This window comes from Cervus elaphus, chromosome 20 (genome assembly GCF_910594005.1).
Source record: "Cervus elaphus chromosome 20, mCerEla1.1, whole genome shotgun sequence".
Classification (NCBI taxonomy): Eukaryota; Metazoa; Chordata; class Mammalia; order Artiodactyla; family Cervidae; genus Cervus; species Cervus elaphus.
The window spans coordinates 74220034-74447065 of NC_057834.1; the positions used below are offsets into that span (position 1 = coordinate 74220034).

A 227032-nucleotide genomic window follows, 5' to 3' on the forward strand; every position below is an offset into this window, starting at 1 on the left:
TTGCTTCCAAGATCTTGGCTATTTCAGACAAACTTTAAAGTTAGTGTCTCTTCTCCTCTCTTTCCTGGGTGAAAGGAATTGATTTTTATATGGTGGTGGAGGGTAATATTTCTCAACAAACTTTATCTTTTGAAACTTTTAAATAATTGAGCTTTAAAAAAAAAAAGAATTGAGCTTTAAGAATATGACTCTTGCTTTGAGTGGATGGGGCTCTATTTTCACCTGTAGCAGCATAAAGTGGAGGTTCAGAGCACACTCTGGGTCAATCAGCCAAGTTACACTTGCTGGTTGTGTGACTTTGTGCAAGTTTCTTCACTCTCTGCATCATTTTCTAATCTGTAATGAGGATGACAGAGTGTTATAAGGATTGAATGAGCTATGATTCGTAAAGTGCAAAGCATATGCTAAATACTAAAGGAGGACTTAGAAAAGAAAAACAACCAAATGATTTTCTAATGATACAGTCTTTTAGCATTTCGAGTTGTTGACTTCTGCAAGGAACACAAGCAGGTTATTTTGAATTTGTTCAGTTGTCTGCTAAACAACAGAATCTGGGGACATGCCACTGTTGTAAAGAAGTGGGTCCACATCTACAGGAAGGGTGGTTCCTTGCAAGAAACACAGTCTCAGTAAATTTCGACGCTCTGCTGTCAAACCTTTTTTCTTTGCAAGTAAGATAGAGTGCACCTCTTTATCTCACCCCTCTGCTTGAAATTCTTTTTGAAAAAATTTGGAACAAATGACTAAGACACCACCTTGAAACAAAGGAAGTTTGTATTTTATGGGAATAAATCCTGTAACTTGAACAAAGTCCTAATTTGTAAGAGACCAATCAAAAGGAGAGGATTTATTCCCTCTAGAAATCAGTGAATATTGTATTATTAAAATGTAAGGGAACTCCTTTTCTGGAGAACCCCTTGGCTGGGGAACCAGAATTTTGCTTAAAACCTTTGCTCTATGCTTCAGGTGTCTGTATTTCTGCAAATAATATCAAATTATTAGCATAAAGATTGAGAGAAAACACCTATGTAGACATTGTTAGTTTTGCAAATACTGACATAATTTCTTGGATTTTTCCATATCAGCTAGAGAAACTAATTAAATAGCCTTAAATTTTAAAGATGTTTTGAGGAAAAAAAAAATCCCAATGGAATAAACTCCTCAAACCTTTCTTTATTTTGCCAATAATGTAAAGCTTCTGATGACAGGTAGTACATCCAAGGAGATCAAACCGGTCAATCCTGAAGGATATCCAACCTGAATATTCATTGGAAGGGCTGATGCTGAAGTTCCAACCCTTTGGTTACTTGATGCAAAGAACTGACTCATTGGAAAAGATCCTGAGGCTGGGAAAGATTGAAGGCAAAAGGAGAAGAGGGGACAGAGGATGAGATCTTTAGATAGCATCACTGGACATGAATCTGAGCAAACTCCGAGAGAGTGAAGGACAGGTAAGCCTGGCGTACTGCAGCCCACGGGGTCATAAATAGCTGGACACGACTTAGTGACTGAAGTGCAACAACAACAACAATGTCCTGGTGGTTGAGGACTTGGGCTCTGAGCTAGATGGATGTGGATTTGAATTCTGACTCTCTCATTTAATATATGTACTGTCTTAGCAAATTCTAAGGCCTTAAGGTAGGTTTGCACATAGGCCTCAGTTTGTATACAGCTTAATAGGGCTTGAGAAGTAAATGTGTTTAGGTACATAGAATGTTTAGAACTCTGCCTGGCACAGAATAATTGTCCAGTATTGAGTTACACATAATTGGTTACACTATTGAGAATCTGATTATTGTGAACAGTTACTTCATCACTCTCTGAAGACAAGACTGTTATCTAGGACTTGGTTTTTCTCTCTCTACTTCTATGTCATTTTATTTAGAAATTAAAAAGCTTTAACATGATGGATATGTTTAAAGGTAGGATTAAATATTCAAACCCAGTTTAAGTGTTCATGTCTGCTCTGGAAGCTAAAACTTGACAGTTTGAGGCACAAATACTGTGCAATTTGAGTCTATGAGAAGTCTAAGTCCTTGAATCTAGAGAGACTCTATCACAGCTGAGATAACTCTACCTAGACTGTTGGCTCCAACAAGGCATTAGCCCTATATATTTCTCCAAGACTTCACTCAAGCCTCTCAAACAATAAGTGTTCAATAAATATTGGTAAGGAATGAATTGTTCATTTTAGAGATTTTTGCAGTAATCCAGGTGATTCAATAATGATTTGGCTCTTGTGGAAATATCTCCAATTGAGTGAGTTCTCTATGTATAGGTACAAGAGAAAAAAGAGGAGAAACACTTCCTCTTCTCTCAAAGCAGGAAAACCCAGTAACTTTCCAAATAATAATATTGCAGAAGTAATAATATAAGAAACTTTCCCATTCTAGTCTCTAGCGATTAAAAGCCTAGGACCATAACCTTTTAGGACCTGAAGAAGTCTCCTAGGCCAAGCTCCTCATTTAACAGAGGAGAAAACAGACGTGGAGAGTTTAAGCCGATAGTCCAAGGTTCCACATCTAGTCACAGGGCAGAATCAAGACAGGACATCTGGTCTCTGAAACCTGTCAGCCTAGAGTTACTTTACCAGCCTCTTGGTAAAACAGTGTCCTTTGGTTTAAGAAATCTTTTAACAGAAAAACCAGGTGTAAAAATGGAGTATCAAAGTGGTGTTCTGATGACAGCGTTCATCAACCCCTGCAGCAGTCAGTCCACCCGGACTTGAACGCAGGAAGCAGCGTCAACACCTTCACTTACATCGCGCCCATCTAGAGATAATGCCAGTAATGCTGACCGAGCTCCTTCATTTGTATTATCTAGTGAGCAGGGGGTAATGGCTGGGTTATGCACTCTCAGCTGTTAGGAGCAGGCAAGACCCACCATCAGAACGCATCTTGATATACAGCAAGCAGGACTGCAGGTGGGAAAAACAAGCAGGGACAGAATGAATGTGCGCGTGGGGGCCTTTGCTAGGGTGTAGGCAAGAGGGTGTGATCAGATTACCCGAGGTTTTAGAAATTTTATATCAAGACGGAGGGAACCAAATAACCCAACTCTTCCAGAGAGCTCTGAAAAGTTGGAAACACCTAGTTGGAGGATGGGAATCCCTGCCGCTCGCGTCCACGTTCCACCCCTGCCCCCTGTTCCCTGCCCCAATGTGGCTCTTCTCCGAGGACCCCCTCCCCCACGGCCGACCGTCCCAATCTGGGCGCGCAGCACCCCAGACGTTCCCAGTACTCCTTTCCTCTCCCTCCCTCCTCGGTCCGAAGGGAAACGCAGGCTCCGGCCGCGCTCGGGGTTCATCCATCAGCCCGAGAGGAAAAGGGGGAGGAGAGCGGGGAGGCGGGCGGCGGGAGGAGGAGTTTCTCGGCGGCCCGGAGCTCCGGTGGGGACCGCGGAGGAGGAGCGCCCTTCCCCCCGCGCGCTGATTGCTGTGGCGTCCTGCCCATCCCCGCCCGCGTGTGTGAGGGGGAGCGAGTGCGCTGGGTCGGCCCGATGGGGGTAATCGAGGGTTTCGGGGACGCCGAGTGGCGCTTTCCTCTTCCTAGTGAGTGAGGGAGGGAAGTCGGCGGCTCTCGCGCTCGGCCACTTTCCCTGCGCGATTCCCCGAGCTCCCTGCAGGAGGAGAAAGTCCCCGGCGGGTCGGGATGGCGTAGTTGCGCCGCGGCGAAGCAGCTGCCGGAGCTCGCGGCCGCCGGGCGCTGGGCGGGGAAACTTTGCTCTGCTTTCCTGCAACTTGTGGCGGGTGGATCTCCGTTTGACACACCGCCTCCGAGGTACGTGCGGGCTCAGCCTAGCGGCGCTGCAGCCCGCGCCGGGACGCCCTTGGCCGCCAGGCTAGCCCAGCACCCGTGCCGGCCGAGGGCTCTCCAGGCTGCGCGGTGGCTGTTGGCGTTGCGCTGGGTTCCGCGCCTGTTTCCCGGCCGGGATCGCTCCGGCCGCCCGGACCCCTGGGCTTCTTGGGGGCGGCGTTGGTCGGTTGGGGTTTACGCTGTGAGGTGCACAGGGGAGCGGCCGTCCCGGGTGGGCAGCGCTCTGGGCGATGCGGTGTGCTGGGGAGGACATCTGCTCCGCGCCTGCCCTCACTCTTCCTTTCCGCGGTTTCTTCTGACCTCCGCGGGGCGCGCTGGCCACCTCCCACTGGGCGCGTGACAGCGTCGGTGGGAAAGACTTGTTGTGGGTTTATACTCAGTTGCCATTGCAGAGGCTGCGGCCCCGGTACCCGCGCACCAACAGGAGCTTCACTCCCCGCGGGCCGCGCCCTCAGGGTGCACTGCGGGTGGCGCCGAGCGCTGCAGCCCACAGCCCCGCAGAGAATCCTCCCTCCCGCTTTAACTTATAGCCACCTTTCCCGGTTTATTTTGAAGGATTCCCTTAGCATGTTCATTTGGTTAGAATAATCTGGAAACTCTTGGACTGTTGCTAGGAGAATCTTCTTGCAGTCTTGTTCTTATTAGGGCATTTGCTTCACTTTCCAGAATCATTTGGTGTAGGGAACCAGCTTGTCAAACTTGAATTACCTTGACAGTGTGTGTGTGTTAGATGCTCATTCATGACCGACTCTGCGACCCCATGGACTGTAATGGACTGTGGCTAGCTCCCCAGGCTCCTCTGTCCATGGAATTCTCCAGGCAAGAATACTGGAGTGGGTTGCCATTCCCTTCTCCAGGGGATCTTCCCGATCCAGGGATGGAACCTGGATTTCCTGCTTGGCAGGCAGTTTCTTTACCATCTGAGCCACCAATACTGGCTCCCACCTTGACCGAGTAGAACTTAAAGGATTTAGTGTCTACAAAAAAGAGCTGAGAGAAGAAAATCACTCCATTTCCTTAGCTGTGAAATGGGAGTGATAATAGTATTGGCCTCAATGTTACTGTGAGGATTGAATGATTTAAAATATGTAAAGTACTAGAGCAGTGTCTGTGCCCCGCTGTTAGCTGTGGTTGTCCTGAGCCTCGTGGAGACTGGAGAGGAGCGTGGAGGGTAAGGATGGTAGGCATGACAGACTGAGATGCGGAACCAGACTTTTTCTGAACTCTGCATCCCTTCCAAGAGAAATAAGCGATCGGTTTGGGAGGAGATAAGTCTCCCACAAGTAGCAAAGCACATGTCAAGACCTTTTAATTTTCCTGGAATAGTACTTCAGGTTGCAAACAGGTACTTCAGTGTGAAATTAGCTACTTTCTTTCCGGAAATAATGAAAGTTAACGTTTATTGGGCCCAAACTCTGTGCCAGACACTCTCCTAAATGCCTTATGGACACTTAATCGTTACACCAACCCTCTGGAAAAAACACCATTAATAGCCCTAATTTGCAGATAAGACACTAGAGGTTAGTTACTTGCCCAGGCTATTACACAACTGTTAGTTCTGTCTGAGTCCAGAGCTAGCTTAGCCACTCAGCAGAGAGCAGCAAGTGCAGTCAGATTTGAGTGCGCTGAGTCCGGGCAGCTTTTCCCATCCTTCAACTTCCCGCTGAGTTGAACACACATCTCTTGAAACACAAATCAGGTATCCGTGATTAATTTAGGTGATCTACCCGTGGGGGTGCCAAATTTCAGCTTCTCTGAAACTGGCTCCAAATAATTATAAATAGAACTCTGATTTATATTAATTAATTCAGATCTTTAAACTTCATTTCTCATATTAATTCTCCAGACATTGTTGGTCAGTGTTAACTTGGCTTCCTTAGGAAACAGCTTGGGGTTGGCACAGGAGGCAGGGAAATAATTCTTACCCCCTTAAGGGCTATTAAAATGAAATGGATTTCATGCCATTGTGTCAGTTAGAGGATGTTGCTCTGTTTCTTGATGTTCTCGGCTTTTGGCTTCAATTCTGCATTGTTTAGTGTTTCAAGGCTTCAGCATGTTTTCAGCCCTTCGGTTTGTCTTTGTCATTTGTCAACTTTAATTTTTCCTGTTTTGATGGAATCTGACCATTACATGGCACCTTTGCTTAACAACTGCTGACCCACCTCTTGTTTTTTAAACATAAAAATCACCAACTTACTTTTGAACCCCAGAACTTCAAAGGCACCCCCTGGGGAATTCATTGTTATTTTGAATATTAGCCAATAGGGGGAGCATAGCACACTGTGTATTGATGTCTGTTAGGCACCTAAACCAGTTTTTTTAGAGTATTCATACATTTCAGGAATGGAAAATGTTGTGGCTTTATCTAGCAAAATAACCAAGTTGCTTTCTGACTTGACTATGGAGAACTGGGTTTAATTTCAACTGATGAGTGTAACAATAACTTTGAGGACAGGGCCTATATATTGGATATATGTCTAGAACTCTGTGGTGTGTGGACAGATATTAAATACACACACAGTTTATTTCCATTTGTTTTCGTTAAGAGGCACATGTAAAATAATTTTGTGTAATAATATTTCAAACTATCTAGGAGAACTGGGAGTCCAGAGAGATGCATTGTGAATTCTTTTGTAATGAAGCTCATTTGTCTTTTGTAGAAGAGTGGATATAGTGAATTTGTTTTCAGGAAGGCTGGTGTTCTCACAATCCTGTCATTATCATTTTTCATTAACATCTGAGTGCCAGACAATAAGGAATTGTTATGTTGAATAGCAGCATTTCTATTCCAGTGCATTCTTCAGAGGCTTATATTTTAGTATGATAATAGTCCAGAAATAACATGTTTGTTTAGTATAGATGCAATGTGTCTATAGATAAATATATAAGCAATATTTAGGAATTAACATGCTTGGAAAAGCAGTTAAACTAAGTTTTTAAGAAAGTTTTTCATCTCTGCAATTTTGTAGGTCAGTTTCCTTTCTTGCTTCTTGAGTATCAGGTACTTTATTTCATTTACCAAGTTAGGGTCAAGTGGATTTTATTTTAAAGTAACTTTCAAACTTAGTCCTTTCTTTCTAAATCTCAGTACTACAGTTACACTTCAGAGTAGCATTTTATTTAGTTTAATTTAGTTTTCCATGGTCTTTTAGTTTACTTATTTAGCAAACATGTAGCAACCCCCAGCTCCCTAATAGGCTTAAGGTTCCTGGTGTTGGAGTTAGCCATCTTTCAGTCCTCTGATAGCAGGATGCCTTAAGGCTTCCTAGGGTTTAGGAAAGCCTTTTTTTTTTTTAAACCACCATTATTGACAAAATTGGTTTGCTTAAAGAGAAGTATTGTCCCATTCTTTTGAGGCCTCAAAGGAATTAATCTTTCTTTTTGCATGCAAACTTGATTGTATCTTGTAAAAGTCAAGTGATTCTTGCTTTTCTGAGGGCCTGCTCTGGGCCTAAGCACAGGGAGAACTCAGATGTCCTTTGAGTACTGAGAAGATGGTCTCTGCAGACTCTTCAATATCTAACTGTTGACCAAATTCCCAGGATCATAAATTTGTGGAAATTTCTGACTTTACATTTTAAGCTTAACAGGCAGAACCGTTAACATTTAGAAGATCACTGGTAAATATCAACATTGCTGTAATATTTTTCCTGGATGAATTTGATCTGTGGTCATTTTAAATTATCCCTGTTCTTGATAATCCATTTTGAAAATGTATTTTTTTCTTCCCTCATTGCTGTTGGACAAAAACTAATTATAATTGTCAGGTTCATTAGTTAATGAGGACACTCTGGCTTTTCTTCTTCTTTTTCTTTTAATTCAACAGTTATTTTATAATTGATTTTATCTCTGTTTCAGTCTCTCCACTGGAGCGTTTTGCTTATATTTTTAAACTTCTTTTGAAATTTTGAAACTTAAAATGTTAACTACTTTTTGAACTTTGCATGATTCAAGTTAGATAGTGAATTGGGGGTCTTTAACTTAGGAGCAATCTTGTATTGCCTTTAGGAACATGGATAGTTTGGAATATAAAAGAGTGAATCTAGGGCATTTGAGGCTTCCTCATCTTCAGAGTAACACTTGGAATGATAGCATTGTCTTTTTGTAGCATTTCGTAAAACACAAGCTATTGCTGATTTGTTCGGTTTCTAGTCAAGCTGAAATAAATCACAACTTGGAAGTGCCTTACAAAAAAGGATTTGGGTCCATTTCCTGGGCTCTGTCCATTTCTAGATTTCTTGTTTTATTTCTTTTGAAATAGCACATTTGTTTGTTAACGGACATTGAGATTTATTTTCTCTGTTTGCAAAGTTTTAAGATTTAGCACAGATTTCCGAGCCTCTTGCCTCTTTTAGGAGGAAATTGTTTTTATTTCTCCACCAAGGCATGCAGTATTTAATGTCTGAAGCAACATTCTTAAATTTTCTGCATGGGCCCCCTCTCATTTGGACCTTCTTCTGCATGTTTTACTCTTCAGTTTTCTGGGTCAAACAAAAAGACTTAGTAGGCTGACAACTAGAGGTATAAGGGATGGAGACCATATTTAAAATTGAGATTATCCCCCAAGGTCTGAAACATGGTCTCCAGTAGCACACCCTTAGGTTACCTTGATAGTTCCTGCTTAAGATAATTATAGGAGAAAAAAGGTTAAGTCTGTTGCTAGTGCTGGTGATTCCTTTAGCCTGACAAAGTTCATTTTTAGGGTTTAATTTTAAATTGTTGCCACAGTAATAATTTAGAATCTAATCTGAAGTGTCAGTCCTGTCTTCACTTTAAGAAAAAGGATGGTGATCCGGAGGCATATACTTTCCCTTATTTCTTGGACACCAGGCTCTGGGAGAAAGGGGACTTCAGGGTTGGGTACTTTTTGCAGAAGAAGGAAGAAGCACCTGCTTGTTTGTGCTTCCAAGCTCATATTCATTTTCCTGGTACAGGCTGAAGGTCAGCTTTTTGTTTGAATTTGCCGATGGACCATTTGTACAAACACATTTAAGTTGATTAGTCCCTGAAAAAAAATGATCTTTAGAAAACAGTCTTTACAGATACTGGTCCTTGAGCTCTCCTGTGATCAGATTGCCTGGGGAAAAGGTCTGGGGTTTACAGGTGTGATGACTAAGCACCAGTGATGGGTAAGAACACCAAGTGGACCAGGTGGAGGGCCCAGCAGAACTTAGGGTTTCTTTTTTTAAATTCTGATTATCCTATTTGATTAATGGAAACTTGATGAACACTTAATTCCATTTGGTGTGTGAAAAGATTCCCTTTTGGGAGTATAATTCTGTTAGCATTTTTAGTGATTTATGTGTTTTGACATATGAAATTGTTCATTGGATGCAAAAATACACTGGTGGCTATTTGCAAATTTCATTTTATAATTAACTGCATGATGATTGCTGGGATAGAATGTTGCTTTTTTTTTTTTTTAATACTTGGAAGGTTATTTGAGGTGAAATATTTAGATTCCAATCTCAAAACCTTGTGTTCATGTGGTACCCTAAATATTTTTGAGTGATACTCCCCTATGTTGTTTTGAGTTATCTCTTTTCTGGTATTTTTCTTTAAAACAAAACATACTCAAACACAAAACTCTCCTTCTGAGTGTCCATAAAGAATAAATATCTCATTTTATTATATGACACTTTGTGCAATTGACTGGCAAATGAAATTCAACTTTGAGGGAAAGCACCATTGACTCATTACATACATTTTGCATCACTGCATGTAAGGTCTTCCCTATATGTGTGGGAGAAGTTTCTGATCTTCCAAATGGGTATGTTTACTATTGTTGGTCTCTATTTGTCAAAGCCTTTCTGAGCAGACATTCCTCTTAGTTTCTTATTTTTGTGTCTTTATAGAGATAGTTAGGGCTTCCTGGGTGGCTCAGTGGTAAAGAATCTGTCTGCCAGTGCAGGAGACGTCGGTTTGATCCCTGGGTCGGAGAGATCCCCTGGAGAAGGAAATGGCAACCCACTCCAGTATTCTTGCCTAGTGAACCCCACAGACAGAGGAGCCTGGCGAACTACAGTCCATGGCGTCACAAAAAGAGTCAGAAATGACTTAACGACTAAACAACAACACAGCTATTTGCCGTGTATTTATAATGTGCCCTCTGAATCATGAAAAAATACATAGCAGCTGCTTTTTTTGTTTTGAATCCATCATACTCATCCATTACAAAGCTTTGCAGCCATTGGATGCATCATGTTTTTGACACGGGGGAACGATGACCTGCTTGATACATTTCATATTTTTTGGGGGTACATTTGCTTTTTTCAGTTTGTGGCCTCTTTATATTTCATTTCTAGAATGGCTGCTAAGATATTGAAGGTTTTAATTTTATTCAGTGTGTGGGCAAACAGGGAGATTTCCCGTAGAAGCAGTTCTACCAAATTAAAAAAAAAATGCTTCCAGAAAGTATCCTATATAGATACCTTGTTAGATAAGGCTTTGATGATGTTCAGATGGGAGATAACTGAACACAAAGCAGGATTCCACTTAGCTTCATTGAGTAGGGAGGCTAGGAGAGAGGGGGCAGTGTCTAATTTGTCAGGAGAAAATTCACTTTTGCATAATATAAGGCATTTAAATTTAACTTTTTGGGGGGGAATTAATATATATTTCTAATAGTTACATAGGTAATAGGTTTGCAAAAGAAATTTTGCTAAGGTTGAGATTCTGTAGTTGGCAACTCTTATAACCCTGAAGATCCTGTTCCCTGAAGCCAGGAAAAAGCAGTCTGTTTCCAATTATAAATCACAAAAATAGGGAAATTAGGCCAAGAAAAATGATCATTTTGGGGGTTGGGTTGATTTTTTTCAGAGGGTAAAGGAGAAAGGACCATAGGCACACAGTAAAAAAAAAAAAAAAAAGAAAATCTGCTAGTTATTCTGTTGGCTTTCAATTTTTTTTTCAAGCATTCTGTATTGGAAATTAAGAATAATTTTAGGTTTAAAGACACTTCCTCCTTCAGCTCCTTTTTGTTTCTCAGAGTGTAAATAGAGGAGCAGTTAGGCGGCTTCTGCTGACACTGAGGGGCTTGGTCCCAGTGTTTTGGGACCCAGCTGGTATTACTGGTAAAGCCTTTTCCTGTCTGAATGGTGCCAGATTATGGCTTTCCAGCATCATCCCAGCTAGTTGGGGCTATGGTTTATTTATTACACTTTATACTATGCTTTGTGGGCTTCCCTCCTGTCTCAAACCGTAAAGAATCTGCCTGCAATGGAGGAGATCCAAGTTCGACCCCTGGATGAGGAAGATCCCCTGGAGGAGGGAATGGCAACCCACTCCGGTATTCTTGCCTGGAGTATCCCTGGACAGAGAAGCCTGGCCGGCTACAGTGCAAGGGGTCGCAAAGAGTTTAACAGGACTGAGCCACTAACACTTTCACTTCTTTCTTTTCCCCATGCTATGCTTTGAATGAAGATGTAGTCCCTGTGGATTAGTATAAAGCTGCTCTGGGAGAAAGACTAGGTTTGCTAGTGTGAGAACAATCGGAGGTGAGAAGCCTAGCTGGGAGTTGGGTGACGTGTGAGTGAATCTATTGTCCTCAGCACTTGTCAGAAGCAACTAGCCTTTCTTAAATAAAGCCTGCTGCTAGTTTCAGGATTAGTGGTCCCATGAGACCCAGGTGTTAACTAAGAAATCTCCTTTCTACCGCCAGAAGATCACCACCAACAGATCTTAGTTCCTGTTTCTCACACCTTAAGCCTCCAGAGTGTTGAATAAAACTTTCCTGATGGTACAGAATCTTTCATAACAACGTCGTCCTTCGGGGCTAGTGGTGTTCAGCGATCGGCCCCTTTCTCCTCACCTCTGGCAAACTCCTCGGCCTTCAGCGGGCGGGCTCCCACGCCCACTGCACCGCCACCCAAGATGGGCGGGTGCCAGAGAAGGTGCGAGGTGCAAAATTCCCAGCCTGTTTTCAGTCAGCACCTGAAGTGTCCTCTCTCTGGTGCCTTACTGTCTCCCACGTTTTGTTACCTTGCTTTCCTGGAACTACGTTGCCCTGGTTTCCCCCACTCCCTGCCCCATCTCTTCAGGTTTCCTTCTCAGTGCTTGTTCTGTGTAGGTCGTTTTCCAACTTCCATCTGCCCATTTCCCTCCACTCCTCGGCCGTTCAATGACTCATATTTCTATGTCTCAGTGGTCACCTAACTCCCGGTTTCATGCATCTGTCTCCTTATTTCCAGCAACTACCTGGCTATTCTGTCGATTTTTCTGTTAAAGCTAAGATCCATGGCGGTCCAGTGGTTGAGACTTCCTGCTTCCGTTGCAGAGGGTGTGGGTTCCATCCCTGTTTGGGGAACTAAGATGCCAGACGCCCCTGGTTATGTGCGAAGTTGCTCAGTCGGGTCCGACCCTTTGCAGCTCCATGGGACTGTAGCCCGCCAGGCTCTTCTGTCCATGGAATTTCCCAGGCAAGAATACTGGAGTGGGTTGCCATTTCCTACTTCAGGGCATCTTCCCAACCCAGGGACTGAGCCTGTGTCTCTTTGCATTTCCTGTTTTGGCAGGCAGATTATTTACCACTGTGCCATCTGGGAAGACGCTACATGCCCCTGGAGCGGGCTGAAAAACCAAACAACAACAGTAAAACCAAAAAACGAAGTCCCAGTCCCAGTATACGATTTCTCTGTGGTCTCCAGCCCCCAACTCCTGTATTTCCCCTGTCAGTAAGTGGCACCAGTGCCAAGCTAGGATCCTCAGGCATACTCAATTTCCTTTTGTTTACCTCCTCCAGCCGACTCACACCAATCTCATGGTGTCTTACTTTTAGCAGATCTCAGTTGGTGTTTTCTTTATTTTCCCTGAGTTCCAGGAAACTTTATTTATGGACACAGAAATTGGAATTTCATATAATTTCCAATGTATCATGATGTTTTATCAGTCCTTTAACTTTTCTCCATCATTTTAACATGTAAACGCCAATCTTAGCTCTACAAGAGAGATTGGCTAACTAGGTCTATAGGTCAAGCCCTGAAATTGGCATGTTCTTCTCTATTTCCAAATCATCACCTCACCTGGACTATTGCGGATGTATTCCAGCTGGTTTTCCTGGTTTCAGTATCTCTCTCTCAAATTGTTCATCCATTATGCGTGGTACCTTCTAAAATACAGATCTGTGTTTTCCTTTCTTTTATTTAAAATGTCTGCTGTTCCATTATCCTTGGCGTGGGATGTCTGGTCACTCACAATGTGGCTCAGCCTACTCTTTAGCTGTTTTCCTTCACTTCTCCCATGAACCTGACTGTGCTTCTACAAGACTCCTTCTGTTTCCGGAGCACACCCTGAGCTCTCATGCCCTGCTCCTTTAGGATTGGGCTTTTCTCTAGCATCCCCTCCTTTTCCTTCTTTCTGGTGGCCCCCCGTTTAGCTCCATCATCACCTTCTCTACTGAAGTTTCACGTGGCTCTTCCTGGCAGGCGGTTGATTGCTTCCTCCCTTTGTTTCTCTTTGAGTCTTTCTCCTGCTGCCTCCTGAGAATTTACTTTCTTCCTCCCCAGACTTCCCTAGAGCAGGATTGAGTCTTACCATCTTTGTAACCTGGGTGTGTGGCATGGGCATGGCCATATATGTTGTCAAGTGGAATTCTTCAACTTGGTTCCACTTTTCCACTTCTGTTAAAGCTTGAGGGAAAGATCAAGTTTGCAGTTGATATGAATTGTAGCTGTAGAGAAAACAAAGGAAATCAACTCAGAATCATATAGTTTAGGATTAGATTGGGGCTTAGAAATAATCCTTTCCAAGCCCCTCTAAAGATGAGGACAGCCAGGTACAGAGAGCTTGGATGGTTGCCCCAGATTTCAGGGCGAGGAGCGGAGCTTCAAGATTGCAGGGTGGGGAGCAGTTCTTCCCTCTGCCCCTCTCCAGTAGTCTCCCCCCAGTAGCCAGAATGGCCCTGATAAAACCTAAGTCAGATGCTGTCATTTCTCTAATTAAAACACTCTTCTTGTTCCTGTCTTTCTCAGAGTAAAAACCCAAATCCTCATAATGATCCATAAAGCCTTAACCAGCCCATGACTCCCTTGCCTGTTACCTCTTTGACTTCACCCTCCGTTTTCTGGCTTGCTTACTCTACTCTAGCTACTTGACCTGCTTTCCCTTTCCCATACCAGACACACTCTGTCTCAGGGCCTTTGCATGTGCTGTTTTCTTTGCTTGTAATGTTTTCCTCCCAGGTATCTACACTGTTCACTTCTTAGGGTTAGGGTTAGGGTTAGGTCCTTACTAGAAACAAACAAACATGCACACAAACAAACCTTCCTGCCTTGCTTCTCTGTTTTATTAATTTTCTCAGCATTTACCTCTGTCTCATGTATAATTATATACCTTGTTTACAGTTTTGGTCTCCCCCGACTAGAATGTAAGCTGCATAAGGTGAGGGATTTTTGTATGGTTTATTCCCTTTTGAATCTCCACACAGACCTGGCACTGACTGAGCAGACAAATAGATAAATATTTGTTGGATGAATATATAAATGAGAGGAAGCAAGATTTGTGGTTTCTTGTAGATCCAGTTAAATGTACACTTATGGCATTGAAAAGGGAACACTATCAGGTATGTCTGGAGGGAGAATCTGATTTTTTAAAAATCCCCATTCATGACCTGTCAGACTAGAACATTGACCTCTTTAATTGTCTGACTTTAAGCAGTGATAGTGGCTTCTGCTCAGCCTTAAAATGGTTTGGGAAGACTCCCATTTTACCTCTGACAGGCTAGGGCTTGCTGTGGTTTCTCTCTGCCTCTGGTTTGCCCTTTAACCCATGGGACTACGAAGATGAAAAGTAAACACGGCATTAAACAGAAGAGCTGGGGGAGACGGTATGGGGCAGAGGAGCAGAATTTCCTTGTGGCCCTGACATCTTCCCTTGGCTCTGGGCCCATGCACAGGGCCGCTCACTGAACCTTCTGGGGTTGCTTCGGGGCTATGCCCTAAGGAATGGTCTTGAGACTGCCAGGCCAAACTCCTGAGTTTTGCTTTGATGTTCTAATTTCTTTGAAAAGAATTCTTTAGTTTAGACAAAAAGGACATTGGAGTATGGATTTTTTAAAAATTAAATTACTGTCTTAATTTTGAAGAGAGGTTTTAACCCTTTGCAAGACAGCAGTTGAAATTACCATTTGCACACTTCCCTAGAGGTCCAGTGGTTAAGACTGCGCTTCTACTGTAGAGGGCACCAGTTCGATCCCTCATTAGGGAAGTTCTGCATGCTGTGCAGTGTGGCCAAAAAGAAAAAAACGAAAAAGAAATTACTACTTGCTTTTGTCAGTAGTGCTGGTGGGGGTATGGTCCTTTGAAACTAATGACTTAAACCCAAGAGGTAGTAAATTATACTTCTGAAGAAGCATTCAATTCTTGTGGTAGGGGGTTGGGTTGAGTATAGAGCTAATTTATATTAGTGTAACAGTCCTTTTAGAGTTACTTACCTCTCTCTCTTTTTGTGATAACATCAGCATGGTTTCTACAGAGCCCGCCTCATCAGGACAGGAAGCTCAGCCAAGGAAGTCAAAGGCTTAGGAGGATGTTATTGGCCCTATACAAAGCTGTAGCATTATTTAACCCTGGGATTCAAAACCATCAAATTGAAAGTAAATTGTCTTGAATGGAGCTGTTGTCAGTGACCTAGTTAAAAATCAAAGCTACCGTTTCCTGAACACTAAAAATGTATGAGCTTTCTGAACAGTGCCTAGTACATGGTGGCTGTTTAGTTGCTAAGGCGCATCCAACTCTTTGCGACCCATGGACTGTAGCCCGCCAGGCTTGTCTGTCCATGGGATTTCCCAGGCAAAAATACTGGAGTGGGTTGCCATTTCTTTCTCCAGGGGGTCTTTCCAACCCAGGGATTGAACTTGCGTCTCCTGTGTCTCCTGCATTGGCAGGTGAATTCTTTACCGCTGAGCCACCAGGGAAACTCTCTGGTACATGGTGCTCCTGCTAAGTTGCCTCAGTCGTGTCCGTCTCTGTGCGACCCCATGGACTGTAGCCCACCAGGCTCCTCTGTCCATGGGATTCTCCTGGCAAGAATACTGGGATAGGTTGCCGTGCCCTCCTCCAGTGGATCTTCCCAATCCAAGGATTGAACCCGCATCTCTTAGGTCTCCTAAGAGACCTAAGATGTAAGACCATTGGTAGGTGGGTTCTTTACCACTAGCGCCATCTGGTACTTGGTAGGTGGTAATAAATAATGAGTGAATGAAATAAAATAAAACTGCTGTGATTGAGCCTCGCCTCCATGGTTACAAAACAAAGTAACTTCTCCCTATGTCAGATCTAATCAGGCTGCCACTATCAGAAAGTGACTGTGTGGGGCTTGGTTGGTGTCCACAGTAGACAAGTTCCTGTTTGTAGTAGTTAAGATCATAGACTGTGGAATCAGACAGACCTGGGCTCAAATCCTGGTGCTAGGATATACTAGCTTGGGGGTGGTTTAGCATCTTAAGCCTCACTTTTCTCACTATAAAATGAAGTTAAAGAAATCTGTCTCCTTGGGTTTTTGAGAGGTTGAAATGAGAAATTGTGAAAAACAGAGATGGTGCTCCAGAGATGGTAACTGAGACATTTTGTGGGGTCCAAAGAAGGTGGCAGGGTGTTAGCCTCTAAAAGGAAGGCGAATGTTGTAGAAACACATGAACGGCCCCAGAATAATTACAAAGCAGCCTGTGGACAAGTCTTGGCTGTGCTACTGACTAGCTGTGTATCAGTGGACCAGTCATTGAGCCTTTTTAATTCTTGGTTTGCTAATCTGCAAAATTAAAGGGTTGGAGTAAATGTTATCTATTTCTAACATTCTGAGTTGTCTCTAAGTAGAGGATAACATGGAACAAATTATACACAAAATGTTAAGGAAACAGTGTTTACAGAGGAATGGGAGTAATCAGAAGTGACTTTTGAAATGAGGTGAGGAGAACAAGTAGAATTCATGGAGTTTGAGGAGTAAAATAAAAATGGCAATTTTGATGAAATAGGCAGATCTGACAAAATTCAGGTTTTGTGATTTCTTTTCTTGCTTATAAGATAATTTGTTTAAATATTTTTTGTTTATATAAGTTGTATGTTAAAAAATGTAGTATTAATACTTTATTTACACTTACATTGTCAAGTTGAATGTTTTTCTAGGATAATACTTCGCAGTTTTGTTGTCATTCCTGCTAGCTACTCCATGATCATGTGTTTCACATTTCCACAAGTGTATCTGAAGTCTCATTTTATAGGAGAGATTCAGGATTAGTTTTTAGCTCTTATAATGACAATTATAAGTAAGGTAGAGAATAAAAGATTTTCTTGTTTAATCTCTTCATATTAGAGATGAAAAAATTAAAGCTCAGAATGAAGTGACTTGTCTGAACTTGTGAAATGTGTTGATACCCAAATTCTTGCCTCTGCTGTTTCTTTGAGGCTGCCTGAGGTATAGGGTCTTTCTTAAATACAATTCTTAATTGTTGGAAAGTGAAAGAAAGTGTGAAAGTGTTAGTTGCTCACTCATGTCCTACTCTTTGCGACCCCCTGGACTGTAGCCCACTAGACTCCTCTGTCCATGTAATACTCCAGGCAAGAATACTGGATGCAAAGCCATTCCCTTCTCCAGGGGATCTTCCCAACCCAGGGATCGAACTCAGGGCTCCTGCACTGTAGACAGATTCTTTACCGTCTGAGCCACCAGGGAAACCATTCATTTATTATTGAGAGATGTTCTGATAACTCACCGTCTTTTCATACTACTTTTAATGTAATGTACAAGATAGTATTTTATACTTGAGATCCATATGATACCTTCACTGGTTGCCTTCTATATGCTGAGTGAGCCAGGGCAACTGTCATCTCTCTTTCTGAAATGGACAGATGAGTAGGAAAGCCACACCTGGAAGGAAGTAATTGCATGGAGATTTACTTTGGGGGTGGACTGCACCATATTCTAGGTGTCCAAGTTTAATTTCAAGAGACTCAGAGGAGGCTTCCTTAAAGAAGTAATGCTTATACAGAGACCTGAAGCCTTGAAGATGTTAGAAATTGGCTATGTTAGGGGAACCATGGCGGGTCATTGAATTCCAACACAGTGAAGGTCACTTCTGGAAGCAAGGACTTGACCCTTTTGTAGAACTGAATTAAGGCGAGCATGGATGGAGCATGCAGAGGATGAGGTGAGACTAAGTTGGCAACATCCAGCAACCACGCAAAATGCTTTGGTCTTTATCCTGACAGCAGTGGGCAACCATCAAAGGGTTTTAATTCTGAATGTTTCACAAGCCTGGGTGGCTGAACCCTTTCTTTACCAAATAATATCTGTTAAGTGATCAAAATGTATCTGTTGAGCGATTATCCCCACCCAAGAGAAAGAATTTTATCTTGGAAGTCAGTGAGAGGAATAAAAAAACGTGCTTAATTGTGATTAGCAAAATAGTCTTATTGCTGGAGTGTTTATCCTGAATTCATATATTTGCAGAATCCCTGCATATAAAGATGTGAATCAAATGTTTTGGTAAATTAGTATATGTTGTACAAAATAGTCTGTTGGAGGTCTAGGAGATGTAGCACTTTTTATTTATTTTTTGGCCATGCCACACAGCATGTGAAATGTTAGTTCCCTGACTAGGGATCAAACCCATCCCCCCTGCAGTGGAAGTGTAGAGTCTTAGCCCTTCAACTGCCAGAGAAGTCCCACCCCAAAGCTTTTTTAAATGACTTGGTGCAAGCTAGGACCTGAGAATATTCGGCTGTGCTGCTTTGGCTGGAATGATTGCTGCTTTGTGATTTAATAAAGCCTTTTGATGATAGCTGATTCTTCCCTCTAGGCATCTGGGTTAGTTTGGTGCCAGGCTGAGCTCCGAAGCCCCCTGGCTAAACCCCTGAGGCTAATTGAGAAGGGCCATGCAGCCAGATCTTTGTAACTTATACAAGAGCTGTTGAGGCAGTAGCTTTACTGCCTTTTTGGAACAGCATTGCAATATTATAACTGTCTTTAGGACTTTTGTATTAGGTTTGGAATCGTTACTTTTTGGTGATAGAGGGAATTTCTGAAATTCTAGGTGACAAAGTTTAATCCCAAAATTAATATAAACTTTGATGTAAACTGCTGTTTATCTTATACTGTGACTGGTAGTTTGCCTTTTTTTTTTTTTTAAAGACTATATATTTTAACCATAGAAACTTCGATGACTTATTTTTTTAAAACGTACTGGATGGAAAAAAAAATGTACTATGTGGGCCAGGTATTGTTTTAGGTATCATGCCCATATTCTGTCTCATATATTACAATCAAAATATCATTACTATTTTGCAGAGGAGGGGTTGATGGAGGCTAAATGACTGGTCCAATGTAAGACATCTGGGTAAGCCAGATTTGGAACCCCCAAGAATAGTTCTCTGTGAATTCTAGCTTAAAATTAAAAAGCAACTGAAATCTTTAGATAAAGAAATATTAAATGTGAAAGGTGGTTCTTGGAATACTGCAAGGGTGAGTTAAAAATATCAGTCCTAGTTTGTTTGAACTTGAACAAAACCTGGTCTTTTGCAACCTTGTGAGATGTATCCAGGCCCACCCTCCTCTTTATGCTGTATTTTGCTTGGGCAGTGAGATCTCTTGTGCTTGGGATAGACAGAGGGCTCTTAAGGACTGACTGAAGGTCAGCCCCTAGGAAATTAAGGTTGCTGGGGCCAGAGGTGTGTTGGTTACACTCTTAACCAAGAGTGAGGGTGGACCAGGCCCTGGAGGGGTATAGGAGAACAGAGCCCAGCTTCTCTGTACTTCTTGTGCCCTCTCTGCATCCTGCCTTCTTTTACTGGGTCTTCATGTAGAATTCCTACCTACAAGTATAGGTAGCTCAAGAGTGAAGTGAAAAGTAAAAGTGTTAGTTGCTCAGTTGTGTCCAACTCTTTAGGACCCCATGGACTGTAGCCCACCAGGCTCCTCTGTCCATGGAATTCTCCAGGCAAGAATACTTGATTGGGTAGCCATTCCTTGTCCAGGGGATCTTCCTGACCCAGGGGTCGAACCTGCATCTCCTGCAATTGGCAGGCAGGTTCTATACTGTCTGAGCCATCAGGGAAGCCCAGGTAGCTCAAGAGTGGTCTTCCTTTTTTCCTTTCCACTGGCAGGCACAGAATATTGAAACTTTACTTAATCTTAGGCTTCAGGATAATAATTCCCTTTGATAGAGACAGGCTGCTAATGATAAGTAATACAGCTTTTGTGCTATTACATGTACAATTTCATTTGATTCCTTGTTACCACACTGTGATGTAGGTAAGGTTAGTTTCAGTTCAGTTCAGTCGCTCAGTCATAGCCGACTCTTTGTGACCCCATGGACTGCAGCATGCCAGGCTTCCCTGTCTATCACCAACTCCTGGAACTTGCTCAAACTCATGTCCTTTGAGTCAGTGATGCCATCCAACCATCTCATCCTCTGTCATCCTCTTCTCTTCCTGCCTTCAATCTTTCGCAGCATCAGGGTCTTTTCCAATGAGTCAGTTCTTTGCATCAAGTGGCCGAAGTATTAAAGTTTCAGCTTCAGCATCAGTCCTTCCAGTGAATATTCAGGACTGATTTCCTTTAGGATTGATTGGTTTGATCTCCTTGCATTCCAAGGGACTCTTAAGAGTCTTTTCCAACACCACAGTTCAAAAGTGTCATTTCTTCAGCGCTCAGCTTTCTTTAGTTTATTTTCTTACACATGAAGAAACTGAGGTTCCATTCTAATCTAAACCACCTTTCTTGTCTGACTGCTGTCAGAGTTTTAACTGATCATCTTAGCACTCTGGGCTCCCTTGGTGTGTTCCCCACATGGTACCCAGAGAAGTCTTTATTTATTTTTAATTAATTTTTTTCAGTTTTATTGAGATTTAATTCACACGTAACATTGCATAAAATACAGCATAATGATTTGTATATTGCAAAATGATTACCACAGTAAGTTAACATCCATTACCTCATATAGTTAACAGCTTTTTTATAACTTGTGTTAACTTTTAAGATTGATTCTTACCGACTTTCAAATGTACAATACAGTATTGTTAACCATAGTCATCATGTTGTACATGCCATCCCCAGAAATTATTTAGATAACTGGAAGTTTGTACCTTTGGTCTCCATTCACCCATTTCCTCTACCGTTCACTCCCACTTCTGGCAATACCAATCTGGTCTCTGTTCCTGAGTTCAGTTTTTTAGATTTCACAGATAAGTGAGCTCATATAGTATTTGTCTTTCTCTGACTTACTTCATTTAGCATATTGACTATGAGATCTGTCAGTTTTGTTGCAAATGGCAGGATTTCCTTCTTTTTTTGGCTGAGTAATATTCCTTTATAAACACACCACATTTTCTTTATCCAGTCATCCATCAGTGGCCCTGTAGTTTGTTTCCATGTCTTGGCTACTGTAAATAATGCTGCAGTGAACATGGGGTTGCAAATATCTCTTTTGCAGTGATTTAACTTCCTTTAGATATATAGCCAGAAGTGGAATTGCTGGATCATATGGTAGTTCTATTTTTAGTTTTTTGAGAAACCTCCAGCTGTTTTCCACATGGGCTTCCCTGGTGGCTCAGTGGTAAAGAATCTACTAGCAATGTGGGAGGTGTAGGAGACCACCTGCAATGCAGGAGATGCAGGTTCAATCCCTGGGTCAGGAAGATCCCCTGGAGAAGGAAATGGCAACCCATTCCAGTATTCTTGCTGGGAAAATCCCATGGCCAGAGGAGCCTGGCAGACTAGAGTCTGTGGGGTCACAAAGAGTTGGATACAACTGAGTAACTAAACCACCCCCATACTGTTTTCCTCATTGCCCGTACCAGGGACACTTTAAAAACCTACTGGGCTCGTGCCACTTTCCTGCTTAAACTCCTTCTTGACCCTGTTCCTTTCTCTTCCTGTTGACTCTGCAGCCAACCCTTCAGCATCAGTGACTTGTAATGGTTCCTGTATCTGTAATGTTATCCTTCACCAGAGCTTTTAAATCTTTACTTATCCTTCAAGTGGTGATACTTTTTTAAAGAGCTCTTAAAAAAAAAAAAAAGAGAGTTCTTATCAGAGCCTATAATTACATTTTTTGGTGATTTTTTGCTGGTTATCCCACCACACTTTAAGTCTACAAGGGCAAAAGAATATGTCTCTTTTTGTGGCCATTATATTTCTATTGCCTGGCATGGAATAAGCAATAAAGATTTACTGAAGGGAGAAATGAGGCTCAGGAAATTAAATTCTTGCTTAATGTAGTAGATGGTGTTACTTTTACTAGAATATAAGCACCATGAAGGCAGGATTTTTGGCTCCTTTTTCCCCTGCTATATCTTTGATATCTTTAACAGTGCCTGGCTCCTCATAGTAAATATTTATCAAATATTGATTATACTTGGATGCAATTCCAAAGATTTCTTATCCACATCCAGGACTTTTCCCCTCTTTGTGCCAAGTCTGTCTGAAAACGGGGATTTGGGATTAGCCAGTTTCTCTGTGTTGTAGAGAAATGGGAGAATTGCTGTTGTGACTCAGTAAGGTGATTTTGCTGTCTCTGTGTACAGATCTCAAAGGGTATCCAAATGTCATCAAACAATAGTATCTGTTCTGTATCCTGTACACACCTTTTTTCAGGCTGCCAAGCTATATATTGATGTCATCCATCCTGCCTTTTTTCTAAATCCCCTGAATAACATGTTTAATATCCATCAGAGCAATTCTTCTACCAGCTTTTATTTAACCATTTGCAGACTTAACAGTATACCTTTCTCCAAAAAAATCACTTAAGTGGCAGACTAGAAACATTTTAATGATCTGCTAGAAAACCTTTTAATGTTGAAGGACCAGAAAATCAGGTGTTCTTACCTATTTGGGTTTAGGGAACGGCTCATTTTTTATTCCACTCAATATACACATCTTTAAGATCTTCACATTTGTTGAATATTTTCCATATTGGGGGCTGAACAGTCATAGTGTTAAGATACGACGATGCAAAGATTTGTGCTTTATCTTCAAAGAACTTAGTCATACAGCATCACCAAGGATTGTTTATTTATCATGACTACCACCCGCAGTCCGGAAGTCAAGTCTTAGTTTGTGATCAGTAATGATTTGTGCAAAGTGCACAAGTCAACATGGAAGTACCGATGTCTGATGGCAGCTATGGCAGGCTTCCCTCTCTCTTGGAGAAAACATTCTGTTTCTAGAGGTTGAGCACTGAGGGAGAGAAAACGGTTCCTAGTTTGTGGCAACGGACCTCGAACTGCAAGGTGGAGTGCTGTCATGGGAAGACCCGGTTTCTAGTCTTGACTCTGCCTTATTGTTAATATTTTGGGCAAGGGCTGGTCTTGGAGATTGGGCTCCTCTTCACCTATGAATTCTGTTGAGCTCGTCTAAGTTTAAAAGCTGTTCATGTTATCTTTAGCAGGCTAATTCTTTTAATTGAGAAATTGATTGGGTGGAAGCTAATTGTAGGTTCTGATTTTGAATAATCTCATGTTCATAGCCACTGTGTTAGCTATCTAAGGGGAAGTTACTAATTTTTTTTGCTGGCTGTAAGCTTATTGCCAGGCGTTGTTTCACCACGTTTTCCCTCTAAGATAGAGCAAGGTTTGCTCTTAAAAAAATCCTGATCAACCCAGGAAATACCAATTGTTCCCAACCAATTCCTTTTGGATATTAGTTCAAAAAACCATGATGTATTTCAGGACTCATTTGGGTAGGGGTTTTCAGCTTATCCTGGTCTTTCCCTGTGAACTCCTTGTATCACTAGAGAATGTGGGGCAATGCACTAAGTTTAATGACCTTAGAAATAGACTCAGGGGAAATTAGAAGAATTAGTATCACATTCATTTTTTAAAAACTCCATTAAGGTCTCACTCAGAATTATTTTTTGTTCATTTGTGGATACTGTAAGTTTTGGTACCCTTTGAATGGAATACATTACTTTGAAATATGGGCAAAATGACTGTTTCACAGTATCTTTCAAATTGTTCTTTTAAGATTTCGAGCACCCTATTTATATTTCTAAAGAAAGCTATTTGTTCTTAAAGTCCAAAGAGATACAGAGAGGTCAGAAAACCAGGGTTGAGTCCCTGGTCTGTGCAGATTGAGTGTGATATAACCTCAGAGAAGGAAAAGAATTGGTATTTCCCTAGTTTTGTTCCAGATCTGTGACTTTTTCGAAGCTTTTGACCATCCTGTGTTCTAGTTAGGGAACTGATCCCCAGGTTGTGTGTTCAGCTGCTGATATGTGTAAGTCTTGGCCAAAACTGGAGTTCCAGTGAATGGAACGACACACTTCCCTTTTTATTCTCCTCTGCCTTAGGATCCTGTCACCACATTGGGAAGATTAGACAAAAACTCTCTGCAGTTTATTTTCTCTTTTGAACAAGTTACATTGTGGAGGGACTTTTAAGTTAAAAGAAGAAAAGCTCCTTCTTTGTTCCAAGCAGCAGTGTGTAAGTTTCAACTTGTCTTGGACTTCCTCGGAGATGTTTTAAGATCCGGTGTAAACTTGCTGTGGTTTGCCTTTGGGCATCAAACTGTTTAGCTTGGCTCTATTATATCTGTAATTGCTGCATTTTAATAATTACCCAATATTCTTGTCAGCAATTTGCAGTCTATATTTTTAATAGAACCGTTTGCCTTTCTTGTCCAGGTTCATTCAGACTTGGTTTAAGCCCTGGATTAAGGTGCACAGCCCCATAGACCCTCTGCAGCTGCGGGCAGGGGGTGACACAAGTTCATTAAATATCCCTACAAGCCTCGTGCTGGTTATGTGGTTTGTGTGCACCATAAAAGTCCTCTGGGAAGTCATCTTCTGAGGTCTCCTTATAGGGTTTTGCTTTATAAAAGTTGCCCTTTTAGTATTTATTGAAATGGTATGTTCTTCTAGAGTTTTCCTTATCCATCCATTCAGGAAATCTAATTTTTTGAAGGGAAAAAAATAGGGACAGATTCCCTTTGCTGGCATTGATTTTTTTTTTTTTTTTTTGGTCATTGATTTTTCAGATAACCAAGGAGACTTCCATTACATCTGAGGTGATGTGGAATTATGGTGGCAATCACTTTAAGCAGTGACTGGAAACAATTTTATGGTGTCCAGAGTTATGTCAGTTTTGGAGATAAGACCATTGTGCCACCAATGAACTGTGCCTCAATTTTGTCTATAACTTTGTTTTCTTAGTGATCTGCTCTTTAGCTTATCTCCTTTTGGTGTCCATTGTAATGTTTATTTTGTAGTATTTTTCAGTAGCTAAAAATTATGTAAATAGCTATACCCTAATTTTTCTGCTTTCTTGGTGTAAATATACCTCAAAGGGAATGGACCAGTAATGATAATAATAGCTAACATTTATTCATTGCTTATTATGAGCTAGGCACTGTTCTATTTTTTTTTTTTTTGGCTAGGCACTGTTCTAAACAATGTATCTATGTTAACTCATTTAATCCTCACAGTAGTTTGTAGGATAGTCTCATCCATGCAGAATGTCCAGTCAACAGCACCCATTTGGGAGGTGGCAGAGTGGATTCACACCTGTGCAGACCTTTTACTGCCACTCTCATCTGTATTTTACTCATACTAGGCTTTTATTTATTTATTTATTTTTTCATACTAGGCTTTTAAAACCATTTTCCTACCAAGACTGGACCACAGTGCCTCCTGCATATGTAATAGTTTAGTTTTAAAGCATATATAAAAATTATCTTTGAAATTCGAACTTTATTGTTATTATTGCTGGGTAGGTAATACTTGTAAAACCCAAATGGGAGTTCACTGAAAAGGTTCCCTCCCTCTCCTACCTCTGTACCCCAATCACCCTATTGTTTTTCCTTCTCCAAGGCCATTAGTATTACTACTACAGAGATGCATTTTAAATATCTTTCTCTTCACACTTGATGCAGTGAACTAAAACCATTTAATTCGAACTCGTTTTGCCATTGTTTTTATATATTTGTACTGTGTCTGCAAGTGCCCGAACTAGGTTTGTGTCTGAAGGTAGCATGCCGTTTCTGGGGATGCATTTATCTGACTCTGGGTAACAGGGCTGCAGTCTCTAGCTGTTTGAGGTGGATCCTAGAAACGCGCGATCCTGCCTTGCCTGAAGCTTAGATCAGGCAGGGTCTTCATACTTTTATCCGATTGTCAGATAATTTTTATTCCTGACACCAGGAATCATGTCCTAATGCAACACCTGGAACACAGTAGGTGGTCAATAAATGTTTGTTGAATTGCAGCTTCTGTGGGTTGTGCCAGACTCAGGGAGATAAGGTAGGAAAATTTATCAATACGTTGCAGTGTCTAAATGAGGTAATTTTTAGGGTCATCGGAGAATATTCCAGTTAATCCCACCTTCACAAAACTTGTCATTTCAAGGCTCTAGATAGGAAAAGTTTTAAAAAAGCCTCTTGGATCCTCTAGTCAAGTAACCAGATAGTCTCAGATGGAGTTGAGAGACAAGTTTTCACATGTTAAAATGTTGGCAAACAGTTGAAATAAGAATTTTGCTTTTTAATAGTGCCTTATGTTTTCAGATTGATTCTAAATTGATATTTTAATTTGATCCTTGTGCTAGGTCTGTCACTATAACATTGGATTGAGTTCTTTTTAAAAAATTTTACTGAACTATAATTGATTTACAATTTTATGTTAAATTCTGCTGTATAGCAAAGTGATTTGGTTATACACATATATATTCTTTTTTACATTATTTACTGTTATGCTTTATCATAGGATATTGATAAAAAAATAAAATAAAAAATTAAAAAATTTATAAAATAAAAATATAAAAAATATTTTTATATATGGTTTATCATAGGATGTTGTTGTTTATCTATGCTGTATATAATAGTTTGCATCTTAGATTGAGTTCTAATCAGAGTTGGTTTTTTTTTTTTCTGAAGTTCATTTATTAAGTGTCATTGCTTAGTGTTCCAACATAACTGATGATGTTATGTTTAGGTGTACCTTGAGTTTATTCTATACTCTTGAAACTTTAATATAAAACCAAAGATTTAAAACATCAAAGCAAACATGTATTTGCAAAAGTATTTGCTGTAAAAATCTTTATTTGGTAATTACTGCCCCCCCCCCCGCCCCCCCAGTTTGCTTGAGTGCTGTCTAGGCATCTTTTAAGGTAAATTTCTTATACTTTTTAGGAATTCTTCATTTCACTTTAATATGTACTTATGAACAGAAATTCATGCATTAAGTTTTCTTCTTAAAATGTGTATTTTTACAGGCAATTTGAAAATTGGAAAGAAGGATTTTAAAGCCACTTTTGACTTGCAAAGATTGTCTATAACCTGAAGAACTACAGGCTGAGGTGACTGAACAGGACACACTTTTGGAGAAATAAAGATGACTTCTCACTGTGTGATTGTCTTGTTTGCCTTAATGAGTTCCTGCTTAGCAACTGCAGGTAAGTTGCATAATACAAATTGCATGTTCATTGTGTTCTTTGGATATATTTTTCTTCATTCTAGAAAAATTTAGAACATGTGATGTTTATGCAGAGCTTGAATATTTACATTCTTCAAGGAATAAAATACTTGACTCCTCTACAGATACATAATATGTTTGCCTATATTATATCTTACTGCACTAGTGCTAGATATTCGAATGTTGGCGACGCAGATACTTCAGTGTGGAGGTGGCTAGAGAACAAATATGCTGTTTAAACCCACTTAAGTTTGTTACATGCAGAGATTACATTTACTTTCTTGTCCTAAATAAGAATTTCAAGAAAGCCCTTTGGTTCTTTATTGTAAAATAAATAGATCTTTTGTATAGAGGTGACACTGCTAGCATAGGCTACTTAGGAGATATTTAATTTTGCCTATTTCAGGTATTTTAGGATGTGATTTTTAAAAAACTACAGAGGGGATTCCCTAGCAGTCCAGTGGTTAGGACTCTATAATTTCATTGCCAAGGGCCTGGGTTGGGGAGCTGAGATCCCACAAGTTACATGGTGTGGTGAGAAACAGAACAAAACAAAATATAAAAATTAAAAAATACGGAAATATGCTGTGCTTCCTAGAGGCCATCAGAATGTGAGATTGTAGATGAGCAGAAGCAAATGGTTTGGTTGGAACACTGTTCCTTAAATAAGAGTATCGGATCCCTCACATCAACATCTTAGTGTAGGCAGTCAGGGTTACTTAACAAGTTTAGAAACTTAATTTGCTCTATTTTGTTATAATTTGCTTTGTGTCTCTTTTGTAATGAGCTATATTAGAGCTAATTTGTTGGGCCAGTTTTGAAAACTGGCTGGCCTTACGAAGACACACATTGACTTAAAAAATGATTAGCTTCTTGGTTTTGACTGTTGAAGTGCACATACAGGTGACATGAGAGTGATAATAATAAGCATGCATTGAGTGTGCAATACAGCCAAGTACTGTGACAAACAATTATAGATTAACAATGAATATTGTTAGAAGGGTATTCTTAGTTTATGAGCTCACTGAGTCACAACTCTGCTATTCACCTCTGTGGTATACTGAAGAGGCCGGGCCACCATTAAGGCTTCAGTTGACTCAGACCAGGAGTCATAGGTAGGCAGAATAAGTGGAAGTCACTTTGCAGAACTTGGTTTATGAGATTGGAAAGCAGAAAGAATGACACTCTTGTTGCAAATATCTTGAGGGAAAGTTTTTTTTGAATGCTGGTGTGTGAATTTGAACTGCCCATTCTCTCTACCAGCAGTTTCACTTTCTCTCATGATTGCAAAGTTATTTTCCTTTTAGCTGGTACGTTAAAAGTGATCTTAATTAAAATCTCATTGAAAAGTAGTAGGAAAACAAAAGAGAGAAATATCTTCTGCTTCTGTTAGGTCCATACCATTTCTATTCTTTATTGTGCCCATGTTTGCATGAAATGTTCCCTTGATATCTCTCATTTTCTTAAAGAGATCTCTAGTCTTTCCCGTTCTATTGTTTTCCTCTATTTCTTTGCACTGATCACTGAGGAAGGCTTTCTTATCTCTCTTGCTATTCCTTGGAACTCTGCATTCAGATGGGTATATCTTTCCTTTTCTCCTTTGCCTTTGGTGTCTCTTCTTTTCACAGTTATTTGTACGGCCTCCTCAGACAACCATTTTGCCTTTTTGCATTTGTTTTTCTTGGCAATGGTCTTGATCACTTCCTCCTGCACAGTGTCATGAACCTCCATCCATAGTTCTTAAGGCACTCTGTCTATCAGATCTAATCCTTTGAATCTGTTTGTCACTTCCACTGCATAATCATAAAGGATTTGATTTAGGTCATACCTGAATGGTTTAGTGGTTTTCCCTACTTTCTTCAATTTAAGCCTGAATTTGGCAATAAGGAGTTCATGATCTGAGCCACAGTCAGCTCCCTGTCTTGTTTTTGCTGACTGTGTAGAGCTTCTCCATCTTTGACTGCAAAGAATATAATCACTCTGATTTTGGTATTGACCATCTGGTGATGTCCATCTGTAGCGTCTTCTCTTGTGTTATTGGAAGAGGGTGTTTACTATGACCAGTGTGTTCTTTTGGAAAAACTCTTATTAGCCTTTGCCCTGCTTCATTCTGTACTCCAAGGCCAAATTTGCCTGTTACTCCAGGTATTTCTTGACTTCCTACTTTTGCATTCCAGTCCCCTATAATGAAAAGGATATCTTTTTTGGGTGTTAGTTCTGGAAGGTCTTGTAGGTCTTCATAGAACTGTTCAGCTTCTTCAGCATTACTAGTCGGGGCATAGACTTGGGTTTCTGTGATATTGAATGGTTTGCAGAGACAGAGCACTTAGGGATATACAAAGAGATATAAGATTCATCATTTTGAGTTGCTTGTACTTTAGTTAGGCATATAGAATATAATCATGTAACAAAATAATCAATGCATGGTGAATAAAAGCCAAATGACCCTGGTTAGAGCAGCTTGGGAAGGCTCTGTAGAAGTCTATGTCTTGAGCTATGTTTTGAAGACCAGGATGACTTAAGAAAGGGGAAGGCATTGAGGGTGAGCAGAAGGCAGAACAGTGGCACTTAGGTGTCTGATGTTGTTTTTTTCTGTTTGTCTGTTTTTGCCTTTTTTGACTGTTCGATGCAGCATATGGGATCTTAGTTCTCTGATTAGGGATCAAACCTACTCCCTTTGCAATAAAAGTGTGGAGTCTTAACCATTAGACTGCCAGGAAGGCTCTTGATGTTGTTTTAAGAAACAGATGCCCCAGACAGCTGCTTGGGGATGTAGAGGATGTCTGGGGGTGTCTGAGGATGTCTTGGGGATGTTAGAGGGAAGGATGGGGGTGCATTATAGAGGACCTTAAATGTCAGAACAAAGCTGTGGATTTCATTCTAAGGTTTGGATTCTCTCTCTTTCCAGCCCCCCTGTAGTCAAAAGCATGCATTGTTAAATCTTAGAATTCAAACTGCAGCCTCAGAAAGTAAGGCTAAGAATGTGGCCTCCTTGGCCACAAAGGCCACAGTGCCTGGCACGTAGGCTGACATTTAGCTCAGGCTTGCCCTCTGCCAGCTAATTTTGTCTTTATAAAAGAACACTGTGAGGTGGTATTAGTATTATTATCGTCATCTGCATTTTTCCTCACAAGAAAACGGAGACTCAATAACTAATAAGTGTCAGAGTGAGGACTTGAACCCAGGCAGTTTGGCTTAGAATCCAGCCCATCCAGCAGTCCACTAGAGCCTCTATGTAGGAGGCCCTCCGTGTGGAATGAATGAACCTCTTCACTTGACTGATTCAACACCAGATGAGTAGCCACCAATGAGGCATCCGGGAACCAGTTAAACCCCTTTGTTCTTAGGGGAGACGTATGTAAGTCATCAGAGTGAAAGGACCCTCAAGTAACGAGCCTTCTTTGTTTGTATTCTTATTCCACGGACACGGCTGTGAAGCTCTATTATAGAGTTCTTGCCAGCAGAAGTGGTGAAGGCTTCCTTCAGATATGTAGCCAGGGAGGAGACGAGCCCAGCACAGCACATAAAATGAGCCTGAGATGGAATAGTAGACGCCTGCGTGTGGGCCTTCATTGAAAGCCTTCCTTCTCTGCTTGTGGCTGAGGGTGAAGGAAGCAAGCCACATCCCGGCGTTAGTGGTTGCTTTGACAGAACTTGCACTTTTCCTTCCCTCCCTTGTTCCTTGGTTATTTTACACCATTGTGTGGAGGGAGGGCCATGGACTTGAACAAGAGCTGTGTAGGGACCCTAATGCCTCCTGAGTATAAATTACCTTAGGCTTTTATCATGAATTTTATCTTCTCTTCAATCCTAGAATGTATCTGAAGAAAATGGGAAGTTAAAAAAAGTAAATGCTTGCTCCTGAGGGCTTAAGCTTCACTAAGTTTTCACTTGAAAAACTGTTCCACTACACATCTTTAAAAATTATTAACTGCTGCCTCCGTGGCTGGCCAGCGTTAAGTAGGGCTGTGTTCCCAGGAGCCTCGGTAACGAGAAAAAGAGGCATGCAGGGAGAACTCAGGGAAATCAGTTTGGGAGAAAGAGATGGACTTGTCTGTGTTTTACTGGTCCCTTGTGTCAGGACAAAGGGGTGCTGTTGAGGGGAGCTCTGCGGAGACGCTGCTGGCCTCTGTGCCAGCGGAGTGTGGTGGGGTTGGCTATCTTCCTCATTCCGCAGTTGCCATTTGGTGCCTAGATGTATCCTTTTGGAGGCTTGCCTGTGACCCAAACACATATTTCTACTGAGCAAACACATTTCTTTTCATCTTTATTGGATGTACCTGGAATTCCAGGTATAGTCCACAGGAGAATAGAGATGTTTTTAGTTGGAGCTATTTTCCTGCTAAGAAAGCTTTGAACTCTTTGGGTTCATAGGACAGCAAGCAGAGGTTTTAATACTAGCTGGTTAATACTTGGTTTGGAATGGACAGGCAGACAGCCTTGGGTGGAGGCTAAACATAATAATACCACTTTATTTTTATTGTTTTCAAATGCCTTCATGCCTGGTGTTTCATTTGATTCTCATAGCAGTCCCTGGATGGGCAGGGTTGTTTTTTCATTTATGGAATGAGAGTAAGGGGCTTGAGAGCAAGTAATTAGTTTAGAAAGCTGGTCTGCCTCTTGACTGAACCTGAACCCAGCACACTTCTGCAGACAGACTGCACCGATGAGTCAGGGTGATTTTCCTGCAGCACGCCCCTCAGCACCTCTTGAAACCATGCTGCCAGGCGCTCTGCTGGGTACTCTGCACCAGTCAGTTCATTTAATCTTCACAGAGACCCAGTGAAGTAGGTGTTCGTTGTTATCACTGTTTTTATAATTATTACTACTGCCACCACCCCTACCACTATTATTGTAATACTAATTTTACAGATGATGCAACTGAGGCTTAAGGAAGAAAAATGTCATATGTAATGAGAGTTAATTTTTAAAAGGTTGAAATGGTCCTTTGTGTAATAATAGTCATATGACAATTAAGTGCGGCAGCATGGCAGCAGACCCAGAGTTCATGTTCTTTCCGTTGTGCTGCCCAACGGGAACTGGCACTCTTTCTCTTGGGCTTGAGATCAATGGCCTGAGGACCGCAGAGGTTGTTCTGCCACAGGTTTCCCTTCTCTGCCAACTAAGGGCTCAGCGGCTGTAACTCATAATGGCAGGAGGGTAGGGAGGGTGCCAGTGGGGGCTGCCACCAGGGAAAGTAAACGTAGGAGGAATAGACTTCAAGGTTCAAAACAAATACCAAAAAGATCTCTTGCTAACCCCTAAGTCTTTGGACACAGCTAGTTGATTTGGCTGGTGATTATTATAGTTTTCAGGTGGTTATTATAACCACCTTTGTGTTTAATTCTCCTTGTGGATACATGGGGAAAAGATACTGTCAGTTGTGATGCCAGCTATCACCAGGGTGCCAGTTTTCTATTTACTTTAAGGAGCAAAGAACTATTATTAAAAGACCCAGAGTGAAGACAATGGCCTTCATTTTAGGTAGTGATCCCTCTGGAGAGACCATGCACACCCAAGTGTAATGAGGTCCGTGTTTCCCTTTCTTTAGGTTTTTGCACAGAAACAACACACACACACACACACACACACACACACACACACACACACACACAGAGTTGGGGCAGTTAGCTAGTCAAGAAAGATGAGTTCATTTCTCAAAGATTACCTTGCCTTGCATAATCTACCAGTAGTGGTGGGATATGATATGATATCAAATAAAAGGCCTTTTTCTTTTTTATGTGCAAGGAGAATAGATAGTTGGGTAACCAGATGTGCATACAGATTAAGAAAGAACTTACCAAGAGGGTGCTACCTGCAGTGTAGGAGACCTGGGTTTGATTCTTGGTTCGGGAAGATCCCCTGGAGAGGGAAATGGCTACCCAATCCAATATTCTTGCTGGAAGAATCCCATGGACAGAGGAGCCTGGTGGGATATAGTCCATGGGGTTGCAAAGAGTTGGACATGACTGAGTGACTAACATTTTCACTTTGATGTCACAAGTTCACGGAACCCAGATTTCTCTCCTTTGCCTCCTTATCTTAGACTGTATAATTGCCACCCCGTTTTCTGGATTCTTGATCTGGGTTATTTTAGGATACCAGTCACGGTGCATTTTTGTAAATGCTGATCCACTTTCCCATCAGGACAGAGCTATCTGTGTGTGAACACGTAGCAGTTTAATTACACAAGGCTTATATTCTCACACACTGTGGATATGGGAAATTAGGCATTCTCAGCTTATTTGCTTTGATAGCTAAATCCTCCTGTTCTGGGGCCACCTTGAATCATTGCTAGAGCTCCAAGTGCTGGTTTTGGAAGTGTTTTAGAACACGGAGTATTCTGGGCAGTGTCACTGTGAGGCCTTCCCTTAGGACCAGCTCTGCATGTGGGGGCATCAGGGCGCGGAGGTGCTTGCCTGCCTCAGGAGCTTGGCCCACCTTACACTGCATTCACATGAACTGCTGACTTTCGTTTTCTTTGAAACGTTCTCTGCCAGAGCGACTTAAAAAAGATTTACCCTGAAGTCTAATGTGGTCTTATTTTTGTTCTCTGAGAGGACACTGTAAATCAGGTGGCATTCTAGAGAGCTTACCAATGTGCTTGCCCTCAGAACATTCCTTCCAAAGACCAGGCAGCAGGTGCTCTGGGGACAGAGGCCTAGCTCTTCTGCCCTGTCCTGCCAACTCTTAGAAATCTTAGGGAAAAAAAAGAAACCAAACTAGTTTAAACTAGAATAGAATGTGGAAAGGCTTACTGCCTTTAAAGGAAAATGTTGATTAAAAAAAAAAAGATATTCTCCGTTGGCAGTGAAAGGAATCCTATAGTTATAAGTGGTGTGGTTATGGCAGAAGGAAAAGGTTCCATTAAGACTGCCCTGAGTTCTTTGTGTTGCTTCTTCCCTCTGTCCTTGCATGCCTGAATAACTTCATTCTGGTCTAGACGATAGACTAGCCACCAGGAGTAACACCTCCCGTCCTCCTGCCCTCTGGCCCCATCCACAAGGATGCTCAGATAGCAAAGTCCTCAGGAGAGAGCAGAGCCCCCGCTTCTGGAGTCAGTTCCTTCTCTGTTGTTTTCATCAAGGGTGCCGCTGAGCTGCTGCGCACTTTCCTGCAACGAGCGTTTCCAGCAGGACACATCTGTGCGGCCCTCTTTGGCATTGTGTTGTTGCATGGTGAAGCAAAATGCCGCAGTGCTCCCACTTGCCCCTTTATCCCATTTATCATTTCACCGTTTCTTTCAGTGTTTAAATCCTGCTGTGGTTAGATGGGCGCTTGTAGTCTGGTGAATTAGTTTTGAGTGTATACTAGGGCTCAGGTACTTTGCTAGCTTCTGTGGCACAGAAAGGGGAGACTTTGTAGTGTGAACAATGAGTTTTTGCCACGTTCTTACATGGTTAAGTTTCCTAAAACGTTGATTGATTTATTCAGCAAGCATCTCCTGAGCATTCTAGACACCATTCCAGCTGTTGCAGATATAGCAGTGAGTAAAACAGTCAAAAATCCTTGTGCACCTGAAGTTTACATTTTAGTGAAGAGAGACAGAAACCAGAAACAAACGAAAACTATGAGCATTTTAGCAGGGTTAGTGGAGAAAAGGCAACAGGGCTAGGGATTATTAGTGGGGAAGTACAGTTTAAAGTAAGGTGATCCAGGAAGGACTTCACTGGGAAGATGAATTTTGAGCAAAGATTGGAAGGAGGTGAGCTAAGTGGATATCTGGGGAAATGAGCATTCCAGGCAGGAGGAAGAGCATGTGCAAAGGTCCCGAGGTGGGAGCTTGTCTGAAGTATTTGAGCCTTAGTAAACAGGCCAGGCGGCTGCTGGAGTGGAAAGTCAGAGAGTTCCTTGGGGACAGATGTAGGGCTGCATATAACCTTGTAGACCACTGCAGAGTTTCTACTCTAGTGAGAAAGAGCCATTAAGCAGCAGAATGATGTGATCTGAAGGATATTTTAGCAAGATCATCCTGGCTGCAGTGTTGAGAACAGACTGTTGGGTAAGGGTGAATTTGGGGATACTGGTTGGTGGCCATCGTAATAATTGAGGCAAGAGATGATGGTAGTCAGGATCAGATTGTAGAAGGAAAGAACCTTGGAAGTGAAATGCTTGTGAAATTAAGAATGACTTTGTGGTTTGCTTTCAATTTGTTCCCTTTGAGGGGGAAAAGGATAAAGACTGATATCTCATATCATATCTCATATCAGTGGAATACTAGGCCATAACCTAATAGTAAAGATAGTTACTTTTCTGTAACAGTGAAAACTGAATATTAAAAAACAGAATAACCTTCCAAACTGTCTAAAGAAAATTCCTTTGCACTGTGAATGACTTTCCTTGAAAAATCACTGTCTAAAAAGCCTTGACCTTCCCTTCCCAATTTATTTACTGTCCTGATTTCTAAATCTCATCCTTTTCATTCCCCATGTGGTCTGTTTTTCAGGAATATGAATTTTTGAGGGTCTTACCACGTTTTGCAAAGTTGCCTCTCATAGCAAAACTACTGTTTCAGAGAAATAGAATTGAATCCAGTTTTACATAGTAAATAAGTGCATAAATTCATTTTAATACATTTTATAAATTTAAGTTACGTGCTAGATGTCAGCAAGGAGCTGGATAATTATAGCATACTTTCTTTTGTTCTAGTTTTTAGCTCTGGCTTCCTCACTGATTCCTATTTTATTCCTGTAATCAGATTCCAGGCTAGAACTTTTAAAAAATTAACATTTTTTAGAAGGGAAAAAAAAAATTCCCCAAAGTTGTTGTTGATATTTATTAAGTACCCAACATCATATTTATTAAAAATTGAGATAAGACACTGAGAAGGTTTAACCTCTGTGCTTGAAAAGTTGTCTTTTAGAATAATTTCTATTTATTTATTTTACCACTGAGTAGTTTATGAGGTTTTCTGATTTGCTTTCTCAGATCTCATCACTGTCATTGGGGGGTGGGGGGCGGGCATTGGGCAGCTTGAATCCGGCCCTGTGCTCACCAAGCCCCAGGTGGTTGTCTTTCTGTTTTTGAAACTAGAACAGGAAAGTCCAGAGGAATGCAACTACAGTTTTACTTCTTGCCTCCTGCAGGGTTTTTTCTAGGCCTCCCCAAAGTGTGTTTATCTTGCTGACCATGCATGTAGAGCAGCCTGGAATTCTGTGGGGCATTAGTGAAAAAAATAGAAAGATTTCCCACATGGCTGAGGTTATGGGAGTGGGAAATCTTGGATTATGCAGGACTCTTTGATTGAAAGAAGATCATTTGGGGGTGAAATTTATTTTAATGTATACGTTTAAAAACTATTATTCATCCCTCTCTTTTAAAAAATGAAAACCCATATTTTTGGGGGTAGAGGTATGGTCTTCCCTGGCGGCTCAGTCAGTAAAGGATCTGCCCAAGATGTGGGAGACCCAGGCTTGATCCCTGGGTTGGAAAGATCCCCTGGAGAAGGAAACGGCGACCCACTCCAGTATACTTGCCTGGAAAATTCCATGGACAGAGGAACCTGGCGGGCTACAGTCCATAGGGTCACAAAGAGTCAGACACAACTGAGCAACTAACAGAAGTGTGGAGGTATAGACTAGAAGCAATAAAAACCTTCTAAGTATCAAATTAAGAATTTCCAGTCATTAGAAGGAAAAAATATCTTTAGGGTGGAAAAATAATTTGAACTTTAAGAACCTGATAATGATATAATTTGAGGGCAGGGTCTGACATATTGTGAGGACCCTGAGGGCTTGACTCCAACAGCCCCCCACTTTGTCACTGCAGGATCGTTTTGCATGGGTGGCCTCACTGCCACCAGCCAGGTCTTTGCCTGGCTCTCTCCAGTGTTTGGGGAGTCTGTCCTCTGGTTTGTCACAGTTAATTAGCTCTGGAAATATGTTATCAAAGGCTGTCTGGCAGTGTTTCATTGATGGTACAGGGTGAATTCGAAAGCATAATTAATTGTTTTAGATTATTTGCAAAGTCCATGCTGAAAAACCTAATGACTGTAGGAGAAAGTTGGCAGAGAGGCTGTTTAGAGATTAGCCTGGACCTTACCCAGCTCAATTGCCTTTTGGAGTTGGGCCAAGAGAGGAGTTGTTTTTCTTTTTGGAGAAGTGTTTGTGGCCACATTGTTCCCTAAATTCCTAGTTTACTGCTCCAGGCTCGTGGCTGATGGAGATCATATGGACCTTGCAGAGCTAGGGAGCTCAAAGAGCATCTCCTAAAAGTTTTTGTTTGTTTTTTGTCTTGTGAGAAAAACACAATTACTTAACTCTCATTAACTAAATAAATACTTCACAAGGGCCTCTTCTTGGAGGGAGGAAAGGGAGCTCTAGTTTGTTATGAAACAATTCAGGTTCTGAGTGTTAAATGTTCAAAGGCACCAGGATCAGGCCTTAAGTAGTTTTTTTTTCTTCCTTTTAAAATAAAACAAATCAGATTCCTCATTTCCTCCATTGGGCTGGCTCAGAGTAGCAAATAGCCACTGCGTTTGGAAAATAGTGTTCAAAAATCTCAATTTGAAATCAAAATCAAGTGCACACAGTATAATTTCAGAGTATACTGTATGTATGAAGGGGGAAAATAGACTTGCATTATTTTGTTAATTTGACATATGTTATAGAATAAGAATACCTAGAATTAGCTCAGCCTGATGAATTATAGAAAAATAATGGAGAGAAATAATGGAAGTCGCTGCCCTTTAAAGATGAGAGAGATTTGAGGCTTACCGAGTCAAGTGCCGGTTCTGACTCTGAGAACAGTGTAGGCAGTTGAAGATGAAAGCAGAGAAGAGTGTTTCAGTCTTATCTCAGAGCCAGTCAAATATAAAGGAGCACTTTTCTAAGCAATATATAGCTTCGTTGGAAAACATCTATCTAGAAACCTTGCGATTCCTGGGCCTGGGTCTGGCCCTGCCTCTTACTCATAGGCTTTAGCGTCTTTTCCTATCCTTCTGGGCTTGAACTGCTTGTGAGTAAGTAGTTACGCGTGAATCTGAGGCCAAATTGTACTTTATTAACATGATTCAGGAGAAAAGAATTCTAATGAAAAATTTCAGAGAACTGTGCTGAGCTATTTCATGATATTGTCAGATCTTCCTGAATTCAAGGAGGGCCCAAGAAAATGTATTATGCCTGTTTATTACTCAACTTGGAATCTATTGGAAAAAACTTACATGAAAACCTCAGGAGAGTATGTGCTGGTTGAGGAATTTATTACTGAGTGCACAGCGGCCTGTGTTTACTCTGTGTGAGGCTGGCTGTCCTGAGGTTCTGGGCAACCTGCCTCCTCCTCAGCCAGCAAGCCTGAAGTAGCTACTTTGACTTTTAACACTTTCTACAGATGGTCCCCAGGCAACTTGATGGAGTTGATAAGAATTCTGGTCTCAGAACTGTGAGGAGTCATGAAAGATATTTTAAAAAGTTGAGAATAAAGACTTTAAACCAATAAATGATTGATTTTTCTTTGCTGCTCTGTTTTTCTCAATCTCATTACATTTTTATTTTAGAAAGTAATGTCATACTACAGTGTCAAGACTTACTGTATATCCCATTTAAGTTGTAAGAGATCATGAATAATGTTACAACTAAGAGTTAAATTGATGACTTTAAAGGGTGATTTTACTTTATAAAGACAAAATTCATGTTTACCCTAACCATGGTTATTTGCATTTAAATATATTTGAGTGTGAGAGGGGTTAGGATTGCCATTGATAGAATGAAAAGAACACATAATCTGTAGCATGTCATATCTGTTTTGCCATCCATGAACATGGTATGCCCCTCAGTTTGTTTAATTTCTTTCAGTACTCCTTTAGAGTTTTCAGGAATTTATTTTGAAGACTGTGTAGTGTATTCAAATGTGAACAGTGTTCATTAAGCGTGTCTGTTTCATTAGGATTAAGTTTGAGAACCTCTGTTTTAGAGAGATAATTCTGTCTTCTTTAAGCTACTCTTGATGAACAGTGATAAGAACTAGTACTCCTGGCCATCTGGAGAGTGAACTCAGTCCCCAAAGCTAAGGCCAGCTGATAAAGAATTATTGGCTTGCTAGCTTTGCTCTTTGTTGTAGGAATTCAGAGCTCAGTGCATCCTATAAGAACTATGTTCTTTAGCGGAGACTCAGACTGGTGTTGCTGAGCAGAGGAAAAGCCACTGCATCTCTTCACTATGGTAAAGCGAGCATACTTGTTCCTTTGGACAGTCTCAGGACCCAAAGATTTAAAGTTGTGCCCTTTCTCCAAGCCCTTGGGCTTTCCAGCAGATTTTTTGCTGTGGCATAGTCACCAATGAGGGCTTCTGTGGTGGCTCAGATGGTAAAGAATCCAATTACAGTGGAGGAGACCCAGGTTCAGTCCGTGGGTAGGGAGGATCCTCTGGAGAAGGGAATGCTACTCACGCCAGTATTCTAGCCATGGAGAATCCCATGGACAGAGGAGCCTGGCATTAAGTCCATGGGGTTGCAAAGAGTCAGACACAACTGAGGGACGGAGCACAGTCACCAGTGAAGCTTTACTTTAAGTAAAGGGTTTTTTAGAAGTGAAAGTGAAAGTCACTCAGTCACATCTGACTCTTTGTGACCCCATAGATTATACAGTCCATGTAATTCTCTAGGCCAGAATACTGGAGTGGGTAACCTTTCCCTTTTCCAGGGGATCTTCCCAACCCAGGGATCGAACCCAGGTCTTCCACATTGCAGGCGGATTCTTTACTAGCTGAGCCACTAGGGACACCCAAGAATACTGGAGTGGGTAGCCTATCCCTTCTCCAGGGGATCTTCCCAACCCAGGAATTGAACCCAGGCCTCCCACATTGCAGGCAGATGCTTTTACCGACTGAGCGGTATAAAAGCAATATTGGATAAAACTGCTGGCGCCTCATCAGGAATTGAGGCAGTGCTTCAGTACCACACGCCTGCTTTACTTAAGGATATTCTTGATGAAGCAGTAAACCCTTCAAATACCTTTTTCATATTCTGTATGATGAAATGGGAAGTAAGTAGGTAGCGCTCCAACACTCCGAAGTGTGGTGGTTGTCCTGAGGAGAAGCAGTTGTGCATTGCTTTAGTTGTGAGCTGAACTAGTCTGTTTTTCATCAGATACCATTTTGCTTGAAAGAACAAGTGACAGACAAATGGTGGTTATCTAACCATAGGTATTTGGCAGACATTATTCAAAAATAAACAGAGGGAGCGTATTGTTTCAAGGAGAACAACTGACAATATTTGTTACCAATGATACAATTTTATTTTTCAAGCAAAAACTAAAATTTTGGTAATTTGCATCTATCACTGTGACCATGGCAGTTTCTCAATAGTTAAATGCTTTTCTTATGAGGTCGATGGAGAAATTAACAAATGTGATATTTCGATATCATATAAGACATACCTCCACATTTGGCATTTTTGCATAACTCAGTGAACCATTATTTTCCAAATGACCAATACAAGATGTTATAAAATCATGTGTGAGTAAAGGATCCCACATTTTGATAGTATAAGATAGAGCAATTGATTTTTTAAAAAAACTTTATATCTTGAGATAATTTTAAACTTACAGAAAAGTTGTGTATATACTGCTGAGAGTTCCCATAGCCCTTCACCCACCTTCATCTTAAAGCATCTTCTGTACCCATGGAGCAATTATCAAAACTAAGAAGTTAATCTTGATATCGTATTGTTAACTGAAGTATAGAATTTATTTGAGTTTCACCAGTTTTCCCACTGATGTACTTTTTATGTTTCAGGACCCAAGTCAAAATCTCACATTTCATTTAATTGTCATGTCTCCTTAGTCTCCTCCAATCTATGATGGTTCTCTGTCTTTCAAGTGACCTTGACAGTTTTGCAAAAGTACTGGTCAGTTTTGGACAATGTCCCCTGATTTGGGTTAATATGATTATGATTGCACTGAGGTTGTGTGCTCTTGGGAAGTTTGCAACAGAGGTAAAGGTCCCCTCTCAAGGCCTCAAGTCAGTGTTACATTATGTTGGTGTGTCTTATTACTGGTGATGTTAGTCTTGATCACTTGACTAAAGTGGTGTCTACTAGAATTCTCTGCTGTAAAGTTATTATTTTTCCCTTTATAATTACTCAGTATTTTGGGGAACAACATGGATTTTATTGTAACAAGGTATGAGAAGTCCATTTTATGATTCAGATTACACTTTGAAATTAATCTCTAAGAAATGACTGTTTATGTGTTGCATTTAGGTATAAAGTAAAAGAAGAGGTAGCCACAAGTATGTGAAGAGACTAATAAGATTTGCTTCTCCTTTCCAGCTACATATCAGTGTGAGGCCAGATTTCTTCATCTCCTTCAACCAGAGCAATGTATCACAATAAATTGAATGCAAAAGTAGATCTGAAAACCCAGCTGTCTTCATTAAGCCAGACATTAAAGAGATTTGCAAAAATGTAAAACAATGCCACTATTCTCACTAAATTATGTTTTATTATGGAAAATAGTTATTTTTCATAAATGATACCACTTATGTTCACATGCAGTGGGTTTATTATTATTGGTTTTAAATGAATTAATAGATATTAAAAAATTTTTCTTTTTTAAAAAATTTATTTATTTTAATTGGAGGCTAATTACAATATTGTAGTGGCTTTTGTCACGCATTGACATGAATCAGCCATGGGTGTACATGTGTTCCCCATCCTGAACCCCCCACCCACTTCCCTCCCCACTTCTGTTGTGGTCACTGTTGATAGGTAGAATTCATATCAGCAAAATCTCTTTGGAGCCCTCAGTAATTGTAAAGCATAAATAAATCCTATGACCAAAAAATTTCAGAATTGCTGTTGACTGAATACTAAAGAGGTGCTCTGTTGGGGTTAGGGTGGGTAGTGCCTGGCAGATCATATCTTCTGGCCCAGATGAATATTCATAGGAGACCTAAGGGAAGTCACTTAGCTAGTATCTGTGTAACCAATTTCCTCACCTGTCAGATGAGGGAGATTGACTTGAGGATCTCCAGGTTTCTTTCAGCTCCCAAACTATGATTCTAAATCACTGTCGCTGTTAAGGAAGCCGTGCTGGCAGCATGAGCATTATGGAGCAACACAGGTAATTTTTAAATATTCACAGAGCTAAAGATAAAGATCTCATTTGCAGGATGTGATCTAGATTTCTGAGGACCTTGTTCTGACTTTTTTGGCCCATCAAATTCTTTCATCGTCCCCTGCAAAAAGTTTTAGTTGTAATTATTACTGACTTTTCCTAGAATGAGTGAAGGAGAGATTTAAGTTATTGCTGAATATTTTTGTCAGTTTATGTATATCACCAATTAAGAAGTGCATGATATTCTAGAATTTTTCTGCTATAATGTTCTTTCTCTCTCTGTATATGTGTAACTTATTTTGTGTAAATATTTATCAGTATGCATGAATCATTTTTATTTGTTTTGGGTTCTTGATGTACCACTGGTATCTATATTGAAGCAGGCTGAAGTTGTATATCCATGATATACTTACTGATAGTCTTCATGAAGTTGGTTACTTTAATACTTTGGTTTTTAAAAATATGATTATTCAGACTCTTTAGACATCATGATATTTATAAATACAGACTTAGAAAAATGCCAAGTGGAATATACTAAGAATCCCAAACTTTGGAACTAACACTTTCCTTTTTTAGTTTAAATGGAAGGAGACTTGATGGCTTAGTTTTTCAAGATGAGGAAACAAAAGGGAAGGAGAAACCAATAGTAAATTGTCATATTAAGAATCAGTGTAAGTCAGTTTTTAAACAGGATCCTGCATTCCTGTGAAGTGGATTTTGTAATGGAAACTGTCACATTTGAGGGCCAGCTCTGTCATAATCACCAATTTGGGCATCTCTGATGTTTAGCAGAAATATAAATATCTAATCCAGTGTGTGTTTGTTACACAGTCATAGGAAAACTTTGTGACTGATTTTGAGCCAGAATCTTCTCGTGTTTAAGTTACTACTTGGAAATAAGATATGGAAGCTGAGCTAACTTTCTGAGCACTTTTACAAGTTAGTAAATCATAGTAAGGTGAATTTCGTATGTATTATATATGGAACAGAAATTTATGATTATCTTATATCAGAAAAGTTTCATTCACCAAATTTCAAAGATTCCTTTAAGTAATTAACTATTTTAGAATATTCATGTCTCTCTGTCTAAGAAGAAAATGCTCCCCAGCTCCCAACAAGACAGTGTAGGAGAGTACAGTGCTTCACATCACAGACTTGAGAGCCAGCTGCCTGGGTACAAATCTCAGGTCTGCCGTTAAGTAGCTGTGTAGGCTTGTTTGCTTCAATGTTCACCTGTAAAATGGAGCTAATAATAGTATCCATCTCAATGGGTTGTTTTGAATATTTAATGAGATAATATGCTTCAAGTGCTCAAAACACTGCCTCGCATTTACTAAGCGCCAATAAGAAGGCTGAAGCTATTAGTCTTTGTCTGCTTTTGAAATTATTGCTTAGTTAATACATGGTATATTTTTAGTTACTTATTTCTTCATGACATCTGAATTTTTATTTCATTAGTGACATTATCCTCAAGAAATGTTTTAGGATAAGTTACACCTGGAAAGGTTTTACGTTTATAAGGCACACCAGAGTTCTAGATTTGTGGTATGTTGCTGGTATTTTAAGGATCCTTGGGGAATACCTGGTCTAACTCAGCTTGATGTATAAATCACCTTTCTAATATCCTGTTGACTGAGCCCCCAGCCTTTGCTTGAATTTAAAATATCTCTGATTCTTAGGAAATTCTTCCTTGTGTTATGCAGTCCACCTGGCTATAACCTCCACTTTCAGCCCAAGTTCTGCACAGTAGAGCTGCATAGAATTTAGCTAACAAATAACCCACCCAAATAGTGACTGTGAAACAAATGGGTTCTATATGATTCAGGGTTGTCTAGAAGTGACAAGATAGTGTAATTCAAAGTTGAGGGGGCTCAATGGATTTATTTGTAGGTGGAGTTGCCCTGAGTTAGTTGGGAACATATTTGGTGTAGAAGTTTGTCCCATTGATCCTGTGGTGGGCTCTGAACCAGAGAGGAAAGCAGTGCCAGGGTCTCTGGCCCCCGCTGGTACAAAATACTCCCATGAATTGTTGTACATGACCTTTCCTGGAGGTGGAACTTCTTTGTGTTTTAAAACCCTGATCTTCCATATTTAAAAACTTATGTCTGTTCCTCCTCTAATGTAGAATGGAAGCACCATGAAAGCAGAAGAGAAACTGCTTACTTTGTTCACTGCTCTATCTCTAGCAGTTCCAAGAACTGGGAATATAGTGGGTGTTCAATATTCAGATGATGGAAGCAAAGATTGAACACACAAATGTGAATTTATTTTCAATTTAGCACAGTTAACTAAATGTCATATTCTCTTTACTGTCATGGGCCATTCTTTGGGCCTGAGCTGAAGGAGAAACTGTTAGAGGATAGGATTGAGATCTCATGAGGGGAAGATAAGATATCTGTTATTATTATTTGCAACTTTCAAATTGCAAATTTCAAATTGCAACTTTCAAAAAGTATCTTTTATGTTTTGATATGTGAGGATTTTCTAGAAACAAAATAGAGGTTTCTAATGTTATCAAAGCCAGAGGTATACCACGCCATGAGAATTGGGTTTTTAAATCAGCCCAGCTGGATAGCAACTTCATAGTATAGCCTGGGCAATGTTATATGAACTTAGCTCTACTCTGAGTGCTAATGAAACAAGTTTGCCAGACACATGAATTGTAAAAAGCCATCAAAACATTACAATGTAGAAGAAAAATGTAGTGAAAATTCCAACATATAATATTTAAGTAGTTCCTTTTTCTGAAGGCTTTTAAGTTTTTTCTTAGGTAATTTGCAAAGCCTATCTGAAGTTGTAGAAAATATATGTAAAATTAAAATAATATTAGTTGAAAACTTTGAGCAGATAATTTAAGGAAATCTGAGTGTCCTCCTTGCATTTTGGGTATAATGGTGGCTCAGAGGGTAAAGCATCTGCCTGCAATGCAGGAGACCTGGGTTCGATCCTTGGGTTGGGAAGATACCCCTCAAGAAAGAAATGGCAACCCCCTCCGGTACTCTTGCCTGGAAAATCCCATGGATGGAGAGGCCTGGTAGGGTACAGTCCATGCATTTGCGAAGAGTTGGACACAACTGAGTGACTTTCACTTCACTCCACATTAAAGAGAAGTGAAAGTGAAGTCACTCAGTCGTGTCTGACTCTTTGTGACCCCATGGACTACACAGTCCATGGAATTCTCCAGGCCAGAATACTGGAGTGGGTAGCCTTTCCCTTTTCCAGGAGATTTTCCCAACCGAGGGATCAAACCCAGGTCTCCCTCATTTACCAGCTGAGCCACTAGGGAAGCCCAAGAATATTGGAGTGGGAAGCCTATCCCTTCTCCAGGGGATCTTCCGGGCCCAGGAATCAAACTGGGGTCTCCTGCATTGCAGGCGCATTCTTTACCAGCTGAACCACCAGGGAGCAGCTGGATTCTCTATAGTTTGAGGATACATATTTAGGTCAAAACTCATTGGCATGTTCCTTGGTGTATCTTGAGTTTGCATCCTCTCTGGGAAGAAACACTCTTTGATTTTGGATCCAGAAGGCTACTTCGTGCGTTCTAATCCAGGTTCCCTGCCCTCATGCTGGTCTTGGTTTACTTATTTGACTAAGTCTGTAACTTATGAAGTCAATAACTTTGTGACATTGAGTGAGTTACTTAACATGATTCTACCTCAAATTTTTCATCTGTAAAATGGAGGTAATACTACTACGTCTCAAGGTTGTTGTAAGGAATAAATACATAAACACATGTAAAGTGTTTAGAAGAGAGAGTGGGATATTGTAATGTAATATCATTGTTGTCTAGTGTGGATATTTTGAAGGTAATACAGTGGAAAATAGATAAAAGAGCTTTGGAAATTTAAAATATCTATACAGATAGAAAGGAGTATTGATTAGTATTCACAAAGTTATTTCACACTTAGGGCCACTCACTGTGGTTCCATTCACATGTCTCTCTTCAGGGTGTGGAATTAATTCCTAGGGTGCTTCCTTAGGAACAAGGAGTGCTCTGAGGAAAAGAAGTTTAAGTACTGACTAGTTAGAAAATGAAGGGACTGAATTTTCTAAGCTATATCTTTACTTGGAATTTTAACTTTGTGAATTTCTAAGTAAGGGGATAAAAAAGACTATTAGAATCACAGTGTTCATAGCCAAAATGGAAAAAAAATAGACAACTCAAGGAGAAATTTTTATTTGGCCGTGCCACACGGCTTCTGGGATCTTAGTTCAGTGCCCAGGGCTTGAACCCAGACTCTCGGCAATGAAAGCGTGGAGTTCCTAACAACTGGGCCACCAGGGAAGTCCCAAAGGACAAAAGTTATGAAGGAAAAAGTTTAAAAAATAATTGTCTATGTTAATCAAATTCCATGCATTTTGAATCTTAATTATCACTTTGTCTATGCAGAGAATCGAGCAAATTTTGAACATGCCTTTTTTTTCCCCTTAAAATATATCAGCATTATGTTTAACAGGATTTATGTATTTTTTAAAAATAGAGGTAATTAATTGTGAAATATTTTGATGTTCAGCAGGCAAAGGAAACACATTACTTTGTGTAAACAGAGGTTAATATGGAGTCTTTGAAGTCTAAATTATTGAACTATTTGCCTAAGGACAAGCTTCTTAACTGTTTAGGTTTCCTCTGGCCTGTAATAAACTATAGGGGTGGGAATACACAAAAACATTCTATGTGTAAAACATTTGGGTTCTGTTTGCAAAGCATGTTTGATCCAAATTTTCAGGTTTCTCTTTGAGTTATGCTGATGAATTAGGGAACTTTCATCCCATTTCCCTCTCCTTGTACCAGTCAATTGGCTCCTGGTTGATAAAGATAGAATCATGTGTTTCTGGGAAAGGTAAGCTGTCATTTGTTTAAGTTTTAAATGATCACTTGCCTCTGGAACTGGCACAGGGACCAAAGAATGTTTATTACTTTCATGTTGTTAACATGGGAGTGGATCTGAAAGATGTTAAGTGAGGTTTATGTCCAATTCTATTCTATAGCTTCCTTGGGCCCTGGCCAAGGTGACTTGTATTTGTATGGGCCAAGGAGGCTGTGCTTCAAGAGAAGACTCTTCTTCTATAGCTGTTTTTAATCTGAAAATATCTACCTTGAAGACAGAGCTCTACTTTGGAGAGTAAAAAATAGCTGTCACTGATCTTAGCCAATGGACAGCCTCCAGGGAGGTGGGCAGGAACACACGTGTTTCTGGACACAGGTTGTGCCTCACTCTTGCTCTGCTTATGTTACTGGTCAAGCAGATCTTGTGGCCTTTGGACAGGGTTGCCTTGGGAAGGTGGAAACACAGCAGTATTGGTTTCTAAATTAGACCTCTGGGACTCCAGTCTAGAAGTTCTTTGATCTGTGTGTGCCAGGTGGGAAGTAGGATGTGTGTCCTGCTGTGGGGGTGGGGGGAACGGTGTCCCACCCTCATCGGGAAGGGTGAAAGCTCTGATTGGCACGTGTGATTCAGAAGCCTCACTTCTCAAGTCCGCATGTACTTTTCCAAGATCCTTCCCTTTACCCTGAGCTCTGGCCCTGCCTCCTTTCTTGGCTCTGGGGACCGTGGGAGCTGCCGGGAGGAAGTCACCATTCTTGATTTTCTTTATTCTTTTTGTGCCCCCCAGGCTGACATCTGTCAGGACCCCACCCCAAATCACATTTGTATTTTGCAGCCTGCTTGGCAGTTTGCTCCCAGGACCTGGACTCCTGTCTGAAATCCTGGCTGGCGTGACTGCAGCTCCTGTTGACCCTCTGTTCACAGAGCCCTAGGAGCTGATAGCCCCAGACTGGAGAACCCAAAGAAAGCTCTGGGTGACCTCTGCTATTTAGCAGCTGCTCCTAGCACCAGTCACTGTGGCAACTGGGCTCTGTTTATGAAAATGAATGAAGGCCTCAAGCCTGGGGCATCCACACCATGGACAGAGCTCCCCCTGGAAATACATCGCCTGCCAGATTGCCAGGGCTAAACCAAAACAAAGATAAACCAAACAAAAGTAGCCAGGGAAGTGTTCTGCCCTCGGGGGACATACTCCATGTCTTGATTGCCTAATTATCCTCCCTTACCAAGCAGAACCAGCCAGAGTGAGCTTATCTTGGTTATGCTAGAGGAAGACTAAGGCTAAGACCCTGGAACTGGTCTGGGCAGTTTTCTGAACTTATCCTTGCATTGCACTGGCCTGGCCTCTAGCTGTGGATTTAGAAGGAATCAGTGTTTAGAACTAAGGATCTGACTTTTCGAAAAACTTATTTTAGGTCCTGCCTTTATGTAAACTGTAAAGCTATTTTTGGGGTCTGCACCTTTGGAATGGACCTTTATCTGGAACAACTGAGGTTGAAGTCTGTTCTCTTTGAGTCCTTGCTTTCACAGAGTCCAAAGCACCCTTTGTAGTTATAACTCTCCATGGGAAATGGAGAGTTCACCGTGGACGTCTTTGAGAACATTTTGAAACTGGAGCTTCCTTTGAGGGGACTGTTATGTTCTGCCTGGTGCTAGCATTCTTAGATTTTATGATTCCATGGCTGGACCCGTCCAGCATATGTGTCCTTTGGCCTCACTTAGATGCTCACTGGGGTACTTCACTGAAGCATAGATATGGAGCTGGGAGGACCTGTAGAAATCGTCAAACCACACTCCCTTATTTTAAAGGTATTAAACCAAGGTTATAGTTCACGTGGTTAGTTAGGCAGATCCAGAGCCAGTGCGTGGGTCTTCTGATGCTGTTCCAAAGCCCCCTCCCCTATACTGGACTTTGTCATGGTGAGGATGTGCATGGGCTGTAGCTGAGGTGTCCTAGTGGAGGAAAAAGAGTGGGGAAGTTTGAGAGGGCTGGCATCGATGGTTCTCCAACAGAGCAGAGATGCTTAGAAACATGGTCAGAGAAACAGGGACTCCTCCACATCCATGTAAGTCAGCTTTAGCTCTAAATTTTGAAACACCCATTTGCTGCATCGAGGAGGCCTTGAGATCCCCACCTGCTCTTCTTGATGACAAAGAGTTGGGGATAAAGAGGGAGAGGGATCTGGGAGGGGGTGCTACAGATTTTGATGGCAGTGAGAAGAACATGGACTTGAACCAGAGCTCCATCCTAGAATTCAGGTCTGCCTCTGCCCCAGAAGCCCTTTACCCCTAACTTCAGCTGCATGTCATGGGGTTTGAACAGTTCTGTCCCTGGTGAAGATGACCCATCCAGAGAGACCCTTGCCTCCTGGGAAGGGAGTGAAGTCCTTGAGTTCTCAGGCCTGTGCAGTTACTGGGAGGCTGCTGCTGTTTGCCAAAGATAATCCCTCGTGAACTCTGCTGTTGATAAACCAAACCAAATCAGTGGTCGTTTTCCTTTAACTGAGTATTTAAGTTAACGTATAACTACAAGTATCCAGTTGGTTTTCATTCATGTCAGCACTGAACATTTGTCCACTGAGCTGTGGATTTGATGTTTCTGAGCTGTCTTGGCTGAGATACATATGTGAATTGTGAGTTTGCAGTTGGCAAACTCTTTTCTCCTCTGGCTGGTCAATGAAGCTAAAATAGGTTGATTGGTTATGTTTGAGAGATCATCACAGTCATGAAGACTGGTACAGGTGAATCCTGTGTTTCATTCTGAGTAATTGTAATCAGGGGAAGAAGGAAACTTTTCTAGGTTTGTTCTGTAATTATCATGACATTCAGGTTCCTTGAGGAAAGGATAACAAAGGGGATTGTTAGAGGCTGTCCTGCACATGTGCTGTCAGCACCAGCAGACCTCAGGCTGAGCTGAAAAGCCAGCACCCTGGACCAGACGAAGTCATCATTAACCAAAATGATGTTCTGGACAGTCTGAAGTTGAACAGGTTTCTCCACTGTCTATTCACAGTTAACCAGTGAGGTTAATAGCAAGGTAGCTGGGAGTCAATGCCTGCACTGGTCATAGCCCACTTGTATTCTGGGTGGGGGTCAGAGAAAGTGAATAGATGTATTCATTCAGCAAGCAGTGAGTAACAGCAGCCTTAGCTACAGAACCAGCTCTTTTCAGCTTCTTGATGACATGTACTATTATTGTTGTTAACAGGTTGGCTAAAAAAGTGAACCTGGAAGAGTCAAAGCTTTGTTTCTTTCTGTCCCACACTCAGATGTTTTCTCCTGGTATCCTGCAGTTATTCAGTAAACATTTACCAAGTACCTACTGTGTGCCAGGGGCTGTGTTATCACAACCAGTAACTTGTTCTTAGTTAATGAATGACCTCATGCAGCAAGCAAACAAAGAAGCCTTAAGGAGAGGAGGATAATTGGGATCTTGTGTGTCTCTTCCTGCCGTCCTTTGGTGCCTTCCCACCAGGGAGAGGAAGCGGAAGTCAATGTAAATTAGTTTACTTTGGTCATGACAGTTTTAGAAGAGTTTGGAGAAGGAGATTGAAACTATTGAGACATAGGAGGTTTGGGGATTACTGCTGGAGTTTTCTTTCTTATTCCTTCTAGCCCGGGAACTCTGTCCCAGTTACCACTGATAATGGACGTTTTTTATGTTTAACCATCTTGTCAGTAAGTCAGTAACACATGCTGAGAATAGAAACTAGTGCTGTTCCATGTTGTAATCGCCAGTCCATACGTGCCCCACGGGTTCTGTTGTTGTGATTGTTGCTATGATGCTTCACATCAAATGCCAGCCATTAGTCCGCCACTTTATAGCACATCTACAGGGTCCCTATTCCAAGCAGCTTACCTCCTCCAGAAGCCCAAGACTTTCCCACATTGACACACAGGAGGTGGTCGAGGGGACGGGACAGGAACCTTCCCTTTGTGAAATGTGGTCCTTGCTTGAATCAATAAAGGGAATTGTGTTCATCTATTTTAATAGGGAAGGCTTTTATTTAGGTTAAATTTTTTTGTATTAAATTCTGCCTTTTAAAATGTCTAGGGTTGAGTGTAACAAGAACAGAATAACAATTCTGTTCATCGTTTCTGTTCTCTCAGAAGATGTGACTTGCAGTGTTTGACTACATGCTAGATTCTGCAGGAGGAAATGAAACAAGAGATGTCACCTCTAGTCTCTGCTCTGTAGGTGCTTCCTGACCAGTAAGGGAAGAAAAAGCATCAGGTCGTGTTTTCAGGAGCATCTTAAAGTGGACAGGAGAAAATGGAAACTTGACTAATTTCATTGTTTTGTCTCCATTATCCTGGCCAAAGGGTTATTGTAACTCAAGATGGATCTGCTGGTGGTTGTAGGGATCGCTGGCAGCAGGTATTTAGGGCTGTGGGCTTGTTTATAGTTCAAGGAAGAGTGATGCTGCCTTCAGCTTTCTTAATAATGTGAGAGCCTTTTCCCCTAAACTCCCAGCGTGCCTCTTTTTGCATTCTGTGGCTGAATTGACTTAGCTCCACCCGTCTGTGAACCAGTCACTGGCAAAGAGTCATGGAGTTGCTGTGATTGGCTTAGACCGATAAACTGGAGAGTCAGTCACACTGCTGGCCACAGTGGCCTCCTATCAAAATAAATATGGTGGTACCTTGCAATAGAGGAAATGTGAATTCAGTAGGACCCTGACAGAGAAATAAGAGGTCAAGGACAAAGTAATGGAGAGAAGATCCTGGCCCTAATCTGTGTTCCCTCAGTTCCCTAGACATGCTTCTATGGGGCCCTCTAATGTGGTGCTATAATGTGGACCTGCCTATCTTCCCTCTCTTAGAGTATAGCTTCTTAAGACTAAATCCATCTTAATAATTGTGGTCACCATACCTGGCACATTGCAGGGACTTAGTGCAGGGTTTGAACATCCTGAATGAAAAGGGATGCTTCAGATTCCTTTGTATTTGTTGTCATTCAGTTGCTAAGTCTCTGCGACCCCATGGACTCCATCACGCCATGCTTCTTTGTCCTTCCCTGTCTCCCAGAATTTGCTCAAATTCATGTCCATTGAGTTGGTGATACTAACTAACCATCTCATCCTCTGCTGCTCCCTTCTCCTTTTGCTCAATCTTTCCCAGCATCAGGGGCTTTTCCAGTGAGTTGTCTCTTCACATCAGATGGCCAAAGTATTGAAGCTTCAGCATGTTTGTCCAATGAATATTGTATTTAACTTTTATTAAACCTTCCTTGAGATAAGTGGTCCACTGACATCTTACTGTTCTTTATTTTATAACAGCTTTATTAAGATGTAATTCACATACCATACAATTCACTTGTTTAAAGTGTATAATTCAATGGTTTTTAGTATATTCACAGAATTGTCCAACCACCAGCACAATCAATTTTAAAACATTTTCATTACCCCCAGAAGTAACTCTATACTCATTAACTATCACTCCCTACTCTCACCTTCTCCCAGACCTGGCAACCACTAATCTGCCTTCTGTTTCTATTTTGGACGTCCCACATAAGTGGAACTAAGCAGTATGTAACTTCTTGTGTTGGGCTTCTTTTATTTAGCATGTTTTCAAGATTTATCATGTATCAGTATTTCATCCCTTTTTTATGGCCAAATCGTATTCTGTTATATGTATATACAACATTTCATTAATCCATCATCAAATGATGAACATTTGTGTTGTGTCTAGTTTCTGGCTATTATGAATAATGCTGCTGTGCACATTTGTGTACAAGTTTTTGTGTGAACATATTTTTATTTCCCTTGGGTATGTATATACTTAGGAATAGCTGAATCATATGGTAACTCGATGTTGAACCTTTTGAGGAACTGCCAAACTGTTTTCCAAAATGTGCTATTTTTCATTCCTCACAGCAATATTTGAGGGTTCCAGTTTCTCCACATCCTGGCCAACCCTTGCTATTATTTGGTTTTTCATTATAACCATCCAAGTGGATGTCAAGTGGTATCTCAGTATTTGGTCATCAATTGAAAAAAAATAAACAATTTGCATTTTCAGAAACTCTCTATTAGGTAAGAAGACTGAGTAACCTTTGGCCCTGTTCCACCTCCTTTCTGGTCTCATCTCTTTCATGTATTTTTCTCTTAATTCATATTCCAAAGACATTAAATTGTTTTACAGTCTCCACACTATTGCACTGTTTCTTACCTGTAGGTGTTTTTTGGTGCTCTTCCTTGTGCCTGGAATGGGGATGCTAATGCTAATGCTAATAGGGCCTGCCCGGTGGCTCAGATGGTAAAGAATCTGCCTGCAGTGCAGGAGACCCAGGTTCAATCCCTGGGTTGGAAAGATCCCCTGGCGAGGGGAATGACTACCCACTCGAGTATTCTTGCCTGGAGAATCCCAAGGACAGAGGAGCCTGGAGGGCTATAGTCCATGGAGTCGCAAAGAGACACAACTGAGCAACTAACACTTTCAAATAATGCTAATACTAATAACGATACTGCACGGTTCTTACACAGCCAGTAAGTCATAGAGCTAGCAGTCTGGCTCCAAATCTGTGTTCTTTTTAATTAAATTAATTAATTAAAAATATTATGTATTTATTTATTTGGCTGTGCCAGGTCTTAGTTGAGGTGTGCGGGATGTTCGATCTTCGTTGTGGCATGCAGGATCTTTAGTTGTGCATGTGGAATTTCGTTCCCTGACCAGGAATGGAACCCGGGCTTCACAGAGTATTAGCTGCTGGACCTCCAGGGAAATCTCTAGGGAGTTAATAAATTTTCTCATTCTTTACATTTTTTTTTTCAGTTTTTATAGAAATTTCACAATGTGATATTAAGATATTTTATCAGTACTAATAGACTATTTTAACTGCAGCATATGTATTTCTTGGTACAGATGTACCCTCATGAATGTTTACATTATTTCTAGTATGTCTCTGGTGTATTTACAATTATACCAAATGCCTTTACAGGGATGTTGGGCACTTCAGTTGCTCCACAGTCCTATCTGAGAAGGTTGTAACAAGCTCAAAATGTTCCTATTGGCCTTTTTGAAATTGAATGATCAACTCTTTGAAAGTATTAATTGAGCATTATCATCATTTTATAGGCAAAATTTAGTAAACTTTTTAACAAGTGCTTGCTGCTGTAAGTCACTTCAGTCGTGTCCGACTCTGTGCAACCCCATAGACGGCAGCCCTGCAGGCTCCTCCGTCCCTGGGATTCTCCAGGCAAGAACACTGGAGTGGGTTGCCATTTCCTTCTCCACAGTGCTTGGTACGTTCTTATGTATTATCTCACTAAAATCTTTTATTAATCCCTTGAAAAATGTGCTACTATTTACTATTTTCCGAAACTAAAACTTGGAAAGATTGTGACTTGCAAAAAAGTGACATGGCTTTAAGAAACCAGTTCAAATTTGCACCCTCATCTTCTGATTACCAATTCAGTGTCTGTTTCCCAATTGTTCTGAAGCTGGTCTATTACCTCCTAAGAGACTTAAAGGAGAAAAATTACAGAAGGTAAAATGTCTCTGAAATAATGTATTATAGCATGAAGAGAGCAAGGAAGAGCAAACATCTCTAGATTAAGGGTTGGAGTTGGTGGGGAAACCTCTGCCCCTGTCATCAGGCTTGGAAGTGAGATTCATGACTTCAGGGAGGACTCCTAAGAGGCCTTGGTGCTCTGACAGCAATGTCCTGCTATTGTGAACTGTGGATTTACTATCATGCTGAGAAAAATCAATCACCACCAGGAAAGGCTGTGTGCTTAGATGCAGCCGACTCCTGGAGGCCCTCTCCCAACTGGAGAACGGCCCTCAGTGGATGAATTGTCTCAACTTCCTTTGAGTTTTAATTTCTATATAGATCAAAGGGTTTGCCTGTGGGATGGCCTGGCTCTTTGAAAGTGGCCCCTTTTATAGGGACTAGAGTGAGGTGATGGTCAGTGTTGAAGGGTTGTTTCAAGCTCTTCCTAGACCCTGCGTTTGCAGGTCCCCTGAAGTACAGACGTAGAATTTGAGCAGTTTGGGTTAGGGGAATCAGTTCTGTTCTCTGGCAAAGTGACTTATGTCCATCAAGCCTATTGGCAATGAAAAAAAATCGAAAATAAATCCTCAAAGTTATTTGAGGAAGAAAGCTTAGAAGTCTGAAAACGAAGCACAGTATAACAGAACACAAACCCATAATAGAGTAAATGACATTCTTAGAATGAATGTGTCAGCACATTTAACAGACACATAGTCAAGTAGGTGGTGATGCAGTATGTGTATAAAAGTCAAAAGCACAAATGTAGTCAGTGTTTACATTCAGCCTCCCACCTCCAAAACACAGCCACGAGAGGTCTCCGCTAGTGGATGTGGAATTACATCTCTGAATAATCCCTTGGTCCACTTTCCCCCCTCCTTTCCTCAAACACATATTTTGGTTTACTTCCCTAAAGATACATGATATATATGAGGAAACATAGTCTCACACCTCTCTGAGTAGTGTGAAAATATAATGTTTTGAAATACCAGGGACTCAGGTCCACCAGGAATCCGAAACACTGGTTTCCAGCCACAACTGTGCTGGAATGAAAATAGAAAACAATGAAGCATGTGCAGAGTCAGCTTTACTTTCTGTCTCAGCTCAGCAGTTTTCCCGCTGTCCTAAACTTTCCTTAAAAAAAGGGGGAAAAAGAGGAAATGATCTGGCTTAAAAATAATCTTAATTGTGAAAAGTGAAAATATCAGATAGCAGCTCAGACTGTGAGGACATTTATTTTAAAAAAAAATCAAAACTGAATCAATGGTGAAAAATCTCACTGTTCTTTGCTGGGTTGCACGACATGGTACACACCTCACCACACATGTAAATACAAACGCAGTCATGGATTTTCATGGCCGGGTGGTACAAGCTGTATTTGGTCATCATGAAGCACTAGTTTTATTTTTGCTTCTCTGCCCACTTGCTGTGGAATCTTGGAAATGTCACTTTTATTCATTAATCAAGTAGTTCCACTTAACAAGTATTTCTTGTATGCTGATTATATTTGAGGCTGTGACTATGTGCTGTGAGGATTAGATCAGTTAGATCAATTTTCTGACTTTAATATACTTAGATGCTCGGGCAATCATGAAGAAATGCTTAGTGTTGCAGCTTGCTGCGATGGTGTGTGTCCATCTGGGAAGAAGCAGCTTGCTGTAGGAATCCAGAGGAAATGTCTAGTGAAAGAGGCTTCTTAGAGGCTGTGAAAGCCACTGAGGTGGTCTTGAAAGGCCAGATGGCTTCTAGACAGTGGGGAGTAAAGATTAGGTGCCAGAGCTGGGGAAGCACTTGGCCTTTTGGATGACCAGAACCTAGGAGAATGTGGGGCTCTGTTTTGATAGAAGCTGACTGCCAAGTGAAACTGTCTTTTAATTTCTCTGGGTCTCAGTTTCCTCCTCTGAAAGAAAAGACAGTTGAAAAAAAAATTTTTTTAAAGAAGGATTTATTTATTTATTTTCTTTTCTGGCTGTGGTGGGTCTTTGTTGTTGCACACAGGCTTTGTCTAGTTGCAGTGAGTGATGGGTACTCTTTCTTGCAATACACAGGCTTCTCATTGTGGTGGCTGCTCTTGTTGTGGAGCATGGGCTCTAGGCACCTGGGCTTCAGTAGCTGTAGCTCATGGGCTCAGTAGTTGCAGCGCGTGGACTCTAGAGCACTGGCTCAATGGCTGTCGCGCACAGGCTGGGTTACTATGAGGCATGTGGGATCTTCCCAGACCAGGAATTGATCCAGTGTCCCCTGCACTGCAACAGGGAGTCTTAGCCACTGGACCACCAGGGAAGCCCCTGAAATTTCTTTCTGTTTCAGTGTGCCAAAGAAAGATGGGATTAAAAAGAAAAAAAAAGAAAGAAAGATAGGATTATGTTTGTGGCCAGGTATGCCAATTGCCACTGGTCTTAGGCAGTTAGTGCTTGAAAACAAATAGGATTTGTCCTTTATAAAAAGTAGACATCAAAAGGCTTTCTCCTCCCCACCCCGTTCTTATTTTTTCATTTGAGCACTTTTATCACTCTTTACTGTAGGATGGACTTGTAGAAACTTACTTGGTAAATAGGGGAAAAAGCCTAAGTGATGTTTCAAGTCTTTTTCATGAATGGTACAGATATCCAAATTTATTAATAGTTTAATGATAGTAATTTAAGTTGAAAGATTTGTTAGTAAAGTATTATTTCGAACATTCATATATGCATCTGTAAAAGGATAGAAGCTGGGGTAGAGGAAGATGTAAACATCAAGTACATTCAGATTTTTTTCCCTGTTATCAGTAGCATCCTTCAGAAAATACTGATTAAAACTGAAGGCTGTTTCCAGCTCTTGGTTTACTTGCCTCATAGCACACCAAGTCAAGGCTGAGCTGGTGCTTCCAGAAAGCACAGACTTCCTTTCTGGTTGGACATAATCCCATATTTTGTTTGACCTTCAGAATACTCATAGCCTTGATGGAATATATGGGCCAGCATTTGTCCTGGCAAGGCCAGGGCAGTGTAAGTTTGGTGTCCTCAGGGATTGCTTTATAGGTTGTTAAAAGCAATGGGAGGAAGGTGACTATAGTAACTCAGACATTTGTGTCCTTTCCGGCTTAAAAATCAAGGGGGTGATTTAAAACAGGTGGTATTTGAAAACAAACAAGCAAAAAACTTCTTGCAGTTCCTATTTGTCTAAACCTCTGAGAACTCTGCCAAGGTCCGACTGTTCTTTTGCGAATGACCTTGTCATGAAGAGGGGATTGCATCTCATTTATTACACTGTGTTAAAATCTGCAATCCTCTTCTGACTGTCAAATACAGACCTTGGAAAGAGCACAAGTTCCATGCTTTTTGTACAATATGTTCTTTATGATGCTTTGTGTGTAAAAATATTGTCAGAGGGTTAGGACTTGTGTTAGCATACTAATATTAGCTGGGGTTAGGCCTCATGGTACCTTTTTTTGATTAGGCCAGAGTCCAAAATATAAGACAGAGTTAAAAATTATTGTTCTTTTTATTTTTTCACTTTAATAGATGGCACTTTTTTTTCCTCTTCCAGTTTTATTGAGATATAAGTTGACATACAATGCTGTGTGTGTTTAAGGTGAACGGCATAATGATTTGACTTAAATATATTAGGAAGCGATTACCACAATGTTAGTGAACATCCATCATTTTATAAAGATACAAAATAAAAGAAAAAGAAAAAAAATTTTTTGTGATGAAATTTACTCTCAACTTTCACATATACAACAGTGTAAACTATATTAATCATATTATAGATGACATCCTAGTTCTTATTTATCTTGTAACTAGAAGTTTGTACCTTTTGTCTTCATCCAATTTCCTCTCCTACCGCCCCTCTTATTATTCTCACAGAAAATACATAACTAGAGTTATTTCATATACTGGGTTTTTGAGTACTTAGTGAGGTCAGTGATTCTCACTATTTAGGGCCAATTTGATTTTGTCAGATGTGTAATTGCAAAGACATAAATGATAAGATAATCAGGGATTAGATGGCTTCGTATGTGGGAACACGAAGATATTTTCTTTAATAGGAATACCCATTATATGGGTGTAATTACTGGTGCTTGGTGGTAGAGAATCCGCCTGCAATGCAGGAGACCTGGGTTCGATCCCTGGGTCGGGAAGATCCTCCGGAGGAGAAAATGACAACCCACTCCAGTATTCTTGCCTGGGAAATCCCATGGACAAAGGAGCCTGGTGGGTTACAGTCCATGGCGTCGTAGAAGAATTGGACATGACTTAGCAACTAAACAATGATTGAAAATAATCATATCCTAATCTAGTTGAAATCCTGTATTAATTTAGGGGAAAAAAGTAAAATAAGTGCTTTTTATTCTGCTTATTTAAAGAGATAGGAAAGAATGTATGTAACTAAGTTTCTTAACGCTTCAGTTTGCTTTTGATGTGCGCATGCTAGGTAAAGTTATACTTGAATGTTAACGCTTATAGCTTGAGTCTAAAGTTCAGTTGTGGCCCATAGATGGGAACCATCTCTAGTGGTTTCCAAAATACAATCCCCTAAAGATGAAGAGACCCCACAACTGAAATAGGTGGTGTGTTCAATTTAAGTAAACATTTGGGAGTTCAGAAAGTATCCAGCATTATCTCATCACTGTCAGAAGTAATTGCAACATCACTGCTGTGCACCAGCCCATGTTGTTGACCGTATGGATGTTTGCTGTTCACTCAATGACATAAGCAAAATATTTTTTTAAAAGATATAAAAGAATATGTTAGACACAGTCTATAAGTTCAAATAATATCTATTTGCTTTTTGCAGTTGAGAAAGCAGGAGTGGTAAGTGAAGCTCAAAGGGTTAAGTATGAAAAATAAATGAGAAAAATGAGAAGAAAAATTGATCTTTTGATAATCTTTGTCAAATGTGTTCTCGAAGACCAGCCTCGGATTTAAATTATTATATGCCTGGAGGCTTTAGCTTCCTGTAGTTCTTCATTAGGAATTCAGCCTTGAGTCGAACTTTGAGATAGGTTTTTTTTTTTCTTTTCAATTACCAAGAGACCAATCTGTTGTAGTTTGTTGATCTATTTTCTCCTCTTACTGTCTTTCTGTTGCTTTCTGCATGAGCTGCTGTTTATTCTGAAACACTGGGCATCCACATGTAGAATTAGGGTTTGCCTGCTTCTGTCTTAACTAAGAATGGAGACAATCTGACCTGATATCTCAGTTTGCAAGTTTAAGTGGACTCGGAGGGGTTCAAAGCCAGTTCTTTGCTCTAAGTTCCAATTTCTAAAGCCCTCGTTTCTTTCTTCTTTCTTTTTTTAATATTTGTTTGTTTGGCTCTGTCAGGTGTTAGTTATGGCACGCAGGATCTTTTAGTTGTGGCAATTGAACTCTTAGTTGCAGCATGTGGGATCTAGTTTCCCTGACCAGGGATCGAACCTGGGCCCCCTGCATTGGTAGCACAGAGTCTTAGCCACTGGACCACCAGGAAAGGTCCCCGCCCCACCATTTCTTGATGTAATAAATACACGAGTTTCCACTGTGAAGGCTTCTGCACTCGTCTGTCTTTGCTTAGCCTTCTGGCGTCAGCTGTTTCGAAGTCTGATCACAGTCAGCTTTTTTGCTTGTGAGTTGGTTTTATAACAGAGCTATTAAAGTCCAAACTCTTTGTTAGGCAAATCTAAGTCATTATTTTTTATATAGATATCTCATTTTATAGAATTCTTAAGGAATTATAAGCTTATGGAATTCTTTGCTAACCATTATGTTTGTTCATTTTGGCAAGATAGGCAGTATTAGCCCCAGTTTACAAGGAAGGAAACTGAGTAAGATGGCCCAGGTCAAGGAGCTTGTTAGTCACAGATCTTAGAGTAGAACCCAAGTCCTCTAAATCCAAGTCCAGTCTTCTGTTTTCTATGTTTCTACGTCCATATTGTACGTTGTGAGCTTCTTTTTTGAAAGGAAAAGATAAGATGGTAAGGAGAAAGGAGATTCAATTCTATTGATTTTTCTTGCATTTGTTAGTCATCTCTTTGTTTTTGTATAGAGCTTCCTGATTTAGTTAGGAAAAAAAGCACCCTTTCATTTGTTTTGCTAACAGTTCTGGAGATTAGCTAGGACAATATTATCCTTACTTTAAAGCTGAGAACACCTGAAGCTCAAGGAAGTGATAGGTTATTAACTGACTTAGAGCCATAGACCAGAGAGGGTTGGACTAAGACTAAAGTGAAGGAGAATTAAATGTGAGCCTTTTCTTTCTGTAACATACATGGAGCCTCTATTATGTGTCAGTTGCCATGTTAGATGTCATGGATTCAAAAATACCTGTTTTTAGGAGTTTGAGAGTAACAATGTACATACGACTGTATATTAAATACATAAACAACAAGGACCTATTGTATAGCACAGGGAACTAAACTCAGTATTTTGTAATAACCTATATATGAAAAGAATCTGAAAAAGAGTGAATATTTATATAACTGAATCACTTTGTCGTACACCTGAAACTAACACAACACTAACTCAAGTATACTTCAATTTTAAAAAGACTGAAAAAAAAGAAAAAATACCTGTTTTTAAAAATTGTCTCAGTATGTCAGAGATTTTTAGAGTTTGTGGGGTGGTGCCGGGAGTTAATTTTGGTTAAGCAAATCATTTCTCTAGTATGGAGGAGGGTGTAAATTTGGAAGATGTTATGTTATAGAACTGCAGCCAGATATAGATTTACTTTTGTGTTTGTTTTATTTGCTGGTTTATTCATTCCTATGCATTAGGATAGAAAAATAAATATAGTTCTGGTTTGGCTCCCTGAAATAGTTTTTATATTTTCTGGAATTTCCTCACTTATTGTCTTTAATATTCCAAAGTTTTATTATGACTCATTTTGGCCACCCAATAATAGAAGAAGTTGGTGTCGGCCTGTTTGAAGAGGCTCATTAAGTAATTTGGGGGAAATATGTTTTTGAAGTCTATAAATACTAATTTTGGTGTTGAGATTGGTGTCATGGGTGTCAGTTTTGTATGTTTGTGTATGTTTTGGATGGGAGAGGATAAAATGTTATGCTAAAAGAGCTTAGTTTAATTTTTCACTTTGGCTCAAATATGTGGTTTTACCATAAACTACTAAAAGTTTCCTGTTCTTATTTGATGAAAAGGTCACTTCCATTCATTGTTTCCACGGAACTTCCTATACTTTTTACAGTAAAAAAGGTTGAAATTGAGGATAAATTATGAGTTATCTCTAGGAGCAAAGAAACTCTATTTCATTTCAGAAAAAGCTTTAAAAAGTGAGCCTCCCTGAGTCTGAAACTGTAGTAGCCCTCAGTATATGCCTTTCCTTATGTAAGCATGTCTTGAAAGGAATTCAGCCTGACCTGTAACTCAAACTAACATGGGAAGGTAGGGAAGAGTCATGTCATGACTTGATTTGAGAAAGCTGCAGGATGATACCGTGTACTGTAGAGAGGCTATTGGAGTGGCTTTGTTGTGTGTTTTCTTTGTGAAATGGCACTGTCCAGCACATAGCCTCCCCTGCACTGTATTTATACCGTGGATCATTTGTACTGGCTGGGAATAGGGATCGCTGGTAGGAGTGTCTGATCTCCCTAATGGTGCCTGAAGGAATGGTGATGCCCTGTCCCATTGAGGAATGAGTGACATATGTGCAAATGATGCTAAAATTGTGATTAATTGGGGACATGTAGGTTTTATATCCTCATCGTGAAAACTGAACAGAAGAGGAGCTATCCTGAGACCTTTATGTAAGACACATGAGATCTCACCATATATTTGCTTTCTTCTCTTCTTGAATATAAAATTCTTCTTGAAGATAAAATTTGAATCCCTGGAGCAATGGGAGAGTAGGGCTTTTAGCACAGTTTTTGTGAGAGCTAAATTCCCAATGATTCACCCTTAGTGCATAAGCTTCATTTTTTATGAAGCTTGCCATTCAAATTAGATCTGTGTGGTCACTGTCTATAATATTGTTAATATTGTTATACATTCATATTATTATACAATGTCAGTTTTACAGCAGGCGTGTGTCTCTGGAGCACATGAAGAAAGCCAGTATGTTTCGTGAGTTATCAGGAAAATAGCTGTCAAAAGTCATGGAAGGTACTCTGGAAGTGGGATGGCCTTCATCCAGAGCTTGCTGACTTAGAATCGAGTGTAAAAGATGGTAGTCATGGGCTTGAGGCAAAGACACAAGCTTTCAGCTAGAGCTGGGAGAAACAGAAGTGTAAAAAGTGTAAGCAGAATTATAAAACAGAGAAATATGGGACCATTTGGTGTAGAGATAAAAACTAAAACACCATACCAAGTTTAATAAATTGTCATTAGTATTTGTACTGATGACCCTGTGTCCTCAAGAAATAAAAAAAGAATTAGTGATATTTAGGATGTATAAGATGGCCAGGAAATAATTATGTATGCAGTATGTTTTAGGTAGATTTATCTTAGAAATGACTAAAGTTACTTTCTTTCTTGAAAGGAGTGAAGCCTAGTTATTTGGAAGATTTGCTTATGTGGGCTATCTCATTGCTAGTCAGTGCTGAATAAATGAGGCATTGATGGTGTGGTGGTGCGGTCCTTCTTTGGGCCAGATGCAATAGGTGGGAAGAAGGGAGGGGGAATGATATAAAATACTGAGAGAAGGAATTAATTACTACTGTAAACAATGGATTAGTGTAGTTTTGGTACACTTTTCTGTGCAGATTTTGAAACAAAGCTATTTTTGTCTTAGGAATTGGCATGCAAAGGATTTTATTTTTAGATTGACCATTTGAAAGTATTAGAACTTGTCTCCACGTGAGAAAAGGTGAATTCCTTCTGGTAGAGTAGTTTCCTTAGGTTCACTTGAGAGGAAGAGGGGAGCAAGTTGATCCAGAGTGGAAAAACACCGAAGAAAAGTTTTCCCCGAAATAACACACAGATTTCAGGAAAACAAAAATTGCTTTGATTGAATGTGACAAACTAAAAAAAAAAAAAAAAAAGCTGAGCTTTGAAACATCATCTGACACGTCTGTTTTGAAAGGTTGCTTTGTCAGATACAGCTGTGTGTTTCACAGTACTTTGCTGTGTGTGAAGTTTTGTCATGAGCATGCTCAGTAGATGTTTTTCTGAACAGGTATCTCATTTATCCTAGTTTTAAAATTGGGGGAGGGTGTGGAGAGTTTATTAAACAACAGAACATTATTTTATACCTATCTTTAGGTTAAATGCACTATGGTTGAATCAAGTCCCTCTCTTTTAGTCTTTTATTAAATTGATACCCCTGTTTAGATTTTATCTTTATAGAAGTTGCTTATCCCAGGGAAACCCAAAACTTCTGATTTATTGCATGGCATGGTAGGGGCTTCCCTGGTGGGTCAGACGGTAAAGAATCTGCCCTCCAATGTGGGAGATCTGGGTTTGATCCCTGGGTCAGGAAGATCCCCTGGAGAAGGAAATGGAAACCCACTCCAGTATTCTTGCCTGGAGTATCCCATAGACAGAGGAGGGCTTCAGTCCATGGGGTTGCAAAGAGTTGAACATGACTGAACAACTAATGCAGAAACACATGGTCTTAAAAATTGAGATCACAAAATTCCCTGAATACCTTTAGCAAACCAATGTCACTTGTTTTTGCCTTCATACCTACATTAATGTGAATTATTATTGATTTAAAAGTAAAAGAACCAAGCGAATTCCCAATTCCAGAAAAGGAGTTTTTGTGTGTGCTAAGAATTCCCAGATCCCTGAATGAAATTCACTATAGAGTGTATTTCCTCTATTTATAATGAAGCTATATAAGAAAGGGTTTCTTTTGTGGCTCAGCTGGTAAAGAATCCGCCTACAATGTGGGAGACCTGGTTCGATCCCTGGGTTGGGAAGATCCCCTGTGGAGAAGGGAAAAGCTACCCCCTCCAGTATTCTGGCCTGGAGAATTCTATGGACTGTATAGTCCAGGGGGTTGCAAAGAGTCGGACATGACTGAGTGACTTTCACTACTTTCTATGTAAGAAAAATTATGTGCCTATGCTGTTTGTGAAGTAACTCTTGCAATCACTGATCTTTGCTTTATAAGCCTCTTAAATTCAGACTTAGGAAGAATATTTTCTTATCCAAAGAACTGATTTGTTTCCTTTTTTGAGATCTTGTAAACATCACATTTTCTTTTTTTTAACCTTGACTGGTAGCTCAGAATTAGGTTTGGTGTGCAAATAAAGTTGTTTCCGAAGTTCTTCAATAAAGTTTTTTTCTTTTTTTTTTTAAATAGCCATTTTAAATTGATTGCCAGTTTAAGTTTTCTGGGCCTGTTTTTTTGGTATGTTTCCATTTTTTTTAAATTACAAGCCCCTCAGTTTCCTTTCTAGAAGTGGTTGAGTATATGAATAATAAAGGACTATTTTGCATGGCATTTTGGTTGGATCAGGTATTTTCTAGGAATGGAACTTATTAAAACTGGGGGATTCTGTGTCAGACCTATCTTGGTACCTTAATTTTGCATAATTTGGGACCAGAAGCTTGGAAAAACTTGTCTGAAATTCAGGAAGAAGAGGCGAAGGTCTTTTTACCAACCACTGTGGGTGATAGTGAGGTGATTGAACTACATAGCCCCACAGTTCCTTTAGCTCTGTGATTCCTAATGCGAAAGGAGGTTGAGACAGGTTAAATAGTACCTTTTTAGGACATATTCTATAGTTGGAGAGTTGGTAATAATAATTATAGTTAAATGATAATAAAAATGAGTGAATCCTAAGAACTGGTTGTTTGACTGAAGAATTCATTACCCAAAAAGTGTTTGTGAACACCTGCCTCATGCTAAGCGCTGTGCCAAGCACTTGGGTAGATAGAAGATACGCAAAAGAAGCATGGTCCCTGCCTTCATGGTGTTTCCAGCTAAGTAGAAGACACCCAGACACAAGGTAGGATAAATGAAACAATAGGTTCATAACTAAAAGCTGTTACTAGCCATAAGGAAAAAAAATGTAATAAGAGGCTTATGGAGTCTCCGAATTTAATAAGATATGAAAATGTGGTTCCAGTCCAGGGCTGCTTAGCACAAATATTCATCTGTCTTTCGAAGGTCTGTTGTCCCTCCATCTACACTGAGAAGTCCTGTCAATGGCTTTGTTTGACTGAACCCTGGAAATTCCAGCTCCATCTATACTCCTGAGCCTTTTAGCTTCACTGTGAAAGGAGAAAGAGCACATTATTTTTTATAGATTTCTTTGCAAACTATCAGCTGTTTCTTAACAGAAGCACCTGAGCAGCAGCGAGCTACCTTGTTTGAAGAGGAAGAACTATGATTTAGTATTATAATTGGATTTGATATATCATTGATGCAGCATTTCCTGCATTCCTTCAACTACCAATTGTTGAATGCCCTGTCTATATATAAAATCCTTAAAGTTAAATGTATTTTAGTTCATGGCCCAGTTTGTACACGTGGCTGTAATTAGTAATATTTTTCATGGCCAAGCCAATAGTTGGTAGATTTTCCTTTTTTAGTCTCTTGCCTTCTATTTATAATCAGGACCAGCGGTTATAGCCTGTGATTCACCTCCCCAGCAGTTGTGGTTTCCCCCTTCCGTCCTTTCTACCATCCCCCCACTTACAGCTTCTTGTCTTGCCACTAACCCAGACCCTGCACCCCAGCCCTAACGGAGGGCTCAGCCGTCCCTGAGAAGCATGTTATAATTCTGTTGCAGCAGGTTATAATTCTGTGTTCGTGTGCATGTCTTTACTTGTATTTCTCCCATTTTTTCCTTTCTCATCAGACACCAATTTGCTAGAGATTAAAAAAAGAAATTAGTTTAGTGATTATCTTAAGTGGAAGTCGAAATCTGAGAGACAAATTTGGTGATGTTATCCCTCAGGGTTAATGAGGAGTGGCTTTCCAGCCCTGCAAATTTCACTTTACTGTAAAATATTGCCTTAGTAGGAATTAAATTATAATTTTTATTGGTTGCATGCCTAAATTGAATTTAATATTTTGATTCCAGATCAATTATTTTCCTTTTAATAAGGAAGTATACTTAAAAAATTATTTTGTGTATCTCAAAAACACAGTGGGAGGAGACAGATTCCATTTTCTTCCATCCTCCAAATCTTCCAATTTGTTCTTGGTCCCTGTGCTGAATCATTTAGGCAATAACATTCCATAAATTCTAATCTCCTCATAAATGAATTCTGTAGCCAATGTTCCCTTCATTCCCATGTTCCTTTAGATCTTGTCAGAAAAACAGGAACAAGTGTACCATCTTATCGATGGAAAGTAAACAGTAAGAAAGTTGGCCAAGATGGTGCCTGATTATTCTCTTTCTGGATTGTGGGAATCCCTGGAGGCAGAAACATGACCTGTTCTCACCTTTGGGAGTTGTACTTCCAGATTGTGCTCAGAGAACTGGAATTTTTACTCTAATTCTGAATATAGTTTTATTTTAAATCTTCTGAGTGCAGTTCTTAGAAATAATTTTTGGGGAGTAATGGCTAGGGAATAGTATAAGAACATCTTATCTTGGATATTTTATTAATATCATTCTAAAAGTTCATAAAGAAAACATTTTTTTTTTCAGTTGGAGAAAATGTTTTCATTCATTTATTTCTCCTCTCCCTAGAGGACTTTATGTTTCTAACAGTAATTGAAATTTGTAAAGTATCTGCATGTATAGGGTCTCATTTGATCTATGAATTGAGCCTGTCATAATGTAAAAGAAAGGGAGATTGTGGGAAACTTAAAGACAAGGCCAAACAATATAAGTGGCAGACCTGGACTTAGAATGCAGCTCTCGGAGCTCCCGGTCTAGTGCTTCTCCTGTACCACTAGGTCTCTAATGCAAGGCTCTTTGCAGTGGCCAGGGGTGACTTCTGGGACATGCTTCTTCTGCTACCTTTTCTCTTCAGGTTATTAAAAAAAAACCAAAACACAAAATGAAACAACCCCCCAGAGCTGGGTAAATCCCCTGATACTTCTAGGTTGTATAGTGGTGTTTTGCTTAGATGGAAGAGTAGGTGGCTTGGCACTTGCCAACACTTTGAGAATTTAGATTCTTAAAGAAGCTCTGCCCATTGTTTCCTTTTGAACATTTAAAAACACAGCTTGAACACAGGAAATTCTTCAACATGGATGCACCATGATTTCAACACAACAGTGTGCAACTAACTATGCACTGGCTTTTGGCCCAAGAAGTTGGCGGGTTGACTTCTTGGAAGAGTGTTGGTTTGTCAAGAGAAAGGTTTGGATTTAGATATTCACTTGGAGAATGAATGAAACTATGATAAGATATGCCTGAGGAGTTGTTCTCTTAAAAAAAAAAAACCCAAAAAACTGGCTGTTTTTTCCTGAGAAATCCATAGTACAGGATTTAGAAAATTATATGCTCTTCTGCCTATCTTTTTCCTATCAAGGATAAGCTTCAGCTGTAAGCCAAGTTTTACTGTTGAAAAAACCCAGGTGGGGGCTGTGGTAGAAAGGTCCCTCTTTGAATTTTAATGGTGGTGCATTCCACAGCTCCATCCCCAAGGGGCTGTAGCTCCAAAGAGTTGTAATTTGAGAAGGTATAAACACGAACATATGTTGTGTACACTGGAGCTTGGAGCCTTCCAGGTGTTTTTTCTTGGAACTTTGTTTTTGCATCATATCCTGATGCTTGTCACGTACCCTCTCATAAAGTTCCATTCTAGCCAGGCTGTGCCTTTGACTGAAATCACCTTGGGTGCCCTTTCTTACAGATTCTTGCATCCTGTGGGGGTAGAAGGGATTTTTAGCTCAGGGGCAGAATAGATCCTGCAGTGCCCAGTCCCACAATCTGTGGGAGTTTGTCCCTCTTCGCAGCTGACGGCATTGCGGAATTCCCTGTGGGACCATAACAGAAACCTTTATTAGCCAATGGTGTTGTTGGAATAAAATCTCTCCACTGCAGTGTCTTGGTCCCAGGCTATAATGTTACCCGCTGATTCCCTCTGCGTCTTTACCACTTTTATTATAGCTGAACACACGCTCCTCATTAGTACTCTGGGTGATATGGGGAATCAGTGTGTTGGAAATTATGTGGAATAGGTACCAGATGTTTGTGTCAACTTGGTATGTATTGGTATTTAGAGTGCTTAAGGATCACATTTATTAAATGTGAAAATTACTTACTGTCCCTTCCCCCAAACAATCACTATCCCCCTCCCCAACCCCCAATATTGTACTCTGTGTTGCATGAGGTGTGATATTAATTTCTTTGGGGACAGATTAAATTTAAAGTGTGTGCAGCAAATGGGTCTGTTCCCAAATGCTTTGTCTGCGTTTTGTCAAATCTGAGGGCTGGCCTGCAGCCAGTGGGGATGTGGGGGGTTCTGTAACTGAGATTGGAATGCTGTGTTGTAGCTAAGGATATAATGAAAGGGTGAGTCCGTTTGCATTTTTTTCTTTAAGTGGAACTGGGAATTTAGACATTCATGTTATAGCCAGACCTAGGAACATTTCCCATGTGTGCAGATAAGCAGGCATTAGTGAGAAAGAGGAAGACGTTTGGTAAAATGAGAAATGAGCTTATGCTTTCTCATTAAATATATGGCCTTTTAAGTCAACCGAAAGGTTGCAAGTGTGATCCAAGCAATTCTTTTATTGTATTTTATTTTATCAGACATGAGTTATGTTTATGTTTGGCCATGGCGTTGGCCTGTTCATCACGTCCAGAGGTGAAGGACTGGAGGATGCAGGCAGTGGCTTGTCATGGGAAGAACTTGGATCTGGAGTCTGAGAGTACTGGGTTTGAATCCTACCCTACTGCTTACTGGTGGTGTGTGACCTTTGGCAAGTCGCTTAACCTCTCTGAGTTCCAGTTTCCACCACCCTGAAGTGGGGGTTTTAGCAGAATCTTTGCAGTTGTGCTATGAGGATTAGAAACTATATGTATGTAGCATGCAGCTCAGAGAAGGTGCATAATAACTCTACACATGAAGAATTAAACCCTGGCTTATCGCAGGAGCTGGAGGCAGAGGGGTCTCACCATATGCTTCACAGCACTGCTCCAGGTGGCCCAGCTGCCGCAGAGAGGGCCCCGCCTGCTGAAGGAGGCCACTTGGTCCGGGCCACCTGGGGAGTTTCTTACCACAGGGTTTACATGAATCTGTGTTGCCTTCGGGTCGGTAAATGTTTTTACTCAGTACAAGTAGCATTTTGTGGGTGAATAGGGGCTGTGTGTCTGTCCTGGTTGCCCAGGAGGGTGTACTGAGCAGGAAAAACAGAGTCTGGCTTAATTAGATTCTTTTGGGAATTATCCCCAAAGACTTCTGGACGGGCTATGCACTAGATGTCCGGAAGAAACAGAAATACCCAGATTGGGAGGCAACAGGCAGAAGCATCTCTGGGGGTGTGTTACTGTCAGGAAGCAGTTCACTGAAATCTGCACCCAGTGCTGTGGCTTATAGCAGTATACTTACAGTGGGAATGATATCTGTTCTACCCACTTTATAGAATTTCCATAAAATGCCTTTTAACTATTAAAGTACAGTGCACGGTTAACAGGATTGTTGTTTATGAACAGCATTTCTTTCCGCTGGGATCTGGGCCCTGCTGGATCTCACTGCAGTAAGGTAGCTTTTGGTGAGCCGCTCAGCGGCACCGCTAGGGCATGTGCTCACTTGCTCACTTGGGCTTTGGGGAAGAGATGGCGCAGGGAGGGAAGGGCTGTGGGTTTCCAGCAGTGGCCGCAAGAGAAACTGGCAGGCCTCTGAGGCGGTCCCTGAGAGCCGACAGTAGCAGAGCTCACGGGTCACCACAAAAGTGAGCCTGTGAGTCAGACAGGGTTTCAGAGCATGTTTTCCTGGTGTCCGAGCTTTTGTGACTGTGAGGTGCTTGGGCCCCATGGTGGTCATGTGAGAATCATGGCCACCTTCCTACTCCAGGCTCCTGTGGTAGAGTCTGGGGAGGGGATTAGCGGTTCCCAGGTGGAAACTCTTCTAACTGGAGATGAGCCTGGCATCATGTGGGCAGCCTGGTGGGGAAGGATGGAAAGCCAGTTGTTGGAGGCAGGCTGTGGCTGCAGGAGAGGGGCAGGAGAGGCTGACGCAGGAGGTGGCAGGATGAGGCTGGGGGTGTGCCTTACTGATGGGAAGGGGGGATTGTTATGCCTCCTCGGAGAGAAGGGTCTTGCCAGAGCATGTTGGGGAAGAGAGGACAAAAACAGGTTTGCATTTCCTGCCTCTGTGACATTTGAGGGTGGGGAAGCCCTGATGGGGACTTGATTCTTCGCAACCAAAAATGTCCTGCTCCATTTTTTTTCCCCTTTAGCATAAGATTGAAGCTTTGTGGGGGAAGGGATGATTAGAGGGTTTGGGATGGACATGTCCATCCGCACTGCTGTATTTAAAATGGATAACCAACAAGGACCTCCTTGCAGCACGTGGAACTCTGCTCAATGTTATATGGCAGCCTGGATGGGAGGGGAGTTGGGGAAGAATGGATACATGTATATGTGTGGCTGAGTCCCTTCACTGTTTACCTGAAACTATCACAACATTGTTAATCAGCTATACCCCAATACAAAACAAAAATTAAAAAAAAAGACTGAAGCTGTGGCTACTGGGTAAAGAGTCAAAGAAAGACTCTAAGATAGAGTCTCCTATTTGATATGATCCTTTGTGCATTGATCACCTCATTGTTCCTTCCCTTTTCCACTCCTACCCCCTTCCTCATTAATATTTGAATGCATACCATGTGATGGACATTATGCTGGTATAAGGGATACAGCAGAAACGGAATGATTGGATTCCACATTTTAGTGGTATTTGTAGTCCTAGAATGTATGCAGATGTTGAACAGATAATTGCACAAAAAAAATGTTGCTTGCTTCTTGGAAGAAAAGCTATGACTAACCTAGACAGCATATTAAGAAGCAGAGACATTACTTTGCTGACAAAGGTTCATCTAGTCAAAGCTTTGGTTTTTTCAGTAGTCATGTATGGATGTGAGAGTTGGACTATAAAGAAAGTTGAGCACCGAAGAATTGATGCCTTTGAACTGTGGTGTTGGAAGAGACTCTTGAGAGTCCTTTGGACTGCAAGGAGATCCAACCAGTCCATCCTAAAGGAAATCTGTCCTGAATATTCATTGGAAGGACTGATGCTGAAGCTGAAACTCCAATACTTTGGCCACCTGATGCAAAGGACTGACTCATTTTGAAAGATCCTGATGCTGGGAAAGATTGAAGGCGGGAGGAGAAGGGCATGACAGAGGATGAGATGGTCAGATGGTATCACTGACTCGATGGACATGAGTTTGAGCAAGCTCTGGGATTTGGTGATGGAGAGGGAAGCCTGGTGTGCTGCAGGTCGCAAAGAGTTGGACATGACTGAGTGACTGAACTGAACTGAACTGAACCACATGAAATGCAGTGAAGAGAAATAGTACCATGAGAGTACCCAAAAAGGTATATCTAATGTAAAAGAGCTAAGAGAAGATTCCTTGAGAGATCTGAAGAATGAGTAGGGGTTCATCACACCAAGGCAGGGGTAAGTGATAGGAATGGTGGGAAAGTGTTGCTGAAAGAAACCTTGTACATGCAGGCTCTGGTGGGAAGAAGGTTGGTATTTTTGATGAAGTAAAATAAAGCCAGTATATTAATTAAGGTAGGTTGAGCTATAAATGGCAGAAAACTCAAAATAATATTGGTTTGAAATAGAAAAAAGCTACATGTATTTCATATAAAAAAAAAAGCAGTCCAGAGCTGAAGCAACAGCACCATGTTCATCAGTGACCCAGGCAACATCTGTCTTAATGCTTTGTTAGACTCATCATGTTGCTACCATCTTATGGGCCAAGATGAATGTTTTAGCTCTGTCCATCACCGTCTGTATTCCAGCTAGCAGGAAGGAGGAGAGGGCAGAAAAACACAACTCCTTCCTTTCTTAAGAAACTTCTGAGAAATTGTATATATCACCTCAGGCTGTATCTAGCCAGAATTTCATCACATGACGATACATTAGCATTAGCTAGCACTTCCAGTATAATGTTGAAAACAAGTGGTGAGAGGGGATGTTCTTGTCTTGTTGATCTTAGTGAGAAAGCTTTTGGTTCCCACCATTAAGTACAGTATTAACTATGAGATCTTTTGATATAGGTTCTTTATCCAGTTAAGGAAGTTCCCATCTATTCCTACTTTGCTGAGAGTCCTAATCATGAGTGACTGTTAGATTTTGTAAAATGCTTTTTCTGCCTTTATTGATATGTCATTTTTCTCCTCATTTTTCTTTTTTCGTTAGTTGGTGAGATGGATATAGTAATTGATTTTCAAATGTTGCATACTTGGGATAAATGCCACTTGATTATGGTGTGTAATCCCTTGTATCCATTGCTGGATTTGACTTGCCAGTATTTTGTTGAGAATTTTTGCATCTGTGTTCAGGAGAGATACAGGTCTGTAGTTTTCTTGCAAGGTCTTTGTCTGGCTTTGGTATTAGGGTAATGAGTTAGAAAGTATTCCCTCTGCTGCTGTCTTCTAAAACAGATTGTAGAGAATTGGTGTAATTTCTTAAATGTTTGGTAGAATTCACCAATGAGCCCATGTGAGCCCAATGTGTTTTAATGAAAACTTTCACTTTACAGAGATAGTAACTTGGGAGGCAGGTGTGAATTTGAGGCCTTGAGTGACTAGGGCAGGCTTAGAAGAGTTACTTAAGTTCATTGAATTTACATTCCTGTTCTTTAAAATGGTGATAATACCACTTGCTTATGGTGGTATTGGAGTGATATACAGCACCTAGCACTGTCCAGCCTATAGTGAGCAATTACTGGGAGCTACTTATTTATTTACTTATTACTTACTTACTAACTAGACCAGACTGACATTGTGTGTTGAACTGTTGAAGATACCATTTCTTACATACCCTTGGAGGATGGGATAGATAGTTTCTGATTTTTCTTTTCTTTTATCTCTCTCTTTCACAATCTCTGTCTCCCTCCATCCCTCACTTCCTTCCTTAAGGAAGGAAGGATTAATATATCCATATTTTGGATTAATATAGCCACATATATGGATTAATGCTGCTGCTGCTGCTAAGTCACTTCAGTCGTGTCTGACTCTGTGCGACCCCATAGACGGCAGCCCACCAGGCTCCGCCGTCCCTGGGATTCTCCAGGCAAGAACACTGGAGTGGGTTGCCATTTCCTTCTCCAATGCATGAAAGTGAAAAGTGAAAGTGAAGTGGCTCAGTCGTGTCCGACTCTTCGCGACCCCATGGACTGCAGCCTGCCAGGCTCCTCCGTCCATGGGATTTTCCAGGCAAGAGTACTGGAGTGGGTAGCTATTCCCTTCTCCAGGGGATCTTCCCAACCCAGGGTTCAAATCTGGGTCTCCCCCATTTCAGGCAGATTCTTTACCATTTGAGCCACCGGGGAAGCCTGGAGCTGGGGGCATTCCTCTTCTGATTCCCTTCCTCTCTGGGCAAGGCCTTATCCTTTCATATGTTGCCAGTGAGTTTTTTGTGGAGATGAGCAGTGTGGTGACTGAAGGAAGATCTTAATGGGTGATGGTGGTGTGTAAGGAGGAGGGTGGTAAGGAGAAGGGCGAATCAAGCAGACTGCAAGCCTTTTGCGATTGTGTTCTGGGTGGAATTGCAGCTCAGTCAGAGCTTTATACATACATACAAAAATGGAACCGAGAAGTATTTTCATTTGTACTTCATTTGTGATAACGGGACATTCATGGTAGGAGGCCGTGAAATCAATTCAGAAGGGTAGTAGGTATGGGTAGCAATAGCGGCTGCGAGTCCTCAGGGTTAAGTGGGAGTAGGAGACTTTCTGGAGCTCTGGGGTGTGAAAGGCACTTGATAATCCCATTGTGGCTGGTAAGGGCTGGAGGAGGGGTGGGGGCACCCGCTCACACCCTTTGCCTTGCTCAGGGACTTCAGGGACTCGCACGTCCAATACCTCCTGACTTTGCTGCTATGACGTCTTCCTTCACCACCTCTCTTTCTCAGAAAACGGCTGGGCTCAGGAGAGCAATACAGACGGTGGCAGTGATTATTTGAGAAGGTACATACTTCACTTCAGACCAGATAACCGTTATCCACCTAGATAACTTCTGTGAGTTCTGAAATAGACTTGGCATAGCAGGCAGGGTGTCTGCTTATAGCATAGCAGGAGGGATGAAGGATTGCCTGGTTTTGCATTTTAGCCGGGGGCTGTAATCCTGGAGAGTATTTTTATTGTATGGAAGTCGGGAAGAACTCATGAAGTGCATGCAGGTCTTTTATCTGGTTCCATTTGGAAGGTGGTGATTTAGAATGCTCTGTGTTCAAGTCCCAGTCTCCTCAGCTCATTGAGGACAACACCAACCTTACCGAGATATGTGAGGTTTAAGTATCGCTGACTCCTTATTTCTGGATGTCCCTCCCTATCGATTCAGTTAATGCATGTCCCATCAGTGTAGCAGTCTTTTTCCCATGTTAGCTCCATACAGAAAGGTGCCCTAATCACTGATCAGGGAGGGGACAGTTTTTTTTTCCTTTAAGCTTAATGATTCATCTAAGAAATATTTTTTTGCATCTTATACATGTGAGGCACTGTGATGGGTGCTGAGGATGCAAGGTTGATAATCCACAGCTGTCAGGGAGGTCCCTCTGGACTGGCAAAGACAGACTTATACACTGGTGGTTACAGCATAGAAAAGAAACAGCAGAAATGGGCAGAAAATTTATGAGAGGAAAGAGGAAGTGTCTGAGGATCTTCCTCAGTTTGGGGTGTTTCTTATAGGGATGGAGATAGCATGGAAGAGGAATTTGGGAAAAGGAAACAAGCTTGAATGAAGACTTGAGAAGCTGAGAAACATTCTGTTTGGAGAAACATTCTGTTTGGAGACCTTTAAGCCATTTGGGGTTCTTGGATGGGGGAGGGGTAAGGCTGGAGAAATAGGAAGGGGCTAGATCCAGAAAGGCCTTGCATGCCAGTTTAAGGAACACAGGCTTTATTCATAGGCCAGCAGTTCTCTAAGGGATGGGACATGCCTACAGGGATGAGAGGGGCAGGTCTTTGCATTTGGAATGACCATTTGGTTGAGGACTGCCTGCCAATGCAGGAGACATAAGAGATGCAAGTTCAGTCACTGGGTCAGGAAGATCCCCTGGAGAAGGAAATGGCAACCCATTCTAGTATTCTTGCCTGGAAAATTCCATGGACAGAGGAGCCTGGTGGGCTACAGTCCGTGTGGTTGCAGAGTTGAACACAATTGACTGCACACACAGTGCAATGCAATGAGGACCACGCTGGGTTAGGTGAACCATGCTTGTGTGGAAGGCAGCTTGGAGAGCTGGAGACCAGAGGCTCCTTCTAGGAATATCCACAATTGTCTAGGGACAGAGACAGTGAAGGCTACAGGAAGTAGAGGTAGGAAGGAATGGATGGATTTCAGATTTAAGTTCTGATTGATTAGAGGAAGGGAGAATGAGGAAGCAGGAGCCACGTATGACCAGGCCTTTACTTTTTCTTTCAGAGGCTCTGCTCGTATCCCACTTCTCATGGGAGGGTCTTTCTGACCTCTCCCAAACTTTGCTGTATAATAACTCTGGCCTCAACTGTCTCTGCTTGTTCCTTCTTGGTTTTGTATGTTCTTAAGTTTGTTTTGCTTTCTCTAAGAAGAGGAAGCACTTAAATGGTAGAATCTGCCTTTTATACTTTTTTGGGTGCAATTTTAGGTGTTTAATACTTATTAAACACCTATTAAATATTGGACTTTACATAATTCATTTATCTGTGGTTTTCTTCTAAGAGGGGAAGGAAGAATTGAACACAGATGTCAGATGGGAGGTTTCCTGCATCCAGAAGAAAACATTTGTGACTTGTGTGTCTAAAAGGGAATTTAATCAAATACATGTCAAAATCATCCAAAAGGAGTTTAAGATTGGGGTTTTATAAGAGTAGACTAGCTTTTTTTGCCATTTAGTTCTAGAAACAACTTGGGCTTCCCTGGTGACTCAGATGGTAAAGAATCTGCGTACAATGCAGGAGACCCAGGTTCTATCCCAGGTTCTATCAGGAAGACCCCCCTGGAGAAGGAAATGGCAACCCACTCCAGTATTCTTGTCTGGAGATCCCATGGACAGAGGAGCCTGGAGGGCTACAGTTCATGGTGTCGTAAAAGAGTTGGACACGACTAGCGACTAACAGTTTCACTTTTCACTTCTAGAAACAACTTACCTGGAAAGGCACCTCTGGTGGGCTGGCCATGGCTCATACATCCAGAACAATTCATTTAGTCGTACCACAGTTAACTGCTGTCTCTGAAGGGTCTGTGTTTGTGATTCCCTGTGCAGGTCCAGAGCCCGGTGCCCAGTGTGAGCTGTCGCCCGTCAACGCCTCCCATCCGGTCCAGGCCCTGATGGAGAGCTTCACCGCCTTGTCGGGGTGTGCCAGTAGGGGCACGGTGGGGCTGCCCCAGGAGGTGCATGTCCTGAACCTCCGTGCCGCCGACCAGGGGCCCGGCCAGCCGCAGAGAGAGGTAGGTGCGGTGCCCGCTTGCCGCCCACTGCCCCTTGGAATCTGTCTTTACACTTCTCTGGATGTGGCGTCCTCTTCTTCCATTCTGGATTTAATGAGGATGCTTGTGTATGAACATAAGTGGGGAGGAGGACACAGGTACATGAGAGAGAGAGAAGGATTTCAATTAATTCAGAAGGATTGCTCTCTGAATTGGGCAACTCTAGGACTTCTCTCTAGAGAGCTTTCTCGGCTTTTCACTTTTCCTGTCCACCCCCCGCCCCCATATTGGAAAGAATGTTTTTGAGAATTTTACTTTTAAAACATGGTTGTGAAAAAATAATGTTGCCCTTTTTCTGTTATTGTAGAATGTCTTTCTCATCTTTCTGTGCTTTCTTCTTTCTTTGCTTTGTCTTTTGTGGGCCTACTGCTCCTGCGGGATGTGTCAGGGGAAATGGAAACTCTCTGGGATGAGGATGGCAGTACCTTGTATTAATATTCACATGAAAGCCCTGGAGTGGGTAGCTCCTTATGTTATCCCGGCAGCTTCTCGAAGATGAAGATGGTCTTGGTGGTGGTGGTGATGACCCAAGCTCATAGTGACTCAGTATTTCCTCTGTCCTCAGCACTATTTAAACCACTCACACACTTCTTCCAAGAAGTCCTATTACTGCCCTCAATTTATAGGTTATAGACAGGTGCAATGATAACTCACTTGCCCAAGGTCATTATCGTAAGAGTGAAATCGCCTCCTCTGTCTTGTGGCTCTGAAATGACCCGCCTTGAGGATAATGGTCCTGCTGCTTCTTTGAGGATAACATGCAGCTGTCATTGTTTCTGTTTTTAAGCTTCTGTGTCAGAAATGTTATCACTAGGGTATTATTTCTCTGGGAAGAGAGAAACCACAATAAACCCCAATCCCAGTGAAATGTAGAAAAACTCCTGCAGAGCAGAATTTATCTTTGAGCTTGTTTCTGATCAAGAAAGTTAATTTCCAGAACCATTTGTTTATGTGCCTCAACCACTCTTCATTCTGGGGGGGCGGGGGAGTAGGAATAGGGGAGGTGAGGTGTCCAGAAGGGAAAGCAAACTGATTTTAATCTTGTGAAAGTGTGTGGAGTTGGCTCATTTCAAAGACAAATCATCTAGCCTTCCCAGCTACATTGGAAATTATTGTTAATACTCTTGGTTGCTTGCCATTGTTGCTGCAGCACATATTTCAGGTCAGATTTCTTTATCCCAGTAATGCGTCTTTAATTTTTAACTTATGGGGGAGAATTTGTGGTGGGAGGGGAAGAAGGGGAGGAGGAAGTGCAGCTCATATGAGGTACTGCTGACTCCAGCAGTTCTTTAGCAGCAATAATTACTCATGTTATATATGCTGTCTCAGAAGAACCAAGAAAGAAAAAACAAGTCCGAGCTATTACAAAAGCAGCAACAGCAGAAATTCTGCATGTTAAATTGTGCGGTACTATTGTTGATTCTGAAAATAGATTCACATAAGACTATTGAAGCAAAAGAAAAATACCTCAAGGAATGACGGCAGAGCTCTCCCACACTTGTATTTACTGTGTTAGATAAAAATAGACATGGTTGTCCTGAAGATACGTAAAATGAGCTGGCATCAAGGGACATCATATGCTCAGTGAGGAAGTAAAGAAAGAGGGCCTGTGGGGATAGTCTCTAAAACTTGGTTAAAAAATGTTTACTGTATGTATGATTTAAGATTAGTGATTTGAAGATATTACTGAGATAGGCAGCTGAGGGAAATTGCATTCTTCCCTTCTTTGGGGGACTTTAAGGAATTAGATGGTTGTGTTCTATCTTGTTAGAAGACAAAATGTTGGGACATGTGATCTTTGGAAATTCTCTCTGGCTCTGAACTGCTCTCATAGGGTAGACCTGGAGTATTTTATGTCTACAGAGTGAGTGTCAAGGTTAATCCAGAGCAGTAAGGCCCTGACAAAGAGGCAATGAAGGAGAGTTTGTTTATGGATGGTAAGATGGAGGAGGAAAAATAAGTATCTCTTACCTTCTCCATGTGTGACTCTGGAAATTCATTACTGCAGCCATGCCAATAGCTTTTAAAGATCATTTAGACCCAGCAATTCCATTCCTAAGTGTATATACTAGAGAAAAGAAAACATACGTCCATGTGAAAACTTGTCCATGAATGTTCATAGCAATATTATTCATAATAGCCAAAAAATGGGAACAATCTGCATGCCTGAATGCCCGTCAAAAGTGTTAACAACCTGAATGTCTGTCAATGGATGAATGGATAAATGAAATGTGATATGTATATATCCATATGATGGAATGTTATTCAGCAATAAAAATGAATGAAATACTGATACATGCCACAACGTGGATGAACCTTAAAAACATTATGCTAAGTGAAAGACACAAAAGACATATACTGTCTGATTCCATACATATGAAATGTCCATGGTAGACAAATTTATAGAGATAGAAAATAAATTGGTGGTTGTTTAGGGCTGAAGGGCAAAAGAGAGAAATCGGGTACTGACTGAGTATGAGTACAGAGTTTCTTTGAGGGGGAGACAATGTTCCGAAATTGAATTGTAGTGATGGCTCCACAATTGTATATGAATATTACTAAACACCAATGATAAATGTGAACATAATAAAAGCCATGGAGTTGTACTTTAAATGGGTGAATTTTATGGCATGTGGATTTTATTTCAGTAAAGCTGTTAAAAAAATAATAATTTAGCCTGTCAGTATTCTAATTGCCTTAAATAAAAGTTACCTTAAACGTATCTATTTTTTTTAACACCAAGATTGCTTCCTCCTCCAACCTAAGCCCTTCCAACTCTTTCTGATGTTTTTAAAGATAACTTGATTTTTATACATATGCTATTTTATATAGTCTGTCCTAAAAATAACAGCCAGTTGATTCTGATGGTAATAATGGGAAGGAGGATCAGAGACAGCCTTTGTGCATGTTTCTACCAAATATTAAGGGCAAATATTTTTCAAGATGAAATGATAAATGTTGTTGCTTGTAAATTAGAAAAGAATGCCCTACTGGCTCCAAGCCATCATTACTTTGACTCCTATGACCGAGGTAGTTGTTTTTCATGCTGTCCTCCTTAAATGCAAGGGAATTACTAAATCAACCCCATCCCACCCGCCTCCTCCTGGCTTGTTATTGGTGCAGGATAAGCATTAAGATCTAGTATAAATCATCCGTTCTCTAACATTTTACTAAATTCCTATCTCCCAGGCACCTTAAGTTTCCTCAACTGAGGAGAGCCTTCTGCTTTCCCTCTGTGGAGGATAAAACAGCCTACACCTGAAAGTAATAACTGCAGCAGGTTGACAAGATTTGGGGAAACAGCTATACTTAAGTTAGATAAACAGTTTTATAGGCCAGCAGAGAATTTGTATCAGAAGCATGCTTGCTACAGTGATTAATACAAAGTTGTCTGTGGTGAAGCATGGTTTTGCTATTGACTTCCCTGCTGGATTCTCATCAGGACAACACAGACCTGTAGTTGTATTTTTTATCTGAGACCACACCTCTCATTTGTAACCATCGACTTTGGAAATAGCAGTCCTGGAAGTGAACAGGAAATTGGGAAAAGACTCTTTGGTGACAGAGGTGGGCAGAAGAAGGTAAACAGTTCTGAGAGATCAGTTTGTCTTTTAGAATAAGTGGAATATATCATAGGTTTTGGGCTTCCCTGGTGTCTCAGTGGTGAAGAATCTGCCTGCCAGTGCAGGAGATGTGGGTTGGATCCCTGGGTCAGGAAGATTTGCTGGAGGAGGAGATGGCAACCCCCTCCAGTATTCTTGCCTGGGAAATCCTGTGGACAGAGGAGCGTGGTAGGCTGCTGTCCATGGGGTTGCAAAAGAGTTGGACATGACTTAGCAACTAAACAACAACAAATCGTAGGTTTCATTCTCCTGTGCCCTTTAACCTCAAAGTAAAATCTGCCCCCTGCACGCCTCCCTCCCCCCCCAACTCTTTCCCAATGACCCCATTCACCTGCCCCTGAGTTTGGTCCCTCTGGGTGTTTCCTGATTCCCAAGAAGGGTTGTAGCACTACTAAGAGGCTGCTTGTTGACAGTGATATACTTTCATTAGTTGCTGGAATGGCAACAATTTGCTCCCTATCATCTGATTTTTATTGTGACCTGCTTTTTTTGTGGCAGTGCTTCTTTTCTATTTCCCATTTGTCTAACTGCTTGCTTATTATGAAAAGCCGTTAGTTAGCAGTATGTATGTGTATAACAGATTCTGGGGGCAATTATGGGTGTTTAAATTTATGTATGTGTTTTGACATTAAAGAAGCAACTGCTAATGGGCATGCCATGCGAGTGGGATGGCTGTAGGATGGAGTGAGGATCTGGGAGGATCCATTGTCGTGGGAAAGGGGCCAAGTTTAATAAATTTATCCTCATCCATCCCTGTTGGTTCAGACAGTAAAGAATCCACCTGCAATGCAGTAGACTGGGTTTGATCCTTGGGTTAGGAAGTTCCCCTGGAGGAGGGCATGGCAACCCACTCCACTATTCTTGCCTGAAGAATCCCATGGACAGAGGAGCCTGGCAGCCTACAGTCCATGGGGTTGCAAAGAGTCAGACACGACTGAGCGACTAAGCCCACACACCTGTCAGAAAGCTCAGAACCCTCCATTCTTTTATGTATTATTCTCTGTTTCATTCCAAAAGGGATTTGAGATGGGCTTACAACAGACATACCAACAGTGTAAGCAGAAATGCAAAATGAGGACAAAGAAGTGTAATTTGTTAGAAAGATATAGTTTGATAGCCATGAGGGTTAATGTGATTGGCATGATTGAGTTTGAAATTTGGCTCCAGGCTTCTAGGCAGGCAGGGCCAAATGGGATGTGTGGTTAATCACACATGTGGCTCCAAGTCACTTTTATTTTTGACCTTCTCTGAGGACTGTGGCATAAAGTTGTTCCTTTCCTGTTTTTTTTTGAGGGCAGGAAAAGACCATAGTTGAGAGAAAGAGAAGGAAGTGAACCTGTCTAAAATTCCAACTGTTCTGCTTGCCTCTTAATAGCTCCCTTCTGTGTGTCTATGCTTAGTCACATTTGATTCTTTGTGACCCTGTGGACTATAGCCCGCCAGGCTCCTCTGTTCGTGGCATTTTCCAGGCAAGAATACTGGAGTGGGTTGCCATTTCTTTCTCTGGGGGGATTCTTCCCGACCCAGGGATTGAACCTGAGTCTCTTGCATCTCCTGCATTGGCAGGTGATTTCTTTACCACTGTGCCACCTGGGAAGCCCTTCTAATTCATTACCCTTAGCTCCCTAAGGCCCCAGATAAGAGTAAAAGTGATGATCGTGGTGATGGTGAAGTGCCTGCTGTGGGCCAGCCACCTGCCCGGCAGCTGTGTTGTCTCTGTCCGTTCTCACTGTCAGCCCAAAGGGAGGTTACACAGCAGACCCTGGATATGCAGCCTCGCTCTGTTGGAGTCTACAGTCCAGGCTTTCCCCACAGTCCACTTTCCTTTCACATTTAGCTCTGACCTAGCTCTGGCTATGAAACCGGCCATCCCGTCGCACTTACACCTGTTCCATGAGCCAGCAGATCTCCCACGGAAAGTTTGCGTTTCCTGCATAGGCTTCTGATAGCTCTTTCCAATGCTCAGAGCTGCTTTTCTTCCCCTTCCTTGTGTCTTTGGGGGCAGTTCTGAGGGTGGTTTTGTGTGTAGCATTGTCTCCCTTTTCCTTTCTGGCTTAAAAGATTATCATGTCAAGTGTCAGTAATTAGAAAATGCGGGACTGGGCTTAGGAGCCCTTGCACTCTATGTGGCTGTTAATCCTGCACTACATGCCAACCTCCCATCTGTTTTTCACAGTTGATCATTTTCCTCCCCCCAGATAAAGCTTTTAACTGCCTCCACAACAGTAACTCACCTGTCTTCTGCTAGTAATCCATGACTTGTAACCAAACTTGCTTGAATTGTGTGGGGAGAAAACAAAACATTCAGGCACCCTTCCTGCTCTGAGTGAAGTACAGGAGCTTCAGTCTGTGGACTTTGCCATCTGATTTGACATCTTTTTCCTTTGAGGAATCTGGCAGTTTAGCAATTAAATTGGACATCCCTGCAGCAACCTACTTACCCATCTGTCTGTCTGTCATCTTTCCCCTGTTTCTGCAATATTAGGTGGACAACTTCTTTCTTTTTGGCCCCCACCTCCAGTTATTAAAATATGAACAGAACAGTGCAGGGGTTGGGGGAGCGGTTGGGTTTCTTACCTTCACCTATCACCACTGAAAGAACTGATAGAAAATTTCAAGACTGTTTTTTGGAGAGTACACATGTCGGAGCAGAAATTTCAGATGAACACTAGCAAGCACATTAGGTATATTCCTACTCTTGTGAGGGGCATTTTTCCCTCTGCTGTTATTTGTGAATGACTTCCCAGTGCTACTCCTGTTTATATGCTGGGGGGAAAACCTCAAACAAACTCAAGGCTATTTATGTTTCAGAGATCTTATATGTAGCATGTGCTAAAATAAGCAGGCATCAAAGTAAACCCCTCACACACAGACACTGTATATTGGTGAAATTCAGTTACTAAACAAACACTTTCCATGTGTAAGCACTGCCTGGTGTTTGTTTAAATGGAAGTTGTTTTGGAAGCCACCCCAGCCTAACAGGTAGAGTCATCTCTGAACTGGCCATTTCGTCACAGACCGACAGCAGATCTGTCAGAGAGTTACCCTGGCCACAGTGGTCACGTGTCTCAAAAGACATTCCTTTTCCTCTTTCTTTTTTTTTTTTTTTAAATCTCTTTCCCTCTCCCTTTCTTCTCTCCTCTGTCCCTTCTTCTTTCCCTCTTTTCCCTCCTCCTTTCTTCCCCCATTCATTTGAGCGTTGCTGTGAAAATTATTTCATTAAGTTGAAAGACAACCGAACCTGGCTTTCACATAGAATTGGAGGCCCTAAATGAATAGGACAGCCACATTATTTAAAATGAGTTGCCCCTTCCCTTGAAGATACTCAGTGCCGGTTACATGATGACACCCTGCTGGGCAGTATGAAGGTGCCAGGCCAGGACTGGACAGAGGAGCAGGGGTGGGGCCAGCCAGGCAGCCAGACACCCGGCTGCTATTTCAACAGAAGACAATGCAGGCCAGGTAGACCTGGCCTCGCTAGTCAACGACGGTTTCTAACACATTGCGGCAAGATGTTCAGTCTCAAGCTACAGCTAACTCTCAAATGAGAACTCTCCAGAAACCCAATCTTGGAATTTTAGAAAAAGGGAAAGCAGATTCAGAGTGATAATAGTGTTAATAAATATCAGGATTTAGCAAACCAATTAGGACACAAGAAGTGAAGAAGTTATAAGACACACTGGCTAGCCGCATGGCTTAAACCCCGCCGTTAACCACAGTGATGTCCAGATGCAGTAACATAGCCCTCAGAAGGCACGCTCCCTGCCCCACAGAGGGACTGAGCCTGGTTGGATGCTGCCATTTTAGCATGAGGTAATGCCGGTTGTGTTTTTTTGCTGGCTGGGAGCTGACAGATTGAAAAATCCTCTCTTGTTATTGCCTCTTCCCCAGTCTGGAGGAGAGGCTGCCTTGACTCCTGAAATTTGTCCAGCAGCAGCATTTTCCAACTGGTGCAGTCTTGGTCTTTATGGAGGTTAGGGTTATGACCTCAACCCATACCCTTGTTGCCATGGTGACTGCTCTTGACTTTTAAAAAATTGTGTAATTTCCCCAAAATATTGTTAGGAAATGTTTCTAACGTTTTCTGGGAGTACCCTCCACATTTGAAAATGTGACTTTTTGCTTTTAGAACTCTTTGGGGAGTATTTTAAAAAAGCAATAGACCAAAGTAAAGAGCAGGTTTGCAAATCTGAGACCCAGATGTGCCGGTTGGGCAAATGCCCAGTTTGTGTGTGTTGACGAGTGTCCAGATATCCAACTTGTATTTTTTTCTTTCCATTGCTGATTTGCTCTCTTGACATTTTGTTTGAAAATGTCAATTTACTGGCTAATACCTCTGACTGAAATACCCCAATTCTGCAGAAGTGTTCGTTACTTTCAAGAGTCCCACTCTCCACTGTGTTTTTTTAAATATCTCTGTGAAAATGAGACACGTGTTTAATTACTCCTTTCCTTTCTCTCTCGGTGAAGAGGCTGTGTATGAACCTGGCCCTGCTGATTGCCTCTCTGCACCATCTTGTTTCTTTTCCTTGTATATCCCACACTTTGAATGAGTGAGTTGGTGTTTCCTGCCTTCCCCTTCTTTCCTCTCTGTAGCCTGACTTCTGCTCTCCTGAATTTGTCTCTGGTGATTCCCTTTTGACCAACTCATGGGATGCTAGGCCTGGAGAGATGCCCTCAAGACAGCCTAGTTTTAACCACCTTCCAGGGCCAGGGAGTGAAGCCATGGCTTATTCACTGTCAAACAAGAATTTGGTGTCAGGGCTGGACTGGACCCCAGGGACCCCAACTCCTGTTGCAGACTTCTTTCTACCACCTCCCCTTTCCACACTCTTTACCCCACCTCAGCTCCTTTTTCTTTGCCCCTTCTTCTAGCATCTCTCTTTGGGTTTCAGGATATTACCTTAGCTTGGTTCTCCTTCTACCTTTTCATCTGTTTTTCTGTTTCTTTCCCAGCTTCTCGTTCTTTTTTCTCGGTGGTTTTGACTGAACTGTAGTCCTTGGCCCTGGTTTTCCCCTGTCTACTCTCCCTGAGGTGGCTTGTCTGTTCTCAGGATTTGGATTGTCACCTCCATGCCAACGACTCCCCAGCCTCATGGCTTCTCAGGTGGAGCTCCAGTCTGCTCTCCAAAGCACTGTAGCTCTCACGTCTCACCTCAGACTCTCAGGTGCCTGAGGTGAGCTGTGGAGCAGTGGCTATCACTGTGATTCTACCTGGTGTCAGACAGAGGGCTGACCTCAGCTCTGTCACTCTCCAAGCATGTGACTCTGGGTGAGTCACTTAATTCTCTGAGCCCCAGTTTCCTCTTCGGTAAAATAGAGATGATAGTGGCAATTCTTTAGAAGATTCACTGAGGATGGAGAGATGTCTCTGTGGCCCCCTTAGGGCTGGCATGTATGCTTAGCACACAAGAAACAATCAAATGCTAGCTATTTATCTTTAAAATTGACTGTAAGTACCTTCCAAAGCTGGTCTTCTTCTTATCCCCATGCTGGTTTATCAGTCTAACTTCCTTGTCCCGTCAACGGTACCACTACCATCTTGTCTTGGGACACTTTTTTCCACCTTTTTTTTTTTGTTTTAAATCACCCGTGTGTGTTTTCAGTGCATTTTTGTTTCGTTTTGTTTTTTTTCCCTTGGCCACTCTGCACAGCATGTGGGATCTTAGTTCCCCAAACAGGGATTGAACCCAGGACCCCTGCAATGGATGCATGGAGTCTTAATCACTGGACCACGAGGGAAATCCTATGTCTTGGGACTTTTGAACTGTCTTGGACTTACCTATTCACTGAAACCCTATATTTGTTCATTCACGAAGTTTTATTGATTTTCCTCTGAAATTTCCCGAGTTTCTATGCTCCTCTCCACTGCCTTGCAGCTCCTTAACCAGTGTGCTGGGACTGGCCTAATCAGCTTTCAGTTCAGTTCAGTTTAGTTCAGTTCAGTTGCTCAGTCATGTCCGACTCTTTGCTTTAGGCCCTGATTATTTCAGTCCAGCTTGTGGGCCTCTTCATTAAAAGGATTTTTCTCTAAATAATGTTCTTATAATTGATTCATTTGTTCATTCATTTATAGACTTATTCAATGAGTTATTCACTGAGAACCTACTGTGTACTAGATAGACTCTCTGCTGAATTCCTCCTCATCGTTATGTCTTGAGCATTGGTTCGGGTTGAGGGAAAATCAGCATAATACTGTGTGACAAATAATATGACCATTATTTGTCCCCAGTAGCAGGAGTGGTAATTCTATATGCAGGAGAGGGAGGGATTCTCAGAAGAGAGCATTTGATGAAAGACTTCAAAGTCAAGTAGAAGTTACTGGGCTGAGGGGAAGAAAGGCTTCAACATGTGCAGAAGGAAGAGCAAAACCACGTGTGGAGGAAATTTCTTCCCTGTGCATGGTGTGGCTGATGTACATACAGATCAGGCAGTGGCAAGCTATGGGCTTTGGGCCCAATCCTTACTGTTGCCTATTTTTGTATGTATGTAATTTACACACTGTAAAATTCACCTGTTTAAAGCATGCAAGTCAATGACTTTTAGTATATTTATATATTTATAGTGCAACTATCATGACAACTGAAGTTTAAAACATTTTTAGTACCCCCGAAAGGAAATTTGGTGCCCATTAGCAATCATTCCTCATTCCCCATGCTCCCACCCACTAATCTACTTTCTTTATAGATTTGAAATTCTGGGCATTTTTCAAATAAATAGAATCACATAATATGGGTGACATTTATGACTCTTACTTAATGTAATGCACTTGAGGTTCATCCATGCTGTGCATGTATTGGTTATTTCATTCCTTTTTATTTATGAACAGCATTCTGTTATATGGCTATACCACACCTTACTTATCTATTCATCAATCTGAAGCCTATTTTTGTAAGTAAAGTTTTTTTGGGGGGGAATAAATAAAGTTTTATTGGCACATGTGAAGTGAAGTCGCTCAGTCGTGTCCGACTCTGCGACCCCATGGACTGTAGCCTACCAGGCTCCTCCGTCCATGGGATTCTCCAGGCAAGAATACTGGAGTGGGTTACCATTTCCTTCTCCAGGGGATCTTCCCAACCCAGGGATCGAACCCAGGTCTCCCACATTAGAGGCAGATGCTTTAACCTCTGAGCCACCATGCCCATTTGTTTACTTGTTGTCTGTGGCCTCTTCCTCGCCACAGTGGAAGACTTGAGTTAGGGTAACAAGAATAACAAAGCCCCAGATGTCTACAGTCTGGTCATTTTCAGATAAAGCTTGCCAACCCCTGGAACAGAGGATGCGGCATTGATGGGGCAGCGGTGGGGGTGGGCTGGGTCCTGGAAGTGGAAGATGAGACTGGAAAAGCCGCACAAGTAAGGATTTGGACTTAATCCTATGGATCAGTGTATATGGTATGCAGAGCCCCTGTATCTGAATCCCTTGGAAATACTTAAGTGCATGTTCCTGAGCCTCACCCCTGACCTTTCCGCTGAATCCATTGCCTTACAGCTTTTTCTTAATTCCACCTGAGCTGCTTTCTTAACTCCTCAAACATAACATGGGTCATGTTTGAAGCCCATGTGCTACGTCTTAACTCATCAGCAAGTCTTTTCCTGGTTCCTTTATCCTCCTCCAACTCCTTCTTTACTAAAGGTAGCTCTGACTCCCTCGCCCCCCACAATCTGCACCTCCCCAGAGTATGGGATTATATGTTTTCTTGTCTTATTTGCTGCTGAATCATGTTTGTTAATCTTGTGTAGTCGGCTGGTGAGTGGACTTCTTAAGGTCAGGAAACAAGCTGGACTCTTTTGCATGGATTCTTTTTTTTTTTTAACTTTTTATTTTGTATTGGGGTATAGCTGGTTAACAATGTTGTGATAGTTTCAGGTGGACAGCAAAGGGACTCAGCCATGCATATATATGTATCCATTCTCCCCCAAACTCCCCTCCCATCCACGCCTTGCAGGGACTCTGGGTTTTTGCATGGTGCTGAGGATATTATTTAAAGTATCATCATAAGTCTGCTTAAATTCTTCCCTTTTTCCACTGTGTACTTTGGTTTGATTTAATTATATCAGTGGACTTGGTGTTTTGTCCCCAGTCCTTAACTGCTATAGCAGAGCAGGTATCTTCTGCTTTGTATTACTGCATCGATTTATTTTTCCTAATTAAATCTTGTGCATACATGCTGCATGCTCAGTTGTGTCTGATTCTTTGCAACCTCATGGACTGTAGCCTGGCAGGCCTGTCTGTCCATGGAATTTTCCATGGCAAGAATACTGGAGTGGATTGCTATTTCCTTCTCCATGGGATCTTCTCCACCCAGGGATCGAACCCACGTCTCTTGTAATTCCTGCATTGGCAGGCAGATTCTTTACCACTGAGCCACCTGGGCTACTGCAATTTACTATATTTTCTCCCGGTCTCTGTTTTAGACTTTTCTAGTCTGTTTCTGAGTTTTTTTTTCTTTACTGTTATAGATTTTAGTCCTCTATTAGTACACCAGCTAGTCTTTTCCCTCAGCTGGGTAAAAGCTATAAATGGCTTTCGACTCCATGCTGCTCCCTTGGGTAGCTCATTTGATCTGAGTCGGGTTTGAAGTTGGGCCATTGAGAACGATCTGTCCTGATGCAGGGGGATGATTCCCAGCCAATTCTTCATGTTGCTGGAATTAATTAACCTTGATTCCTCCAATTGAAAGAAGGCATTTTACTTTACCCTATATCATTAAATACTTAATAACTTGATTTTTTTTATTTTGTTTTTTTGCTCAGTGAGCACTTAAAATATCCCTGCCTGTATAGTAATTTGTTCCCTGTTTAATGTGGCTTTTTCCTTTGTTTACTCTGGACTCAAGTCTTTGTAGCTTGTTTTCTAAGTCAGCTCAAAAGTTGCTGGTCATTGGATTTGGCAGCCTTTTCCAGCTTTACCCACCAGAACCCTACAGGAAGTTGTGTGTCGGCCAGAAGAGTCTGTTTATTTAGAGCATGGTGTCCAGCAGAAGCAATCCATTTATGAGGGTCTGGTCTTAAAGACACAGGAATCTGAATCTGTTTGAAAGACCTGCTGCTTTGGCTTCCATTGCCATTCTGTGCTCTGTGCTTTCCTTTCCAGGCCGCTTGGATGCCTCAGCTAGACGGTTGGTTAATTGAAATAGTTCTTTGCCTAAAACTCCTTGGCCTTGTGTGACATGCTAAAACATCAATGCCCAGATTCTAGATAGCCTTTTAAACTCACAGGAAAAAGATTAATTTTTAAAATTGTCTTTTCTTAGTTTAGCATTATTTTCTAGTATCCTGATGGCATTTTGCTCCAAATGCACTCCTGATTTAGGATGCTAAAACTAAGGTAAAATGGCTGTACTTTTAACTCCTGGGTATGGTTCTTTGCCTGCAATCATCTGGCATTATCTGGGTTCTAGTCCCAGACACCCTACAATAGTGTTTTTTATTTATGGCATTTTCCACCTGAACTACAGAGTCGTTTGACTGCTAGAATTTTTACATCCTTTGGTAAAAGAGAGGTAAATTTTAGCTAAGATTTGGCTTCTTTTGAAGATAGAAAGACTAAATTAGATGTCTCTGGGTCTAATATAAGCCAAGGAGAGCCAGCTGTAGGATCCAGGATGGGTTTAGGCAGGCGGATGGGTTTACTTGCTCTGCAGCATGTGGGATCTTAGTTCCCTGACCAGGGTTCGAATCCACACCCCCTGCATTGCAAGGAGGATTCTTTACGCTGTGGATCTCCAGGGAAGTCCCTCATCTGATTCTTTTTGATTTGCTACAGCAGGTTGGTGATGTGGCTGTAGGTTTCATTTGCCTAGCACCTATGCACTGATTTAAAGGGAAGCTGCCTTCATATTTTAAGAGGTGAGCCCCCCACAAGGCCTCACTTCTAGGGACATGAGTGCATATGCAGGTGCCTTGGGAGAGAGGACTAAAGGGATGTGGCAGGTGCTGAGAGGGCTGAGAAAAGAGAGGCAGAGGAAAGCGAGGCTTACATTTTCCACCTCTAGTCACGCTCCTGTTGTCTTTTCTGGTCATCTGCAGTTGGATTTTTTTGTGAGGTGGGAATTATATGAGATTCCTACCTCACGATAGCTCTTAAAGAATACTGACTTTTCTTAGTCTTAGTAAATTTAAAACTTAATGAAGTTAAAAAAAACCAAACACATTTCTTGCATACTCCTGTCCACCTCAAGGGGATAGGTATGAAGGCAAGGCTTTCCTTGGGAGAGAGTAGTTTCTGAAGATAAAGGAGAAGGCTGAAGTCCAGTGAAGCCCAAGGTCCACGTGGACATGGACATGTGTGCTTTGCTGTGAGACATATGTCTCCTTTGCTTGCCATGCTGAGTCTCAAATCTGGGGGTCTTCCAAAATCCAAGGCGACTGAAGAACTTAATTTCCAGTGGAGTCATGTGTGGGCATTTTGCCTCTACCATCTGTCCCAGAGGAATTTTGGGGGCCAATTACCCTGCCTTGTTCTCTGAACACCCCCCAGACTGTCATCTGGTGCAGCTGGCCAGAGGGTTCTGCCTGTTCCCTAGTGTGAGCTCTTTCTGCCAAGCCGAGAGGCTACTAGAGGGTTTTCTGCTAGCCTTTGTTGCTTTTGCTGTGTTCTTAATGCGTGTATTTCCTGCTTTCATAGGGAATGAAGATTCCACTCTTTTCCCCCTTATCATCACTAGTTGTTAAGATAGTAAGAATCTAAATGAAATGGTAATATCACCATTGAAAATAAGTATTCCTCTGAAAAGATTTCTTTTTGTTCAGTTTTAATGCTGTTAATATCTAATTCCCAGTGTTTTCGTTGGAAGCTGTTCAAATTTCCCAAATCATAAAATCTTTCAAAGCCTACTCCAAGTTACTTTTTCTTGATTCAATTCTCCTCTTTTTGCTTGAAAAAAAAAAAAAGAAAAAAGCTTAGTTCCAAGGAGGGAAATGACCTGTTTATTAGAGACCAGGGTGATATGGACCCCTGATATGCTGTGAGGGTTTTTTTTTTTTAATGTTTTTGGAGTCGTGTACAGAGGTAATTTTTAGTTCTCTTTTTGCCATGTGTTCTTACACGCATTTCCTAAACACTTTCCCTGGCTTGGTACTATTACTGTGTATATGTCCTACATGTGTTTCCTATTTTTTATGACTCATACTTACGGTACTCATAAAGATTTATCCTTTATCTTGGCTCTGAGTAATGAGCCCACTTGCACATTTCCAGCAAAGATGTGGGTTGGGACTTCTGTGTCTAATCCTGGAGGATAGGCCTCTTGAAGGCATAGTGCAGGAAGCATGACATACTCATCTAAGGTTCTATTCACTTCTCCTCCCTGAGGAAGCAGTCAAGTTAGTTTCTGTGTGTTTATTAATTTGTGTTTTCCAGGTTTTGCTTTTCCTTGCTCCTTTTAGTCATTTTACAGCTTATGAGCGAGACCACCAGAGGGTGACTGGATGGAACAAATGTGCTGCTTCTTTTCCCTGCTGGCAACTATGTTAGAGAGTCTGGTGGAGGAAGGAATGGAAATAATTAAACTGAAATGATATCTGTATTACATGTGGCAGCAAACATCCAGGGGGTCTTCTTGGGTTCAAACATTCAGACCCAAGAAATCATCACAGGCCACAGGTGGCTTCAGTCTGCTAAAGGATACAGGGAAGGGGCTGCAGCATAGAGCAGAGCAGCATGGCCTTCCTCTTCATTCGGATGCCTGTGGCTTTGGATGCAGGAGTTCATACAGCCATCTGGAATTCTCCAATTGATGGCTCCAATGCTAGATCTACATGGGGTGTGTGTGTGTATGTGTGTGTTGCTCTGGTTTAGAAGCCTCATACCTCCCAGGAACTAATAGGCAACTATGCTCTATAGGAATAGTTTCCATGATGCCCATGAAAAACATACCTGGTTTGCTAGGGTCTCTGCTCTCAGGGAAGCCTCCAAATATCTTCCTCATCAGAGATTTAAATTTTTTCCAATCCCCATACAATTTACCAATCCCAGGGATAATTTTTATCATAAGCAAGTTACCTTTTATTATAGTTGACATATTGTTTTACAGTACCAGGATTATAGAGATAAGAGAATTAACAGAAGATCCAAGTCTCATGTGAAAAAGGAATAAACTTTGCCAACTCTTTGTCCACACCTGTTGACTTTTATTATTTTTCTTATACATATTCCTGATTATGGTAGGTTAAATAATGGCTCCCATAGATATGCCCATATCCTAATCCCCCAAACTTGTGAATGTTACCATATTAATATTGTATGGAAAAAGTCTGTGCAGATGTGATTAACTGAAGAATTTTAAGGTGAGAACATTCTCCTGAGTCATCCGGGTGGCCTCTGAATGCAATCACTTGTGTCCTTATAAGACAGAGATTTGATGTAGACAGAAGAGGAGAAGGTGATGTGACCATGGAGAGAGAGGTTGGAGTGATGGGACCACAAGCCAAGGAATATCAACAGCTGTGAGAAGCTAGAAGAAGCAAGCAATGGTTTCTCCCTTAGAGCCTCTGGAGACTCTGGTGTATCTGCTGACACTTTGAGAACGATAACAGAATAAATTTTTTGTTGTCTTAAGCCATCAAGTTTTTAGTTACCGCAGCCACAGGAAATTAACACACTCCCTATCTCACCTTAACTTGGGAGGTTATCTTGAGTTCCATGCAGCCCTCCTATCGCCATTTTGTTCACTGCTTGTGTTCTCCATCTCCATAAGGGGCACTACTACCTAGTTACCAAGGCCAAAATCCTTGTCATTATCCATTGACTTTCTATGTTTATCAGATGTCACATGCAATCCTATTTATTGTACCATGAAAATATACTTTGACTCTGCACACCTTTGACCCCCACCCCGCCACTTCTGTCACCCCTCTGCCCCCACCACCACATTTGGTTTGAACCACCTGAGGCTCAGTGGACCCCTAACCCAAGTCCCAAGTGCCTGTGTTAGAATCCTGATTCCACTGTTTATGAGCTGACTTTGCACAAGAAACTTCTCTATGCCTCATTTTCTTCCTGTGGGGATAATAATAGTATCTACTTTATAAGTTGGGCTCCCCAGATGGCACTAGTGGTAAAGAACTGCTTGCCAGTTCACAATGCAAGAGATTTAAGAGATGTGGGTCCAGTCCCTGGGTCGGGAAGATCCCCTGGAGAAGGGAATGGCAACCCACTCCAGTATTCTTGTCTGGAGAATTCCATGGACAGAGGAGCCTGGCAGGCTGTAGTCCATAGGGTCAAATAGAGTGGGACAGGACTGAAGGGACTTATCATGCACACACTTTATAAGTTGCTCTGACAGTTAAATAGTTAAAATGTGACAAGTGCTTAGAACAGTACTTGGAATATAATAAGCACTTAGAAAATGTTAGCTATTGTCATTATTAGCTAATACATAGCAACTTGAATGATCCTTTAAAAACTTAAGTCCAGTCACAAAATTCACCAGCTCAACATGCCACAGTGGCTTCCCATCATATTTAGAGTAAAATCCAAAATCCCAGTGTAACTCTCACGCTCTCCCCACTGCTCTCACCATTTTTACCATACTGTAGTTGTTAGTACAGATGTCCTTCAAAAGTGCAGAGCATGTTCCTTCCTCTTATCCTTTGCTTGGAGCACTTCTCCTGTTTACTCACTGGACTTGTTCCTTTCTTTCCTCCAGTCTCTGCCCAGCCATGACCTCTACAGAGAGATCTTCATCAGTTCAGTTCACTTCAGTTGCTCAGTCGTGTCTAACTCTGCAACCCCATGGACTGCAGCATGCCAGACTTCCCTGTCCATCACCAACTCCTGGAGCTCACTCAAACTCATGTCCATTAAGTCGGTGATGCCATCCAACCACATCATCCTCTGTCATCCCCTTCTCCTCCTGCCTTCAATCATTCCCAGCATCAGGGTCTTTTCCAATGAATCAGTTCTTTGCATCAGGTGGCCAAATTATTGGAGTTTCAGCTTCAGCATCAGTCCTTCCAATGAATATTCAGGACTGATTCCCTTTAGGATGGACTGGGTGAATCTCCTTGCTGTCCAAGGGACTCTCAAGAGTCTTTCCAACACCACAGTTCAAAAGCATCAATTCTTGGGCACTCAGCTTTCTTTCTAGTCCAACTCTCACATCCATACATGACTACTGGAAAAACCAAAGCTTTGACTACACAGACCTTTGTTGACAAAGTAATGTCTCTGCTTTTTAATAAGCTGTCTAGGTTGGTTGTATCTTTTCTTCCAAGGAGCAAGCATCTTTTAGTATCATGCCTGCAGTCACCGTCTGCAGTGATTTTGGAGCCCCCCAAAATAAAGTCAGCCACTGTTTACACGGTTTCCCCATCTATTTGCTGTGAAGTGATGGGACCGGATGCCATGATCTTAGTTTTCTGAATGTTGAGTTTTAAGCCAACTTTTTCACTCTGCTCTTTCACTTTCATCAAGAGGCTCTTTAGTTCTTCTTCACTTTCTGCCATAAAGGTGGTGTCTTGCATATCCGAGGTCATTGATATTTCTCCCAGCAATCTTGATTCCAGCTTGGGCTTCCTCCAGTCCAGCTTTCACATGATGTACTCAGCATATGAGTTAAATAGGGTGACAATATACAGCCTTGATGTACTCTTTTCCCTATTTGGAACCAGTCTGTTATTCCATGTCCAGTTCTAATTGTTGCTTCTTGACGTACATACAGATTTCTCAGGAGGCAAGTCAGGAAGTCTGGTATCCCCGCCTCTTGAAGAATTTTCCACAATTTGTTGTGATCTACACAGTCAAAGGCTTTGTCATAGTCAATAAAGCAGAAATAGATGTTTTTCTGGAACTCTTGTTTTTTCGATGATCCAGTGGATATTGGCAATTTGATCTCTGGTTCCTCTGCCTTTTCTAAATCCAGCTTGAATATCTGGAAGTCCTCGGTTCAAGTACTATTGAAGCCTGGCTTGGAGAATTTTGAGTATTACTTTGCTAGTGTGTGAGATGAGTGCAACTGTGTGGTAGTTTGAGCATTCTTTGGCATTGCCTTTCTTTGGGATTGGAATGAAAACTGACCTTTTCCAGTCCTGTGGCCATTGCTGAGTTTTCCAAATTTGTTGGCATATTGAGTGCAGCACTTTCACAGCACCACCTTTTAGGATTTGAAATAGCTCAACTGGAATTCCATCACCTCCACTAGCTTTGTTCATAGTGATGCTTCCTAATAGGACTCACTTGACTTTGCATTCCAGGATGTCTGGCTCTAGGTGAATGATCACACCATTGTGATTATCTGGGTCATGAAGATCTTTTTTGTATAGTTCTTCTGTGTATTCTTGCCATCTCTTAATATCTTCTGCTTCTGTTAGGTCCATACCATTTCTGTCCTTTATTGTGCCCATCTTTGCATGAAATGTTCCCTTGATATCTCTAATTTTCTTGAAAAGCTCTCTAGTCTTTCCTATTCTATTGTTTTCCTCTATTTCTTTGCAGTGATCACTGAGGAAGGCTTTCTTATCTCTCCTTGCTATTCTTTGGAACTCTGCATTCAGATGGGTATATCTGTCCTTTTCTCCTTTGCCTTTCACTTCTGTTCATTTCACAGCTATTTGTAAGGCCTCCTCAGACAACCATTTTGCCTTTTTGCATTTCTTTTTCTTGGGCATGGTCTTGATCCCTGTCTCCTGTACAACGTCACGAACCTTTGTCCATAGTTCTTCAGGCACTCTGTCTATCAGATTTAGTTCTTTAAATCTACTTCTCACTTCTCCTGTATAATCATTAGGGATTTGATTTAGGTCATAGCTGAATGGTCTAGTGGTTTTCCCTACTTTCTTCAATTTAAGTCTGAATTTGGGAATAAGGATTCCATGATCTGAGTCACAGTCTGCTCCTGGTCTTGTTTTTGCTGACTGTATAGAGCTTCTTCATCTTTGGCTGCAAAGAACATAATCAGTCTGATTTAGGTATTGATCATCTGGTGATGTCCATGTGTAGAGTCTTCTCTTATGCTGTTGGAAGAAGGTGTTTGCTATGACCAGTGCGTTCTCTAGGCAAAACTCTACTAGCCTTTGCCCTGCTTCATTCTGTACTCCAAGGCCAAATTTGCTTGTTACTCTAGGTATTTCTTGACTTCCTAGTTTTGCATTCCAGTCCCCTATAATAAAAAGGACATCTTTTTTGGATGTTAGTTTTAGAAGGTCTTGTAGTTCTTCTTAGAACTGTTCAACTTCAATTTCTTTAGCATTACTGGTTGGGGCATAGACTTGGATTACTGTGGTATTGAATGATTTGCCTTGGAAACGAACAGAGATCATTCTGTTGTTTCTGAGATTGCATCCAAGTACTGCATTTCAGACTCTTTCGTTGCGTATGATGTCAACTCCATTTCTTTTAAGGGATTCTTGCCCACAGTAGTAGATATAATGGCCATCTGATTTAAATTTACCCATTCCAGTCCATTTTAGCTCGATGATTTCTAAAATGTTGATGTTTACCCTTGCCATTTTCTGTTTGACCACTTCTAATTTGCCTTGATTCATGGACCTAACATTCCAAGTTCCTACGCAGTATTGCTCTTTACAACATGAGACTTCTATCACCACCAGTCATATCCACAACTGGATCTTCGTAGACCACCCCATTTAAAATAACCACACCCCTTGCCCTCACTATCTCCAAACCCTTTTTTACTTTTTAATAATAACTCATATTTATATTTAAATGTGTTTATATTCATATTTAAATTTATATTTATATGTTTATTGTCTGTCACCACCCTTATGGCAAAAGTGAGGAAGAACTAAAGACCTTCTTGATGAAAGTGAAAGAGGAGAGTGAAAAAGTTGGCTTAAAGCTCAACATTCAGAAAACTAAGATCATGGCACCTCGTCCCATCACTTCATGGCAAATAGATGGGGAAACAGTTGAAACAGTGACTGACTTTATTTTGGGGGGCTCCAAAATCACTGCAGATGGTGATTGCAGTCATGAAATTAAAAGACGTTTCCTCCTTGGAAGCAAAGTTATGACCAACCTAGACAGTTTATTAAAAAGCAGAGACATTACTTTGTCAACAAAGATCCGTCTAGTCAAGGCTATGGTTTTTCCAGTAGTCATGTCTGGATGTGAGAGTTGGACTAGAAAGAAAGCTGAGTGCCCAAGAATTGATGCTTTTGAACTGGGGTGTGGGTGAAGACTCTTGAGAGTCTCTTGGACTGCAAGGAGATCGAACCAGGCCACAAAGGAGATCAGTCTTGGGTGTTCATTGGAAGGACTGATGCTGAAGCTGAAACTCTAATACTTTGGCCGCCTGATGTGAAGAGCTGACTCATTTGAAAAGACCCTGATGCTGGGAAAGATTGATGGCAGGAGGAGAAGGGGACGACAGAGGATGATGAGATGTTTGGATGGCATCACCAACTCAATGGACATGGGTTTGGGTGAACTTCAGGAGTTGGTGATGGACATGGAGGCCTGGTGTGCTGCGGTTCATGGGGTCGCAAAGAGTCAGACACTACTGAGTGACTGAACTTATTAACTAACTAACTTCCATTAGAATATCCATGAGGTGTTTTACTTTGTGCACTATCTTCACTAATTAGAACATATCTAGCACACAGTAAGCATTCAATAAATATATGTGAGATAAATGGTTGAATCAACAAGTGAATATGATGATTGTAACAGCTTAGCTTTATTAAATGGACTGAGTTAGAAATGTTTTATTTAGAAATTTCTTATATTTTCTGTAAAGTCTGGTTATTGGTATATAGGTTCAATCATAAAGTAATTTGTGTGTGTGTGTGTGTTTTGGGGGGCTGCATCACAGCTTGTGGAATCTTAGTTCCCAGACTAGGGATTGAACTCAGGCCACTGCAGTGAAAGCACCAAGTCATAACCACTGAACTGTCAGGAAACTCCTTAAAGTAATGTTTCTTAATTCAGGTTTCAAGGTGTAAAAGATAGATCACTGGATTGTGCGTCTTAATGATTGTTTCTTCATTTATCAAGATTTTATTTAAACTTGAGCAAATCTGTAAACCCATGGGAATCAGTTTCTTCATTTGTTGATATGAAGAGGTTGGGAAAATTGAGATATAATATTTCTTTCAGTGCTTTTTTTTTTTTTTTGAGTGTACATTGAGAGTTAAGCGCCTTTTTTTTTTTTAAATACCTTAGTCCAGGCCTCCAAATTAAAAGTAAAAAAGCTTAATTTGCATTTAGTGAAAAATACCAATTGAAAACTAGAATAGAAAGTGGGTTTCTGGAATTGTTAAAACTAGAAAATATCCTTAAAGAAACCCTCAGTGTGCAGTGGGTTAGGAACCAACTAATAACTGAAATGTAAACGAATAATATTTGGTGTCTTCTTGTGCGTGCGTGTGTGTGTGTGTGTGTGTGTGTGTGTGTGTGTGCGTGTGCGTGTGTGTGTGTGTGTTTTAAACCTGGATTAAGAAGGATTTCCAGATCCGGGAGGCAAATCTGGCCTCCAAATGCTTGGGATAATGCTTTTCAGTTTCACTGCTTAGGTCTTACTGCCTCTCACTGTAGAAATTTCTTGATTTTCCAAACAGTTAACTGTTTCATCAGGACAGAGTACACACAAAGAATCTTTCTGCCTCTCTATTTATTGAAAAACAGAAGATTAGAGGAACTAATCATTTCGGTTTACTCGAGTGAAGGCCCCTCCCTCCCCATGTAATTAGAACCAGCTACGGGACAGCCTGGGCCGCAAGCCTTCGGGACTGCGCCCCCAGCGCAGAGCATTGTGGGAGTGACGAAGGCAGCAGTCCGCGCACCGCCGCGCGCACCCCGGCAAAGAATAACACCTGTGAACTTAAGGGACAGAGACGTAGGAATATTATTGCCCCAAACACCCGTGATCAAAACGTAACCAGATAGATTTAATCAACTGCAGCTGGGCCGAGGTAAACACATAAGTGCTAAGGAATCAGGCGTGTTGGAAGGGACTGGGCCGGGGGAGGCGCCTTGCCGGAGTAATTGGAGCCAGGTGTGCTAGCCTGGCAGTGCTACTTGGAGGTGAGAATTTGGAGAGGTCTGAAATAGGGATGTGGTTTGGCTGAGGGCTGGAGGCAAAATTTTCCAAGACTGGGGGAGGAGGCTGGTAAATAAAACGCAGCCGAACTGAGGAGTATGAAATACGTTAGGACAGCAAGTACCTTGGCAACTCTGAGAGCTTGTCTCTGATGGCGCTGCCTGTTGGTGTTTACCATGGGAGAATGAGTGCTCATCTGTATTGATGCAGATCTTCAGAGCCTGATGGGTTGAGTCTATCTTCAACGCAGAAAGGGGCCATTTAGGTAGACCTCTAAAGATAAATGTTTGTCCCCAAACTTCCCATCCACACACAGATTGGGAGAAACCTGTGGCTTTACCTACCTCATCCAGTGACTTCAGCTGTCTTGGAAGAAGTTCATGGCTTTAGCACTTCCTGTATTCCTGTTTCTCTGGAAAGCATACTCCAGGATGGAAAGGCAGGTGATGGAGTTTCAGAAATTTCCCATGGTTCGGAAATTTGGGGTCTCCTCAGAGCAGATGTGGTGTTGGGGTCAGGCATGGAATAGATGTGGCATTCTCAGGACTGTTCTTTGTTGGATTCTGAACAAAATTCCCCCAAATTGCAATGTAATTTGGAGAGCAAGACTTGAGCCTGCCCTTTCGACCCTTTTATGAACAGGAGTAAACTGGTGAAGATGACCATTAAATTGGTGCTGCTTGTGTTGTGTCTTTCCCACCTGGTTTCTGATGAGACCCGAATCCCAGAGATTGAGGGGAAAGCTGGGAAATAGCAGAAAAGCCACTAATTCTTTATTGGGAAGCCTGGAGAATTCCATGGACAGAGGAGCCTGGCAGGCTACAGTCCATGGGGTTGCAAAGAGTCAGACACGACTGAGTGACTTTCACATCATTAAGGATTGTGTTTGCAGCTGTAATCAGTTTGTCATCCTGCTTCAAAATCCAGGGACCTATCGGCAGGTGGTAATGGTACCACATTGATTGGAGCCACAGTCAAACAAAAAACAGGTAAACTGCTTTCTCGGGGGATGAAGAAAGGCAGCATTCTGGTCAGTCTCATCAATGCCCCTTCCAGGAGCGTTAACACTAGTTTACAGACATCGAAACTCAGGCTGAGAGAGGTTAAATATTCTCCCCCAAATCATGAGCTAGGAAGTAATTGGTAGAGCCCAAGCTTGAATCTGCAGCATACATCTCCTGTAGATGGGGTTGATGTGCAGTTGAGTGGCTGTGGGCAAGGTGGACGTTCCCAAGGTTTTGACACTTGTTTGATCATTAAATCACTATTTATTAAGCACCTGTTACTAGGCAGTCTTTGACGCCACTTGAGACTGCCAAAGGTAGCAAAGATAGAGTGGATAGCAAATTCTCCCTCTGTTCCTGCTCCCATTTAGATGATCTCACCTCCTTGCTCTCCTTAACTGTGGGCTTAAGTATGGCTCCCGATATTGTTTGTTAACTTTAATCATATTGGAGATAAGTCTTTGAGCTTCAATAAAATAGCCACCTGGTAAGAATTACATGTGACTAGGTGGGTTGTCATCTATAGGTTAAGCCCTCAGAAAGAGGGGCAGGTTGGGGCATCCTATTACTCCCAATAGCTCTGTTCTATACAAACAGCTTTCTTTGCTGGATTATCTGTGCCAAAATATTACCAAATAGCTTGGAAACAGGTTAGAATTTTGCCCTTTAGGGGAAAAAAAAGACCATGGAGTTGAATTTGGAAGGGAATCTTGGAAAATATTTCAGTAAAACAATGTATCATTCACATGCTCAAAAATTTAGTACTGCAGGACTCGTGCTGGCAGAATCAGGTGAACTTTGAGATATATTATGACTTGATCTTGAATTCTTGCTTATCTGAAGTAGGCTGAAAGTTGGTTATTTTTGTTTTCTTGGCCATGGCCTTTTATTAGAAATGCCTATCAGATATGGTTTAGATAGATGCCAAAAGGCTTTCTGATAACTTTTCTATATCCACAGCTACCCTTTTTTCCCTTCAGTTTTATAAAAACATAAATGCAAAGATTTCCCAGCACCATGTTGTAAAGTCGCCCCATATGTTGGTTCATCTTTCCTTTGTCTTTCATACATTCATTCATTTATTCGTTCTAAAAATATGTGAGTGTTCACCATGTATGGACATTTTCCTAGGATTGGGGATATAGTGGTGAAGAAGACAAAGTTTCAGCCTTTGTAATGCTTGTGTTGTTTTGAACATGAGGTATTCAAGTACTTAAAGGAGTGGTCATTAGGGTGGATAGGAAAGGCTTCCTTGAGGAGGTACACTTCAACAGACATACTAATGATGAAAAGGAGTGAACCATGGGAAGTGATCCATGGGAAGACTATGCCAGATACAAGATCTGCTTATGTCAAGGCCCGGAGCTTGGAAGTGACTTGTGGAGGTGAATGAGAAGGCCAGCATGACTGGAATCTAGTGAGCAAGGAGGAAAGCATAAGAGATGGGATTAGCTAGTCAAGGGTCAGATCATATGATGCTTTGCAGGGAGAGAAGTTGCTTCTTGGCATTCTTTGTTTCTGTGTTCTTATCCAGTGGTTAAAGAGGCTGACCCTGAACTTTCAAGATTCAGGGAGATCTTTTTCAGTATCAGAGAACTGGTTCTGTAAGGAGAGGCATGGAAAGTTCCACTAGCAGGATAAGTAGAAGCTGGATCACTGGGATGGATATTTGGGTTCTAGCCCCAATGATGCCATAACCAGCTGTGGAATTGGGGCATGCCATCACCTCTTTGGGCTTCAATTTCCTCTGCAATAAATATTTCCTCTACAAAAAATAGACTGTGTCTAAAATCTCCTGTATCACTAAAGGTCAGTGATTTTATTGTGCACAAATTTCATTTTGTGTTTTATCCTTTTCTTTCAGGTTTTTATCACTGCTTACAGTAACTAAGTCCACTGGTTCTAATTTTACCCTTTTCCCTATTCTTTTGCTTCTTGAACAGCCAGTGAAGTACTAGGGGAACAAAAAGGTGGCAGGAAAAAGGAAGAGTGGGGGGGAATGAGAGAACTTCATAACTTCACACCTTGGATCTAGAGCTGGTCATAGACACCGAATGAGTCAATTGTAGTGAATAAGATTTGTTCTCAGCCTATTGATTTATGGTTTAACCAAGAGCAACCATTGTCTTTATTAAGGGAGATTATCCCATCAAAATAGTGGCTTTAGAACCTGACAGCATAATAAAGTTATTGTTGATTCTTGTTTTTAAATTATATTTTGATATACTATAAAGATAGAAAATAGAAAAAATCTTCCAGTCTTTCTGAAATTCAGTATAAATCATGCAGCTCTCTTATTCAAAAGTATATCTAAAAGAAATTAGCAAAACCAAATAAATTAACTTGTCCTAGGACTATTATCTTGTCAACACTATGTATTTTAAAAGACACTGTAAATCTTGATTTACCTTTAGGATTAGCCTTGAGTATTTTATGATTTATTTTGCTTCTGTCAAGCATAAAAGACTATAAGGCACACACTGATCCAGAGTTAAACTGAGAAAGAAAAGAATAAGATTCTCTAAAAATGCTCTCATTGGTCTGAAAAGTTCAATAAATTCATTTTGGAATATTTTCAGTTCTTAAATAAAAATCTTCTGTTTTACTCTCTATATTCACTTTGGCAAGTTTAACTAAACTTTTGTCACTCTTTCCTTTTAATTGAGTGCACAAATCACTTAGCGTGACCTGGAATTTGTGAGTTGATGACTCAGTCACATCAGCCCATTCTTTTTCATCAGCTACGTCTATTCCTAGGGCTCTGTCTTGAAGACTTATTGATTCTACTGGTTGCTCAAAGAACTGTAGGCTTTGGTTTAGTCCCTTCATTTATGGGGAAATTGAATCCCAGAGAAAGATACTAAAGCAGAAGTTTTTTCCCTTAAATGAGTGATATGTCTAGAATCTTATACCAGGAAGAAGACAAGTTTGAGAAGCAACTGTGTTTGTGGTTTATAGTGAAAGTACTTTTTCCGTGTTTCTCAGGCAAGGATAATTAACTTCTCCACAAGGGCAGGCAATAAGTCATTTTCTGTAAATCAGACAGTCTTATCTTCATTCCAAAATTGCTGACCAACTGTTTACTTGCTTTCTCTTTTGAAAAGAATACCATATGAGAAATTATGACCCAAATTTGTTTCAGGTGTTTACTGGAAACTTATTGTTAGGTCTTGCGAAGATTTAGGAGTTCATCTCAGGAAGACAATGGATAGATAATAGACACTTGTTTTCACTTTAGGAGTAAATGATCTGGTTCATTTCTTACAGAGTAGAGAACTAAGGGTGGGATTTAAAGATTCTTGCATAGAATATTATAAATAGGACTGAATTACCAGGCTCATGACTTATTGCTTATAAAAATGCTTGAGGCTTGTAACTCATACTAGTTGTCTAGTTTATTCATTGTTCATGGTTAAAATATATCCCAAACTCCACAAGTGTTTATTGAGGGCCTATAAGCTGGGGATAAAGCAAGGGAACAAACCCCTCAGGTCTAGGATACTTTGGGCTGAGGATTAAGATTTATTTTTCTCTATTGCAAGATACTCCTTGATAATTCCTTAATAATGATACTGGATAAGATTTGGAATGGGATCCTGTACAAAAAGGGTTTTAAAAACATTTCTATTACTGATATATATTCTATTGGGCAAATAACTGAGGTGATTGAAGGGCATTTAGTAAATTAATGTAGTAATATGCTTAACTCAGTCACACTTGATATGCCAGAAGTTGACGTACCCACTGTTTGTCAGGAGGCAAGCCATGGTCACATCTCAGTGAATTACATTACACGCTCTTCTTTCAATTGCCTTCACTGATTAGTTAAGCTTGGCTTTCACGGCTCATTGAGATCTGGCCCCAGTCTACCTTTCCAACTTTATTTTTCTATATTCTTTTGTATATTTCCTCAGCTCTGAATTAAATGCTCTCCAAGACTACCCCCACTACCTTCCCTGTCTTGACATTTCTCTCAAGGTTCTCCCGGCCTCCTGCCCTCTCCGCTTAGTTCAACCTGTTCTGCTCTGTTCACTCTCAGGGCCTCCCACCAGAGCTCCCTTTCTGTTCCCCACAGACCCACTTACATCTGAGCATCTTGCTCAAACCCCAGAACTTGTGCGAGTGGACCCCTTCTTCACAGTAGATTCAGGGAGCCATACTATGCATGGGATGCATCTAGAGAAGAGGAATGTGATGTGTGTGTACACATCACATTGTTCTAATCAGATTTCTAAATGTTCTGTTCAGGGTAATTTGAATTAAGATTTCTCCCTATTAATAAGTTTTTTTTTCATTAATTCATTATGTACCACCAATATAATTGAGATTCTGAGAATTTCTTCCATAAATTATTGCTAATGGGAATTGTATATTTTTCTTACCTAACTTTTGAGGCTGCTGTAGGGCTGCTCAGGTACATCACTTTGAGTTCCTTAAAATAAAAATGTTCTGTGTATTAAAGCTGTAGTAAACATAGTTAATAATTAACTTTGATCATGTTAATAAAAATTGAAGACTTTTATAAGTTTATGAAAAAATTTGTTTCTAAGTTCCTATACTTTATGGTTGCTGCTTCTATGTAGTATAGATATAATATATACTATATTTTTATTCTTATATAGTTTCTTATTTGCTGTTTAAAGTATAGCATAAATTGATGGTAGTGGATCAGAGACCCTGGAACAGGTCATTTTCTTCGTTAGTGTTAAATGAAGGTTAGAAAAATTTCCCTTAAATTTATTGGAATTAGTCCCGGTAAGGTCAGTATGAAATAAAGTCTATTTAAGATTTTATCAGAACATCACCTTCTGGGGCTTCCCTCGTGGTCCAGTGGTTAAGACTCTGTGCTTCCAATGCATGGGGCAAGGGTTCATTCCCTGGTGAGGGAACTAAGATCCCATATGCAGTGCAGTGTGGCCAAAAAAAGGAAAATCACCTTCTCTCTTTTTTTAAATCCAGGGTTGGGATCAACAGCTGTTCTAGCTTGGGCAGGGTAACTTGATATAATGGTGTACATTTTTACCCTGGTCTGCTCTTAGAGCAAATTTGAAATGGTTGTTTTGGAAAATGTGCTATAAACTTATCTCTAGACCTTCGCACCAGAGCAGTTAGTTCAGCCGAGCAAATCCTTGGCACTTGACGTGCATCTTTCATAACAGAACTTTGATGCTGTGACTTGATGCCTTGAAATCAGCACAACAGAATGGTGCTTGAAGAGCAGTGTTTACTTTGATCATTTTTCAACTTCTGTGCCCTAGCCTTTTCACGGAGTACAAATTGCTTTACCAGAGTTATGGGGCTGCAGCCCATGGACTGTTTTTGTAGTCTGGTTGCTGTGGTGATTCTTAGCCTTCCATGAAACTCCATCTCCAGGGAAACAGAAACCTTTACAGCTGTCTCAACCTTTTTGGTGTTGTATCTGGTGGAGGTCTTCATCAAGCTTGTAGCAAGCCTGAGAGTGGTTGATTTGTGTCAGGGTAAACAAATACATGGAAACAAGGCGTCTCATTCTGGACATGTTGTATTTCAAAACAAACAGCTTCCCTATCCTTCTCCCAATCATATGGGGACTTTGAAGTATCTCCAAGTCTGGCTGAAGCCCAGAGTTTAGTGAGCCATGGAGATGCTGTTGGTCATGATAATGATATGAGCAAGAGCTTTGGGAGAATGACTGAAGTCTGTGGAGTTGCCAGGTGAAGTGAAGGTGGTGGCAGTGGAGAAGCTTAATGGGGCTTGTGTGTGCCCAGACAGGAGAAGCTGGTTTAGGAAGAGAGGCGGGCTGAGTCTAGGGAGGCCAGCAGTTTGATGTTTAGGGAACTGTGAAAAAAAACTGTTTTGACTTTAAACTTCAGTGGAGGACAATAAAGACAAAACCTTCCTTCCATAGGAACCAAGGGAATGGAGAAAAATTATTAATAAACTATGACCTTAGAGGGTGGAAGTAATGATAGTGAATACCTAAACAGCACTTACTATGTGCCAGTCACTGTTCTAAGTGCTTCATACACAAGACATGTTTAATCCTTTGACATCTGATGGAGTAAGCATATGTATTGTAATACCCATGTTATATAGTTGGTGAAACTGAAGCCCATGGAGTCTTAACAGGCTCAAGGCCCTAAGGCTGGTAAGTGGAAAGCCCAGAGTCCAACTGGTTCTGAGTCACTGTTCTTAACCACTAGGTCAAACTGCCTGTAATTTAGGAAGGAAGGCAGAATGACCTGAAGAATTGGATTACAGGAGACACTAGCCAACTTGCTTGGAAGAAAATGTAGATCTTGGAAGAAATTAAATTATGCTCTAGAATATGTTTATTGATTCATTCGCTTGTCCATTCATTCATCGTTAAGTATTATGTAGTGCTTTCCAAGTGCAGGGTACTTCACTAGGCTCCAGGGTGATAAGAAAAAAGTCCCATTCCCTCCTCTCAGATAATTTGTATATTAACTTAATACAAGGCAGCAGGTGCTAGATACTGTAAGAAGGGTTAACTGGACAGAGGTCAGGAGCACCCATGGGAAGAGCTGCCTTCTTCCTTCTTGGGGCACCGATGACATGAAGCTTTCTTCAGGAGTGTGGTATTTTTTCTGTGAGGTGAACAAAATTGATCCCAGGTGAAAATATGAAGCTGTAGTTAAATTCAGTGTGTTAATACATACCTCTGCCTCTTTCTAAGGGCTTCCTTGGTGGCTGAGTGGTAAAGAATCCTTCTGCCCATGCAGGAGACACAGGTTTGATTCCTGGGTTGGGAAAATACCCTGGAGAGGGAAATGGCAACCGACTATAGTATTCTTTGCCTCGGAAATCCCGTATACAGAGGAGCCTGGTGGGCTACAGTCCATAGGGGTCTCAAAAGGGTCAGATATGACTTAGTGACTAAACAACAACCTCTTTCTGAACATAATTGACAGGTCTAATCTGATGAGTTTGCATATAGTTTGTCCTTGAGAATTTCCAAACCATAGTAGATCAATATGTCTAATTTGTGAACAGTGCTGGTAGGCATGAGTTGCAGGGTAGTGATGGAGAGCACTTTACAAGAAGGAAAATGTGGAGAAGGCCTGGGAGATCCATCTCTATGTGGAATAAGTTCCTATGATGCCTCAGGTAATGACTGTGCAAAGTTCCCGAGATATATTGAGGGCCTGTCTGTAACTAATATGTAATTTTAAACTATGGGACAAGCGTGTTTCTAGTGCTTACAAGTATTAATTTATTTATTCCTCATAAAAAGTAGTCACTATTCTGTTTTTTAGATGAAGAAATAGCAGCACCGAGAGGTCAAGCAGTTTGCCCGGTCACATGGCTAAGGAGTTAGTGGAGCTGGAATTGAACGCAAGGAGTTAGCTGCAAGTGTCCATGCTCTCAATCATTAAGTGATTCTGATTAGTCATATTTCACTTAATGGGTTTCATTTTAAGTCATAAAGTATTCATCAAAACAGTCTGTTAGATGCTAAGGCATTCTTAAGTTTAGCTTGAGGCTAATGTCAGACCCCCTCCTTCCCATGAAACGTCTGGTTGTTCACTGTTCTGTAAGGGACTATATTCACACTGTACATCATGCTTTATGTCTCAGTGCTGACTGGGAAACTTTCATGGTACGTGGATAATTAATAGAAAAAAGAAACAAAAATCATAGAGTTTAGCTACTTGTTAAACTCTGGTTTGAAAAGTTTGTTTGCTTAAGGATGTGGAATCTGATGGTGACTTTGATTTTAGTAGGTTTCCTTGTTTTAAAAACAAAGTTATTTTAGAATTTTATCCCCCAAAAATAGGTCTGAAAATTTTAACTTTTCATCATCTTTCTTCCAGAGAATAATAAAATTTCCCTCACATGTTGGAGTTTACAGAGAATTATATTTGTCATAATATAAATTATTTAACCTTCTCAACTCTCCTGTGTGACTACTCTGATTTCTTTTGAGGTAAGAGGAGATTTAATTTAGTATATCTCAGGAAGAATAATGGCTTGTTCAAAGCTAGTTCTAATTTCAGAACCTGGGCTTATAAGCAAGAGACAGCAAGCTCCCACAGACTCAAATATACTAAGACATGGACAGATGGGACCTGAACCTACCAGGATAGTATTCTGAGCTCTTTATGAGATACTAATGAATTGTCATCACTTCCCTATTAGATCTGCTTTATCCTAGTATCATTTTCTTTTGAAATAATTACTGTTGAGAAGTATTCTCAAGTATTTTACTGTATTGCTTGCTAAATATATAGACTTTAAAAAAATATCTAGCAGACTTCTTTAGAGAGTAAATGAAATAAATGAGTGAAGTGATTCTGAAAGTCTTAAGAAAAGTGTTCAGTAATGAAGTTACAGAAGTCCTAGATTCTAGGATCAGAAGGGGGTCTTAGTGGTCATTCAGTCCAGCTTATCCTTGGGTGTTAGTTTTGTTTCTAAAATATCTCTGACAAACACTCACCCAGCCAATACAAGTTGTTCAGAAAATTGGGAAGGAGTGGAAGAAACAAGAAAATGTATCACATTGACAGATTTTGCCAGTTTCTTTCAGACACCTTTAGGTCTGATCTGTCCTGCTTCGGAACCCTGCCTAGCCAAGCTGCCATCGCCTCCCCCAACCCTTGACATCTTCTCTCCCCACACACCCTGGACATATCACAGTCTTGGTTGGTTTTATATTGAATATTATTATCACCTCCAGGAGTTGGTGATGGACAGGGAAGCCTGGCACGCTGCAGGCCATGGGGTCGCAAAGAGTCAGTCAGATGCGACTAAGTAACTGAACTGGACTGACTGATCATCACCTCTTCATGTAGCTGTCTTTCTCTGGACTGTGGTGACCACCTTGGGGAAAGATAGGCTGCGTCTTATTCCATTTTTGTGTTCAGGAATGGGTGTGGTGCCTGGCTCATCATAGGTACTGAATTAATGCTGCTTGAATAAATGAAAAGCATGCAGAGGAAGCACAGGTACCATCTGAAGCCCGCTTTGTGTGTTCCTGAGCCTTGGCTGCCTTAGGTCTGGAGGCATGAGGGTTGGTGCGAGCATTCAGCCTACTAGGATACATTGAGTTCCTTGTACTATCATGTAAAGCTCTTTCTAGAAGAGATTTGAAACTCAAGAATTGGTCAGGTTTATCCTGCATGAAAGCTCAAATCACATTTTTTTTTTAATTGTGTGGTAAAAAAGAGCCACATAATATAATATTTACCATTTTAACCATTTTAAAGTACACAGTTGGGTGACATTTGTACATTCATGATGTAGTGCAAATATCACCACTATTTTGTTCCAGAGCATTTTCATCACTCCAAAAAGAAGCTCTGTGCCACTTAGCAGTCAGTCCCAGCCCTGGCAATGACTTCCTATCTCTATGGATTCACCTGCTCTGAACATTTCAAATAAATGGAATCATACAACATATGGCCTTTTGTGCTGACTTTTTTCACTTTGCATGTTTTCAGGGTTCATTTGTGTTGTAGTGTATGTCAGAACTTTATTCTTTTTATTGGTGAATAAGATTTTGTTGTATGGATATACCATATTTTGTTTATTTCATATCATGTTTTTATGGAGAGATTTGTCACTGAGTCAGATTTCTTATTTCTGGTCAAATATCATGAATGGTAGAGAATCTTAATTATTTCTTCAAGATCCTGGTTATTTTGGAATATTTAAATTTATAATCTAAGCCTGAATATTTTGTAATGCAAGCACCCCATCCTTTTCCCATTTTGGCTCTATTTACTGCTTAGTGGTGGTATTTTCAAAGGATGAGTCAAAGACAGAATGGTAGACTATAGTAGTTTTGCTGAAAATGAGAAGTAGAAGACTAGTGGCTGTTGACTTAATAGGTGCATTTTGATCGTCACTGAATTATGAACCAGAGCTTAAGCTGTCTGATTCTGATATTTTTTTTAGAACCTTCCAGACTTTGGTCAGGATTAAAACTTTCTTCATAGATATATTATGGAAGAATTGCTTTTACCTTCTTTATTTGCATGGGAAACTAGGTCTTTGTAATACTGTCAGTGCTCTAGCTGTGCCTCCTATGTTTTTAAAATACTCAGTAAAATTCAGAGATTATAAGCTTTTTAAAAAGTCATTTTATGTATAAAAATGAGACTATGCATAAATAGTTAAGACAATATTTCTAGATATTAAGGTAAAACCTCATATTTCCTAATGTCAAATATGGGAAACAATTTTAATTATTCACTTGGAAAAGAATGTCCTTTTCTCTGTTGCTCTGTAACTCACTGATTCCCAGTGAGTGACTTATCAGGGTTTCAATTGGTTGACTGTATGTATGATATTGACATTATTATTGAATCTTCATTATTGGGAAATGAATGTGTTTAAGTTATGATTTGAAAGTCAAATGGTTTGTGTTAGAATTTGCACTTGTTTCATTTTGAGGTAAAATTTATTCCTCGTCCCTGCTGTGACACTCAATTCTGATTTACCTGTAAATAAATGTCAAGAGGATCATTCTTGATCTAAATAAGGAATGTTGTTCAGGTTTCTTACAACTTAGTCTTCTGCTTCTTTCTTTTACTTTTTATTTTCCTTTTTCCTTCAGGTTATTAATAAGTGCTGAAATGATATCTAAGAGTATAGCATAACTATAATGAATTTGATACCAGGTACAGCTCTTTACTGTAGCTTGTCCCTTTCCAGTTAGAGCAAATGTAAAAAACTACTTTTAATGGTGCCTGAAGAAAATAGGAAATTCAACCCCTTTAATATTGGCTTTAGGAAGATGTGATCCCATCTTAGGCACTTATCAACTACAGCATGCCAAATTCTGTATGCATATTTTGGCAACCTTCCCTCTGCTTTCTGTGATCATAGATCTTACCCTGAAAACTCATTGCAAGGCTTAGGGAAAACTTAACTCTGAGAAGGGAAACAGTACTGAACTCTAGTTTAAACACTTTAAACTGCATTTGCTCTATTGTACATTAGCCTGTTTTGACATAGTTCATTGCCTGAATTAAAAGCATTTAAAATTCTGTGCCTCTAAGAGACAGTAGAACATATGATCAAAAAATAATGCTTTTTCAGGAAAAATACTCCCAAGGCATAGATAACATGTTTCTCACCTTTGACGTCTGAGTTATTTGTTCCCCCTTTCTCAAGGATGGGTCATGTAATGTTGAAGCTAAAGTTCCTCTAAAACATTTCCATTTAAAATTATAACCTGGCTGGATGAAACCAGAATCCCTTAGGGGGCTGGTACTATGACTTTCAGGAGTTCTTTTGTTAGAGCTTTCAAAGGAAACCAGATTTTACAAAATTCCCAAGATTTTCCTACTGTGACCAGAATTTAGTTTCCTTAGAGAATGCTTTGGTCTAATCCATATATCAACTGGGAGGCCCTGGAGCTCAAGGAATGATTGGCTCATACCTCTGTCTGCTAATTCTGATTGTAGAAACCCAGGGGAGGGTATATTTCTGCAGATTTCCAGAGCCTTAGCATTCTCGTGGCCCTCTCCACTTCCTGGGTATACAACTTTACTCATGGCATGTCTGAGATACACTTGATTCACTTGGATTTGAAAGGCAACCAACACCATCTTGACTGCCATAGTGCATTCGTTCATGAGAATGGTGAGCATTATTAAAGCTTTTGTAGAGGAGATAGAAGGAGATGGTATTCATAAAAATACTTGTTGACCCATCTCTCTGGATTTCACTGACCTCTCAGCTTGTACTGGCCTTCTGTTGTCTTGCTCACAACTTAATCCTCTTCCTTTCTTCTCTATCTTTCTCTCTTTTCCAGAAGCAAAATAATTCCTGCCTTTTACTTCTTTAGAGCAATTCCCCATCACCCCCTCTGCCCTATGGCCAACACCCAAGATTAAGAATGAAGTGGGAATCAAAAGACATAGATTGGCTGGGTGGATGAGAAACATGTTCATGTATGCACTTCCACCTACCACATTACTTAACCCTCCAAGTTGTATATAATTATTTTATATTCTTAGGTTAATCATGGTTCCATTATGGCTTGCAACTATAATTACCTTCTATTTTTGTCTGGCTATTGATTATGAAGACTGATAAACATCTTTTACTATTGTGAAAAAAAATAATGAGATGGGAAGGTAGGGAGAAGGAAAGAGACAGACATTCCATTCTGTTCTTATGAATAGACTATGAATATTTTTAAGAATAAAACAAGTTCATTCTATTCTTAGCACTGCCACTTTCTAGCCGTATGTCTTTGGCTAGAAATTATCTAGCCAAAATTTTCTCTAAGCACAAGTTTCTTTCTTCATTTTTAAAATGGGAATAACTCTATAGTTATGCAAAGTAACTCTTGATAAGAGTAGCAAATCTTAACCCAGTAGATGAACCGATGAATCTGCTTATTGTCTTTGAGAGATGATACCAGAGCCTCTCACTACTATTCCTATTAACACGGCAACCAAGTATAGCGATTTTGAACATCTGTATCTTAGTAATTACTCCTCTCTAGATTTCTCTTTTGTGTTAGAAAGGAAACACTGTATGCCCATTCAGAATTCCTTAGTAGCTTCAGGTTAATGTACTAGTCCAGGGGAATCCAAATGCCATCCTTTAACATTTAGAGCATCAAATTAAATTTAATCACTACTTGCACACTGAGTGGTACATTTGCTAACTTTAAGAGGGTGTGTAAACAGCAATCTTTATTGAGGTTCATAACTGCAGTTTGCAGATGGAAATGATTGATCCAGTACTCACATCATGTCGACATTGGGTTCTTGGTGTGCCTACCTTTTAAGTTGGCTTCTACTGGTCACCCCATGATTCTCTATTGTACAGGTCTGTTTATCATAGTAAGTTTATGATAAACTTACTTAAGGTCTGTTTATCACAAGTAAGCTATCCTGACATCCTGTTATTATAGACATATACATGTCAAAGGAGTGGCTTACTAAACAGGTAGCAAAAACAATTTTAAGCCCATTGTAAAAAGCAGACATTGAAAGGAAATAAATGAACACAGTACATATTACAGGAAGCTTTGGTTGTATATTAGTGTTAGGTACAATAATAAAGTGTTTGGAATCAATCTGTTTATTAAGTATGACCAGGAATATGAAAAAATAAAAGCAAACATTTTTTTCATGTTAATCACTTTGTCAGTATTGAGTTCCTTCAGTTTTTCTAGAAGTTTAATTTCTAACTGTTCTAATACACTTCACTTGCCTGAATCAAAAATCACTTAAAATTCTATGCCTCTAAAAGATAGTAGAACTTACTTTTGGTCAGATTTTTGTCTTTGTTATCTATCCCTGAGAAGGAAAACATGCTCCAGGGTTTTCTTCATGTTTCATGTATTTGTATTCGCATAACTGTAAAAAATAATAAGTAAAATCATTCTGTTTTCTTGGCAGGCATTCACTGTTTGCCTAGTGTGAGTCCCCTCTGTGGCTCAAGTGGTGATCTGCCCTGTCCTATACACACAACAGAGGAGGATAATCAGGGTGTTTATTCTCACAAAGCCTAGGCATGGCCTCGAAATTCTGTCCAGCACACGTTCCAGGCAGCCCCTGCCATTTGTTTTGGGAGCATGAGTTGGAATCTGTTTGCTTTTCTTGACTGTGTTTTAAAGTTCAAATAGAACTTGGTAGTGAAATTAATGTTCTCCTTATCGATGCATCGCCCCTCCCCACCCCCATCACTTTCTGGCCGGGAAAATGCAACTATCTGACTCTGTAACCATTACTTGCGTCACATTTCATGAATAGCTGTTATTGGTGCTTCCTTTTACTCATCTTTCAGAAACCATGTTGCCTGCTTACTAGATATCTAGTCCTATGCTAGCGCCAACGATGCAGAAATGAGTGTGACTTAGTTTCTGCCCTTGAAGAGCACCCTGAGGGTTTCACAGTGTAAGGTGGGGAGTCAGTGCCTTGCAGAGTAGAAACTGGAGCGTGGTCTGTGGGCATGGCCCCCCGGCTCTGTCTGTGGGGCAGGGAGGATTTCACTGGAGGCTGCATTTTGAGCTGGGTGCACTTGTTGGTCCAGGGGCTGGCTGGAGGGTGCTGCAGGAGAGAATCCTGAAAGACTGTGGTGTGTTAGTGACAGAGACAGTTCCATTTTCAGATGGCAGATGCTTAGTGCTCAAGGACAATGGGAAAGTGGACTATCCGTGTTCCCAGACTTGCTGTCAGCCCCATCCATACCTCAGGACACACCGACATCTGGAACCTCCCCTTTCTCAGCCTCTTTTTCCTATAGTGACTAAGCAGTGGGCTACTCTGGGAGGCAGGGCCTGGGTCCCTGGAATCCCCTTGCAACTCTCCCAACTAAGACTCCTTTAGAGGGTCATGACCTGTAGCTTCAGAAATATTCCTCCGTTTATACGAGCTCTTGTCTCTCAACCCCCAGTGCAAATTTAGTTCCGAGTATTTTTCCAGGGCATTCAAAATATAGACAGAGAAGCAGGCTTATTTCTGCATTATATTTCAGACTTTCATTTGCGGGCCTTTCTTCCCTATTTTTATTAGATTATTTTCACAGGCTCCTGGGGAATCCTGAGTCCTGTCCTTGTTGAGGGGAGGAGGACTTAGTTTCAGAATTGACTGGCTGTGTCCCTCTCATCATGTTAAGTGTCTCAAGACAAAACCATTGAGAAGGAGCATGATATCATTTGTCATAGAGGTGAAGTCAAAAGAACTCAAAACCTTAATGCCAGTGAGGCTAAGGTGAATGGTCAATTGACTTCTTAGGTAGGGTGGAAACAGTAGGAGTCAAAATTCCTTGAATTTAACATTTAACTGATTGATGTTCTAGAAATTCAGAGAAATGTAAAAATAAAATCATAAGGAGAATTTTTTAAAGTTCCGGATCTACCCCTCCAAGAATATTTTAAGGGAATCTTTTTATACCAATTCCCAGATGGCAAAAGACAAGCAATGGTAAATAAGATGTCAGCTGTAGGGGCTCCTCAGATTGGAACAGCCTTTAAAACACGGCAGAGTGACTAACTACTGCTCCCCACTTCCAGCAACTGGTTGCATATTTCAAGTGCATCTGGGTCAGATTTGAGTTCCTAAAAGTCCCATTGCCCAAATGTAAGGGAAATTTGAGTTCAGCTGTGGTTACCCTGGTGTCCTGAAGTAGGTTCATGTCTCACTGTCCGGCTGTGTAAATTATGAGTGCTATGGGCATCAGATTTAGGATGTTTTCAGTTACTGCCAACACCGTTGCTAAGTGGTTGTCTGCTTACTTCTGAAGAGGGCATAGATAGGGCTATACACACACCAGGGTGGGAGTTTATGGGTCTTGTTTATAGACACAGTGCTGGAGTGCTTCTCTTATCTGTCTTCGTGTAAACTGATTGTTAGATCATTCATTTCAGACCAATATTTGGTCTGATTTTAGAGAACAGAAGTCCCTTTGGTAATGTTTTGGATGACTTCACTGTTTCATGGGTCCATTGGGGCTCTTACAAGAATCAGAAATGTTGAAATGGAACTTCACTGACACGTTAGCAAAATTAGACAACTGTTAGACTTTTGTATCAGTTTTTTCACTTGCTTTGCTTTTGTTTGTTTTAACAAACCCCAAGAGGAGGGGATCTAACTAATAAGAAATTTTTGAAATCACTGTGGTAGAAATAATCTTGCATCTCTGCCATGAATCCTGGAAAATTCAAAACAGTTTTCATATGGCATCTTTCCATCAAGAGAGTGGTGTTCTTTTCTGTAAGAAAGTACATAATTCATTTAGATAAAGTGATTTGCAGGGTTTGCTGCAATGTATAGTTTTTGCTTTTCACAGATAATCTGTAGAGAACTGAGTCTTCACCCAGACAAGGTCCAAAGAAAACGCTTCCTGTTGTTTTCTGGTGATAACGTGGCAAGGACACGCTTCCTAAATGGGAGACAGGGAGGCTTTATGCTCCTGAGAGTTGGCCTTGACTTTGATCAAAACTGTGTTCAGATTCCCCGGAAGAGTACTCAAAGAAGATTTACTTTGAATTTCGTTGTAAAATAGAACTACATTAATTACATCTAATAGTTTGTTGAAGTGCACAGATAGCCTCATAAGACCTAATATCAACAGATGTCATGGAGCAGATTAGACCAAATGGTTTTCCTGTATTTTCAGCAGTGTATGAGGAACAGCGTCTACATCTGAGATGTGACAGATAAGATTTACTTGTATTTTCTCATGACATGAGACATTATATTGTCTCATGACAATATTCATGAGACTGAATATTCAACACTGTTTGAGACAAACGACATTAGTGCTGAAACTCTTGGACAGGGCTTTTTGGACTGCTGTGTGATCAAGTATGGTTTTAAGAAGTCACTGAAATTCCAGAAGGTACATGTGAAAATTTTTTAGTTCTGCATGTGTACTAAGTCGCTTCAGTCGTGTCTGACTCTGTGTGACCCTCTGGACTATAGCCCTCCAGGCTTCTCTGTCCATGGGATTCTCCAGGCAAGAATACTGGAGTGGGTTGCCATGACCTTCTCCAGGGGATCTTCCTGACCCAGGGATTGAACCCGTGTCTCTTATGTCTCCTGCATTGGCAGGCGAGTTCTTTACCGCTAGCACCACCTGGGAAGCCTCTTTTAGTTCTGAGTTGTCATCTATTATGTTCTTTCCCTGAGGGGATAATATTTTAAAAGTAGAGGTGTGATTTCTAGTTTAATTAGAGGGAATGATTTTGTTTCTGTTTCTGTGATTAGAATTTTCGTGCTCTTCTATAGTATATTCTTTGACATGGGTTAATGGTTACTTAACTTGGAGTTCATGGGTCCTGCAATGGATGTATTTCCCTGACACGGTCAGAAAGTTTTGTGTATCTGTGGGGTATTTTGGTGCGTGTGTGTGGTGGAGGGTGGGGGTTTCATAACTTGCATTAAGCTCTCAAGTGCTCTATAACTTCCAGAGGTTAAGAAAGAGGCCACTAATACAGAGGTTTGTCACTGTTGCCTCATTTGAGATGCAACCCCTGTAAGCTTACCTCCATTTGCCTTCACCACCACATGGCCTCTGGGTTCAGTTTGTTATTCCTTACACACACACACGCACACATGTGAAACCTGTGGACTAAGAGATGACCCTTATTTTTATGTGTGAATTTGATGTAGGGTTGAGAGTCAACTCTCTAAACTTTTGTTTGGATGTCCAAGTTGGAAATTATTGGATATACTCTTTGTATCACTTCTCCATGGGCTGTTTCTTTGCTGCAGCCTGTCTCATCTCTGATCTTCCCACTGTAATCCCTGGACAGTTTACCCAGGGGGGAAAAAAGCTTTAGCACAATGTTCTTATCTTTGGAACTATAGTCTATCCTGATCTATAGTTGATTCTAAAGAGGATTTTCTTTTTCTCATTCTTTTTCTTCTTCTCCTTCTTTCCCCTTTTTTTCAGCCTGAGAGAAATTAGGCACCTTAGCCAGGAATTCTTTAAGAGCTAGCTATTCTCGGTATGTTCTCCCCACATTTCTGGGAGCTTTTTTACCTTCATTCTTTGTTGGTTGTTTTTGGTTGTCCTCTATCTTCCCTTCAGTATGATTTATTCAAGTGGAGGAAGGTTGCTGAGGGGTTAGGTGAGCAGGTGCTTGGGTGGGGGGGCTTTCTGTTGCTGCCAACTGATCTTTTTAAAAAGTATTGAGTATTTTTCTTTTAATTTCCCAATTGTAGTGTCAATTCTTCTTTGCCAAATGGTTTTTGGGGCTTTGCCTGGGCCCCATGTGCCAGAGTCGGAGATTCATCTTGGCCAGACACTGCCACATATTGAAGAGGGAGCCGATTCCAGGAAAGCTCAGAGAGCCATGGCTCCTAGAAATCTCTCCTTGATGGTGTGAGCCAGGCCTCGACACTTTGGACCATCTGGAAAATTTTGGACTTGATCACCAGTATCTGTCTCGTACATATTTTTCTTTTCATTTCCTAAGGTTTTTTTTTTTTTCCCCCTAAATTCTTGTTCATTGGAGATATATATTTATTACTGTTTTATCTGTGAGCTCCAAGAAGAATTGTCTGCCTGAGGACTGCAACTATTCTTTGTGCTCAACAAACAGTTTTGTAATGAATAAATCTGGAAACTTTCACACATTAGTAGTGACAGAGTGTTTCTTTGCGATTGTCAGGTACTCTTAGGCAAGTAATGGTTTCATCTCTCCTTTCCCCACTCTCCATAGTGTGTGCTTTCTGTCGTGGGGGCCTCTCTCTTCAGTTAGTGTAGCAATATGAATCTTTGCCCCTGCTCTGTTTCTGCCGCCTCTCCTGTTTATGGGGGTGATCAGTCTGACTGTTTCTAGACGTGGACACATCTCCAAAATTCTGTGAAGTTGATTCTGTACAATCAGAAAACATGTTATTTTGCCGTAGCTGTACCTGACATCACTGTTCATTAGTACTCTGCTTTTAATACTGTGCTTATGCCAATACTAAACCAATCCTAGCAGTGTTGCTGAAATAGCTCATGATGGAGTCTTGCTCCTGTGTTTTTTCACTTTTCTGTAAATTAGTTGGCTAAATACCTTTGAGTCTATTCAGATTAAAAAAAAAACTTTTTAGGTAACATAAATTGATGAATTTATTGTGATAAGTTAGTCATTAAAAATTATGTACTCTGTATTAAGCACAGTATTAAATGTAAGACATATCTTTGCCTACTGGGTATTTGCAGTCTGTTTTGAAAATCAAGACACATATTCTCAGTAGTAAATGAACCAGATGGCAATATATACCATAATGCAAATTATTCATAGAATAAGATACTTTTGTGGCCTTGAAAAGTAGAGAAGTTAACATCCAGTTGGCATTTACCGAGTGCCTACCCTGTGCTAAGGTATGGAGGTTGATAGTTTAGTGTCTGCTATCAGTGACCTGAGGATACACTATAATAAGTGACGCTGCTGTCCTAGGCGGTTCTGCAATGAGAGGCAGAGATACGGTGAGATCACAGTGGTCCAGTAGCCACTGGGACGACATCGAGTGAAGTAATCCAGCTTTGAGAGCTCTATGCCTAATGACGGTACAGATTCAGATCATAGATCTAGCCCATTTAATCCTCATGAGGATTGTGGCTGAGATGTAAAATTATTTCCAGTGTATCTCTCAGTCTCTCTTTCAAGTTAAAGTTCATTTTTGTTTTTTGCCTAATCAGTTTAGGGTGCTTTTTGGTGAGTTTAACTTGTTTGTGTGTGTGTGTGTACTCACTCCAGTATCCTTGCCTGGAGAACCCCATGGACAGAGGAGCCTGGTGGGCTACAGTCCAAGGGGTTACCAACAGACACAGCTAAAGTGACCTAACACACATGCATGCACTCATGCTAAATCGTTTTAGCTGTGTCTGACTCTTTGAGATCCTATGAACTGTAGCCCACCAGGCTTCTCTGTCCATGGGATTCTCCAGGCAAGAATACTGGAGTCAGTTGCCTTGCCCTCCTCTAGGGGATCTTCCTGACCCAGGGATGCATCTCTTACATCTCGTGCATTGGCAGGCGGGTTCTTTACCGCTAGCACCACCTCAGTTTGTTTAAATACAAGTAATTCTTGGGTCTTGCCTTGCCCCTCTGGACAGAAAGCCAGTGGAGACATACTTATATGAAAGTGTCTGTTCAGTATTTATTTATCCATCCTTTTGCTTTTCCATGTTCGTGTTGACTGACCTTGGCTGATGTGCTCTGGGAGGGTGTTGTTGAACCCTCTGTGTCCAGATCTCCTCACAGGTGCTTTTGGGTGATGCTAATAATGACAGTGTAACCCTACGGTAGTCCTTGATCTGCTATCAGAACTGGCCACAGGTTTCCTATCCAGGCTCATGGTTTTCTTCTCTGTTTTTTCTTTTTGGGGATTGGAGCTATATACAGTCCATTTTAATTCTGTGTGTTCTCTGTGCCTCATTTCTTTGGAAAACCCCTTCAGGCTAATAGCTGGGATGATGAAAGCACTGGCAGCTCTGTTTGGCAGCCCCTCTCCTCTAGCTTTCGGCGCTTTTCTTTGGCAGAACTCGCTTGACTTTATAGAGAGAGATTGGAGCTTACCTGGAAGAGAACAAAGTCATTTCTTTGACGATTCAGAGGAATGACCTGCCCCCAGGTGATTCTATTCTCCACTTTTAAATTCAGTCATTTGATTTGAAGGATAAGGCAGCCCTGAGGGAAGGTAACTTTTAATTTGCCTTTGCCAACTCTGAAAAAAAAAAAAAGTGTTGTGTTTACTTGTATTCTGCTTTTACTGGGAGGTGATTCATGTTTTGGTTGAGATTAGTATGGATTGAACCACATGATATAGCTGTTTTTTGTAGTTGAAAAAGGTCAAATATTGGCAGAATCATCTAGTTCAACCTAATATCTTATCTATAGAATCTGAACTAGCTTATAGCCTGTTTCTGTTCATGGTGAGCTGTGAAACAGTATGCCATGTGCTGTGCTGAGTGGTTTTAATGGAAAGCTAGTGCTAAGACTTCTCTTTCTGTTTCTTCCCAGGTCACTCTGCACCTGAATCCCATCTCCTCAGTCCACATTCACCACAAGCCTGTCGTGTTCCTGCTCAATTCCCCACAGCCCCTGGTTTGGCATCTGAAGACAGAGAGACTGGCAGTTGGGGTCTCCAGACTTTTCTTGGTAAGTGCTTCAAACCATCCCAACGTGATCCTTGAGCATAAGGATATAATGACCCTAAATTTTTCAAGGCTTTTAAAAAGGCTTATTTCACTGAAATGTTAATAATAGCAGAGTCCACAGTGTATTAAAGTTGGATTTTGCTCTTAGTGGTATTTGGGTGGCATTGATAAGCATTCACAGAAAACAAATAACACTCACATGTCCTCTTCTATGCATGAAGAGTCTGGTCTTGCTTGTATGTTTGAGCAGGATCTATAGTCATACTCTGTGTGGCCTGAGCTTTGGTCTCAGTCACCCCCTTCTTCCTCCCCATAGTACCAGGAGATTGTAAATATTGTAAGTAGCCATTAGATGTGTGGTCTCTGACCGCAAAATAAATACATACAGACCCATTTATTCATATATAACATGGGCCTAACTACAGGAAACTGATAGTGCTTTTGAGTATGAAGGGAGCCAGTTTAGTATAAGTGCTTGTAGGATCTGTTTGTTGAGAAAGTGACACAGTGAGCTCCAAAATGAAAACATTTGTATTTTATAAAATAGCTGGAACCCAGCTCTTGTGGAAGGATCCAAATATTACCTACTATTTGTAAATCATGTCCTTTTGAGTTTGCCAGAAACATCCAAGCTCGCTAGTTGTGGAGAAATTGACGGGTTGTTTGGATAGAATTTTTGGGCTATGATATCATGTCTGATGATGAGCAACACTGCACGGTGATAACTCACATTGTCTATCGCTGGGGATACATGCTAATGTCCTCAACTGTGGAGCCTCGGACTCCCAAACCTCTTCTTGCCTACGAGCGATCAAAACGAGAAGAGTCCACAGTTAATTGTGTTCATCTTGCACAATGAATACATTTTGCCTAATTAATGATTCTTAATTCAGATCTGTAGTTTCTTATCACTTGTATTTGAAGTGTACTTTTAAAAACTCAGAGGTACCCACTGAATAAAATAAGACTCCATAGACAATACAATTAAAAAGTAGATAATTAAATGAGTAAAAAGGGAGGAAGGGAAAGCTTTTTATAGAAGAATACCAATGAATAGCTATAGAAGGAATGATGGAATTAGAAAATCATCAATTTGTAACTGTTGTAGTAAAAGTTGATTTGGCAAGAGTCATCAGTAGATGCTGAATCTAGTGGTGGTGGAGGGTATTTGAGGAACAGTATATTTACATAGTCTTAAATTAGTTATTATTCTAGCCAAAATCCATATAACCTGAGTCTCAGTTCAGTTCAGTTGCTCAGTCGTGTCCGACTCTTTGCGACCCCATGAATCGCAGCATGCCAGGCCTCCCTGTCCATCACCAACTCCCAGAGTTTACTCAAACTCATGTCCATCGAGTCGGTGACACCATCCAGCCATCTCATCCTCTGTCGTCCCCTTCTCCTCCTGCCCCCAATCCCTCCCAGCATCAGGGTCTTTTCCAATGAGTCAACTCTTCGCATGAGGTGGCCAAAGTACTGGAGTTTGAGCTTCAGCATCAGTCCTTCCAATGAACACCCAGGACTAATCTCCTTCAGAATGGACTGGTTGGATCTTCTTGCAGTCCAAGGGACTCTCAAGAGTCTTCTCCAACACCACAGTTCAAAAGCATCAATTCTTCGGTGCTCAGCTTTCTTCACAGTCCAACTCTCACATCCATACATGACCACTGGAAAAACCATAGCCTTGACTAGACTCATGAGCAAATACTGAATAAAACTAAATTGGGTGACATTCTATAGAATAACTGGCCTGTACTCTGCAAAAATGTTAGTCTTCGAAGAAAGGTTGAAGAGCCATTCCAGATTGAAGGAGGCTAAAGACATCTGTGGTCCCTGGGTAGGGAGTGGCACTGTCACTGTGAGGAACATTATGGTGACAATAGGAGGAATTGAAATTGAGCCTATAGATTAAAGTATCAATGTTATATTTCATGAATTAAATAGTAGTACTTTTCTTATTCAAGAGAATATCCTTCTTAGTAAACATAATACACTTAAACATTAAGAGTCAAAAGGCCAAATAGTTCAGAGAAAAATTAATATATAGATAGAATATAAAGCAAATATGGCAAGATATTGAAAACTGACAAATCTAGTTAAAGAGTATACATGAGTTCTTTGTACTGTATTTGCAACTTTGTAAGTGTGAATTATTTTCAAAATAAAACATTTTAAACCCCAAAGTACATTTACAAGATAGGAGTTACTAGTAAGTAAAATTATAGCCTTTTCTGAGAATTTAAACTCTAATTACTTCTAAATTTAAAAGGCCAGAAGTCAGAATTAGTTGTTATTGGGCTTCCCAGGTGGCTCAGTGGTAAAGAATCTGCCTGCCAGTGCAAGAGACACAAGAGACGTAGGTTCAATCCCTGGGTTGGAAAGATCCCCTGGAGGAGGAAATGGCAACCCCCTCCAGTATTCTTGCCTGAATTCCTTAGACAGAGAAGTCCATGGTGTCGCAAAGAGTCAGACACAAATGAGCACACACACATGCACACACACCTTATTGTTACCAGCACGTTTATTTAGCACTTAGTATGTTCCAGATATTGCATAAATGCTTTAATGTTTTCTCTTATTTAATTCTCACAATAACCCCATGATGTTGGGGATATTTCCAGATGCATTTCCAGATGAGGAACTAAGATTTAGAGAGGTTAAGTAGTGTCCCAAATCACTTGGCTAGTTACTGGCAGAGTTGAGATTCAAATCCAGAAAGGACTTAACTCTACAAGCACTTATACTAAATTGGCTCCCTTCATACTCAAAAGCACTGTCAGTCTCCTATAGTTAAAGGCATTTCTGATAGTAATATTAACGGTCATTACTATAAAATCCTATACTCATTTTGCCTTTATTGTGCAGAGTTGTGCTGTCCAATTCTGTAGGTTCTAGTTGTGTATATCTATTTAAATGAAGTAAAGTCAGAAATACAATTCCTTAAGCATCCTAACCATTTCAGGAGCTCAATTTCAGGAGCTACTACATTGGGCAGGTTATGAGCAAAGACTTTTGCTTACACTGGTTTGAATACAAGCAGTAACAAGGGAAAAGTATTTAATTTCTCTAAGCTTGACTTTCTTCAGTTGTAATATGGGAGTGATAATAGTCACTACATCATGAGGTGGTTCTCTTGATTAAATGCAAAATTTAATTAATTTGGTTAAATGTAAAATGTTTAGTGTGGGACATGGCATGGATAATTTCATAAACATTACTACCATTTTTGTTGCTATTTATTATTAGTCATTAGTAAAGACCACTTGGGAAGGATGTTGAATTTACATTTCTAATTATAAAATGTCTAGCTTGGCCAGGGATGCCTGGCGTGCTGCAGTCCTTGGGGTCGCAAAGAGTAGAAACGGCTGAGTGGCTGAACAATGACAACAACTAACTTGGTCAGCCCCAGACTGAAAGGAGTTCCCGTTTCTTTGGGCTGTAGGTCCAGATGAAAAGTGGGGGTCACATATATTGTAGTTGCACCCATCGCTTTTTGGATTCTTTCTTCAAACTGCCTCTCTGTGACTTTTAAGGGAAAGTATCTTACTCCTAGTTATTATTTATTTGCTTTAATTTTGTTTAACATGTTCTTCGCCATCAGCTCCTGACACACTAACAGTGAACCGCAGGAGATGATTTTAGTAAACAATTGAACATCAGCCCTATCTGGAGTTTATCCCATATAAGGAGATTGTAGATCAAGTGATGAAACTCAAATTACCAACACATGGGAGGCAACATTGGGAAAAGTCAAGGATTCAAATTCTGGGGCACCTGAACTCTGCCTTGCTGTCCAGCAGGCTTTCTTTGGGGAAAATGGTTTTCTCTATCTGTGCATTTCCTCATGACCTGGAAGAGATGGTGGGGCATCTGTTGTTCATTCCGGTTCTTAGATCATTAGACAACGAGGGGTACAAGCTCTCTCACAGGCTGGACAACTCTCCCTTACAGAGATGGTGCTGAAGGGAAGGAGGCAAGGCGAGCTCTTCCCTTGTTCTCTGTAACTTGAAATGAATGACTTGACAGCCACTGTGGGGCAGAGGGATCTGGATAGATAACCGCAGGTGTGTTTCCTTTATTCATTCATTGTAGTTATAGGTAAGGGAGAAGATAACTAAATTATTTTACATAAAGTGTTTCATCCAAACACTTCAGAAGGTCCCTGGAATCTTTGGAAAATGAGGCTTAGCCATCTCCTTCAGTGTCTTTTCCCAGGTTACCTGGAGAGCTCAAGGGAGCTGAGGACAGAGGCTTGGTCCCATGATTCTCAGTCTAAGATGTGCATGTCCTTTGCTGATGGATTTGTATTATTGTCCTAAAGCTGTCTTTACTTTAGAGTTATAATACTTTAAAAGTTTTGTGTGTGTGTGTGTGTTTTGTTTGCATTATGTGACTTGCAAGATCTTAGTTCCCTGATCAGGGATGGTGGCACCCTCAGCAGTGAAAGCACGGAGTCCTAATCACTGGAATGCTAGAGAATTCCCAACAGTTATTATTTTTAAGTAGGATTGTGCTGTGCTTAGCTGCTCAGTCGTGTCTGACTGTCTGCGACCCCATGGACTATAGCTCGCCAGGCTCCTCTGTTCATGAGGATTCTCCAGGCAAGAATACTGGAGTGGGTTGCCATGCCCTCCTCCAGGGTATCTTCCCAACCCAGGAATCAAACCCAGGTCTCCCACATTGCACGTGGATTCTTTCTATCTGAGCCACCAGGGAAGTCCAAGAATACTGGAGTGGGTAGCTTATCCCTTCTCCAGGGGATCTTCCTGACACAGGAATTCAACTGGGGTCTCCTGCATTGCAGGCAGATTCTTTTCCAGCTGAGCTATGGGGGAAGCCCAGGGTTGTGAGAGAAGTTCAAGTAATGATATTTACTCATCTATGATCAGGGTGACCTTTTAAGTTGTCAAGTTTGCATTATTATAACTGCCCAATTTACAAAAGGAAACCTTTCATAATTAGTTAGCAGGATCTTATGTTACACAGACTGTCTCAGCCACCTACGAGGGTGACTGAAAACATTATATTTTAATGCCATCTTAAGAAGGTATCTGTTATCTGTTTTCTACTATCAAATCTTTTCAGTCCTTCTCTTGATTCCACTGTGCAGACAAGAGGGAGTGTGTCAGGTAGGGAGAAAGTGGGATTGAGTTTCCTCTGCAAGTGCAGTTCTTTTATCTGGTTGTTCTGGTTACCTCGGAAATGGGAGTAGATGAGAGGGATTATTTCAGGCTGAGTGTCAAGTAGTAGATCTTTGAGTATGTCCCACACACACACACACACATGATCGAGTTGTCACAGCCTTATAGGTTTTCTTTTGCAAGGTGTAGGGATATCCCAGAGAAAATTGGGTTGGTTAGAGTTATCCTTCAGTGCAACCAGAAATAAAAATAATCCTACCCTCTCAATCTGTCACATTGAAACTACAAGTAGAAACTCTCTTAGAAGGATCATCTAAGCTTATATTTATTTATGCAATTATTTCTGCATCAAAGACAAAATAGTGCAATAAATGTCTGAACTTTTAACCTTAGTTTGCTAAAAATGATTGAGCAGAGCTACAATACCAGATTATCTTTAAAAACATGCTACAATTTGAATAGGCATTTCTCCAAAGAAAAAACACAAATGGCCAATAAACAAGTGAAAAGATGTTCAATATCATTAGTCATTAGGAAAATGCAAATTTAAAACCACAGGGAGAATCCACTTCACACTAGAATGGCTTTAATAAAAATGGGAGATAGTAACAAGTGGTGTTGAGGATTTAGGGGAACTGGAATTCTCAAACATTGTTGGTGGGACAGTAAAATAGTGCTTTGGAAGACAGTTGGGCAAAATGTATGTGCATGGAAAAACTTGTCCACAATTGTTCATAGCAGCATAAGTCATAATAATAAAAATGTGAAAACAACCCAAATGTCCATCAGCTGGTGATGGGTTAAAAAGTGGTATACCTATACCCTGAGATATTATTTGACCAAAGGAATGAAATACTGATACATATGACAATATGGATGAACCTTGAAAACATAAATAAAAGAAGTCAGACACAAAAATCTACAATGCATGATTCCATTTATATGAAATGTCCAAAACAGGCAAATCCATAGAGAGGGAAAGACAATCAGTAGTTGCCAGAGGCTAGTGGGAGAAGAGGATGGGAAATGGCTACTAATGGTATGGAGTTTCTTCGGGGTGAAAAATGTTCTGAAATTAGATAATGGTGATTATTACCACAGTTGTGAATATACTTAAATCACTGACTTGTACAGTTTGAAAGGAGGAATATTATGATATCTCAATAAAGTGAATTATAAGGGTAAATTGTATAATTTTGTTTATGTAATTTATATAATAGAATTATAATAAGGTTGAATTATATCTTAATAAAGCTGTTAGAAAAAAAAAACTTGCTGCAGAATTCTTTTCAAAATGATGTTGGAAAATCAGTGAACCCAACTTTAAAATCATTTTACTTTATTCTGTGAGTTTTATTTAAAAAGAGAAACAAAAAACCTTGCTTTATTTGTATTACAAACCTGAGCATTCTCTCCTGCAAGGTCTGTAGATTTAGAACTCTAGAACAAGCAGACGTTCTTGAATGCCTGGTTTCTAGTAACATGAAATGTCTAATCCAGGGGTCTTTGCAGCCTTTATTTTGTTTTGTTTTTTATTTTATTTTGGCTGCGCTGGGTCTTCATTGCTGCACAGTCTTTCTCTAGTTGTGGCAAGTCAGGGCTCCTCTTTGTTGGGGTGCTTGAGAGAGATGAGCAGCAACTTCTTCCAACCTCATTCACTCTTGGGATTACAGTGCTGTGATTTATTTTTTCCAGCCATTTATCAGTAAAATCAGGAAAGAAATGCCTGTAAGTATGTATGTTTGAACGGAGGTGGTGAGTCAAAGGGGCCCCTTTAAAGGTAGAGTTTCCAGTATTTGGGGCATACTTAACACCAAAATATTATTCATTGTTTGTCTGAAATTCAGATTTAACTCGGTGTCCTGATTTTATCTGTCGGTTCTATCCAGAGGTAACTCAGATTTTTGTTTCTAGTTCACACTCTGGCCTGGGAGTCAGGAGGCCCAAGTGCTAATCTTTGGTTCCATCACTAACTAGTTATACATCAAGCACTACACAAAATCACTTAACTACCCAGGTGTCAGTTTCCTCATCTCTAAAATTAGGAGGTGGTACTAGTCAATCTCTGAAGTTCCTCCCAGTTTTCAAACTGTCCAAGAATGATAGTACAAGGGCTACATATTAATATTACATCCCAGTTTAACTGGAAACAGAAAATGGTAATCTGAACATTGCCTCTTCAGCAAATCCAAGTAAATATCAGGGCAGGGCAATTGAAATAAATGAGAGAAACCAAATTCTATGCTCTTTGGATTAAAAACAAATAAAGATTTAACCCTAATGAAAAATGTAAATTAATACCAGGACCATGCTTAATATTTAAAACCTAGTTTTGTGTTTCTGACGGGGGTTGGGGATTGGGTGAAGAGGCTGAGGTTGCCAAAATTGGTTTATCCCTGTCACTTAAACTTGGCGGGGGGGGATGAGGTCCAAATATGTTGGGACTCTGCCACCAAACCACAGGCAGTTCTCTGGTCTGCGCGGCAGTTTGGATGACTGACAAGGCTGAGTGAAAAACAAGTGCTATTTGTTTTCCTGTGCCCAGTATTTAACTGGAAATCAGAAGGCGAAATTTCCAATCAGTTGTTAAATAGCCCCAGATGTGTGCTTAGCGTTGCTCTAGGAAGGGACATGCAGAGCCTATAGCATAGCGCATGTCCAGAAATTCCTCTTCTGAATCCGAGTGATGTGTAACTGAGCCCTGAGCATCCAAAAATACCCTCTGAATAGCTCAGACATTCAAGTTTGCTTGTGGAGGAGGGAACTTTTTAAAAATTTCTATATTCTCTACTATGTTGCAGTAAAAAAAACCTGGACATGATTTCTTTTTTTCTTTTTGAATTTCCTCCTTTCTCTTGTTTGGCAGTTCTCCCCACCTTTAGAAAAACATGGCGTTAGCATACTTGGTGTGACGGTTTCTGTAGCTACCTGTTCATTCATCCAACACCCAGTTTTCAGTGTCTGCAGGTCATTGGGAACTGTGCTAAGTGTGGAGGCTCCAGAGTGAAATGGGGTGGATTGCCTGCCCTCAAGTAAGATGGGAAAGATGGTTATGAGACTGGGAAGTACCGTTGTCTGAAAACTGGAGAATATGCGAATCCTCTTATTTCCAGTGCAGTTAAGGCAGCTCCCTCTGTGAGGCTGACCCAGGAGCAGTGTGTGGTTGAGGGCTTAGGGGTGCCGACCTGAGCACCAGACGTGCTCAACCGGAAGTGTCACCCCTATATACTAGGGGTCCAGATATGCCATTTTGGATTTTCCAGTGAGGTCTTTCCCCAAATAAATTTTCTCTTAAAGGCAGATTAAATAGCTAAATGTTTCAAGATTGGTTCTTCCTTTTTCTTTTTTAAAAATATCTCTTGTGGAATGACTCACTGTGTCCTGTGGGATATTCCAAGTGGTTGTGTACCAGGCACTTTTGTTCCAGGGGCTGCTTATCTCCTGGTTTTGTGGCTTGTCCATAAGAGCCTTAATTATAAGGGGCTTGGTCCTTTCATGAACCGGAGTCGGTCAACTACCATATTTCCTAGGAACGAGTTTCTGGCCCTTTTGTGGCGAGAGAGCTCTTCCTAAATGTCACGGAGGTAATTAAGAGCATTGGAAAGAGTCCAGTTTCAGCTAGTAATCTTGGTCCAGAAAGAGTTCTTGAAAGACTTCCTAGGATTTACCCTAACTCGTTGTATGAAAACTGGTGAATGCTGCCAGTGAGTGGCCCCTTGGCCTTCTGAGGTTTGCCTGGGTGTATTCTTCCTGATCAAGACATCCTGTCCTGAAGGGTTCACGCAAACATAGACTTTTCCTGCCTCTGCTGGACGTGCTGTGCCATATCTGCGTGGGAGAGGGTTGGTGTTTCTTTGTGTAGAATCCCATGGTGTCCTTTAAGGCTTTACTGTTTCAGGCTGATCTGGTAATGTGAGGAATTTGCCCTTCCCAAGCATTGGGCAATTGTATCAAATGTTACATCTCCAGTGCCCTTGGTGAACGTGGTAGACAGCCTCCAGAGAGCTGTTTGGTAGAAAAAGCAAATATTTTGTTAAGGGAGATTGAAGAATATTTTTTTCATGTCATGAGATGGGGGAACTCTGTCTCCTGGGAAGTACTAGTGAGGCTGACTTGAAAGCTCATTGGTGTTGCATTGGTCCTCTCATGAACTGCAGACATTGAGGTCCTTGGTAAGCGTTTCCCACAGGGAGCTGATATTCACTGTTTCTCAAAAGGACCACAGGACACCCTGACTCCTTCTTAGGCAGAGTCGTTGGAGTTGTTTGAGGCAGCCAAACATAGGATAAATGGTTTTCCCCAAGACCTAATTGCAAGAGGTTGTCCTGACTGTGTCTGACTGTACATAACAACAATATCCTCAGAGGCTGTGTGAAGCTTCTGAGAATGTGCTTCCGGTGCTCTACCCGTGGCTGGAAGTTAGCTATAGTGGCTGCCACCTTAAAAGTAGCAAAGCCTTCTAAAAGGGATTGAAACCCATTTTTTTTTAAAGTCTTTATTGAATTTGTTACAAAATTATTTGGTTTTTTTGGCCCAGAAGCATGTGGGATCTTAGCTCCTCAACCAGGGACAGAACCCGCACCCCCTACATTGGAAGGGGAAGTCTTAACTGCTAGACCACCAGGGAAGTCCCCCCTACCGATGTTTTGAGCCCTTCTTTCTGTGATATTTTCCCCTTTGTTTGGAGCCTTCGCCATTGTCCCTCAGTCATAGTGTAAGGAACGTGACTCTCCTGAGGGACATCATTCAGGTAACAATTTAAAAACTGCTTCTTGACCGCTTTTCCAGCAACATTAAGTCCGTGGGGTTCCTCTGCTTGTTCTCTCTCGGTCAGCCCCACCAGGATGCCCGGCTTTAGTATCTGCCTCTGTCCTTAGCCCTCTGGGGATCATTTCTTCATTGACATTAAATGTGTTCAGTTCAGCCTTACCAGCTTTGGCCTAGGAGATCACCTTAGTCTTCTCCAGAGACTGTGAACCTTACACTGGAAAACTATGCAGCCTGCCTTTGGTTGGAAGCTAAGCTGAAGGAAGTTCAAGAGGGCTCCAGCCAGTGGTTGGATTGAAGGCCCCGCTCCATCCTGGCACCCAAGGACATGTCCCTTTAGAACCCCTTTCCCCAAAGTGTTCTTAGGTCTGTGGTTTCTGGGTCAGAATATGCAGCTCCATTCTCTTGGAGCTTGCATCAGCCCTTCACAGAAGCTGTATCAGTCAGGAGTTATCCAGAAAGGAAACCAGTAGGGAGGTATATACGGGGAGAGATTTATTGCAAGAAATTGGCTTGTACCACTGTGGGTACAGGCAAAGCAAGTCAGACATCCATAGGGCTGGCAGTCGGGTAGGGTGGCTGGAACTCTCCGGCAGGAGTGGAGCTGCTGTCCACAGATGGAATTCCTTCTTCATTAGGGAAGCCTCAGTGCCGCTGTTAAGGCCTTTCAACCGATGGAATCAGACCCGCACAGATTAGCTAAGAGTCCCTTCTTAGAGCCGCCTGGTTATGGACTTTAATTACATCTACAGAATACCTTCACAGCACATCTAGATTACTGTTTGATTGAATAATTGGAGACTATAGCCGAGCCAAACTGACATATAAAACTGAATGTCACAGAGGCTTTTATATTTAACATTTTTACAGCCTGATATTCTTATCATCCTAGATCTACTATAGTCTCTTTTCAGTCATTTTCAGATATTGTGGCAGTTTTTGCCACTGTTGTTTACCATAACAAATCTCTCTTCTTTCAGCCAAGCAGTTTTTTGCTTCCATATCAGTCGTTATGATTTTCTGTCTGCCCCTTTCATTCTGTTTCTCCTCCACTGCTGCCAGCACGACTCCTCCAGCTGCTAGGAAATGGGAGAGAGAGACAGAGACAGAGAGACGGACAGAGAGAGAAGCAAAAAACCAGACAGGGAGACTGTGCAAGAGGCAGAGAAGGCATGAGCCCCAGCTCTGCCTCACTGCTTTCCTTTGTCACTCTTGTACAAACCTGGGTTTGTATTGCAGTTTTTGGAGTCCTGCAGATGAAGTTTGAGCATGCACTTGTCCCTTGCTAAATTTCTGTAAGCTGGGGCTTTACCTAACCTTTCAGTAGAAGCTCTGACAACAGAGCTGTCAGATGTGAGGATTCAGAATCTATGAAATGTGCACTGAATGACCTGTAATTGCTTTTATGATTTTCTCTCCCAGTGTTCTATTGATGCGAGTCCAGGGGGCTCCTATCTACCTTACCTTACTAATTTCTTGAGCTTAGTAGCTACTACTCCATGGAGGTGGAGTAGAAAGAGCTCTAGAGTGAGAAGAGAGGTGTTTTCAACCCTACTTTCTACCAACTTTGTGCCCCAGGCATGTTCTTTAGCTTCTTTGAACCCTAGTTTCCTTGTTTGGAACTTAGATTGTCGGTCTTGATAAAGAAAAACTCTGTAGAGGGAATTACACGTGCCTGTTTGGAGCCAGGTGTTTGAAAAATTCAGTTTGTGCCCTTGAACCTGCATTGGCAGATTGGATATAACTTAAAAGAAAAATAGAAGAAACAATCCCTCTTAGTGAGGAATTTCCCAGAAACACATTTGGCGGGCCACAGTATATTGTGGATCATGGCAAGGACTGGTAATGATGCCAGCATTTTGTTTACTTCCTGGAAAATACTCTAGATGATAAATACACTTTAAATTTTGGGTCACACTCCTTCTGACATCATGCTATATTGGAAGATGGGAAAAGGTAAATATAAGAGTCTTGAGAGATGATTTTATAAGGTCATCGAGGATCCCTATGTGGCCTGGGGCTTTACTTTGGAAAACTCTGCAGCTTACACCTCATTAATTTGGTAACCTGTGGGGACTGAGTTCGTCTTTCAGATGCAGTGAGTTATTTTGCTTGTCTTTGTGTATATGCGTATTCATATATACTCTGATTTTTGTAACATTTCCATGGGAGATTAGAGTATTGCTTTTGTACTGGCTCACGTTCAAGTTTGTGCGTGTTTCTATTCTGTGGGTAGCACCTCAGAGCTTTCCTCTTGGACATGTGTAAATATGTAGGGCGTTAAGAACAGAGGGCACTTTCAATCCTTTAGTTCTTTATACTTCAACAGAAATAAAAATTAAAAGCAGAGGATGATCACCATGAATGTTTTGAGAAAAATTGTTGAGTATGTTTTAAGTCATTTTGTTGGACAGAGTAATCTGGTTGTGGATACAAAATTAAAGCATCCAAAAATTTTTAAATGGTCACATGGATTCATGTTTCTTGAGTGCACTGTTGGCAGAGACCACAATCACATGGCTCATGAATATTTAGCTTTGCAAATTATGCCTGTAGGTTCCATGGGCATGGAAGTTATTATTTCTTTTAAAAAAAACTTTGAAAAAAAACACAAAGTTATGATATATGGTTAATAGAAAACAGGTTTCAAATCACATGACTGGAGGAAATAGGCAAGCACAGTCCTTCCAGGAATTGGGGTAGGGAGAATGTGTGATTTTCCTCTTTCAGAATGTAGGGTTCTGTCCTCATTTGGGAGGTAAATGTTTCAATACTGTTCCAGCACTTTATGTAAGTTTGTTTTTGCTGGACTTGGTGCATGAAATACATCAAAGCATCATCTCCTCAGTGCCTTTCTGTGTGGCACTGTTATGAGTTCTAGGGCAGATCAGATCTGCGTAGATCTTACTTATGCAAAAGCCTAAACTCTAGAGAAATGCCTCTCCTACTTTACCATAAGTCTTTTTCTCCCTCCTAGAATTGAACTAGCAAATTCTTGGCATGGCAGGTGTTTCTGAAATGACTGTGTATTTTTCTTTGCTTTATTTGTTTTCCTTATTTTACTTCTTCTGTTCTCTTAAGCAGGCAACTCCAGAAAGAGCTGTGTTGGTGCAAGTGTCAGGAAAAAGGAATAGGAGTAGTAAAGACTGGGTGTAAGGCAGGTCAGAAGAGGGAGAGGAGCTGACCCTGATTGTGCAAGTGCTGAACTTTCAGCAACGCCAAAGTCATGTAAATGTATGAAGTTGGGTGTGTGCGTTAGAGCAGCTTCATGGAGCTGTAACCTGAATAGCATAGCAGGCACTCGCCCAAGTGATAACTCAAGCTTCAAATGGACCACAGCCCAGCTATTGGGCCTGTGTGTGTGTGTGTGTGTGTGTGAGAGAGAGACACACAGAGAAAGGTTGATTGATTGATTGATTCTTGAAACAGATTTTCCTCTGACATTTCAGCAGGCATTTCTTTATCATTGGGGAGCTATAGCTCCTCATTTCACAGGGCACATTTCTATCTTTTTTGATAGATAAGAAGATGACTCCCAAAATGACTTGCTTTACTCTATCCCTCTTGGCTTTTTAAAAACTAGTGTGCAGGAGAAAATTCTTGCTTGTTCTCCAAGCAATCCTATTCATGCTTTACAAAGATTACATAATGTTTTTATCTGTGGCCTAGAGCAGTGATCCTCAAGTATGCCTGGCCATCATGGGGTGGCAGGCAGATGATTATAAAGCAGTCTCCTGGACCCTACATTCCCACCCCACCCCAGAATCTGCATGTTAACGTACTTCTGCGGTGATACGTTGGTTTGAGGATCACACTTCTGAAAGAGGTGGATGTCTTCTTCCTTTTTTAAAAAATTAATTAATTAGACTGTGTTGCGTTGGGTCTTCATTGCTGCGGTTTCCTCTAGTTGTGGCGAGCCAGGGCGCCTCTTCATTGTGGAGCGTGAGCTTCTCATTGTGGTGACTTCTCTAGTTGCAGAGTACAGGCTCTAGGGCACGCAGGCTTCAATAGTTGCGACAGTTGGGGTCAGTAGTTGTGGCTTACAGGCTTAGCTGCTCCTCGGCATGTGTAATCTTCCCTGACCAGGAATGGAACCCGTGGCAGGCAGATTCTTATCCACTGTACCACCAGGGAATTCTGAGACATCTTCTTATCACTGGTTTTACTATATCTTCAAAATCTGGTGTGTATTTTACATTTATGACACTGATCAATTACATACATCTCAGGCTCTCAATGGCTAGTGGCTACTGTACTGAACAGCCATAGAGCAAGGAGGGCCTACCCTGACCCTCTGGCAGACTCAGAATTGACGATGGCACTCTTTCCCCTCTCTCCCCTGCTCCTAAATATGATCTCAGAATACTTTCCAGCACAGAGCTTCAGGCAGCTGCTGCCAGTTAATGGGACCTCAGGATTCATGTATTCATCAAATAGTTGTTGAGTGTCTTTTTTATATCCAGCACTGTGCTTTGGATATGCCCATAAGTAAAGCAGTCTAAAATCCCAGCCTCTGAAGGAGCTTACATACTAGTGGGAGGAGATGGGCTATAGGCATAATATATAGGTAAATTACATGATAGTTTAGAAGCTGACTATATTATACTCTAGAAATAAGAATATGTAGCTCAGGTTTGAGTGCTAGAGTCGGGGCTGCGGGGTGGTTGGATTGAGAAGGTAATGTGAGTAGACTTGAAGGGGGAGACTTCAGAGAAAACTCAACTGCCACCCAGGCAGTTAAGCGCAGCCTGCATTTTCATCTGGGAGCATGCATGAGGTGGGAGAAGGCAGGTAGGAGTAGGTGAGGACTTAAAAGATGGCGTTATCTTCAGCAACAATTCTGTCTCCCTCCACACTGAAGAGACCACACCAGCTTGGGGGAGGCCAGAGAGAGACTGTGAGGCAACCGCCAGGCCTCTGAGTCAGCTGATGTGCTGAGATAAGTGCTAAGATGAGGAGCCCCAGTTCCAGGAAAATAGCGTCTACACCCATTAACCAGCATTGCTTCCCTTCACTGGGCCTGGAGAGATCCATCTTGAGGCTTCAGTGGGTCTGCTTAGGACTTTAAGAGTTAAAGCTTAAACACAGGTGTGGAAACAAAAGGGCTGGTTGCCTCTTTTGCTTTTTTTCTTGCTCTTTGGACAAGGTTGTTGAATCGGATCCAGAAAAAATAACAAACTTGGCTCTTGTTGCCTAGCCGTAAGTTCTTGTAATAAAACTCCCAGCACTGGCAGAGAGAGTAATGTTCTTTAAAAAAAAAAAAGCCTGGTAGCATAATCAGAATTTAAAACACAAATGGTGCGCGTGGTTTCAGTAGGGAAGAGCAGTCAGGAGAGGGGGTGGTTCTGTGCATTTCAAAGCCTGGGGCCTGTTGGACAGTCCGATGCTTCATATTTGTCCCTTCAATGGACACTTGCTAAGATTCAGGATTCTCAGAGCTTGGGGCTCTGTTTGTTCCCACAGGAAGACGTTTGTCATGTTGGAATGTCAGAGGACTGGGTTTTAATTAGTAAGCAGGAGAAAAGTTCAGTGGTTTCTTCAGGAAGGCACGGAACTACTAAATGATTTAATAATTGGTTTTTAGAGGAGTTAGTAGGTGAAAAATCAAATACTAGTTTTAAAGCCTGGCAAGAGATCATTTCCTGGGCAGTGAGGGAAGCAAGGTTTGTAAGAATAAAGATATTATGGCTTAGCCTTTCCTGTAAGTAACACCATTGAGCTTTCATTCAGCAAGTGGTTACTGAGTCTCTACTTTGTGCCAAGTACCTTGCCAGGCCCAGGAGATGATTCAGAACGAGCTACGTGCTTTCTTGGCCCTCATGGTGCTTGTCAGGTGGGATGGCAGCAGGTTTGCTGGTAAATGGTAGCAGTTCATGTGAGAGATGGGCTGGGCTCATGGTGTGCACACGGCAGCTCCATCTCCAGGAAAGAAGGGAGTCTGAGAGGTTTTACAGAGAAGGTGATACCTGTGGAGGACAAGGAGCAGTTACAAGGTGAGCCCGGGGTAGGGGATGAGCAAGCCAGGTGGGGAGCAGAATGTAAAAAGACCCAGGAGATCTTAAGTAGAATGATGTGTTGCGCCACTGTGAGTGATTTCATAGGGCAGGTGCTTGGGGGAGTTTTGGGAAGGGGGGTGAGCAGAAGCCCTCTCTGATCGTGTGCCAGTTAAGATGCTTAGATGCTGTCCTCCATCATCATATGTTTTGCTTTTTAGAAAGATCTCCTTGGTGATGGTGTGGATGAGGAGTGGAGCGAGATAGGATTGGCAGCTTACACAGCAGGAGGTTACTGTAATGGTTGAGATGTGAGGTTGGTTGAGATGTAAGAACCAGCAGTGGGGTGGGTAGCAGGGCAAGGACCTGCAAATAAGGTGGAGGGTGGAATGAATTGCCTTGAAAAGTTTCTGCCGTTTTATCCAAATGTAAAACCCTTGCTCTTAGCATTTTTAAAAACAATTCCATATTCAGTCATGTAGTAATTATCCTTGTAACAGTGATTGTAACCCCTCCTCATGTTAGAAACATACTATTTTCCCTCTCTCTTTTTTTTTTTGCTATTCCCTTTACATCTCTTTTCTTCCACAAACTTTAGCCCAAGCCAGACTCTAGCAAAGACTCCACTCTAGGGAGATCATGCAGGGACTGGAGTGCTGACTGATAGAGGAGTGGTACTGGCCTGTCATGTCTTTATTTCAGGAGAGCTCTTGATGGGTCCTAGGATAACACCCTTGCAGACGAGATGAGGACTATTCCATGAGATCACGTTGTAGTTGGTGAACAGCCTGCATGCACGCTAAGTCACTTCAGTGGTGTCTTGACTCTTTGCAACCCTATGGACTGTAGCCTACCAGGCTCTCGTGTCCATGGGATTCTCCAGGCAAGAATACCGGAGTGGGTTGCCATGCCATCCTCCAGGGGATCTTCCCAACCCAGGGATCAAACACACATCTCCTTCAGCTTCTGCATTGTAAGTGGATTCTTTACCACTGCACCACTGGGGAAGTCCTGGTAAACAGCCTGGGCTCCCGCAAGTTCTGTTTCATGTGCTCAGGTCAGCGTGGGAGTGTGCCTGCAAGTCAACAGACCTCAGCCTTGTCTGGTTCAGCATCTCAGGGATTTAGAGGAGTGTGGAGATGGCACACACATGAAGTTTAGGGATTTTTGACAACCAACAGAATTGATTTTTATATGGTCTCTACAGAATTGAAATGAGTCTAAAGACTTTGATTTATATTAAAGATACACCAATGCAGGGGAAGGAGAAGAGCCTTGAGCTGTAAAATCAGACCTGAGACTTTAGGTACTGTTATCCCTATCTCCACCTCCCTGGTGTGAGCTGCCATTCTTTCTCCCCTGGATCATTCCAGAAGTCTACTCCTAGTCTCCTGCTCCTTCTCTCTCTTCAGTCTAGACTGGCCATAGCAGCCAGAGTGGTTTGTTGGATGTTTTCATGAATCCTCAGTGACGGCCCATCTCACCCAGACTAAACACCACAGTCCCTTCCAATGGCCTGTAAGGTCCTATTGGACCTACTGGTCTCCTCTGTGACCTCCTGCTCATCTCCGCCTCACCTCTGTGTTCCAGCTACTCCGGCCTCCTTGCTGTCTCTTTTCTGTGCCAGACCTATACACTTGCTGCTGTCTCCTCCCCAGCACTCTTCCTCTGGTGTCCACATGTCTGCCTCTATCATCTCCTTCAGTTCTTGACCTGCCCAGTGACTTTCTCAGTCAGATTTTACACGTAAAAGTAGAGTGCCCCTCTTCTCTTCTCTCAGTTTATATCATTCCTTCACAGTTGTTAACATGTATTTTAATTGTTTATTTTGTTCCTCTGACTTCCTTGTTAGACTGTAAGCTTCACAAAGCAGGGAATTTTGTCTGTTGCCTTCTCCACTACATTCCCAGCACTTTGAACAATGCTTGGCTCTCAATAAATATTTGTTGGATGTTTGTTTAAAGCATAAACGAATGGATATGAGATTATAGTAGGGTTCGGCTGATACAAAAACTGATGTGATCTTGGGCCTCATGCAGTGTCCATAGAAAGATATTTTGTAAAGAATTGGCTCACATGATTATGAAGGCTGCAAATTCTGCAGACTCAGCATCTCAGTTTGATGCTGAAGGACAGCAGACTGCTGTAGGCCCAGGAAGAGCTGATGTCCCAATTCAAAGGCTGTCAGCTGGAGAATTCTCTCTTACTCAGGGGAAGGGTCAGCCTTTTGCTCTATTTAGGCCTTCGACTGATTGGGTGAGGCCCACACCCATTGGGAAGGGCAATTTGTTTTAGTTGGTCTACTGATCTAAACGTTAATTCTGGACTTCCCTGGTAGTCAGGTGGTTGGGAATTCTCCTACCAGTGCAGGGGACATGGATTCAATCCCTGGATTGGAAAGATTCTATGTGCCACAAATTCCGAGCCTGCCCTGTGAGCTGCAGCTGCTGAGCCCGAGTACCACGACGAGGAGAGCCTGTGCTCTGCAACAAGAGAAGCCGCCACAACACGAAGCCTGTGCACCACAACAAATGGTAGCCCCTGATTGCTGCAGCTAAAGTCCACGTGCCGCAATGAAGACCCAGCACAGCCAAAAATAAATGAAATTAAATGTTAATCTCATCCAAAAACCCCCTCACAGAAATGCCCATGGTAATGTTTGACCAAATAACTGGTACCCTGTAGCCCAATCACATTGACACCTGAAGCTAGCCTTCACAGTACTCTCGTCAGACCACACCCCAAACCCTGGGCCTCGTCCCAGGCACCGCATTCCAGAGATTATGCTGATGAAGATATGACGACTGTGGTGTCTGGGAAGGAGTCCAGGGAGATGGGACTGTTGCCCTCAAGAGGTGAAGCGGTGGTCGGGGTTGAGTGATATCTACAAACATTTGAAGGTTTGTCTCATGGAAGAAAGAGGAAGGGATTCTTTGGTCTGGAAAGCCCAGCTCAGACAAGTGGGTGGAAGGCAAATCTTACAGGCAAGTAAAAGTAAGAAGGGACATCTCCTGCTTTGAGAGCCAGTGAAGTCTCCTTTCTGGAAGGGTGCAGGCAGGGCCAGCTGTGACCAGGAGTCAGAAGTGGCCTGTTCTGATCCGGCCTGGGTGCTGACCTTGGGTAGGCCTTTAGCTTCTCTGAGGTTCTCTCCATGGAAATCAGAGTAGCCTGCTTCAGAGGTCATCCTGAAGATCAGGTGGAAATAACCATACCTTGTAAAACTTGGTGGGGCTCAGGGGAGGCCTTTGTGTGTGAGGGGAGGCCTTTGTGTGTGTCAAGTCAGAGAATGGGTGGTCAGGAGGAGCGCTGACTAACCCCTTGCTGCGGCAGAAAATTTCCACTGACCTGCAGTCAGGGACGCTTCACTGCCCCTGGCAGCTTTGCTTTCTTCTCGTTGGAATTTGCCTGAGGAGTGGCAGTTGACTCCTTTTCCAAATTCCTCAGCCCTGAGTGTGTGATCTGTGCTGCTGCTGGCCCTGGAGAAGCCAGACGAGTGGGGCAGATGGTGAGTGAAGGGCGCTCCCCCTTCTTGAGGAGTCAGCTCCACGATGGCATCACTTTTAATGACTTCAGGACACATTCCCAGGTTGCTCCCCATTTCTTCTCTTATTTACACTGCTCACATTCTTGCCTCTGGAATGCACCAGGGTGATCTATCCCACCTTCTACTCTGAAGAAATGTACTCTCTGCATAATATATTTAAAGCCCTAGTGTTTTATTTTATGGTTGTAACATGAATGAGAAAAAAGGAAAGAACGGAACATCCAGGGAGGCTTGCCTAAACATTCAGAACTGTGCTGGCAGTGGGACAAAGGCCTCTGCACTGTTGTGGGTTTTTGCGGTGACAGGCTTGATAAAAGTGACTTTTTAGTACAAGAGCTTTTCAGTGAAAAGATGATTTTACTACAGTGCTTAAGTCAGAAAATCAGATAAGTGTTGTCTGAAGTTCAGTGTTGATGAGTAGCTAAGCTTCAGAGGATTTATGAATAGGTTGGCATGGTTATTGTTAGCAGGTAGATGGCTCAGGAGCTTTTTCTTATGCAGGCGATGTCAAAACAAGGTCAGCGCTAAATGCTCCCCCACTGGTTTTGTTTATAACTGGCATTGGGACGTGTAACAAATGTCATTGCCACATTTGGTAGCGCTCTATAGTGCCTGATACATAGTAGGTGTAATAAGTGGTCACTGTTATCGGTGGCCATAGTTTACACCCAGCTTCTTAATGATTAGTTCTGGGTTTCCCGAGCCAATACAAACCAGAAAGTTTTTATTATTCTTTGTAAAGTACATAGTGGCCCAATTTTTAGGATAGAAAGAGCTGTCAATTTGGTGATCCGATTTGAGAATCCAGTAGCTCTTCGAGTAGCAGTAACATTCGGTCAGTCCAAAGCATACATAGGCCAGGATTTCTCAGTTGTGGTGCTGTTGACATTTAGGATAATTCTTTGTCATGGGGGCCATCCTGTGCATTTTAGGATGTTTAGCAGCGTCCCTGGCCTCTATTCACTAGATGCCAGTAGCTCTTCCCTCCTGTTTGTGACAATCAAAACTGCTTTCAGACGTTGCCGCATGTTCCCTGGTGGGCAGGATAACCCCTGGTAAGAACCACTGGTGTAGAGAAAGCTGTGAGGTGCCCATAATGGGCTTTTCAAACTGTGGAACACTCAGTACCCTTTAAGGCCAGGCTTCTCAGCTGTGGTTGAACATTGAAATTGTCCAGGAAGCTTTAAAGAATGCTGATGCCTGGCTCCCATTCCCAAATTCTAGTTGATTGGGGAGTGTGGCCTGGGTCTCAGGATATTTAGAAACTCCTCAGATGCTTCTGGTTTTCAGCCAAGAGGGAGACCACAGCATGAGTCGGTGATGGAGTCAATGGGGTGAAGTACTTCTTTGCTAGCATTTAAAAAGTATAAGTATATATAGTTGAAGAGAAAATATTAATGCCTAGCACAGTATTTAAGGGTAAGAACTATTTTATATGGGGCTTCCCAGGTGGCTCAGTGGTAAAGAATCTGCCTGCCAATCAGGAGACAAGGGTTCTATCCCTGGGTCAGGAAGATACCCTGGAGGAAGACATGGCAACCCACTCCAGTATTCTTGCTTGGGAAATCCCATGGACAGAGGACTTTGGAAGGCTATATAGTCCATGGGGTGGCAAAGTCATGTTCAGCCAGACACGACTGAATGACTAAACACCACCACAACAACTATTTTGTATGTGTGTTGAGGTTGAAAACACTGCTGGCAAGGGTAGAGCCATAAGCATAATCCCTGCCCTCAACTTGCTTTTAACCTGGCTGTAACCACTTCAGAAACTGCTTGCTTTTTGTTAATGATAGTTAACATGAAAACATTTTTTATTGAAGTATAATTGACATATAACATTATACTAGTTGTAGGTGTTCAACATAATCTTCAATATTTGTATATATTGTAAAATGATCATCACAATAAGTCTAGTTAACATCTGTCACCATATGTAGAGAAGTTTTTATCTTATAGTGAGAACTTTTAATATCTATGGTCTTTAGCAACTTTCAAATATGCAATAAATATTACTAACCATAGTCACTATGCTGTACATTAGATCCCCATAATGTATTTTTTTAATAACATGAAGTTTGTACCTTTTATGTACATATGTATTTTTAAATTATTTTATTTATTTATTTGGCTGCATTGGACCTTAGTTGTGGCAATGGGGATCTTTCGTTGCAGCACATGGGCTCTCTAGTTATGGCGCTTGGGCTTAGTTTCTCCACAGCCTGTAGGATCTTAGTTCCCCAATCAGGGATGGAATTCGTGTCCCCTGCACTGCAAGACAGACTCTTAACCACTGAACCACCAGGGAAATCCCAAAGTTTCTACCTTTTGACCCCCTTCACCCATCTCACTCATCCCCTGTCTCCCACCTCTGGCAACCACCAGTCTGTTCTTAATATCTGTGAATCTGGATTTTTGTTTTGTTTTTAGATTCCAAATATAAATGAGATCATTTGGCATTTGTCTTTCTCCATCTGACTTATTTCACTTAGCATAATGTCCTTGAGGTCCATTAATGTTGTTGCAAATGGCAAGATTTTATTCTTTTTCATGGCTGAAGATATTCCATCGTGTATATATACCACATCTTTATTCATTCATCGGTGAACATTTAGGTCATTTCCATATCTTGGCTATTGTAAATAATGCTGCAGGGTTCATATATCTTTTCAAGTTAGTGTTTTCATTTTCTTCAGATAAATACCCAGAAGTGGAGTGGCTGGATCACATGGTAGTTCTGTTGTTAATGTGAAATTCAATACAAAACGTTTATAGTTCTGTGGCTTGGGAGGTTTTGAGCCTTTCTGCTCACATTTTGAGGTTCCACCTTGACACTGATAAAATCAGTTGCTGGACAATAAAGATGACATGCATACTTTCACCAGCAAATGAATTTAATTATAGTGTAGCAGCTAGATGATAATTTCCCCCCTTTGTCTGTGTTAATTATATATACCGTGATATGCTAGGTCAGCAGTCTAAATACATCCAAGCAAATATTGAGTCTTGCATAAATCATCCCAGACATTTTATGAGGATCAGTCTAATGGCCTCTTGACTTCATTATCTATGGGAATTTGGGGGTCTTACAAAATAAACTGTAATACACATTCATCTCACTGCGAGGAAGTAGTGTAAAGTGGTAGAAGACTGGCCAGCTCTGGTCATATTTTATCTCAGTGCTCAGGAGCCAGTAAACCAACGGGACTCTTGCTGTGTTCCCGTGGTGGTGACTTTCGGCAGAGGCTGCAGCCATGGCAGATGTGGACATCGAGGTCAAGCCTTTGGGATCACTTTTCCTAATCCATTACAAGTCCATGAAAACACTCACCAAGGCTTCCTATTTGACTTGAAACACATTATTTGAAAGGTTGGCCTTCAATTTAGATATCTGGAAAATAGCGCTGAGAAGTCTTATGATTCCTCACAATGCATTCTGTCATCTCTCATCACAAAGCTCTTTAAGAATTCAGAGGGACGTCCTGCATTATTTGCAGTTTTGTCATTACCTGGAAGAAGGTAGGCATGAGCTGCTGAAGAAAGATGTTGCCATTGTGTAAGAAAAGGAAGTTAGACTGACAGATGTTTATTCATTGTCTGACAAGAGCTTTTTCTGATAATGATTTAGCTCCAGGTGACTGCACCACATTAAACATGCAACTCTGTTTCTTCTAGGTGTCTGAAGGTTCTCTGGTTCATTTTTCATCAAGAAACTTCTCCTTGTCAGCAGAAACAGAAGAAAGGAGCTTCCCCCACGGAAACGAACACCTGTTAAATTGGGCCCGAAAGGAATACGGAGCGGTCACTTCATTCACTGAACTCAAGATAGCAAGAAACATTTATATTAAAGTGGGGGAAGGTAAATTCTATGTGGTCTTAACTAATGACTGATTTATGACAGTCTGTTGTTTTCTTTTCGGAGACCAGGTGGCTAGGGCAAGGAATCAGAATTACAGATTGTTGGAGCTGGCAGGGACCTGAGGGATCGCTGGGGGCCGCTCCCTACCGCATCCTCTTCCCTTTTTCCTTCTGAGGAGATAGGCCTGGTAAAGTGGGGAGTAGCCTGGTTGAGAGAGGAGGAGGTTGTTGTGTAGAATTTAGAAGACACCCAGGCACAGAAGTCAGAGTGCGTGGAGGCTGACAAGCTGAGGTGTGGGGAAGGAAGGGCTAACTGATGGAGTGCAGGAGAGTTAGCATGGTGAGTCAGCAGTTAGAGCTTCCTCCCGCCTGTTATTCTGCAAACATTTAAAGCCAGTGTCAGTGTTGGCCTCGAGACATCAGTTAAATTTTGGACAATAGCAGAGGAAAAGTGTTTGAATATATTTTTAATATGAATGCTTGTTACAAGGACAAATTATTGGAGAAAGGAGCTGTTTAGCCTTGATAAGAAATGGCCTATTTTAATTTCCTTGCCTTGCAGAGGGATATAAATATCTGGTGACTCAATTTTGAAAGTATATTATTTCTCAAATAACTTCTTTATCATTATTTTTAGTTGAGTATATTTGGAACTCCCAAATAAGTTACTAGAAATAACAACTCTTGTGAATGGGCCCTTGTTTCAGTCAGGTGATTTTGTGAAAATGGCGCTTCAGGTCCTCTGGGTCCATCTGCTTTCTTCTGAATTCTACAGCAGTTGTCTCCTCTATCATAGGCTGTGTGGAAGCATGAGTAAGTTACTGAATACTTATTCCCAGCCGTTTTCTGGATCTGGGATGTTTGATAGATTCAGGACACTGATGTTGAGTGTGTGCTGTGTGCAGAGGCTGTTATCAGGGGATTTCTACATGCACCCTCATTTAACCCTGCCAGTAATCCTAGGAGGAAACCATTATTTCGACCATTTTGCAGAGGGGTCAATGGAGGGTTAAGCTAACTTGCTCAAATCCACATTATTATTAGCAAGTGACAAAACTAGAACTCAAACTCAGGTTTTCTGACCTTTGAGTCTAATGCTTATTGCCCGACGATGCATTTTAAGTCTTAGCCCAGTGAGATGATGGGAAATATTGAAGGCAAAATGAGAAGAGAGAAGCAGAGGATAAGATGGTTAGATAGTATCACTGACTCAGTAGACATGAATCTGAGCAAACTCCAGGAGGTAGGAGCCTGGCACGCTGCAGTCAATGAAGTCACAAGGAGTCAGACATGGCTTAGCGACTGAACAACTAACAACAAACATAAAAGTAGGTTACCTAGATGAAAAGGCTTGTTTAGTTGAATAGAGGGAGGAGGAGTTTAAAGGAGAGCAAGTTTCAAAAACTTGAAGTTTGTTATTAAACTCTCATGGTATTCAGGTCGCTAATCATAGAGGTCAAGCCCCACTGGGACAAAACAAAAAGTCTCTTTTAATAAAGGTTCTAAGCCCTGACCACTGTCTCTTTTTGAAGCAGGATTCTAGTGCATTTTGAATAGGTATTGATTACCTCCCTGGAATTTGTTAGAATAAGAACATGTGTTATGGTAACATGTAGAAGGTTGGGCTCTATTCTGTTCTCTTAAGAGGGCATGATCTTCAATGAACAAGAGTGAGGGGTTCCATGATTTCCCCAAGGCTGCACAGTGGATCAGGGAAGAACTTTAAGGACCTTGTGTCCTGCCCAGTGAGAACTTTTTTTTTTTTTTTTTTAATCCCAGTGAGAACTTTAACTTCTTGTCAACACCTTTGGAGATCCTAAAACTTGACTCCAGACATCAGTCAGGTGTAATACTGGCCCACACCATGGAGAGGAGCAGTTGGGGAAGTGAGGGTCCTTGGCTAGGTTGATGGACCACAAGGCGCTGTTGTCTATCACCATGGATTAGACTCTGCTGAGCAGACCTCATCTGCCAGTTTCCCAGAACCTGACCTGTCTCTACCCAGCTGAGTTTGGGATCCTAGGCCATGGGCCTCTTCTTGTTCTATACAAGGTGTGGTCCCCATCCTAGCAGCATGCTCATCACCTGGGAACTTTTAGAAATGCTGGTTCTCGGGCCCACCCCAGACCAACTGACTTAAAAACTCTGGTGGTAGGGTCCAGCCATCTGTGTTTTAGCAGGCACTCTAGAGTGATTCTGAGTGCTCAGTCACTCAGTTGTGTCTGACTCTTTACAACCCTATGAACTGAAGCCAGGCTCCTCTGTCCATGGGATTTTCCCAGCAGAAACACTAGAGTGTTGCCATTTCCTCCTCCAGGGGATCTTCCTGACCCAGGGATTGAACCTCCGTCTCCTGTGTCTCTAGCAATGCAGGTAGATTCTTTACCACTGTACTACCTGGGAAGCCCATGGTGCTTCTATTACTTGGTAAAGTTTGAGAACTACTGCTCTGACCTATATGCTTAGAGTGAAAGAACTAAGGGCTTTCAGTTCTTATCCCAGCTGGGCTTATTATCTGCGAGGCTTCGAGCAACATTCTGATTTACCTACCACCAGAGCCTCAGTTTCCATAGCAGGAAAATGAGGTCTTTACATTACCTCTCAGGTTCTTCGAGTATGTTATTCTAGCTCTCACAGTGGTTTGTCAATCCTTTCCTAAAATACAAATAAGCATGTGACTTCCCCCCCTCCCCCAAACTTGCCAGGTTTCTACCCGGGGATTCCCCTTTGTGGTTTCCTCTCTGCTTGGCAGTTGGTATAAGTTTTGATGCCAGGCATGCGGAAGGTCATTTGGGGGCAAAAAAAAAACCACATACATGCATGCACACATAACAAAAAGTGATCAGCTTACTCAACTTAGTTACAATGGCATCTGGGACTTAAGCCCTTAATAGCAGCAACTTTTAAACAATTAAACCTTTCCTGGTGGCTTTGGAGAGTCACAGTGTGGGTGAGCTTTTTGTTACTTGTCTCAAATCTCATACCAGTATTTGTTAATTCTGTAAACCTATGCCACGTGCCAGATGCACCCCAGGCTCATCTGTGAACTAGGAATACAGGCCAGAGTCCCAGGAGGAGGTCCTTGTCTCTTGAGTTGCAGCCGGGCCTGTCCCTGGCCCATGTCTCCCTCCCCTGACGCTTGATGAAGCTTCAGCCTTGCCACCCCAATAGCACTTTCTGTCCTGTGATCTGGGGGAGGCGCTCGCAGGGCTGCAGCTGCAGGGTGTGCATTTCTCTTCTGCTCATCTGGCAAAACCCTTAGCAGATGTGGAGGGGGTGCTGCTCCGGCAGCCAGAGTCAGCAGAGCCTGGGCCTCTTTAAGGGGGGTCTTTAGGGAAGAACACAGAATGCACAGCCAACACTTTCTTGAAGTGAACCTTTGAGCAGGGGCCCTGTGAACTCCCCTGGCCCCCCCTGTTCTAGGGGTGACAGTGGGGGGTGCCCTGGTGCCCGGAGCCAGAATGCCACGATGTGTGTTGTAGACTTCAGCACAGGGGGCGTTTCGCAGTTGGGTGGGCAGTATCAACCCAATCTGGGGAACTCCTGGGCTGAGGCCTCACTGCTAAGTGAGACTTGCATATGAATTTGAACCCTGGCATCCTGTCCATTAAATGAAAAAGGCAGAAGTCTGTTTCATTAAAGTGCCAGGTCTCTGATTAATTACCCCTTCTGAAAAAAGCTTGCTGCACCTAGAACTTCCTTGACACTGGTCCCAGCTGTCACACTGCCAGCAGTTTCAAGTTCTGTTTAAACATTTAAGCCGCTCGATGGAAATCCCATCAGCCATGGTGCTGCGTAAGCAGCATGTGCTTTGGGGGAGTATCTCAGGACTCTTCGTAAGTGCATCACTTTCCCTGGTGGAGGTGATGAGCAGTCCTCAGTGCTCACAATGAGATGATGTTTGTGAAAGCACCTCGTAAACTGTAAAGTGCCATGTAAACGTTCGGGGTCTGGGTCACGATTAGGAGAAAGGGTGGAAGTCTGCCGTCACCCTAACAGTCTTGAGAGTATAAATGACTCTGAGGAAGAAATGTGAAGGAATGATTAATTCTACAGCGTGGGCCAGAGAAGTATCTAGGTTTCTGGTTCTTCTGTTAATTGAAATAGCAAATATCCAAAGAGGAGCATCCTTGGGGATAGGATAGATAGGTCATTGGATTCAGTGTTGAGTATGCCGAGTGACATAGCTGTTGGGTTTTTAGGTGGGAGGTGCTTGGTAGGCAGATGACCGTGCAGGCGTGCAGCTTAGGAGTCATGGTCTAGGTATAAGTTGAAGCTGTGGGAGTGATTGAGATCATCTAGGAAGAAGATGAAGTAAAAAGAGTTGAGGAAGGAACTGATATTCTTAGCCTTGGTTTATATCAGGGTTAACTGTGGAGCTTTTCAAAACGAAAGCCTTCTAGGTCCCACCTAGATCTGAGTTGGACTCTCCAGGGTGGAGTCCACACAGGTGGCTTCTGATGTGCACTAAAGATTGAGGACCACAGATGTTTAAAGGATGAGCAGAGGAAGAGCCCGTGAGAGACTGAAAGACAGGTCAGAGGAAATGGGTGAGGACAAAGCAGAATCAGAGAAAACAGGAAGGGAGAGGATTTAGACCAGAAGAGCCACTAGAGTTGGTCAGTAGGAGCCCACTGATGACCGCAGAGGAAGCATTTCAGGGCAGAAGCTTGAGGTCCCTGTGTCCTGCACTTGCCCAGGGTCCCCCTTACCTTCTGTCCTTTGAGTCTGGTTACCACATAGCTCATTGTGTGTGTTTCTTTTTTTTTTTTTTTACTTTCAGATCAAGTGTTCCCTCCCACGTGCAACATAGGGAAGAATTTTCTCTCCCTCAATTATCTTGCTGAGTACCTTCAGCCCAAAGCTGCAGAAGGGTGTGTGATGTCCAGCCAGCCCCAGGATAAGGAAGTACATATCATTGAGTTAATCACCCCCAACTCTAACCCCTACAGGTGAGTGAGTGTGAGTGTGTGTGTATTTTCTGAACCAAGAGATGAAAACAAAGACATGATGTGACTTGACATGATTCTGACTTGAGGCAGAGAGAGGCTCAGCCCTCCCTCGTGTGAGAGGGAGGGAGTGACTCATACTTTGGATGATATTCACAGAATCTTTGAAGAAAGCAGTAAAGGTACCAGGGTCATATTATATTTTCTGATTTCTCTCTAGATTCCATATATCCCAGATGAGTTCTTGAAGCATAATCTGAACTTCTTGGTACAGTCATCCATTGGTGTTGGCAGGAGACTGTCTTCAGATCCCCCTTGGATACCAAAATCCATAGATGCTCAAATCTTTTATAAAAATGGCATAGTATTTGCATATAACCTACATGCATTCTCCTGTATACTTTAAATTGTCTCTAGATTACTTATCATACCTATTATAATGTAAATACTATCTAATTAGTTGTAAATACAATATTTGTTGTTGTGCAGTTGCTCAGTCGTGACTGACTCTTTGTGACCATGGACTGAAGCAAACCAGGCTTCCCTGTCCTTCACCATCTCCCAGAGCGTGCTCAAACTCATGTCCATTGAGTCAGTGATGCCATCCAACCATCTCATCCTCTGTCATCCCCTTCTCCTCCTGCCTTCAATCTTTCCCAGTATCAGGTCTTTTCTAATGGGTCGACTCTTCATATCAGGTGGCCAAAGTATTGGAGTTTCAGCTTCAGCATCAGTCCTTCCAATGAATAATCAGGTTTGATTTCCTTTAGTATTGACTGGTTTGATCTCCTTGGAGTCCAAGGGACTCTTGAAAGTCTTCTCCAACACCACAGTTCAAAAGCATCAATTCTTTGGCACTCAGCCTTCTTTATGGTCCAACTCTCACATCCATACAAGACTACTGGAAAAATCACAGCTTGCGCTATACCGACCTTTGTTGGCAAAACAGTGTCTCTGCTTTTTAATATGCTGTCTAGGTTGGTCATAGCTGTTCTTCCAAGGAGCAAATGTCTTTTAATTTCATGGCTGCAATCACCATCTGCAGTGATTTTGGAGCCCAAGAAAATAAAATCTGTCACTGTTTCCATTGTTTCCCCATCTATTTGCCATGGAGTGATGGGACCAGATGCCATGATCTTATTTTTTTTAATGTTGAGTTTTAAGCCAACTTTTTCACTCTCCTCTTTCACCTTCATCAAGAGGCTCTTTAGTTCTTCTTCACTTTCTGCCATAAGGGTGGTGTCATCTACATATCTGAGGTTATTGACATTTCTCCCAGCAATCTTGACTCCAGCTTGTGCTTCATCCAGCTTGTGCTTATATTAAATACAATATAAATGCTATGTAAATAGTTGCCTGCAAGGAGCAAATTCAAATTTTACTTTTTGGAATTTCCTGGAATTTTTTCCCTCAATATTTTCCACCTGTGGTTGGTTAAATCTGCAAATGTGGAACCTGGAGACACAGAAGATGGACTGTACTAGTTATAGAACAGACACCCTTACTCCATTATTATCACCTATGAGTGAGGTTATCCCTGATAAGAAAATTACAAAGTGTGCCTTATTAGCATAGTTATCATTTTAACAATATGTATATTTTTTAACAAATCTCTGTTTGTAGTGTCCTCAGAGCACTTTAGGCGCTCCTAACTGTTTGAAGCTGCGTGTGACTGTGTATGTGTGAGTGTGTGTATGAGTGTCAGAGGAGTCGCCCTTTATGGAGACACATCAGAGAGCTATTAGATACTTGCTGCATCCTTGCAACCCTCAGCATCCTGCCCAGGACTGGAAATTTAACTCTCTTTATCAAGAATGATTAGGGAATTTATGTAAGAAGGAAAAGGGAGAAAGTAGGCCTTTCTCCCACTCTCACTTGCATTTCATAGGGACTAGTGAGTTAAACTGTTAATTTATATTATAGAAGGATTTTGCAGTTAAAATTCTAATCAAACTTTGATTTCAAAAGTGAATAAACTACAGATTGGTTTTGGTAAGACTGAAAATGGAAATTTTGTCCCATGTGAAGAATTGTGGAAAATTAAAAGGGAATGGGAATAGAAGCAATAGAAGTATGTATACTTAGGTATTAGGCCTAAGGCTTCATTTGAGTACTATATATCACTCATTTTTTGCTTTCCATGTGTGTAAAACCAAGATGGAAATAAAGACTTTCCTCTAAATCCAGAATGCCAGAGATGTTATTATTTGGTAAGAATTCTCTTTTGTACTGGATTCTTAGAAGTTTGGATTGTGTTCATTGATTTTCCAATAATCACTTGGTTGACCATCTGTTTTTTTTATTTTAATAGCTATCTCCAGAAGTTTGGGGAAGTTAATGCAGATATGATTTTGTAACAAATGTTAATGGCTTAAGCAAACCTTATATAAGTCAAGAAATGCTCTAGCCTTTTGCCTCTTATTTTATTCTGAAGTTTTCTAACTTTTTTTTACTGCCTCCCTCTTGCGTCCACCCTGCCACCCTCCACTCATCAAATTGCCACCCACTCCTGGTTTGAAGGATTTTGAGGATATAACAAATTAGAATGTTACATATCAAAGGTGTTGAGCCTGAAGAAGCAACAATTCTGCTTCAAAAGTAAACTCTTCTGGTTTGTTCAAGTCCAGTTTAAAACAGTGGCCACATGAAGTAACCACCTTTTTTTTCCCCCAGTGAAGAGAAAAAGTTTAGTGGCTAATTAACCACAGGCTTATTTTTCTATTGTTATGTAAAATCATTTTGTTATGTGTGCACTAAACAATCTGTTTTGCACATGTCATTTGCCTGGGATCTACTCCAGCTTTTTAATCAACTGGCCAGACACTGGAAACATGAAGACTTGGAAGAGGGGAGTTGCAACTTTCTGGCATTTGGGTCCTAACTCTGCCTTTGTTTTCCACTCACAGTGCTTTCCAGGTGGATATCATAATTGACATAAGACCTTCTCGGAAGGATCCTGAGGTGGTAAAAAATCTGATCCTGATCTTGAAATGCAAAAAGTCTGTCAACTGGGTGATCAAATCTTTCGATATTAAGGGAAACCTGAAAGCTATTGTAAGTTGGTTAAGCATTTCTTTGTTTTGATGAATGGCAGTAATTTAAGCTGTGTTTATATGTGTTATTTTTGTGAAGTTTTTCTCTGTTATTTTTCACTTTATAAAATAGGCTGCTCCTTGGCTTCTCCTGTCAAGGACAGGCTGTGTGGTAGTTAAAAAAGGTTTTTGGGGTCAGTATAGACCTGGATTCAAGTTCAGACTCTGCTACTTATGAACCGTGACCTTGGGCAAGTCCCTTCACCTCTCTGGATCCCACGAGCCTCATTTGTGAAATTCCTGAAATGTATTAGTGTGCTTTCCAGTCTTCTTTCTGTTGTTGTTTAGTTGCTAAGTCGTATCGTACTCTGTGACCCCTTGGACTGTAGCCTGCCAGGTTCCTCTGTCCCTGGGATTTCCAATCTTAGTAAGTATAAAACAGTGAACACAAGCATTTCATGGCTGAGAATCCTGTGGGGGCCTCAGTGTCATGGCTGTGAATATCAACTCTTACTGTAGGGTTGGGTCTTTATGAAGGATGTGGGAAATGAGCTAACTCCAGCTTATTTTTCTTTTCGAGACAAATACTTGGTATTGGCTTGTGTTTTTGCTTGCTCCTAAGGATAAAACCCTGATAAAAGAATTACAGCTGTGCACAGGTTAGTGAGATGATGCTGGAAAAGTATCCGCAGCCTGTTCCTAAGCATTCTATTTCATGAAGGAAATATACGCAAGAAGTTTAACTGGGTGGCATGATGGGCAGATAGCAGCTCATTTCTGGAAAAGTTAAATGTTGAAATTTGGTAGAATACATTTTTTCCAAGTATATTTAGGGAGATAGCTATTTGACAGAATATTGCAGCAAATTATATTAAAAGTTAAAGAAGAATTCCCCTTCCTCATTTTTAAAAAGATAATTATCTCTTTGCATGCATGCGTGCATGCTAACTTGCTTCAGTGGTGTTCAACTCTTTGGGACCCTATGGACTATAGACCACCAGGCCCCTCTGCCCATGGGATTCTCCAGGCAAGAACACTGGAGTGGGTTGCCATGCCCTCCTCTGGGGGATCTCCCTGACCCAGGGATCAAACCCTTGTCTCTTATGTCGCCTGCATTGGCAAGCGGGTTCTTTACCACTAGCACCACCTGGGAAGCCCAATTACATCTTTAGCATCTCTTTTTGTGGGCTTAAATGTTAGTGCATTGTCTTAAAAAATTTTTTTTAATTAAATTTAAATTTAATTTAAATTAGAATTTAAAAACTGGAAGATAATTGCTTTACAATGTTGGTTTCTGCCATACAACAACATGAATCAGCCGCCAGTATACCTACATCCCCTCCCCCTTGAGCCTCCCTTCCACTCCACCATTCCGCCCCTCTAGGTCGTCACAGATCACCGGGCTAAGCTCTCTGTATTATAGGGAAACTTCCCACTAGCTATCTGTCTTACTTGTTGGTAGTGTATATGTGTCAATTCATCCCACCTTCTCCTTCCCCTACTGTATCCACAAGTCTGTTCTGTACATCTGCATCTCTATTCCTGCCCCGTATGTTGTCTTTTTTAAAAACTGTGGCCAGTTCCTCTTTCAGTGCCTGCACTGAATCAGTTGGAGTGGGGTTTATGTTTTCAGTGGGTTTATGTTTTGGGAGAGGGATGCCTTTGGCATTGGTATTATTCATTCAGGGCACCTTCTATGTGACAACACAGTGAACAGAGCCAACAGTCCCCTAGGCGACATCCTATATGAGCATTTGCCAGAGGCAGTGGGTAAAGCCATGAGCACACACATCTTAATTTTAAAGTAATCATTTCTGGTTCCTGTGGGTGTTTTTTTTTTTTTTTAACTTTTAGGGGATCCCAATAAATCATCATGTGTAGTGGTGATACATCAATTTGGTATTGAGCACAAAGCCCAGCAGTGATTTTCTAAAGTCAGAGCTGTTGTGATTGCTTTCCCTGGCGTGGCATGAGCAGTGTTGGTGACCTGGGCTGTTTGCAGCCTTTGCTGCCTGGCACACCAGCCAAATGTTTTTAATTTCAGAATAACAAAAACAGGAAAGGGAATCATGCTTTGAAAGGCAAAAACATACGGTACACTTTAATTCCCTGCTGGAGTTTTTGTGTAAATGTTCTCTTGGCCCTGACCCCTCGATGGCTCTTTCTCTCCCTGAGCATGTGTGCCTGGTCCAGGGCAGTCCTGGAGTTCACCCTAAAGGTCCCCACTTCTCCTATGAATCAGAGAGGCTAGAGAAAGAGATTGCTCATCTCGATGCAAGATCTGTTTATTCTGCTCTCCTTGGCTGTACTCCTGTTCCAGGCCAATTTTGGACAATGCATGACAACATTACTAAACAATTAGGTAATGTTTCACGATGTTCCTTTTTATTCTCCCAATCAGTTTCATGCTTTGTGATTTTTTAACTCCCGTCTCAGATGTGAGTTCTGACTGTGCTGGGACGGAAAGTTACCTGCTAATAAAAAAGGTAGAGTGGAGAGAGTGCTGGCTTTGGGGCCATCCAGGTCTGGATTCAAATCCTATTTCCAATTGCTGTTATCCCAGTTGATCCTGGGCAATCTCATTGAACTTTGAGTCTGTTTCCTTACCTGTGAAATGGATACAATGATAACACTCACCTTGAGAGTTCTTGTGAGGTTTAGCAGAGTCCATTCATTCATTCAACAAATGTTTGTTAAGTATGCCCTGGGTATTTATTTCATCTAAAGCAGTCAGCATACTGCCTGCACATGGTGAGTTCTCAGCTACATGTACTGCTTAACTTCTGTGAGCCTCAGGTTCCTCTTCTCTAGAAAAGAGTAGTGCCTACTTCTTACATTTTGGAGTAGAATTAAATAAGAAAACATATATTAAGCACTTAGCACAGTGCCTGCCATAAAAGATGGTGGTAGGGAGTAGGTTTCTATCTTCCTTCTATTAGCAATTCTTTAAGAGTTTGTAGGGACAATTGACAAAGTGAAGACAAAGACAAATGTCTACTAAAGGAATTGTGTGGAACTTGATGGGGCAAATTTAAAGAAAAGCACACCATTAAACATAGGTGGGGTGTGTATGTGTGTGTGTGATATGATGTGGGCAGAATGAACCCTCTAAAAGACAGGATGGCCCAAAGAGACACAGAAGGTTGTGCTGGGGCCAGATGGGATTACTAGAAGTGTCCATATTACATCATCATGCCCAGCTCTGGCTTTTAATTCAGGGCCTTTATGGACCATGCATAATCACATTTTGGAAAAGACTCCAAAACATAAAAGAATAGATGGAGATAACTTGTTAGAAATTTTCTGTTGTATGATTTCATAGGGCCTCAGGGCTTAAAGTTTGCAAATAGTGAGTTTATTCTTAGAAGAGAGATTTTTTAATCCCATTGGGAATATGGACTGCACCCTCTGCCTAACTTTTCCTTCAGCCCCCACCCTCCCAGATACCAGCAGTTTTGATGCAGGTGTTTGGATGGTGGGGAGAGGGGAAGGTACCCAGACTCTACTTAACTCATTGTCCTTCGTGAAGATATGGCTGGGAAAGATGGCGGTGGTATTTGAGACCTCCTTGAATACTCCCTAATGGAGTAGCTATACTGAGGCCTTGGGAGCCTGGGGACTCCCAGAAATACAGGATAAGGAACCCATTCATTGCTGGGAACCAACTTGCCTGCCATTGTCCCAAACCTTGTTGCTTTACAAATGCATAGATAGATTTCTAGCCTTGTAAATCCTGAGGTGTAATCAATATGAGTTGTGCTGACAGCTCCTAGTGTTCATGTGGAAAGGTGTAAACAACTCATTCCATATTGCTACAAAAAGAACAGGTGGCAGTTATGATGATAGTATTCTGGAAATACAGTATTTTCTCAGCTGTCCAACAACATGAAAGACTAGGGCAGATGAGGCCAAGCAGTATTGTTTAGGCCAGTGTTGCAACTCCAGCCAATCAAAACGACAGGCTGCCTTGAAAGCCCGGAAGAAGCTGTGCTGAAAAAACTGCTGTTGACTCAATGAGTAACAAGGTCTAGGAACTAATTGGATCCTTCTTTACTTTATTTTAGTTTCCTTCCGTCCTCCTCCTCTCCCTCTCCTCTTTCTTCTTTCCCTTTCCCTGAGGAATGTTTTCTGAACCCCAGTAAGAGCAGAATAATCCAAATCTGTGGAACTGAGTTTTTTTTTTTTTTGCTAATGGCTACAGAACTTGGTTAAAGCTCTTTCTGGTCCCTTTGCGTGCATTATTGTGACTTGCTTATCTGATAAGCATTTCGGGTAGTAGAAAAATATACTGGGTGAGATTCTTTCAGCTTTGAATTGAAAATGTGTGTCCTCAGCCAGTATCCCACAACCAGAGAGGCCAAGAGAACTTAGAGGCTACGAATCTTCTATGGTTTTATAGTGGGAAAGGATTAATATTTAGTCATGTTAGGGGCAAACAGAATGGGAAACAAATGGGGAATTTAGGAAAAATGCTGCATGTATGCAGAAGAAAATAATTGGGCATGGAAATTAAAGTGATTTTTATACGGCATGAAATGGCGTAATCCACTTGCTAGAAGGGCCTTTCAGCCCTGTAGGAACAGATGTTGAAAATGTGGTGACTTCCCTTTAGCTGTTCCCTGCAGCATTCAGCTCCCTCACCATCTGAGAAGATCACTGCAGTAGGATCAGAGTGTAATGTGAAATTTACCTTCCATGTTCTTATTACTCAGAGTCCTTCAATATTCTTTCCTGGAAAGATTTCTGTCACTCAGTTTTAATTTTTAACTGACTACCAAATTAAAGTTAATTTTAAGAGTTACTTGTATTATGGGATAAAAATATTGGTACTTAGAGGCATGGTGGCTTAATTAATATTTTAGACCATAAAATCTAACCATATTCCATTAATAGAACTGGCAAATGTCTATAGTTACAGGATTGCTAAATTGATCATAAGTTATAAGTGAAATATCGACTTTGGTTGTTTCACCCTGTGGCATTCATAGTTTACAAAGATAGGATAGTCTCCACAGTGAAGTAACTAGGTTGTGCCTTCTTTCATTTAACTCTAGGATGTAGGAAGTAGAGGGTTCCTTGGTGGCTCAGCAGTAAAGAATCTACCTGCCAATGCAGGAGATGCAGGTTCGATCCCTGGGTGGGGGAGATCCCCTGGAGAATGAAATAGCAACCCACTTCAGTATTCTTGCTAGGAATATCCCATGGACAGAGGAGCCTAACGGGTATTGCAAAAGGGTTGGATGTGACTTAGCATCAACATAGAAATAACAACAACAACATAGAAAGCAGAACACGGGCATGTTCAGATAATATAGCATACACATTTCTGTATACTTAATATATAATTTTAAATAAAAATAATAAAAGTTTTGTATCATTTGATGTGTGTGTTAATAATTTAAACATTAACACTAGTGACATGCTAATCATGCTTATGATAATTAGATTATCCACTAATGACAAAAATGATTATGTTATTTGTATCAACATAAGCAACCCAAATGATGTGACCAGTCAGCATGAATAGATATTTCTTAATCTGCTGTTACAAGTTTTCACATTAGTATTCTTAGCCCAAGGAAAGTAGGGATCAAAAGAATAAATAGTTTGCTCATACACAATAGAGAATCTATTTGTTTCAGGTATTAAGGCACTGTTTAATTTTATAGGCTCATGAGTGAAATTTTATTATTATCTTCAGGCTCCTAATAGTATTGGCTTTGGGAAAGAAAGTGAAAGATCTATGATAATGACCAAATCAAAAAGAGATGACATTCCTTCAACCCAAGGGAGTCTGGTCAAGTGGGCTTTGGACAATGGCTATAGTCCAGTAACATCATACACGGTGGCTCCTATGGCTAATAGATTCCATCTTCGGCTTGAAAGCAGTGGTAAGTATGATTTTTTTTTTTGTTGCTGTTTGTATAAAAAACATCCCCCCAAATGTGCTTTCCAATGAGGAACTTTCATTTCAACTCATAGGGTGCTGTTTTTCTGTTGCTAATTTTAACAATTCATTTGACTACTTTTTACTGTATAGCTTAAAGTTACATAGAATTGTGCTAGATTATTTTGGGGAAACTATCTTGAATACAGACTTTTTACTAACGTAGAGTCAGTTGCATTCTGGAAAACTTTGTTATAGATCACTTTCTCTCTGCATATATTAAGGATAAATTAGTCTGGGTTCTTTTCTCAGAGGAGCCCAGTGATCACTTTGGGCTGAGATACAGGGACGGCAGGAGAGAAGTCTTAGGTCAGGCCAGATCTCACAGGAAGTCACGAGGACTCATACTTATGCTTTCTCATGCTCACCCAGAGGGAATAATATAGGAGTTACTACCCCACTTAGATGGAGGAGAAAGCAGAGGCTTAATAAGTTCTTTGAAGTTCTCTTATAGCAACTAAGACTTGAACCCCAGGTTTTCTGATCCCTAGATCTTTTGCTCATTGCATGGTACCACAACTGAGTGCAGGGTTGGTAGAATGAAGGTTGGGAGTCCAGGTTTAAGTCCCAGCCCTGGTATTTGATCGCTGTTTTCGGAAGTTGCTTAACTCCTGAGCCTCTGATTCTTCCTCGGCCATATGGGGGAAACAATAGGACCCATCTCACAGGGTGGTTGTGAAGGTTTTTTGTTAACAAATTAAAAACCTCCAAACCTCTCACTTCTTTTGGACCCATACAACTAACTGTGCCATCTTTTAAAAAAAAAAAAAAGGTATTGAAGGAGAGCTAATGTCTACTGCCATCCTCTTTTCCAATTCCCATTGCAGGATGGATTAACCTTAAGTATATATCAGTTGACTTTGAAGGAATAATTGAAGCTGAGCAGCTTTTTCTTTTTGTGGGGGGGACTAGGTTCTAAAAGGCCAAGGTACCTAGATATCTGTTAGAATTTAGCAGTGAAGTAGGAGGTAGCAAAATAATTTCAAAATAGAAGTATTATTTCAAGAAATCTTTAGAGAGACTGTCCTAAAGAATCTCTAGATTCAAGGAAAGTATTTCATTGGCATTTGAATGGAATAATATCGTCCCACATAACTTATTCAAATAGTAGATTTTTTTTATAGTTTGGAGGGCCTTAGAAATCATCTAATGCAGCAGTTCTTAATCTTGGCTGCACATTGGAATCACATGGGGAGCTTTAAAACGTAATGATTTAAAGAGAGTTCAGTCCTTAATTGGGCTGGGCTACAGCCTGAGCATAGGGGTGCTTTTTTTCCAGCTCCCAGAGTGATTCAGTATGCAGCCAAAGTTGAGAACCGCTAGTATAATCCAACCTCTTAATTTAAAAAATTGGGAAACCAAAGCACAGAGAAGTAAGCTACTTACCCAAAGCCATCAGACCAGTTAGAAAGAACATCAGGATTAGAATTCAGGCTTCGAGACAGACTCCACATCTTTATACATTGCTCGTTAAGGATAATTTTACATATGCCCATTCTTTGCTCTTTCCTCCCATTCTCACTTCTCATGATAATGATTGTGACCTTCCATCAAACACTGATGATGTTCTGTCTTCTTCTCTTACCATCAGAGGAGATGAGAGATGAGGAGGTCCATACCATCCCTCCTGAGCTACGGATCCTGCTGGGCCCTGGCATTCTGCCTGCCCTGGACAACCCACCCATTCGGGGAGGGGGAGGCCGAAATGGAGGCTTCCCTTTTCCCTTCCCTGACATCTCCAGGAGAGGCCGGAAGGAAGGGGGTGAAGATGGGATCCCTCGGCCAAAGGACCCTGTCATCCCCAGCATCCAGGTGTCCCCTGGTCCCAGAGAGCCAGAGGAGGTGCAGGGCAGCACAGATGTTGCCCTGTCTGTCAAGTGTGACCATGAGAAGATGACTGTGGCTGTAGACAAAGACTCTTTTCAGGTTGGTGCAGTTTCTTAAAGGAGAGCAGGGGAGGTTACCTCCCTGTCCATCTCCCCTCAGTCTGTGTGAGTTATTTCCAGCTCTTTCACTTTTGCACTCTGGAGATTTGATGCTGTTTTCTCAGTTGGATGGGCTCACTTCCCCTTGGCTGTGAGTCTCCCCCGGTTCCTGTTCTCGTGAGGGGGGGTTCCAGATCCTTGTGTGTCAATATTTTGCTATTGAATTTCCAAGGCCAACAAACACAATTCTGGGGCTGTTGAGAGATGGTAGGTTGAAAGGAGGTAAGCGGGGGAGAGGGAGTGCAGGCTTCCAGTGACCTTTATTTGGAAGACCAGGCAAAATGTGTTAACTGCATGCTATAGAATGGCCCGTGGGCCCCTCCTTATGTCTTTGGTGGTGGTTGTTTCAGGCCAGCGGCTACTCTGGGATGGAGCTCAGCTTGTTGGATCCCACCTGCAAGGCCCAGACAAATGACACCCACTTCATTTTGGAGTCTCCCCTGAATGGCTGTGGGACTCGGCTCCGGCGAGCAGCCCCTGATGGTGTGGTTTACTACAACTCCGTGAGTGTTCTCCAGGACAAAGCTTTCCCTTTGCCTGAGCCTTGCTGGGTGTTACCTTAAAATTAGTCTTAAGATTTCTATGAAAGTGAGGAGGGCCATATACCCCAGACTTGGATGAAGCCCAGTGTTGGTTCTTAACAAAATTGGATGTACTCTGACCCTGAACACTTTTGTTTTGTTGGTGAGTCTGTGGGAGTTGGGAGGCCCTGCCTTCTCGGCTGGAACATTTGTGATGATCTTTCCCACCCTTACTTCCATCTCCTGGTGGCAGAGCGTTCACTGGCAAGGTGATTATGGCTTTTTCTGGCTCAGCTGCAGGCTCCGATGGCCTGGTTCACATGAGGACAAACTCCAAGGCTGTGAATGAGCACCTCTGTACAGCTGAGCTAACCAATCCATGGTTCATCTGAGATCCATGGCCTCATCTGAGGCATGTCTAGAAGTAGGAGAACTTTTCCCTCCCTCATGAACAAAAGAACCAAAAGAGAGAAGTCTGAAAAGGTCCTTGGAGAAATTGTTAAATCTCTCTCCATCCTTAGAAAAGACCCTAAATTAAAGAACATCTACTTTCGAAGTTACCCAGAGATTCCCCAATGATAGTCATTGCAGTAGCTATCCTTCACTTTCCAGACATCATTCTTGGCAGTTCACCTTAATCTTTTCAGATTAAATCTGTTTATGTAGAGGTGGACACTACACAGTGAATGTTACAAGAATTTGAACATGAAATTTCAAAAGGACTTTAAAGTGGTAATTTTGCAATTTGAGTTGTACTTTTGATGACGAAAACAGGGCTCAAAGATCCCCGTGTCCAGCTTTGACGTGTGTGTATGTGTCTGCGCTCAGTGCCTACCTAACTTTGGCGTGAGCTGGGGAGGCCCCAACGACTATGTTTATTCACTGCTGGTCCACACATAGGACCCAGCCAGAGAAGAGACTGGCTTTCTGGTCAGCGTGGCTCATGTGGGGACTGACTCTCCTGTGAGCCAAGTTTATTGTTCCTCAGATAATTTTAGAATGTTTGAGCTGGAAAGAACCCTAAGATGATCTCATTCAGCGTCCTCATTTCACAGGTGAGGAAATTGAACTCCGGGGAGTTAAGAGACTTGTTTGGATTTGAGAGACAAGTTAGCGGTAGAGCCAGGACTGAATCCAGCTTCCCGACCTCTCATCCACTGATCTTCCCCCAGCCCTAGGCTGGAGCAGCTACTCCGCTTTGTTACTGAAATTATTTATTAACCTTTGACTTCTATGACGAACACTCTTCTGCCAATTCCAACATTCATTTTCTTGCAATTATCCAGTTTTTCCAGATGTAATGAGTGTCATATATTACTGGTATACTTGATTTTGGAATTTTAAACTTTAAAAAAAAATATTTCTGTGTATTTTTGGCCGTGCTGGGTCTCTGTGGCTGTGCAGGCTTCCCCTAGTTGCAGTGCACGGGCTGCTCACTGCAGGGGCCTCCCTTGTTGCGGAGCACGGGCCGTAGGGCACATGAGCTTCAGCAGTTGCAGCTCCCAGGCTCTGAGCACAGGCTCAGTAGTTATAGCTCACGGGCTTAGTGGCTCTGAGGCAAGTAGATCTTCTCAGATCAGGGATCAAACCTATGTCTCCTACATTGGCAGGCGGATTCTTTACCACTGAGACCCCAGGGAAGCGCTGGAATTTTAAACTTTGATTTGAATTAATGCCAATAAGAGGCCATGGTAGCTGGTTAAGTTAAAAAAAAAAGTGCCATCTACCTCAGGAGAGAAAAGTATATTGCTTCTTCTTCTTTTTTAAAAAAATTATTATAGGGTAAGTAATAACCTACCTTGCTTCAGTTGCATCACTGCTTTCTTTGAGGACCTGGGAAAGGTCCTTCATTTCTTTCCCATTCTGCTCTCCTCTCAGTGGCTATTTAACCATTTCTTCCAGTTGTAATTGTTTGTAGTAGTTTTCAGACTTAATATCTATTTTCATTTTACAACATATTCAAAATCTAAGGAGGTGGAGCATAAAATCAAACAAATATTATAACTATCCCATGTATGCAAATAAATTAGGAGTTAATTTATGGAGTCCTAATCCCTGGGTGAATTTTTTCATTTTACATAGAACTAACCTTCTACCAATGTTAAGATAGGTTTTCATGGCATAGAACTTGATGTTCTTTCTTGCATCTATACCTCATACAGGAGATAGTGGGGGAGATGGATGCATATAGGAGAATTCTGGGTGAGGAGAGAATGGCTCAGTAGTGAACATCAGGTTCTTTGCTTCTGACTCAAACCAAACTTTACCAAATCTTCTTCTTTTTTTAAAAAATTTATTTATTTGGCTGTGTGGGCCCTTGGCATGCAAATTCTTAGTTGCAGCATGTGGAATATGGTTCCCTGACCAGGGATGAAACACAGGCCCCTTGCACTGTGGAGCTCAGAGTCTTAAGCCACTGGACCACCAGGGAAGTCCCTATCAAATCTTGACAGACACAACTTACAGGAACTCCTTGGATTAGCCAAATCAGTGTTTCTTAGAGTTTTCAGTATAAAGGTCCCTAAGGAGAAACTCCCCCACCCTCTACAGTACAGGTGGGCCTGTTGAAAACTCCACCCAACCCCATTTCAGTGTCTGGTGTTTTCACACTATTTGAAATACATATTTTATTTTAAATCTTAATTTATCATGCAATGGGCTTCTTCTTTTTCATTTCTTTCAGGATAAAATCCTAAAAAAACTTGGAGGCTTTTTTTTTTTTAATCAAGTCAGATTTTCAGTTCACCTCAGAATTTATTACATGGGTGTTTATGTGAGGTGGAACCAAAGGTATGTGATTGGGTGTTTTCATAACATTGTGCTTTCCTTGCCTTTTAGATTGTGATTCAGGTTCCACTCTCTGGGGATAGTAGTGGCTGGCCAGATGGTTATGAAGATTTGGAGTCTGGTGATAATGGATTTCCGGGAGATATGGATGAAGGGGACACTTCCTTCTTCAGCCGACCTGAAATTGTGGTGGTATGTGTTTGTAGGAGGTAGTTTATAGAGGTAGTTTTTGGTTGGCTTTAGTCGGGGACCATTGGAAAATAAAATCAGATGTTAAAGGCTAAAGCTCCTAAAGCTACAGGCTTCATTTGACTGTGATTTATTTCCATCTGTTTTCTTCTTTTCTCCAGTTTAATTGTAGCCTGCGGCAGGTGGGGAATCCCCGTAGCTTCCAGGACGAACCCAACAGAAACGTCACCTTCAACATGGAGCTGTACAACACTGACCTCTTTCTTGTGCCCTCCCAGGGGGTCTTCTCTGTGGCAGAGAATGGACACGTTTATGTTGAGGTGAGACCCATATGTTAGATGTTAGCCTTGGACTGTTAGGTTAGCCGAGATTTGAGATTCGTAGCGGCTCCAGAGCATGAGTGAAAGCCCCTGGGGGCAGACCTCTTACTGCCTTCCTTAGCCTTAACCAGCTCTGGGTGAAGGCTTCACTCCGAAGATGCTTCCACATTGATTTCTGACCAAAGCAGGAAATTTCAGGGTTCATTGCATTATGCTAAATGGAGAGAGCATTTTATAGGTGAATGGATGAAATGTTTTGTTTTTTTTAATCAGGGCGTAAATTCTAATAAAACCTTGTCTTTACTTGTCCTTTGTATTTTTGCCAAAGGCATTCATTCAGTAGTTGCAATATCAGAGTTAACAAAGGAATATTTCAAACCCCCTCAGAGACTATCTTTTAAATTGTGCATACTTTTGAGTGAAATATTGTATGTCACCATAGCTCATGAAAATTGTTTTTTTTTTCCCTAGATCATTATCTAAATGTATCTATGGTGGTGGTTTGGTGGTTTAGTTGCTAAGTCCTGTCTGACTCTTTTGACCCCATGGACTGTAGCCTGCTAGGCTCCTCTGTCCATGGGATTCTCCAGGCAAGAATACTGAAATGGGTTGCCATTTCCTTCTCCAGGGGATCTTCCCGACTGCCATTTCCTTCTCCAGGGGATCAAACCCAGGTCCCCTGCATTGCAGGCAGATTCTTTACCAACTGAGTTATGAGGGAAGCCCCAATGTATCTATAAATTTATTAAAATTATTTCCTATATATAACAGTAATAACCATACATAGTGTAAATCTGTGGAGTGACTACAGAACTATTAGGTAGTGGTGGTAATAATGAAATAACAACAGCTAAAGTTTATTGTAGATTTATTTTGTGCCAAGCTCAGTTATAAGTTCTTGTATTCTTCTGAGCAGTTCTATGACACGGGACTGTTAATATCCCCATTTTGTGGGTGAGGAAATTGAGGCCCAAATTTGTCTGAGGTCACACAGTTAGTACCTAGTAGAGTTCAGAGTCAGAGTTCATACTCAGTCCATCGGGCTCCAGAGACCACACTGTTGTCCACAGGATGCCATCATTTATCCTCAAAGTGCCATTTTAAAGGGGGAGAAAATGTAACCTCTCTGCAGTGCAAATACCCGAGTTCACAGACTGGATTCTAGAGAAGATAATTATCCTCATGGCCCCAGATGTCTGCTGGTCTTACAGGAAAGTCGTCCTCTATCGAGCTGGTTTTGGTGCTAAGATGTAGGCTGGTGTCCTCCACCATGGGAGGAGGGAGAAGCTTAAGGGGCCAAAATGGGATACTTCCATATATTAAAAGTGACTTCAGTACACATATTTCTATTTAAGAAAGACAAATAACTCACATTTGTACTGATTCTGGGACGGAGCCCATAGGCTCTAGACATTTTCTTGGATCATCTCCTCCTTTCTGATTTCCCTCTTCTGAGAGATCTTCTCTTTCATTGGGTACTCCTTTTTCTATTAGGGAAGATATACTGCTTTCTATGTGCTGTCCCTAATCAGAGCTCTCTCCTAATCCAACATTGGTGTTTTCGTCTTGCTAGTCCAGCTGCTCCATCCACATGTGTGGTTGGTCAGTGATGCACTGTTGTGCTGTAGGTTTTAGGGGCGCTGCTTAACTGCAGTTTGTTCTTTTCCAGATGTGTGCCTGACTTTGCCAATTTATGGCTTTGCTGCCTTAAATCTTCCTCATACATCCAACTCTGAATGTTTTGGGTTTTCTCCCTCCTCCCCAACTGCCTCCCCCAACCCCCAGTGCTGGCTTACTTGAAATACATTTTCTTTTTCATTCTTATTTTCCCATTTATATATCATCTATATTGTTCATAATTGAATTGAATCAAAGACATTGTGAAAGTGATGGAAAAAAACGAACCAAGTCTTTTTGCTATGCCATTTTAAACATCATTAAATGATATGTGAAAGTCGCTCAGTCGTGTCCAACTCTTTGCGACCCCATGGACTATACAGTCCATGGAGTTCTCCAGGCCAGAATTCTGGAGTGGATAGCTGTTTCCCTCTCCAGGGGATCTTCCCAGGTCTCCCACATTGCAGGCGGATTCTTTACCAGCTGAGCCACCAGGGAAAATACATAATAATATACTGAAGAGAATTTGGGGGAAGGGGGAAATGTTATAAACTACTTTATTTTAAAATTGTTTTAAACCACATAAAATATGAGAGCAAATTGGCGTATATTTTGCTAAATAGGATAGTAGCCATGCCTAGTCTTTTTTTCTCAGTTTGGACTCTACCGCTGATAAAATCTTTTATTTGGGTAAAGTAAGTAAAACTTAATCATTGACTTGCTCTAAAGAGCTATTTCCATGTTTCCTCTTGTGGCCATCCTTATCACATCCCCTCCCAGAATCTCTTATTTTCTCTAGATTATAGTCTCTTCCTTTAATCCAAAACGTTATCAGTTTTGCCACTTGGTCTTTGGTCATCTTTGGGTGATAGTTGGTCACACTGTTGGCAGATTTTCTTTCAGTTCACTTGTCTTGGGAAATTAAAAATATAAGTCTATATATTGTTTTCGTTGTTCTGTCGATAAATTGTGTCCAGCTCTTTGCAACCTCATGAATTGCAGCACACCAGGCTTCTCTGTCCATCACTGTCTCCCTGAGTTTCCTCAAACTCATGTCCATTGAGTCAGTGATGCCAGCCAACCATCTCATCCTCTGTTGCCCCCTTCTCCATTGCCCTCAGTCTTTCCCAGCATCAGGGGCTTTTCCAGTGAGTCAGCTCTTCACATCAGATGGCCAAAGTACTGGAGCTTCAGCTTCAGCATCAGTCCTTCCAATGAATATTCAGGGTTGATGTCTGATAGAACCCCCCAAATTTAAATCTAGATTAGTGCTACTAGTGTCAGCTGGCATTTCCTAACCACCAGAGAGCCGTGTTGTGTGCATGTAATTCTGAGTTTACAGGTTGTCACAGTCGCCATATCTAGTCAGTGTCAGTACCCTCATTCTGCGGGGGAGAAACCAGCTGTCAATGCCCATGGCGAGTGAGCAGCAGAGTCCTGCCGCTACTCACTTCCAGTCCATTTCAGAGTAAAAGATTTATTGACAACAAATAGTCTTTTTTTCCTCTCAAACAACTTTTTGGAGTACCTTAGATGTTCTGCCATTGTATGCTTTCTTTGAGATTAGAGAAAAGGTTTGCATTTCTTCTATCACACATTTTTGCATTGTGGGTCCTGAGTTCCTGTTAAAGGGCACTTTTGAGTAAATAGAGTATATGTAGTTTGCCATTTTTCCAAGATTAAATATCTCATTTTTCAGAAATACTGTAAAAATAATGAAGTGTGAATATTTTCAGACTACTAAGTACTACTTCCTGGAAAGATGTCTTACTAAGCACTCTCCCCGACCACATCATGGGCAGCTTGAATGGACCCTGAGGCCGTAGTAAAATAGTGAAGAGATAATGGACTTGGGTTCAGAAGACCTGGGCTCAAGCCTTGGTTTTCCCCAGTATTTGCTAGCTATGATTTTGAACAAGTCATCTATCCTGTGTGTTCAGTTTTTCCTCCATTTATAAAATGAAGATGAAAATACTTATAAGATTATTCTCAGGGATTAAACTTTAAGGCACAACAAAATGTCATTATCATCTTCATCATCTTCACTGTTGAGTGTCTTGCAGTTAACCACACAGGGATCTTTCGAAATAGTGCCGTGGGCTAAAAGCCCCATGTGATGTCAGGGATTTCCCGTGGGTATCTCAGAATGCAAAGTGTGTTTATATCTTCATGCCTTTGAAAGGATTCTGGGGCTATTGGCTTATGGTTAAGGACCAACTTTATTTCTAAAGTGTTTAAGTTTATTTTGATTCTTAGTTTAGTCAAGAAATGAGGCAATAGTGGGGAGAGGCAGTTCACACAGTGATCCATGTGTCGCCAGATGGAGAATCCAATCTGGTTCGGAGATTTTAGCTGAGTTCAGGATGGTTGAGATTTGAATTCTGTTTACACTTGGCCACACACTACTTCCTGTTTCTAAAGAAAAGAACCTTAACAAGGTTTGGACATAGCCCATACAAATATTTTGTAAGAGGGAAGTGTAAATGAGTCGGAAACATTTCCAGATTAGATTTCCCTTAAAATACCCTTGGGCTTAAAGAGTGAAGGGAGAGTACTTGGCAAGGTCTGGTTTGGACCTCTGAAGAACTGGGACACTTTGCCAGGCCCGTGATCGCCACCAGATTGCACTATGCCCAACATCTAGCCCCAGAAGCCAGCTCTGCTTGCTCACCGTGAAGCAGGACTTTAGATGAATCAGTAGCTTTACTGCAGTGTTTAGGCTCCTTCTCACTTGCTACAGTTTAGAAGTTTGGTCTTCCCTGCCTGGTTTAAGTACATCTACCTCTGTCCTTTATTTTTTGAGTAATTTTTTAAAAGAGGTTGCCTTACAAGTGATAACACTATAATGACATTAAGGTTTTTACCTGTTGGTGTTTTATTTATTTTGGAAAGTCTACTCTAGGTACATGATGTACTTTTATTTTTATTTCCCAGAGGACTTATAGGAGGTCAAAGAGACTTATTTATCTTGTATTAGAATCTTAGAATATTAGAATCCAGGCTGGCACTTAAACTAAGCAATTCACTGTCATCATCCATACCAAATTTAAATGGAAAATATCTCTTTCTTCGATGAGTCTGTTACTTTTGTGATTAGAAAGAAGACTATACAGGTGTGTTACACAAATCAAGCAATGTCTCTCATCAGAAGGGCCGCGTTGATATGTTGTCCTTGTGCCTGCAGTGAGAGTGAGATACTAAGTTGTTTCTGAATTGCGCTTTCTGTTCTGTTGTAGGTGTCTGTTACCAAGGCCGACCAAGAACTGGGATTTGCCATCCAAACGTGCTTTATCTCTCCATATTCAAACCCTGATAGGATGTCTGATTATACTATCATTGAGAACATTTGTCCTAAAGATGAATCTGTGAAATTCTACAGTCCCAAGAGAGTGCACTTGCCTATCCCACAAGCCGAGATAGATAAGAAACGGTTCAGCTTTGTTTTTAAGCCCGTCTTCAACACCTCCCTGCTCTTTCTCCAGTGTGAGCTCACATTGTGTACCAAAAAGGAAAAGGACCCCCAGAAGCTACCTAAGGTTAGTGGGCCTTCATCTGTTTTCTCCTGTTATTTTGACATCTTTAGGTGAGGCAGTGACCTACCAGAAAGGTTTAATCACAGCTTACTGCAGGTTGAGGTTTTTGGTTTGAGAACTGCCCAGTCAAAGTCATAAAGTTCATGTTAGCAGGGAACTGTGAGTTTTATGGAGTCTTAGAGAATAAATCCTGACCATATGCTTTTTTTTTTTCCATGCGTGCTATTCAGTAGTATCTTATGAACGATAAATCAAGACTGTTTTCCATTGAAGGAGAGGTCTGGCTTTATCTTTGCTATTCAGATAGTACGCAGTGCCAAGAGTACAGAGAGCCGAAGGACAAGTTCAACGTGAGGATTAATTTTTCCAGGTCCCACTGAGATTTGTATTGCAGTTGTTTTTTGACCTTCTCTGTGTGAGTTATAAGGCTGACTTGTCTCATGAGGACTTCTAAGGGAAACTAACAAATATTTTAATTTTTCTTGGTTTCATATTGTGGTTCGTCATGTTTGCCTCATGTTGCTCCCCACATAGAACCAGTACATGCTGTTGCCACAACAGAAATCGGAACCCTTTGACCTTGTTGGTGTGGCTATGGTAGGGGGCATCCGCAAGGGTAATGACCTCATTGTTTTGGCTTTTCGCACAAAGGGTATCTTCTGTCTAGTTTTGTTTCTGTGATCTGCCGTAATTATGTATAACTTCGTACGTGTGTTTATTTTAGTTAGATATCTCACACAGTGTAAGCTGACTTCTCATCCTTTTACAGTTGCATATCAGTCAACGTCTAAAAGTCCAATAATTGAGCTGTGTCATTAACAATGTATTTTAGGGACAGAATTTTCTCACCTGGTACATAGGTTGTGAGAGATGGGCGTAAAAGGAGAAGGAAAAATTATTGTTAGGGGACGGATTGTCATTTATCTGAATCCTTTGCACCATTATATTCTCCTGGGCATCAATTTCTCCATTAGACCACAGGAAATTTTATAATACATTTGAAAATATAGTGAATCTGATCTCTTAGTCCTCAGGGAGCGCACACACACACATACATATACATACATACATACATACATATACATATATATATAAAAGGTGATTTAGACTGTGTTCTTTAGGTTGCCTTAGGAAACACTGGTGCCCTAGCCTTGTGGGCCTCCACCTTCCAGTGGCTATCAAGCTTGGGCCATAGTGGACAGTGGTCGAGAGCCATGCAGAACTTCCTGTGTGGCTCTGGGACCCAGAGAATAACTTTTAGGAGTTGGGGATCATGGAGGGGAGGCCTGGCCGTTACCCCTGCCTTTACTATAGCTGTGGCTCTCACCTTTCAGTGAGCCTGGCCTATAGCAACCCAGCTTCATAGTGTATCAGTCTGTGAAATTTAGTCCTAATATTTCCTTCTAGAACATTTAAAGGAGAGTGCTAAGTACCTGAGGTTGACATGGGATGTGACCCTAAGCCTAAGGTTATATCCAAGGCAGGATAGAGTGGAAGGAGCATGGGGGCCAAGAAGGAAGGCCTGATTCTTACTAACAGGACATTAGCAAGTTCCTGACCTCTCAGGACCTCCGTGTCCTTGTCTGTACCAGTGAAGTAATAATGTAGCCTTCCTTCCTGGTAGAAGAGCAGGTGAGACAGTGGAGGTGAGGACAGTGGACCATTTCTAGAGCTGTTACCACTCTTCCTCTGTTTACGGCCTATGGTTAATCTTGCCACACTCCTATGACTGCTTTCTATGACAATAGACTGAGCCAAAGATTCTTCTAGGAAGAATTCTCAAAGACTGTTGAGTCCAACCCTGCCTATTGCTGATGAAATTGAGAGCAGAGGGTTCAGTGACTTGCCCGGGATCTTGCAGTGAATTTGTTGTAGACTCTTGCTTAACCAAGGAACTAGAAGGAAAGTAAGAAGGCTCTTCCTAAAACGCAAATCTCTCCATTAAAAACCCATTGTTTCCCTTTACAGGAGGGTTGTTGTAAAGACTTTTCTTGTTTGGGGCAGGGATTGGAGGAGAGGGGAATTGTCTTACAACATGTATCTGACTTACAGGTTGCTCAGAGCGGCAATGACAATAAAGCCAGAATTCTCTGCTCTTTTGTGACTGGAAGATCTGGAAGCTAGTTAACTTTTCTGGGTGCCTTGCTGTATATAGATTTTTAAAAATAATTGATATGTTTCCCCTTCCAACAAAAGTGATTGGATGTCACTGACATTAGCATTTCACCTATTGCTGGGCGTAGACAAGGAGCCAAAATTATTTTAAAGGAAAAGGTAATGGAAACAGATACACCAGGCTTGGGCATGCTGGTTCTAAGTTTGGAGCCTGAAAATAGCTGGAAACAGCTGATCTCATGGCCTCCACCCCTAGGCACAACTCCCTAGGACTTCATTTTGGAACATTAAAAGCAGATGACCCTGGAAAGCTTCATTTTGCATGAGCCTATACTGTAATTAAAAAAATCAAATGCACTCGACAACATGATTATCTTTTTGGACAACAAATGTAAAATCTGTCACCCTCATAATGCAATACATGAAATTTCCTACCATCACAAATCACAAACATGAACCATTTATGTGTAAGCCAGCTTGGTGAAGGGCCAATGTTCGTCATATAGTTATTTTATTTTTCAGACTAAATAACACTAAAACCTCCAGTTGTTTTGTGGGAATCCATCCAGCAATGTTTGGATCTTCAAGTGCAGCTGAGAATACGCTGAGCCTGCTCTCATAGCTCTCAGATTATTGGTGGTTCTTTGAAAACCATCCTGGTGGTTTCAAAACCATTTCTGGGGTAAACAGCTGTGAGCTGCTTCAATGGTTTCAAAACCATTTCTGGGGTAAACAGCTGTGAGCTGTCTGATAAGGGGCCACAGGACGACCATGCTGGCCCTTTTGAGTGACCCCCTGACTCTGTTCTCCTCTCTGCAGTGTGTGCTTCCCGATGAAGCCTGCACCTCGCTGGATGCCTCAATGATCTGGGCCATGATGCAGAATAAGAAGACGTTCACCAGGCCCCTCGCTGTTATCCACCACGAAGTACCATTTAAAGGTGCGTCCTGGGGAGGCTCGGTCAGAGAACAGTGGCCTGTGTGCTACTCGTAAAGAAGCTGCAATACTGTAAATCAAAGCCCAGTTTTATTTGAAAGATAAATTAATGACCATTTAGTAGCTTTAAGAATTCTTTGCCCACAGAGTCTTTTGTTTAGTTGGTTCTCCTGCTGCTGTGCATTAATGATACCTTTGCCAGTTACTTCCTCTTTAAATATTAGATCAAAGTCTCGGTTGTCTGTCAAGATGTCACTCGCCCTGCAGGCAGATATACTTCCTCGAGCATGTTGGAGAGGGTTAGAGGTCCTTCTGGAATTGCACGCAGTCCACAGCCCATCTTTCTTTGACCTCCTGGTAAAGGCTGTGCTGCCTACAAGCTATTAGAGTGCTTTGTCAGGGATCGCAGGTGCCTTTGGGGAGGGTACCATGTATGTGAACACCATCTGTCTTAGGTATCACGGCAGAAAGACATTGAAAACCACTGTTCAAATGTGTTTTTATCGTTTCGTTTTTAGAATTTTATGCACAGCTCTAGGCTTTCCCTGCTAGCTGGCTGTGGGACTCTGGAGCTCTCCTGTCAGGTCCTTGGGTTTCATTTTCTTTATCTGGACAAAGAGGGGGTTGGACCAGATGACTCCCAGAGGCCTTCTCAGCCATAACACTCAGCTGTACTGTTTGAAGAGGCAAAACAATTTTTCATTCATTTGCCAGCCGTCCTCAAGTTGGTGGGAGATGTACGCGTTAGATGTTTATTGGTTCCTCATCAGTGTTTTTGGTGTTGTTTGTTTAACTTTATTCATTGATTTTTAGCCATTTGAAACAGTTATAATAGCTGCAGTCTTTCCATAAATGGATTGCCCAAGTAGTTCCTTGTCTATTGGGTCCAAGGGAAAAGAAATAAGAATAAATTAATTGTGTTGCAGAGTGTACCACAGTCAGGCAGCAGCTGGCTCTGTTTTGTACGTGAAGGTGGTGTAGCAGCAGCAACAGCCGCCCCACACTCTGCATCTGTTACTCTTACCTATTTTGGGAGAGGTAGTTCTGCCGGTAATTGAAGGCAGCAGCTTGCTTTTTCTTGTGCCAGACAATAATTAGGCATTAATACTGCAGCAGTATAACTTCCAGTAATTCATTCATTCATTCTTTAAGTCTGGTGGTATTTTTTTAAGTAATTCCTCTTGTAAATTAGGTAATTACCTTTATTTAAACTTGGTGTATAATTATCCTGAAAGTTCAGAGTTTTCTTTACATAAAAGTCCAAGAGGAAAGTTTTACCAAATATCAAAGCGATTTCATGAGATTTGCTAATTGAGACTAGGTTTTAGTGGAGAAGCATGCGGTGAAGAAAGTTTATTGCTTAGGTTTGTTAAACAAATTGAGAAGGTTAGGCTGTAGGCTGGCTTCCCAGGGGCTGTATGCAAATGCTCTTTCTAACTTTCCACTGAATGGGGTAGGTTTCCTGGCAGTTTTTAGCCTTTTTGAGAGACTCCTCTCATCTTTTATGTTTATTTTCCTTTGACTCTAGAAGCATTTCTCCTCAGTGCAGGCCATTGGAGTCTGTGCTCTCCTTCTACATCTCAGGGAATTGGAATAATCATTTATAAGAGAAATGTGACTATCTACCTGATAGTATTGGTTTCTTTGAAAAATAACAGGATCTTGAGTGTTCTTCCTGCTAGACAGTCTTATGCGTTACTGTATTAAGATAACAAATACCCCCGTATCCGTGGGCTTCCCAGGTGGTGCTAGTGGTAAAGAACCCGCCTGCCAAGACAGGAGACATAGGTTCGATCCCTGGGTCAGGAAGATCACCTGGATGAGGGCATAGCAAACCACTCCAGTATTCTTGCCTGGAGAATCCCATGGACAAAGGAACCTGGTGGGCTACAGCCCGTGGGGTTGCACAGAGTTGGACACAACTAAAGCAACTTAGCACACACAGTATCTCTGGAAGTGGGCAGATCTCTTGTTGGGAATAACTTTGGGGGTAAAAATTTCCTAGTGGGACAGTTTACTGTCCTTTTACTACATGGATACTCTTTGGAGACCTGGCCAAAGTTCCAGCTCTCCCTGGCCATTTGGTCCACCTTATTTCCCAACACTGGGGTTTTCTGGGGCAGCAGATAGAGGTTGTCTACTTCACAGTCAGCCAGAGAGCTACTCTGTGGCAACCACTGCCAGTAGCAAGGGCACATTTCAGGTGATGTTTCTTTCTTCACTGGGCAAGCAGAATAGGCCATCAAAACTAAATAAGTAATTCTGAGTCCTTCCTCTGGGCCACTGTTTTTTTTGGGGGGGCAGGGGAGGCAGTGTTATTAATGGGACTTTCCTAAGTTTCACAGCACATCTTTGCCACCTTTGATCTCTCAGTTCCTTGGGAACCAACTCTGGGATTAGAATTCTTTTGCTTAAATTTTCAATACTGATGATGCTAGTGGTAATGATGAAGATGGAGATGATGACAATGTTGATCTGACATTTATTGAGCATTTACTTAGTACAAGGCTTCATGCTAAATGTTTTTTGTGGGTAATAGTATTTAATCCACGTGGCTCCTCTGTGAGGCAAGTCTATTACAGAGTAAGGGTAAGTAACTTGGCCAAGGTCACACCACATGAATAAATGGTGGGTCTGGGATTCAAATCAAGGAACTTTGAGCCTGTGCTCTTAAATCTTTATGCCTTATCCTAGGTGGAGGTTGATTCTCAGTTCAGTTCAGTCACTCAGTTGTGTCCGACTCTTTGCAACCCCATGGACTATAGCACGCCAGGTCTGCCTGTCCATCACCAACTCCTGGAGCTTACTCAAACTCATGTCCATTGAGTTGGTGATGCCATCCAACCGTCTCATCCTCTGTCATCCCCTTCTCCTCCGGCCTTTAATCATTCCCAACATCAGGGTCTTTTCCAATGAGGCAGTTCTTCGCATCAGGTGGCCAAATTGATTCACAAATATTGAAGTTTCAGCTTCAGCATCAGTGCTTCTAATGAATATCAGGACTGATTTCCTTTAGGTTGATTCTAGTTTTTAACAAAATCTGCAAGCAACACAGTCATCTGTCCTTTCATATGCCTCTTCCTGGCCTCTTCCCCAGTTCATGTCATATCATGTTGGTATGCAGGTTAGCACCCAAATGCTCTAATAATTATGAAATGAAAAGAAGATGAAGAGTTTTAGGGAAAAAAGTCTGTTCCACCAAAGGGTTAAGATATTAGGAAATACGTAAACTATTTAAGAGTCTTAAAGTTTAGGACAGGTTCTGTGACTTTGAATTGTAACTCAAAGAAAAGCCCAGGAAACGTGAATAGTTTATGCATATTATGGTTTATGGCAAAACAATTAAAATAGTTGAGGTGGTGCCATCCTACCATATTTTCTGAAATATCTTGAAATATAGGCATGTTAGTGCTGTTTGCTTTGGATGCTGTGACTGCTTTTTACAGCATTTGAGAACACTTGGGCTTATATAATAAAAGTGATTACACCACGTCAGCGATGATTTTTTTTTTAATGGTGAAAGGGAAAAGTAATCATTTTTCTGAAGTTTAGGGCATATATATATATTCATATATATGGGGAGGAAATGGGCACAAAAGAACATCTCCAAATTTGCCATGCTTTATGTACAGTCTATAATTCTTAGCAAGTTAAGTGTCTAAAATACTGAATTTTCTCCATATTTCCACCACGTAACTTTTTAAAGATTAAAGTATGCTCAGGACAGCACCTGGCATATCATGGGCACTCAGTAAATGTTAATTTCCTTTCCTTCCTCTTAACGTCTCAGCCAAACTAGGCTTTCTGGGGGGATTAGAGGGGAGTGAAAGGGCAAGTTGTGAATGTCAGTTGGAAATTAATCCAAGAGAGGCGTTGCTTTTTGGAACACATTTGATTTTTCCAGAACAAAAATACTTTAAAGCCCCAGCCAGGTTTTGTCCTCAGGCAGAGGTAAAGATGAGGGGAAGCTGAGGAGAAAGATGGTAGAAATGCTTAGTTAGCAGATCAAGACATTCAGTCTCTATTCAGTAAGGGAGAGGTATCATAGGTTCTTTTTTTTTTTTTTTTAATTTTATTCAGTGTGCTTCACATTTTAAAAACCTTCTAGTTTCAAAAATTTCAAATCTAAACAAAAACAAGAAATAGTAGAATGAACTCATACAAATCATTCATCTGGTTTCCACAATTACCAATTCATAGCCAATTTTGTTTTATTACTTCCTGTCTCTGGATTGTTTAGAAGGAAACCCAGACATTTCATTTGATTCACAAATATTCCATTATGCACCTCTAAAGTCTGAGATCCATCAAAAGATGTTGAGTAGAGAACCGAGCATCAGATCATCTAGGAAGAGTACTCTGAAAGCAGCATGGAGGTTAAGTTGCTAGGGCTTGTATGCAGTAATAAAATATATATGATTTTTTGTGAAAGTCGCTCAGTTGTGTCTGACTCTTTGCAATCTCATGGACTATACTGTCCATGGAATTCTCCAGGCCATAATACTGGAGTGGGTAGCCTTTCCCTTCTCCAGGGGATCTTCCCAACCCAGGGATCGAACCTAGGTCTCGCACATTGCAGGTGGATTCTTTACCAGCTGAGCCACATATTTATGGTTATTTATTCCAAAAATGTTTACTGAGGATCTACTATATGCTTGGGCTTCCCTGGTGGCTTAGAGGTTAAAGCGTCTGCCTGTAATGCAGGAGACCCGGGTTCGATCCCTGAGTCCGGAAGATCCCCTGGAGATGGAAATGGCAACCCACTCTAGTATTCTTGCCTGGAGAATCCCATGGAGGGAGGAGCCTGGTAGACTACAGTCCAAGGGGCCGCAAAGAGTCGGACATGACTGAGCGACTTCACTCACTCACTCACTCACTATATGCTTGGCATATAGTATACAAATTTTCCTATGTTTGATGCCTTTACAATCTAATGCATGGAGAAAGGAATGGCTACCCGTTCCAGTATTCTTGCCTGGAGAATTTCATGGACAGAGAATCCTGGCAGGCGAGGGGTCAAAAAGAGCCAGACACGACTGAGCGACTAACGCTTTCCCTACTTTCATTATAGCTTAGAACAAGTGTGAAGATACAATCTAATGCACTACTGATGTTTTGGGCTGGATAACTCTTTGCTGTGGGGTGTTGACTTTTGAATTGTGGAATGTTAAGCAGCACCCCTGGCCTCTGCCTACTGGATGTCCTTAACAAACCCTTCCACCACCAGTTGTGACAACCCAAAATGTGTCTGGATGTTTCCAGATGTCCCCTGGAGAGCCTAGTGGGCAAAAATCACTCCCGGGTGAGAACCGCTGATCTAGTAGAAGGATACAGATAAGTGAGAAGGCAATTACAGTGAATGCCATAAATATTGAAAGAAGCCAGAGAAGGGCTTGATTTACAGTGTGGTAAAGTTAGTAAAAACTGTATCTTAGTGGTCTGCACAAGTTCTTTATCTCCCCATCCTTCTCTATGTGCCAGATACTGATAGATGTGGGTACCAGTTAGACACCTCATTTCCCTATGGGCCTGCCCAGTCCTGCCATGTTTAGGAGAACTGAATTGAAAGTGGGAGGACAGAAGTTGTGGTCAGTTACTCATGCATAACCCGAGAAATATCTTTTTTATGAAAACCATGACTAAACAATCTGAGGAGGGAAGTTTTGGTTCTAGAGGCAGACCAGAGTTTGCTCAGAGTATATGAGAAGATTTAATTCATAATGTTGATTATAGTTTGTTCTTTCTGTGCAGAAATCTTTATTGTTAAAATTTCTCTTTACAGCAATGGCTAGGATTCCTTTCTTGCAATCGTACCCTTAAACCAAAAGTAAATATTGTTGTGTCCACTCTTTTCCTTTCAGCATGCCAACTCAATTATAGGGTTCCAGTGGAGATCAAACTATTTTAGTTATACTCAGGCTTTATTGGGAATTTTGGAACACAAAAGTAAGAGGATAAAATCCTTGAACCTCGGTTCTGCAGCCTGTGCTTGTTATTGTTTATGCACAGAAAGCATGGAGGAACTTCAGCCCTCGGAAACGAGCAACAACTGTTTGTGCTTAGCTGTGTGAGAAGGCCCCTATTTGGGGTGGGGTAATAATTTGAGGATTAGGTAATAATGTAAATCCATTAAGAATTTTCAAATAGTGTCATCTATCCCACAGGCTTTACTGTAAAACCTACATTCTCACATACGAGGTCTCCTTAGGGGAGAATCATTATTTGAAACCTTTTGGGGATTCTGAGTGACAGAGTTTAACCATGGGTGGTTGATTGGATGGAACTCTTCCCAGAAGTGTGTATATTTCTCGCATGATGAACCCTATAGAGACCTTTAAATGCCTTTGGACTTAGTTCAGCATATCAAACCACTACTTTTTACAAATGGGAGAATTTTGTGGTTAGATGCCCCTACTTCATAGGACCCTTGGGAATTTAAAATGAGAAAATATAAGTGAAGGCTTTTTTGTCGACTGTAAAACCCTATACAATGTACAAATGTTAAGGCATCATTGTTGTTGCTTCATTGCTGCCAATAAGGCTGGTGGGGCCAACCTCTCAGGAGACAGCCTCTTATGTGCCTTGTGTAGTTGGTATGTGTTCTGCACACTGAGATACATTTTCTTAACAACACAGAATTATTTTAGTTTTCTTAGTAATTTTATTTAAGTATAACTTTCTCATATGTCCTCATCCCAGGGGCACTATGCTGCAGAGCTCCAGGGGGTGCCCTTCAATTGTAGTGGCTTTGTTTCATCACATAGCATTCCTCCCCATGGAGCTAGACCGTGATACCCCATGCTTCACCAATGTTCTCAACCAGCTGAGATGGTTAATCCTGAGAATTTAACAATCCTGTCGAGCTTCTCTATTTTATAAACATCAACTCAAATGCTGCTTGTTTTGGTCAATTTTTCACAATTTTTTTTTTTTTTTGCTTTACTTTGGATTCCAGAACAAGGTGTGTGTTCCTTTTTTATTGAATAAAAATGGAGATGAGAAGAGGCACTAAACACCTTACTTTTAAACTCTCGCGAACAGGGGTAGAGTCTGTGTGCCAGGACTTAACACACTTTTTCTATAAAGGGCCAGATGGTGAATATGTCCAGTTTGTGGCTTATGGAGTCCCTGCCTCAACTACTTAACTGCTGTTGCAGCCTAAGAGTGGCCATGGACAGTATATAAATGAATGAGCCTCGTTATGTTCAAATAAAACTTTACTAATAGGTTTGTATTGTGTATAATTTTCACATGTCATGAAATATTTTGATTTTTTTCCAATGACTTACAAATATAAAATTCATCTTTAGTTCACTTGTACAAAAATAAATGGTGGACTGTGATATGCTGCCCTGTGGCCAATGATACTCTGACTATTGAGAAGAGCACATAGCTATTCACAAGCAGCTGCTTAATCAGTGCTTCTCTAGCTAAGGACAGAGCCCCGCTGACCAGTCATTTAGCCTGCTAGGCAGAATGTGGAATCCTGGGTCAGCCCCTACCCTGATGCTTTCCAGCTGTGACCTTGGGCTGGTCACATGATAAAGAGTCTCAGGCCGCTTTTTTGTAAGATAGTGATAAAAATTCTGTTTCTGCCTCCCTTATGGGACTGGTTGAAACCTCAAATGAGATCAGGCTCTATAGCACTCTCTGAACACGAAGGCATTGTATAGAAATGTCAAAGTGTATAAGCATTTTCATACAGTCTTATTCCAAAATTCCTCTATTGCATCCATTTAGAAAAAAGTGGGTACGTGCTAAGTCGCTTCAGTCATGTCCAACTCTTTGCAACTCCATGGACTGCAGCCCTCCAGGCCCCTCTGTCCATGGAATTCTCCAGGCAAGAATACTGGAGTGGGTTGCCGTTCCCTTCTCCAGAGGATCTTCCCGACCCAGGAATCAAAAACAAGTCTCCTGCATTGCAGGCAGATTCTTTACCCTCTGAGCCATCAGGGAAGCCTGATGCATCAAAAAGCACAGCAACATTCTAACTGTCCTTCACTAAGCTCTCTGGTAAAGACTCTTCTATTCCTGGCTGAGCCGTGAGGGTCTGCAGATGAATAAGATCCAGGCTCTACCCTGGAGGTGGAAAAAATTAAGAGAATTTAGATGTGATGTGGCACCTTTATAACAAAAGAGGGAGAGGATGAGCAAAAGTGGGAGAGATCTGCCCTGCTGGGCTGGGTATGGGGCTGTGAGAGAGTCAGAGAACGAAGGCCTTCCCTGAAAATGCCAGCAGAGCAGGTCGTTCGGGCAGGGTACTTGAGGGAATGGCTTGCAACTTGTGATGACAATGGAACCGCCTGGAGAAGTGGGGGAACTTAACTTCAAGGAGCCCAGCATGGGTGAGGAACCATTAGGAAAGGAGGCTGGAGAGAGGTGGGCAGAGGAAGGCAGATCACTCCGTTCCATGCTCGAGAGTTTGGACTTTTTTCCTGTAAATGAAGGGAAACCATTGAGTGGTTTAATCAGGGCAATAACATAATCAGCCCTGGACTCTGCAAAAGTCATTCTGGGGGCATGTATGGGGGAGGAAACATTTGGGTTGGGTGCAGTAGTGGAGACCAGGAGACCAGTTAGAGAAGCTTTGTAATAATGCGGATGCATGAAGAGGAGCTGAACTATAGGATGATGATGTTAGGAGGAGGAATAAAGATGCTTTTTATAATATGTGTATATGTTAAAAGACTTTTTGAAAGTGGAATAATATTAAATACACTGGAGAAACATGATACTTAAAGATACTGCATCCTTTTGTAAATAAAGAGAAAGGTATATACACATGTATGCGTGCATGCGTGCACACACACACATGCATGAATTATCAGACTCAAATTCCTTAAGTTTAGGTGTTTGCTTTCAGTTTTTCTTCAGGTTAGAGACAGTATACAATTGATCATTAACAAAGTACAGTGCTTAAAATTTCTGAGTAATCCATGTTATAGTCTTGATATCTAAATAGAATAATTGACAGACTTTTCACAAAATAGGTATTCACAAATAGAATGTCAGCCTCTACTGAGATTTTGATAACCTCTTGCTTAGAACTTGGTTTCTCTGTAGAATGCATCGTGATTTATGTTTTTGTTTCAGAAACAGGTCCAAGTATCAAGGAACCGATTCCAATTTCTCCACGTAAGTCTTTATGCAACTGTTTTGAAATAAAGCCTCCTGGGCTTTTGTAAGAATGAGTTGGTTATGGAACATTTGCCAGACGCTGAGTTTTGATAAGGAGACTTCTGCTCTCATTCTCCCTCACCCTTTTTTTCTCGTATTTTCTTTTTCCCTTCCTGCATTCCCTTTCTTTTTTCCTCTCTACCGTTGCCATTTTTAAATATGAATTTGTTGACCCATTGGTATGTATCACCTTAAAGGAATGTAGTAGCTTCTTAGTTTTGGAGAAGTTCATCATTTACCTGCCTTGAGTGTTGTGATCTGAAAGACTTAACATGTAGCTATGGGAGTGGTTTGCTTTTTGTATCATCAGCTGTATCTTTCTGCTCAGAGAAGCAGCGCTGAAGGAACTAGATGCTATACCATTAAAGCAATCACTAGTCCAAGGGGTGTTGAGAACACTTGGAAGACAGAGAGAGAGAGACCAACTGCTACAAAATGATAATGTTGAAAATCATCTGGGGCAATTTCATTGCTTATACAGAAGAAAACTCTGACCCAGAAGTGTTTCTGTGACTTCCCCACGGTTATAATTGGCACTGAAGCAGGACTAGAGCCTGGGCTTTCTGGCTGTGCACCCAGAACTCATCTAGATAATGTTGCCTGTGGGGAGAAGCTTTACTTTTTTTCCTCCTTAAGACATTCCAGATTTAGTCTCCATGGCTAGTTCCATCACGTATACATAAGAATTAGCCTGGAGAGTTTCTTTATGCTAAATACTTTATAAACCATTCTATTAAGAGTATTTATTTTAACAATATCACAGAACAGTATTATGAACCCAGAAAGAGACATAGATGGACACATTATCCTGTACTCCCCTAGTGTGATTCTCATAAATGACACCTCCGTCTTTAGAACTTTAGAGTGTTTTCACTCAAAACTTTTAATCACACCCTACTTTTCATCTGTAGGCATGAAAAAACAAGTCATATTTTAATATCTGTCCTACAGACGAAATTAAATTAGGTTGATGGCTTGGTTTGTCCTAACCTTCATAATGTCCTTCCCAGTTCTTATTCCTCCTAGGGGATCCCCAGCCCCTTTGCAAACTCCTTTTGTTTACCCCCTGCCTTCAGAAGATAGATAGTGCTGTCCCATTTTTTAGAAGTTAAGTGAACACTATGGGGCACATGGCTAGAGGAATAGGAACCAGAACTTGGGAATTTGGATCCTTCAGAATCTTCTCCACAATGTCACACTTTTCCTGAGCCCTTTTGAGTGCTGGGGCTGCTCCGGGGTCACATTTATCTACACCTGTATCTTACACTGAAGTGAGTTGAAAGGCAAAGTGATTGAATTTACAAAGAGATCAGCTGGAGTCACTTCTGACTGGAGAGGAACACAGAAACGGTATTGAAGTAACGGAGAGATCCTGCACTTCATTTTTTTAAAAACAGAGAGAAAAACTTTAGAAATTTTATTCCACTGAAAACCTCTCTCTCTTAGAAACTGATCTTTACTTTTTATAAGTGATTCAAAGAAGGTAATTCTCTTAAATGAAAGGAAATGTTCTATTTCTGTGGCTTGGAATTAATTTCAAATGTAAAAATCTTTGCCAAATTGGTTCTATTTATATGTTTTGCTGACCATAAAATTGACATCACTCCCCACTGAGGAGTACTTCCATTCCCCTCATAGAAAGGTCATGGTTGGAAAAGTGTTAAAAAGTAGGTTGTGTTAAATGACACAATAGGTAATTATTGCAATGGAGGGTTTAAATGTGAGGTCAGTGAAAGTTATGTTCTACAGAAACAGTTTATTCTTTTTCTGTGTTTTCTCCTTCTCACCACTTTCCTTCCTGTTATCTTTCATGTTTTAAATGTTCATGGAAGTATGTTTGTAAAGTATTTGGCTTGTGATTTTTGTGTAGTGTCTCAGTGTATTTTGCGTAGGGTCTCAATGTTCAATGAATAAGAAGCCAGATTTTGATAATGGATGTTTCCCTTATTTTCCCAAGCATCTTGAACTTTGACTTTCAAGCCCCTTTACTGTTCAAATAGTATGTCCTCAGACTGAGGCAATGAACCACAGGCCTAAAGTTTTACAGAGTTGACAAATCTGACTTTTTAGTAAGTTTGATGCTCAAAGTAAGTTGCAAACTGAAAGTATCTTGGAAATCTGAGAATTTCATTTTTCTCTTGCGAAAATATTTGCAAGTTACAAATATAGTGTATTTTGTTGGAACCCACTTTTTATCCTCAGAGTTTGTTAGTTGGTTCTCAGCCTTTCTGATGATACTTGTGAAACAAATATAAAATTGCAGCATGTGTTGCTGACTCACTCAAAGTATGCATTGGTTTCTTATCATTATAGAGATTTTCCATGGTCTGGACACCCTCACCGTGATGGGCATCGCATTCGCAGCATTTGTGATTGGAGCGCTGCTGACCGGGGCCTTGTGGTACATCTATTCTCACACAGGTTAGTGTGACTGTTGCCTGTCAGCTGGTACACATCCGGTGTGCCTGGCACACTGTGGACATTTGGTGTTTCTCTGCATGGATGAATGGACGAAATAATGAACGAAAGAGAGAGAAAAGTTCATTCCCACCATTTTCACATTTACGTATTTGGCATGAACTGGGTTTTGCAAAACTGTAATTTGTTTTAAGCAGTTTTAGAAAAGGAATGTTTAAACTATGTTAATTGTATTTGAGATGTTGCTGAAGTTTAGCTTCTAATAAAACTATTTTGTGGTTAGGACTTAATTAAAGAAAGTTAATGTAGACAAACTGGAAACATAAACCATTCACCCAAAGCTGAGAACTTCAGAATAGACATATAAATGGACAGGAAGTAAGCAGGGAAGCCAAGATTTTATTACCACATCTGCTAAGATGCTGAGCGCTGTCCACCAGAGGCCCTAATCAATGGCTTAAACCAGCATTTCTCAACCTTTTTAAACCCATACCATCTCTTCTTTGATAAACACTGAATTCTCTTCTCTTCTCTTGAAAGTTATTTAAAATTTTAAAGTATTTTTTCATGAATTGTAAATAGAAGTAGTAAAACAAAGCAGTTTGTTTTCAAGTTATGTTCTTCCACCCCTACAAATTATCATGTGCTTTTCTTCCTGCCCCTTACCCCCTAGTCCCAAGGTAGAAACATTCTGGCCTGAACAGAAAGAAAACTTGTTCTGACCCCAAGACAGAATGCAAGCCAGGCTTGGGGTATCTGTAGTGCAAGAGGAAGGAACAAATAGATTGCTGTTTCATAACATCTTTCTTAGGTTCCTTGTAAATATGGGAAGGAAAGACATGCATTTTGAGACATGTCTAGCAAGCTAGCTGGTATTGTGTTTTTATATTTTTAGGAATGTCTGTTTTTATATGCTTATTTACACTGTGAACCTGGATAAGGTGCCGAGTTGATCAGTCAGATAGTGGCAGGCACAGACTTTCTGTTTAGAGTTTCATTTATTTTCCATTGAACCAGTGCATGCCACGATCTTTGGCCTTACCTTGGGCTGTCTAACTGGCCAAGCTGAAGCAATGACTGCTTTCAAGGAAAGGGAAGTATGGAAGGGTGTTTTGAGAAGTCATATCTTAATCCTCATCAGAATCCTTCCTTCAAATACTGCATTCTCTGAGTTATTTTAAATTATGGCAGAAGGAGCAGAATGAACCCTATGGTGCCAAGCACAGGAAAGTCACACAGTCCAAAGCAAATTTTAGGAGTTTAACAGTAGGGCTTTAAGTCCTTATATTATTGTTCCTAATCAACAACCTTTGAGTGAAGCCAGTTACTCTTAAACAGTATGGGTTATATGCAATTATTTTTAAAGAGTAAATACTACTGTCATGGTCCATGGTTGGTGGAATCTGCGGATGCAGAAGAACTTTGTATGCAGAAGATGGACTATCAGTCATATGCAGATTAAGCCCCACGTTTTCCAAGGGTCGACTGTTTCATGTGAGCAAAAGGAAATAAGTCTGTTAAGTGTTAGACCAAGGATATATGGACATCTGTGAATCCATTTAGGAATGTTGTTCTTCATGAACAGCTTACACAAGCACTGGAAGGGACAATGTTTAGCAGAGGAGCATCTTTGAGTGAATAATTCTGTTACAGGAGTACTAACACATCCAAATCTCAGACTCACAGTTCTTTGCAACTTTCCCCAATCTCCTACATGGCTGTAAAGTTCTAGAGTTCTTGGCAGCTTATGCTGTATTTATTAGGAATGAACTTGAAAGTACTCCAAGAAGACTCTGTAGCCCTGAAGATTTCTACAAGGTAGTCACCCACAGATGCTTACCACACACCTGCTGATCATGACTGGCCTTGCTACTAGAGCTACACTCCCAAACTCTGAAATCTGATCTCAGGCCAGGAGGGCCACGAAGCCAGCTCGAGGCAAAAAAGGGCAACCAAATGGTGTCACTGTGGGAACAAACCCCACTGAATTCCCTCTGATAATCCCAGACTCTCATCCACAGATACACTGACAAACCTGGGAAAGAGCAAAACCTGGCTTTATGACATGCATTGCTGCTCGTTAAATTCTGAGATGTGTTGTTACTGTTCCCTTCTCCCCGAAAACAGAGACTTAAGGAGTTTTTAGGTTTTCTTAATATAGAAATAAATTTATAAGTAGATTTAAAAACAGAAACCCAAAGCCCTTCTTGTGATGGTTTCCAGCAAAATAAATTAGGCTCATTTGGAAGCTGAAAGGCTTTATAGACACTTGGACTCTAAACTCTAGTCATTTGGATTCTAAACCTGTTAGCATCACAGCTTGAAATGACTTTATTAAAAGCTGTAGCTTCTGGTTCACTTTAAAGACCAGTCCTAAGGAATACCAGCATTGTGCAAGAAAGAAAAAGACTTACTGCAGGACCAAGTGGTAGCTTCCTGTTGAGAACCCCCTCCGTTTCTTAGCTGGATCAGCTGCAGCAAGTTTAGATGAAAAGATCATAATGCTGTGGCCAATGGAAAGAGGTGTCTATACAGACACTGACTCAGTCCATTCAGTTTCCGCAATAATCTAAACTGTGGAACTCAGACCTTATATGGTATATTTGGGGGTTCAGGCAACATCTGCCTCTGTAGCTAAAATAGTCCTCAGTGTAGATATTTCCCTTTGTGCTTTCCACTCTATCTGCAGCACAGAGCGCAGAACCAAGCCTTAGGTTTGAACTGTGGAGATCTCCTAAAACTTACATTCTCCACTAAGATAGTGCAGAGAGGAGGGGCAGTGAGCGTAGAAATGGTACTGGAATGGAGTCACAGAATCTTCATGCTCCTGGGAACCTAACAAGCTCAGAGTCCCTAAACTGACTCATGAAGGTCCCAAAAGTTGTGTGCAATATTATATCTGGGTTGTTTTTTTAAGGAGAGGAGCAAAAGCATTTATTTATATTTTTCAGTAAACTTTTTAGCTTTATCACAATATGTACATAGCTTAAAGGCCGAAATCATCCTCTAAATAGAAGTATACTGGTATACAACTTAGCAACTAAACCATCACCATGAATTCATCTGTTGACTCTTCCAGTTGTCTCAGTCTCCTTTTACACATACACGTTCAAACATCAGGCATTCTGCTGACTCATTTTCCTCAATACTTTTGAGTTGTAGATGTCCTGTGTCATGGATCCTGTGTCGTCCTCCTCTTCATTTAAAGGGAACATAAGACAGAAATGTTTTTCACATGTATGAAAATATCATTTGTATGTCTGAAAATAGCCTCATTTTATATAAACATTAATAGATAGTTTGCCATGGTATAGAATTTTAGACTTCAAGTGTTTTTTCTTCAGAATTTTGAAAGCGTACCTCACTGACTTTTAGATCTGAAGATTGCTTTTGGGAAATTCAGTCATTCAGATTCCTAATCTGTTTCTTTCTTTTTCTCTCTGGAAGAAACTTAACAATGATACTGCTTGATGTAGGAGTATTTTCATTCATTATGCTGGGCATTAATTGAGGCCTTTCAGTCTGGAAACTATGTCCTTTATTGTTGAGATTTTTTAGAATTATTTATTTTTTCTTGCCCATGTTTTTTCTATTCTCTCATTCTAGAAATCTTCTTATTTGAAAGTTGAACTTCTTGAATTGTGCTGTAATTCTCCTTTTCTGTTTTCCATATTTTTCCTTTCTTTTCTAGGAGATGTCTTCATTTTTATCTTTCAGTTTCTTATTGCATTTTTAATATTGCCTTCAAGTTTGTTAATTCCAAGAAGTTTTTCCCATGAATTAAAGAAACATGTCCTACTCTTATCTTATGGGTACAATATCTTATCTCTCTGAGAATATTAATATAGAATTATTTTAAAATAGGGAAGTTCTGAGCTTGTGGGTGGAAACATATTGATTTTGAACTTCACTTAGGGTGATCTAGCTGGGCCTTTTATTGAGGAACTCCTGATATCACATCTTTGTATCTTTCCTCTTGAGTTCATCATATTTTCTGTGAAACAGGTTTTCCTATTTCCTTCTTGGAGGTTATAGATCAGGCTGTCAACATTCTGGGGGTCATAACATTCAACATGTAGGCATTAATTTTGTTCTCCTCTGTCATTGTGTTTCTCTAACCTCAATTGTGCTGGTGTTGGTCATTCCCAGAACCACAGTTTCATTCTCTTCAGAGAGTAAACTTCTGTTTAACAGGCTTCTGTTGAACAATCCTTAGTTGAATACACAGTGTGTTCTTAAAGCAGAAGTCAAGCACATACCCAGGTCCACCTGAATCATGTCTTTTAATCAGGAGTGTGTCTGGAGGCTTCAGATGTTTCTAGAAGTCTGAAGTTTCTCCATGTTCCCAAATGTAATTCAGAAACAGCAAGAAGATCAGCTAAAGTGTGACTAAAGTTGGAGGCAAGAGACTAAGTTACAGGGATCAGAATGATGCAGGTGGAATAGATGGAAACCCTTGTATGACTGGAAAGAAGGCAGGATCCACTCTTTTCACCCAAGTGCTCAGGTTGAGTTCAAATAAGATGCCCATGGAAAACCAAAGTGCAAGTGTGAAACAGGCTGGTCACATTGCAGTAATATTGAAAGAAAGTGGGAAGCAGAATATTTTGAAAGATCTTGCTTCCTTCCTTGGAACATTTCTCCCTTTCTCCATAGCTTATAACAACATCTAATTCACCCCTCCTGCAGTTTTGCCTGCACAAGGAAAGTCTTTTAGCTTGAAAAGTGAGGAGGGGCAATTTTTGAAAATGGTGAATAGTGATAGAAAGCTTCTCTAAAGGTGGTCTAGTTCACTATCTTTACTAGAGTGAGTTTGTGAAATAGTTGCAATTAGGATATCAAGAGATTGAGACAATTGGTACAAAATTGCAACCAACACATAGGCCTAAGAGGGAAATATCTTTGTTTTCTCTGCAGTGTCAAGTAATGTTGAGTATGAATCACCCCCAGGCACATGGTTTTCAATCCAGTGCTTAAATATCTCCCAAGAAAGAAATTCCGCAAATTCCCACTATAACTAACCAATCCTCATAATGAGCAAGTTCCCTTCCTTGTGACCGAAATCTCTATCACTGCCATTTAAACTCATTTCCTCATGTTCTGCCCTCCAGGGAGATAAAGAACACCTGTCTGCTCCTCTCTGTAATAATTCTCTGTGGCCAGTATTTGCAAACTATCTGCTTTGGGCTAAATAATTGAGATTCCTCTCACTTTTCTTTAAAATTCTTCTATTCTTATTTCCCCATAGAGCTTCTCCATGTTATTCACATCTTAAAGTTTCTTCCCTAGGACCTGCCATGCTAAAAAAACAGGGATAAGAATCCAGTTGTAAACTGCCAAAAAGTGGCAGGAAATCAGATCTGAACAGCTCCATGCTAAACTAAAGAAAGGAAACAGGTTGTCCCTTAAAATATGTTTTTTTCTGTTTCTAAGGGCATCTCTGGCAATATCGAGGCTTAGCTGCAGGCTAATACATGAGCTGAGTGGGATGAATCCTTGTTGTAACACACCCTTTTCCTGAGGACGACATGTGCCAGATGCGTCTTTTCCCTACTCATTCTCCTTCCCAAGGGTCTCTTCCTTCGTGGTTTGAGATTTTAGGAGCAAAGCATGAAGACTAAACACATTTCTTCTGATGGCTGAGTTTGAAATCCATGGTCAGAGGGCCTTCCTTGAACTTGCATTCACTAAGTGGGCCTGCTCTGCGTAGCCCTGCGGTCCTCACTGCCCATCTTCTCCAGAAGGAGGCTGGTTGTATTTGTCACCCAAGGGATATTTTGAAAAAAGTCAGTGCTCTAAGACATCAGAGGTCACTGTGCTAGAGAGCAGAAAACCAAAGGACACATCTCAGAAAACCTAAGGGACTCTGTTGGCTTTTTAAGCAGAAACATCTGCACATTAAACTTTTGTTTCTCATGGTGAATTTTTCTGTAGTGCCACTTGCATCTGACAGTGAGAAAACTTTTCTTGATTTCTCAAAAGGTAAAAGTTTTTTAACAACTTGATTATAATGAGAACTTTCGCATCTTACATGTGAAAATAGACCCAGGGCTAGAAGGGATAGTCTAAAAAGGATGTTTTCAACATTTCCAATCAGATTCTCAGGCAAAGATTCTCCTTGGCACACTGTTGGCTCAAAGCCAGAGGATTATTGGGTTAAGTTGACTTGTCCACCCTGGTGAAATGGATCCTGCAATCTTGAGTATAGGGGACTTCTTTGTTTTGTTTTGCTTGGGGTTTCATTTTGGACAGTGTTTTGTATCAGCAGCACAAGAGTTTCCAAAACTCTGGAAGTTGAAAGACCTTTTTAATGGGTAATGATTAAAATAAACTGACATGGCAACAAATTATATTTGGCAAATAGACATCGGAAAGCAAATATTCAGACTTCCTGGGCAGGGCGTAGTACTGGCACTCTTCCTGAATATGACTAATCATGCACATGTCGCATTCGGGATGAGACAGACTTGTTCACTGTCAGTAGGACAAGCCAAGGCCTTCTTGCTGATTTAGCCGCTATCAGGCCAGAAGCCCAGGTGAGCCAAAGTGGGGAGGGTGGTGTGTTGACTTACCTCCTGCTTTTCTGATGTATCCCTTATTTAAATTGGGAAGAGGTATTTTTTACATGTCCTTCACAACAGTCACATTAGTCCTGCTAATTGATAACAATGAGAATGGGTGTGGATCTACATGTGGGTTGGCAGGGGGCTGAATTTTTCAAGTTGATCACGAGTTGTTCCAGTCTCCAGAGGTTTGGGGCTTTTTTTTTTTTTTTTGATAGACATAAGAATTCAGAATAGCTAACAGATTTAATTTCCTTTTAGAAAGAAAGTTCCCACTCTGGGGAAAGTGGATTTCTGGCAGAAACTCACGGTCATTGAGGCAAACGTCCCTGCCTTTAATTAAATGCACATATGAAGGGCAGAGGGCAGCGCTGGAAAGGGTCCAAAATATAGATTGCCCCCAAAAAAGAAGAATGAAAATACAGTGTTTCTCTGCCTCTGAGAAATATTGACCCAAAATTCCCTCTCCATCCCTCCAATCCCAGAAGAATAGATAATCAGAGAAAGTACAGCCTGGGCCACATATTGCAACAAGCATGTGAAGACCCTGAGGTTGAAGCCTGAATGTGTGTTGTTCCCTGGCTGGTTCCTAAATGGGTGACAGGGAAAGCTGTACCACACGAGCCGCTTGTCTGTTTTGTGGAACTGCTGTTTTGGCAGAGGTGTTTGAGGAGTGACGGGCCGAGTTCCTGCGCTTGGAGGGCAGAGCCTTTGCTGGTGTGTTTTGTTTTAACGAAGAGGCCAGAGGGTTGCTTATCTCTGGCAGAGAGCTGTGTATTTCAGGCCGACAGGAAAGAGGAGGCTCACTCATAAACAGACCTGGCCCTCTGGGGCTTCCCACATTGGAGCGGGGAGACCACTGACCAGAAGTTTATGAAGTTTATGCTTTGACTTTTCAAAGAAAATGCTGTGTTTGTCATCGGAGAGCCTTGATTGCTTTTCCCTACCTAGAGCCATTTTTTTGAGGGCTGCTCTGAGGCCAGTTTTGTTGAAGAAAAGATAGCTCTAGAGCTGTTTGCTGTGCTAAATGCAAACCATGTGTGTGACCCAAGGCCTCCTCCCTCCCCACAGTCCCGCGCACTTGGCGCAAGGAATGGGCTTAGCTAAAATGCAGTGGGGTGTGTGATGAAAAGTAGGGTACTTTATGTGTGAGGAGATACTCAGGCTGCAAACCTCAGGGTGGAGGGGGTGTTCCTGACAACCGCAGTCCCTTGTGCGACAGCTAAACCCCTTCTTCTAAAGGTTTTTCTGAGCACCGGGTCCTCCCACCTCCATTTCTCAGGTGTGGGTCCTGGGCTCATCACATAGCACTCTCTGCTACAGCTAGGGCGAAATCTCGGCATCACCACCCCTATTTTGACCAGGTGTATTCAGAAAAAGGCCTCCAAATTGCCAAGGTGATCTCATTACAATTTAAAGGTCTCATTCTCCAAACCCTCTGATACCTTTATGAGAGGAGATGTTCTCTGAATACAGGTGCTGGTCAGTTGGATCACACAGTACAGATGACAGGTTGTAGGCACTGAAATCCTGGGCATCCATCCTCAACTACTAGGGGGTCTTTGCCCTGATTAACTGTCTGTCAGTCACCTTGAAAACATTCTCTTTTCCCTGTGCAAGGGGCTTTAAAAACAAAACAAAATGGCAACAAGCAGAAACAGCATCGGGATGGGAGGCCTTCTGATCTAGCTGCTTCTGCCCGTGGTTGAGAAGAGCCCCAGATGAAATGGTCTTTTCAGAAGTGCACACATGTAACATGCGTCTGTCCCTTTCTGCCCTGACTGCAGGGGAGACCGCAGGAAGGCAGCCGGTGCCCACGTCCCCGCCGGCGTCCGAGAACAGCAGTGCGGCCCACAGCATCGGCAGCACGCAGAGCACGCCCTGTTCCAGCAGCACGGCCTAGCCTGCCCGCCGCCACCGGGGCAGGCCGGGGGCCCGCGCCGCGGCCCGACTCCAGGCCCAGAAGGCTCAGCTGCCGTTCCCTTGTAAAGAGAGTGGATTTCAGTGTAACCATCACCTGTTGTGTTCACCCCCCACCCAGGGCTGACATAATCGGGCCCCCTGGACTTCTGTAACACACTAGATTCATGTGAGAAAGCTAAGGTGGTGGCCTTCTCCACCAGCCCCTCACAGGCTGGGGGGTTTTCAATGTGAAACACGCCAGTTTGTAAAATGCTGCTCTGTCCAGGTAAGAACACCCGTAATCTGGAGCCCTGCCTTTTACCCAGATTCAAGGAGCTGGTAAAAGGAATAGCCAGATAGTAGAGCCAGTGAGGAGATGTGGCCAAAGATTATTTTCTAACCGAACCAAGATGTAAAACAACAACAAAAAAATGCTTCAGGACTTTCTAAGTGCGTTCCTCCATGTCTAATTTGCACCTTCAGGATGCACACTTCTCACCTTGCTGCCACACTTGTGGGACTGCTGGGTCAGCTTGATGGGTGCTCCCCCCGCAGACTGCATCCTGACACACATCAAGGCAACATTCCTTTCTTGTGCCCTGGGCCAAAACCAGTGCTGAGTTCCTTATCAGCTTCCTCCTCCTCCCCACACTCACACACCAACTGCAAAAATGTCTTAACGCAAAGTTTGTATTTCTTTATAGGCATATAGAAATTGAAAATGGCCAAAATCTGGGACTGCAGATTTCTGCCCATTTATGACACTGTGCTCTACTAAATTAATGTGTAAACAGGGGCAAATTCTCTTGTAAAGCTGAGGAGGAATTTGCACAGTGATATATATACCAGTACACGTATGTTATATGTCATTTGGCACTTTTGTTTTTTCAGTTGAAGAAGAGAAAATTCATTCCCATTTAGAAAATGTCCTACACCTTCAGAGCTGTTTATTCTTAAACATTGTTGGGAGAATTAGTGTTTCCATGCAAAACATGTCAGCCTTTTTAAAAGACTCTTTTGTAAGCACCAAGCTCTTATTATGTTGCAAATGTATGGCAGATTCTTTTGGTTTTCTGTTGGTTATCTGAACAGTGTCACCAATTCTGCCAAGAAAGTGATGAGATATGGGAAAAGGCACTCATTTGGATGCTTTAGTTTTCTTGCCTTAACTATATCACCAAACTCGAAAAGAATTTGAGGTAAATTTTATTAAAATGGAGTATCAATAATATGCCACTTTGCAGCTAAAATAAGCTCAACTGATACCTCTATGTTAAAAAATAAAAAAACAATGCCAGAGGAAAGCGTCCATGCCGAATCACTTACTACTGAAGATAACTTGATTGCCAGTAAATATTATTCTTTTACCAGAATTCTCCCAAACAACTCAGAACTCTACAAATAGAACAGGCTAGATTCTACAGGCTAAAATACTCACAAGCAAATTTAAATGCTCTTAAAATAAGGAAGCTGTGCCTGATTTTCTGTGAATGGAGCCTTAGGGAGGAAATGTTGGTGTTGCCTGAGACTGGAGGGCAGTGTCTACAAGGCAAATAGGAGGAGATTGACAGTCATTGTTGCCCCACTATAGAGTCCTGCTCCGATTGATTTGATAGTTATAAACGTTCAATCACGATGATTTTAACCAAAACAGATTGAGGGTTAAGATTTCCAGGCTATCTACATTGATAATCTTGCAGATTTCTACAAATAAGGATAGGGTATTAGAAAAAAAAATTGCCTTTGGTTAACTATATTTTTAACATAAAGGTATCAGCATGGAGGACTTAGATTATGCTACCTGTGTTTGAAAATAATGCGCTTTGCCTAACCTTCAGCAGAATGTATTGTTTTAGCATATTCTATGTATAAGAAAGTTTAAAGATGTCTTCAAAGAAGACTAGAGTCTTTAAGTCACTTATAGCTATATTTTACTACAAAAATCTGTGTATAAAGATATATTTAAGTGTTTTAGATAAATTTAAGTTACTCCATATGAAATGTTTAATTTCAGTTACTGTGAATTCTTTTGATCAGTTCTTTGCTTTTTAAAAATCCCTATCCATCCTGTTAAAAAGAAAATTAACTATTAAGAGGTATTAAAAGATTCAATTCTTAGATGGACAGGGTTTAAAACCTTTTGTAATATATTCAAATGTATATTTTTGAGAGAGATGCTGCATTGCCAATGATTTTATAAATAATTTTAAATTAATTTACAAATTTATGGATGTAGGCCAAGAGATTTTAAAAGAGAAGAAGAAGTCAACTTTTATGTATTTGGGTCTTACTATCCAGAAGTATTATTCAGATCAAGAAATTCATGTTGATGAAACCTGATCCTGTGTTATTGGAGAGTGAATGTCATTAAGTATTTCTGAAATGTTTCTAAAAAGTGAACATTTAAAAAATACTGTGTTTTCTCCCTAGCTTCCTGTTATAGCATTTCCAATTGCTTCATACTTCACAGTTTTAATGAATACAAAGTATAAGCTCTACTTTATAACACATCCTATAAGTTTCTTTAAAACTGTTTTTATATTCCAGTTAAATTTCTCTATCTGAAAACTATTTTGTTACTGCTGCAGGTTACACCCTTCATTTGCAGAGGTCGTTTTGTTTTGTTTGTTTTATGCTAAAGCTATTGTTGAAATGCTCTAAATTCCAAGGAAGATTGTCTGCGTAGTACCCTGCAGCTTTTTACTATGTGGTGTGTACCAGCCGTTACTCTGTATCTGAAAAGTCGAATTCCTTCTGTCAAAGCTGTTTCTATAGCATTTTCTAAACAAAACAGAAGATCTTTTCCTTGTCTGTAATGAGATTGTAAACCTGTTTCCTGTGTGTGTTCTGCAGTGGGCGTGGTTGTGAGTGTGTGTGGGGGTGCGCACCTGCGTGCCGGCTTTTTTGTACTGTAACTACCTCATGGTTTGAGTGATGGTTGTACTGCTGATTGTGTTAACAGAGCACATTTTGTTGGGTGACTAGTGTGTGTGATTGTTTTCCTGTTTGTTTTAGCTGGGGGTTGTTCATGAAACCGACAGATGTTTTTCTAAAAAGGACTATTATCAGTTTCCAAATACAATACTTCTCTCTTCTGGTTTTTCCTGAATGAGCCTGATTTTGTTGCTGTTTTTCATCTATGAGGGTAAAAAGAGTACCCTGAAAATCCCTGTGGCCAGTTTGAGCACCCCTGTTGTACTCTTTTTCTCTGTTCAATGTGTCAACAATTTTGTGAACATGCTTAGATGTATAGTTTTGATAACCACAGTTTTAAATCCTTTATCTGTGCGTAATAAAAAGATATATATCAATTATTAACCTGTGTCTTGCTTGGTTATCATTAAATCCTCCCCTCGGGCTGATATAACCCTTGTTCATGGCCTTTCTCCTAAATTTATCATCTGCTACAACTGTGTGGGGGCTTCCCAGGTGGCTCAGTGGTAAAGAACCCACTTGCCAATGCAGGAGATGCAAGAGATTTGGGTTTGATCCCAGGATCAGGAAGATCCCCTGAAGGAAGAAATGTCTACCCACTCCAGTACTCTTGCCTGGAAAATCCCATGGACAGAAGAGGCTGCAAGTTGATGAGGAGGAGGGAGGGGAAGGCTAAAGGCTCACACAGCAGAGGGGAGGGGTGACAGGCCAGAGTGGGGCATGGTGGAGCTTCCACTCTTTTCAGAAAAACGTGGCAGGAGACCTGGAAGTGGGTGTCAGCCCTGGCGTCCGTCCAGGGGCTTTCTGTCAATCTCCTGGAGGCATGGAAAGAGAAATAATATGTATTTCGGATCTACTATTTCCATCCCCTCCAAATATCCCAGTGCTGCTTCCAGCATCCTCTATCAATATGCCATCACCATCTACCAGCTGCCCAAGCCAGAAACCTGGGAATCTCTCTAGACTGTTTTTGGCTACCACACCCCCAAATTAATAAATCCAAGCTTATTCTACCTTTGGAATACCTCTTTCTCCAAACCACTGACTCATTTCTGCTCCTCCTGCTGTTACCCAGCATCTAAGACGCATGATCTCTTAAACTGAATCACTGCACAAGCCCACTCCCTAGCCTGTTCCCCTCTAACCCTCTCTCCCTACCACGCAGCCAAAGGAGTCTTGAGCTGTCTGAAGTCATATCACTTCCCAGCTTGGAGCCTTTAAGTAATTCCTCTATTTGCCTTCGGAACAAATTTCAACCTCCTTAGCATGGTTGAAAGAGAATAATCTGCTTACTTTCCCACCTACTTCTCTCAGCTCTCTAGAACTCAAGTCCTATGTGGCATATCCCCGACCAGACAACGTTTATACTATGAAAAGACTAGCTTTCTTTCACTATCAGAGATGAAATGATAACATTGAATATATGTTTACAAACTGCACTCCCACATCCCTGCCTTCTCTCCTTTTAAGAATTAGTGATCTGAACGGTTAGAAACGGGCTTCCTGGCTGACTCAGCAGTAAAGAATCCACCAGCAATGCAGGAGCCACAGGAGCCGTTGTGCACTAAACTTTCCTTAAATTGCCAAAGTAAAAGGTGGCCATTAGAGGAAGTGAAATAAAGATATATATACATACACTGAAACTTTCCTTTCTCATTTAGTGTGGACCTCCTTCTAGTTAGTAGATATAGAACAAATTCATGCTTTTTAATGGTTATAGAATATGTCATGCAATGAATTCAGCCAATTCAGTGTGATCAACATTTTAGAAGTATTGTTTTCAGAGTTTTGCTGAGATACTCTGCTGCAGTTAATATCCTTGTATATGTGTGTGCTGGCATTCTAGCACTTTAAAGGAAAAAAAAAAGTGACAGAATTGCAAAGAGAAACTGACAAATTCGTCATCACAGTAGATGACTTTACTATATCATTCTCACGTGTGTATGCTCAGACACTTCAATCATGTCTAACTCTTGGCAACCCTTTAGCCCACCAGGCTCCTCTGTCCATGGGATTCTCCAGGCAAGAATACTGGAATGGGTTGTCATGCTCTTCTCCAGGGGATCTTCCCAACCTGGGGATCGAAACTGAGTCTCCTGCATCTCCTGCATTGCAGGCAGATTCTTTACCGCTGAGCCACCAGAGAAGCCCATATCATTCTCAGAAGCAGATAAGTAAAAAAGATTTGGATATAGATGATTTGAACAATGAAATTAAGCTTGATCTACTGGGTGTACAAAGAATATGTGACCCCAAACTTGAGAACTTTGTACATATGGAATAGTTATAAAAATTGACCATTAATAGACCATAATGGAATTCTCAGCAAATATCATAGTACTTAGTCATACTGGTCAAGTTCTTTTTCCATAATGCAAATAATTTAGAAATCAATAAGCAAAGAGTAATTTTTAAATGCTAAATATATTTGGAAATTTAAAAAAACTTATTCCTGCTTCAAAGGAGTACCTAGAAATCAGAAAATATGTAGACTTGAAGAATTAAAATTCTAAATTAATACATGCAGCTAAAGTAGTATTTTATGAGAAATTTTTAACTGTAAAATGTTTATATTGGGAAATAATGAAAGATTGAAAGTGAAAGAGTATTCAATATTCAAATTAGGAAAAATGCCAAAAAATGAATTATTTTAAAAGACTACCAGAAATAGACAAAAATTAAGTAAAAATAAAAGCATGAATTAGGAGTAGAAAAGGACAAATCAGCAGAAACTACAGAGATTTTAATAAATAAGGGTTCACCATAATTTTCTTCTAATAAATTTGAAAATTTAGGTAACTTGGATAATATATCAGTTAGGGTCCTGTGGGTGAACAGAAACCACACTGGGTATTTCAACAGAGAGATGTCAATAACAGGAATTGGTTAAGCAGGTGTTGGATGACTGAAAGGTGAAGAGAAGACACTCAGGTAACACAGAGTTAGTAAATGTAGAAATAGTTGCATCCCTGGGACTGGGGATTGTCAGAAGGTGAAGTTAGGGGTGATTTGCAGAGTCCTAGTACCCAGGCCCGTAGAGAAGGAAGATGGGAATCTGGGAAACAAAAACTTAGTAAATGGCACAGATGATTTCCTGGAAAAATACAATTTTCTAAAACTACTTCAAGCAGCAACAGAAAATTGAAAATGCATCTTCAACCATTAAGGAAAGCAGGGGATTAAAATCTACTCACAACAAAACAAAATTTTTTAAAAAATTTTTAAATACTGCTAAGCCCAGATGTTTTTATATAGGTTATACCAAGTAGTAAATTGATCATGGATAATGCCAGGATCATAATGGTTATTTTGGGGATGGCATGTCAAAGAGAAAGAGTTTTTAACTATTAGTGTCTATTACCACATTTCTTTTTCTAAAGGTTATAACAAATCACATTGCTATAGATTTCCCTATCAGCATGGGGCATTCTGAAACAGAGCTTGGCCACCCAGACTGCACAGATTTGAATCTAGACTCTGCCATTTGCTTAGCTGAGCTATATCCTTAATTTAAATAAATCTGCTTCTTAGCATTATCATGAGTATTAAATGAGATAATCCACATAAAGAGTTTAGCATATACTAATCACTTAATATCATCTACTATTATTGTTACCAGCATTAGGTTACATGTTTTAAATTTTGCCAGTCTGATGGTTGATAAATTGTATCTCCTTATTTGAATTTGTATTATCATGGTAATCAGTGAGTTTTAAGTTGTTATAAATTATTGGCCTTTTCCAGATTCTCCTGTACATTTTCATTTCCTTTGCCACTTTTCTACTCAGTTGTATGTTTCTTAATAATTTCCATATTAGGGACATTATATGTCATATGTTGTGTAAGACAAATATTTTTTTCCTAATCCATGATGATCTTTTCTTTCATTCTGTTTATAATGGATGTCACCAAGATAAAATGTTTAATTTTTGTGTAGTTGAATATGTCTACCTTTTCCTCTTGGGTTCTGGGCTTCCTCTCTTACTTAGGGTTTCTCTAACTCTAGACATATACTATTACTTTTATTAATTTGCTTTTCAAATTTAGATCTTTATTATTTTTTGATGGTATGATGGTAGGGGTCTATTTTGTTCTCTTCCAGATGATTACTAAATTTTACCAGAGCATTTATTTAAAAGTTCATCCATTCCCCACTGAATTAAGATTTTTGAAAAAGAATGATGGCTATGATTTGCCCTTAGCAGATATTAGAATTTAGCATAAAATCTTATAATAAAAATAGTATGACATTAGCATAGGAATAGTTGAATAGATTTCTCAAACAGGCAGAGCATTCAGAAAGAGATCTAACTCATTAACATATGACGACTAGTCACAGTTTTCATTTGATTCTTTGGATTTTTAAATATTTATTTATTTGGCTGCATGGGGTCTTAGTTGTGTCACATGGGATCTTTATTTGCAGCATGTGAGATCTAGTTCCCTGACCGGGGATCAAACCCGGGCCCCCTCCACTGGGAGTGTGGAGTCTTAGCCACTGGACCACTAGAGAAGTCCCATTTGATTCTTAAAGGATTCCATGACCCCAAAATGGTTACAAATTCAAGACCCAAAGTATGAGATATAGGTTGTCCCATTTTCATTGTATGTAACCAGATCTGATTTTATTCACCTGTTATTTAAAAAATCTAGAGAAAAATTTATCTGAAAAAGAAAAATTTAATTAATGTTAGGTCTACCCTAAGCTTTCTGTGGGAGTGAGGTTGCCACCTCGCTGGGTCTGGAGGGCAGAACATCAAGCCAAAAGGGATTGTTTTGGATCCTTAAGATCTCGTGGAGTTTGGTTTTTCTTTTAGACTTTGGACTTGCTTGGGTCCTGTCACGCTGTTTTCTTATTTTTCCTTTTTGGAATGAGAATTGTGGGGGAGGGAAAAAATTTTCCCTCTACCCTTCTAAGTTCTTAGCTGAGATCTCTAATAAAAGACAGATTAACAAAAGAAAAACAAACAGAAGTTTATTAACATGTATGCCTCATACGTACATGGGAGACTCCCAGGGAAAAATGAGTAATGCAAGGAGGCGGCTTGAATTCAGGATTAGATACCATCTTGGGGAAAGAGGAGGGGAAATGTAGGCCTTTTAGTGAAGAAAAATAATTAATTTTTAAGGAAGATAAATGGGCCCTTAGAAGAATATTTGAGAGTCTGTGATAACGGTTGAGTTTGATATTGACCTCTATTCTCCTTCCCTGTGATGAGTCATCGCCCCTGGTTGATAAAACTCCTAGGGAGAAGATTTACAACAGTTGAGTTCCTTTTTGGAGAGTCTGTCTTCAGGCAGATAAGAGGGAGAGCAGAGAAAACTTTTCCTCTATTTTAAACTTTTTTTGCTATTTTTCAAGTGCTTATAGATCAAAATAGTCAATATACCAAAATTGCATAACTTGGGGTAGTATGACTCCTGAACTTCAACAGTCACATGTTGTGGTGGCATGTTCTGCTGCCCTTCAGAAAGTCTCTCCTATGCCTGTCCCACTGTTGTATTTTGGAAGCATTTATCTGGCTTCACAGGTTCACAGTTGAAGAGGAAGTTACCTCAGGATGAAGTGTACTTGCCTCAATTCTCATTGATGATCAGATAATAATTAGATAAGACTTTGGACGTTAAAGGTGATGTGGGAATGAGTTAAGACTTTGAGGACTGTTGGAGTGGTAGAATGTATTTGGCATGCAAGAAACATGTGATGGGGGTGGCTGGGCGATGAGTGAAATGCTATGGCCTAAATGTCTGTGTCCTCCCACAATTCATATGTTGAGGCCCTAACTCCTAGGGTGATACTATTTGGAAAGGGGCCTTTAGGACATGATTAGGTCTTGAGGGTGGAGCCCTCATGATGGAATTAGTGCCCATAGAAGAGACAGGAGAGAACTTGCCTCTTCTCTGAGTCCTGTGAAGGATACCATGGAAGACAGCCATCTACCAACCAGGAAGTAGGCTCTCACCAAACACCAGATCTTCTAGTACCTGGTTCTTGGACTTCCAGCTTCCCAGAACTGTGAGAAATAAATGTGTGTTGTTTAAGCCATTTATTCTATGGTAGTTGTTGTAGCAGCCCAAGATAAGAGAGAAATCAATGATTTGCATGATGATTTGCTGCCACTCCTCCTCTTCCTCCTTACACATAAATGTTTATAGGAAAATTAATATTAGCTAATCAAATGCCATTGATAAAATATTTATAAAATGGTTTCTTCCAGCCATTTGTGAATGTTACAATAATTTTGTAAAGAAATATTACCAGATGCCAATTTCAAGGAAAATTTAGACACTCTTTGATGTCAAAGCAAGCCAAACCTATAACGTTGCTCTTCCCTAACACAATATGTTTGAAAATGGATAAGTGGCTGTTTTAAGATTTACAGATGTCATTGATAATCTACAGTTTGAGTTTCTGCATATTTTTTGCCTTCATGTCTAAATTTCAATCTCAGCTCTTTCAGAGGAACTGAATACTGCACTTTATGTAGATTTTATTTCACTCTTAAAATAAAGGTCATATGACATCATCTCTCCTTCTGCAGAAGGTCACAGCTTGAATTGATTTTTAATGACCTTCTCTGTTTATTGCCTCTAAGATTTCATTAAAAAAGGAGAAGAAAAACTTTCAAAGTAGAACTACATGACTGAAGTTAACTCTACCTTGACTTAAAGAGAAACGAGGGTCGTGAGCATGCACACACATGCAGACATACACACAGAGGCTTACATCTCAACCATTTTCCAATTTTTTAAAAAACAGTTAACATGTTCTCAATATTTTTTTCCAGCTCAAACACCTCAGAACTGATCCTTTCATAGACCACACCACACCATCTATACAAGAAGGATGAGCAAGGAGAACAAGAATTTCTCAGTTTTAAAAACCAACTGGGTTCCTTCCATTTGACCAACCCAAGATCCAGAGCTGAAAGTCTTCATAAGTAACTTGGGTGGAGCAGTTTTTGCTGGTCTGTTACTCGTCCCAGTTCATAAACTGCGTATGACATAGTTCCTGCAAAGAACACAGTGCACTTGATGAGAATGTTGAAATAATACTGAATTTTAAAAGGGGAAAAACACATGGATTCTGTTTGGTGGAGATGAAGATTAGAAAGAGAGAAAACTGGATTGTTGATGTTAAAACCCAACCCAGATATTAACAATCGGCCCCCGAAATTAAAAACCAGAGCTTCAGGTATCTTCTCCTTTAGAAACTCAAATTTCTGAGGCCACTAGGCTTTCAAGATAAGTACAGAATCTGCAGAGGAATCTCTCCATTGAGGAGTCTAGATCAAATCCTTTCCTTAAATGGAGTGGAGAGGTGAAAACAAAAAGTTTCTTAGCCTATCAGTTAACCATAAAAGTAGAAGCATCTGTTGGAGTGTCTAAGTGGGACTCTAGAGAAATGCACCATACTTCACCATTTCACTACAGTTTACAATTACATTCCAAGAGAAGGTAATTCAGTTATTATGCCAGCAAAGGGAAAACTGGCAAATTTTTAACCCAGCCAGGCAGTCCCCATTTTGACTGGCTGATTTTCCCCTTTCAGTATATTTCTCAGAATGCCAATGTGTGTGATAGAAACTCCTCAGTTACTGCAAGGAAACAGTCACAGCAAGTGTAGAAAGCAGTTGAAAGAAGCATGTAATGAAAATGGAGGATTTGGTTTCAAGTCCTTCCACGTCTGTGGGTCTGAGCTGAGCCACAATGGAGAAAACCAGAGGAACAGTTAGGAGAGAGATCTAACCCCGCCTCCCACCCTACCCCCTGTCTTGTGCCCTGGCTGCTTGATTTCCTCCTATTCATCCGCATTGCCTTCTCACCATCTCCTCTGATCCTAACATCCTTCACAGTTCTGCTGGTACTTCTCTCTGGAACATTAGGAGCTGCCCCATCTGTGAGTTACTTTATCACTTTTGGAGCTCTAGTAGCACCATCTTGTTACCTATTGGTCAAGACATAAAACTCTTATTTTCTCCCACCCCTATCAGCAGCAGGTCCTGTTGACTTTACTTCCAAAACATATTCTGCTTCTCCCCAACCGCACCACCTCATCCTAGTCTAAGTCATCCTGGTCTCTGACATAAACTACCACATCTATTCTACTTGTCTCACACACAAAAATTTGTTCCCTACTTGGCTGCTGGAGCAACTCTCTTCAGGTCTTGTCAAGCGTGTTTAAAGTTCTACAACCTGTCATCACACTTAGAATAAGTTCCAAATGTTTCCTATTGCATTTAGAAAAAGTTCCAAATTCCTTTATTTTTTCTTAGCTCAATCAATAGGTTTTATTACTTATTCATTTTTGTCTTTAACTTTTTATTTTTACAATTTTGAATAAAAATATAGTTTACATTATTTGAAAATCTAAATGATATAAGAAAGAAAATATATGTTATTAAGTCTTGCATCTACTCCTGCTTCTATCCATTCTATTCTCCTCACAGGTAACCACTTTTACAAATTTGTCCTGTTTCTTACAGTAAATGCTAGTGAGTAAGAATAGCTTCTTATTTTCTTCTTTATTATACAATGGTAGCATACTATATGTGCTCTGAATTTTGCTTTTCTCACCTAATGTATTTTGTTTCCATATCAGAATGTAAGGCAGTTTCTCTTTACTTTTTTCTTTTTTTAAAAAATGGCTCTGTAAGTTTCTAAAAGCTTCCCCAGTGGCTCAGAAGTAAAGAATCTGCCTGCCAATGCAGAAGGCACAAGATATGAGAATTCAGTCCCTGGGTCAGGAAGATCCCCTGGAACAGGGAAGGGCAACCCTCTCCAGTATTCTTGCCTGGAGAATCCCATGGACAGAGGAGACTGGCGAGTTACAGTCCATGGGGTTGCAAAAGAGTCGGACACAACTTAGTGGCTAAACAAAAATAGGGTTCTACTAAGGGAATAACCACGATCGAGTCAACCTGCCCCTTTCAGTGCACAAATGATTTGTTTCTCTCTCTTAGTGTTCAAGCAAACTGCATTGTGTAGGCTCATATGTAGGTTTTTTAGTTTGTGTACAGGCAAATCTCAAGGATAAAGTCCCAGAAGTAGGAATACCAGGCCAAAGAATAAATGCACTTATATTTCTAATAAATATTACCAAGTTGTATTCTATTGATATTGTACCATTTTACACTTCTGGTATTTTTTCCAATTTGGTGGGTTAAAAATGGTATCTCAATATTAATTTGATTTGCATTTTTCTTATAATGAATGAAATTACGCTGCTGCTGCTGCTAAGTCACTTATATGGATTATTTATTGTTTTCTTTCTGTGAACTGTCTGTTCTGTTTTTTGCTTGTTTTTCTATTGGGTTGTTTTCCTTTACTTTCTCAACTTTTAAGAATTCTTTATACATCAGGGAGATTAATTCTTTGTCTGTGATTATCTTGGCATTTAAAGCCCAGGGATCTGACCTCATCTCTGACCTCAGCTAATGTAAATCTCCTTCCCACCTGTTACGCTCCAACCTCAATGTTCTGTGATCTCTTTCTTGCCGGAAGGCCTTCAAATTTGCTGTCCCTCTGCCTGGCATGCTGTTTTCCAGGTCACTGCACAGCTGTCTCCTGCTTATTACTCGGAGCTCTGCTGAAATATTGACAGGCAAGGCTTTCCTGGACCATGGTCTATGATAGACACCCAGGGCTGCTCCATCGCACCATTTAGGTTGACTTCTTGACATAGATCTTACTTGTCTCGAGTATTTTTTCTTATTTGCTTTAGGTTATCATCAGTGTCTCCCAATCCAGAATGGAAGCTCCGAGAGAAATAGGTCTGTCTTGCTCATCACACTATCCCTAGAGCTTAAAACATAGCAGGCATGTTTCAGACAGGTTGTGTGAATAATGAATCCTTTCATCCTCTCTCCAGGCATCTTCACATGTTTTTACAATGTGCATCACCTGCCGTATTCCCTAGAAAGAAGATTGATAGCAATATGTGCCGAACACTGGACTTAGTTTCATTATACATGTCATCTCATCCTTCTGGTCACTCTGAGCTAGTCAGCATTATGTTTACTTTTATTAATAAAGCTGAGACTCTAATAAGCCCCAAAGAAGCCTCCAAGAACCTGTGGATTATATATGCTACTCCAAATGAGGCCAGTTGGTTTTAATGTCCATTCTCTTCTAATTACACCATACCTAGGACATTACTTTACTTGTTAAATTTCTGCATGGTATCTACTTGTTACTGGCACATTGTCCATGTTCAATAAGTCAAAGAATTAAAATATGTCAGAGGCTGATAGGGTCTTAACGGTCACCTGCACTTAACTAAGTGATACAGTAAGTCAGCCGTAGGTCCAGGATGCACATCTATAATCTCTGAGTCTTTATTGCTAGTTTCCTTCCTACTCCCTGTTTTCTTGGTAATGCCAAGCTCAATCTCACCACAGGGCCCTTGCACTTGCTATTCCTTCTGTCTGGAATTATTTCCTTCTAGATTTTCACACGACCAGCTCTTTGTCATCACTCAGACCTCAGGGCACATGACCTCCTTAGAGAGGCCTTTTCTGACCACACAAACCAAATTAGGCATCTCTCTTACCCCAACAACTCTCTATTGTGTTTTTCTGCTTTTATTTTCTTCTGAGTACTTCTCCCAATCTGAAATTCTTAGTTTTCTTGCTTGTTGCATGCCTTTCACACTAGAATGTGAGCTCCATGTGAAAGGAGCCTTATCTAGTGTGTTCATGGCTATATGTCCAGTGTCTAGAATAGCAGAACTATAATAAATACTGTGAGATTTAAAAATTAACAAGATGGCTCAAGAGGCAGCATGGGAAAAATGTAGGCCTGGGAAACTAATCATCTGGCTACATCATAGCAAGTCACTGGGCTTTGGTTTTCTCACCTTTCAAGTAAGGAAATGGGTATTTTGTGGCATCTTACAGTATGGTAATTCTATGAAGTTGTAAATTAGTCATATAATTCAAGAGTGATTTTTCAAAGAGATGAAGTTTACCTCAGTGCAAACTCTTTCCCTGTTTTTTTTTCCACTTGGGATGGGCATAAATCCTAAAAAGTACAATACACTTTTTAATTTTTAAGCAAAATAAACAGGCCACCATTTGCTTTCTTATTGAACTAAAGTTCTTATTCATAAAAGTGAATATTGTACCATGTTGAAAGGAAAACATTGGGAATGTTAGTTTCTATTAATTGATAGTTCTCCTTATTATGGTTCACATTTTCCTGCTTCTTCACATACTAACAGTCTTTGATCAGATGTTTTACGTCATGAATGTTATATTGTTGAATTCTGGATCTTGTTGTCTTCTTTGATAGAGGGTTGAATTTTGTTCTAACAGGCCGTTAATTTATTTGTAGATAAGTGTGGTCTTTTCAAGAGATGATTTTGATCCTTGTTAGGAAGGGTCTTTACTCAAGCCTTTACTCAATGTAATGTAGCCTTTACTCAAGGTTAGACTCCCCCTTCTCCTACGATGTGACCTTCCTGATCTCTACCGACTGCCTGCCTGGAGTGTTTTGGGAGAGTGCTCCATCTGGCTGGTCAGAACTTTAACATCTCACAGTCCCATTTGAGTTTCTGTAGTTGTTTAGTTCACAGCACTCCAGTGGTTGTTCTTGCTCTAATAGTTGTTCTTTGCCCAGCCTTGTGGAATCTTGCCCCACACAAAAAAATAGCTTAATAATCAGCCAGAGATTCATGAAGACCCCTAAGCACGTGTCTAGACTTCTTTGTCTGCAGGGTTCCTTCCTCTCCAGGGCTTTGCCCCATGAATTCTATTCACTTCCGTAGCCCTGAACTCTGATCGCTGTCTTGTCAGCTCAACAAGAGGACTGTGCTCCGAGTGCCCCCTCCGCGTACCTCAGTGGGTAAAGGACCTTCAGGCAGAAAGATAGGACAACTGAGGCATTTATCTCATTTGTTTTCCTTCTCTTGAGGATCACAGTCCTGTCCCGTATCTGAGAACAGTTATTTTATACATTTTTGCCAGTTTAAGAGTTGTTTACAGTGGGAGGCTAATATGGTAGGACAATGGCTAGAAATGGAAGTTGCCTCTTTTAGTGCATTCAAGGTATGTAAAATCTATCTATCACCAAACAAAATGACCCCAATGTGCTATATCTTTTAAAATATTTTTTTTTGGGAAAAATATGATGGCTTATAAAGTTCAAAGAAATTCAAAAGATACAAACTGATGTAATAACTAGATATATACCTGGTGTAAGTCACTAAGTCCCAGAATATCAGAATTAAATAAAACAATGAACAACGGTGCAGGCCCAGTGACTGGAACATAAATGAGTATTTGATAACTGTGTTCTTCTCTATCTTATGGGAGATGGTTAAAGTCAAGTCCTATTTTAAAATCATTTGGTGAACTAGTTATTTAAAGAATTCCTGTGGTGAATCTTTTTCCAAAGCAAAAGATCCTTTTGTGAAATGTGTAAACTCCTCCTAATCTTTCGGTAAATATAGACTTTTATATATTTGGTTGGCTTAATGTGTTCTGTGAGGAATTTGTTTGCTAAGGCTCAATGTGGGTGTGGATATGGATGTATGTTTGGGAAATGGGTAAGAAAGAAGGGATTTTGTTGTACCGTGTTACAAACCTTGTTGGTTTGGGTAGAAGCCATGAGGTTTTAGAACTGTGTTTTGAATGAGCTGATTAGACAATAACAAATGCAGGATGGGAAATCCCTAGATTGCACAAATGTGGAGCTGGTATACCAGTTTCTGTTGCTTCATTTTCACAGATCATTTTTCCAAGAACCCGAAAAGAATCTTGCCAGGTCAAGTCTTGTCTGTGGCAGTTCACTCACCTATTCATTTATTCATGTAGCTAGTATGTATTGTATGTTGGGTACTATTCTATGTGCTGGCGACACATCAGTGGACAGCATACCTGCTTTCAGAGAATTTATGTTCTAAGGGGAAGCTATCAAATAAACAAATGATGTACCGAGAGATGGAGCAAGGTAAGAGTGTTAGGGAATAGGCTAGGCTAGTAAGAAATGCCCTTTTGGCATTGGGAGGGGCCACCCAGAAAGATACACTTGAGCAGAGACCAAGAGAAAGAAGGAGGGGAGCCTATGAAACATCTATGAGGAAACAAGGAATGCAAAGGCCTGAGGTGGGAGCAGCATCACATGGGTGTGGAGGATGAGCAAGGAGGCCATAATGTTGAGAGTGAAGTAGAAAAACGGTGAGATATAAGGAGAGTAAGCTAAGAGATGAGGACTGAGGTTGGAGAGCACCAGATTGGGTATCTTATAGGCCAGGGCAAGGGCTTTGGATTTTACTCTGGACGAGAAGGAAGCTTTGGAGAGTGAACTGCAGAAGGAGAGGATCTCATGTTTTTAAAGGATCACTCTGGCTGTAGAGAAGAAACAGGTGAGAAGACCAGTGATGTCACTCTTGCAGTAGTACTGATGAGAGCTGTCAGTGGTTTAGACCAGAATGAGAGCAGCAAAGCTGGCAAGAAAGGAAGGGTCAGACTCTGCATACATTTCAAAGGAGAATCTGACAATGTGTGTTAATGGATTGGACGTGGGATAAGAGAGAAAATGCAAAATCAAGGCTGACATCTGAGCAATTGGAAGAATGGCAGGGCCATTTCTTGGTAGGAATGGATGGAATGGGGGTAGTGAGAGCTGGAAGAGAAAGTCAAGTATTCTATTTTGAATATCAGGTTAATTCTACATATCCAAGTGGAGATGCTGAGAAGGCAAATAACTATCCAGGGCTGGAGTTCTGGGAAGCATTTTGAGCTGGAGATGCAAATTTAGAACCATCAACATGAAGATGGTATGGAAAGCCACAGAATGGGATAAGACTCCCTAGTAAGTGAGTTATTCCAGTATTTAGGGTCAGGATAAAGAGGATGTGACAGGGACTGCAGCCATGAAATTAAAAGACATTTGCTCCTTAGAAGGAAAACTATGACAAACCTACACAGCCTATTAAAAGACAGAGACACATCACTTTACCGACAAAGGTCCATATAGTCAAAGCTATGGTTTTCCCAGTAGTCATGTATGCATGTGAGAGTTGCCCATAAAGAAGGCTGAGCATTAAAGAATTGATGCTTTTGAATTGTGCTGGATAAGACTCTTGAGAGTCCCTTGGACTGCAAGGAGATTAAACCAGTCAATCCTAAAGGAAATCAACCCTGAGTATTCATTGGAAGGACTGTTGCTGAAGCAAAGCTGTAATACTTTGGTCATGTGATGTGAAAAGCCAACTCACTGGAAAAGACCCTGATGCTGGAAAAGATTGAAGGCAAAAGGAGAAGGCAGCAGAGGATGAGAGGATTAGGTAGCATCACTGACTCAGTGGACGTGAATTTGAGCAAACTCTAGGAGATAGTGGAGGATAGAGGAGCTTGGCATGCTGCAGTCCGTGGGGTCACAAAGAGTTGGGGACAACTTAGCGAATGAACAGCAATGACAAAAGGGGGATGCAGCAAGTAGACCAAGATGGAGCAATTACTCCAGAGAGACTAACACTCATGTTACTGATTGTCTCTGATCCCCAGGCTCTTCTTCTTTAGAGAAGAGATAACTCTCAGCTGTGATGGTTAAATGAGTTAAAGTTTGGTCCGGCTATGTGCAGCCCACTGAGAAAGAAATTTTCTCTTTTCCCAATGGCTACTTCCCCCATGTTCTCAGCCCCGAATATCATGGATCCAGATGCAATCATTTCTCAAGCTGCTCTGAGATGATGAGTATCAGTCTGTGACCAAGAGAGCTGGTTGTCTTGCTAGCTCATAGGGACACCCAAAGCCTAATTTCACAGAGCTGACAACAGAATTGTCCTGAAGATATGAGAGGCTGGTATCTGTGTGGGATGGCTGAAGAAGTGTGAGGTAGGAGGGAAATAGGTTAAGGAGGACCACTAGGGAGAATGTAGTGGTACAGGAATGTGTCTCCACCCAGGCACCCATCTCCCAGCCACTTTCCCTCTCAGTGACTGTGCCCTTAACTAACTTCCTCTGAGGGAATTTCCCTCACCAACTGCCAAGGTCGTGCCCCATTCCTGGGAGCAGTCTGCAATCAAAGATTGGAAGAAGTATAGTATAAGGTCCTGGGCCCTGGTCTCGAGACAGTACAGCTCTGAAGGGCCACCTGAGTGTGGTTCTCTATAGGAACTGCTGAAAGATTTGTTATAGCTACAGGAGTCCCCTACATGTGAACCTTCAAGTTGAGAACTTTCAAAGATACAAACGTGTGTTTGCAGGTCCACTCACATAAATTAGTTCATGTGTCTGGTGTACATCGTCACATGCATGCATCCTCTACTTTTGTGTGCTTTTGTGAACTGCGTACAGTAGTACAGTACCTTTATTCCAAGCCCAGAATGTCCAGAAACAAGAGTAAAAGTGATATAGCTGGTACTGCTAAGAAGTGCCAAGTGATAACCATGGGAAAAAAAGTGAAAATAATTGAGAGAGTGGAGCAAAAAGAGGAAGGAGTAACTAAAGAACTGAAGAGGTTCATGATGCAGGAGATAGCAAGGGGCTTTTCTTTATTTCAGGAGGCACTGTTAGTTTTTGAGGCACAAGACCCGAATGTAGAATAGTACATGAAAATTGCAGTAGCCGTTCAGAGTGCTACTGTCACTGATGATGAAAAAGCTACTACTCAGATGTCACTGGATCTTTTTTTTTTTCAAGAGGGTAGCTAAAATTGAATCCAGCAAGGAAACAGAACCTGTGCCGTCAATGTAAAGGCATAAGTAAAGTTGCATTTTGCCCTCCGTCTCCTATTGCTGACGATCGTTCAACTCTGCCACCTTCCACATCTTCTCTATCCTCCAGGCAGTAACTCTTCTTGCTGCTCTCTCGATGCCAGTCCCTATATGCCAGCTATTGGACTGTACTGTACTTTTCAAGGCACTGTACTGTAAAATTAAAAATGATTTCTGTATTTCTTGTGTTGTTTGTTTATGTATTATTTGTCTGAAAAGTATTATAAACCTATTACAGGGTAGTGCTATTACAGTGTAGTACTCGCTGCTGGCTCAGTGGTAAAGAATCCATCTGCCAATGCAGGAGGTATGTGTTCGATCCCTGGGTGGGGAAGATCCCCTGGAAAAGGAAATGGCAACCCACTCCAGTATTCTTGCCTGAGAAATCCCATGGACAGAGGAGCCTGGCAGGCTACAGTCCATGGGGTTGCAAAAAGAGTCAGTCACAGCTTCTAAACAACAACTACCTATTTACAGTATAGTGCTATATAGCCAGTTGTGTTAGTTGAGTGAAAGAAAGTGAAGTTACTCAGTCGTGTCCAACTCTTTGGGACCCCATGGACTGTAGCCTACCAGGCTCCTCCATGCATGGAATTTTCCAGGCAAGAATAGTGGAGGGGGTTGCCATTTCCTTCTCCAGGGGATCTCCCTAACCCAGGGATCGAGCCTGGGTCTCCCGAATTGAGGGCAGACGCTGTACCATCTGAGCCACCAGGGGGGCCCTGGTGAGTTGAGTACCCAGGCTAACTCTGTCAGACTTATGAGCACACTCTCAGAATGGAACTCACTCGCGTGCAGGGGGCTTACTGTACATGGCAGCTCAACTCCCTCTGTCCGTCCTGCCTCCCTCACTCCCAGCTGTTTGGCCTGAGAGTGCTCCTTAATTAACCTCCTGCCTGCAAATCTCGGACGCTGTTTCTCAGCGTACCTGAGCTATGAGAGTTGGAGTAGAAAGTAGTCTTAGGAAGCAGGCTCTAAAATGGGATTTTGAACTGACTCATTCATTGGCAGGTTGGCTATGAAGCTCCAGCAATGGTGGTAGATGAAGTAGTCGTAGCCTCTGGCAATATGTAGCCCCCATCACTAGTGGTAGATGAAATACTCACAGCCTCTGGCAATACATAGCAGTCAATTGTTAAAATCAGGGTCAAGTTGTAATAGATCCCAGCTGGGGAAGTGCTGGGCCTGCTAAGAGAAGAAAGGCGCTTGAGGACCTGGCCAGTCTGTGCTGACAGAAACTGAGAGAGTGTGGATGGGGCTGAATTCTGAACCTCCTAGATCAGGGGCTGGGAGGGCAGGGGGCTGGGCAGAACAGAATGTTGGATAAAAGAATGTATATTACTTATCTATTGTTGTATGATAATGCTCCCATGGGCTTAGTGGCTTAAAACAATATACATTTCTTTTCTTACAGTTTCTGTAGCTCAGGAGTTCTAGCACAGCTTAGCTGGGTCCTCTGCAAGGCTGCAGTCAAGGTGTCAGCCAGGAGTGGGATTTTATCTGAAAACTTGACTGGGAAAGGATCCACATGGTTGTCAACAGGATTCAGGTCCTTTCTGACTGTCTGACTGAGGGCTTCAGTTGCTCCTGGATGTCTGCCTCATTTCTTTGCTGTGGCCGCTTCCTGGGCACAGCTCATGACATGGCAGCTTGCTTCTTCAAAGTCAGCAAGGAAGAGAGACTCCTAGCAAGACAGATGTCACAATTTGTGTAAAGTAATCACACGTATCTCAGCACGCAGATTACACCCAGGGGAGAGATTACACAAGTGTGTGAGCACCAGAAACCAGGATCGTGGAGGTCACTGCAAGTCTTTTGCCACAGAGAGTTTATTGATAGCCTTCTCCCATGATACAGGATGGAGCACCCTGGCAAGGACCCTGGGAAGCAGTGCTAACGTGCTGCTCAGAGAAAGCAATGTTCCACATTAAGTGAAGGTTAAATGTCACACTGCTGTGGCAGATGGTGGAAGAAGACTGGAAAGCATGCAGGAGGGGCTGCTTCATATGAGTTGGGAAAACCCAACAGCTCTGTTCTTCAAGGGGGCCTAGAGGACTCTGTGTTTACCAAAGTGATAAGTAATGCACGAAGGAGAAAGATGCTGGGTGTGTGCTACAGAGGCTGTGGCCTGACAAGGGAGAGAGGGGCAGAAGTGGTGAGGAGTAGCTGGATTCTGGACAAGATTTGTTGACAGGCTGAATGTGGGGTGTGAAAAAAGGAGAGGAGTAAGGGCTGACTCTAAGGTTTTGGGGCCAAACAACAGAAGAATAAGGGTACTGAACGGAAGAAAACTGTAAGAAATACAGCTTTGTGGGTGTTAAAAAACCAAATTTAGCTGAGTAAATTTTAAGGATAATGTTGGCTTATTTAATGATTCACGAGTCAAAAAGCATCCGATCCAGCTGATATTAATAGAATAACTCTGAGAAGCTGTATAAAAGGAGAGACTTTTACAAGCAGAAGGGCAGGAACAAGTTTTTCTAGGCAAGAGAGCAGATTGGTTATCACAGGGTTACTTTCCTTTAGGGGATGGCAGGGGTCTAGCAGGCAGATTACCTAACTAGTGTTGATCAGGGGATTCTTGATTGACTGATTTTAAAATTCCACTTCTGGGAGAGCTGAAATTGCAATTAAGTCTCTGTTTGGTGATGTGTGGCTTAGCATAAGTAACCCCAGTTTGGGTCTGTTGTCTTGTTTTTAACATGGGGAAAATCAAGAGTTCTGTTAAGAGTGAGACGTCTGTTAGACATTCATATAGAGACATGAATAGGCAGTTGGATATATGAGTCTGGAGTTCAGGAGAGGTCAAAGAAAGAGATAGAAACTTGGAAGTTATCAGCTTATGGATGTACAGACCATCCATATGGGATTGGATGACATCACCTAGAGAGGAAGTATAGATAAAGAAGGGGTTAGAGAAATTGAGCCCCAGAGCATTCCAACATTTGGAGACTGAGGACTGAGGACTAATGTGGGGAAGGAGAGAGAGAGAGCTGCAAGAATTGAGGGGGAAGGACTAGGCTGCAAGAAGGAATGCTGGCTGGGGGTATCATCTAATGTCAAGAGCTTCAGAGTGGAGGGTTTTAAACAAGGCTGAGCGCTGAAGCTCTGTGGAACAGGTTGTGGCAGGATCAGCCACCCAGGAGAGGCAGAGTGCTCAGGGTGCAGCCAGGGTTCCGAAGTAGCAAGTCATGACGGGAGAGACCAGAGAAGAGGCTGGGCAGGCAGGGATTCTATTGACGATGGAGAGAGAGATTCCTCCTCTCTCCCCTTGCCCCCTCCCTAGGCCACCAGAGAGCTTTCAGTTAATTTCCAGATTGTTGCTTTCCTACCTCTACCCCCATCTTCCCAACAGAATGACTCAGACTTTCGTAGAGACTGTTGTGCTTAGAAGTTCTGAAGACCAGGGGATTGAAGGAAGGAAAAGATTTTGAAAGAGATTAGATCCTAACAATAACTGGGCTGCTTGGGGCGGGGAGGAACATGGGAATGTGGTAGGGGTGGGCTTGGGAAAGAAGGGAAGTGAGGAAGGTGGTAAAGAAGTGTCTAGATTGATCTAGATTCTTGTGGAGCTGGATAGAATTGGGGTAGAGAAAGGAGAGTATGAAAAGTCCTGCTGGGTTTATGAATTGGACTCCCTTGAAGGTCAAGATGTGAGGAACAAATGAAAGTCCTTTTCAATAATTTCTTCATTTATTTCTTCAATTTTTTCAATAATTTCTTGAATACAGCAGTGCTTTGGGGTGGAGCTTGTGGGTACTGACTAGGGTAGGATTTAAAATGGATAAAGATAATTGGACCCCATCACGAGCCAAGGTTCTGGTCCCTGAAAGAGGCAAAAAATCAGGTAAGGTAATTCCTATAGAATATTATCATGAAAGACTTACCCAAGCTTATTCATTCATTCATCAATCCATACATCAATCAATCAACCAACCAATCAACCAATCCTGATAATATCAGCTCCAGGGGTCTGGGATTTTTATCTCATTTTCTCTTATATCTCCAACATCTGGAGGAGTGCTGATTCATCCTACAAATATGCATTGCCTCCTGGCTATGCTATCCTCTGTGTCAGGTACTGCTTTATGCTGGTGTACAAAGCAGGCCTCTTCCTGTGCTGCCCTTATGTTCTAACTCTCTATTGGTATCACAAATGAACAAATACATTTGTGATTATAAGACGTGGTTTTGTTAAGTGCTGTAAAGGAAATGCATATGTCGATGGGCTAAAGAGTAATGAGTGTCTTGAATTAGAGGTTAAAATAGGCCTCTCAGCTCAAGCCTGAAGGAGATGTAGCCGTCCATGGTGGTAGGAGAAGGAATGGTTATTTTCTAAACAAAGACAACAGCAAGTGTGAAGTATGTAAGGACTGAAAGGATGGGCATATCATTTTATTGCACTGTGCTTTATTGCACTTTGCAGATACTGCATTTTACAAATTGAAGGGTTTGTGACAAGCTCACATTGAGCAAGTCTATCAGTGTTATTTTTCCAACAGCATGTGTTCAGTTTGTGTCTATGTTGCATTTTGGTAACTCTTGAAATATTTCATGCTTTTTCATTTTTATAATATTTGTTTTGGAGATCTGTGCTTACAAATCGTGTCTTTTTAAGATGGAGAACTTAATTGATAAGTGTGGTGTGTCTTCTAGGGCTTCCCAGGTGGCACTAGTGGCAAAGAACTCACCTGCTAATGCAGGAGACATAAGAGATGTGGGCTCAGGGTTCGATTCCTGGGTTGGGCTAGAGCATGGCAACCCACTCCAGTATTCTTGCCTGGAGAATTCCATGGATAGAGGAACCTAGTGGGCTATAGTCTATAGGGTCATAATGAGTTAGACATGACTGAACGTTTGTGTTGTAAGTGCTCCACCATCCGGCCCTTTCCCCCATTTTCTCCCCTCTTGTGCCTCCCTATTCCTTGAGATACAACAATGTTGAAATTAGGCTAATTAATGCCCCTACAATGGCCTCTAAGAGTTTAAGTGAAAGTAAAATTTGCACGTCACTCATTTTAAGTCAAAAGATAGACATGATTAAACTTAGTGAGGAAGGCAGGTCAAAAGCTGAGACAGGCTGAAAGTTAGACCTCTTGTGCCAAACAGTCAGTCAAGTTGTGAATGTGAAGAAAATGTTCCTGGAGGAAATTAAAAATGCTACTCCAGTGAACACTCAAATGATAATTGAGTGAAACAGTGTTTTTGCTGATAAATGGGGAAAGGTTTTAGTGGTTTGGATAGAAGATGATCCAGTCACAACATTTCCTTAAGCCAAAACCTCATCTAGAGCCAGGGCCTCACTCTCTTCAATCCCATGAAGACAGAGAAGTGTGGAATCTGCCGAAAAAAAGTGTGAAGCTAACAGAAGTTGGTTCATGTTGTTTAAGAAGCCATTTCTGTAACATGAAATTGCAAGGCGAAGCAGCAAGTGCTGATACAGAGCTGCAGCAGGTTATCCATATTTAGCTAAGATAGTTAATGAACATGGCTATGTTAAACAACAGATTTTCCTTTTTTTTGGCTAAACTGTGTGGCTTGTGGGATCTTAGTTCCTTGACCAGGGATTGAACCCTGGGCTCTCGGGAGTGAGAAGGCAGAGTCCTAGCCATTGGACTGCCAGAGAATTCCTAGATTTTCAATGTAAATGAAACAGCCTTTGTTAAAGGAAGATGCCATCCACGACATTGATAACTAGAGAGAAGAAGTCAATGCCTGGCTTCAAAGGTCAGCCCAACTTTTTTGCTAGGGGTAAAGTAGCTGGTGAATTGAAGTTGAAGCCAATGCTCATTTACCATAGGGCCTTTGAATTACGCTAAATCTATTCTGCCTGTGCTCTCTCTAAATGAAATAACAAAGCCTGAATGAAAGCACATCTGTTTACAACATGGTTTACTGAATATTCAAATCCCATTGTTGATTCAAAAGAAAAGATTCCTTTCAAAGTATTATTGCTGTTTGACAACACACCTGGTCACCCAAGAGCTCTGATGGAGATGTACAATGAGATTAAGGTTGCTTTCCTGCCTGCCAACACTATGTCCATTCTGCAGCCCATGAATCGTGGAGTAATTTTGACGTTCAAGTCTTATTTAAGAACTATGTTTCATAAAGCTATAGCTGCCATAGAGAGTGATTCCTGTGATGGGGCTGGGCCAAGGAAATTGAAAGCCTTCTGGAAAGGATTCACCATCCTAGATGCTATTAAGAACATTTATGATTCACAGAAAGAGGTCAAAATATCAACATTCATAAGGATTTGAAAGAAGTTGATTTCAACCCTCATGGATGACTTGGAGGGCTTCAAGTCTTCAGTGGAGGAAGTGACTGCAGATGCGGTGGAAAGAGCAAGAGAATTGGAATTAGAACTGGAGCCTGAAGATGGAACTGAATTACTGCAATCTCATGGTAACACTTTAACAGATGAGGAGTTGTTTCTTATGCAGAAGCAAAGAAAGTGGTTTCTTGAAATGGAATCTACTCCTGGTGAAGATGCTATAAAGACTGTTGAAATGAGAACAAAAGATGTAGAATATTACATACTCTGAGTTGAGAAAACAGTGGCAGGGTTTGAGAGGATTGACTCCAGTTTTGAAAAAGAGTTTTACTGTGGGGAAAATCCCATCAAACAGGATTGCATGGTACAGAGAAATCATTCGTGAAAGGAAGAGTCAATCTATGTGGCAATCATTGTCTTATTTTAAGAAATTGCCACAGCCACCCCAACCTTCAGTAACCACCACTCTGATCAGTTAGCAGCCATCAACATCAAGGCAAGACCTCCACTGGCAAAAAATTTTATGACTCACTGAAGGCTCAGATCACGGTTAGCAGTTTTAGCAATAAAGTATTTTTTAATTAAAATGTATACATGACTTTTTTAGACATAATGCTGTTGTACACTGAATGTAAACATAACTTTATATGCACTGGGAAACTGAAAAATTCCTATGACTCACTTTATTGTGATATTCACTTTACTGCAGTGGTCTGGAATTGAACCCACACTATCTCCAAGGTATGCCTGTATATTTATACTTTTTAATGAGAAGGTTGTGACCAGTCTCTGGACTGAGGTTTCAGTTCTGCATCTTCCAGTTGTCTCTCTCTGGCTTTCCAATAGTTAACATTTATGAATGACAGTATTTCTTTCAATCCTTTCCAATCTGAAGGACACAACATGGTCCTTCACTGTTTTAATTGCATTTCTTTGACAATATTGGGGCGGGTGGTAAACATCTTTTCAGGTGTTTATTGGGTGTTTGTTTTCCTTTCATGAACTGCCAGTTCATCTCCCCTGCCAATCTATTTGGGATTTGTCATATTTTTATTGATCATTAAAAGTATTTTAAATTCATTCTACTTCAAAAGTAAATATTTTTACATTACTTCTGCCAAGAGAGAAAGAGTCACCAAATGTCACATGTCAGTATTAGGATGTGAGCCCTCTGGAAAGGTTGAGGATCACTGCTGGAGGCTACATGTCTGCAAATTGACTATTTGTTCCCTTGGTCCTTAAACTCCAGTGGGAGGGTGGGGAGGTGACCAACAAACCCCAGTTCAGTAAGAAATGTGCAATTCCAATTCAGCAGCCACCAGCCTAGGTTGGCCCCAGACTCCCCGCTTCCCACCCCTCCTCCCCTCCTGCCTCCCAACTGCCCCCCACTTCACACTGGGTGGTCTCCCCCTGCCAAGTTTGAAGGGATTATCCGGGATCAATATTTGAAATAGTTGTATTTTTTTTCTAACTGGAGTTAAGTTTATAAGCTTTTTTTATTTAACCACCAAACACCAGAAATAAAAACCTGGAAGGGAGCCAGTTTGACTCAGAGCCAGTATACTTCCTCGTAGCCAAGGAACTCACCCTTTTTGTTTTTCCCCAGAAGTTACTGACATTTCCTTTCAAAGGCTGATTCTTCTACTTCTCAAATTCTTCGTTGTCCAGACCCCAACCGATTCCCAGAGATCCAGCTTTCCTAGTCCAGCCCCCAGCCTAACCCTGATACCTGAGCTGTACCTGGAGCCGAAGCCAAGTGACCCGGGTTCTAACTCTGGGGGAGCTTTATCCACCAGTTATGCAAACGCGAAGTAGGGCCCTAGTCAGCGCGGGAGGGGCCCAAGAGCATCTGAACCCTCTGAAAGCTGGGCCCTGCAAAGAGGTGTGGGGAGGGTTTTGCTCATACTAATCCCCAAGGAATGGAATAAGTCCATGTACTTATTTACATTCATCATCATCATTATTATTAATACTGCAGTGGGTAGCCATTTCCTTCTCCAGGGGATCTTCCCAACCCAGGGATCAAACCCAGGTCTCCTGCATTACAGATTCTTTACTATCTGAGCCACCAGAGAAGCCCTATTAATATATTATCAATCATTAAACATGTATTGAGCACCAACTGTGTAGGAGGCACTCTCCTAGGTACTGGTGAACAAGACTAAATGAACTCTGGTGAAATTTGCTGCTCAGGGGGAAAGACAGACATGGAATAAATAATTCCACAAAGTCAATAATTACAAGTGTGAAAATTCTGCTTAGTCAAGTGGGAATGATTTCATGGCCTCCTTTCTGAATCCTCTGGAAGGAGTCAGGGAGCAGTAAGGAGACTGCCCCAGGGGCTTGTGACGGCAGTCCTTTCCTTCTGCCTCCCACATGTAGAGACGGGCTGTTCTGGGAAAACAGACATCCCTGACGTGAGTAAAAGACCTAGAGGAGGGCACGGGCAGGAGCTGGGCAACCCTGGAGCTGTTTTTTCTTTCCCTGGTTGGGAAACTCCTCTCGAAGTCCAGCTTCACGACGCTCATGAGCACTCTCAGTGCTCTGGGACTTGTCCTGAGACGTGGCAGGATCATCCCGGCTGGCCTTCGAAGTCATCTCTGAGTCAGCTCTCACTGACCAGCATATTCAGGCCTCCTCCCCTCAGCTCCCCGCTCCTGCTCTTTCATGCTCAGAACTCATGTTCCAGATGGACTCAGCTGGCAAGTGTTTGAGACGTGTCTCAGCATCTTGTGATGTGTTCCTGGATCTCTGAGCCCCTGTGTGGGGTGAGTCACTGGCTACGACTTGATCCCTGCCGCATGTGGGCCCTCTCTTCCTGGGTCCATAAACCAAAGTCCATCATCTGAAAGCAGACCCCCAGGTCCCTGCGATAAGGCCCGGAGGGAACAGCTCTGCACGAGACACAGCCAGTTGGCCCTGCCCTCCGAGGATTCTTTTTTTCTCCTTTTTCTTCTACACTGATTGTTTCTCAGATTTCCTTTCTCAAGGGATGGGGATAAAAGCACCATCCCACTGGGTCTTTTTTCCCTCCCAGCTCGCTTTCTTTACTTAACGTTTGTTAAAACTTTTTTACACCTGGGCTATGAGACTGAACACAGTTGGGAATGCTGCCAAAGCAGAAATATTGCTGTTCCATCCAAAAGGGTGAATTTCCTTTTTAGCAATTTGGGGGAGGAGGTGAATTGGTGAGATGGGGAAATGCGAGGAAAGGGAGGTATTGTCTTTTGGTTAAGAGTCTGCGAGGATTCAGAGCTTGGCACTGTCACTTCCTAGCTGAATAGCTGTGGGCAAATTTTCTGTTGCAGTTTTCTCATCAATAAAATATAAATAAGCACCCAATTCATAAGACTGTTGTGAAGATAAAATTGGTTAAAACACATACAGATCTTTTAAAAAATCCCTAAAATATGTGTTAGTAATAGTGCTCTTATTGATATTACAGGCACTTAGGGAGGTTCCCTTTTGTAGATTTTTGCAATTTCAGACTGGTAATAATGATTTTTGTGCATTGCCACCCCCCTTTCTGTATTTTCTGGGTTAGTACTACAAAACAGCCAGTCTGGTATGTTTTCTCCCATTTTTCCGTCAACTCAGATCAGTAGTGCTTGGCTGGAATGTTTCCTTTGCTCCAGTATCTCTGGGATCTGCTTCACTTAAGGTTTGGGTGAGATCTGAGCAGGGGAAACCCACTCCTCACTGAACAATTCTTTTCTCCCCAAGCCTGAAGTCCCCCCTCGTCCATGGCTGACCATCAGGAGAGCCTATTTGAATCATCCATCTATTATGACATTTATTCCACACACACTGTTGGGTATCAGCTATCTGTTAGGTAGTGTGAGAGATACTGGCCTAAAAAGATGAAAAATAGTTTCTATGCTTAAGAGGTCAAAGTCACTGACAAATATAATCCTGGTGTATTAAGTGCTTTATAAAGGTAAGTGTGAGGTACCTGACCTGATCTGAGTGTGGGGGTTTGATGGTGTTCTGTGCTGGGTTCTGGGAAATGAGGAGGATTTGGCCAAGTGAAATGAAGGGGATGACATTCCTGGCAAGAAAGCAGCTGGTACAAATGCCGAGAGAGACAAAAGAGAGCTGGCTCATAGCTGGGTGTGGATTTCTTGGGAGGCATGTGCCAGGAGAGGGTAAGAGTTCCTCCCAATTTTTCTAATGATGATCAGGATCTGTCATATTTACTTTATGTTTTCTTATTTTTTTAATTATTATTTGGCTGCTCAGGATCTTAGTTGCTGCTTTCTTATTTCTTTATATTCTATTTCAAATGGTGCTCAAACAATGGTGTGAATTTTAGTAATTTTCACTTGACCTATATGAAATTAGGGGAGTCATTATATATATATATGTTCTGCAATAGTATGTATATGTTTTCACACTTCTGCTTAAACACAACAGATTGAACACATATATTTATCTCAGATACCTTGCAAAGATATCACTGAAATGAGAGGAGACAAAAATAGGTATAAATTCATAAAGCCAAAGAGAGGAGACAATAGCAGATGAGAAAAGCCAATAAATATTTGGAATATGAAAATCAGATAAAAGAGAGCTAGAGAGCTATGAAGGGCCTTACACTGAGCTCCTTGTGAAATAGACCCCGAGACAGAGATCTGATGCAGGAGGTTTATTGGGCAGAGCTCTTGGGAACCACACCTGCTGGGGAGTGAAAGATGCAGGGCTGGGCAGAGAGAGAAATGGAACTGGGATGCAGTCATGCCAGTCTGGTCTCACAGGAAGCTCTTCAGAGTTCTCCCAAATTGAAGAAAGAGGTTTAGGCCCTTGTGTGCCTCCATGGACCAGTCATTGGATGTGGTTGCCCCTGGAAGGGAGATAATCTTGGGAGAGGCAGGTTCCTTCATCCAGGGCCAATTCTTGGGAAGGAACTCAGCTGTGAGCCTTCAAGAGAAAATACTTCCAGCTACTGGGAAATGAGTCTCCATCAAAAAGAGAGCATCTGGGCTTCCCTGGTGGCTTAGTGGCAAAGAATCTGCCTGCCAGTGCAGGAGACATGGGTTCCGTCCCTGGTCCAGGAAGATCCCACTTGCCCTGGGACAACTAAGCCTGTGTGCCACAAAAACTGTTAGCCTGTGCTCTAGAGCCCAGGTGCTGTAACTACTGAAGCCCCAAAGCTCTTAGAGCCCATACTCTACAATAAGAGAAACCACTGAAATTAGAAGCCTGTACACGGCAACTAGAGAATAGCCCCCGCCATTCACCACCCAAGCATACCAAATAAAGCAACAAAGACCCAGAACACCAAATAAATAAAAATATTTATTTATTTAAAAAAAAAAAAAAGAGCCAGGGGGAGCATCCCAACATTCATTACCAAGAGATTCAAAGAGGAAGCAAACCCATTCAGGCCATAGAGCCCTGGAAAGGATCAGGAACTAGCAATGTGGGAGCCACTGAGGGCAAGGAGGAGGCATGGGGCTGAAAACAGAGATATCCTCTGAAAGGTTGTAAGAGGAGAACACTTTCCTTCCCCAACTAGGCAGAGGGCTGAAGAGTCAGTGTGGGAAGGGCTTTTACCAGATTGGTTCAAGACAAGGGAGGTACCTGAAAATGGACGAGTTGGGGACAGTCTTTGAAAAACAGGGAATTCCACATTCTAATTGGTGAGACCTCCAACCCCGTCCCCCACTTAACTTACGGAACTTGAACTATCAGGTTCATAGAGACTAGGCAGGAGTCTAGACAGGAAATTCTTCTCTAGGGAGACTGGAGAGCCCACAAGAAAAGATGTACCATACTGAGCTTTGGGGGTTCTTGAATAAAAAAAACAGTCTCCTTATCACCCTAATGAAGATTGCCAAGCAATAAACTTCATCCACGGTCACATAGCTTTTAATTAGTTTTTAATGCTTCAGTTTCAAATATGGTAGAAGAGTCAATGATTATATTCGTATATTCAGGGGAAAACTCAACATAAAAACAGTTACAAAACTGATGGCAAAGAGAACTCAAAGGAAAGAGAGACAATGCAGGAAGCAAAAGAAAACTGAAAGCAAAACAGCAAAAACCCTTCAGAGTCTTCAAAGTAAATCAGATGATGTTACATTATTGAAATAAGAACTGATGCTCTACAAAGGAACAACTACAGCATAAGAAAATTATTTCTCAATCATGAGTCCAACAAGTGGTAAAAAAGAAGGCAGAATGCAGTGAGACTCCTACTTCACAAAGTTATTTAGAGCTCAGCTGACAAAGTCTGTGCCATCCTTGCCATGGAGCTTCCAATGTCACCCTGGGGAAGAGAAAAGAGGATCTCTTAGAGGGTTTTATGGGTCAGGTCTGTAAGTGGCAAGCATCACATTTTGTCAGCTAAAAGGGACACAGCCTAGCTTTGTGGTCAGGGAGAAGGATCTGTTTGGGTGAATACATTGTAATGTCTGCCACAAGAAGTGTTGGAAGTCAAATCAGGGAATTATCACAGCAGGCCTGGAAGTTAGCTAGTCCAGATTAAAGCAGGTGATGGAAGGCTCCTGGAAGGAATGTCTTTAGGAAAAAATGGAACTGAAATTGTATAAGATGTTTAACTGAAAACAAAAGTTGAGTTTGGGGTTTTTACAATGTTCTTGTCAGTGTACGAAGAAATTATGACAGTGAAAAATGGCAGATGATAAAAGGGAGGAAATTATTCCCTATAGAAAAAACAGTGAAGGAAAGAAAGATAATCACTAAGTAGTGATTTAACCAAACATGGTAACATATATGTTTTGAAAGTGTGACATAGGGTGAGGGATAATGAGAAGCAATAGTGCTACATTCTCATTTTCTGTATAGAAAGTCAATGGATAATATATAAAAGTATTGACCTAAAAAGTAGCTGTATAACCCTGTTGGTTAGAAATACAGATATAAATACCATACAAAGTAGCAGAAAATACTTAAAAGGAAGATAAAGGAGATGGGGAGGAGTTAGTGGGAATTTTGTGGTTATTGTTTATAAACCTTATATGTTTTGACTCTTGAAACCTTGTCTATGTATCACTTCAAAATAATAATGATACATGTAAATCAACTATACTTCTATAAAAAAATAATAATGACATAAAAAGTCCATGCATAGGACGTGCTTCAGGGGTGACTGGATCCAGGAACTCATACAAAGTAATCATGGCTTGATTTCTCAGCTCTGCTTTCTGTTTTGAATTCATTTTTAGTGAGGCCCTTTTCGTGGGGCATAGGACCTCCTGGCTGTGTTTTTCTTTCCTCCTCCCACTTCTCTCTTTTTCTTTCTTTCTTATTAAGAAAGATTTAATTGTGGCTACAAAACACGTGAGGCTTCCATCTTAACCATTTTTAAGTGCACAGTTCAGGAGTGTTAGGTATGTTTACATTGCTGTGCGGCAGATCTCCAAGAGTTTATATCCATGACACAAGTCTTCCTTCTCCCATCCCCGGTTCTGGTAACCACCCTTCTACTTTCTGCTATTTTCTTATAGCTATTAATGGCAGCAGAAGGAAACCTCACTTTCCTGATAAATCTGACAGAAGTCCCAGGATTGTTCCACTAGAGTGACCAGGGATTGGCTAGCATCCCCCAAACAAATGGCCTGAGAGTCAAGGATGAGTGGTTGCCCAAGAAGTGCTGACAGAAGAAGGGGCCCATACTCCAGGCAAACAAAAGCAGCAGAGGCCCACAGTGAACAGAGGGAGGGCCAGGCTATGAGAGAGCAGCCCGCACCAACCCTCCCATCCCCCGCCCCGCTCCCCCCGCCCTTCTGCCCCACCCCTCCCCCACACCCTCCCACCCCAATACACCCCCTTCATAAACCCCCCTCACCTGATTTAGAACTTACTCTCATCTCCATGATCTATCAAGCAAACAACTTTATTTCAACTCTCCAACAGACTTAAAAATCTCTTTAGTACAAACGTTTTTCTTTTAAGAGTTATTATTCAGATAAGTAGAAAATTCTGATTATTAGTAACTTTAACCTTCTTTGGAAATATTCATTATTTTGTTTTTTCTTTATGAATTGTCTGTTCATGCTCTTTGCCCATCTATGGTATTAATAAATGCATTTATCAGCCTTCCCAATTCTAATAAACATGCAAAAATATGTTTAAAACTATATCTCACAGAACTTTGTACAAGACTTTAGAAATTACCTAGTAGCTTACTCTCATTTTACAACAAAGAAAAATAAAGGATGGAGAAGTGAAGTGTGAAGCCAGCTCGAGAACCCTGTTGGTAATGGATGAAGGAACAGAAAACCCCATTTGATTCTCTACCTGTTAGATTATGCAGCCCCTTCAATAACTCCTGAATTTGGTTCCCCTCAAAGTCACATTTTCTGCTCAGTCACCATTTTCAGGGTTTACAGAGAGCCATCTTTATTTTCCCACAGTTTGCAGCATTTTAAAAAGATTGGGGATAAATAGCTGAGAAGATTTGTAAGCTAACTTGAGGCCCCTTGTGATTTTATGCATGAGAGCAATCCCCCCTCCTCACCTTACAAATTTCCACTCCAGCTAGCATTGGACTGTATTTTGCCAGTTAAATAATACAAGTTACAGGGGGAAAAAAGATTAATCTTGTAACTCTGTCAAAGAATGAGAATGAAATGATTTTTTTGCGGGGGAGGGAATGCAAAGGATAGAGCAACCATCTGGCCTAGGTGCCTTTCTGCTTTGCACTCCCGGAGTTTCCTGTATTGCAGCCGGATTCTTTACCAGCTGAACCACCAGGGAAGCCCACTCATGAAGCTTGGGACCACAAAGAGACTGAAAATATCCCCTGGTTGGAATGAAGCATTCGGTGCTCCTCCTGCTGTTCTCACTTAGCGTCAGTGATACGGCTGCTGTGTGGGCCACAGCAGATGTAATTTGTAGAAGAGTGACTGGAGGGTTTAGTGTTTCAAAATGTAAACTGAACTCTAAAGAACACGAGGCATTGGGCAGGATTTTCTCTCGATGAGGAAATCTCTTTGTCCAGAGTAAACTTGAAGCAATTGTGTTTTGTTGACTCTAAGTTTCAAGACTAATCAAGTGTCTACTGCAGTTTGGAAAGCTAACTGCTGAACTCTATTTTTATCTGTTAACTTCGTGTTTCCTTTTTCCCTGACAGTGTGGACCACTCAAGTGATAATAAGTTAGACAGCTGCCTCGGTTAGACTGCTGTTGGGAGAGTAGATGAATTCTCTTCAGTAGATAACAGAGAGGTTTAGAATTATTGAGAGATGGGATTGGAGCTTCAGATGGACAAATCTTCAATAGTAAAAGCAGGAGGGCAGGGTTAGAACGAATAATAATGGCTAGAGCACTTAGTAGGTATCAGTCATTGCAGGAAACCTTCACAAATATTATCCCATTTAATGTTAATAACAATCTATGAGGTAGGTACTGCTATCTTTACTTCACAGATGAATAAGCGGAAGTTCACAGTAGTGAAAGTTACCTGCCCAAAGTAACACAACTAGACTTCTTGGGGCCAGAGCAGGCAGTCTGATTCCAGCACCCTGGGCTCTTAGTCTTTCTCTTTAAAGCTCCATGATTGCCCTGAAGGTTGTATCCCCTGCTCCTGAAAT

General features: G+C 41.3%; 1 protein-coding gene and 1 non-coding gene across 3 annotated transcripts; one reads left to right on the forward strand and one right to left on the reverse strand.

Moving 5' to 3' along the window:
- Window positions 1-3524: 3524 nt before the first annotated feature.
- Window positions 3525-195861, forward strand: TGFBR3 (transforming growth factor beta receptor 3). Of its 2 annotated transcripts, none has more exons than XM_043875720.1 (17): window positions 3525-3779; window positions 27011-27190; window positions 76828-77012; window positions 121113-121250; window positions 144370-144553; window positions 149336-149504; window positions 152408-152555; window positions 158235-158424; window positions 160072-160406; window positions 160816-160968; window positions 163825-163965; window positions 164124-164282; window positions 169136-169435; window positions 172367-172487; window positions 181583-181618; window positions 183974-184081; window positions 192429-195861. In XM_043875720.1, the coding sequence occupies exons 2-17, from the start codon at window positions 27130-27132 to the stop codon at window positions 192542-192544; spliced, it is 2544 nt and encodes an 847-aa protein (XP_043731655.1). In that variant the 5' UTR covers window positions 3525-3779; window positions 27011-27129; the 3' UTR covers window positions 192545-195861. The 2 variants fall into 2 exon arrangements, with proteins under 2 accessions (XP_043731655.1, XP_043731654.1); XM_043875719.1 differs by having other exon boundaries at window positions 3526-3779; window positions 181577-181618.
- On the reverse strand, window positions 59962-60034 carry TRNAG-ACC. The gene has a single exon. It is a non-coding gene; the product is annotated as a tRNA-Gly (tRNA).
- Window positions 195862-227032: the final 31171 nt, after the last annotated feature.

What these genes read in the sequence shown, in the direction of transcription:
- TGFBR3 (XM_043875719.1), top strand. Translation starts at nt 27,130, where the DNA reads ATGACTTCTCACTGTGTGATTGTCTTGTTTGCCTTAATGAGTTCCTGC. An exon ending in TTCCTGCTTAGCAACTGCAG is followed by an intron (nt 27,191 to 76,827) that starts GTAAGTTGCATA and finishes TTCCCTGTGCAG; the next exon opens with GTCCAGAGCCCGGTGCCCAG. An exon ending in GGGTCTCCAGACTTTTCTTG is followed by an intron (nt 121,251 to 144,369) that starts GTAAGTGCTTCA and finishes TGTTTCTTCTAG; the next exon opens with GTGTCTGAAGGTTCTCTGGT.